General features: G+C 42.6%; 4 protein-coding genes and 1 long non-coding RNA gene across 9 annotated transcripts; 1 reads left to right on the top strand and 4 right to left on the bottom strand.

Moving 5' to 3' along the window:
• Positions 1–2,258: 2,258 nt before the first annotated feature.
• On the bottom strand, positions 2,259–23,491 carry LOC118359503 (uncharacterized). Its single transcript, XM_035738014.2, has 8 exons — positions 23,100–23,491; positions 21,069–22,203; positions 15,675–15,809; positions 14,536–14,710; positions 13,520–13,618; positions 13,331–13,422; positions 3,037–3,177; positions 2,259–2,826 (listed from the first exon to the last, which is right to left on the bottom strand). Exons 1-8 carry the CDS (start codon positions 23,372–23,374, stop codon positions 2,572–2,574), a joined length of 2,307 nt encoding a protein of 768 aa, XP_035593907.1. The 5' UTR covers positions 23,375–23,491; the 3' UTR covers positions 2,259–2,571.
• Positions 23,492–27,872: 4,381 nt separating this feature from the next.
• kiaa2013 (KIAA2013 ortholog) lies at positions 27,873–41,017 on the bottom strand. 2 transcript variants are annotated; one of them, XM_035739458.2, is made up of 3 exons: positions 39,358–41,017; positions 36,030–36,892; positions 27,873–31,375 (listed from the first exon to the last, which is right to left on the bottom strand). In XM_035739458.2, exons 1-3 carry the CDS (start codon positions 40,325–40,327, stop codon positions 31,343–31,345), a joined length of 1,866 nt encoding a protein of 621 aa, XP_035595351.1. In that variant the 5' UTR covers positions 40,328–41,017; the 3' UTR covers positions 27,873–31,342. The 2 variants fall into 2 exon arrangements, with proteins under 2 accessions (XP_035595351.1, XP_035595352.1); XM_035739459.2 differs by having other exon boundaries at positions 27,873–29,017.
• A 65,247-nt stretch (positions 41,018–106,264) lies between these two features.
• Positions 106,265–212,019, top strand: LOC118360203 (multiple epidermal growth factor-like domains protein 6). Of its 4 annotated transcripts, XM_035739452.2 has the most exons (35): positions 106,266–106,539; positions 106,977–107,099; positions 125,166–125,288; positions 135,516–135,641; positions 141,502–141,624; positions 141,719–141,841; positions 142,148–142,285; positions 142,458–142,580; positions 142,928–143,050; positions 143,294–143,467; positions 143,679–143,810; positions 145,508–145,636; positions 145,820–145,948; positions 146,346–146,480; positions 146,689–146,823; positions 157,411–157,536; positions 160,206–160,337; positions 164,001–164,129; positions 167,656–167,787; positions 172,965–173,093; positions 173,280–173,408; positions 175,294–175,422; positions 178,509–178,637; positions 194,356–194,484; positions 199,804–199,932; positions 200,159–200,287; positions 200,678–200,809; positions 201,044–201,172; positions 201,279–201,407; positions 201,543–201,671; positions 202,026–202,154; positions 202,467–202,595; positions 202,746–202,874; positions 203,123–203,251; positions 209,310–212,019. In XM_035739452.2, exons 1-35 carry the CDS (start codon positions 106,440–106,442, stop codon positions 209,381–209,383), a joined length of 4,467 nt encoding a protein of 1,488 aa, XP_035595345.1. In that variant the 5' UTR covers positions 106,266–106,439; the 3' UTR covers positions 209,384–212,019. The 4 variants fall into 4 exon arrangements, with proteins under 4 accessions (XP_035595348.1, XP_035595345.1, XP_035595346.1 ...); XM_035739455.2 differs by lacking the exon at positions 164,001–164,129 and having other exon boundaries at positions 106,265–106,539; XM_035739453.2 differs by lacking the exons at positions 106,266–106,539; positions 106,977–107,099 and adding an exon at positions 111,121–111,516.
• LOC118360205 (uncharacterized) lies at positions 194,499–248,543 on the bottom strand. Its single transcript, XR_004820825.2, has 3 exons — positions 247,815–248,543; positions 197,241–197,539; positions 194,499–196,671 (listed from the first exon to the last, which is right to left on the bottom strand). It is a non-coding gene; the product is annotated as an uncharacterized LOC118360205 (long non-coding RNA).
• On the bottom strand, positions 223,296–225,093 carry foxl2l (forkhead box L2-like). The gene has a single exon (XM_035739457.2). It carries the CDS (start codon positions 224,749–224,751, stop codon positions 223,861–223,863), a length of 891 nt encoding a protein of 296 aa, XP_035595350.1. The 5' UTR covers positions 224,752–225,093; the 3' UTR covers positions 223,296–223,860.
• Positions 248,544–288,358: the final 39,815 nt, after the last annotated feature.

Genomic DNA, 288,358 nt, shown 5'->3' with positions numbered 1-288,358 from the left:
TTAACAGACAGATTAATTAACTTATAATTCACTGTATCACAATTCTAGTGGGTCAGAATTTTACATACACTAAGTTGACTGGGCCTTTAAACAGCTTGGGAAATTCCAGAAAACGATGTCATGGCTTTAGAAGCTTCTGATAGGATAATTGACATAATTTGATTCGATTGGAGGTGTACCTGTGGATGTATTTCAAGGCCAACCTTCAAACTCAGTGCCTCTTTGCTTGACATAATGGGAAAATCAAAAGAAATCAGCCAAGACCTCAGAAATAAATTGTAGACATCCACAAGTCTGGTTCATCCTTGGGAGCAATTTTCAAACACCTGAAGGTACCACATTCACCTGTACAAACAATAGTACGCAAGTATAAACACCATGGGACCATGCAGCCGTCATAACGCTCAGGAAGGAGACACGTTCTGTCTCCTAGAGATGAATGTACTTTGGTGCAAAAAGTGCAAATCAATCCCAGAACAACAGCAAAGGACTTTGTCCTATATCCACAATAAAACAAGTCCTATTTCGACATAACCTGAAAGGCCGCTCAGCAAGGAAGAAGCCACTGCTCCAAAACCGCCATAAAAAAGCCAGACTACGGTTTGCAACTGCACATGGGGACAAAGATCATACGCTTTGGAGAAATGTCCTCTGGTCTGATGAAACAAAAATAGAACTGTTTGGTCATAATGACCATCGTTATGTTTGGAGGATAAAGGGAGAGGCTTGCAAGCCAAAGAACACCATCCCAACTGTGAAGCACGGGGGTGGCAGCATCATGTTGTGGGGGTGCTGGTGCACTTCAAAAAATAGATTGCATCATGAGGGAGGAAAATGATGTGGATATATTGAAGCAACATCAAGACAACAGTCAGGAAGTTAAAGCTTGGTCGCAAATGGGTCTTCCAAATGGACAATGACCCCAAGCATACTTCCAAAGTTGTGGCAAAATGGCTTAAGGACAACAAAGTCAAGGTATTGGAGTGGCCATCACAAAGCCCTGACCTCATCCTATAGAAAATTTGTGGGCAGAACTGAAAAAGTGTGTGCGAGCAAGGAGGCCTACAAACCCGACTCAGTTACACCAGCTCTGTCAGGAGGAATGGGCCAAAATTCACCCACAATCAACTTATTGTGGGAAACTTGTGGAAAGCTACCTACTACCAAATACTAATTGAGTGTATGTAAACTTCTGACCCACTGAGAATGTGATGAAAGAAATAAAAGCTGAAATAAATAATTCTCTCTACTATTATTCTGACATTTCACATTCTTAAAATAAGGTGGTGTTCCTAACTAACCTAAAACAGGGCCTTTTTACTTGGAATAAATGTCAGGAATTGTGAAAAACTGAGTTTAAGTGTGTTTGGCTAAGGTGTATGTACCCTTCCGACTTCAACTGTATGCTATTTATATGTCTTCTGTAAGAAACATATCCATTTAGTCCTATCTGTATAGGCCAATTCCCACACGTGTAAAGGGCCTTGCTCATGGGCCAAAAGGTAGGGGAATATCTTTAGGATTTGATCCCAGCAGCCCTCCAGTTGCCAGATCAATTCCCGTTTTTCTCAGCTCCCGGCCCTGGATTCGAACTGGCCACATTTCGGCTACAGGTCCAACTACTGGGCTAATCATTTCTAATCTACAACGCCTGCATTCAGGAGCGCTGATCTAGGATGATTTTGAGATATAATGAATATCATTATATGGACAGTAAGGACCTGAGCCTAGATCAGCACTCCCAATCTGAGACGCAGGAGTGTCCTGCCGGTATCCTCTAGAGATCCAATTGGCATGTAATAACCCAGGCCTTAATACAGCAGCATGGCAAAAGCCTATTAGACTATTGAGATGTACTCTTCAAGAAGAGCGTGTCTGTCTTCTCCTTTGAGCAGTCTATAATTGGTTGCGTTACCCTGCTCAGACGTTTTATGCGTTAACCAATGGTTGCTTGCCACGTCATTGACTTGCTTTAACATATGTGTTTAGCTGATATGTAAAATACCTATCCAGGCATTGTAAGATCTGGCAGGTGTCAGCAACGCTTGAGCAAAGGAAAATGCCCTATATCTTCATTTGATGTACGGGGGTTTTTACCCTTTGGAACGCTGCACCAATCAAGGCCTGTCTAACCAGAATGACCCCGCCCACTAATCTGCATATAATTGCACCCACTTCAACTAATTCGGCTATTGCGGTTGTGCCTTTGAAGACTAAACATTAAAAAGAATTCGCTGCTCATTTTAAAGGAGCTTTTATTCATCCACAGACGGTTTGATCTTAATAAAAAGATGGACAATGACAACACAATCTGTCCAGGGTTGATACAAAAACGTTTACTCTGTATATAAAAACACACACACACACCCGCACACACACCTACACCAGATATCAGAGCAACAGTCTTTCTTTTATTCATTGTGGTTCTTTCACACATCCCTAAATATACTGTATTTACATCATCATTAAAATCAACTGAATCTCCACTCAAACAGCCAGAGGAAAAAACCATAGCAATATAGTTTTAGAGAAGTTTCTTGTCCCAGTCCATCCTACCATCCCAGCCCTCCATCACATATGAGGGATGGTTCCAGATCCAGGCAGCAGGTCCGGTTTGTCTCCTCCCGTCCCCCCACAGGCTTTCCCCTCCCTGGGGCTCTCTAGTCCCTGGAGGCCCCCGATCATGGAGCCCAGGGTGCCGAAGCTGCTGGCACAGTGCTCCACCTGGGCTGACACGGACACACACAGGGCCCCCTGCTGGGCCTTGGAGCCCTGAGGCACGGGAGTGGTAGCATTCTCACTGAGGCTCTGCACTGTCACACAGGACTGAGTACAAGAGAAGGAAGGGGTAGAAGGATGGTAGGTAGGAAGGAAGGAGAGATGGAAGTGAGAGGAAGGGAGAGTCGCAGAGAGAGAGAGGGTAGGAGAAAGAAAGAAAGATAGGGGAGGAAAAAGTTGAGAGATTTTGGGCTGATAATCAACAGGTGTAATACATTAATGTACAAACGCAGTTTGCCTAGGGTGTAATGCACTCACGTTCGCCATAGAAATGTCGCTCCCCACCAATGTCTTCTTTTTTCTGGCTAGATTGGGGTTCCAGTGGCACACAAGACTGTCGTTCTGAACACTGTAGTTCTTGTGTCCGATCAGCCAATATGTGTTCATTTTCCCTTTACCCTGGGAGAGAGGCGGATATAATACTTTAGATGATTTAGTATGCTCGCTTTATTTTAAGATTGCGCAGTAATGTATACTGAATCTTGAAATCAGCTGAATGCAACAACAGCTTTAAGCACAACTTTTGGCTGTTCATAGCCTTTAATATCCCTCCAGAAAAGTGGAGTAGCTCAGATAATGACTGTTGAACAACTCATTTACAATCCGACAGGATATCAGGATAATGAGGAAGTCAACTGTCATCACACCAACATAGAAGAGAGAAGTGGTGTGTAATGAACTGTAAATAGAATCATTTTCATTGAGTGCTGGTGAAGTGTTTAATTATGTGGAGTCGATCCAGACTCTAATCAACTAACAAGTTAAAAGTGACTCAAAGCCCTCAGTGTGACTCATTGACCCATTAGAGCAGGGGTGTCAAACTTATTCCAGGGAGGGCCTAATGTTGTTTTTTGTTTTTCCCCTTTCAATTAAGACCTAGACAACCAGGTGAGGGGAGGTCCTTACTAATCAGTGACCTTAATTCATCAATCAAGGACAAGGGAGTGGAAAAAAACCCTCAGCCTGCCGTGGAATGAGTTTGAGCAAAGGATGATATACACGGAGTGTCCAAAACATAAGGAACACCTTCCTGGTATTGAGTTGCACCCCCTTTTGCTCTCAGAACCTCAATTCATCAGAGCATGGATTCTACAAGGTGTTGAAAGCATTCCACAGGGATCTTGGCCCATGTTGACTCCAATGCTTCCCACAGTTGTGTCAAGTTGGCTGGACGTCCTTTGGGTGGTGGACTATACTTGATACAAACAGGAAATGGTTGAGCGTGAGAAACCCAGCAGCGTTTTTATTTTTAGATTAAACCTTTATATAACTAGGCAAGTCAGTTAAGAACAAATTCTTATTTACAATGGCGGCCTATCTCAGCTAAACCCGGACGACACTGGGCCAATTGTGCGCCGCCCTATGGGACTCCCAATCACGGCCGGATGTGAACCAGCCTGGATCACAGTTCTTGACACACTCAAACTGGTGCGCTTGGCACCTACTACCATACCCTGTTCAAAGGCACTTAAATATTTTGTCTTGCCCATTCACCCTCTGAATGGCACACATACACAATCCATGTCTCAATTTTCTCAAGACATACAATGATTGAAGTGGATTTAACAGGTGACATCAATAAGGAATCATAGCTTTCACCTGGATTCACCTGGTCAGTCTGTCATGGAAGGAGCAGGTGTTCCTAATGTTTTGTACACTCAGTGTAAGTGGTATGTATCAATCTGAGTGGTCATAACTTCAAAATCATATCTTATTAAACTGTCAAGAGGAGTGAAACAAGGTTGTCCACTATCGGCATATATAATTTATTATGGCCATCGAAAAGTTAGCTATTCAAATTTGATCCAACAATACCAAGGGGCTAGAAATCCAGGGCTTATTAAAAACAAAGGTGTCATTGTATGCTCATGACTCATGTTTTCTTTTAAATCCGCAATTTGGATCCCTGCACAGCCTCGTGTAGCTTTTTATTGGTTGCAGGTTCAGGAATAGCTGAAGAATTGCAACATTTACCTGGAGCTAAGTCTGCAAATAACACTGCTGGGTGACTTGAAAAGCCATTGTCAATCGATCAATAATATAATAATACTCCTAATAAACACGTTTATCTTTAATTTACAATCTGTAGAAACTATGAGAATACAAACTTTCTGAACTTTTCTTAACCATTAGAGCACAGTTGAAAAATATATAGCAATTAGAAATAAAAACTGGATGGTTTTCAGAGATAGATGGGAGGGGTTGAGGGTAGCTGAAGGGAGTTGGAGTAAAATTACATAAAAACAAATAAAAAAAGATAACTAATGTAAAATATACTGCATCCGTAAAATGTATATAGTATGTACAGTGCACTTGGAAGGGATTCAGACCCCTTCCCTTTTCCACATTCTGTTACATTACAGCCTTATTCTAAAATGGATTAGCTAGAATTTGTAACGTATTGTACGTTTTGAAAATACATAACATATAATTGAACTCAGCAAAAAAAGAAAGGTCCCTTTTTCAGGACCCTGTCTTTCAAAGAATATTCGTAAAAATCCAAATAACTTCACAGATCTTCATTGTAAAGGGTTTAAACACTGTTTCCCATGCTTGTTCAATGAACCATAAACAATTAATGAACATGCACCTGTGGAACGGTCGTTAAGACACTAACAGCTTACAGACGGTAGGCAATTAAGGTCACAGTTATGAAAACTTAGGACACTAAAGAGGCCGTTCTACTGACTCTGAAAAACACCAAAAGAAATATGCCCAGGGTCCCTGCTCATCTTCGTGGATGTGCTTTAGGCATGCTGCAAGGAGGCATGAGGACTGCAGATGTGGCCAGGGCAATAAATTGCAATGTCCGTACTGTGAGACGCCTAAGACAGCGCTACAGGGAGACAGGACGAACAGCCGATCGTCCTCGCAGTGGCAGACTACGTGTAACAACACCTGCACAGGATCGGTACATCCGAACATCACACCTGCGGGACAGGTACAGGATGGCAACAAGAACTGCCCGAGTTACACCAGGAACGCACAATCTCTCCATCAGTGCTCAGACTGTCTGCAATAGGCTGAGAGAGGCTGGATTGAGGGCTTGTAGGCCTGTTGTAAGGCCGGTCCTCACCAGATATCACCGGCAACAACGTCGCCTCTGGGCCCAAACCCACCATCGCTGGACCAGACAGAACTGGCAAAAAGTGCTCTTCACTGACTAGTCTCGGTTTTGTCTCATCGGGGGTGATGGTCGGATTCGCGTTTATCGTCGAAGGAATGAGCGTTACATGGAGGCCTGTACTCTGGAGCAGGATCGATTTGGAGGTGCAGGGTCCGTCATGGTCTGGGGTGGTGTGTCACAGCATCATCGGACTGAGCTTGTTGTCATTGCAGGCAATCTTAACACTGTGCGTTACAGGGAAGACATCCTCCTCCCCCATGTGGTACTCTGTGGAACTTGTTCAGTTTATGTCTCAGTTGTTGAATCTTATGTTCACACAAATAATTACACATGTTAAGTTTGCTGAAAATAAACGCAGTTGACAGTGAGAGGACGTTTCTTTTTTTGCTGAGTTTACAAATTGTAATTTATAACATATCATACGAAATGGGTGATGGACAGCACAAATGTGTATATACCATACAAAACGTAACATATCATATTAAAAGGAGTGTCTTGGATTTACATAAAGAACCATACGAAATACTCTGAGACCAGATTGAGATAGATCATTCACTACTGGAGTGCTATTGTGAATTGGCAAGGATACATCGTAAAAGGTTATCTGTCAATGGAGCTTCCTTCCCTTCATATCCAATATGGAACAACTCCTTTGTTTGCCACAGGTGGAAAGACACTGGCTAATATTACCTGGCAACGCCAAAACATCAGGGGGCAGTTCGTAAGGGACAGTAATATTATACCATTCCAACAGCTGATATCAGAGTTTGGCCTGAATAATATAGCATTTCTACATTATTTACAGCTCAATGCTGTGTATTTCCTCAAGGGTTACTGATGTGGGATCTAAAAATGCTTAAGATAACAAACCGAGGGATGTTGCTATTGGTAAAGGAACGGTTTCCGCCCCATAGAAGATGATTCGCCCTCCAGGACTATGACAATGGACTAGATGTTCACTGGAACACTATCAGAACATGTAAACCATAGAACATAACCTAAATATATCAGTTCATAACCTAATTAATCAATTGTTTTTTTATGTTGTAGACGCATGTATGCTGGTCCTGGTGATTGTGGGTGCACTCGCCTCCATGCCGGCCTGGTCCATCCCGTCTGTGGAAAATCGCTTTGCGTGCATAAATATGTCAGAGTCTAGATATGAAGTCATTGTTTTAGCAGTATCCACATCGTTTTTAAACTACAGGAACAATAAACTATGGAACAATAAATCAGCACAATCTACTTTCTCGGTTTTTCCAAATTGCACACGTCTTGGGAGCTAGAATTGGGATCATGTGCAGGGCCTTCAGAAAGTATTCACACCCCTTGACTTTTTCCACATTTTGTTCTATTATGGCCTGAATTGAAAAATGATTAAATAGAAATTGTTTGTCACTGGCCTACAAACAAATCCTCATAATGTCTGAAATGTCTTGAGTCAATAAGTATTCAATCCCTTTGTTATGGCAAGTTTTCATTTGTTCAGGGGTAAGAATATGCTCAACAAGTCACATAATAAGTTGCATGGACTCACTCTGTTTGCAAAAAGTGTTTAACATGATTTTTCAATGACTACCTCATCTCTGTACCACACACATCTGTAAGTCGAGCAGTGAATTTCAATCACAAAGACCAGGGAGGTTTTCCAATGCCTCGCAAAGAAGGGCACCTATTGGTAGATGGGTCAAGATAAAATAAAAAATCCCTTCGAGCATGGTGAAGTTATAAATTACACTTTGGATGGTGTATCATTTCACCCAGTCACTACAAAGATATAGGTGTCCTTCCTGTCTCAGTTGCCGGAGAGTAAGGAAACCGCTCAAAGATTTCAACATGAGGCCAATGGTGACTTCAAAACAGTTACAGAGTTTATTGGCTGTGACAGGACAAAGCTGAGAATGGATCAACAACATTGTAGTTACTCCAAAATACTAACCTAAATGACAAAGTGAAAATAAGGAAGCCTGTACTCTCACGACTTCCGCCGAAGTCGGCTCCTCTCCTTGTTCGGGCAGCGTTCGGCGATTGATGTCACCGGCTTTCTAGCCATCGCCGAACCATTTTTCATATATCCATTTGTCTTGTATTGTTTTCATACACACCTGGTTTTCATTTCCCCAATCAATCTAAATTGTATTTAACCCTCTGTTTCCCATCGTGTTTTGTGTTTAATTGTTTTCATGTCAAGCAATGTTCTTTAGAGGCGGCAAGGTAGCCTAGTGGTTAGAGCATTGGACTAGTAACTGCAAGTTCAAATCCCTGAGCTGACAAGGTACAAATCTGTCGTTCTGCCCCTGAACAGGCAGTTAAGCCACTGTTCCTAGGCTGTCATTGAAAATAAGAATTTGTTCTTAACTGACTTGCCTAGTTAAATAAAGGTAAAATATAAAAAAATAGTTATACTCTATTTTTATTTTATTTTTTTGAGCGCGTTTGTTTTGTTGTGCTCCCGGTTTGGAACTAAATAAAGTGTGCTTTATTTATCATACTCTGCTCTCCTGCACCTGACTTCGCCTTCATACACACCTTGACATGTACATAATATGCATATTGTTTGCAATAAGGCACTAAAATAAAACTGCAAAAACGTGGCAAAGAAATTCACTTTATATCCTGATGCAGCAAATCCAACACATCACTGAGTACCAATCTTAATATTTTCAAGCATGGTGGTGGCTACATCATGTTATGGGTATGGTTGTCATCGGCAAGGACAAGAAAAACATTTTTAGGCTAAAAAGAAACAGAATCAAGCTAAGCACAAGCAAAATCCTAGAGGAAAACCTGGTTCAGTCTGCTTCCAACTTACAGACACATTCACCTTTCAGCAGAACAATAATATCTATGTGTGATAAGCTCTTAGAGACATAGCCAGAAAAACTCACAGCTGTAACCGCTGCCAAAGGGGATTCTAACACTCATAGGTGTGAATACTTATGTAAATGAGATATTTCTGTATTTTCAATAAATTTGCTAAAATGTCTAAAAACATGTTTTCACTTTGTCATTATGGGGTATTGTGTGTAGATGGGTGAGAAAAAATATAAATGTAATCTATTTTGAATTCAGGCTGTAACACAACAAAATGTTTAAGTCGAGGGGTATGAATACAGATACAAAAAAAAGTATTTATGTAGGGCAATGTACAATATGGAAACTTTGTAAACACGGAATTTGTGGAAAGTGCATGGAGGAAGCCATCTTTATGGCTGTATGAACACAAACTTTCTCTCTATACAATAAGGCCAGTGTTTCTTAATCCCTGTCCTGGGGACATACGTATTTGTTTTTGCCCTAACACTACACACATGATTTCACTCATCATCAAACATCTGATTAGTAGAATAAGGTAGTGCTAGAGCAGCGTTTCCCTAACTCGGTCATGGGGACCCGAAGAGGTGCACGTTCAATATTTAGTTGATTATTTGAATCAGCTGTGTAGTGCTAGGGCAAAAGCCAAAATGTGCACCCTTTGGGGTCCCCAGGCATGGATAAAGAACTACTGCAATAAGGCATTCTTAGCAGTTTCCTTATAGGATGTCACTTCTTGCAGCTGGGGGGGAAGTAAATACATAAGGTGATGGGTCAGGTCATAGGTTAGGTTAGCCCTTTCATGTAGCATTGGAGTCATTCCACGTCCCTTTTGATTAGCTAAGGTGCAGTGGTGAAAGTAAGCCGGTACTGTCCGGGATTGAATACTGGCAAAATAAATAATGACGATACACCGTACCGATTAAAGATGAGCCAATAGCAATAATAAGACCAAAGATTTCAATGAACCCGAAGGCTTCTACACTGGAATGTATCATTACGCATGCCGGCTGCATAAAAAGTTAGCTAATGGACGTGTGGGCTCGTCTCTGCGCGAGGACAGCAGTGGAAACATCAACCTATACTCAAGCCAGGTTACAAGTGTCTCAATCGCCAAACCTCATTAGAATAAAACATTTCCAGCATATGTCTTTTTCCATTCATCAAATGGCTGGTGCTCTGTTGGACGCTGGAATTGTTTTTGTGGATGAACGTGTGCAGGTAGTGTACAGAGCCTTCCAAGTGATTTGTTTGACAGTCAGAGATGAAAATGTTATGACTGGTTCTGCTTAACGGGATGCCACATATAAGCTGAGACCCCGATAGTCAATACACGGACGCAGAGCCCCCTCCTTCTTCTTCACGAAAAATAAACTTGAGGAGGCGGGTGAAGTGGAGGACCGAATGTAGCCCTGACGCAGGGATTCGGAGACATATGTTTCCATAGCCTCCGTCTCCACCTGTGAGAGGGGATACACATGACTCCTGGGAAGTGCAGCGTCTACCAGGAGGTCTATCGCCCCGTCGATGATGTGGTAAATGAGTCGCCTTCTTTTTGGAGAAGCCGAGAGCCAAATCGGCAAATCGGCACCAACGGAAACCCCTAAACACCTACCTGAGTACTCTCGCGACCACACTGTGAGAGCCCTCTGTGACCAAGAAACAGTGGGGTTATGACAAGCTAACCAGGATAGGCCCAGCACCACGGGAAACGCAGGAGTCAATGAGGAAGAGACTAATTCTCTCTGTATGACCCCCCTGCGACACCATGCCCAAAGGTGCGGTGACCTCCCTAATCAACTAACTGCAACAAGAACTCCTGGCAGTTCGCAGCCCACCCGTGGTATTCCTGGGGCAAGGAGAGAGGGATCCCACTGGGTTCAGGCGGGAAAGGGGCGCTCAGGGGAGACCCCGGTTGTGCTGGCGGAGGCGCTGGAAGAACTTCCTTTCTCTCCCAGCGGTCCATTCTCTGGACAACTCAATCCATGGCGGCGCCAAGATGGTAGAGCATAACTGCATGATCCTGGACGCGCTCCTCCACCTCAATGGCCGGGGTACCCTCTCCTGCTGACTCCATAGTTGTGGTCGGAGATTCTGTAATGGGTGCATGTCGGTGGCAGGGAAGTCAGGCGCAGGAAAACGAAATTGGTATAAACGGAGTTGTTTAATAAGTGCTCATACAACTCCAAAACCAAAATAATCTAAAATAATGTAAGTGGTTACAAAACCTGTCGCACACCGACACATGAATTGCACGTACATACAATAAAAAAATCTCCGACAAGGACATGAGGGGAAACAGAGGGTTAAATACACAACATGTAATTGATGGGATTGGAACCAGGTGTGAAGGAAGACAAGACAAAACCAAACCAATGGAAAATGAAAAATAGATCAGTGATGGCTAGAAGGTCGGTGACGTCGACCGCCGAACACCGCCCGAACAAGGAGGGGACCGACTTCGGCGGAAGTCGTGACAAGAGCACTCAAGACCTCAGACTGGGGCGAAGGTTCACCTTCCAACAGGACAACGACCCTAAGCACACAACCAAGACAACGCAAGAGTGGCTTCCGTACAAGTCTCTGAATGTCCTTGAGTAGCCCAGCCAGAGCTCGGACTTGAACCTGATTGAACATCTCTGGACCTGAAAATAGCTGTGCAGCGACACTGCCCATACAACCTGACAGAGCTTGAGCGGTTCTGCAGAGAAGAATGGGAGAAATTACCCAAATAAAAGTGTGCCAAGCTTGTAGTGTCATAACCAAGAAGACTTGAGGCTATAATTGTTGCCAAAGGTGCTTCAACAAAGTACTGAATAAAGGATCTGAATACCTATGTAAATTTGATTTCAGATTTTTATATTTAATAAATTTGCGAAAATGTCTAAAAAAACAGTTTTTTCTTCGTCATTATGGGGTATTGTGTGTAGGTGGATGAGAGGAAAAACCAATTTAATCAATTTTAGAATAAGGATGTAATGTTTAAAAATATATATTTTAAAGTCAAGGGGTCTGAATACTTTCTGAATGCACTTTATAGGACAGACACTTCAACACTCCCACAAGTGTCATGGGACTCATCTGAAGGTAACCCGTACCGGTTTTTAAAAAACAAATGGAAGTATGAAGGTAGTTTTGTGCCTACCCCCAAAAAATAGATTAAATATGAATATAATATGAATATCAAAACGATAAAATAACACATATGGAATCATGTAGTTACCAAAAAAATGATAAACAAATCAATGTATTCCACAAATTCACTTTTAAGAAGGAACACCTGTTAATTGAAATGCATTCCAGGTGATTACCTCATGAATCTGGTTGAGAGAATGCCAAGAATGTGCAAAGCTGTCATCAAGGAAAAGGGTGGCTACTTTGAAGAATCTGTTTAACAGTTGGTTACTTTGGTTACTACATGATTCTACATGATTCCATTTGTGTTATTTCATAGTTTTGATGTTTTCACGATTATTCTACAACGTAGAAAATAGTCAAAATAAAGAAAAACCACTGAATAGGTGTGTCCAAACATTTGACTGGTATTGTATATCATTCACAAGTGATAGGCTAATATTGTCACTCATTACAGTATTCTTGATTTAATCTTGTCTTAATATGTACTAAATAATATATGTGTGAAATGAGCTTTTGATTTAGAATGGATCATCATCATGCACCTGTCTGGAAACAGGGGCAGCGGGAAAAATACTTGCACTTAAATAGCGAATGAAGAACGCTTTTCCAGTGGGTTCATTTTCATGCTCGCCAGGTAGGCTATACTCCTGTTGTAAAGAGAAGCAATGTGCTTAATATTAGGAAAGATGAGAAATAAATAGGATATTGTAGGGCTAGTCTATAGAAAGTTGATGGGACTCTCCTCTTTTTCATAGATGCCATCACTCTGTTTTCTCACGCAATTGCATAGCATATAGAAATGTTGCGCAACATGAGGTCATGCTCTCATGAAGTGTTTGATTCGATTTTTGATTACATTTGCATTGATGTCAGAGTGATTAGAGGGACAATAGAATGTAGAGTGTCAGGCAGTTAGCAAGTTTGGTAGGCTACTAATGACCAGCAGCAGCATCAGAACTTGGAGAAGCCTAATTACCGTGACTAAATGAATTTGACTGCTGTCATGACTCGTGACCGCTGGTGTGGCGGTAATACGATCACCGTAAAAGCCCTACAGAGGACTCATACTAAATTCTTCCACTGCTCTTCCGTTTGCTACATACCTTAGTCTGAAGCTGCCATCATCGTCTTTTGTGGTGACCAGGGGCACGAGGGGTGTTGCACAAAAAGTCTTCAGCAATTGGATCGTCTCTAACCAATCAAAGCCAATGACGATTTTTCAAACTGCTGCTTTACCCATGTGTGTTCTGGCTCTGGCCCAACCCATCGGTTTCTGGACCAAATGTATTCATACTCTGTGAAGTGCTCAGATCCAGACTCATTCCGGAGAAGAAACCGTGGGCATGGCGTACGTAGTGTTTGGACAGATGAAGATGAAGCCTATTCCAGGACTAAAAATGGAAGTATATTTCCCTCTTAGAGAACTTATGCTATATTATGCTATATTCCCCAGTGTCAATAGAAGAGCCTTACCTTCACCTCGATCTCTCCTCTCAGCTGGAGCTCGTAGGCACCGTCCTTCATTAGAGCCAGGTATACGGCTGAGCTGGCGTGGATCCTCTGAGCTGACACACACACACACACACACACACAGAGAAAAGTGGAATGCTTGTACGAAAAGAGAGGAGAGTGTGTGTGTGTGCACGCATGCCGTACACCTACGCAGGCTGGTGGACTCCATTCTAGAGGCTGTGTTGACAGTATCTCCAAACAGGCAGTATCTAGGCATCTTGTAGCCGACAATACCTGCCACACATGGACCTGGTGCAAGGAGAGCAAATGAAGAGAAAGACAAGCCTGCTACACCATAATATACTCACTGATATTTACTTTGGTAATAACCATAGGTTATAGATAGATAATCAGGATATAGACTGAAATCAAACCTACCACAGCAATAAGTATGCAATATATAGTATATACACTGAGTGTACAAAACATTAGGAACACCTTCCTAAAATTGAGTTGCGCCCCCTTTAGCCCTCAGAACAGCCTCAATTGTTCGGACGATGGACTCCACAAGGTGTTGAAAGTTTTCCACAGGGATGCTGGCCCATTTTGACTCCAGTGCTTCCCACGGTTGTGTCAAGTTGGCTGGATGTCCTTTGGGTGGTGGACCATTCTTGATACACACAGGAAACAGTTGAGCGTGAAAAACCCAACAGCATTGCAGTTCTTGACACACTCAACCCAGTGAGCCTGGCACCTACTACCATACCCCGTTCAAAGGCACTTAAATATGTTGTCTTGCCCATTCACCCTCTGAATGGCACACATACACAATCCATGTCTCAAGACTTAAAAATCCTTCTTTAACCTGTATCCTCCCCTTCATTTACACCGATTGAAGTGGATTTAACATCAATAAGGGTTCATAGCTTTCACCTGGATTCACCTGGTCAGGCTATGTCATGGAAAGAGCAGATGTTCCTAATGTTTTGTACACTCAGTGTATATTACCACACATAAAGTTCCCCCTCAGGAAATGAAAATGGTTTGAATTGAATGAAATATTGCTTGCGTACCCATGTCTGAAAACTCAAAGCATCAGGCTGTTAGGTGAGTTTATCAGGTACTTTTCCAGCACCTAAAACTATTATGTGATTTGAACATGGGTAAGAAAGGTGAGTGTGGGTGTGTGGTGTGTGTGTGCGTGCGTAATGTGTGTGACCTCTCACCTGTGTGTATGCCTGCGCGAAGCTGCAGTCTCTTGTTGGGCATGTGGGGGATTGCTACCTGTCGAACTGCTGCCACCAGGTCCAGCGACATTTTGGCGATCTCATCTGCGTGCTTGTCCCCATTCCTCTCAGGCAGCCCACTCACCACCATGTAGGCATCGCCTATCGTCTCCACCTGGGGGAGCAAATAAAATGGGTCCACTCATGATAAGTGAATTTCAGATAGGTCGGAAACATCGCAATACTCACCAATATTTAGTATGAAGTGACTTATTGGTCATGCATACTAAATAATATGCTAGTATGTAGATTGGGACATATGCCGTATCCGATTACACATAATTTGTGTTTTAAATAGTAGGCGCTTTGAGTATGTAAAAATAGAAAGTTTTACAGCTTTAAATGCCAGGATGTCACACTTTGTGGTGGCTCATTTCTGTATTTACCAAATGAGGAGAAACACATTTCACACACCATTCAGAGTTATACTTATACTACTTGTTTAATAATAAGAGCTTTGCAATAGCATTTGACTTTCAATGATGCACTATCTCTAATGAACCATTGAAAGTGACAACAGAAAATTACAAAGATCTTTTATAGCCAAGATACACCCCTTTCAACCTACATGACGAACCAAAGATCTTAGGAACAGTTCACAAACAAAGACTTTTACTTGAGAGAGAGGAGTATCCCATAGCCAGATAGCATTCACTATAAATTATCGTTCAGTTTGGTCCCTAAGACGAGGTTCTAATCTCGTTCCTGGTACTTCATAGCACAAAAACATTACCTCATGTTATCTGGAATGCTCTTTAGGTTTTATCACCCAAAGACATCGTAAATCTCCTTTGTCAGTGCTATCTCAGAGGCCCATCCTCAGTGGAACACACACACACACAATAGTTAACAGAATACTCTATTCTGTCGAATAAAACAACCATTATAATGCAATACAAGCATTATTATAACATCATCTTGCAATTTTACACGACAACTTACTTAGGCTTTTTGTCTAGTATGAGTTAAAAATAGTATGTAGTATGGGTAGTACAAAGTATTTAGTTTTAGTAAGTATTAGGCAATAAAGATGTTGGTCCAATCCAATCTCCATGTAGGCTACCCCAGTTCAGTCTTACCTTGTAGACATCATAGGAGTCGATGCGAGTGTCGAAGCACATGTACAGGTTGTTCAGCATCTCCACGACTTGCAGAGGGGTGCAGGAGGCCGATATAGTGGTGAAACCAACGATATCAGAAAAGAAAATAGTTACCTGTACAGAAAAACATTTTTAAGATGTCTCTCTTGGCCTCATCACATGTTAAATTGTGACTGCTAGTACAGTCAGTACATTTTAATTTGAGTAATTTCTCTCTTATTTATGCACATAGGAGGATCATGTGCAAATGCCTCCTTAGATTTGTCTTGTTATTAATTTTTCAGATGTTAAATGAATTACTAAACAATTTTAAGTCAGTGTTTTGTCATAATTACAGTGGGGCAAAAAAGTATTTAGTCAGCCACCAATTGTGCAAGTTCTCCCACTTAAAAAGATAAGGCCTGTCATTTTCATCATAGGTACACTTCAACTATGACAGACAAAATGAGAAAATCACATTGTAGGATTTTTTTATGAATTTATTTGCAAATTATGGTGAAAAATAAGTATTTGGTCACCTACAAACAAGCAAGATTTCTGGCTCTCACAGACCTGTAACTTCTTCTTTAAGAGGCTCCTCTGTCCTCCACTCGTTACCTGTATTAATGGCACCTGTTTGAACTTGTTATCAGTATAAAAGACACAACCTCAAACAGTCACACTCCAAACTCCACTATGGCCAAGACCAAAGAGCTGTCAAAGGACACCAGAAACAAAATTGGAGACCTGCACCAGGCTGGGAAGACTGAATCTGCAATAGGTAAGCAGCTTGGTTTGAAGAAATCAACTGTGGGAGCAATTATTAGGAAATTGAAGGCATACAAGACCATTGATAATATCCCTCGATCTGGGGCTCCACGCAAGATCTCACCCCGTGGGGTCAAAATGATCACAAGAACGGTGAGCATAAATCCTAGAACCACACGGGGGGACCGAGTGAATGACCTGTAGAGAGCTGGGACCAAAGTAACAAAGCCTACCATCAGCAAGGGCATTGAAGATGAAACGTGGCTGGGTCTTTCAGCATGACAATAATCCCAAACACACCGCCCGGGCAACGAAGGAGTGGCTTCGTAAGAAGCATTTCAAGATCCTGGAGTGGCCTAGCCAGTCTCCAGATCTCAACCCCATAGAACATTTTTGGAGGGAGTTGAAAGTCCATGTTGCCCAGCAACAGCCCAAAAACATCACTGCTCTAGAGGAGATCTGCATGAAGGAATGGGCCAAAATACCAGCAACAGTGTGTGAAAACCTTGTCAAGACTTACAGAAAACGTTTGACCTCTGTCATTGCCAACAAAGTCTATATAACAAAGTATTGAGATAAACTTTTGTTATTTACCAAATACTTATTTTCCACCATAATTTGCAAATAAATTCATTAAAAATCCTACAATGTGATTTTCTGGATTTTTCTTTATCATTTTGTCTGTCATAGTTGAAGTGTACATATGATGAAAATTACAGGCCTCTCTCATCTTTTTTTAAGTGGGAGAACTTGCACAATTGGTGGCTGACTAAATACTTTTTTGCCCCACTGTATTTATAAAAAAATGTGTCAGCTGCGGAGGGGGCACACTAACTGGACCAGGCAAAGAGTACCCCCCCCCCTATTCTCCTAGTAAGATGGGCAGGACTCACAGGAGGTGTGCTTGTAAATTAATTTGATCAAGCTATGTATGTTGACTCTTGATACCTTCTTGATGAATAAATCAAATGAAAATATTTAGTCGTTTCTCTGTAATACTAGCCACCTAGCAAATTTATGAAGTAACTACCTTCCAAGCCATTTCAGGCTATCAATCAAGTTCGACCAGCTTGTCTAACTACACTATATATACAAATGTATGTGGACACACATTCAAATTAGTGGATTCGGCAATTTCAGCCACACCCATTGCTGACAGGTGTATGAAATTGAGCACACAGCCATGCAATCTCCATAGACACACATTTGCAGAATAATTACCTTACTGAAGAGCTCAGTGACTTTCAACGTGGCACCGTCATAGGATGTCACCTTTCCAAGAAATCAGTTCATCAAATTTCTACCCTGCTGGAGTTGCCCCGGTCAACTGTAAGTGCTCTTATTGTGAAGTGGAAACGTCTAGAATCAACAATGGCTCAGCCACGAAGTTCACAGAACGGGGCTTCCGTGTGCTGAAGTGCATAAAAATGGTCTGTCCCCGGTTGCAACACTCACTACTGAGTTCCAAACTGCCTCTGGAAGCAATGTCAGCACAAGAACTGTTCGTCGGGACCTAGATGAAATGGGTTTCCATGGATGAGCAGCCGCACACAAGCCTAAGATCGCCATGTGCAATTCCAAGCATCGGCTGGAGTGGTGTGAAGCTCGCCACCATTGGACTCTGGAGCAGTGGAAATAGGTTTTCTGGTGTGATGAATCACGCTTTGCCATCTGGAAGTCTGACGGACGATTCTGGGTTTGGCGGATGCCAGGTGAACTTTACCTGCCCAAATGCATAGTGCCAATTGTAAAGCTTGGTGGAAGAGGAATAATGGTCTGGGGATGTTTTTCATGGTTTGGGCTAGGCTGCTTAGTTCCAGTGAAGGGAAGTCTTAATGCTACAGCATACAATAACATTCTAGACGATTCTGTGCTTCAAACTTTGTGGCAACAGTTTGGGGAAGGCCCTTTCCTGTTTCAGAATGACAATGAGCCCGTGCACAAAGGGAGGTCCATGCTGAAATGGTTTGTTGAGATTGGTGTGAAAGTACTTGACTCTCCTGCACAGAGCCCTGACCTCAACCCCATCGAACACCTTTGAGATTAATTGGAACGCAGAGTGCGAGCCAGGCCTAATCGCCCAACATCCAGTGCCCGACCTCACGAATGCTCTTTGTGGCTGAATGGAAGCAAGTCTCTGCAGCAATGTTCCAACATCTAGTGGAAGGCCTTCAACATATAGTGGAAGGCCTTTTGGAATGACATGTTCGACGAGATTTTGGTTCGACATAATTTTGGTCATGTATTGTATCTTAGCTGGCATGCTTGCTGGCAAGGATGTTATACTTTAGAAATGACTGAAATTGCTTTAATTATTTTGTTAGGATACTATATACCATTGCGGCAGTTGTACTAATCTCATAAGGTATAAAAGTTCTTAAGGAATCAATGTAGGGAGGAGGTCAGAGACCTGGTCGGGTGGTGCCAGAATAACAACATATCCCTCAATGTATTCAAGACAAAGGAGATAATTGTGGACTACAGGAAAAGGAGGACTGAGAATGCCTCCATTATCATTGACGGGGCTGTAGTGGAGCAGATTGAGAGCTTCAAGTTCCTCGGTGTCCACATCACCAACAAACTAGAATGGTCCAAACACACCAAGACAGTCGTGAAGATGGCACGACAAAGCTTATTCCCTCTCAGGAAATAAAAAAGATTTAGCATGGGTCCTCAGATCCTCAAAAGGTTCTACAGCTGCAACATCGAGCGCATGTTGCATCACTGCCTGGTATGGCAACTGCTCAGCCTCCGACCGCAAGGCACTACAGAGGGTAGTGCGTACGACCCAGTACATCACTGGGGCTAAGCTGCCTGCCATCCAGGACCTCTACACCAGGCGGTGTCAGAGGAAGGCCCTAAAAATGGTCAAAGACCCCAGTCATAGACTGTTGTCTCTGCTACCACACGGCAAGCGGTACCGGAGCGTCAAGTCGAGGACCAAAAGGCTTCTCAACAGCTTTTACCCCAAAGCATACGACTAATCAAATGGCTAACCGGACTACACATTGTGTCTCGCCCAAACCCCTCCAGCCCCCTGCCAACCCCTCTTTTACGCTGCTAATACTCTCTGTTTATCATCTATGAATAGTCACTTTAACTAATTCTACATTGACACATTACCTCAAATAGCCCGACTAACTGGTGCACCCGCACATTGACTCTGTAGCGGTACCACCTGTATATAGCCTTGCTACTGTTATTTTTTACATTTAAAAACAAAAATATATATTTCTTTACTTATCTATTGTTACCTATTTTTTACTTAAAAACTGCACTGTTGGTTAAGGGCTTGTAAAGTAAGAATTTCACTGCCAGGTCTACCTACACCTGTTGTATTTGGCGCACATGACAAATACATTTTCAGTTGATTTTGTGTATAATGTGCATAATTAATTAAAATGATAATTGATCTGTTAAAGAGGTATGCTTAGATAACTTATGTAAAAAAAATAGACTCATTTGTTTTACATAGAATTAGGCATTATGATTATGGCTCTAGATTTCAAGAAAAAGCTGTTTTAAGTGTTTAAAAAAATTCAAAATTCTACGACTTCCGATAACCCCCCCTCCATCAACACGTACTTTGTGTCCCCTCTAAAATAATAGCTGCATGACGCCATTAGTTGACGCCATTGTGATTTCAATCTACAGTATTTTACAAAAGAGACAGTGATCCATGGTAAACATGAGCGAACCAACGGCGTGTCATTTGTAAGTGTACTGCAGTCATATTGTATACTTATAGTGTCTTTGTTAAGCACAATGAGGGTTCCCCAGGAATCTGTCTTATGTCCTCCACTGTTTAGCTTTATATGACCTAAGACAGTATGACCTTCCTCACATGTTATGATGTTGATACACAAATGTATGCAGATTATACTCTTGTGCCAATATTGTGTTCCATTTTCAGAATGTTCCATTGCTGGAACTCAAAGAAGCCTGTGTAAAAACGGACCACATCCCCTTTGGTAGCTAATAGCCCTGAGCAGAGTGCTTTTAGCCCAGCTGCTTCAAGCACCTCAATGAGCTGGATGCAATTTGCACCTGAGTAACCCGTTTTATCTCCTAATGAATATGGAACACCGTAATTATAGGCAATTACAACAACAATAAGAACAAAGAAACCAAATGCAGGGATCATTCAGCGCGTTGGTTTGGTGATCTTGCCAAAGTATTGCACCAATAAGGTCCTTTACAAGGCCCTCACACTAATTTGTTTCAATGCTAAAAGTGATGAGGAAGAGGGGGGGGGGCGGCATGAAAATAAACCGTGTGCCAGTGTCACAGAGAAAGTGTATAATCTTGCTGATATTTAAGTTGGTTATAGACATTTTAAAGAGTTTCTTTAACTTTAAAAAGTTGTGGTTAGAGTGTGCTATAAAGAAAACAGGATTTTTGAGAGTTTATTTGCTCTACACAAATAACCCTTTTCTCTTCCAAATGGTTCTTTATAATGTTGAGAGGGATTCACTGAAGGGTTGTGGCTCATTTTGAATTCCTAACTCTCCAGCATAACCAGATAGTGATGACCATGGGATATGGAAATGAAGATGCAGCAAGAAATGGAATTGATCGACATGATGGAACTGAAATCCCAAATCTGCTCAGATCAATCAAACCCACCTTCTCATAGCTCTCCGCCTCCACGTGCTTCTGCTGTCTCAGCTGCTTGGCTACGGTCTTGGGCAGCATCTGGTGCAGGAGGTCCTCGGCCAGCTGTCTCTGGCGCTTCAGGTCCTCGGTCCTCTCCTGCAGGCTGCATGCATAGTTCTGGATCCACTCCGTCGTCTGCTTGAAGGACACCAGCACCAGCGGATAGATCAGGCAGGCCAATGTCAACAGGGAGATCCGCATGCTGAGCCCTGAGAACATGGCCCTGGATCGGAGCTTCAGAGCTGGCAACGCCCCAGCCAGCAGGCACGCCTGGGTATCCCTCAGAGCCTGGATGCCAGTCTGAGAGCCTGTGAGGATGCCCACTGTTCCCACCGCGTCAATCGCTGGGATCTGCCAGGGGGTGGAGTCAAAGATGTATGGGTCGACTTTGAGGCTGTTGGTCAGGTTGAGCTTTAGGTGAACGTTCTCCACCCAGCAGTCCTCTAGCGTTTCTGACAAGAGCTGGGCAAAGGCTAGACGGCTGAGGGCATGGATCCACTTCTTGTGAAAGTCAACTTGGGTTCCTACAGAAGGGAATTCACTGAACTGGTGGTTGAGTTCCAGGAATGTGACCATCAGTCTCAGTGAGAGGACATCTTTCCAGTCTGAAAACTGCTTGACCTGGCTAATGTCCTGTTCCATGTCCCCCCAAATGTCCAGGAGTCTGACAATGGTCAAAGAGAACACGGACATGTCATTGTTGTCCTCAACTCCCCATGTTGTGTTCAGAAATTCAGTCAAATCTTCCCTAAGTTTCTGGGAGAACTCCACCAACTCCTCGCTGCATGGGTGACCCTGACTGTTTCTGTGGCCCTCCATATCAGTGCAAAGTCGAATGATCACTGGTAAAATGCTAGTCAGTGGACTTGTACACTTTTCTTGGTGTGTCTCGTTACTCCTGTACTTTCTGCATAGACTTCTCCTGTTTTGGAGTTCCCCTATGAGTTGGAGAATAGCAGTAGTCCTGCATGAAGTCAGCTCGGTGACAGCGGCCTCTGTGGCGCGCAGCAGGTCCAAGTTGGAGCTGAGGTTGACGGAGACTGAGCCGAGCAGAGCCAGAAACGAGAGCAGACAAGCAGTCAAGATGCGACGAACAGTGCGGTTACTGCCAAGACACAGAGAGAGAGAGAGAAACTGCAATATATATATATATTCCTAACTCTCCAGCATAGATGTATATATATATATACACACATACATACAGAAATAAGGATCTGATTAAATAATACAAATAATAAAATAGATTTTCAATATGAAATATTATGAAAGTATACCATTATCATATAAAAACCTTGGAATCAAGGCTGAGTTGCTATTTATTGGTGAATTAATTAACGTGTAGGATGTAAATGTTTGATTACACTTAGAAAAAAAGTTTCTGGACAGAACCAAAAAGGATTCTATTGCTTGCTTCATACACTGAGTATACAAAATATTAAGAACATATGCTCGTTCCATGACATAGCTTTCACCTGGTCAGTCTATGATTCCTTATTGATGTCACCTGTTAAATCCACTTCAATCAGTGTAGATGAAGGGGAGGAGACAGAAATCCTTTTTTAACCTTCACACAATTAAGACATGGATTGTATATGCGTGTCATTCAGAGTGTGAACGGGCAAAACAATATATTTGAATGGGTACATTAGTAGATGCCAGGCACCGAAAATCAGTACTAGGAAGGCGTTGCTAATATTTGGTATACTCAGTGTATATGACATTTGTAGGGTTATTTGATCAGAACCCCATGGGTTCTCCACTGAACCAAAATGGGTTCCACATAGAACCTTTGGGCTCCATGTAGGGTTCTGTATGGAATCAATTTCCTTTTTGGTTCTATCCAGAACCTTTCTGTCAAAGAATGTAGGCTAATAAATTAGTCCACTTACTCTATCAAATAGGCTAACTTTCTGCGAAAAGGCTAAAATAACGTAGCACTTTATAGGATAGGCCTACTGCTATTAACATTTATAAAACAATACACACAATTGACATACACACCTGCAAATATTGCAGCCGCTGTCTGTCTCTTCCTGTGTCTTTGGTGCGACTCTCCGTTTACGTCTGCTTTTCTGAATTTTGGTAATTGTTCCTTTCAGAGAAGCCGAGGACAGGGTCCCAGATGCGAAGCATTCTTTTTTCATGTACTCCAAAGATGACATGGACTCGTCGTTCGAAAGTAAATCGCGAATATATAAAAAAGAATAATTATGAAGAAATGTCAAGATAATAAAATTTGAACATTGTGACCTATTATTTACAAAAATGTCTGTCATTTGGACCTGGAATATCGCATGTTCCAGCTATCAGATAGGACTCATAGAATGGTCGCAACTAGTGACGTGCGTTGGATAATTGTGAGGTTTAATTTCTGCCAAGGGAGGGAATACATGCCAATCAAATCTCACCTCGTTTCATCCAGGCTTTTAAACAGAAAAAAAAGTAATACATTAAATTCAAATTTTATCATGCTTCTCTTTTAAATATTTTATTACGTTTTCATATTGACATTTTTATTTGATGGCAATTTATAAAAAGCACAGTCAACAATTGCCCATCATCTTAAAATAGGTCAAATATCCTGTATTATTACACTCATTAACAATATTCATTCGTTTCATGTTTAACACGAATGGTTGAGGTAACAAAGTAGGCAGGCTTCTGTGCTCAAACTCCAAAATGATGGGCAAATCCTTATTAGCGTACAGAAATATCCCATGGACTCCAATTGAGTTGAATTTAATAATTTGATTTATCTATATATCTATATCATATCTATATCATATCTATAATTGAGAGATGTTTCTTTATCGGAAGAGTTTGTTGAAAAATGTGCGTTTCCACGAACGGGGGTATGAATTAATATTGCGTAATTGGTTTTGTTTATGGGACTCCATGACAGCTGTGTCCGTCCACCTTTGAGCATAGGCTTAGCCTATCGATATTTGAGACAGTCTAAATAAAGGGAAATACGGTCAATCTTTGCATGCAGAATAAGGACTGCAACAATAAGGGAACAAGGGAAATTGTAGGCATCCAGTTATTGATTTGCCTAATTCAGTGTCTGCTCCACAATAATATGAAAAAATAAGAAATACTTATTGCCATGCGTTTAAACTCCGTTTGAATTACTGTTCATGGCTTATGTGAGTTTTCATCCTTTCCTGAAATGTCCTTTGTTTTGGTGGGGTGAGAAAACGCAGGACATGACCTTAGCTTGGAACCAAAAACGAACGTATTTAAGGTTGATTACCAGTGCTTGACTTCCGATGAAAGAAGCGCAGGAACTGTCTTTTTCCAAGTCGGTTCATTAGACTATGTTCACCGAAATCCACAAACGACATTATGCTACCTCTGATTATTCACTGTAAATGGTTCATACACATTTTCCATGACTTTTAACAAAATGTGCATTACTATTATCATAGCCTACATGAAAAAGTAAGCATTATTGATCAAGGCACTTAGTCCATCGCATAGAACTGCACTGTCAGTCACATGTTGTCATAGCCACGGTAAGTAGTTTTGGCGCTGTGCAAATTGCAGGACAAAAATGTTGCCTGGCCTGAAGACATCTACACTTACCAGTCAAAAGTTTTAGAACACCTACTCATTCAAGGGTTTTTCTTTATTTCTATTTTCTATTTTTTTTTTTTACATTGTAGCATAATAGTGAAGACATCAAAACTATGAAATAACACATATGGAATCATGTAGTAACCAAAAACGTTTTAAACAAATCAAAATATTTTTTTTATTTGCGATTCTTTAAATAGCCACCATTTGCCTTGATGAAAGCTTTGCACACGCTTGACATTCTCTCAACCAGCTTCACCTGGAATGCTTTTCAAACAGCCTTGAAGGAGTTCCCACATATGCTGAGCACTTGTTGGCTACTTTTCCTTCACTCTGCGGTCCGACTCATCCCAAACCACAGCCTGGAGGTGTGTTGGGTCATTGTCCTGTTAAAAACAAATGATAGTGGAACTAACTGGGGCGGCAGCGTAGCGTTGGTCTAGTAACCGGAAGGTTGCGAGTTCAAACCCCCGAGCTGACAAGGTACAAATCTGTCGTTCTGCCCCTGAACAGGCAGTTAACCCACTGTTCCCAGGCCGTCATTGAAAATAAGAATATGTTCTTAACTGACTTGCTTGGTTAAATAAAAGTAAAATAAAAAAAAATTAAAAAAAGTGCAAACCAGATGGGATGGCGTATCGCTGCAGAATGCTGTGGTTAAGTGTGCCTTGAATTCTAAATAAATCCCAGACAGTGTCACCAGCAAATCACCCCCAGACCATAACACCTCCTCCTCCATGCTTTACGGTGGGAAATACAAATGCGGAGATCATCCGTTCACCCACACCACGTCTCACAAAGACATTGTAACCAAAGATCTCAAATTTGGACTCCAGACCAGAGGACAAATTTCCACCGGTCTAATGTAAATTGCTTGTGCTTCTTGGCCCAAGCAAGTCTCTTCTTATTGGTGTCCTTGAGTAGTGTTTTCTTTACAGCAATTCGACCATTCACACGGTCTCTGAACAGTTGACTTGAACTCTGTGAAGCATTTATTTGGGCTGCAATCTGAGGTGCTGGTAACTAATGAACTTATCCTCTGCTGCGGAGGTAACTCTGGGTCTTCCTTTCCTGTGCCGGTCCTCATGACAGCCAGTTTCATCATAGCGTTTGATGTCTTTTGCGACTGCACTTGAAGAAACTTTCAAAGTTCTACAAGTTCTACAATGTAGAAAATAGTACAAATAAAGAAAAACCCTTGAATGATTTAGGTGTCCAAACTTTTGACTGGTACTGTATATTTTTTTCTCTCCAGATTTTTCAGGGGGTCACCCCTACTTCCCGCGGCTATGCATGTTGTCAACCCTCCACCTGGAGAGCTCCTTGGAAATCATTTCTTCATTCAATAAATCAAAGATCAAATGGATAAGGTAGGCTACATCAAAGCAGTAGAAGTTCGTGGATAAAAACCACTGGGAAAGCCCACCCCTCCCCTCAAAAAAAAAATAAAAGCCATATTACAAGCTGTGTTGTGATAATTGTGTTGTTGCTCTATAACCTATTAATTAATATGCTTTGTGACCGTGATATATAGGCCTAAAGGCCGAGACAATAAGAAGACACAGTGACAGAATCAATTCAAAACATATTTGTTTTATCACACAACCAGACAGTGAAGTCCACAAAGCATATTGCAGGTACAGTAACAGATAGTTATTGTTTGACATTTTCGGACCACCATTACAACTATTGATTTAGAACCACAGGGAGATACCGCAAGTCGCAAAGAAAACAGGAGCTGCCTCCACTATTCCAGGACCATTTCAACTTAATCTAATACAGTGACAACTAAAAGATTACAAAAACTATTTAGTCCAATCAACGCAAGCTAAATATGACGTGGCTGTCCATGGTTCTGATTTGTCTGTGTGTGTGTGTGTCAGCGGCGATTTTAGCATGTACATCTTGGTGGGGCAAAAATATATATATATGTAGCATGCGTGCCAGCAAAGCCACTACCCAACACTAAACAATACATGCATTGTACTATACCACTGCTACACCTGGCAAATCAGCAGAGCCTTGTCTGGCAGTGAAACAGTTCATTCAGCCTCATTTACAGGCTTTAAAAAAAACAGAGCCATATTAGCTGAATTGCTAAAACAAATGTGGTTTCTACTGACAATTGAGATGTACAAACTATGGCAATCCGTAATTTCAATTAAGACATTAATGTGTGAGCTAGGAAGGACATAAGCAGACAATGAAAGCTCTTACAATATTCAATGATGACATTTCTCCAAAAAAGGTTATAGGCTACATATGCGCCACCAAGTCAGAACAGTAGGTGAAATTAAGAGGTGAAAATAGACCAAATTATTAGCGCGAGGCACATGGGCCACTAACAGCTTACTACACAACATACACTTAATATTACTTTCTTTGCTACAGTATACATATCTCCCTGGCATATTACAGCATGTATGCAGTAGCATACAATACATTTTTGGACTCAACGTGATGTGCTCACTTGAATAGGAAGGTGGCACGACGATCCTTCGTGGGCAAATTTTGTCATCAAAGTCTGACATTCTCTGGATTTATGGTGCTTTCAAGACAACAGCACTGTAAAACTTTCCCCTGTAAATTTACAGCATTGCATGGCACCACAGTGGCCAGCTTAATACTATAATTTTGTTTTACAGCAGAGATGCTGTAATATGTTTTACAGTACTATTTTCCTTACTGTAAAAACATATTACAGCATCCTTGCTGTAAATGTACAGGGATGCTGTAATGTTTTACAGTATGGAAAATAGTATTGTAAAGCAAAATTACAGTATTAAGCTGGCAACTCTGGTGCCAGTTTGCTCCCCCAGAGACTGCATCACCCATCCTGGTCAAGCTTCTGGAGGCAATAGAAGGCAAAGGTTTGGAATGTCCAACCCTTTATAGAACTTTCACAGCAGCTTGTGGGCTGGATATGAGACAGTTCACTGACTGTGATTTGGAGCCTTTGGACCTACAGTCGCTATGTGATGGCCTTTGGAGATACCTGCAGGATTTGCCTAATCCAGTTGTTCCCACCTCTCTCCAAAGTGAGATGATTCATGCAGCACAGGAGGTAAAGGATCCAAAGGACTGTGCCCAGTTGTTGCGCAGAATAGCCAGCTCATCTAACCATCCTCTGCTACCAAGTTTGTTGATGTTCAAATATTGGAGAGTTGAGACCAAATCATGGACGCTGGACAGAGTGGATTTCAGTTGTAACAAAAGACAGTTTTAATGAGTCAAAGATATCTTGTCCCGCAGTTTTACGTGCACGGATCTAGTTCATATAACTCGGCAAGGAGTGAGGTGAAAAAGAGGCCTTATACAAAGGTTACATTCATTTTTATGCATGGAATAAAGTAGGTGGAGTCTTGTCGTTTTGGTCTTCTGACTGGTCACAAAGAGTTGGAGGCGGGCCTTGCTCTAGCCAGAGCGGGCCCCATTGGTGCATAGCAGAGTCTTGTTCTCTGAGCACCCGACCGGTAAAGGTGGGAGTAAGGTGTGTGTGTTCATGCAAGAAGGTATTTGTGTGTCAGGAAATCTGATACAGGAGAGCAGAGGGAGTCGTGAAAGAAGAGAACAGAGGGGGTCAGTTTTATGGCTGGGTGTATGTGTTCTTGCGATGTAATGTCTTTGTTTCCTGGGGTGGTAAGACAACAAAGCTGAGGGGATAGTGTTAGGGGGGTAGTTTTATTGCTGGCTGTGTGAGCTAGTTCCTGTTTTAACAGGAAGGTAAGATGACTTGAGTCAGGCGGTTTGGCTTGGCGCTGTATAATATATATGAGCTATGTGTATGAATGTTTACACACATATATATATATATATATATATGACAGATAACTGCTACAATTACGTTTTGAATTGGTAATCTAGTTAGGTCTCAGTCATTATTTTCTACCTGCTGCTGAAACGTCGCGCTCCCTCTCCTCCTGCAACGGACCACTCACACTGGCACACAGCACGACAGACATACACTGAAGGGCCATTCCGATAATGGCTGATATGTAGTTTATATTTATCATATTTAAGTGTGCTTTCATGAACTACATTAAAAACTATTATTTAATTCATTTCCATGACCTTGCAAACCCTCATTTGACAACTTGGAACAGCGTGTCATGTCATTCAGTCTGGCACATTTTCAATATGCGTAATCTCGAACAACATACTTACTGTCTTTCACAGATTCACATACTAGTGGCAAATACACCGGAACAAAGCAGAATGAGGAAATGAATGACCACTCTCCATTGCTATTCATTCAGCTCTGATCAGAGGAGCAGGTACGCAATTCCCCCCCAAACTAGAAGAGAAGGTACAGCGTTTCGGTCAGCTCCGGCCCAAGTCAATCACTGTTGAATACAAATAGAACTTCATAGATTTGACAAAATAGTTTAACAATTTCTCTGACAGCATACTTTAATTGAACAAATTTACAAATTTATAATTCAAAGTCTATATGTATACATTTGTAATTTATCCAAATCAATTTACAATAACATACACATTTTTATTTTCTCTCAAATGACATTATATTCAAGTACAATCCAACCAAACTGTAGGTGTAATCAGAATAAATTAATTAAAAAAAAGGCACACTCAGTAGTTCGTTACAATCAAAATAACAGATTCAAAAAAGCCCTTAAATTCTATATGAACAAAGATGAAAAATACATAAGAACGAGAAAACAATTCACACTTCACAACAAATGGGATTGGTAGACTCAGTTTATCTAGTAATTTTGGAGTATTTAAAAACAACATTAAGCGCATAAATTCACTCAATCATGGTAGATTAATTTGCATAATAGAGTCTAGAGCTTGATATCCTTTGTCTACTCTTATGGACTGCCCTCTTCAATTCATACCACAGGTTTTCAAACGGGGTCCAGAAACTGCGATGGCCATTGCAATAAAACATTTTTTTTTTGTGCTCAATTAAACATATTCTTTGTGTAATTTGATGTGTGCTTGGGGTAATTGTTTTGCTGGACGATCCACTTGCGGCCAAGTTTTAGCCCCCTGGCAGAGGAAACCAGGTTTTTGGCTAAAATGTCCTGATACTGGGTAAAGTTCATGATGCCGTAGGCCCTAACCAGTTGAAGCAAAATAGGCCCATAAAAAAGATCCACCACCATATTTTACAGTAGGTATGAGGTTTTTTCTGCTCATCACAGCCTTCTTTTGACACCAAACCCACCACTGGTGTGCGTGACCAAAGAGCTCTATTTTCATGTCATCCAATAAATGTAAATGCCTGGAGTTTGTTAAACGGCATTGGCACTGACTTGGATTGGAACCAGTGCTATGTTCAGATGACATGCAAATAGAGCTCTTTGGCCACACACACCAGTGGTGGGTTTGGTATTGAAAAGAGGATGTGATAGGCAGAAAATAACCCAGTACCTAAAAAGGCTCAGTGATGTTATCCTCTCAAGGGGAGGGTGACGGAGTATTGAAAACGGGTGCCAAAAATTGACCCATCTTTTATATATTTTGTATTACTTATTAAAAAAAAACTAAAAATTAAGAGAAATTGTATTAGTATAAAATATAATTTCAACAACAAAAAAATGCAAACACAATATACCATCTTTATGAAGGGTGCCAATTATTTCAGTCATGAGATGTCATGAAAAACAGGGAAGGGAAAACTCACATATTCCAGAATTCTATATGGTAGAAACAGCACAACGCAGTGACTAGAACCATATAAAATATATCCCTATCCTAGGATTCTACTTCTATGACTACTACATCTCCTGTAAAGGGACAGGAAAAGATCAGGAAGTGAATATATTTTGGTCACCTTAGCAATGTTTGGTGTTCAGAAGCAGAGGTCTTGAAGAAGTGCATTGAGTGGCAGACTCAGAGCAATTCACCAATAAGACTCACTTTTTCCACTAGGAAATTAAGACCCAATGCACACTGCCGGACGGACCTGCTAATTTAGCATCAGGTTGATATCAATGGGTCTTTAGACTGAATTGACACTTGCTCGGCACAAGCTGATCCTCAGATTTTTTAAATACTTAATTTTGACTATATTAAGCTTGGCAGGAAATAGACTACAGGTGTATAGGAAATTGATCTGTTTAAATAATTAGAAAATCCATCCCCCCATTCCCTGTAACAACAACATTGGTGAAAGCTAGATAGTGGAACCCTTTACCAATGCAATCATTTTAGACCATGTTAGACTTCCAAGTAAAGAAAGCAAGGATGGATATTAACATTTACCAACAGGACCAATAATGTGAAAGAAAATAAGACGATTCCTTTCAATCACACTCATACTTCAACCTTTGAGACCTGAGCCTCCATTTGGAGTTTTGCCAGTGAGTGACAACCAATCGGTTGGCATCTTTCACCCATAGTGTATGATGATGGTGGTATTCATTCAAACAGACAGGTCGCTCTGCCAAAATGAATGGAAGCATTGTAAAGAATGACAGACTTTCACTTGCCTTGCCAATGAAAGACCTCATCAGGCAATGTGAGCTTTTTTCTCTGAATTCAGCTCCAACATGTCGAAAGTCAAATCAACACGTTGACCATCTCAACACAAATATCATTATCAAATAATGACCTCAATCAGATGACATGAACAGTAACACACTTTATGGCAATCTAATTCGCTGGCTGCTACTCTGCATCTGTGATGTCATGGCTGCTTCCTAAGCTTCCATTTCCTCACTTGGCTTCGTCACCTGGTGAGTTTAAAGGGGAGGGTTATAAACAGGAAGAGCAAACAGGAAATGCAAGACAAATCCATTTGAATTAAATCACTTTTTGATAGCACCCCTTTTTGATTTGAACAAAACCTTCCATACATATTGGCCAATTGTAGAAGTGATCAGAGAGTGACCGTTCGGACATGAATGCCAAAACATTCAAGAGATAAAGGGGCTCAAAGTTGACTCATTTCACATACCATAAGACATCCATGTCATTATCACTGGAAAAGATAAATGGTTGAGATTTATGTAATTTAAAAACGTACAAATAGGTGGTCAAACGGTTTCATAATTTATTTAAGAAAAAAATAAATAATAATAATAACCTTAAAAGTCAATTATCCAATAACGTGCAAACTCAGATTTTTGTCCTATTTGCATAGGTTGTAGCTTAGAGCCCATTTGACATCTGAGGTCTTTGTGTTGTTTCCGCCATCGGTTGAGACAACATGCTCTTGAATACATGGTGGGTGTCATGCTTGGGCTGATAAATGTACTAAAATGGGAATATAATTAAAATATCAACTTTTAAAATGGCACCTCAAAGAGGTCTATACATCAGAGAATGTTGACTTGAATAGGAATATGAGTTTTAAATTATACAGTCAATCCTCCATAGAAAACCAATTGAAATCATAGAAATATAGATAATAGAATAGACATGACCATTTAAGTTGACGTTCCATGGTGTGTAGACTAGCAGACATCTTTGTGGTAGTAATTCGAAATTAAAATGTACATTTACATTTAAATGGTGTACCAGCTAAATCGCAGTGGTCTGAAGGGATAGGTCCATTCTATAAATTTGATTTCTATGATTGAAATGACACCCACCCTGTATTCAAGAGCATGGTTGTGTCTCAACAGATGGCCGGCACAACACAAAAAACCTAGATGATGTAAAGTCGGGTCTAAGCTACAATCTATCCGAATGAGAAATGTGTGTTTATGCTTTTTCAGATAATTTACATTACATGTAAATCAAATATATGTTTTAATTAAAAACATGCTTTTCAAGAATTGATAAGTTTGAAAACCCTGTTTGTAAGGTTTTAAATGATATCAAACTGAACTGTTTATATTATGCAGTGATGAAGACATGGATGTCTCATGATATGGTAGGGTATACAAAATGGGTCAACTTTGAGCACCTCCATCTCCTGAATGTTTTGGCATTCAGGTCCAAAAAGTCACTTTCTGACCATTTTTCCATGGGCCAGAATGAATCAGTTGGACGGGCATTTGATTTCCATAGGCTCGCCCACTTTTTCCTAGGACCTCCTGTGTGTGCATGCACTTGCACACATGTTCTAAATAGGTGTAATAGTAAAGACCATACGCAGCTCAGGAGTTTCAAGTTTGAGGAAGCTTACAATTTATCCTACAATTTCTACCGATCTACATGCCAGTAATTAATATGTGCACATTTTCGTGGAACAGTTTAATTTCCTTATACCTTTGTCTACAGTAGGTGTGCACACGTGTGATGCACACTCAGACATTACACAGGAACAATGTTAACAACAACCCTCTCTCTCTCTCCCCTCCCCCTCAATCATAAAATGATAAAAATCGAAAAAGTTCAAACTCAACTATGGCAAGAGCACTAGCCTCTACCATATGGACACATCGTTACGCTGTGATCCATTGGGGGCTAAATGGGCACTTACCTACTGATGCATGCATTCTGGAGACGCACCATATCTTCGCCACACCCCTCTCCCCTTCTTCACGATGCAACATTTTAAATTACATTATATATGTGTGAAGACACATATTTTAGACACTTTTCACAGACAGCCGCAACTTAATCAACTAGACCTATTGCCACGCACCCTACCCAAATGGATGGCTAAGTCAAGCTCCTTGGTGAAGTATAAAAAAACCAACAATTTAAGACAGGAATAATTACATAATTTTGGCGAAACATCACTTTACTTTAGGGCAATCCAGCATCCTAACAGTGCCCTATGCACCCGCCAACTTTCCTTTCAAATTCGCAAGAGGCTGAAATCAGAGATCTGTATATAATGATGAGATGCTCATATCTCCGCCCTAACAATGGGAGTCTTTGTCCCAAAGTTGGGAAAGCAGGCGACAAGCTTAGGTCTGCATATTATTCCCATAGAAACGCATTGGACAGATTTTGTCAAGAGTGAGCCCTCTCGCTTTGCCTCTCTCTGCTGAAACTACATCACTGGAGAAAGCGTCCAAGCGAGTGAAACAGCGCCCCCTGTCCCAGTATGTGTAGCCCGTGTTTCTGATGCTTTCTGGACCAAAAGAGTATGGCATGTCATACTCTTTTGGTCCAGAAAGCATCAGATACAAGGGCTACACATACTGGGACAGGGGGCGCTGTTTCACTCGCCCGGATGCTTTAACTGAGATTGATGCGTCTTTCTGTCTGAGCGCGTCTCGGTCAGATAAATGATCAATATTTCAATATTGAATTTGGACGGTTGAGGAGGTATAATGCCCATAACGCCAGCACTGCCATGGGCAAACATATATGCAAAGGTTTGTTTAAATCAAAAAGTGATTGAATTCATATTCAGAAGAGGACTGGCCACCCCACATAGCCTGGTTCCTCTCTAGGTTTCTTCCTAGGTTTTGGCCTTTCTAGGGAGTTTTTCCTAGCCACCGTGCTTCTACACCTGCATTGCTTGCTGTTTGGGGTTTTAGGCTGAGTTTCTGTACAGCACTTTGCGATATCAGCTGATGTACGAAGGGCTATATAAATACATTTGATTTGATTTACCCCAATCCCAAATCGACCCAAGCTTGAGCTTCTAACCCCAGGGCAAATGTGATCTAAGAAGATTGGAAAGGTGTAAGAAATATGGCAGAAATTCCACCTGGCCTATCAGAAGACAATGTGGAGCTACTGGAACGGTCATCGAAATCTCTACAAGTGCCTAGGAGCTAGAAGTCGGTTGGGGATAGGATGAGTGCCTATACACACATAGGTATGAGTAAACAGCAAGCTTATTGTTAGATTGGTTATCAAAGAGAAAGCAATTTAATTCCTTAATTTAAATCAGTGAATCAAAAGAAAACACCATCCAAAAAATAAAAAAATACACACAAACCAAAACGATGCCACGCGGCAAAAAGGGATTAGTTGGCGGCGCTCAGTCATAGTTAATCAAAGCACAACCACTTACAGTAGAAATGTCCATCCTTCGTAGTGCCCATTATTTCAAACACACAACTAATTTTGCAACAAATACTGTAGATAGATGAGTATCAAGAAGCTTTTGGAAAATTCCCAGATTAGAACCACCTCGTTTAACCCCGTTAGCGGTTTCCAGTTTTGGTCTTTCTTTGGCTAAATGCCTGATGGGCATATTGTCTTTCTCATTTTGAGACAGTCTAGAATTTCAGACCCCACTATATTTTACAATGACTAGCGTTTTAGGCCTGTAGTCTAAAATGAGACATGTACATTTGATTAGAACACTTGTGTGTCATTGAACGCACCAGTATTAGGGAGTCCTCATTTAAGATGGCGGACCACAAGAAGCTCAACCTTGGGTCGATCTGGGTTCAGTCATTTCTTGCTGAAATTATTATGCCGCGTGTCAAATCGAGGTGGAAAGATTCAAAACCCACATTCGCACACTTGTTGATTGAGAGAAGACTTGAAGGCACCAGTAAAGGGATTGAACTAAGGGGGACAAAACACATCATTAGCTATACCAGAGCCTTAAGGTTTGGGGGTTTGCATCCACACGGACAGGAAAAGCTACAGCCTACATTTGGAAATATGTATAAGGTCAAAGATAATGGATAAAATGACGAGATGCTTGTGTCTCCAGGATTATCCGTAATCATCCACATTAATGTAGAAGTGTTCAGAAACATTATATTCTTATTTATAATAGTGACTCCAAAATGACACAATACATTATTTACCATTCATATTCTATTGGGCACAAAATAATCTGCAACACAACCAAAAAAACAAACTTCAAATGCATCCAACAAGTAGTCATTGTGTGCTCGGAATATGGGACCAAATTCAAAACTTTTGACTACTTTATTTATAAGAATCTTTAGGGAAGTCAATAATTTTGGACTCATTTTGAGAGAAAAAAAAAGCATGACTTGTGAAACAAAATCTCAGAGCAACTGTATTAATCTAAAAATAATACAACCTCCCAATTTTGTTGAGCATACAATATAGCTCCGTATTGGGAGTTATTTATTTTATACAGTAATTATTGCTTTAACGGGGGTTATCTTTAACAAGGGTGTCAATAATTTCGGACCCCACTAAATATTGTGCATTACTTTCCAATTAGATAATTTGTCGTCAAATGACTTCTCAAAAAGATTGCTTTCATCCATAGAAAACGACAACACACCAAATCATTTCTGGGTTTGTACAGAGGGGAGCAGGAAAATGGGCGAGGGGGTTCACAGCAATTATGCAAATCCACTCCAAAGACAAAATCCCACACACACATCCAAACAGATAGACACCCGAAAAAGCATTGAAGAAAAAGGGAATTCTCGCCACCACACAGAAAAAACGGACAGTTTAGTTGTTAATCAGTTCAAATCAGTTTGCTGTGGACAGCTTTTTGTTCATCAGTTCAAAGTAGTTGTGTTTGTGTTTTTATACCTTGCTCCTGAAGAGGGGCTTGGCGCCGGGGCCCCAGTACTCATTGTAGATGAGCTTGAAGAGAAAGAGGTGGAAGAGGGTGATGAGAGAAGCCACGCTGAACCAGAAGAGGAAGGGCAGGCCCGGGTACTGCTTGGCCATGTGCTCCTCGTGTGCCAGGATGGCCTTGAGGTGCAGCGTGTGCCGCAGGTCCTGCAGGTGGCGAAGGTCCGTGGAGATGTAGAGCAGCGGAGTGATGGGCTGCGTCACCATCACAGGGAACACGTGGCCCTTGGCCTCCACCAGCGACGACGTCAGCTCCACCGGCTCGTTGAGGCAGCCCGCCTCGCAGGCGTACAGTGCCACGGGCTTCTCCTGGGGCTTGACTGACACGTGCAGAAAGGGTTTGCCCTCAGAGTCCAGCAGCACAGCTAGGTTGATCAGGTCCTGGTTGTAGTGGATTCCCCGCAGCGCGTAGCTGTTGTGCAGTACATCCGGGTCTGCCTGGAACTGAAGGTGGTTTTCGTTGAATGAGAGGCCTCCGAAGCTGAGCACGGCACCCTGCATAACGCCGTGGGCGCCCGCCGCCACCAGCACCTTGCAGCCCCTCTTCTGCAGGGTGAGGGTCCACAGGTTGACCAGCTGCAGGACTTGGGCCACGCTGCTGACCCGCTCCGGCCACAGGTTCTCAGCGTGCATTGTGGCATGCCCGCTGAAGCAGTGGTCGGCGTAGTTGAGGCTGGACTCCAGGCGGGCGCGCTCCTCAGTGCCAAGACGGCGGTCCAGCAGTGGAGCCGGCGAGGCCGAGAGGACGTAGTAGAGCGTGGTGTTGACTGTGGCGCTGGATGGCGTGTGTGCGTCGGTGATCTTACGCATCTCCACCCCTGCAGGACAGATACACACACAGCAGATGTGGGAACAGAATATGTCAACATAGTGGAGCTGGGATGAACAACTGAAAAGTACCGATGCTCCAGAACATCTCACGGAACTGCGGGGACTGTGAAGGGGATACACACACAGAAACAAACACACACACACACACACAATTGTTGTAGTTGTATTATTTTTTGTTGTATTATTTGTATATCGTTGTATTTCAAATGGTGTTTTCTTTTTTTGTGGACCCTAGGAAGAATTGCTGGTGCCTCTGCAAAAGCTAACAGAGATTGCCTTTTTATTACCAAAGCAGTTTGCTTACTATCCCTGTCTGCTGTCACCACATGCTTCAAGATGGCCACCATTGTTCCAGTACCCAAGAAGGCAAAGGTAACTGAACTTAATGACTATAGCCCTGTAGCACTCACCTCTGTCATCATGAAGTGCTTTGAGAGACTAGTCAAGGACCATATCACCTCCACCTTACCTGCCACCCTAGACCCACCTCAATTTGCATACCACCCCAATAGATCCATAGACGATGCAATCGCCATCACTCTGCACACTGCCCTATCCCATTTGGAGAAGAGGAATACCTATGTAAGAATGCTGTTTATTGACTACAGCTCAGCATTCAACACCACAGTACCCTCCAAGCTCATCATTAAGCTCAAGGACCTGGGTCTTAACCCCGCCCTGTGCAACTGGGTCCTAGACTTCCTGATGGGCCGCCCCCAGGTGGTGAAGGTAGGAAACATCACCTACACTCTGCTGATCCTCAACACTGGGGCCCCACAAGGGTGCGAGCTCAGTCCCCTCCTGTACTCCCTGTTCACCCATGATGGCGTGGCCAAGCACGCCTCCAACTCAATCATCAAGTTTGCAGACACAACAGTAGTAGGCTTGATTGTCAACGATGACTAGACAGCCTACAGGGAGGAGGTGCGGGCTCTGGGAGTGTGGTGCCTGGAAAACAACATCTCACTTAATGTCTACAAAACAAAGAAGATGAATGTTGAACTTCAGGAAACTGTAGATGGGGGGTGGAAAGCTTCAAGTTCCTTGGCGTAAACGTCACTGACTAACTGAAATCGACCACCCACACACAGTCCATCATTACTTTAAGACATAAAGGTCAGTCAATACTGTTTTTGCAGTCACAAAAACCATCAAGGACTATGATGAAACTGGCTCTCATGAGGACCGCCACAGGAATGGAAGACCCAGAGTTACCTCTGCTGCAGAGGATAAGTCCATTAGAGTTACCAGCCTCAGAAATAACAGCCAAATAAATTCTTCAGAGTTCAAGTAACAGACACATCTCAACATAAACTGTTCAGAGGAGACTGTGAATCAGGCCTTCATGGTCAAATTGCTGCAAAGAAACTGCTACTAAAGGACACCAATAAGAAGAAGAGACTTGCTTGGGCCAAGAAACACAAGCAATGGACATTTAGAAAATTAGATTTTCTGTCTTTTTCAAACACGCATTGCAGAGCTGGCTACAACTTCAATTTCACCCCCCTGAAAAGATAGAACAAATATTACCACAAATATTATGGCTGAACTCAAATGTGCTGGTTGATAAAATACCTGTATTTATGGGAAAGATGTTTGAAAAGGGTATTTTGTTCTTAAATTATATTGTAAATTGTAATGGTAAAGTTATGTCCTTCATGGAGTTATCAGAATTGTACGGGAAGGTCTGCTCAATCCAAGAGTACAACCAATTGATTACAACATTGCCCCAAAAATGGAGGAGGCGGGTGGCGGCGGGAGGAGGTGGGGAACTGGTCTGCCCAATATAAAGAATCAAAACTGGCAGAGGAATAAAAATAACATAAATAGGAAAGTTTCATTTGAGGACCAGGATGTTGACAACTGTGCCATACAGATAGTTGGGAAGAGATTTGGTATGATTTGATATATGAAACAACGTAAGATTTAAAGACTTTGTGCTGTGTGAGAGAGAGAATGGTGGTCAAAAGATAAAGGGAAAAAAAAGGCTAAATAAAACAAGGTACATTTGAATGACACTAAGTGGCAGTGTTTTTACAACTGACTGATGCCGTGCAGGTGTTTGATTATACACACACTCTCATTCAAATAAACACATACAAGAACACACACATACATGCAATAGTGCCAGACATGCACACAAACATATACAGTTGGCATTTTGGCATCTTTTGTTTAAAATGTATTACTTTGTTGATTTCTTTTTTGCATTGTTGTTTGCTGTTTTCTTCTGTCTTTTCCTTTTTTCTCTTTAGTAATTTGATCTAGAACTACATCATTCATTAGCCTAGTCATTCATCATAATCAGGTAGCATGCAAATACCATCCAATAATTGTTTCATCCTGCACAGTCTATGAGAAAGCATGTGAGAGTTATCTAAATACCACAACGTCATTCTGCACTGCAACGCAAAAGGCATGGCATCTCAGCCTCGACTTTGTATTCACTCACCAGAGATGAAGAGGTCCATCCAGGCCTGTTGGTGGTCCTGGACCAGATCTTCTACGTTGGCCCTCAGCAGCTCTCCCAGTTCTTTCTTGGCTCCGTCCCGGAGCCTGGTGAAGGTCTCCTCCAGCTTGGCCGCCTCGATGGGCTCCGACATCCACACCACCGACAACACATTCTCTGCAAACTCTGACTTGGCAGCCACCTGGATGCGGCTGCCAAGCTTATTGGTGGCCACCACCACCAGCACTATCTGGTTCTTTTCAGGCAGAACCACGCGGCCCAATGACAGCACGACCTCCTTGTCCTCCACCTTCTCCACACTGGCTGAGAACTTGCTCCCGAACGAGGGAATTTCGGTGGACACCTCCATGGTGGCGGCCCGCTCAGAGGGGTTGTTGATGTGGATCCTCTGGAGGAAGACATTGGGCCGGCTGCGGTGGGCGATGAACTCTTCTCGGATGGTGAGGCAGTCACGGGCTGATCCGAGGCTGCCGGCTCCCCCTGGGAGGACGCATCGGACGGACAGGACAGCCCCTTTGCGGAACCATAGCATGGTGGCCCTCGCCTTGGCCCGCATCCCCGGGACGTGGATGCCCACGATGGGTGAGTACTCAGTCTGGTAAACTGGGGCCGAGCCGGGCTGGGAGGACGAGGCCACCCACAGTCTGTTGGAGTCAATGTCCACCAGGAAATGGCCGTTACCTGAGACGAAAGGCGTGACCGCTTTCTCCTGGGGAGTAGTGTAGATTCCCTCACCCCGGTCCACCAGTGACTTCCACCTGTGGATCTCAGTCTGGAGGCATTGTCCTGCTGGCCCGCCCGACTGGCCTAAGCCACTGAACAACCTCAAAGCACCGTCTGAGCTAAGGTACCAGTAGAAGATTAGGAAAAACAGCAGTCCAATGAGCATTCTTCTAGCCCAGCTGCTTGACAGCAGACCTGGTAGGCCCTTTAGTCTTTGCTGGAGCCACATTGTATTTATGCTTTAGAGACACTATAACTCAAGTTTGCAATTTGAGTAGTTAGCTATAGTACCTAATTACCAGTATAACAAAAAAAACAGGACCGTCAAAGGTGGTTCTCCATTCTCTCTAACCAATATCAACGTTAGATCAGGAGATGACCGCTTACGTTTTGAGTTATTAGTGTAGGAAGTCTTTCCTGTTGACAACCATAGTAGCTAGCAATGCACACGGTAGGTAAGCTAACTTTACCTAGCTAGATAACTTTCACTAGCGATGCTAATAACCTGGTACTCAAATATTGTATAGCTACTGTATGTTGCTATCCAAATAACAGCACATTAGCTAAAATGTCCATGTCAAATCTTGATTGCTGTCAAACCTAAGCATGCTAACAAGCTAACCAAAACAAGCTAAGTGAGCTAACGTACCTAGCGAGCTAGCTAAGTTATGGCGGTTGCAAACTAGCATTTCGCTGCTAGTTAGGCGACACTTAGCATTTGTTTCTCACATCGTGGCAATAAATCCATTGAGTGCAATTGTTGCTCATTTTTCGCTTATGTCTAGCAGTTGGGATTCCATTCCTTTTTGAGTTGGATTACTTTTCAAGCAACTCACCAATCTATCGTTGACACTTCTGCATGGGTTTACTGAAATTACCGCAAATCACGTTGGACGATAGCACCGGAAGTGTCGGAATTAGTTGGGAATTTTTACGACACTGTGTTTTTTATTAGCTAGAAAGTTGTAAATTGTCACGTTTGTGTCTGAATTGAGGGGAAAAGTGAGAGAGAAGAGGTCTAAGAGATTGAGGGACGAAGAGGGTGAGTTTAGAAGAGGGTGAGTTTAGAAGAGGGTGAGTTTAGAAGAGGGTGAGCTTGAGTCGGATAGAAGTTGTGGGAAAAAAGGGAGATGGTTTGTCAAAGAAGAATGGTAGACAGGAGAAGAAATGGAAGTGAATGAGGGTGAAGTATCGGAGGTGGTAGATGTGGTAAAGTTATCGGAGACCGTGGTATGCACTGAGGATCAGGATGAAGAAGAGTATGTGACAGTAGGAGTGAAGTGGAAAAGGTGGACTCTTGCCTCTTGGCTGATCCATTTGTGGTTTCACTGTGGGGGTGTTGGGACAGGTGAATCGGTGAGGGTAACTAGAAGTTGGTCTAGTGATAATTGTTTGTGTTTCTGTTGGGCAGAGGAAGAATGCGCTTGAAGTAAAACGAATGGGGGCAAGGAAAGTGAATTGTTTCGTTCTCATGAAAAGGGCACCAATGAAAGGAGTGGTAACTGGGGTAGCAGTAGATATAAACGTTGACTAGCTGAGGGAAAATATTCCCGGTGTATGTGATGCTCGTCGTTTGATGCAACACAGACAGGGGAGTGAGTTGGAGGAAACAGACAAGTCATTGTCTGTTCTTTTGAGTTGAGTCTTTGCCTGGCAAAGCGAAGTTAGGATATATAAGTTATCCATTAAGATGTTACAGGTGTCAAGCTTATGGGCATGTGGCAACAGTGTGTGGGAGAGAGGGCCCACGGTGTGAGACAAAGGAATGTGTAGTATTGGGGAAAGTAGTGGAATGTGTTAATTGTAGGGGTGCCCATGGAGCTGGGGATCAGAAATGTCCTGTGAGAAAGAGGCAGGTTGAGGTTTCCAGGGTTAAGAGTAGAGCAGAAGTTGTCATATGCTGAGGCTGTGAAGAAAGTAGAGGAAGATGGGTTAAGGTGAGAGTAGTAGAGATATACCAGTACAGAGGGATAGGCCAAGAAGTGAAATACGTTTCAGTAAGATTGGATTTTTAGCATTTATAGCAATGGTTATTAATTGTACTGCAGGGATGGATCAGAAGTGTCAGAAAATGTAGGTTGTGGTGGCAGCTGCAGAGAGTTATTTGGGTGTGCGAGACTTCACAGCACATGATTGTGGTCAATACAATAATATCAGAATGAGCAATGTCAGTCCGGAATATACAGTAGTTTTCACCTGGATTCACCTGTTCAGTCTACGTCATGGAAAGAGTAGGTGTTTTGTGTGTTTGTGTTTATCTATCTACACACACACACACACACACACACACACACACACACTGAGTGTACAAAACATTAGGAACAACTGCTCTGTCCATGATGTATACTGGCCAGGTGAATCCAGGTGAAAGCTACTGTATGTTGGAACATTGCTGTGGGGACTTGCTTCCGTTCAACCACAATAGCATTAGTGAGGTAGGGCACCAGATTCGTTCATCGAACTGCCAGATGGTGAAGCGTAATTCATCACTCCAGAGAAGGCGTTGTCACTGCTCCAGTCCATTGGTGGCAAGCTTTACACCACTCCAGCCAACGCTTGGCTTTGTGCATGGTGATCTTAAGCTTGTGTGCGGCTGCTCAGCCATGGAAACTAATTTAATGAAGCTCCCGACGAACAATTCTTATCCGGAAGGACGTTGCTTCCAGAGGTACTTTGGAACTTGGTGGTGAGTGTTGGAACTGAGGACAGACAATTTTTATGCGCTACTCGTTTCAGCACCTTGCGGTACCGTTCTGTAAGCTTGTGTGTCCTATCACTTTGCGGTTGAGCCATTGTTGCTCTTAGACGTTTCCACTTCACAATAACAGCACTTACATTTGGCTCAGGGCAGCTCTAGCAGGGCATACATTTTACGAACTGACTTGTTGGAAAGGTGACATTCTATGACAGTGCCACGTTGAAAGTCACGGAGCTCTTCGGTAAAGCCATTCTACTACCAATGTTTGTCTATGGAGATTGCATGGCGATGTGCTTGATTTTATACACCTGTGAGCAACAGAGGTGGCTGAAATAGCTGAATCCACTAAGGGGTGTCCGCATACCTTTGTGTGTATATATAGTGTCTAACATCAGCCATTGAGAACTGCAAACGTTTTGCTGCTTTTCTCAACAGCATGTGACTTGACAACGCTGGCCAAACAAGATGTAGCTACAAACAAAACGGAATTAAATGGTTCCAGTCTGCCGTGAATTGTCATCCATGTATACGGATAAGAGTCTAGCTACATTTTCAGATATTATACGTTTCTAATTTTGTCAAAGTCATTTTCATTGCAAGTTACAGTGTACTGTTTGCTAGCTAACAAACGTTAGCTTGCTGGCTCGCTAGCTAACTTTACATGTATGATTTACTTTTGAGAAAATGGCCCTTGAATGTTTAAGTACACCTACTGGAGAGCTCTTCTTTGTCTACACCCATTCAGCATCGTTCACACCCTCTTAAGCCTTAGCCCCACCCATCTCTTTAGGATTCACATGTGAGGCCATGTGGTTAACACACGCGATATCAAATACAATCTAAGTTTATTTGTCACATGCACAGGATCCAGAAGGTGTAAACGGTACAGTGAAGTGTCCAGCCCACTCATTATCTCAGCTAATCATGGCTAGCGGAATGGTTCCTGTTTTGTTTTTTTGTGGCTAAACCAACTCGTAATTTTAACAATTTAATCGTATTTATGGATTGAATACAAATTTGTTATTAAGGCACATGAATATTCACACTGTCGACTTTTTCCACATTTTCTTGTTAGTCTGAATTTAAATTGCATGTCACTGGCCTACAAACAATACCCCATAATGTCAAAGTGGAATTATGTTTTTTGAAATGTTAATAATTAATTCAAAATGAAAAGCTGAAATCTCTTGAGTCTAGGTATTCAACCTCTTTGTTATGGCAAAACTAAATAGGTTCAGGAGTTGAAATTATTTTTTTAGTGAATATCTCATCTCTATCCCACACATACAATTATCTGTAAGGTCCCTCAGTCGAGCAGTGAATTTCAAACACCGACTTAACCACAAAGACCTGAGAGGTTTTCCAATGCCTCACTAGGAAAGGCACCTAACTGGTCGATGGGTTAAAAAAAGAGATTGTCAGAAGTCTGAAGTGGTGGCATTTACAATATACAGTGCCTTCGGAAAGTATTCAGACCCCCTTTTCCGCATTTTGTTAAGTTACAGCCTTATTCTAAAATTGATTAAATATTATCATTTTTTGTCATCAATTTACACCCCATAATGACAAAGCGAAAACAGGTTTTTAGACATTTTTGCACATTTATTACATATAAAACAGAAATACGTTATTTACTTAAGTATTCAGACCCTTTGCTATGAGACTCAAAATTGAGCTCGGGTGCATTTTGTTTCCATTGATAATTTCTACAATTGATTGGACATGATTTGGAAAGGCACACTCCTGTCTATGTAAGGTCCCACAGTTGGCAGTGCATGTCACAGCAAAAACCAAGCCATGAGGTTGATGGAATTGTTCGTAGAGCTCAGACAGGATTGTGTCGAGGCACACGTGCGCAAGGGTACCACAAAATGTCTGCAGCATTGAAGGTCCCCAAGAACACAGTGGCCTCCATTTGGAACCACTGAGACTCTTCCTACAGCTGGCCGCCCGGCCAAGCTGAGCAATCGGGGGAGAAGGGCCTTGGTCAGGGAGGTGACTAAGAACCCAACGATCACTCTGACAGAGCTCTAGAGTTCCTCTGCTGAGATGGGAGAACCTTCCAAAAGGACAACCATCTCTGCAGCACTCCACCAATCAGGCCGTTTTAGGAAGAGTGGCCAGACGGAAGCTACCCCTGAGTAAAAGCCACATGACAGCCCGCTTGGAGTTTGCCAAAAGTCACCTAAAGACTCTCAGACCATGAGAAACTAGATTCTCTGGTCTAATAAAACCAAGATTGACCTCTTTAGCCTGAATGCCAAGTGTCACGTCTGGAGAAAACCTGGCACCATCCCTACTGTGAAGCGTGGTGGCAGCATCATGATGTGGGGGTGTTTTTCAGTGGCAGGGACTGGGAGACTAGTCAGGATCGAGGCAAAAATGAATGGAGAAAAGTACAGAGAGATCCTTGATGAAAACCTTCTCCATAGCGCTCAGGACCTCAGACTGGGGCGAAGGTTCACCTTCCAACAGGACAACGACCCTAAGCACACAGCCAAGACAATACAGAAGTGGCTTCAGGACAAGGCTCTGAATGTCCTTGAGTGGCCCAGCCAGTGCCTGGACTTTAAGCCAATCGAACATCTCTGGAGAGACCATAAAATAGCAGTTCAGCAATGCTTCTCAACTAACCTGACAGAGCTTGAGAGGATCTATAGAGAAGAATGGGAGAAACTCCCCATATACAGGTTTGCCAAGCTTGTAGCGTCATACCCAAGAAGACTCCAGGCTGTAATCGCTGCCAACTATCATGGTCCAAACATATCGAGACAGTTGTGAAGAGGGCATGACAAAACCTTTCCCCACTCAGGAGACTGAAAAGATTTGTCATGGTTCCCCAGATCCTCAAAAATGTATACTGCTGCACCATCGAGAGCATCCTGACTGTTTGCATCACTGCCTGGTATGGCAACGTCTTGGCATCTGACCGAAAGGCACTACAGAGGGTAGTGCGTACGGCCCAGTACATCACTGGGGCCAAGCTTCCAGCTTCCAGTGTCAGAGGAAAGCCCATGAAATTGTCAGAGACTCCAGTCACACAAGTCAGACTGTTTTCTCTGCTACCGCACAACAAGCGGTACCGGAGCACCAAGTCTAGGACCAAAAGGCTCCTTAACAGCTTTTACCCCAAAGCCATAAGACTGCTGAACAATTAATCAAATGGCCACCCGACTATATGCTTGGTCACTTCACCCTTACCTACATGTACAAATTACCTCAACTAACCTGTACCTCTGCACACTGACTCAGTACCGGTACCCTGTGTATATAGCCTCGTTATTGTGTTACTTTTGATTATTTTTATTTATTTTTTTTACCTTAGTTTATTTAGTAAATATGAACTCTTCTTGAACTGCACTGTTGGTTACGGGCTTGTAAGTAAGTATTTCACGGTAAGGTCTAGGCTTGTTTTATTCGGCGCATAAAACAATAGGTCGATGTCCTCATTGTGCTTTCACAGACATGTTTTATGTACACACTTTGTTAGAATACTTTTGAAACGCACATTGTTATATTTGGTAACACTTGCTTATTTTCCCTCAACTCCAACTCCCCTTGATGCATGGACCTAGTGTGGGTAGAGCAATGTCTACATAAGGGTGCAAATGATAAACACTCACAAAAGCTCTGTGCAGAAGACTTGAGGCCGATGTGTAAAAGCTTAATAAAGAGCAGTGATACTAGCATGAGCAGTATGCAGGCTTCTTATTTTGTCTCTCTTCTTATTCAACTGTTCGCTTGGATGTGCGAGTGCCTTTTTGAATATGAAATGACTCAAATGTCAAATGAGAAAATTGAGGATGAATCAAAAACATTATGGTTCATCCACAATACTAACCTAATTAACAGAGTAAAAAGAAAGAAGACTGTACAGAATAAAAATATTCCTAAACATAAATCCTGTTTGCAACAATGCACTAAAGTAACACTGCAAAAAATGTGGCAAAAGCGATTAACCCGTTGTCCGGAATACAAAGTGTTATGTTTGTGGCAAATCAAATACAACACATTAAGTACCACTTTTCATATTTTCAAGCTTATGATGCAGCCACCACTGTTGTGGATACTGTGATGATCATCCTTATGTCCTCTGTCACCTAATCTAAAGCCAGGCCTTATTCGAAATAACCAAACATTGCAAACGGTTAATGATGTATGAGAAGCACATTTACTAATTGTATTTGTGTGGTTAGCAATGTCCTTTTGATTGACGATCATCTGTGAAAGAGAGAAGAAATGTGTGTTCGAGTTTGTCGCACGCCCACAGTTGGTTTGTGTGTGCAAAACCTCTTGTTGTTGCAGTGCTCGGTATGATGCTTGTTCTAATCATGCATATACTGGTCAAAACTTACAGCTACAATGTTTAACTATCATATCGTTAAGGCTAAGCAAAATAAATGTGTATGTTTACCTTGTTTTCCTTGTTAATTGAAGAGTGTTATCTGTTCATTTCCAGGTCTGAGTTTTCAAAGGCGAACAGTGGATGTGTTTGAGTGCATGGTTTGTTCAGGGTATCGGTAATGCGGTCGTAGCTTATGCCAGGGGGACGTACATGCTTAAATCCCAGGTTGTAGTAATGCGTAGATCAGGTCAAGCATCTTTTATTGATATGTGAATGTATATGTTTACATATGAATACATATGTTTATGAACTGAACATGTTGAGTTTATTGCATTGTGAAGGTTAACTGATCATTGCGTCAGGTCGTCCTCCTATTGGCTGATGCATTATGGGTATGTGTATTTAAACACCCTGTTATTGTTTTGGTGGACACGACTGAAAAAGACAGGATAAGAGTGGCATGCTCCCGGGTTAACAGGCAGCATTAAGCCTGGGTTTTCCTTTGGGTTTATTAGGCCTACTTTTTGTTCATTGCGCAATCCACGTGTAGAAAGCTCTTCGACTTAGCCAGAAAGACGCACAGCTGTAATTGCTGCCAAAGATTCTTCTACAAAGTATTGACTCAGGTGTGTAAATGCTTATGTTAATGTAATATTTCTGTATTTAATTTTCAATAAATTTGCTAAATATATATAAAACATTTTCACTGTCATTTATAGGATATTGTATGGGTGTCTTTAAAAAATTCAGGCTGTTTTTTTATTTATTTTTATTTCACCTTTATTTAACCAGGTAGGCTAGTTGAGAACAAGTTCTCATTTGCAACTGCGACCTGGCCAAGATAAAGCATAGCAGTGTGAACAGACAACACAGAGTTACACATGGAGTAAACAATTTAGCAAGTCAATAACACAGTAGAAAAAAATGGGCAGTCTATATACAATGTGTGCAAAAGGCATGAGGAGGTAGGCGAATAATACAATTTTGCAGATTAACACTGGTGATAAATGATCAGATGGGCATGTACAGGTAGAGATATTGGTGTGCAAAAGAGCAGAAAAGTAAATAAATAAAAACAGTATAAAAACAGTATGGGAATGAGGTAGGTGAAAAGGGTGAGCTATTTACCAATAGACTATGTACAGCTGCAGCGATCGGTTAGCTGCTCGGATAGCTGATGTTTGAAGTTGGTGAGGGAGATAAAAGTCTCCAACTTCAGCGATTTTTGCAATTCGTTCCAGTCACAGGCAGCAGAGTACTGGAACGAAAGGCGGCCAAATGAGGTGTTGGCTTTAGGGATGATCAGTGAGATACACCTGCTGGAGCGCGTGCTACGGATGGGTGTTGCCATCGTGACCAGTGAACTGAGATAAGGCGGAGCTTTACCTAGCATGGACTTGTAGATGACCTGGAGCCAGTGGGTCTGGCGACGAATATGTAGTGAGGGCCAGCCGACTAGAGCATACAAGTCGCAGTGGTGGGTGGTATAAGGTGCTTTAGTGACAAAACGGATGGCACTGTGATAGACTGCATCCAGTTTGCTGAGTAGAGTGTTGGAAGCCATTTTGTAGATGACATCGCCGAAGTCGAGGATCGGTAGGATAGTCAGTTTTACTAGGGTAAGCTTGGCAGCGTGAGTGAAGGAGGCTTTGTTGCGGAATAGAAAGCCGACTCTGGATTTGATTTTTGATTGGAGATGTTTGATGTGAGTCTGGAAGGAGAGTTTGCAGTCTAGCCAGACACCTAGGTACTTATAGATGTCCACATATTCAAGGTTGGAACCATCCAGGGTGGTGATGCTAGTCGGGCATGCGGGTGCAGGCAGCGATCGGTTGAAAAGCATGCATTTGGTTTTACTCGCGTTTAGGAGCAGTTGGAGGCCACGGAAGGAGTGCTGTATGGCATTGAAGCTCGTTTGGAGGTTGGATAGCACAGTGTCCAATGACGGGCCGAAAGTATATAGAATGGTGTCGTCTGCGTAGAGGTGGATCAGGGAATCGCCCGCAGCAAGAGCAACATCATTGATATATACAGAGAAAAGAGTCGGCCCGAGAATTGAACCCTGTGGCACCCCCATAGAGACTGCCAGAGGACCGGACAGCATGCCCTCCGATTTGACACACTGAACTCTGTCTGCAAAGTAATTGGTGAACCAGGCAAGGCAGTCATCCGAAAAACCGAGGCTGTTGAGTCTGCCGATAAGAATTTGGTGATTGACAGAGTCGAAAGCCTTGGCGAGGTCGATGAAGACGGCTGCACAGTACTGTCTTTTATCGATGGCGGTTATGATATCATTTAGTACCTTGAGTGTGGCTGAGGTGCACCCGTGACCGGCTCGGAAACCAGATTGCACAGCGGAGAAGGTACGGTGGGATTCGAGATGGTCAGTGACCTGTTTGTTGACTTGGCTTTCAAAGACCTTAGATAGGCAGGGCAGGATGGATATAGGTCTATAGCAGTTTGGGTCCAGGGTGTCTCCCCTTTGAAGAGGGGATGACTGCGGCAGCTTTCCAATCCTTGGGGATCTCAGACGATATGAAAGAGAGGTTGAACAGGCTGGTAATAGGGGTTGCGACAATGGCGGCAGATAGTTTCAGAAATAGCGGGTCCAGATTATCAAGCCCAGCTGATTTTGTACGGGTCCAGGTTTTGCAGCTCTTTCAGAACATCTGCTATCTGGATTTGGGTAAAGGAGAACCTGGAGAGGCTTGGGTGAGGAACTACGGGGGGCGGAGCTGTTGGCCGAGGTTGGAGTAGCCAGGCGGAAGGCATGGCCAGCCGTTGAGAAGTGCTTATTGAAGTTTTCGATAATCATGGATTTATCGGTGGAGACCGTGTTTCCTAGCCTCAGTGCAGTGGGCAGCTGGGAGGAGGTGCTCTTGTTCTCCATGGACTTCACAGTGTCCCAGAACTTTTGGAGTTGGAGTTACAGGATGCAAACTTCTGCCTGAAGAAGCTGGCCTTAGCTTTCCTGACTGACTGCGTGTATTGGTTCCTGACTTCCCTGAACAGTTGCATATCACGGGGCTATTCGATGCTATTGCAGTCCGCCACAGGATGTTTTTGTGCTGGTCGAGGGCAGTCAGGTCTGGAGTGAACCAAGGGCTGTATCTGTTCTTGGTTCTGCATTTTTTGAACGGAGCATGCTTATCTAAAATGGTGAGGAAGTTACTTTTAAAGAATGACCAGGCATCCTCAACTGACGGGATGAGGTCAATGTCCTTCCAGGATACACGGGCCAGGTCGATTAGAAAGGCCTGCTCACAGAAGTGTTTTAGGGAGCGTTTGACAGTGATGAGGGGTGGTCGTTTGACTGCGGCTCCGTGGCGGATACAGGCGATGAGGCAGTGATCGCTGAGATCCTGGTTGAAGACAGCGGAGGTATATTTGGAGGGCCAGTTGGTCAGGATGACGTCTATGAGGGTGCCCTTGTTTACAGAGTTAGGGTTGTACCTGGTGGGTTCCTTGATGATTTGAGTGAGATTGAGGGCATCTAGCTTAGATTGTAGGACTGCCGGGGTGTTAAGCATATCCCAGTTTAGGTCACCTAACAGAACAAACTCTGAAGCTAGATGAGGGGCGATCAATTCACAAATGGTGTCCAGGGCGCAGCTGGGAGCTGACGGGGGTCGGTAGCAGGCGGCAACAGTGATAGACTTGTTTCTGGAGAGAGTAATTTTCACAATTAGTAGTTCAAACTGTTTGGGTATGGACCTGGAAAGTATGACATTACTTTGCAGGCTATCTCTGCAGTAGACTGCGACTCCGCCCCCTTTGGCAGTTCTATCTTGACGGAAGATGTTATAGTTGGGTATGGAAATCTCTGAATTTTTGGTGGCCTTCCTGAGCCAGGATTCAGACACGGCAAGGACATCAGGGTTAGCAGAGTGTGCTAAAGCAGTGAGTAAAACAAACTTAGGGAGGAGGCTTCTGATGTTGACATGCATAAAACCAAGACTTTTTCGATCACAGAAGTCAACAAATGAGGGTACCTGTAGCACAACAAAATGTGGAAAATGTATATATAGCCTGCTAAAATGAGAATAGCGAGAACAAAGAATATAGCTGTTTGATAATGTACGTGTGCTAGTCCATCTGGAATCCGACACTGTTTCACTGGAATTATTTTTTATTTTTTTTATTTCACCTTTTATTTAACCAGGTAGGCCAGTTAAGAACAAGTTCTCATTTACAACTGCGACCTGGTCAAGATAAAGCAAAGCAGTGCAACACAAACAACAACACAGAGTTACACATGGAATAAACAAACGTACAGTCAATCACACAATAGAAAAAACATCTATGGCTGCTCTCACAAAATGCTGAACCTGGCTCAGACAAAATCCACAAGGTGGTAGTGTAGCCTTGAAATATGTATTTTGTGAGAGCAGCCGTAGACTGGGCAATTTAGAGTTCCAGAGGATCTATTCATTCTTATAATATTAAAATTGATCCCGCTCTATTTAGTTTTCATTACATCACACTGTCTCTCGCTTTGCGCGCGCGTGTGTGTGTGTGTGTGTGTGTGTGTGTGTGTGTGTGTGTGTGTGTGTGTGAGAGAGAGAGAAAATAGAGTGCAGTGGGATATGCTATTCTCACAGCAGCAGTTGATTGGCATTATCATTTCGAGGCCAGGTTTTGGCCAGTATAAACTCCTAGCCCTAACATGAGCCCATAATACAATTCACATCTACCATCACATTAAAGTATGCTTCAACTGATTGTGTAATGTTGCTATGCTGACACTGATGTATAAGGACCTAAATGAAATGGTGTGTGTACTTATGGGTTAGTGTGTGTATGACCTCATGAAAGATAGTGGAGTATAAAAGGATCATTTTGCAAAAAAATGTGCTAAATCTATCAAATGTAAATGCTAACTCTGTAAACACCTAAATGTAATGCTTTAGTGATTTTTCTTTTTCTTCCACCCAGGGTGCTAAACTCAATACAAAAATGAAATGTAAAATCAATGATTTGGGTTTGTGCCCCTCCACCACTCTTCCTCCTCCCAAAACCTACATAGTTGGGTGACTCAGACAGTTGATTAACTGACAAGTGAACAGTATTGATTAATTAAGGCATTTTATACCATTTTTAAACATTACAGTACATTCAGAGATTTCACAACACACTATGTGCCCTCAGGCCACTACTCCACCACTACCACATATCTACAGTACTGAAGTGTATGTCTAGTCATGTTATTGTGTGTGTGGGCCAATGTTTGTTTTGCTTCACAGTCCCCGCTGTTCCATAAGGTGTTTTTTAATCTGTTTTTTAAATAACATTTTACTGCTTGCGTCAGTTACTTGACGTGGAATAGAGTACTTTGTGCCTTCCATAGTCTGTTCTGGACTTGGGGACTGTGAAGAGACCTCTTGTGGCATGTCTTGTGGGGTATGTATGTGTGCCAGTAGTTTAGACAGACAGCTCGGTGCATTCAACATGTCATTAACTCTCATTAATAAAAACAGCCAGGAGAGATTGACATGCATATTATTAATATCAGCTCTCTGTGTACATCCAAGGGCCAGCCGTGCTGCCCTGTTCTGAGCAAATTGCAATTCTCCTCAGTTATTTTTTGTGGCACCTGACCACACGATTGAACAGTAGTCAAGGTGCGACAAAACTAGGGCCTGTAGGACCTGCCTTGTTGATATTGTTGTTGTTAAGAAGGCAGAGCATCGCTTTATTATATACAGACTTCTCCCCATCAATATGTTTTGACATTAACAGTTTACAATCTAGTGTTACTCCAAGCAGTTTAGTCATCTCAACTTCCTCAATATCCATATTATTTATTACAAGATTTAGGTGAGGTTTAGGGTTTAGTGAGTGTTTTTTTTTCTTCCAAATACAATGCTTTTATTTTTAGAAATATTTAGGGCTCTGAAACTAACTGTAGCTCTTTGTTAAGTGTTGCAGTCATTTCAGTCGCTGTAGTAGCTGACATGTATAGTGTTGAGTCGTCCGCAATACATAGACACTCTGGCTTTACTCGAAGTCAGTGGCATGTCGTTTAGTAAAATGGAAAAAATCAAGGGGCCTAAACAGCTACCCTGGGGAATTCCTGATTCTAACTGGATTATATTTGATAGGCCTCCATTAAAGAACACTCTGTGTTCTGTTAGACAAGTAACTCTTTATCCGCATTCTAGCAGGGGGTGTGAAGCCATAACACATACGTTTTAACAGCAGCAGACTATGATCGATAATGTCAAAAGCTCCACTGAAGTCTAACAAGACAATCATTTTATTATCAATTTCACTCAGTCAATCATCATTCATTTGTGTAAATGCTTGTTGAGTGTTCTTCCCTATAAGCATGCTGAAATTCTGTTGTCAATTTGTTTACTGTAAAATAGCATTGTATCTGGTGAAACACAATTGTTTTCCAGTAGTTTTCACATCAACTAATCCTCCAAGTCAAAAAGTTGTAGGCTAGGTGCTTTTGGAGGTGGCGCACGGCACAACAGTGCACCTGGAAAACCTCTGCAATAGCGCAAATACACAAACATAGTATTTTTAAGGTTGGGTAAACTTTTGGACATTTGTTAGTTTGGACAATATTTCGGACATCATGGCTTTGCGTGTCAATTTTTTTTTGTGATTAGGTGAAAATAGCATTGTTTTCTTCTTAATGAGAAAATGTGCCTGAAGATGGCAATAACATTTATATTTTTAATGAAGAGGATATGTTGGTTAGTCGGATTAGGAGATCTTCAACCTTTCATGTGAGTAACTATACTTCATTATTCATAATTACGATAGCCTACAAAATATGCATACATGGCTCAACCCAATACATTATTTTTAAAACACTGGAGATTGCGCAGCACTGGTCCAAGATGGGCATGGTAGAGCCAATAGCATCATTATTTTACAATCACTTTGAAACTATTGTATTGCATTTCTTGCTAATCAAATCAAAGTTGATTTGTCACGTGCGCTGAATACAACAGTGAAATGCTTACTGACAGGCTCTAACCAATAGTGCAAAAAAGGTGCTAGGAGAACAATAGGTAAGTAAAGAAATAAAACGACAGTATTAGCTTAATTTCTGTGATACAGTAGCCTAGACCACATCACTTATGCATTGCATGTATTTTCAAACAATGATTCAATGATCCCTGTCAAAAAGAATGTCTTAGCCCACTGGGCACACCACTGTCATTTCGACGTGGACATTTTTGTGATATTTGGTTGAGATTGATCAATCAGTTTTCTACTGACTTTTATTCACCCACTCAAAAAGACAGTCAAAAGTCCTAATGTGTTATCACTATGCTTTCAACCATCTAAAAAAACAACCAAATTATATTGAACAAAAATAGAAACCCAACATGTAAAGTGTTAGTCCATGTTTCATGAGCTGAAATAAAAAGCTCAAACAGATTTTCCATCTGCACAAAAAGCTTGTTTCTCTCAAATGTGTTTATATCCCTGTTAGTGAGCATTTCCATCCACCTGACAGGTGTGGCATATCAAGAAGTTGATTAAACAGCATGATCATTACCCAGTTGCACCTTGTGCTGGGGACAATAGAAGACCATTCTTAATAGTGTAGTTTTGTCACTTAACACAATGAGAAAAAAAGAAGAAACCAGCACACTGCTATTGCTAGTATTACTGCTCTTTATTAAGCCCGATGTCTCGGCCTCAAGCTCTTCCTTAGAGCTTTTGTGAGTGTTTATAAATCGCACCCGTATGAAGACATTGCTCCACCCACTACCGTTCAATGCATCGAATGGGGTATCAGTCGAGGGAAAATAAGCAAGTGTTACCAAATATAACAATGTGCATTTCATAAGTATTCTAATAAAGTGTGTACGTCAAACGCATTAAACAAGTCTGTAAAACCTCAATGAGGACATTGACCTATCAAGTAAGTTTACATAAATCATTGGGTACAGTGCAAGAAAAAAACGCCAGAGTCGTCTGAAGTGGCAGCCTTAACTCATGTTCACATTTACAACATAACATGCATGGGAATTTAATCAATCAAATGTATTTATAATGCCATTTTTACATCGGCCAATGTCACAAAGTGCTGTACACTAAAACCCCAAACAGCAAGCAATGCTGATGTAGAACAACTGTGGCTAAGAAAAACTCCCTAGAAAAGCCAGAATCTAGGAAGAAACCTAGAGAGGAACCAGGCTATGAGGGGTGGCCAGTCCTCCTCTGTCTGTGCCAGGTGGAGATTATAACACAACATGGCCAAGATGTTAGAACGTTCATAGATGACCAGCAGGGTCAGATAATAATAATCACAGTAGTTGTAGAGGGTGCAACAGGTCAGCACCTCAGGAGTAAATGTCAGTTGACTTTTCATAGCCAACAGCATAGAGAGGTAGAGAGAGAGTCGAAAACAGCAGTTCCGGGACAAGGTAGCATATCCAATGAACAGGTCAGGGTTCTATAGCCGCAGGCATAACATTTGAAACTGGAGCAGCAGCATGACCAGCATGACCAGGCATGGTCCTAGGGCTCAGGTCCTCCGAGAGGAGAGAGAATTAGAGGGAGCATACTTAAATTCATACAGGACACCGGATAAGACATGAGAAATTCTCCAGATATGAGAATACCCTAGCCCCCCGACACAAACTATTGCAGCATATTGTGTCTTAATCATTAAGACCTTCTGGGAATGTCTGGAGGGTGAAACTCTCAAAACATCTTTTGCTCAGAGTATTATTTATATCACCTCCCCTGTCTGATATCTTGACTTTCTTTATGCCACATCTAAAGGTAGAAATGTCATGTTTTTGGTCATTAAAATGTACTGCAACTGGATAATCTCTGTCGTTTCTCCTGATTTGAACCTTTATGTTCCTTAATTCTGTTTGCGAAAATGAGAGGTTTTACCTACATAACATAGCCCACATGGACATTTATTAACGTAGATAACATAGATGGTCATAAATTCTTGACCTAGACCTGAATTTTGGACCTAGACCTGGCACTCCGGTACCGTTTACCGTGTGGTAGCAGAGAGAACAGTCTATGACTTGGGTGACTGGAGTCTTTTGACAACAAAGTTCAAATGGGAATACAATGTCAGATATGTTGTATTTATACAGCAACTTAAAATGTATGCGAAACAAAAAACATCGATTTGAAAGTTTAGCAAACCACAGAATGACTACTTTGAACAATTTACACAGAATACTTTACAAAAACACATTTATTGGATGAACTGTGCAGATGCAAAGTTTGATAACAGAATAATTTTTTTTTGCTACCACGTTTCCCAAAAACTGTTAAATATCTCTTCCAATTTAATATTCAAAGATGTCTGCAGAAAGAACGGGGTGTCAGCTAAGACATGAAACCTAGGGGAAGTGGATTTACATCTAGCAACTGAATTAGGGTAATGAAATTGCATGATGGGTATAATATCCTTTTTCATATTTGGGTATTATACAACACACTGGCTAGTATTCTATTGAACTTCGCCCCGAAACATGACCACACTTGGTTGATCCAGACCAAATCTGAATCAGTCATAGACATCACAGTACAGTAGATATGTTCAGTACTGTACAGTAGAGTAAATTAGAGTACAGTACAGCTGAAGAGTACGCCAGTGGAAGGGAGGACAGTATAGCAGGAGACACTATGAGCTGAACATAACAGTATACCAGTGGAAGGGAGGACAGTAGCAGGTGACACTATGAGCTGAACATAACAGTATACCAATGGAAGAGAGGACAGTAGCAGGTGACACTATGAGCTGAACATAACAGTATACCAATGGAAGAGAGGACAGTAGCAGGTGACACTATGAGCTGAACATAACAGTATACCAATGGAAGAGAGGACAGTAGCAGGTGACACTATGAGCTGAACATAACAGTATACCAATGGAAGAGAGGACAGTAACAGGAGACACTATGAGCTGAACATAACAGTATACCAATGGAAGAGAGGACAGTAGCAGGTGACACTATGAGCTGAACATAATAGTATACCAGTGGAAGAGAGGACAGTAGCAGGTGACACTATGAGCTGAACATAACAGTATACCAGTGGAAGAGAGGACAGTAGCAGGTGACACTATGAGCTGAACATAACAGTATACCAATGGAAGAGAGGACAGTAGCAGGTGACACTATGAGCTGAACATAACAGTATACCAATGGAAGAGAGGACAGTAACAGGAGACACTATGAGCTGAACATAACAGTATACCAATGGAAGAGAGGACAGTAACAGGAGACACTATGAGCTGAACATAACAGTATACCAATGGAAGAGAGGACAGTAACAGGAGACACTATGAGCTGAACATAACAGTATACCAATGGAAGAGAGGACAGTAACAGGAGACACTATGAGCTGAACATAACAGTATACCAATGGAAGGGAGGACAGTAGCAGGAGACACTATGAGCTGAACATAACAGTATACCAATGGAAGAGAGGACAGTAGCAGGAGACACTATGAGCTGAACATAACAGTATACCAATGGAAGGGAGGACAGTAGCAGGAGCCACTATGAGCTGAACATAACAGTATACCAATGGAAGAGAGGACAGTAGCAGGAGACACTATGAGCTGAACATAACAGTAATAGTGACCAGTAGCAGGTTAAATACATATATATTTTAAATACATAGATAGTAATTGCAAACAATATGCAATGAACAGCAATGTAATGGTAATAATGAATCAAATCAATAACATTTTTAGCAGCATCATAGGTGTGAGGGTGTGTGTGTGAAATAATGACGGTGAAGGTGTGTGTTCTGAGTGGGTAGAGACATGTGGATGGGCATAGAGTCAGTGTGGATAGTCTGGGGGAAAGCGGAGAGGGGAGCAGTAGTTATTAGCAATTTCACAGTCTCATGTTTTGAGAAGGAAAATACATTTTAAAAACACATTTACTGATTTACAAAAGGCCACACAGTTCTGTATCTTGTGCACTCTATTCTGAAAATCGATAGCAATGTTCCAGAAAATGCTTTTACGCGATTGAGAAGAACTGTAATGTTTCTGGACACACAATGTTGAAGCAACATTTCAGTTAATGTGCCACCGTATTTGTCATCCCAACCTATAGCTCACCCAGTGTCTGTTTGTGTGTGTGTATGTCTTCAGGCCCAACGTGTGTGTGTGGAGAGGGAGCTGACCCTAGTAGTAGACAGGCAGCCTTGTTAGTTTGTAAGGGTCCTTATTAAAGGACACTGCATAAACATCACTATAACAAGGCTGCTTAAATTTCAGCCAGAGTTCTTCCAGTAGTTCATGTCATAAGAACTTGTGCACTCACCACATCCAGATTGTCCTTGCCTTCTTTTGCAGAGAGACAGCCACAACTGGACGGTCAGACCCAGGCCACAGCTTCAAAAAAACAATTTGGCACCTCTGAAATAGTCTTCCTTGTCAAGTCTATTGGAGAAACTTACTCCATGTTGGCAGTGCAAGTATTCTTGTGGAAGGAGATGCTAGGATTGCGTGGGCTGTTGTATCAACAGAACTGACTATTGTTGACATACTCGGGCAGGAAACCAAAGCCCTTGCATTCTGTGAGATGAGACAGAGAGAAGGGTCTTATGTTTGTTTGTTGTGTGTTTTTTTGCAAAACATTTGACCTTTTGGAGAAACATGCATTGAAAGTATAGGGAGCGTTACTTTTTTCAGAGCGACTGGCGATCAGAGTTTTTCCACCAAATGTATTTTTACAACTACATCGCTGGGTGTGTCTGTGTGCGTCTGTCTCTGTGTGCATCTGTCTTTTGTGTGTGTGTGTGTGTGTGTGTGTGTGTGTGTGTGTGTGTGTGTGTGTGTGTGTGTGTGTGTGTGTGTGTGTGTGTGTGTGTGTGTGTGTGGGTGGGGGAAGGTTATTGGAGATCTCAGTATAGCTCTGAGTAGGGCTTCCAGAGCCGTGATCAGCGCCCAGGCCCCATAATGGCTCTCCTGTTAGGATGAAACACATTAAACCAGAAGAGAAAGTGCACATGGAGGGAACAAAAGCTAAACTATTTGAGTACTGTGCCAGTAGTGCAGGACACTGTGTAGAGCATTATGGAACTGCATAATGAAGCAATAAGGCGAGGACCTGGCTGTTGAGTTTCAGGGGCAAAAAACTGTAGAATGTATTTACAGTGCAGGCGGTGATGAAGAAGACTGGATCCAGAGAAGTATTTTCAAAATATACAGGGGATGAAAAATATGTTAACGCAACATACAACATTTTCAAAGATGAGGTACAGTTCATTTTGTCCACCTGTGTAATGATCATGCTGTTTAATCTGCTTCTTGATATGCCACACCTGGTCAGGTGGGTGGATTCTCTTGGCTAAGGAGAAATGCTCACTAACTGAATTTGTGCACAGAATTTGAGAGAAATAAGTGTATTTAACTTTTGAAAAATAAAACGTGCCTCAAACACAGGGCAAAACACCCATAAACTCACATCTGAGTAGAGCTACAGTTAAAGAACAAGTACATCTCCAAGAATGAGGATCCTGAAAGGACCTACCACCCCTAACCTGGCATAGACCATTCACACCTTTAAACAGGTAGGCTACATGTTCAATTAACAGTAGGCTAGTGAACACACTTGACTGGCAATCCGATTCCACAATTTACATTAACCAACAATGGCCAATAGTTAACTCGTTAATTACCACAAAGGGATCATTTGCACAAGTTTATGCATTATGTTTCCATGAGTGTTTCTGATAAACAATGAAAACACCCCTTAACCAGGATAAACCAAATAGCCTACAGAGGGGCATGCAACATTTACCTAAAGCCGTGAACACAACCGCACACGCCTTAGGAAACCAGTTCACAACTAAGGAGGTGAGTAGGAGGTTGACGATACCAAACAAAATAAACAGGGACATTTCCGGGCATAAGTGGGAAAATAAAGAATTTTATCATTTTAAGAACAAGGATGTAACCTAACAAAATGTGGAAAAGGGGCAGGGGTCTGAATATTTCCCGAATGCACTGTATACTGTATACAGTATATATAAATATTTATTAGACAAATGATGATGGAAACAAGTGTTTTTCAAATAAATTATGATTGCAGAATAATTCTGAAGGTACATGATGTCATCACATAAAGCTAAGCATTTTTTTATTGGTAGTTAGACTAGCCAGCTAAACTTGTAGTAATCTTGGCCAAAAACCGACCAGGCACATGCCCAGGGGCCCTGACCTCCAGGGGGCCCCCATTTGATTCTCACTCGGATACCATAATAACATGGCATAAGTCATTACAAAATGTGTAGAATTTCAGGAAATTTGCTTTAATATGTAAAAAATATATCTCCACCCAATGACCAAATGGGTAGAATTGCTGCAAATTAGCTGTAAAACATACTTGATATCTCTTTGGCCCTTGGCAAAGGAGAACTTGTTTAAAAACTGCAACATTTTCTTCATGGCAAAAAGGTGTAGATTTGCGGGACGTTCGTGTTCTTTACATGATTATAGCAAACGGTTTAAAGGGATTAGCGAAAGCAAATAATCTGTCTGTTTTTGCGGGGAGACATTTCCTGGCTCACAGGCGCAGTCGTACAAAGGAGACCTATAGATATCACGGTTCAGGGGCCTGTTGTGCCTTATTGTTTCATAATGGGCAGTCACTGCAGCTATGCGATGCATACAGTAGATGCTTCAGAACATCTCCGTACATCATATCTTGGATTCACCTCGTCGTTTGAACATGAATGTTGTTCTTTGTTACAGGATGGCCAACTAACACAGCCTACAGACAGACCTACAGACAGACCTACAGACAGGACTAATGTCCTGGATGGACCCAGCTCCATGGAGAGGCAGGCTGCCTGTATTGTAATTGTCCTATCAACTAACACACAGCTAGAAACAATAGCAAGACGGATTCAAGTTGATACTCCACCCACACCCATATGCACACATACTGTACACACATAGATGTACACACACAGACTTTGTTTCAGACAGAGGATTTAAGGCATTACACAAAACAACAGATTCGACAGGCCACCCGCAAAGTTACTCTTTGGTCACCTCCCAAATTCCTGTCAGAAAGTGCCTGCCAGAAAAGAGAAGAGTTTTCCAACGATATTTGGAAATATTGTCATTACGGCTGATGCTCTTCTTTATTTTGGTCTCTGTCCATTTAGTATCTGTCAATCTCCCCATCATACACACATACACACATGTGCAGGCGTGCACACACACACACACACACACACACACACACACACACACACACACAGGAAAAGTATCCTACTGTGTTACTAACAGATCGACAAGGAATACACGCCAAATAGATTGTCAAGATGCGTTGGTCTGTGTGTGTCTGTGTATCAGGAATGCAGAAGACTCAATTCTCAAACGAGTGCATCATGTCTTGTATAACTACATGAGTCTATATGCTGTCCCCCACACATGTTTTGGTCTTTAAAGGCCGTCTGTGCTTCTGAAGCGGACCAATACAGGGCTTCGAGAGAGTGAAAGGGCCTGGTAAGCTGTCTGACCGTCTGTCTCTGTATATTGGTACAATCTGTTTGACAGGGCTCCATTAGAAAGCTGGGCAGGGGGGTGTTTGTTGAGCCCCTTGAGCTGGCTATGCCCATGGACCTGTGGAGAAAGTGTGTAAATTCAGACAGCTCTTTGGTGTTTTCCACACTTAGGTAACGAAAGTCTCTTAACACGACAGTGTTGATGACAGTTTAGATGGACCTTTTTTCTAAAGTGGAATGATGAAGTGGTGCGAAGAGAAGACCTTGAATGAATGTGCCAAACAAATTGGCTAACCAGGCCAGTTTTGTGCGTGGCATTGAGAAAATGGTGGGCGGTGGCAGGGATTGAGGGCTCCAGACAGTAGTAGAAAGAAAATTCAACTTTTTTCAACAAAGTAGAATAGTGAAATTGGATGCTTTCATAGGACACAGTGGAAAGGCATAATCTTATAAACCCCATCAGCAAGTAATACAACCTGATCACAGCACAATACTTTTTTGTCCCATATATCAGGATCTTTGGATGTTACATGGGTGCATGCCAACAAGCCTAAATGTGGCCAAGAGGACTTAAGTCTGCCATTGCCGGATAGTTCTTGAGGATGTTTCACTACACGTGGAAGCTTATGTGGCTAACACTGAACATGGCCAGCCAAACTCTTTCTATGAAGTGATTGTTTTTTAAATGGATATTCTGTTTTTTTTATCCTTCTGGAGTTGTACTTTCCCCATGATATCTTCACAAACACCTCTTTGTGAATGATAATTTCGCATGAAGCGACCAAATAAAACAAATGTAAATATTGGTTGAGGAGAGTAAAGGGCTTTCCCGGTTTCCCCCTCAACATGGGATTCTCTGGATGTTTACAAAGCTCTCTTGTTGCAACTCTCTTCAACGTTAAAGGACAACTATTGTACCAAATTGTCTCTATTTTGATTTATTGACCCACACTTAGAACTATATAAGGACAAACTGTCTAAAATAATATTCCTGATATTTTGTTTGTTTGGTCTTATTCAATCAAAACTAGTGTTCAGATTGCCCTCCACTTAGTGAATACTGACTAGACCATACCTCTCTCTTAACATTCATTTCTAATATCAAGAGCCACATGGTGGTCTTTACAGCAATCCTCTTCTGGACATGCTTCTTGCATGTTCCACAGAGCATATTATGTTTCATGGATTGGATCCGGACTTGGCACACTGATCTGCATTGGTTCCTTTCATAACATTATGGCTAGTTTATGTGTGTGCCTCTGTATGTGTTCCAGGTGGTACGTGGGTCACCTGGATTAGCAGTCAGATGAGAATCACACACACACACAGATTATGCGTCACAGATCAGAGGGATGGATTCTTATTGTCCCTGAACAGGACATCCTTGAAAACACCATAACAAACCTCTTCTCCTCTCTTTATTCTCCTCACCCTGTGACAAAGGGCAGTGTGTGTGTTTTGTATGTACTGTTTGTGTGCACGTGCATGCACGTGTCTATTATCTGATGCAGTGGCAAGCAAATTCAAATAATGGCTAGTTTCAAACAAGACTTCAATTAGTATTTTTCCAACACTTAAAGCAGAATATATTTAAAAATGCAAGACCGACAATGAATGCTTTCAGCCACATGACACTCCATTACAAACTCATGGAACAAATGCCATGTGGGGTAATTTACAGCAATATGGCAGGCTTATCACAATATGACCGCTTTTTAACATTTTCTAAATGTAACCCTTCTGTTTGATTTGAGTCCAAGTCTTTCATTTCGGCTGGGGTCTGCTTCTGTATTGTCATTACACTGTTTAACTGTGTAAATCTATTTATACACAGTACAAACAGGAAACCCTCATTAGTGATGGATTGTGTTTACGTTGAATGTTCATTGTTCAGAAGATGTGTTTAGGCAGCTGTGGATGGCCTCCCATTTGTTCTGGCCAAGAGCCTGGAAAGAGAAACACTAACGATTAAATGTGGTTCAAAAAGCTGTACCTGCTGCCATGGCTCTGTCTATTCTAAAGTAGAGAATCGTGTTTTGCCCATAAGTCATAGTAAGAGCCTTGAGTTTTTCCTGGCCATGTTTCTGACCAGAACGTGAAAAACTCTGTGTCATAGTTAGTTATGGAGTCAGCAGGAGAAAGTGCCCCGACCATTGAGGTGGAGGAGCGCGTCCAGGAGCATGCGGTTATGCTTCACCATCTTGGCACCGCCATGGATCGCGTTGTCCAGACAATGGACCGCTGGGAGAGACAGGGAGTTCTTCCAGCGCCTCCACCAGCATAACCGGGGTCTCCCCTGAGCGCCCCTTTCCCGCCTGAACCCAGTGGGATCCGTCTCTCCTTGCCCCAGGAGTACGATGGGAGGGCTGCGAACTGCCAGGGGTTCTTATTACAATTAGACCTCTATCTGGCCACCGTCCACCCGGCTCCATCGGGCCGTGAGAGGGTGTCCACCCTCGTCTCGTACCTCACAGGGAGAGCCCTGGAGTGGGCCAACGCCGTGTGGAGAGAGGGAGATGCGTCGTTGGACCAGTTTGAGGAGTTCACCCGCCGTTTCTGGGCAGTCTTCGACCACCCGCCCGAGGGTAGAGCGGCGAGTGAGCGCCTCTACCATCTGAGGCAGGAGACGAGGAGCACCCAAGAGTTCGCCCTGCATTTTAGGACCCAGGGGGATCATACAGAGAAATTGAGTCTCTTCCTTATTGACTCTCCTGCATTTCCTGTGGTGCTGGGCCTACCCTGGTTAGCTTGTCATAACCCCACTGTTTCTTGGCCACAGAGGGTTCTCATGGGGTGGTCGCGAGAGTGCTCAGGTAGGTGTTTATGGTTTTCCGTTGGTGCGCATTCCCCCTGAATATCACGATTTGGCTCTCGCCCTCTCCATAAAGAAAGCGACTCAATTACCACCTCATCGACGGGGTGATTGTGCGGTAGATCTCCTGGTAGCCGCTGCACTTCCCAGGAGTCACGTGTGTCCCCTCTCACAGGTGGAGACGGAGGCTATGGAAACATATGTCTCTGAATTTCTGGAGCAGGGGTACATTCGGCCCTCCACTTCACCTGCCTCCTCAAGTTAATTTTTTGTGAAGAAGAAGGATGGAGGTCTGCGCCCGTGTATTGACTATCGAGGCATCAACCAAATCACCGTGAGGTACAGTTACCCTCTACCTCTCATAGCCAGTGCGATCGAGTCAATGCACAGGGCGCACTTCTTCACAAAGTTGGATCTTAGGAGCGCTTACAACCTGGGGCGTATCCGGGAGGGGGACAAGTGGAAGACGGCATTTAGTACCACCTCAGGGCAATATGAGTACCTAGTCATGCCGTACGGGTTGATGAATGCTCCATCAGTCTTCCAAGCCGTTGTAGACAAGCTTTTCCAGGACCTGCATGGGCATGGTGTAGTGGTGTATATCGACAACATTCTGTTATACTCCACTACGCGCACCGAGCATGTGTCCCTGGTGCGCAGGGTGCTTGGTCGAGTGTTGGAGCATGACCTGTACGTCAAGGCTGAGAAATGTATGTTTTTCCAACAGTCCGTCTCCTTCCTAGGGCACTGCATTTCCACTTCAGGGGTGGAGATGGAGAGTGACCGCATTTCAGCCGTGCGTAATTGGCCGACTCCCACCTCGGTAAAGGAGGTGCAGCGGTTTCTAGGGTTTTCCAACTACTATCGGATAAGGGGCTTTGGTCAGGTAGCAGCTCCCAATACCTCACTGCTGAAGGGGCGACAGGTGCGTTTGCAGTGGTCGGCTGAGGCGGATAGGGCTTTTGGTCAGCTGAGGGCTCTGTTTACCTCGGCTCCCGTGCTGGCTCATTCGGATCCCTCTTTGGCGTTCATAGTGGAGGTAGACGCGTCCGAGGCTGGGATAGGAGCCGTGCTCTCTCAGCGCTCGGGTACACCACCAAAGCTCCGCCCCTGTTCCTTCTTTTCGAAGAAGCTCAGCCCGGCGGAGTGAAACTATGACGTGGGGGACCGGGACTTGTTGGCTGTTGTCAAGGCTTTGAAGGCGTGGAGACATTGGCTTGAGGGGGCTAAACACTCTTTTATAATTTGGACTGACCACCGCAATCTGGAGTACATCGGGGCGGCGTGGAGACTGAATCCTCGCCAGGCAAGGTGGGCTATGTTTTTTTAAACATTTTGTTTTCACCCTATCCTACAGACCAGGTTCCCAGAACGCAAAGGCAGACGCAATGTCCTGGATGTATGACACAGAGGAGCGGCCCATGGATCCCACTCCCATACTCCAGCCCTCTTGCCTGGTGGCACCGGAAGCGTGGGAGCTGGATGCGGACGTTGAGCAGGCGTTGCGTACAGAGCCCGCTCCCCTGCAGTGTCCGGTTGGGCGTCTGTACGTTCTGTCTGCTGGCCGCGATCGGCTGATCTATTGGGCCCATACGTCACCCTCCTCTGGTCATCCTGGTATCGGTCGGACGGTGCGCTGTCTTAGTGGGAAGTACTGGTGGCCCACTTTAGCTAAGGACGTGAGGGTTTATGTTTCCTCCTGCTCGGTGTGCGCCCAGTGCAAGGCTCCTAGACACCTGCCCAGAGGTAAGTTACAACCCTTAACCGTTCCACAAAAGGCCGTGGTCGCACCTGTCGGTGGATTTCCTGACTGATTTTCCTCCTTCACAGGGTAACACCACGATTCTGGTCGTTGTGGATAATTTTTCTAAGTCTTGTTGTCTCCTCCCTTTGCCCGGTCTCCCTACGGCCCTACAGACTGCTGAGGCTCTGTTTACACACGTCTTCCGGCACTACGGGGTGCCTGAGGATATAGTGTCTGATCGGGGTCCCCAGTTCACGTCGAGGGTCTGGAGAGTGTTCATGGAACGTCTGGGTGTCTCATCAGCCTTACCTCAGGTTTTCACCCCGAGAGTAACGGGCAGGTGGAGAGAGTTAACCAGGATGTGGGTAGGTTTCTGAGGTCTTATTGCCAGGACCGGCCAGGGGAGAGGGCAGCGTTCATGCCCTGGCCAGAGATGGCATCAGAGTCAGACAGTGGCTCCTGCAGTGGACGACTGGTTCCAGCGCACGGAGGAAACATGTCCACCTTTCTGGCGCAGACCGTCACCGCAGTGAGGCACCGGTGTTCGCAGGCCCCCGGTAGCCCGGGTCTGGCTCTCGACCCTGAAACCTGCCCCTCCGCCTGCCCTGTCGGAAGCTGGGTCTGGGGGGGAGGGTACTGTAAGTCGGTCCCTCTCCCTGTTCGGCGGTCTTCTAGCCATCACTGATCCATTTTTCATTTTCCATAGGTTTTGTCTTGTCTTCCATCACACCTGGTTCCAATCCCATCAATTACATGTTGTGTATTTAACCCTCTGTTTCCCCTCATGTCCTTGCTGGTGATTGTTTGATTGTATGTTATGTGCAAGTTATGTTCTGGTGTGTGACGGGTTTTGTGCCCACTTTTATTATTTTGTATATGTTGGTTTTCGGAGTTTGTGAGCATTTATTAAACGACTCCGTTCATACCAAGTTCTTTCTCCTGCGCCTGACTTCCCTGCCACCAGCACGCAACCCATTCTGTCTGCCTACTACTGAAGAAATACATTGAGTATACCAAACATTAGGAACACCTTCCTAATATTGAGTTGCAACTGCCCTTTTTACCTTCAGAACAGCCTCAAATAGTCGGAGCATGGCCTGTACAAATTGTGAAATGCGTTCCACAAGGATGGTGGCCCATGTTGACTCCAATGGTGCACACAGTTGTCAAGTTGCCTGGAGGTCCTTTGATGGTTGACCACTCTTGATACACCCGGGAAACTGTTGTGTGAAAAACCCAGCAGCGTGTAGTTCCTGACACAAACCGGTGCGCCTGGCACCTAATACCATACCCCACTTAAATCTTCTGTTTTGCCCATTCATCCTCAATGGTACAGATACATAATCCATGTCTCAATTGTCTCAAGGCTTAAAAATCCTCCCTTAACCTGTCTCCTCCCCTTCTTCTACACTGTTTGAAGTGTATTTAACAAGGGACATCAATAAGGGATCAAAGCTTTCACCTGGATTCACCTCGTCAGTCTGTCATGGAAAGAGAAGGTGTTCTTAATGTTTTATATATTCAGTGTATACAGTATGTTCCCCTTAGATTGGGACGTTCGGTTTGATAACATCAAAATTGTCAGTGCTTAGGACTTGGTTAGTGCTTTCAAAGTCAGGCATCCTCATAGGTCCTTTTACCAGTGACACGCCCTGGAACTTGACCTATCAAGGATTGATCATCAAACTCCCTTGTCAGCTTACCGAGGCCGATATCAGTTCTGCATAAAGATAACAATGTTATCACTGTGAATGGTGGCAGATTTCTGTCCCCAACCAAGGTCAGAGAATGGATTCTGGAATACCGGGAATGTTGGAACAATGGAAGACACCGTCAGACGTTCCGATGGCAAAGGCTTCGGAATGTTCTAGTTCCATTTATTGAGACGCCAAAAGAAATCAGCTGAACCCTTAATGCCCACATTTTTACTTCCTTGATGTTCTGTCTCTGACCGTGGGTCTTCTTTGTAGATGGGACTGCTTATTGCTGTTAGCATGGGCCATTGCTTCCAGTCGTCTTTTAGTTAATCATTTCTACATTCTTCCACTTTTGTCTCTTTTTCACTTTTTCACATTCGTCTTCCATTGACGTCAGTACATGACCAAGTTCAAATTGGATACTAAGTGGGTGGACAGGCTGTTTCTTGTAAGTGGGATATCACAGCTGTAAAGCATCTGTCGCCCTGAAAAAATATATTCTTATTCAGATAAATTAACATACAGAAATGGAAAAGTTTAAACTGATTGATTATTTTTCAGGAAAACACACACACACATACACACACACACAATTTTGTTTCAGTAGAATGTTACTCAAACCATTGATCTATTATTGTTCAGCTAAGTACACATGGAGATAACAACATGCACTGATCCCAATAGTTCACCTCTTGACTCAGGGCAATTTATTTGTATTTTTGTATGTATATTTTCACCTTTATTTAACCAGGTAGGCTAGTTGAGAACAAGTTCTCATTTACAACTGCGACCTGGCCAAAATAAATCAAAGCAGTGCGACACAAACAACAACACAGAGTTACACATGGAATAAACAAGCGTACAGTCAATAACACAATAGAAAAAAATAATTCCATATACAGTGTGTGCAAATGGCGTGAGGAGGTAGGCAATAAATAGGCCATAGTAGCGAAGTAATTACAATTTAGCAGATTAACACTGGAGTGATAAATGAGCAGATAATGATGTGCAAGTAGAGATACTGGTTTGCAAAAGAGGAGGATTAGAACGGTTCAAAAGCATGTATTTGGTTTTACTAGCCTTTAAGAGCAGTTGGAGGCCATGGAAGGAGTGTTGTATGGCATTGAAGCTCGATTGGAGGTTAGTTAACACAGTGTCCAAAGAAAGACTTCTGGAACACCCCGAGACGTCGTTCCCAGCTCCGCCTGAAGCTGTTGCTTTCACTCAGTAGCTTACCTCGGGTCTGATATTTGCCTAAGACTTACTCTGTCAGACAAACAACTCCCTTCAATGTTTTTACCTGGACGAGTCCCATGAGTTGAAAACTGTAGTGAAAGACAATAAGGCGCTCATCCATTCAGTTCACTTTTAAATACAAGAGGTAGCATTCTAGACTAGTGCTCAAAGTGTTGTGCAAGGCCAGTGAATACGGGACTCAAAGCTCTAACGTTTAATTCAATTAACAAATGATTGACCTTGTGACTCACAGAATAAAAGTTACCCACTTTGGGGGCTGCACATTGCACAGCCTGTTATGTGCCATACTATTTGTCGACACAGCATTAGCTAGTCAAATAATAGCGCTGTTAGGTGAAAGTAGGGAGCAACAATAATACATTATGGATTTTATTGCATTGTAGAAGTGCTATAATACCCCAATAAAACATATTTCATTTACAGTAATGAAATTATAATAATAAACATGGGTTTCTATGGTTTCGGCACGTTGCTGCTGTGTTCACTCTAATTTCATCTACTTTGAGCCATGCCACTTTTTCTCCTCTCAATACAGTACCTAATGGGACTCACAGTAAGTGCTCTTTTCAATACTTTCCAAGTATTTCCACCATTGTGAGAGCTGACCACTCAGATGGAATTCAACCAACATTGAACCAAACCACTGGGCACATCCGTCAGTTCCATGTCAAACTGTTGGTTCTCCGTCCACTCAACACATTGAAAATCTCTGGACTTTTTCTACAACACAATGACATTCAAGTCCACTGTATGCGAGTTAACCTCACTGCACTGTAGCACACAATACATCTAGATAAAATTGCATTTTTATATAATAGGAGATACTGTCCTAACCTGCTGCTGGATATGAATGTACAGAAGGGATGTACAGTGGCTTCGGGAAATATTCAGACCACATTTTGTTACGTTACAGCGTAACAAAATCCTCAGCAATCTACACTCAATACCCCATAACGACAAAGCTAAAAGGTTTTTAGACAGGACACAGTGGCCTCCATCATTCTTAAATGGAAGAAGTTTGGAACCACCAAGACTTTTCCTAAAGCTGTCCGCTGGGGCAAGCTGAGCAATCAGGGGAGAAGGACCTTGGTCAGGGAGGTGACCAAGAACCCGATGGCCACTCTGACAGAGCTCTAGAGTTCCTCTGTGGAGATGGGAGAACCTTCCAGAAGGGCAACCATCTCTGTAGCACTCCACCAATCAAGAGTTTATGGTAGTGGCCAGACGGAAGCCACTTCTCAGTAAAAGGCACATCACAGCCCGCTTGGAGTTTGCCAAAAGGCACCTAAAGACTCTGACCATGAGAAACAAGATTCTCTGGTCGGATGAAACCAATATTGAAGTCTTTGGCCTGAATGCCAAGCATCACTTCTGGAGTAAACCTGGCACCATCCCTACGGTGAAGCATGGTGGTGGCAGAATCATGCTGTGGAGGTGTTTTTTAGCGGCAGGGACTGGGAGACTAGTCAGGATCAAGGCAAAGATGAACGGAGCAAAGTACAGAGAGATCCTTGATGAAAACCTGCTCCAGAGTGCTCAGGACCTTAGGCTGAGGAGAAGGTTCATCTTCCAACAGGATAACGACCCTAAGCACACAGCCAAGACAATGCAGGAGTGGCTTCAGGACAAGTCTCTGAATGTCCTTGAGTGGCCCAGCTAGAGCCAGCCTTGAACCTAATCGAGCATCTCTGGAGAGACCTGAAAATAGCTGTGCAGAAACAATCCCAGAGGAGAATGGGATAAACTCCCCAAATACAAGCTTGTAGCGTCATACCCAAGAAGACCCGAGGTTGTAATCACTGCCAAAGGTGCTTCAACAAAGAGTAAAGGGTCTGAATACTTGTGTAGATGTGATATTTGCTAACATTTCTATAAACTTGTTTTGCTTTGTCATTATGGGGTATTGTGTCTAGATTGATGTGGATTTAAAAAATAAGGCTATCATTCATTAAAATAAGGCTATCATGTAACAAAATGTCAAAAATATCAAAGAGGTCTGAATACGTTCCGAAGGCACTGTATACTGTATCTTATACTAGCATTCAAAATCCAACCTGCAAAATTCATGCCAGCAGTAATTGGGCCGAGGTCAAATGAATATCATTGTAAAAGACAATCACTTTGAAGGCTTTAATTAAAAGCGATATTTTGGCTTTTAAGCCCTTTTTCTACTTAACCAGAGTCAGATTAACTCATGGATACAACTTCTCTGTCTCTACGTGCAGTTTGAAGGAAGTTGAAGGTAGAATCTTCGTTGAGCCAGTTTACAGCAGACAAATGTTGCTGCAGCAACAGGAAATGTGGATTATAATTTAATAGATTTTTTTGTAGACGTCGATACATTATTCATAAGGGAAAATCAAGTCTGAAATGTCAAAGTGGAAATTAAACTTCAAAAGCCTTTTTAAACCTCAAATACACTATACATTTTACATTTCCTGCATTTCAGGAAAGTTGTCCTGGAAGAGGGCGATCAAATTAAGATCCTACATCTGTAGTTTAGCGAGCATTGCTACTTAGCGTTAGCGCAATGACTGGAGGTTTACCAGTCATTGCACTAACGCTACTTAGCAACTTCCTTCAAACTGCAATTGGTAATATCTCACACTATCCTTTTAAAAATCTTTTCGTGGAGATGATCTTTCCAAAAAGCTTTTAGAAAGTTTGACTGTTGGAAGATGCATAGCCTACAACTTTGCTGTTCTGGCTTTAATTCTACACAAATCTAGTCTTCACATGGAGTGGAGAATCCTATTGAAGAAACTACTCTAGTCACTCAACCAATCACCATCAGCATGCGCATTTAGCGGACCGTCAATTATCAAAAGGTCCATTAGTAGACTAGCGTTTCATCAAATCTGAAAGCAGCTAATTCAATTACAATGTCATTGTCCCTGCAGGGGAATTCATTTTGCAGTCCAAGACATAATAATTACAGTATACGTAACTCTAGAAACTATGGATCTCTGCACCATATTTAAACTCTCGAAAAGAAGCAAAATGAACAAATGTGTACCACATACGTTCTGTAAGGTTCCCTTGCAGCAGGCTTTGCGTGTACTCCAGATAGGTTTTAATGGGGTTATAAGGGTCAGCCTCCTTAGAGGACGCTGGTCTGTGTTTTCCCTGATGGGCTCTCTCTAAGAAAGGACAGCAGTGTGAGAAAGTGGTCCTGGTATGAAGCCAGGGTCTGAAGAGACAGCTTGCCTAGCGCTTGGCTCTTGAAGTGCCGCCCTTTTATATTAGGGGGTGATGGGCCGTAAGCCATTCACTTATTCCACAGCTGCAAATCCTCACCAGATAGAGGGCGATGTGTGGGTGGGGGGTGGATGGCTGATGGTATGGCTGATGGATGGCTGATGGATTGTGTGTGTGTGTGTGGGTGGGTGGGTGGGGGGGGGTATGTTTGTGTGTACAACATAGTAAGGGGGTCGATGACACTACTGCACATGGAGATGTGGAAATGATGTGTTCTGTCAGTGTTCAATAGTAATTACTGGCCTCAGATTCCAGCTTTAATGGAGTTACTCCATTGTTGCCCAAAATGGACCTTGGGGACCCAGCCGACCCACCCCCCAGCGGTCCACATATTTGAACTGATCCAACACTAGCACATTTGATTAAACTAATCAAACATTTGATATGTTGATTACTTGAATCAGTTTGTGCTAGTGCTGGAATAGTTCACATATGTGGAAAGGCTGGGGTCCAGAGGATTCACTTCGAGGTTAATCTTTCACTCCCTCTGATCCTGCTATGTAGGCGACAGGATTTTTTTCCATGCACCATCTTCCAGGAATACAGGGACTACTCTGACATGGATCTCACCAGCTGCAGTCAGCTATCTCTGTCTGGTGCCATTGAATATAACTGACCCCATATTACCTTATTTTGGGGTAAACAATTGGCATTTTGAAGTTGTGTGAAGCTGGACAGCACACAGTAAGATAGACAGCCAGGCAGACAGACAGCGGTGCCAGATTTCAGCTGTCACATCTGCGCCAGTAAGACTGTGACCAATGAGAGAACTCTTAAGGGGACTGTAGGTTGAAATCAACAGCAATATTGAGAGAGCAGCTCAAGTAACTATAGTCAGGTTTTTGGTTTAGCAACAAAACCAATGCGTTTTCAACTTCGTGGCAAAACTTTAGATTGTTGACAAAAAACTATATTGCGTCTTCAATGTTTATTGAAAACATAAATACATTTGCACAATGAGCACTTGTCTCTGAAATACATTGTTACAGTTGTTTGTTCACTAGCTAGCGTATTTGAGCCATATTTGCATAACCGTGCCATCAATCCAAACACCTCAAAACAATACATGGTATCAAGAACAAGACAAAACTAATAACTCAAATAGCAGCTGCAAATGTATGGTTGGCATGGGGAATGGAGTGTGTCACAGTTTGTGAGGCTGGAACAAGGATGAGGTGAACGACCCAGGGTCGTATTCTCAAGGCAACAAAACGTAACGACACAGCCTGAAACAGGGACTACCTGAGGTAATCATTTTCATCCTGTACAAAACATTTTGTTTTGGTGTGTGCTAATGAAGAGGGGTCCAATAGACACGAGTATGTTAGTGCCTCATGAGCGCATTTCTGTCACGAGACCTTCCTCTGGTCTTCAAGGGTGTCAGTTGTTTATGGCGTACTTTGACTGATCCTTTAATTAAGGTCTGCGAGGAAACCGATTTGATGCTCAGGAGCATAAACAATTTCCCACGACTTGTAATATTTCTTAGATGCTGCACGCGTTATGTTTCACAGTATGTATCGGCCAAGTCGAACAGATTCACTGGGTCTAGGTACCACTCGGAACAGATTCACTGGGTCTAGGTACCACTCGGAACAGATTTACATGCGTTTCCATACTATATGTCATAGAGTTTTCGCTGTGGACTTGTGTCTGGCCACGTGAACTTGGCTCAACCTGAATCAGAATCAAGCATAAAGAGAACATATCATTTTCGGGAATGTTTTGTATTGGGGTCTGAAATGATTGACACCCTTGATAAAGATTAGCAAAGTACGTGAGGATGGCTCGGTGGCTGGTCCGAAGGGGGGCTAGGCACCCCAACCAGAAGTTGGAGAATTTTGCAGCAGCTTTTTTCCTGCAATCTATAGCCATAGTCATTATGCTTAATTCTATGTAAACAAAATTATTGAAAGGAATGCAAGTCTTATTCAGTACTTTTGAGGAGTTTATTTCCCCCCATTTTCAGCAGAAATGATTGCTTATGGGTCATCTTAAGGATCGGACCCCTTTTTTTTCAATTTCCGCCTAAAATGACATACCCAAATCTAACTGCCTGTAGCTCAGGACCTGAAGCAAGGATATGCATATTCTTGATACCATTTGTACGGAAACACTTTGAAGTTTGTGGAAATATGAAATTAATGTAGGAGAATATAACACATTAGATCTGGTAGAAGATAATATGGAGGATATAATTACTTGTGTCATGCACAAAGTTGATGTCCTAACCGACTTGCCAAAACTATAGTTTGTTAACAAGACATTTATGGAGTGGTTGAAAAAACGAGTTTTAATGACTTCCGACTTCAATTGTATATGCATACAATCAAGGGTAAAGTGGCTGAGCAGCAGGATAAAAAAATAAAATAGTAGCAGCAACGTGTGTGTGTGTGTGTGTGTGTATGTGTGTGTGTGTGTGTGTGTGTGTGTGTGTGTGTGTGTGTGTGTGTGTGTGTGTGTGTGTGTGTGTGTGTGTGTGTGTGTGTGTGTGTGTGTGTGTGTGTGTGTGTGTGTGTGTGTGTGTGTGTGTGTGTGTGAGGAGAGAGTCATTTGAATATAGGCACTGCAGATAGTGCTGAAGACTGGTCCATCCGAACCATGCATGAACAAGGGAATCTATAATTGGCGAGCCTGTTTCTGTCCTGCCCTTGACTTTGGTGCAGGGCATGTGATGTCCATAGCGTCTTCGTCGCAAAACTCCCGAATCTTCTCAAAAACATAAGTTTGTCTAGCTGTGTCCAGTCCAGGTGGTGCTTGTACAGGCAGACCACCTGTGGGAGGACGGATGTCAGTGTTGCACAGCGGCTAAAACATGGTCCCGACTGAGTCCGAACACTCCATGGCGACAACAACACCAGGCTCCAGAGCACCGAAGCTGTAAAACAGGAAATAGCATAACATCAATTCACCTCCCAAGTTTAGATAACAATAATAACCTCATACAATTTAATGAAAATGATATTCACCTGAAGTGCTGGTACTGCTTGATCTGTGTCAGCGGCCTGAAATACGGAGTCAGGTGTTGTTGCCAGCCATAGCTTTCCACCAGCACCGTACCATCCTCCAGTCCAACCAGCTGTGGGATGTCGACCCCTGTCACAGTGCTGTCCTTCACAACACCAGCAATCTCAGACAAAGTGTTCACTCTGGTCTTTCTGAAGCGCTGCTTGATGAGACTGAAGCACCAGTCAGGGGCAAACTTGGTGTGGCCTGTGATCAGGAAGTGAAGGTCCAGACTGTGGTGCAGCTTGTGCATGGTCTGCCAGGCACAATACCAGAGCACAAACTTGTTCTTATTTTGGCCACTGCAGTTGCGAGGAGTTAAAAAGTAGATGGGACCTGGCTACATAGGGTCAGAAGGATAGTAGATGGGACGTGGCTACATAGGGTCAGAAGGATAGTAGATGGGACCTGGCTGCATAGGGTTAGAAGGATAGTAGATGGGACCTGGCTACATAGGGTCAGAAGGATAGTAGATGGGACCTGGCTACATAGGGTCAGAAGGATAGTAGATGGACCTGGCTACATAGGGTCAGAAGGATAGTAGATGGACCTGGCTACATAGGGTCAGAAGGATAGTAGATGGACCTGGCTACATAGGGTCAGGATGATAGTAGATGGTACCTGGGTCAGAAGGATAGTAGATGGGACCTGGATAGGGTCAGAAGGATAGTAGATGGACCTGGCTACATAGGGTCAGGATAGTAGATGGACCTGGCTACATAGGGTCAGAAGGATAGTAGATGGACCTGGCTACATAGGGTCAGAAGGATAGTAGATGGGACCTGGCTACATAGGGTCAGAAGGATAGTAGATGGACCTGGCTACATAGGGTCAGAAGGATAGTAGATGGAGTTGCTACATAGGGTCAGAAGGATAGTAGATGGGACCTGGCTACATAGGGTCAGAAGGATAGTAGATGGGACCTGGGTCAGAAGGATAGTAGATGGGACCTGGCTACATAGGGTCAGAAGGATAGTAGATGGGACCTGGGTCAGAAGGATAGTAGATGGGACCTGGCTGCATAGGGTCAGAAGGATAGTAGATGGGACCTGGCTGCATAGGGTCAGAAGGATAGTAGATGGGACCTGGCTACATAGGGTTAGAAGGATAGTAGATCGACCTGGGTCAGAAGGATAGTAGATGGGAGCTGGCTGCATAGGGTCAGAAGGATAGTAGATGGGACCTGGCTACATAGGGTTAGAAGGATAGTAGATGGACCTGGGTCAGAAGGATAGTAGATGGGAGCTGGCTGCATAGGGTCAGAAGGATAGTACACCTGCAAACAACAAAATAACATTAAGTTAATGAAAATAAAATGTAACGTAAAACGTAATACTTTTTTAAATGCGTAATTATCAGGTACGTTTCACTTACTGTACCTAGAAATGTGCAAGAGCAGCAGCACACTCAGACGAGAGTGCTCTGAAACAGTTGTTGCAGTGATGTTCTATTGAAATGGATACTTGCATACTGGAGTCTTTCGTTATGTTTTAATACGCGATACATTGCAAAAAAAAGCAGCATTACAACAGATTACCCTACACATACTGACCAGCTCAAATAGACAGATGCATGCTATATGGCAGACCAATCCAAACTCATCTCTCGGCATGTACAACCCACTCATTATCTCAGCCAATCATGGGTATTGGGAAGGTTGATTGCTTTTTCTGTGGCTTAACCAACTAGGCTCTAGCGACTCCTTGTGGTGGGCCGGGCTCCTGCAGGCTGACCCCGGTCGTCAGTTGAATGGTGTTTCCTCCAACACATTGGTGCGGCTGGCTTCTGGGTTAAGAGGGTGGGTGTTAAGAAGCACGGTTTGGCGGGTAATGTTTAGGAGGACGCATTACTCGACCTTCACCTCCCGATCCCGTTGGAGTTGCGGCGATGAGACGAGATCGAAATTGGTGAGCAAAAGGGGGTAAAATAGAACAACAAAAAATAAAATATGAAAATAAAAAATGTTTATATACAGATCTCATATTTAATAAAATAACAGTCCAATTTGTAAGTCGCTCTGGATAAGAGCGTCTGCTAAATGACTTAAATGAAATGAAATGAAAAACATTGATGTCACAAATGTATAATTTGTCCAGTTCTTTATTAATTTGTTACTTTTGAATGTAAAACCAAGCAGTACAACATATTTATCTGAGAGTGAGGTGGATATAGCATTCTGCAATAAAAACATGATTGGTCTCTCTGAAATTAAATCCAGTGATACATTTTTTACGAATACATGTCTGTAATTAAACATCCTAATGCCATGATTAGAGAGTAAAAACACACAATCTTTCATGATTTCTTTCAACAATTAGATTGTAACTTTAAAAGTAAAGTTGTGGGGCTTGCTAAGCTCTTTAAAGTTGTTTTGTTGTAGTGGAAGAAGTTAAAAAATTGCTGACCACAACTTCCTAGTCAGTAGCTGTGGTCAGCAGTTGTGTTGTTCAGTAGTTGTGGGATTGTGGTGAGTAGTGTTCAGTAGTTTTGGTAAGTAGGTATGTGGTTGTTGTCAGTAGGTTAGATCAGTAGGTGTGTGGTCAGTAGGTGTGGTTGGGGTCAGTAGTTGTTTGGTCAGTAGTTGTGTGGTCAGTGGTTGTGGTCAGTAGTTGTGGTGGTCAGTAGTTATGGGGATTTAGATGTGTGGTCAGAAATTGTGTGGTTGTGGTCAGTAGTTGTGTGGTCCAGGAGTTGTGTGGTCAGTAGGTGTGTTGTGTTTGTTATTTGATGTGTTCAGCAGTTGTGGTCAGTAGTTGAGTGGTCAGTAGTTGTGTGGTTATGGTCATTAGTTGTGTGGTCAGTAATTGTTTGGTTGTGGTCAGTAGTTGTGTGGTCATAGTCAGTAATTGTTGCCAGTGGTTCTGGTCAGTAGTTATGGTGATTAGATATGTGGTCAGTAGTTGTGTTTGTGGTCACTAGATGTGGTCAGCAGTTATGTGGTTGTGGTCAGTAGTTTTGTTCAGTGGTTGTGGTCAGGAGGTGTGTGTTTATCATCAGTAGTTTTGTTCAGAGGTTGTGGTTAGGACTGTTGCGGTGACCATATTTCCACCACAGCGGAAGACAGTCAAATTCCATGTGACCATTTAGTCACGTAATTAGGCTTCTCCAAGCTCTGATGCTGCTGATGGTCATTAGTAGCCTACCAAACTTGCTAACTGTCTGGTACTCAGCACTCTATTGTCCCTCTAATCATGCTGACATCAATGCAAATGTAATCGAAAATCTAATAAAACACTTAATGAGAGCTCATGTTGCACAACATTTCTATTGGCTATGCAATTGAGCGAGGAAACAGAGTGATGGCCTCTATTAAAAACAGGAGGATCCCATCAGCATCCTATAGGCTAGGCCTACTATGTTTATTTCTCAACTTTCCTAATATTAAGCACATTGCCTATCTTTACAACAGGAGTATAGCTGTTGTGGAAATTCTTACACAGGGACACTCAAAGTCATTCTTAAATGAATCATTGTTTATTATCAGCGCACTGGAGAGGTTCAAACAAACTCGATGCACCATAGTGAATGTCTGTCAGGAGCTCTAACCGGGCAGTCCCGTTAATTCCCTTTTATACTGCAGACAAGTCATATTTGCATGATGAATGTTTTGCTTCATTCATGTGACCGACCAATAGCTCATGAGGCTTCTTCTCTCTAAGCTGAGACCTTGAAACTGAGATATCTTTCGTTCTCAAAACAAGGTCTGGGCGTACTGCCAAATTGTAGATAGCAATAAGTGCGTATTTGTTCAATCAGTCACTTGCATGAACACAGAAATTGGCTATTTGAACAGCACATAAATAGAACACAGAAATGAGCTATTAGAAAAGAACAAGTATAACATTTCCATCACAGTCTACCTGGCTGGCATGAAAATGATCCACGGGAAAAGCGTCCTCCGTTCGCTATTTAAGTTCATAGATGAGGTATTTTTTCCTCCTGACCCTGTTTCGAGACAGCTGCATGATAATGGTCCATTCTGAATCAAAACAAATTGCACACCTGTATTAGATGTATTATTTAGTAAGGTGGTCAAGATCACTTTCTGAGTAAAAATGCAAGCTGAGATCTACCGCACTGATTTTTTATTAACACGACTTAAAAAATGTAAGCCTATGCAACATTAACCAACTAAAAACAGTACTGTAGCAATGAGGTTTGTGCAGTAAGCTATAGGCCCAATACATTATCACCACATACCGGCTTTGCTTGAATTGACCTGCCAATGCATTGTTGTTTGGGACATTTTTTAAAATTATATTTCAAAATTTGAGTTAGGCTATATGATCACACTGGTAATACACCCATTGTTGTATTACTTGTGAGGCACAACTGAGTGAGTATACATTTAAATAATGTGCTTTTTATTTTACTGGGCTGATGGTTCCTGCATCTGTCAGTCTCAGCAGAGAGCGAGAGAGAGCAGAAGACCGAGGGTCCTTCCCACTGACACTGACCAAAAAGGGGCACCGTCTTCCAAGCTGATGGTGAAACTCAAGTTACACCACATTATTTCTGCCCCATGCACACACTCATGTTGTTACTCCTATGAACAGAGAAAATGAAATATTCCTTAAAAAAGACCAAGCCGCTAATAATAACAACTACGTAAGCCGAAACATACTCTTTCCTACTCATTCATTACTGCTGCACTGCTTGTTGTAGCGCTGAGTGGAAATAGGAAGAATGCGCATTTAATGGCTCATAAAAGTGTTCTAAACAAAGTTTTGACAGTACTGAGTAAGAATTTAAACATGAACTCAGCTCGTCGCTGTATTCGTTGACAGTCGCTCTCTGGTCGTGGTTTTAAACATTTAGAAATCTCACAGCATCAATTTTGCCGTAGCTTTCTTTTATGCCTGCTACGTTACTGCAGACTCGGTCATCTGAGCAATCTGATTGGCCAGCGGTGGCATAGTGCACTTGATTTCCTCTCCATATATATCTTCTGGAGTTTAATTAGGGAGATTGTAACTTGTTAATCAACTTCTTCCGTGGTGCCCCAAATCCTAACGAGTTAATTGTTACATGATTCATTTAATCGACTAACAATTAAAAATAGTTAGTTGATTCGATACATAAGTCATCAGATTAATGAAAGTCATGTCACGACAACCCTTTGTAAAGCTGATTAATGTGCTTAATTTTAAGAAGTTATTTGGCCACTTCAGTTGTGATTTACAACCCTTATCAATACATACAGGCCTATAGGCTACAAAAGGCATTGTTTCTTGCCTTATGCCGGGTATCATTCACAAGTGATAATATATCATTCACAAGTGATAGGCTAATATTTTCACCCATGAGACTATTGATTTATCTATCAAGACTATTGATTTAATCTTGTCTTTACATACAGTTGAAGTTGGAAGTTTACATACACTTAGGTTGGAGTCATTTAAACTCATTTTCGAACCACTCCACAAATTTCTTGTTAACTAACTATAGTTTTGTGTTAGGTGGAGCAGCACAGGGGAACCCAAGAGCAGACTCAGACCAGGAAACATGGATGAATGATGGGATGAATGAACCAAGATATTTATTGCAACACAGGGAGAGAGGACTGCAGGCCAGATTAAGCTTGCTTGGGTTGTAGGAAACCAGATGTTGTGGCTGAGGTTGGAGTGAGCTGGGTTGAGACAGAGTAAACAGGTCTGGAGGGAAATCCAAGGGAGTGATGGTGAGCTGAATCCAGAACAGGGTAGCAGGGTGGTGAGATGTGGAACAGGAGACGGGTACCAGAGTCGGTGGCAAAACTGCAGTGAGAGGATAACAGAGTCAGGCAGGGAAACAGGCACAGCAGGGTAACAGGATCTTGAATAATAATAAAAAAGCTAGAAGCATAATTATGATCGGCCAGAGTGGAAGTGATACGACTGAGTATTTGTAGAGGTCGTGAATATGGAACGGGTTGCAGCTGTTGGGTACTGCAATGACTCCAGCACACCTGTCTCCAACCACACAATCACACACACAGAGAGAGGGAACATGGGGAATGGCTGCAGGTCAACGAGACACCCGGATGTCCACTAGGGGGTGTGGCAGGAGCAGATGTGACAGTTTTGTATTAAAAAAACTGTAGACCTCCACAAGTCTGGTTCATCCTTGGGAACAATTTCCAAATGCCTGAAGGTACCACGTTCATCTGTACAAACAATAGTACATAAGTATAAACACCATGGGACCGCGCAGCCGTCCTACCGCTCAGGAAGGAGACGCGTTCTGGTTCCTAGAGATGAACGTACTTTGGTACGAAAAGTGCAAATCAATCCCAGAACAACAGCAAAGGACCTTGTGGAGATGCTTGAGGAAACAGGTACAAAAGTATCTATATCCACAGTAAAACGAGTCCTATATCGACATAACCTGAAAGGCCGCTCAGCAAGGAAGAAGCCACTGCTCCAAAACCGCCATAAAATGCCAGTCTATGGTTTGCAACTACACATGGGGACGAAGATCATACTTTTTGGAGAAATGTCCTCTGGTCTGAAGAAACAAAAATAGAACTGTTTGGCCATAATGACCATCGTTATGTTTGGAGGAGAAAGGGGAGGCTTGCAAGCCGAAGAACACCATCCCAACCGTGACGCACGGGGGTGGCAGCATCATGTTGTGGGGGTGCTTTGCTGCAAGAGGGACTGGTGCACTTCACAAAATAGATGGCATCATGAGGAGTGAAAATTATGTGGATATATTGAAGCAACATCTCAAGACATCAGTCAGGGAGGTAAAGCTTGGTTCCAAATGGGTCTTCCAAATGGACAATGACCCCAAGCATACTTCCAGAGTTGTGGCAAAATGGCTTAAGGACAACAAAGTCAAGGTATTGGAGTGGCCATCACAAAGCCCTGACCTCAATCCTATAGAACATTTGTGGGCAGAACTGAAAAAGTGTGTGTGAGCGAGGAGGCCTAGAATCCTGACTTGGTTACACTTGGTTACACCAGCTCGGTCAGGAGGAATGGGTCAAAATTCACCCAACTTATTGTGGGAAGTTTGTGGAAGGCTACCCAAAATGTTTGACCCAAGTTAAACAATTTAAAGGCAATACTACCAAATACTAATTGAGTGTATGTAAACTTCTGACCCACTGGGAATGTGATAAAAGCTGAAATAAACTGTAACTCAGCTACTCAGAAACAATCCTTGCCAACATGGTAAGCAAGTCTAGATTTGGCCTTGTGTTTTAGGTTATTGTCCTGCTGAAAAGGGAATTAATCTCCAAGTGTCTGGTGGAAAGCAGACTAAACCAGGTTTTCCTCTAGGATTTTGCCTGTGATTAGCTCCAGTCCATGTATCCTTTATCCTGGATAAACTCCCCAGTCCTTAACGATTACAAGCATACCCAGGATGTGATGCAGCCACCACTATGGAGAATGGGACTCAATAATGTATTGGATTTGTCCCAAACATAACACTTTTTATTCAACACAAAAAGGGAATTACTTTGCCAATTATTTTTGCAGTATTACTTTAGTGCTTTGCTGCAAACAGGATGCATGTTTTTGACAGTTTTTATTCTGTATATGCTTCCTTCTTTTCACTCTGTCAGTTAGGTTAGTATTGTGGAGTAACTACAATGTAGTTGATACATACTCAGTTCTCCTATCACAGCCATTAAACTCTGTAACTGTTTTAAAGTCACAATTTGGCCTCATAGTGAAATCCCTGAGCAGTTTCCTTCCCCTCCGGCAACTGAGTTAGGAAGGATGCCTGTATCTTTATAGTGACTGGGTGTATTGATTCATCATCCAAAGTGTAATTAATAACTTCACCATTTTCAAAAGGGATAGTCCATGTCTGCTTTTTATTTATTTTTTACCCATCTACCAATAGGTGCCCTTCTTTGTGAGCCATTGGAAAACCTATCTGCCCCTAAAAAGCAACTAATCTCTTTGAAAACGGCCTATGTGGCAACGATATGAGTTAGAAACATTTATTCTAGTGTCAAAATTGACTACAAAGTGTAAATAGAATACTTTTTCATTAAGTCAGTCTCATCTAAAACTGTGTAAATGAAGATTGGGTTTGGATTGCAAATATGTCAACAAACCATGCCCCCACTGAAAAGCACAGCCAAAGTTTTATTGTTTGCATGCCCTGCTGAAGGTCCCTAGTATGCTGAATAGCTAGATGGTTGGAGTATGTCGGTCCCTAAATCTGCCCCAGTAACGCTAGCTTGTTTTGCCACGACCGAAGGTGGTGAGTAAAACCAGAAATAGTGGAATATGACCTCTGGTATAACTTAGCTAGCTACCTTATTACAACTTAGAGCGCTCACAGCTCTTACATGTTTGTGTATTGTCTATACTGCTGGTTATGTAATGTTATCATTTGATAATGCTAGTGAGGCAGGCTAGCTAGCTACAGGCTAGCTAATGTTAATCGGATTTGCAAGTTTGTAGCTCATGCAAGTTTATTTTGTATTTTCTAGCCCAAAACGAAATAAGAGGTGCAGCTATGGTGGTAGCTAACTCATGTCTGAGTCTGACAGCGAACTAGGAGCGAAGAACCTTAACAGTCATCAACGGTTTGAATCGTGTACCAGCGACTCCTGTGGCGGGCCGGGCGCAGTACGCGCTAACCAAGGTCACCAGGTGCACGGTGTTTCCTCCGACACATTGGTGCGGCTGGCTTCCGGGTTGCATGGCGCTGTGATAAGAAGCAGTGTGGCTTGGTTGGGTTGTGTATCGGAGGAAGCATGACTTTCAACCTTCGTCTCTCCCGAGCCCGTACGGGAGTTGTAGCAATCAGACAAGATAGTAGCTACTAAAAACAATTGGATACCACGAAATTGGGCAGAAAACGGAGTAAAATTCAAAAAGACCAAAAAAATAAAAAACATTCACATCAAACCTCAGCCCTAAGCCATCCCACGTTTGGCTTCAGTCATGACCAATAGCAATTCTTGAGCCAAAAAACGAGGCCAAATCAGCAGGTGCAGTTCCCCTTAGAATTAGAAGGCGAAGAATTAGAAGACAAGGAAGAAGAAACAACCGACTCTGAAATTTAAGCCGAGTGTCTGTGATGCACAACGGATAGTAAACTTGGGTCAAGTACAGTAGCGAAAAATGCATGTTACGTGCCTGAAGACTCTGAGCAATCGACGGATAGTAAATTTGAAATTGACACTGACAAAAGTGAGGAGAAAGAACCTTCGTCATCAGGTGAGGGGAAGGCTTCTGAACCTCACCCCAATGATCATGAAAATGCCCGAGATGACTTTGGCCTAGTGGGAGTACGATTCGTGGAGAAAGTGGATCCAAATCTTTTGGCCGATCCGTTTGTGGTATCAGGCTGGGTGAAGAAGGAGATGGGTTCTGTCAATTACGTCAAAGTATTCAGAGGTGGACTTGTGTAGATTTTTTGGTGTGTCTGCTCAGAGGGAGAGGGCACTGCATGTTTCAAAACTCGGGACGAAAGCAGTGTCCTGCTTTGCATTCTGGAGCAGAGCCCGCTGAAAGGAGTGATAACTGGGGTGGGGTTGGGCAATAATGTGTATCAACTGAAGTTTGGGATCCCAGGTGTCTGTGATGCACGCCATTTGGTCCGATGCTGACTCAATGGCAAGCGTAAGACTGAGGAGACCCAGCTGTCCTGAGTTTTGATGTAGAGTGTTTGCCGGATAAAATCATGCTAGGGTATATAAGTTATCCCGTGAGAGTTTTTGTGCTGAACCCACTACGGTGTTTCAGGTGCCAAGTTTATGGTCATGTTGCAGCAGCAGTATGTAGGAGGGAGATTCTGAGGCGAGAAGTGTTATTCAGGATTCCAACCATTTCAAACCTGTAGCTACTGCCTTACGTTTCCTGGTCTAATGTTAATCTCGTTACCAAGCCTTTTATGCACTTTGGCCAAAGGGGACGGTTCCCACCAGCCTGACACGCTCTCTGACCTGACACGCTCTTTTGACAAAGAAACATTCTTATGCATTTGAAAATGGAGGGAGAGAGTCTTCTTCTACCTTCATTTACGACAGAGCGTGAGGTGTCAAAACCCCCACACCAGTTCCCTCCTCCCCTCTGCGGGTGAGGGGGGGTCTGATGGAAGTTTATTCATTGCAAACCTGATCTGCCCATTTGGATCACCCAAGGACAGTCATGACAATAGGAACAGGGATCTGTCGGGCCAGGTGATGTTTTCCCACTCGTCAATTGCCCAGTGTTGGTTATCGCGTGCCCACTGGAGACGCTTCTTGTTTTCATCAGATAGGTGAGGAGCCCGGTCTGGTCACCTGCTGCAATAACCATCTGTGACAAGGACCGATTTAGTTATGCGTGCTAAGATGCAGTTCTGTACGCTACTGTTGTACTGCACCGTTATTTGAACCGGTAAAGGAACTGGGCCACCCCATGGCACTACAAACACTGAGGTAAAACAAGCTGCTTGTCGTGAGGTGAGGAAGGGAGAGGAATGGTGATTATCAGAGTGAGTTCAGGTGTGGTGAGTTGGCAGGAGAGGGGGCGTGTCCAGAAGGTAATTATGGAATTGATGAGATGGCATGATCCTTCAGAACACTCTGTATCTTTGCCCCTAACACAGACACACGTGCACACGTATCGGGACGCACGTACATACACACACAGACTTTTTTCTCATCACTACATGTGGATGTAAGTGTATGGCTTCAAACGAACTCCATGCTGTGCTATTACTATATAATGATCACTTTGAGAGTATCACTTAAAAGGGATAGGAATGGATGACATGTATCAGTGTTAACAACGTTCTTTATGCCATTGTTTTATGTTGTTGAAATTGCTGAAGGATCATAGTTGTTTTAGCTTTCCAGCTACCATAGACTTACACGAAACAGACCAATCTGTGGATGACTCTTATACACTTACAGCTACAGTGTATGAGTCTGTCTAATGTTGGCTTGCTACGTCGGGTCTGGGAAAGCTAGCCATGATAGATGTACAGCGAATCAATACCAGACTCCCTTGTGGACTCTCCGGTCCTGGAGCTCTTGGCTAGTCTGTATCGTTTATCGCCTGCTTGAGCAGCTACAGAATGTAATTCGGAGAAATTGAGGAAGCTGGCGCCCATAGGAAATAGACCAGCGATTTGTCATGACATTAAGTCTGTATAGGCTAGGTTACTTCTAAAGAGTAGTCACCTGCTTTGTGGAGTCTAAAATACATTTTAGCTGACTTTCTTAGGTATGTCCCTGTTGCCAATGCCACAGAGCATACTATAGCTGTGACAGGATGGCAAAGTCACAGTATAGGAACATGTCGATTCAGAGTTTACTTCAAACAGTCAACTGAGACACCCAACACTCTCTTCCCACTCTTCTGCATTCGCTCCATTTCCTCCTCATATCTGGTCTATGACTGTGAGTGCAAGTCTGCCTCAGTTGTACAATGGCCGACCACAGAGCTAACTACAGCCATCTCTGAGTTCCTGAGGGCCAAGGAAGACCAATGAGCCATGGAGGGGAACGTGTACAGAATCCATATGAGGAACTTCATTATTCCTCCTCCTCAGACCTCACCCCTCATCTAGTCAAGTCTCAAAACTGTACTAGTCAAGTAGGGTTTGAACTAGTGCGGAGATCTGAGGAGGAAGAATGAAAACATTCCTCATATAGATTCCCTAAAAGTGGAATGTTAGTGTGCACCTGTGGATACAGGCAGCACTAGGCATAGATATAACATGTACAGCACAGACAATGAAAGATATAAGTATAGCTGGTTATTTTGTGTCGTTTCATGGATTAAAATATGGACAATGAATTTAGCACTACTTTCGCAATGGAAATTGCAGTCTTCTATCTCCATCAGGGCTGTGCTCAATTCAGAATTTTGGAACTCATGAGTTGAAATTCGAAGTGAATTGGCCACACCGCACAGGATGTAGAATTTAAGTTTCCGTGCAATTCAAAGAAATTCCACTCAGTCATAGAACATGAGAGTTTCATTGAATCTGACAGGTCACACTTCCAGATCCCAAAGAATAAATATATCAATTTTCTCTGGTAACAATGTTCATAATCTTTTAACCTTAGTGCTTAGAATAGTCAATTATATTTCCACTTCTCATTTAATTTGTTTGGATACTTTTTGAAGGCTTGTAGGGTAAACTTGAGTGTGCTAATGCATTCTGGGAAATTTATCCATATTGAAATAAATGTAAGTGATTCATTAAATATAATTAACAATATACGCATACAGGTTCTGTTTTCCTTGATCATTCATTTTAAGAGTTTGTCCTGAAAATCAATCAGTTGATCAATATTTTATATGCATGTACAGTACATAACATGTTTTCTGTTTTATGTACAAGATGTACTGTATATTTATATTAGCTACACCTAATATATACTAAATCAAAATATAAACGCAACATGCAACATTTTAATTGATTTTACAGAGTTAAAGTTCATATGAGGAAATCAGTCAATTGAAATAAATAAATTAGGCCATAATCTATAGATTTGACAAGACTGGGAATAAAGATATGCATCTGTTGGTCACACATACCTTTAAAAAAATGGCCCTCACTATGGGCCTCAGGATCTGGTCACTGTATTTTTGTGCATTCAAATTGCTACTGATAAAATGCAATTGTGTTTGTTGTCCGTAGCTTATGCCTCCCCATACCATAACCCCACTGCCAACATGAGGCCCTTCACAAAGTTGACAAACCGCTTGCCTACACGACGCCATACACGTGGTACTGCCAAATTCTCTAAAACAACGTTGAAGGCTGTTTATGGTAGAGATATTAACATTCAATTCTCTGGCAACAGCTCTGGTGGACATTCCTGTAGTCAGCATGCCAATTGCATGCTCCCTCAAAACTTGAGACATCTGTAGCATTGTGTCGCGTGACAAAACTACACATTTGTAAGTGGCCTTTTGTCCCCAGCACAAGGTGCATCTGTGTAATGATCATGCCATTTAGTCAGCTTCTTGATATGCCACACCTGTTAGGTGGATGGATTATCTTGGCAAAGGATAAATGCTCACTAACATGGATGTAAACACATTTTTGCACACAATTTGATAGAAATAACACTTTATGCATATGGAAAATATTTTATTTCAGCTCATGAAACATAGAGCCAACACTTTACATTTTGCTTTTATATTTTTGTTCAGTGTAGAATAGAAGAGGCAATTCTGAATTAAGCGCAACCCAGATCTCCACAACAACCAACACAATTTTACTCAATGGCCATGGTTATGGAAGAAATTCAAAAGACACATAGTGGTCCCTCCCGTTTGCCAACACAAACAGTCTTCACCACGAAAGGTCAGAGTGTTATTGGGTGCTTTCCTTAGAGATGCTATGGTAGTGTAGCATTAGCGTAGCATTGGCAGTTCCAGCAGGTCTGTCCCATTGCATTTCCCAATCTGAGAGTGAAGGGGAACAGGAAGAGATTTTATCTGTAGTACTGCCCTGGTTCCTGAGTAGAGAATTACTGGGGCCTTGGCTGTCCTCAGCACTGCCTGTCAGTAGTGTCTTGTATCCTGAAGGGCAGACACGGACCTCCTGTATTGCCACTATTGGGCTGTCAATGCAGCGTCAGTTTGACAGGAAGCAGAACACTTGTTTGATGAGATAGAGAGAGACTTGCTCGCTGAAGCATGTGAAGGGTGTGTGGGTACTGTATGTAGTGTAAAATGTGTACATGATATGTATAAGTGTAAAGGAAAAGGTCATATACTGTAGGTGACACAATTGTATGCAATGCGCTGCAGAAAAATGCAATTTTAAAATGTGATGTTTAGCTCTCTCTAGTGGTCATGTTGAAACTTTGGAATTTCACAAATGTATTGTAGTGTATTGTGGGTTAATAAGAGACAATATGGCTAACAGCTAACCGCTTACAGTAATTTGGAAAACAGACAACCACAGAACTAAATTGAATATGATTGTTGAATTTATCAAGTTCCTCTCATCTCCTGTAATTTTGGCTACACCAGCATTTGTGGCTAGTTAGTTTCAAGCAGCATGTGATTTATTATATGCATACTTGCAATGGGTGTTCGGCAAATAACCTACATCTTCCATTGGTTTTATATTACACAGTTACAACAGTTTCGAAATGAACTACATTAATTGGAAAAACGTATTATATTTTTGCAATACATCACAAATGGAAAAAGCACATCAACTGAAGCTTAGTTTAAACCTGACTCTTGATCAACCAATCAAATGTATGTATTTATACAACCCCACAGAGCAAGCAACGCAGATGTAGAAGCACCTCCACAAAACGGTGACAAATCCATCCTCTTGGTTGGATGAGAGCAGAATGGGCGGAGCTGCTCTGTGTTGCCTTGGAGGCAGGGACAGGCTGCTTCCCAGTCCTTGACGAAGGAACAAAGGTCTTTAGTGCGTTCAATTGATAAAGCCTTTCTGCAGAACGATTCAATTGCTTGACTTTTCAGAGCTCTCATGCTCATCTTTTGAAATCCAAACCGTAGCTTATGGTTGAAATCCAAACCAACTGTCCTCTATCTCACAGCAGTCCAGTCCTTTGAGACCATGAAGGACTCTGAGCCACAGCAACTCCTCTTGGCCAAATCCTGACTCTGACATACAAAGGGAAACTGATTAATCGGCTTCGCTTGAAAGCCTAGTTGAGTGCTGATTGCCATCATTACGGCAATTGCCAGATCCCATTTCACTCTATTATAGCGCTTCCACTGACTGAGCCCACTGGCAGTGCCCACAGTCCCCTTCATGGGACACTTACCAACAGGAAGCGTGCGTCAGGGTTGATTTGAGGTACAGGGAGAGAGGCGATACTTGGCATTTTAGCTGTGCCTGGGACAGGACCCCCCTTCCCAAAGTGGAGATGGCTCAGTTCAGCTTTCGGATGATTGTAATTCAAAAAGACCATACAAACAACAAAAGGAATAGTTACATACTAAAATCACGCACTCAATTACTCACGACTTAAAATCCGTATGAATCATCGCTGCCGTCTAATGCAAAAGGAGGGTTGGGAATAATTCCAGCTGCAAGAACAGTAGGCCTATTGTGATACAGTCAGGGGTGAAGGTACCGGCATATGGTCTGGTACCACATGACTGCATATCAGCCCATGAAAAAAAATGGAGAATTGACTGGAAACCGGGTGGTATATGCTCCAAATTGCTTTGTGGTTTGAGGAGAACACTGTTTTTGTCAAGGCGGGGATAAGTGGCCTAGACGCTCACGGACAAGGCAGAGATGAGTTGCCGAGACAGAGCTCGTATGTGTTTTGTAACTGATGTCTCTTTCCATTCATCAAATTGCTGTTGCACAGTGCAGTGTTGGGGTTTGGATTCTGAAATGATTTTGTGAGTGAAGTAATGTGCGCGCGCGTAGCCAATAGGAGTGCCTTTGTTAAGTGATTGACAATCAGATGAAAACATCATGGCTGGTTGTGTTTCTACTACATTAAAAGGCATAGGCGTCGTGTCCATAAGGTCAGGTGAAGATAAGTTTTCCCTAAAGAAAATGTAATTAAATTGCAAAATAATATAAGCCTAATTAACTTACTCCTGTCTATACATAAATAAATACAATCATTCAAAATACGCTACTACACCAGAAAGCATGATTTGGCCACAGAGGATCATAAGCTTCTTTTTTTAAATTTTGAAGTGGATTGTTTTAAATCTCATAACCTACACTAGGAAGGCCCCGCAATTTGGACAGTATTATAAAAAATGTGTGCGCTCACTTCGGTGTCCCATAACCGTAAGACATTACATCTACTTTATAACCCACTGGGTACACACTGGTTGAATCAACATTGTTTCGACGTCATTTCAATGAAATTACGTTGAACCAACTGGGAAGACATGTTGAATTAACGTCTGTGCCCAGTGGGAAGTGAATAGAAAATCAATACCTCAATATGATCCAGATCATTTCAGAGCTCTACAAATTCCAGACTAATCGGCTTTATAGGCTAGGTTCTGTCACACAAACATTAGAAATGTTTGTTTGGTAATCTTCAGGTTTTAGTGCAATGCTCTCATCTTTGGTAGTTTGATCTCATTCCCCCTGTGGACATTTTTGTTTTCTTTCAATTTTATTAGTGATGGCTATTGGCTAATGTGTGAAATACAACCAACCTCTTGATGTGGTCGCTAGTTTTGTACTTCAGAAAGTGTTCATACCCTTTGACTTATTCCACATTTTGTTGTGTTACAGCTGTCACGGCTGTCGTAAGAACTGGACCAAGGTGCAGCAGATGTTGAGTTCCACATATTTAATTCAAAGAGAAACTTAAACAAAATATATCAATAAACAAACAACTAAATGTGACTACGTGGTGCACAAACACAAAACAATATCCCACAAACATAGGTGGGAAGAATAGCTACTTAAATATGATCCCCAATTAGAGACAACGATTACCAGCTGCCTCTAATTGGGAATCATACAAAACACCAACATAGACTAGAACACAACATAGAAATGATAAAGAATAGCCCCTAGTCACGCCCTGACCTACTACACCATAGAGAAACAAGGGCTCTCTATGGTCAGGGCGTGACAACAGCCCAAATTCAAAATGGATTAAATACATTTTTTCTCTACTCACAATACCCCATAATGACAAAGTGAAAACATGTTTTTAGAAATAATACAGAAATATCTAATTTATGTAAGTATTCACACCCCTTTGGCGGCAATTACACCTTTGAGTAGCCTTGGTTATGTCTGTATCAGTTTTGCACATCTGGATTTGGGGATTTTCTCAAGCTCTCTTATATTAGATGGTGAGCGGCAGTGAACAGCAATCCTTAAGTCTTACCATAGATCTTTCACATCAAGGTCTTTCACATCTTCACCCAAGTTTAAGGTCGTTTGCAATATGAAGTAGGTTCTCATCAAGGATTTGCCTGTATTTGGCTCCATCCATTGTTCCCTCTATCTTTACCAGTCTCCCCGTCCCTGCAGCTGAAAAGCATCCCCATAACATGATGCTGCCACCACAATGCTTCACGGTAGGATGGCGTTAGACAGGTGATGAGCTGTGGCTGGACATAGCGCTTTGCATTCAGGTCAAAAAGCTAGATTTTTGTCTCATCAGACCACAGCATCTTTTGGCTTAATGATCGCAGTCCTTCACGTGCCTTTTTGCAAACTCCAGGCATGCTGTCATGTGGCTTTTTCTCAGGGGTGGATTCTGTTTGACAACTCTCCCATAAAGCCAAGATTGGTGAAGTGCTGTAGAGACTGTTGTTCTTTTTCAGCTTACTGCACCTGGCATTCCCAAGCGGTGTCCCTTCCCAGTAAACCGCTCAACTAACAATTCTTTTCAATTTCCCAATGATGGAGACTACTGTGCTCCTGGAAACTTTCAACACTCTACAAATTGTTTTATACTCTTCCCCAGATATATGCCTCATCACAATTCTATCTCGATCTACAGCCAGTTACTTGGACTTCATTGTATGGTTTTTGCTCTGACATGCGTCGCCAACTGTGGGACCTTATGATGTGTTTCTTTCTAAATCATGTCCAGACAATTGAATTGACCACTGGAGGACTCCAATCCCGTCAAGTTGTAGTGACGTCTCAAGGATGATCAAAGGAAATTGGATGCACCTGAGCTCAATTTGGAGTTTCATAGCAAAGAGGTGTGAATACTTAAGTAAATGAGATATTTCTGTATTACATCTTCAATACATTTTCAAACATTTCCAAAAACACGTTTTCACTTTGTCATTATGGGATATTGTGAAGATGGGTGAGAGAAAAAATTCATTTAATTGATTTTGAATTCAGTCTGTAACACAACACAATGTGGAATAAGTGGAAGGGTATAAATACTTTCTGAATGCACTGTACCTCCCCCTTTCTTTGGGAGGCCTGTCCCTGAGCTTCCACTCTCTTTCAAAACCTTTCAAAAATCTGCATTAATTTCATGACGCTTGGTAAATCAAAAAAATATAACTTCATTAAGTTTGCGTTAAGAACATGATTCAGTCCAAAATGACAAAGCCCTACTCTGTTTAAAGGAGGCCAGGCCTGAAACGGTGCCAGGACTTCTTTGCTGTGATGAATGCAGACCTGCTCGCATCGTGCTTACTCTAGATGTGAATTCATTTTCCCCGCAGTGCTAGCTGTAGAAAATGTTATGCTGTGGTGGAAGTTAAGAGTTATTGCATAGAGAGATCAAAATAAACAGTTGCACGTGTTTGTATTTTCCTCCTTTGCTCTCGGTGTCATTGCTTTTAGTGATCTGTACCATTTTATTTAGTCAGGTCCAAAATTATTGGCACCCTTGATAAAGATGAGCAAAAAATTATTTCAATACTCCAGCACCCTCCCCTTGTGTGGATAACGACACTGAGCCTTTCAAAAAAATGTTTTATGAGATTGGAGAACACACTGGGAGGGATCTTAGACCATTCCTCCACACAAAATCTTGGTAATGATTTACTTTTACAACATATTCATAATGCATTTATTACACATCTATAAGCATTTCATAAACATGTTATAACAGGTCCAAACTGTTATTAAATGTCAATGAAATCTATCCATAGTGCATTGATGTCAAGCTATGCAAGAGCTCATATTTAGGTATCTTAATAGATGCATTATTACAATGTTATTGTAGTGTCATCGTTATGGCTGTGTACTTGTGTGGAGCGAGCGGTCGCATCGGCACTTCGCTCCGCAGGTAGTATAACTTTTTCATTACATTTCATTACATTTCATTATAGTACAATGGTTTGATTTGTCTAATCTTAGCAATTTCTTCTTAGCTAGCTACATAGCCGTCTTTGTATCAAAGATAATTGCATAATTATCGTATTTCGTCGTCCTAACGTAGTCCTCACTGCTATTTGCCCAGCAGCTAGCCAGCTAGCCAGCTAGCAAACGCCCACCGATTAGCAGCACTGTAGTAACTATTACACTCAACTGAACGACTTGATTAGTGTAGTGTTAGCTAGCTACATAGTTGTCTTTGCTGTCCTCGTATCCAAGATAATTGTGTATTTTAGAGTGTGTAGTATTAGAGTGATTATCTTAATTTACCGAGGTTAGCTAGCCAGCTATTTGTCGTCCTTAACGTAGGAGACTCTGCTAGCTCGCCAACAGCTAACAGCTAACAGCTAGCCAACGTCTACTGAATAGAACTCAACAACCCGGTCGCATTCACAGGTAGTATCACATTTTCATTTCATTACAGTACAACGGTTTGATTTGTTTGATCGAAGCTAGCTACATAGCTAGCTACATAGCCGTCTTTGTATCAAAGATAATTGTGTAGTCTAGAGCGATTTTCTAGGTTAGCTAGCCAGCTATTGTCGTTCTTTTAACGCAACGTAACGTAAACAACACTGCTAGCTAGCCAGCTAGCCCCGAATAGCAGCACTGCAGAAACTATTAAACTCAACGGAACGACTTGATTAGTGTAGTGTCAACAACGCAGCCACTGCCAGCTAGCCTACTTCAGCAGTACTGTATCATTTTAATAATTTTAGTCAATAAGATTCTTGCTACGTAAGCTTAACTTTCTGAACATTCGAGACGTGTAGTCCACTTGTCATTCCAATCTCCTTTGCATTAGCGTAGCCTCTTCTGTAGCCTGTCAACTATGTATCTGTCTATCCCTGTTCTCTCCTCTCTGCACAGACCATACAAACGCTCCACACCGCGTGGCCGCGGCCACCTTAATCTGGTGGTCCCAGCGCGCACGACCCACGTGGAGTTCCAGGTCTCCGGTAGCCTCTGGAACTGCCGATCTGCGGCCAACAAAGCAGAGTTCATCTCAGCCTATGACTCCCTCCAGTCCCTCGACTTCTTGGCACTGACGGAAACATGGATCACCACAGACAACACTGCTACTCCTACTGCTCTCTCTTCGTCCGCCCACGTGTTCTCGCACACCCCGAGAGCTTCTGGTCAGCGGGGTGGTGGCACCGGGATCCTCATCTCTCCCAAGTGGTCATTCTCTCTCTCTCCCCTTACCCATCTGTCTATCGCCTCCTTTGAATTCCATGCTGTCACAGTTACCAGCCCTTTCAAGCTTAACATCCTTATCATTTATCGCCCTCCAGGTTCCCTCGGAGAGTTCATCAATGAGCTTGATACCTTGATAAGCTCCTTTCCTGAGGACGGCTCACCTCTCACAGTGCTGGGCGACTTTAACCTCCCCACGTCTACCTTTGACTCATTCCTCTCTGCCTCCTTCTTTCCACTCCTCTCCTCTTTTGACCTCACCCTCTCACCTTCCCCCCCCTACTTACAAGGCAGGCAATACGCTCGACCTCATCTTTACTAGATGCTGTTCTTCCACTAACCTCATTGCAACTCCCCTCCAAGTCTCCGACCACTACCCTGTATCCTTTTCCCTCTCACTCTCATCTAACACCTCCCACACTGCCTCTACTCGGATGGTATCGCGCCGTCCCAACCTTCGCTCTCTCTCCCCCGCTACTCTCTCCTCTTCCATCCTATCATCTCTTCCCTCTGCTCAAACCTTCTCCAACCTATCTCCTGATTCTGCCTCCTCAACCCTCCTCTCCTCCCTTTCTGCATCCTTTGACTCTCTATGTCCCCTATCCTCCAGGCCGGCTCGGTCCTCCCCTCCCGCCCCGTGGCTCGACGACTCATTGCGAGCTCACAGAACAGGGCTCCGGGCAGCTGAGCGGAAGTGGAGGAAAACTCGCCTCCCTGCGGACCTGGCATCCTTTCACTCCCTCCTCTCTACATTTTCCTCCTCTGTCTCTGCTGCTAAAGCCATTTTCTACCACTCTAAAATCCAAGCATCTGCCTCTAACCCTAGGAAGCTTTTTGCCACCTTCTCCTCCCTCCTGAATCCCCCCCCCTCCTCCCTCTCTGCAGATGACTTCGTCAACCATTTTGAAAAGAAGGTCGACGACATCCGATCCTCGTTTGCTAAGTCAAACGGCACCGCTGGTTCTGCTCACACTGCCCTACCCTGTGCTCTGACCTCTTTCTCCCCTCTCTTTCCAGATGAAATCTCGCGTCTTGTGACGGCCGGCCGCCCAACAACCTGCCCGCTTGACCCTATCCCCTCCTCTCTTCTCCAGACCATTTCCGGAGACCTTCTCCCTTACCTCACCTCGCTCATCAACTCATCCCTGACCGCTGGCTACGTCCCTTCCGTCTTCAAGAGAGCGAGAGTTGCACCCCTTCTGAAAAAACCTACACTCGATCCCTCCGATGTCAACAACTACAGACCAGTATCCCTTCTTTCTTTTCTCTCCAAAACTCTTGAACGTGCCGTCCTTGGCCAGCTCTCCCGCTATCTCTCCCTGAATGACCTTCTTGATCCAAATCAGTCAGGTTTCAAGACTAGTCATTCAACTGAGACTGCTCTTCTCTGTATCACGGAGGCGCTCCGCACCGCTAAAGCTAACTCTCTCTCCTCTGCTCTCATCCTTCTAGACCTATCGGCTGCCTTCGATACTGTGAACCATCAGATCCTCCTCTCCACCCTCTCCAAGTTGGGCATCTCCGGCGCGGCCCACGCTTGGATTGCGTCCTACCTGACAGGTCGCTCCTACCAGGTGGCGTGGCGAGAATCTGTCTCCTCACCACGCGCTCTCACCACTGGTGTCCCCCAGGGCTCTGTTCTAGGCCCTCTCCTATTCTCGCTATACACCAAGTCACTTGGCTCTGTCATAACCTCACATGGTCTCTCCTATCATTGCTATGCAGACGACACACAATTAATCTTCTCCTTTCCCCTTCTGATGACCAGGTGGCGAATCGCATCTCTGCATGTCTGGCAGACATATCAGTGTGGATGACGGATCACCACCTCAAGCTGAACCTCGGCAAGACGGAGCTGCTCTTCCTCCCGGGAAGGACTGCCCGTTCCATGATCTCGCCATCACGGTTGACAACTCCATTGGGTCCTCCTCCCAGAGCGCTAAGAACCTTGGCGTGATCCTGGACAACACCCTGTCGTTCTCAACTAACATCAAGGCGGTGGCCCGTTCCTGTAGGTTCATGCTCTACAACATCCGCAGAGTACGACCCTGCCTCACACAGGAAGCGGCGCAGGTCCTAATCCAGGCACTTGTCATCTCCCGTCTGGATTACTGCAACTCGCTGTTGGCTGGGCTCCCTGCCTGTGCCATTAAACCCCTACAACTCATCCAGAACGCCACAGCCCGTCTGGTGTTCAACCTTCCCAAGTTCTCTCACGTCACCCCGCTCCTCCGCTCTCTCCACTGGCTTCCAGTTGAAGCTCGCATCCGCTACAAGACCATGGTGCTTGCCTACGGAGCTGTGAGGGGAACGGCACCTCAGTACCTCCAGGCTCTGATCAGGCCCTACACCCAAACAAGGGCACTGCGTTCATCCACCTCTGGCCTGCTCGCCTCCCTACCACTGAGGAAGTACAGTTCCCGCTCAGCCCAGTCAAAACAGTTCGCTGCTCTGGCCCCCAATGGTGGAACAAACTCCCTCACGACGCCAGGACAGCGGAGTCAATCACCACCTTCCGGAGACACCTGAAACCCCACCTCTTTAAGGAATACCTAGGATAGGATAAGTAATCCTTCTCACCCCCCTTTAAGATTTAGATGCACTATTGTAAAGTGACTGTTCTACTGGATGTCATAAGGTGAATGCACCAATTTGTAAGTCGCTCTGGATAAGAGCGTCTGCTAAATGACTTAAATGTAATGTAAAATGTAATGGCTGTTCTCAAAAGTGTGCTTCTGCCGTAGAAGTGTGAGTGAATGTGCCAAAAGGCCAAACCACGTTTTGAAAATGATACTTATATATAGCCTGTACCAGCCCCATTTCCCCCATGGGCTGGTATAGGCCTGTGACTTACCTCCTCCTGGAGGCCTGGAGATGCTAAACGTGTTTGTTAATTAACGGTCAATTACCGTGAGACCGGCAGACTTTTGCATGACAATAACCGTCTGACAAAATTTAAGAGAGATTGTGAATCAAAGAACCCAGCCATAGTCATGAAAAAATGTGCAGAGCTGGGAAGATAACCCTGGCTGGGTCTTTCAGCATGACAATGATCCCAAACACACCGCCCGAGCAAAGAAGGAGTGGCTTCATAAGAAGCATTTCAAGGTCCTGGAGTGGCCTAGCTGGGATCTCAACCCCATAGAAAATCTTTGGAGGGAGTTGAAAGTCCGTGTTGTTTATAAATAAGACAGAAGAATTTATAACTGACTTTTTCAGACATAACATAGGTACAGCAGATCCCCTTATTGTAAGGGACACTTTTAAATGTGCCTTTAGAGGCCATGCAATTCATCTATAAAACAAAAGCAATTTAGATCAAAAGAGTCCATATTCACAAAGGAAATTGAAGGACTAACAATACAGTTAGATAGCAATAAAACGGTACCATAGAGGCACAGAATAAATTAGAGGAAAAACAAAAAGAAATGGAGGAACTTATTCAAGAAAGATCCAGTGTAATATATATGTATTTTTTAAAGCAAACTGAATGGGATATGAGGAAAAATGCACCAAATTATTTTTCAATCTCCAACATAGAAAATCTACCAAAAAAATCTATTGAAACTTGTTGCAAATGATGGAGTCACTCATGATTCACCGAATGATATTTCTGTACAGAAAGACTCATGTCAAGGCCAAATTACAGTGGAGTAACGTTTTGATGCAATTTAAAGTCTTTATGGCTGGGAAAACTCCAGGGCTGGATGGCATACCAGTGGAAGTATACCAAACTTTTTTTGATATACTCAGAGGACCATGATTAGCATGTTTTAACGACTCCTATATACATGGTAGATTATCACACACACAACAAGAAGGTCTGATATCATCATTACTGAAACAAGAACCAATATTAAGGTCTAGTTCATTTAAAAAATTGGAGGCCTCTTACACTTCAGTGTTGTGATGCAAAAATCCTAGCTAAATGCTTGGCGCATAGAATTAAAAAAGTAATGTCAGATATTATTCATCCTAATCAGACATATTTTTTTACATGGACGATACATTGGAGATAATATAAGACAAGTACTGGAAACAATAGAATACTATGAAATATCAGGGACACCAGGCCTGGTTATCATAGCTGATATTGAAAAGGTTTTTGATAAAGTACGACTGGAGTTTATATATAAATGCCTAGAATATTTCAATTTTGGCGAATCTCTTATAAAATGGGTTACAGTTATGTATAGTAACCCGAGGAGTAAAAAAGTAAATAATGGCTACATCTCAAAGTTTTAAACTATCTAGAGGAGTAAAACAAGGTTGTCCACTATCGGCATATCTATTTATTATTATTATTAAACCCAATAGAATAATCTTTGAAGGGAGCTGAAAGTCCGTATTGCCCAGCGACAGCCCTGAAACCTGAAGGGTCTGGAGAAGGTCTGTATGGAGGAGTGGGCCAAAATGCTGCAGTGTGTGCAAACCTGGTCAAGAACTACAGGAAACGTATGATCTCTGTAATTGCAAACAAAGGTTTCTGTACCAAATATTAAGTTCTGCTTTTCTGATGTATCAAATACTTATGTCATGCAATAAAATACAAATTAATTACTTAAAAATCATACAATGTGATTTTCTGGATTTTTTAAAGATTCTTTCTCTCACAGTTGAAGTGTACCTATGATAAATATTACAGACCTCTACATGCTTTGTAAGTAGGAAAACCTGCAAAATCGGCAGTATATCAAATACTTGTTCTACCCACTGTATGTATATGGATATATATATATTTACCAAAAAAATATATGGGGGATTGGAAATTATGCAGACAAATACATTGATGAAGCAACAATCTTTCTGCAATATTAAGGTGATCTACCCCTAATAGAAAAAAAGGAAAAAAGAAACCCCTGAGCCCCTTCTCTCATATAACCTGCAGGGGACAAAATAAGCACCAGTTTAATGAATGTCAGATTTTCCGCTTCAGTTTAATATCATTGAACCCAATGGAAATGTATTTATTCTCAATTGAATTAAATCATTTTAGAATTTTGTAATATTATTTAAATCTTGTATTTAAACGCATAGACTGTAGGGGAAACTGCTGGTTAGAAGAGCAGAGCTTACCCCACTGATCCGTTTCTTGGATGATGGGGAAAACAAAATAATGAACAACATTACATTTCATAATGAGGGGAGCAAGATTGGCAGCCAAATATAAAACAGTGTATGTCAGTATTACTGCTCCCATGCAACTTACATACTCAATAGAGTTGAGAAGGAGGCGAGGAGAAATGATGCAAGCAATCAAGGAGAGACTAATTGGGATTGCATGTCTTCTCTCTCTGTTTTTTTCCCCAGTTACCTCTCCTTTCCCTTTTTTTTACCAGGTTTTCTCCCAGGCTCACTGAATTAAATGAAAATGTGGTAAACATTGATGATAACGGGCTAATTCTAAGGGCCAGCTATATACAATCAATGCAGGGATCACACCCAGACAAACCTAGCTACTGTGTTTCAATTGTATTTCATTTCACTAATTTTAAATGGTTAGTTGAGGGTCAATTGCAAATGCAAGCAACTGCTTTTTGGGTGATGCACATACAGCTTGTTTTGTTGGGCCTGTGAAATAAGTTCCAAGTGTGGAACACTGTGAAACAGGATAAAACACACTGAATGTACAAAACCTTGCCGCATTTAGACCCTTCTCAGCTAGTTAGCGAACGTTACATTAGTGAATAAGGGGGAAACGCTAGCTAGCTTTACCACACTGTGTTAGTAGATACATTTTACTTACTAAAATAGATATAGCTTGTTATGAGTCTGCAATGTGGAATTTAGTTTGAATGCTTTGAATATAAATCTTTGCTAAATCTATTCAAGAAAACTCAAATGAAAAATGTAAATAGTAGGTGTCTGTGGTGATGTCCTTAGCAATAGTTTTCTGTGCTAGCAAGCTAACATTACATCTGGAAAATGTGTGTAAACTATTCATATTTCCTTTTACATTCTGTGTTGTCTGTATTTATCATAAGTGAGGCATGTTTGTAAATGGTTTATACATGGAACAATAGAAATGACAGTACATTGACTACATAGAATTTATACATAGATCTTTAATGTTAGTGTTATAGATCAACGACAAACTGCACAGTTAATTACCATGAAGTCCTTAGGTATAAATGCTTTAAGAATGGAAAATGGAACGCTATAGGCTATATATAAGCCTAGTTTTCTAAATGTGGTTTGACCTTTTGGCATATTCACGAACACTGGTGTGGCAGTGCAGAACAGCCATAATGATGAATACGCTGTCATTTTTATCTATTAAGATACCTAAATATGAGCTCTTGCATAGCATGACATGAATGCATTATGTAGATATGCTATGTATATATTTCATTAACTTTTAAAAATGCGGTTGGGACCTGTTATAACAAGTTCATGAAATGCTTATAGACGTATAATAAATGCGTTATGGATATGTGGTCAACGTAAATCGTTACCAGAATTCTTCCAGAGCCTTGATATCATTGGTTTGCACTTACGGACTGCCCTCTTCAATTCAAACCACAGGTTTTTAATGGGGTTCAAGTGCCAATGCTGTTTAACTCCAGGCGGTCAGATGACATGGTCAGATGCACACCAGTGGTGGGTTTGGTGTTGAAAAATGGATGCATGAGCAGAAAAGAACCCCATACCTACTATGAAATAGGGTAGTGGATCTTTGATGTTACGGGGTCATCTCAGTCTCAGGACTTGAACCCTATTTTATTGAGCATCCAATATAGCTTGAATTATTTATTTTACGCATAATTTTTTGATCATCTTTATCAAGGGTGCCAATCATTTTTGTTCGACCTGACTGTAAATATTGTAAAACTATTTTGTATCTAGGACTAGTTCAGACTTTTTTTCTTGTCAAATTAGCACCCTCGAAAGCCCCTTTAATATGATTTTAGAGCGAGGCAACAATCTTGATAAATGTGATCGACTAATAGGTTGAAACTTTGAAGTGAACCCAGGTTGTCTGCACACGGCAAAACTGTGTTAGCCTGCTTTGTGTGTTTGCATGTACGTATTTCAGTCAATATTTTGCCGTGTGCTTTGGCTTGGCTCTGCTTAACCTTGCACCGACCTGATAATGTGACACTGCTTTCCCCACTGGACTGGAGGAATATATTTTTGCCGGTCTTGGCCGGCATATGAGGTACATTCTGTTCCATTTGATTTGTGTGTGTGTCGAACACATGCGCGTATGTGGCTGTGTGTACGTGTGTTTGTATGCCAGGACTTGTAAAGACCTGTAAAGACAGCATACGAACACAACCCTGTCTCATGACATGTGTCCACCACTATCGGCCTGGGTCCTGAAGAACTGGCCGTAAGATTCACTTGTTCCCTTCTACTATGGCATTGTGGAGTCTTTTATAGTTCAATGAAGAAGCAGCAGACTGACTAACAGAAATGGAATGTTGACCATTCAAATGATTTGGCCTGAATTGTCAGCTTACGCTTCAATCCAGTGAGTGTTGATGGACCTCATTCCTTATTGACTGTCTATAGTGATACCAAAGGGACCTTCGCTAGAAGCAGGGATATACAATGCCTTCAGAAAGTATTCACACCCCTTGACTTTTTCCATATTTTGTTGTTACAAAGTGGGGTTAAAATGGGTTTAATTGTCATTGTTGGTCAACAATCTACCAAAATATTCTAATGTAATGAAACATTTGAAAATGATGAAAGATTTATGAAAGTAGTATTCGCCCCCTGTGAGACAATACATGTTAGAAATACCTTTTGTAGCGATTGCAGTTATGAGTCTCTAAGAGCTTTGCACACCTGGATTGTACAATATTTGGCCATTATTCTTTAAGAAATTCTTACGTTCTGTCAAGTTGGTTGTTGATCATTGCTAGAAAGCCATTTTCATGTCTTGCCATAGATTTTCAAGCTGATTTAAGTCAAAACATTTAAGAAAGGAACATTCAATATTGACTTGGTAAGCAACTCCAGTGTAGATGAGGCCTTATGTTTTAGGTTATTGTCCTGCTGAAAGGTGAATTGTTCTCCCAGTGTCTGTTGGAAAGAAGAATGAACCACGTTTTCCTCTAGAATTTTGCATGTGCTTAGCTGTATTCCATTTCTCAATATCCTAAAAAACTCCCTAGTTCTGGGCAATGACAAGCATACCCATAACATGATGCAGCCACCACCATGCTTGAAAATATGAAGAGTCGTACTCAGAGATGTTGTTGTGTTGGATTTGCTCCAAACAAACCGGATGTTCAAAATGTTCTGGAATATTTTTATTCTGAACAGGATTCCTTCTTGTCACGCCATCATGTTGTTGATCCATCCACATTTTTATCACAACCATTCAACACTGTTTAAAATCACAATTGGCCTCATGGTGAAATCCCTGAGCAGTTTCCTTCCTCTCCAGCAACTGAGCCTGTATTTTTGTAGTGACTGGGTGTATTAATACATCATCCAAAGCCTAATTAATAACTTGACCATGCTTTACACATCTATCCAATTGGTGCCCTTTCTTTGTGAAGCATTGAAACACCTCCCTTGTCTTTGTGGTTGAATGTGTGCTTGAAATTCACTACCTGACTAAGGGACCATACAATTATCTGTATGTGTGGGGTACAGAGATGAGCTAGAGTCGACACAACTTACAGTGAGCTCCAAAAGGATTGGGACAGTGTCATGTTTTGTTGTTTTGGCTCTGAATTCCAACACTTCCGATTTGAAATAATACAATGACTGAGGTTAAAGTGCAGACTGTCACTGTAACGGCCGTTGGCGTCGGAAGAAGGTGAGGACCAAGGTGCAGCGTAGTATGTGTCCATATTTATTAAATGAACACGGAAATAACAAAATAACAAAGAGAAAACAGAAAACAATCACCCACGAAACACAATAGAAAACAGGCTACCTAAATATGGTTCTCAATCAGGGACAACGATTGACAGCTGCCTCTCATTGAGAACCATACCAGCCCAAACACAGAAATAGCAAGTCACCTTTAATTTGAGGGTATTTTCATCCATATCTTGTGAATCGTTTAGACATTTTTGTACATAGTCCCCCCATTTTAGGGTACCAAAAGTATTGGGACAAAGTCACTTATGTGTGTTAAAGTAGTCAAAGGTTTTGTATTTGGTCCCATATTCCTAGCAGGAAATGATTACATTAAACTTGTGACTACAAACTTGTTGGATGCATTTGATGTTTGTTTTGGTTGTGTTTCAGATTTTTTTCCCCCAATAGAAATGATTGGTAAATAATGTATTGTGTCATTTTGGAGTCACTTTTATCGTAAATAAGAATAGAGTATGGTAGCATGTGAATGTAAAATGATTACGGATAGTCCTGAATGAATCATGAATAATGATGAGTGAGAAAGTAATAGACGCACAAATATCATACCCCCAAGATATGCTAACCTTTAAACCATTGCAGTAACTGGGCAGGTTAGCATTTTTCGGGGGATGTTATTTATTATCTAAACTTTTCACTACATTTACATTTACATTTAAGTCATTTAGTACACACATGCCTTTGTCCCAATACTTTTGGTCCCATCAAATCGCCCACTACAGTTGAAGTCGGAAGTTTACATACACCTTAGCCAAATACATTTAAACTCAGTTTTTCACAATTCCTGACATTTAATCCAAGTAAAAATGCCCTGTCTTAGGTCAGTTAGGATCTCTACATTATTTTAAGAATGTGGAATGGCAGAATAATAGTAGAGAGAATGATTTATTTCAGCTTTTATTTCTTTCATCACATTCCCAGTGGGTCAATTAGTATTTGGTAGCATTGCCTTTAAATTGTTTAACTTGGGTCAAAATGTTTTGAGTAGCCTCCCACAAGCACCCCACAATAATTTGGGTGAATTTTGGCCCATTCCTCCTGACAGAGCTGGTGTAACTGAGTCAGGTTTGTAGGCCTCCTTGCTCGCACACACTTTTTCAGTTCTGCCCACATATTTTCTATGGGATTGAGGTCAGGACTTTGTGATGGCCACTCCAATACCTTGACTTTGTTGTCCTTAAGCCATTTTGCCACAACTTTGGAAGTATGCTTAGGGTCATTGTCTATTTGGTAGACCCATTTGCAACCAAGCTTTAACTTCGAGACTGATGTCTTGAGATGTTCCTTCAATATATCCACATCATTTTCTTTCCTCATGATGCCATCTATTTTGTGAAGTGCACCAGACCCTCCTGCAGCAAGCACCCCCACAACATGATGCTGCCACCCCCGTGCTTCACAGTTAGGATGGTGTTCGTCGGCTTGCAAGCCTCCCCATTTTCTCTCCAAACATAACGATGGTCATTATGGCCAAACAGTTCTATTTTTGTTTCATCAGACCAGAGGACATTTCTCCAAAAAGTACGGTCTTTGTCCCCATATGCAGTTGTAAAACATAGTCTGTCTTTTTTATGGTGGTTTTGGAGTAGTGGCCTTGCTAAGCAACCTTTCAGGTTATGCCAATATAGGACTCGTTTTACTCTGGATATAGATACTTTTATACCTGTTTCCTCCAGCATCTTCACAAGGTCCTTTGCTGTTGTTCTGCACCAAAGTACATTCATCTCTAGGAGACAGAACGCATCTCCTTCCTAAGTGGTATGACGACTGCGTGGTCCCATGGTGTTTATACTTGCGTATTATTGTTTGTACAGATGAACGTGGTACATTCAGGCATTTGTAAATTGCTCCCATGGATGAACCAGAATTGTGGAGGTCATGGCTGATTTCTTTGGTTTTACCATGATGTCAAGGAAAGAGGCACTGTTTGAAGGTAGGCCTTGAAATACATCCACAGGCACACCTCCAATTGACTCAAATGATGTCAATTAGCCTATCAGAAGCTTCTAAAGCCATGACATCATTTACTGGAATTTTCCAAGTTGTTTAAAGGCACATTCAACTTAAGTGTATGTATACTTCTGACCCACTGGAATTGTGATACAGTGAATTTTAAGTGAAATAATCTGTCTGTTAAAAATGGTTGGAAAAATGACTTGTATTTAATACCAGAGCTATTGATGTGATCCTTTCTGATTCGGCAGCTTAGACGAGTGGCAGAATGCACTGATTGAAGCAAACAGTTGCACTAACGGTTCAAAAAGACGAGCTGGAAAATGTTTGCTCCTAATGTTGGAAAGTTGGATGTGCACCGTGCAGCCATTTCGCTGTCATCTACTTTGAAAAGGTCAGGAGTTGGAGCCAGCGAAACTGGAGGTTGTGGTTTTTCAGATCTCTGTTTGTGTTTTCCATTGGCAGTGATACGATTCTTGAAATATAATGAAAAAAAGGTTGAAGTAATTTGCCATGTTTGGAAGTTGTTTATGGAAGATGTTTCGTCCGTTATTTTCTGGCATTGGGCTGTTCGTGGTTACAGTACAAGATGTATCTGTTTGAACTAATCCATTTTCAAAATGGCCTCCAGGGATGTAGCAAATTTCCCTGTGAAATCTGTAGTAGGAAAGCCAGTGAACAAGGTTGAAGGCAGAGGAGTTGACCTGATGCACCATGACCACATGACTCAGCATAAAATTAAAACATTTTGTCGGAAGTCTTATGGCCCATATACTGTATCTATTTTCCTTGTCAGGTCACATGGTTACCAAAGCATTGGTCCCTACTTACAAACCCCTAAACCCCTCTTTCCCTCTCAGATATGAATGAGTGTGAGGAGACCAACGGTGGCTGTGAGACTTTGCGCTGCAACACCATTGGCAGCTTCTACTGCAAGTGTTCACTCGGCCAGGTGCACAGGGAGGACGGCAAGACCTGCCAAGGTGAGTGCTGTCACCCGGTGATGTCACCTGTCACCTCACACTGGTCCCAGAAGCATCTGTGAATACAAGCCTGCAGTATCACTTAAAGGAATAGTTCACCCAAATTGCAAAATTACATATCGATTTCCTCACCCTGTAAGCAGTTTGTAATTTTGCAATTTGGGTAATCTTTCCCTTTAAAACAGAATGGTATGGGTTCACAGAATTAACAAAGAATACTGTATAGCAGGGGTAGGCAACTAAATTCAACCGCAGGCCGATATTTGTCAGATGCGGATGATTCGGGGGCCGGAACGTAATTATAATAATATGTTCACCACTAAACCCCAAAAGAACAATTATTTTTTTACTTTGATTGCATTGATGACCATCTAGATTATGAGATGAAAGGTTCACCTCACCATAGCTTTAGCCACGTCATTAGTGCTTAGTTGTGGTGGTCTGTCTGATCTCAGCCAACCTTTTTGACGAATAGGAAGTGATTGCACCAAGCAGTGTTATTACAAGGGGATCTCTGTAATTAGTGTGTCCTTACATGGACACGGCTTCAAAGGTGCCTCTCTCTACCTGATCTTTTACTTCCTGGATGTAGACTAGAATACACTTAGTTACCTCTGTTTAAGTTGGAATCTGTTGCGTTGAAACGGCCACGTCCGTCTGTTTGTGACATTACAACAACATAGACGTTACTTCAACAAATGAACACTGTTTTCTTCCCTCGGACATCATTGCACATCATTGCTCCCGTGACAGATAGTACGTACTATGATTTGTTTTATTACGATGCTGGATGCTCATCTCCTCCTTTTCAAAAACACAACACAAATGATAACAAATGTGCCTGGGGCATCCAGTGGTGCTGTTTCACCTTTCGCGCATTTTTAGCTTTAAAGATGGGTTCCGTTGCCCTCAAGACCAGCCATGTCATTCTACCCAGCATAACATAGTCCGACCTGGGATTTGAACTTGAGATTTGAGTAGTTGAGGCCTCTGAATCCAGGCCGGTATGTCTCAAAGTTTCAGAAAGGCGATTTGATGTCAAATTATAACGTTAATGTAGTGTTAATCTGCTATACATGCACGGTTGTCTTTGTGCCCTGATTCATTGCACATACTAAAAAGGACGCAAAGTTGATGTTGTTGAATCTGTTCAGGGATACTGAGAGTTTTTGACTCAAAAACATTTCGCCAGGTAAAAAATCTATGGAGAATATCCTTTAGTCCTTTGGCGTATCTACATGGTAGTTTAGTGTCTCGCTAGCTACCTTCAAACCACACTAATTAACTCACCGACACACAGAGCCCCACAGTGAGTAGAGCTGGAGCTGAGGATCACACATGTACACTGTCTGATGCAACACATTTTGTTAGTGTCATTTTACCCTCCAAATCTTTCCTCTTCGTCTTCAGTGTCAAATCCAGAGGCACTTGACACGCTAAGAAAACAACATTCCAGAGGACATTTAATTAACGCCTTGGAGAGAGTCCTCAAGTTAGTTTGTAATTTAATCAAGTATATATTCAACCTCTCACATATCCATCGGAAATAAATTAATGACTCTTTTAATCCTTTGAATGTTCTTGACACAAAGAATTCACTGTTATTTTGACTTTTTGTCCAAAAGTGTTGGTCCCCTTGGGAGCTACTTATTCTTCGGTCATGGCAATGATAGCTATTTTCTCTATTACACTAGGAATCCCAACAGCCGCCTATTGAAATGAAAAGAAGAGGCAGATGTTTGGAAAGTCATTAAGAATGAAGAATGTCCTGTCCGGTTTACATTAAGTCTGGGCTTTTCCCGGGTTGAAAGAACTGCTATGTTTTCTTTCCTTGGCCTCATTATTCATAAGAAGCCTCCAGGAGCTGTGTCCATGCCGTGCAGGAGTGTAGGTGTGTAGATGTGTCACGTATGCACGAGCATGTTGGGAACAATCTATACTGAGCCGCAGAAATGTAGTGGTGCTACAATGATTCTGTGTGTGTTTGCGTGCATGTTTCTGTGTGTTTGCATGTCCATGTGTGTGTTTGTGCTTGGTGCTCATGTGTGTCCTATTTAAGTCCAGACCTTTTGGCCTGAGGACAGTACCTATAAAAGACAGGAACAATTCATCCCAAGAGTCTCACTGCCATGGAAAAGACAGAGGATCCCTGAGGCAAAGCCAACATAAAATGCTCTCACTTCAAAGCAGGCCTTTAGCTTAGTCAATGGAGGTGCATTCCGGAAAGTATGAACCACTGTGATGTGAACAGCCCAATCTCTTTCTAATCATGTCCGACTGGCTGCTGAACAATGTCTAAGGTGTCGCAGAGTGTCTGGTTTGTATCATGGACTTATGGCACAGGTACACGAGCCAAGTATTTTTTTGTGGTACTGTACAGTATCCATATTAGGACAGCCTCAGGAGGTGAGACATGACTGATACACCCCCACTGTGGTGAATGCTGCCTGCATGCTACATACGCAGCATCATCAACACAGCAACGTTTGAGGCTTGCGTGCCTGGGTCGTCTTTTTACACTAGTAAGGGCCGTAACTACATATGAGGATACAGAGGTTATAATGGCCTAATAAAAAAAAATATTTTGTACACAATAAAGAACATTTATTACGGGTCAACATCTAAATATTTCTTCCAGTGTTTATGAAAGCTCAGAATGCTTATATTCTTGATCTGACAGTTTTAATCGCATGTGACTCTTTGTGAATGAGTGGAATCATCAACAGTGGTTTATTCGTAATGATTTCCTCTGTCCCCCGGATTTGCCTCACAGACTTTCATTTTTAGCAGCACATTCACCACTCACCCAAACAGCAAAGTCCACCCTCTTGCAGTTCATGCCGAGGGCCTGATACGTGAAATGAACTACCCCCGAATTACCCCAGGTTGAGACTAGAGTCGCTGCAGTGTGTTCGCAAGATGCCGGACCAAAAGGCAATTTTAGAACCGTCCCACAACTCCTGCTTTGTCTACAGACATCCCCCAAACAAACAATGCAGGAGGAATGTAGGAGGAAGCATATAGGAAGATGCAGAGGAGACAGATAGAGAAGCATCCTTATTAATGCCTAGGAATACACATTTAAATGGCATGGAATTTGAAGAAAATAGATATCTATGTAAACAGATTATGATTTTATGCAATTCATCATTCCAACTGACTGAACAAAAATCGAATTGTATTGGTTGCATACACGTATTTTGCAGATGTTATTGCAGGTGTAGCGAAATGCTTGTGTTTCTAGCTCCAACAGTGCAGTAATATCTTATAATACACAACAATATACAGCCGCTGATGCTATGAACTTACAGCAGCTAATGCTGGTGTCTTTTTTGATCGTTTTTTTTCTGTTCTCCACATGACTCTTGAAAGTGTTTTAAATGTATAGAAATGCAGTAAATGAGCTTCAACTTTAAAATGGTTTTACTTCAGGCTCTGTCATTCTATAGATGAGCTCACGTATGGCTTGCTTGGCACATCACTTGACCACACTATTACCGTGCTATTTCCCTCACTCAGCTGAAGTTGGCTATTCCCTCCCTGCTCCCATCCATGCACAGCAGTAGATGATTGAATACATCAAGAACAGCCCTTGCAAATCCCACGATGCCTTTAATGTCCAACATGACATTAAGGTGTTGATTTATGTCGGGCTTATAGCAATATACTTTGGATAAAATTGATCGAGTCCATCATGTGAATAAATATTAGTTTTTAACAGTTTCATGTGTTGAATGTAGTTTAATGTGTTGAAATGCTTTTATTGTGGTGTAATTCAATATCTTGCGAACGTTCCTGTGTGGTGCAGTTGTTCGTCTTTTTCTCCCCGCTTCCGTAGAACTGTGCTTCTGTCATTGTATCTGAGGATGGAAGAAGGAGGGAGGGACATGGAGGAGGAGTGTGGACCTGCGTTCGGTGAATGGAGAGAGAGGAAGGGAGAATGAGAACGAGAGGAGGAGGAGGAGGGATGAGGGAGGGTCTCCAACTAAAAGAGAGAAACATGCAGCATGTCTGTCAAAGCTGAGAGAGAGAGAGAGTTAGAGAGAGAGAGAGGAAATGCTGCCTGAAATAACAAAGAAAATGATTTACTATACTTAAACCCAGAGAGTCAACTGGTGCGGTGATCACACCTCCTTTGGGAGACTATCGACAGCTTGGTACAAGCTCTACTATTATATCTACAAATCTTCTAACTTCCAAGCTTAGTTCTCTGTAGATACTTATCTCACACTCAGTGCTGTTAAGACCATGGCATCCCTAGGATGGGTCGTGGTGGTTCTAGTGGGCTTTTGGAGCCAGCTAAGCCCAGGTCAGGGAGCTAATAATGGGCCTGGCAGATACCGCTACCAGCGCAGGAACTGCTACACCTGCTTCTATGGATACAATGGCTACAACACGGGGCACATGAAAGGTGCAGGTGAGTGAGAAGTATGTGCTGTGTGCACAGTGCTCTACCATAGTACAGTATATCAGTCCCCGTTGTGAGCAAGATCATGTCATATCTGTCATCGTGTGTAGAGTATGACATTAGACTTTGTCACTTGAACCTCCTGGAATGCAAGGGAACCTGTCGTTTTTATTGATTATATCTAAGAGATTATAATGCTGAATCAAGACTTCTGTGTATACTGACATCTGACATGCAGACACATTATCTGTGTGTGTGTGTGTGTGTGTGTGTGTGTGTGTGTGTGTGTGTGTGTGTGTGTGTGTGTGTGTGTGTGTGTGTGTGTGTGTGTGTGTGTGTGTGTGTGTGTGTGTGTGTGTGTTTGTTTGTTTGTTACAAATACAATGCAATGCAACTTCATTGTCCCATATAGGGCTGTAAACCTACATTAATGGCTTAACCTGCATTTATTTGCATGTTTAAGATGGTAATGTGTGAGTGGAGTAATGGGACACGTATAAAGTACTTTGAAAGCAGGTAGGGATCAGGATACACTGCTGCTGCAGTTAAGGGGAATATACTGGAAGATGAGCTCTATGAGCCCTGTGTAGAAATGAAAGCGAGAGGGACAGAGAGAGAGAGAGCGAGAGAGACCATGCAAGTCTATATCGAGTTTGTCCTTCTTGATTACAGAGAGAATTACAAAATAACAAATATGTGACCAACCGGCTCGATTCGATCGTATGTAGCAAAACTTGAAATTGTGTTTTTTTTTTAACGTTGGATAAACGTAGAGACTCAGAGCTAGAAAATGGTATATCATACACTACAGTTCAGGAACAATGGGAAAATAATTCTGTTTTGAAAATTGATAAACTTTTGAGAAAATTGCCCTTGAATGTTTAAGTACACCTACTGGACAGCTCTTCTCTGTCTACACCCATTCAGCATCTTCACACCTTCTTAAGCCTTAGCCTCACCCATCTTTTTAAGCATTCACATGTGAGGCCATGTGCTAAACAGAGTGACTACAGTAGTGTACTACATAAACAAAGATTTCAAGACTAAAGGCTGGTTTATACTGTCTATTGACATGTCTGTATACAGTTGTCATAGTTACATCATGAGCATTCTATTGGCGTCCGACATCAAACTTGTTGTTGTTGTAATGAAAAAGGATAAACACAAAACGACAGGCTGCATGACATCAGCAGCCTGGTGGACCAAAATAACCTAACTGGTGTATTTTAACACCAATAAACCCATCCGTTTAACAATGAATTTAGTATTTGTCAATCTAGCAAACTAGGCAACTAAAAGCAACTTTCTAAACAATGTTTTGTACTCCCTGACAAAAGGCCATGCAGCCGAAACACTTCCAAGTTTTTCAACTTTGTTTCCATTGAACATGCAATACAAATAAATACATTTTAATTCATTATATGAAGAGTGCCCTGGTCCTCCTTTCTTTTTAATGTTTTGGTTTGTGTCTAGCTTGTTAGTTTGCTAACTAGCTAACACTAAGTTAGCTGGCTAGCCAGTTAAAATAATGACCATATCATATAGCTGACAACGTCTTAACTTTAGCTAATTTGTGTTCATTATTACAGGAAAATAAACTCAATTAAGATAATTATTTACAAGTTAATGGCGAGCTGATTACAGAAAATACTTGGTCACTGTCTCGTTGGCCTAACGTTATATCCTAATTTGACTTTGGTGCAGGTCATGTTGTTCTTCACTTCTCTGGTAAACACACACTATATCAAATAAAATATAAGTTTATTGTCAGGATACAGAAGGTGTAAATGGTACAGTAAAATGGTTACTTGCATAGTGGAGTCTTCTGTTTAGACATGTAGCTAACTAACTAGCCAGCTAAACAATGAACCATAATCTTAACTCAACTTTTCTACCCTGCTTGAATCTACAGGTAGCTAAAGCTAACCAACCAGGTTTAATGTTAGCTAGCTAGCTAACATTCGGCTATAACTAGCAATGCAAGTGGTTCTGAGATACAAATAATATTACTACACAGATGATACACATAACTTTAGCCAGTGAGCCAGCCAGCTAACGTTAGCTAGCTAGCTAACAGTATGCTTTAACTTGAAATGAAAACAACTTTCTGACAAAATTAGAAACGTATGATATGTGAAAATATAGCTAGCTAGACTCTCTTAACGGAATACATGGACGAACGCTTCTCCCTCTCTGTCACGGATGCCATGGTTGCCCTTAGTTTGAAGATGTAATCCAGAGACAGGAGTTTTTTACAACAGCCTTCTGTGTGTTCTCTTTTCAACTCCCTCCACATATTTGCAATCAAATGCCTGAATTTTCTCCATCTCCTTAGCTATCATACTCTGCTTCTACTGGGCATTCCACAGATTTCAAAACTCGGTCCTCCAGAAAGTGGAGAGCATTAGCAACACTTTTGCAGTTCTTCATGATGTCGTTAAAAAAGGCTGCTTTAGAAAGAATTACCAACATATACTGAGCAGCTCATGTTATAGACAGAAGCGTGCTACATAGCACACCAATTCAAACTCATCTCTCGGCATGTCCAGCCCATCCCCATCCATTCTCAGCCAATCATGGCTAGCGCGAAGGTTCCTGTCTTTTTCTGCTAAACCATCTCGGCTCGTAATTTAACAATTTTATTCGGATTTACAGATGGCATACAAGTTTGTTATTACGGCACATTGAAGTTCATATGTTCCAGAAGGCATTTCTACCAAATAACGCATTTTGATTTTAAAAAAAATAGTTAATTCAAATACCTCTCCTGTGAAGTAGTGACGCTCGACATATGCCTAGTTTCCTGAAATGAGTCACATATAATTCCATTTACTGACCCCTGAAGCCTCCACTCTTCAACTCAATATTTTATAACAATCAAACAAGGAAGTGAATTGTTGGAGTGAAATTCCCTTACTTTCAGTCCCATAATAAATGTTAACTAGAATCACGAAATATTGACGTATTGAATATAATTATGAATATTGCATTTAGAATTATGGAGTATGATTGATGGAATCATGTTTTGAGTTTTCTATTATGTTATCATGGGTATTTGAAAGCAGTATGGAGCCTCACCTGGGCACACCCCTTTTTCCCTTGTTCCCCTTCCCTATACCTATTTAGTGGTATGGTACTTTGGCCCCAGTTATGGAGGGGTGCCATACAGTTTTTGACTACTACTACTACATGTTTAAATCCGATCGCCTATGCTTTGATCGTGGATCGACTATAGCCTATGAAATTACCGTTGTTTGGAAAAGTGAAACCTTTTGTTTGGAGAATCATTTTTTGTTTTTTATACAATCAAGGCTTGAGACTCTGCTTTGGAAGCGGGTCTGACTGTGGCATCACATACCTGTAGCCTCAAGGCAAGTTTTGAATTGGATTACATATTGCCTTCATAACAATGTTTTACAGCTGTCAAAGCTTCATCCTCCTAAATTGGAAAAATCAACATGATGATGGCATGGCCGTCATGGAAAAAAGGAAAGGAAAAACCATGTCCTTGAATGTTTTAAGCATCTACGTATATGGTGTGTTTTTGCTACGGCCACACTCAGAACACCGAGGAAATCGTATGACTTACATGAAAAAAAGCAAATTCTCCGACACGAAATCCCTAGATGGTGTAACCCGCGTCAGCATCAGGGGAGGGTGATACGAGAGTGTGAGCTGTATGTTTTAGATTAGAGATTATAAACTACCTGGCATAGTCAATCTGCAGATGCAGCAGTTTCTCTGTTGTTTCTTTGACTGGATGAATTCCTGGGATCCTCCTGATTTATGACAGTTGGACTTTGTTGATTTTTTTTTTAATGCGTCTTATCATTGTCCAGTAAGAGTATGGCAAGCACAGGAAGATCCTGGCATCAGATCACACATGCCGATGCATGGACACAGGCAAGAACACACGCACCCACATTTATGTGCAAACGTACACACACACACACACACAAACACATGCACACACGCACACATACATTCACACACACATATGCCAATATTACTTCCCAAAACCAAGGTTCTGCTGCACTCCGTACGCCTAATCTTTAAACACTGAGTGATTGAACCACAGAAGACCACAATCTTGTCACCACCAAGATACATACTCTATCATCTCAGCCAAGTGTGTTCATGGTTCCAGTTTCAATCATGTTGATGCTGGCTGGAAGTGTGAGAGCGACCCTTAAGGCAGCTGTTTAGGACATTACAATTGTGTTTTGTTGTGCTAGTCTGTGTGAATTTCATGGCTATTAATGAGAGTTCAATGAGAAGTGGAATGACTGTGAGGTCAGGGAGAGAAGTTGGTCAGAGCAACAGGGGCCAGAGGCTGATTTCCTTGACGGATTGCTCTCTCGCTGCAGTTGTTCTTTCTGAATTCAATAAAAAAAAGGCTTTTATTGGCATGGGAAACACATGTTTACATTGCCAAAGCAAGTGAAATAAAGAAATGAACAGTAAACATTACACTCGTGAATGTTTCAGAGGAATAGAGACATTTTAAATGTTATATTATGGCTATGTACAGTGCTGTAACAATGTGCAAATAGTTGAAGAACAAAAGGGAAAATAAATAAACAGATAAATGTGGGTTGTGTATACAATGGTGCTTCATTGATTGCCCTTTTCTTGTGGCAACAAGTCACAAATCTTGATGCTGATGGCGCAGTGTGGTATTTCACCTAATAGATATGGGAGTTGATCAAAATGAGATTTTTATTCTTTATGGGTCTGTGTAATCTGAGGGAAATATGTGTCTCCAGTATGGTCATACATTTGGCAGGAGGTTAGGAAATGCAGCTCTGATGTTGGGCGATTAGGCCTGGCTCGCAGTCGGCGTTCCAATTCATCCCAAAGGTGTTCGATGGGGTTGAGGTCAGGGCTCTGTGCATGCCAGTCAAGTTCTTTTACACCGATCTTGACAAATCATTTCAGTATGGACCTCACTTTATGCACGGGGGCATTGTCATGCGGAAACAGGGAAGGGCCTTCCCCAAACTGTTGCCACAAAGTTGGAAGCATAGAAACATCTAGAAATCATTGTATGCTGTATCGTTAAGATTTCCCTTCACTGGAACTAAGGGGTCTAGACCGAAGCATGAAAAATAACCCCAGACCATTATTTCTCCTCCATCAAAAAGTACAGTTGACACGATGCATTCGGGCAGGTAGCGTCCTCCTGGCATCCGTCAAACCCAGATTTGTCCGTTGGACTTCGAGATAGTGAAATGTGATTCATCACTCCAGAGAACGCGTTTCCACTCCTCCAGAGTCCAATGGCGGCGAGCTTTACACTTCAGTCAATGCGTGGCATTGCGCATGGTGATCTTAGGCTTGTCTGCTGCTGCTCGGCAATGGAAACCCGTTTCATGAAGCTCCCGACGAACAGGTCTTGTGCTGACATTGCTTCCAGAGGCAGTTTGGAACTCGGTAGTGAGTGTTGCAACCGGCCTACGTGCTTCAGCACTCGGTGGTCCAGTTCTGTGAGCTTGTGTGGACTGCCACTTCGTGGTTGAGCCGTTGTTGCTCCTTGACATTTCCACTTCACAATAACAACACTTACAGCTAACTGAAGCAGCTCTAGCAGGGCAAAAATTTGACAAACTGACTTGTTGGAAAGGCGGTGCCACGTTGAAAGTCACTGAGCTCTTCAGTACGGCCATTCTACTGCTAATGTTTGTCTATAGAGATTGCATGGCTGTGTGCTCGATTTTACACATCTGACAGCAATGGGGGTGGCTGAAATATCCAAATCCATTCATTTGAAGGGTGTCCACATACTGTTTTGTGTATTTTCCCTTTTCATCTGTGCTATGACTAAAGCACTGGGTTTTTTCATGATGTGAATTGAAAACACTCCTTGCCTAAGGTGGATCAAACCCTTTCAAACTACCACAAACCCATTCTGAATCTGATATCAAAAGAGCCAGAGACAACTTACATGGGCAACATACTCTGTGGTTTAGTGAACTATTATATCAGGGCAGAGCGTTATGCAAAGAATAGTTACAATGTCTTTAAACATAAATTCCTCTAAATCAAATCAAATCAAATGTATTTATATAGCCCTTCGTACATCAGCTGATATCTCAAAGTGCTGTACAGAAACCCAGCCTAAAACCCCAAACAGCAAGCAGAATTGGTAGGTTTTTTACTTTTAAGACAGTGACATGTGCGCCACCAACGATAGTGATTAATCACCTGTAGTGGAAACACAATTATATTACTGGAACATTACTGGACTAACATTTTTACATTTACATTTTTAGACATTTAGCAGGTCTTATCCAGAGCGACATACAGTAGTGAGCACATATATTTTCATGCTATCTTCATACTCGTCCCCCATGTTGACTGACTAACCTCTTCAGGAACTTCAGTCTCCCTTGACCTTGAGTAGCAGCAGGAGATCATTTCATCTTCTTTATCCTGTGCCAAACACATTTATTCAAGGAGTCTAAATTGTGAACGTTAGCGGCTGGCTGCATGATCGCATCAACCTAGTTAGCTAATGTTAGCTCGCTCGCTAGCTATTTAGCTCGGCTACACTAAAGCTAATGTTAGTCGTTTTCTTAGATAGCTATAGATTAGAACATTCTAGCTAGTTTTAGAGGATGAATGCTTTTATTAACTGCTTTTATTAACACACCTTGTTTTCCATGAACATGTGTGTTTACTCTCTCATGAGGCAGGCAAACAAGCAGACAGGAGAGGAGTGTTTCCACTGAATCACAGCCACAAAGTCAGATTCTACAGACGGGAGAGGAGTATGAGCGAAGAAAGAAATCGAGTTAAACAACAAGGTGTTTGTGCAGCTAAACTAGTTGTTAACAGGTGTGGTTGATGAGGCTCTGTAGGCTGTAGCTAGGAGACCACTGTGACTGACAGGTGAATTCACCTGTCGCAGTGAGCGTTACCGCGTGAAATGACAGGGACAGGGTTGCATCCACTAGGCCAAACTGAGGCGAACAAGCTAAAATTGGGAGAGACACTGTATGTAACTTTTCCAGTAAGAAAAACCTGCTTTCTTTTCCATTGCAAAATGTTTTTCAATGTTTCTCTATGACGTGAAATAATGAATATGTCTGGTAAACGTGTTCAGTGTTTTGAAAGTAGTGTGACAGCGCCACACCAGATGAAAAAGTATTGGGGCAAATGCTGTCTCACCACATGTTTTCCGGCTGCTCTTGGTGTCAAGTAATTGTCTTTTTGTTTTTTCATGATTTGGTTAGGTCTAATTGTGTTGCTGTCCTGGGACTCTGTAGGATCTGTTTGGGGACTCTTCTCTTCGTTAATCTCTCTGTAGGTGAGGGCTTTGTTATGGAAGGTTTGGGAATCGCTTCCTTTTAGGTGGTTGTAGAACTCACTGGCTCTTTTCGCACACGCACCCTCATACACATACAGTGTGTCAATTGAGCCTCTTGTCAAGATTCTTTGCAGATCTGTCAGGGGGGTCCTCATCAGCCTGTAGTGCCTGAATGTGTCACGGTCTGACCATAGTTGTTTTTTGTTTTCTTTGTTTTAGTGCTGGTCAGGATGTGAGCTCAGTGGCCATTCTATGTTGTGTGTCTAGTTTTCCCGTTTCTATGTTTGGCCTGATATGGTTCTCAATCAGAGGCAGGTGTTAGTCATTGTCTCTGATTAGGTAGCCTGTTTTGTGTTGGGTTTTGTGGGTGGTTGTCTTCTGTCTTCGTGTGTCTGCACCAGACAGAACTATTTCTAACTGTTTTTTCCACATTTGTTGTTTTGTATTTTGTAGTGTTCACGTTTATCTTCTTTATTAAACATGATGAACACTAACGACGCTGCGCTTTGGTCCTCTCCTTCATCCACAGAAGAAAGCCGTTACAGCATGTGTTTGATTAGTACGCTGTTTGGGAGGCTCACTTTGTATACACTGTATATGTAAATGTGTCGACTATGTACTGTATACAGTGTAATATAATGTTCTTTCATGTACTGAAACTGGAGGCTATTCTGCACAGACACATAAGCAAATACACAGTATGTTACTGTAGCGCCCAGAGAGAACAGATTCTGATGGAAATGGGCTGTTTTCTGTTCCTTATTCTCCTGCTTTATTAACAATTCTGAGGTTGGATTGTGTGTGTGTGGGCGCGCACGCACCTGAGTGTGCGTGCTTGTGAGAGCTTGCCAGTGTGTGAAGTCTGCGTGGCATGTTTCATGAATCCCTGCTTTCCATCAGTGTTGATGTGGCTTTGGATTTTATCACCTTGTTGGCAGTGTCCTATGAAAACATGCCACGTCTTCCATACACGAACAGCCTTAATAAAATGCCTCAAAGCAGCATGATTGATGAAACAATGGTTATTTTTCAAATTGAAATGCATACTCCCCACTTTGTTGTGGAGTCGACGTTCACGACCCGTGAACGGCCATTTTGTCTGCCCTCGTTTCATATGAGCGTAATCTTCACCTTCATGCTTCACCCTTGTAATTATCAAGAGGATACAAGGTTGTGGAGCTGATGCTTAGACCAGATTCTGTTCAGTAGTAATGTGAGGAAAAACGTTAACGCTGTTAACCTCCCTCTTAAAAAAATGACTGATGCCTTTGCCCGTTGGGGTAAGAAACATATCTTGTGTCAAAGTGCCTACCCCCCTTAAGACAATGATTTGCAACCCAGATATCTTGCCAACAGAATGTTAATATGGTTGCCAGCGCAGTGAGAAATACATTAGTAGCGCCTATCGTACAGTATATCATCACAGAGAGGCTGCTGGCCATTTAAGTTTGGTGGCCCCCAGGGGTCAGACATAATTATTTATCTCATGGAGGAGAATAGGCAGGCCTTTAATCATCTCACAGGAGTACTGAGTGCAATCAGGCCCTTTTATCATGGGCAGCCTCAGAGAGTGTGCCAAACTGTCTGATGAGCTGTCTGGACAAGTCTGCCTTCCTTCTTCAGAGAGAGACTGACCTCTAATCAATGCTGCAGTCAAGTGCACTTGACTGTGCTCTTACACCCTACCTTACCCTCTACCTTACAGCACCCCATGGGGTGGTATGGCACTTCTTTGTGTTTATCAAGAAAGGCCACCCATTCCATCACTGTTAAAGGGCAATAATTTCAGCACTTTTCAACCTCATAGTTACTATCTCCAGCGCCATAGCATTGTCTACATAAGTGAAAACAGCCATTTGGGAAGAACCATGATGTTAAGATGAGCTCTTTTCAGTTGGTTATTTTTCTTCTTAACCATAATTGGTTTCTGTATACATGTACAGTTGGTAATGTGTCATTCACTTGACATATGAGTGTTTCACTTTGAGTAATGCTGCTTTTTACGAGGTACGAGGTAGACGGCAGACCAGATGTCATTGTTTTCAATGAGAGAACGATTGTAAATGCCATTGAGGTTGGGTGAATGCCGTCAGCCGCCACGGTAGATGGGACTTGCCGCCAGACTTAAAATATTTCAACTTTTGCCCTCTGCAATAGTGTTGTTCTCTACCGGATGTCTGTTTACTGAAATCACCATAGCAACGCATACTGTAGTGCTGGCTTGCTTTTGCCATCATTTTCTTTCTTGCTTTCTTGTCCTGATATCCCGACTGGTAGGACGTTTTTTGCATCCCTCATCTAAACGTAACATGACTCTTTGTTTGGCTCCTGACTGTTAAAGCAATGAAACTAAGACCCCTGCACCCTTAATCTCTTAGCTTCATCGTGGCGTCCTTCTGCTTACATCTCTTGTCGTTCCACTAATTTCTGTGTATAAATCCTTACAGCATTTACATGCCGTGTCTGGGAACAGCTGCGTCTGGGAACAGCTGCGTCTGGGAACAGCTGCGTCTGGGAACATGGAATGTGTCTGGGAACAGTTGTGTCTGGGAACAGCTGCGTCTGGGACCATGGAACGCGTCTGGGAACAGCTGCGTCTGGGAACAGCTGCGTCTGGGACCATGGAACGCGTCTGGGAACAGCTGCGTCTGGGAACAGCTGCGTCTGGGAACAGCTGCGTCTGGGAACAGCTGCGTCTGGGAACATGGAATGTGTCTGGGAACAGCTGCGTCTGGGAACAGCTGCGTCTGGGAACATGGAATGTGTCTGGGAACATGGAATGTGTCTGGGAACAGCTGCGTCTGGGAACAGCTGCGTCTGGGAACAGGGAACAGCTGCGTCTGGGAACAGCTGCGTCTGGGAACAGCTGCGTCTGGGAACAGCTGCGTCTGGGAACATGGAATGTGTCTGGGAACAGCTGCGTCTGGGAACAGCTGCGTTTGGGAACAGCTTCGTCTGGGAACAGCTACGTTTGGGAACAGCTGCGTCTGAGAACATGGAATATGTCTGGGAACAGATGCATCTGGGAACAGCTGCGTCTGGGAACAGCTGCGTCTGGGAACAGCTGCGTCTGGGAACAGCTGCGTCAGGGAACATGGAATGTGTCTGGGGTTCATACAATTTGAGGATGAAAATACAATTTGAGTATGAAAGGGACAGCTTCGTAAATAAAGACATTTGATTTACAAACGGTTTGTTTTGTCTGTTAATGGACTTTCAGATCATTTGAACTGACAACCTTGACCTCACCCAGACACAACACTTGATTAGGCTATTTGGCCCAGTGCCTCATGAAGTGCAGTTATTCCCGCGTATGTACATTATATAAATACCGCTGGACAACACTCTGCTCTGACACACAAACAAAATGTTCAAATGTCTCCCTCCTCTCGATAAATAGATTGAGCGTTGCTGTAACACTCCAAACCCCTCATGCTACCGAGATAAATCCACTGGTACGATCAACAATGCCTGACACACTAAATCCCCGGCTGATTACCAGGCATTTACTGCTTATCACACTGCCCAGTTTTAATGGCCACTGGGCCACTCTCCACTCCTGGGCCAAAGTCAAATCCTTCCTTTTGACTTTTATAAATTCCTCTGGTGACTCATTCAGGCCCCCACGTGGACCCTAATATAGCACCAGATGCAAAAACAACAGAGGACATCTGAGTTTAACAACGTTTGTGTCAAAAGCCAAATACCTTCTATTTCTTGTTCTGGCTTTCATGGTTTTGTTTTGGTGCTCTCTGGTCATGTTGACGTTGGAAGTTTAGTGGATGTCTGCATGTCAGATGGTTTTTCATAGGCTTGAAAGGCAAGCCTCGTGACCACAGTGTCTTGAAATGATAACAGTAATGCGTGTCAGTGTCGTTATGGAATGCTGCATGACATTGTGGAACAATGTCTGTTTATCAAAGAAACTGAGGAAAACATGTTTGTTCTTCAGAAACCCCAAATGGAGAATAAGCTTTCGTCGTTCTTCGAAAAAATGTAACTTGATGGCTTTGATAAAGTCAACAATAGAGACATACTGTACTTGCCGTGACTGCTGTTTGATTGTATTGATGTGGCTCCTTAAAGGTTAGCTTATAGAGCAATATCCACTGGGAAGAAACTGTTATGTTGTTGATAGGCACAGGTTTGTGCTGAGCATGTCTTGTCCCCTGGTAGTGCTCTTTGAAGAAGTATTATCCAGAAGAGAGGACCTTCAAACGGGTCCCTGACGGACACCTAATGTCATAGAGGCCCCTGGATAGGGTTTTAATAGAGGCATAGAGAATCATTGACCTTTAACCTGTTAAGGGTAGATAAAACGTATGGAGAGGAACTGGATGACATGTTTACAGCCTTTGAGGAGGCTTGGATGGGCCCTTGGTTCCTTTTCCATTGCCATTCCTGATCCAGGGAGTAACGCTAACTTTTGTTGAAATAAATGGGATATATATACTCCATCGTAGTGGTTGGTTGTCAAGATGCCATTGGCTTTCTAACTTTTGATGGAATTTTCGCAGGGCGTCTGTCGTTAGACTGGCTGGTTTTGTGTGAATGTGTGTGCGTGTGTGTGTGTGTGTGTGTGTGTGTGTGTGTGTGTGTTTACTGGCCCTCCAGTGCTTGCTTTGCTAATTGTTCTGGCCTTTGTCCATCTGTCTCCTGTTACCACCTGGCCCCGATGAGATTGGCATGCGACTGTATTTCTTGCTGATTCCTCTGTGTGTCTAAGGCTTCTCTATAATAAGCTTGTAGAGCTTCTGGGGCTTAGGCAGAGCTTTTCCACTGCAACACACTGTATAGCGAGAGCAGGGCTTCTGGGTTACACTGTACAGCGAGAACTCTTCCAATATAATACATTGTACAGCGAGATCTCTTCCACTACAATACACTGTACAGCAGAGCTCTTCCACTACAATACACTGTACAGTGAGAACTCTTCCAATATAATACATTGTACAGCGAGAGCTTTTCCACGACAATACACTGTACAGCGAGAGCTCTTCCACTACAATACACTGTACAGCGAGAGCTCTTCCACTACAATACACTGTACAGAGAGAGAGCTCTTCCACTACAATACACTGTGCAGCAGAGCTCTTCCACTACAATACACTGTACAGCAGAGCTCTTCCACTACAATACACTGTACAGCAGAGCTCTTCCACTACAATACACTATACAGCAGAGCTCTTCCACTACAATACACTGTATAGCAGAGCTCTTCCACTACAGTACACTGTACAGCGAGATCTCTTCCACTACAATACACTGTACAGCGAGAGCTCTTCCACTACAATACACTGTACAGCAGAGCTCTTCCACTACAATACACTGTACAGAGCTCTTCCACTACAATACACTGTACAGCGAGATCTCTTCCACTACAATACACTGTACAGCGAGAGCTCTTCCACTACAATACACTGTACAGCGAGATCTCTTCCACTACAATACACTGTACTGCAGAGCTCTTCCACTACAATACACTGTACAGCAGAGCTCTTCCACTACAATACACTCTAGAGAGCTTTTCCACTACAATACACTGTACAGCGAGATCTCTTCCACTACAATACACTGTACAGCGAGATCTCTTCCACTACAATACACTGTACAGCGAGATCTCTTCCACTACAATACACTGTACAGCGAGATCTCTTCCACTACAATACACTGTACAGCAGAGCTCTTCCACTACAATACACTGTAGAGAGAGCTTTTCCACTACAATACACTGTACAGCGAGAGCTCTTACAATACAATACACTGTACAGCGAGAGCTCTTCCACTACAATACACTGTACAGCGAGATCTCTTCCACTACAATACACTGTACAGCGAGATCTCTTCCACTACAATACACTGTACAGCAGAGCTCTTCCACTACAATACACTGTACAGAGAGAGCTTTTCCATTACAATGCACTGTACAGCAGAGCTCTTCCACTACAGTACACTGTATAGCGAGAGCAGGGCTTCTGTGATACACTGTATAGCGAGAGCTCTTCCACTACAATACACTGTACAGCAGAGCTCTTCAACTGCAAGACACTGTACAGAGAGAGCTTTTCCATTACAATGCACTGTACAGCAGAGCTCTTCCACTACAATACACTGTGCAGCAGAGCTTTTCCACTACAGTACACTGTATAGCGAGAGCAGGGCTTCTGTGGTAGACTGTATAGCAAGAGCTCTTCCACAACAATACACTGTACAGCAGAGCTCTTCCACAACAATACACTGTATAGCGAGAGCTCTTCCACTACAGTACACTGTACAGCGATCACACTGATTTGTATATTACTTGCAGTATGTTTTTCACCCTCTGGTTTTTGTCATTTCTTGGCCACAGATGTTGACGAATGTCAGGTCCACAACGGAGGCTGCCACCACCGATGTGTCAACACCAGAAGCTCGTTCTACTGCGAATGCAACCCAGGCACCCGCCTGCACACAGATGGCCGGACATGCATTGGTAAGGAGTAGTGTGAAATGGCCTTTAGACCAGTGGTTCCAAAACTATTTTTATCGTTGTATCTTAAAATCATTGTAATGTGGTTACCCTTAAAAATCTAAATGATGATTGTTGAAATCTAAACGATAAAATTCAATCAGAGTGCCCTTAGATCATGGGAAATTCAAGTGCAACAGTCACGTGTAGCCTTTCGTGCTGTCATGTGACTGAATGCTGCAGTCTAAGCATTCACGGGTCATTACGGAGGAGTTTTGGTTACTGACTTGTTGTCTCCTTCAGAGCATTAAAACTCTATTTATTTATTTAACTAGGCAAGTCAGCTAAGATCAAATTCTTATTTACAATGACGGCCTACCCCGGCCAAACCCGGACGACACTGGGCCAATTGTGCGCCGCCCTTTGGGACTCCCAATCACGGCCGGATGTGATACGGTCTGGATTCAAACCAGGGACTGTAGTGACACCTCTTGCACTGAGATGCAGTGCCTTAGACCGCTGCGCCACTTGAGAGCCCATTGTGCCATTCGTCAGCTCATATCTGTGTGAAGCTGGATTCAGCAGTGGTCTCGTCTGCATTAAAACCAAATATTGATCCAGGTTGGATGTGACAGCAGTGATGAGGAGCGCACTGTTGACCACACCCCCTGACTTTGAGAAGCTCCGATGCGACATGCACCAAGCACACCCATCTCATCAGCGGTGGTGAGATAAGAGATAATGTCAGACTCATTTGCAATTGCCTGCCATAGCCCCAAATAAAAAAAGTTAACTTTGGCTTTTAATTACAATTTATTTTGTGGTTGGGGTCATGAGAACTTTCAGATATCAAAACTGGATCGTGGACAAAAAAAGTTGGGGAACACCTATCCTAGACACTGACCTTGGGTCAGTTTTGCATTTCCCCACTAATGGTTAAGGTTAGGCTTGGAGGAGGGGAAGCTGATTCTAGGTCTCTACTGTACCTTGGGGAACTTCACCCTGGAGCCATCAGTGAGACCTAAAGGGAGGGTGGAGCTGTGGAGGGGCACCTAAGGTAAACCAAGGTCAGGGGGAGGGGTTTGGGATGAAAGAGGTGGATCTGGTCCAACGTGCTGGCTGTATCCCATTGTTGCCCTCGCCATCTGGAAACTACGCTATGGTAGAGGCTGGGACTCACATCAAAGCAGGGAAAGGGGTCTTCACCTATTGCTTGTGTCAAAAGGGGGAATCAAAGAGTCTTTTGTGCTGGCAAAAGAGGTGCTTTCCTGCTGTTCTCCAGCAGCCCTTACAGAGCAGGTTCGTGTCTGGGCGTATATACTGTAGTAGCGCAGTTTCTGCCTCTGGCACACAACAACAGCATGTCAGGTTAACTCAAATCAAATCAAATTGTATTTGTCATATCCGTCAGTTTAAGGTAGAAATATATTAGTTTGCTTTGGATGCATCTCAATCCACTGCATCTGCCAATGTTGCACTTCCGCATCTGCAGTCAAAAGTGACATCCTGAAAATCTGTCTTCTCACTAAAACATCTGTAGAGTCCAAACAGTTTGACATACAAACTATTATGGAACGGGGAGACTCTCAGGTATATGAAGGTGTTCTCCGTTTTGCTCTAAGATCACCACAAGTGGCAAGAGACTCGTCTGAAGTCGGTACCATTGATGTGCTAACTTCTGTTTGTAGCTTCCGAACCGTTTGGGCTACAAACTAATGTGACCTCACTGTGGAAAAGGGAGATTCTCACGAATACGATGATCATCTACGTTTTACTCTATGACCCGCACAAGTGTCACAGGACTCGTATGGAGGTAACTAGGACCCTTGAAAACAATTTGAAGTGTGAAGGTAGTTTTGTGCCTACCCAAATTACGAGTAAAAATAAATATATACACTACCATTCAAAAGTTTGGGGCAATTACAAATTTCCTTGTTTTTGATAGAAAATTTAAAAAATTGTACATTAAAATAACATCAAATTGATCAGAAATACAGTGTAGATATTAATAATAATAATAATAATGTTGTAAATGACTATTGTAGCTGGAAACGGCAGATTTTTTAATGGAATATCTACATAGGCTAACAGAGGCCCATTATCAGCAACCACCACTCCTGTGTTCCAATGGCACGTTGTGTTAGCTAATCCAAGTTTATAATTTTAAAAGGATAATTGAACATTAGAAAAACATTTTTCAATTATATAAGCACAGCTGAAAACTGTTGTCCTGATAAATAAAACGGGCCTTCTTTAGACTAGTTGAGTATCTGGAGCATCAGCATTTGTGGGTTCGATTTGTGGAGGGGTTGAAAAACTAGGACATTTCTAAGTGACCCCAAACTTTTGAACGGTAGTGTATATACACTGCTCAAAAAAATAAAGGGAACACTTAAACAACACAATGTAACTCCAAGTCAATCACACTTCTGTGAAATCAAACTGTCCACTTAGGAAGCAACACTGATTGACAATAAATTTCACATGCTGTTGTGCAAATGGAATAGACAACAGGTGGAAATTATAGGCAATTAGCAAGACACCCCCAATAAAGGAGTGGTTCTGCAGGTGGTGACCACACACCACTTCTCAGTTGCTATGCTTCCTGGCTGATGTTTTGGTCACTTTTGAATGCTGGCGGTGCTTTCAGTCTAGTGATAGCATGAGACGGAGTCTACAACTCACACAAGTGGCTCAGGTAGTGCAGCTCATCCAGGATGGCACATCAATGCGAGCTGTGGCAAGAAGGTTTGCTGTGTCTGTCAGCGTAGTGTCCAGAGCATGGAGGCGCTACCAGGAGACAGGCCAGTACATCAGGAGACGTGGAGGAGGCTGTAGGAGGGCAACAACCCAGCAGCAGGACAGCTACCTCCACCTTTGTGCAAGGAGGAGCAGGAGGAGCACTGCCAGAGCCCTGCAAAATGACCTCCAGCAGGCCAAAAATGTGCATGTGTCTGCTCAATCGGTCAGAAACAGACTCCATGAGGGTGGTATGAGGACCCGACGTCCACAGGTGGGGGTTGTGCTTACAGCCCAACACCGTGCAGGACGTTTGGCATTTGCCAGAGAACACCAAGATTGGCAAATTCGCCACTGGCGCCCTGTGCTCTTCACAGGTGAAAGCAGGTTCACACTGAGCACATGTGACAGACGTGACAGAGTCTGGAAACGCCGTGGAGAACGTTCTGCTGCCTGCAACATCCTCCAGCATGACCGGTTTGGCGGTGGGTCAGTCATGGTGTGGGGTGGCATTTCTTTGGGGGGCTGCACAGCCCTCCATGTGCTCGCCAGAGGTAGCCTGACTGCCATTAGGTACCGAGATGAGATCCTCAGACCCCTTGTGAGACCATATGCTGGTGCGGTTGGCCCTGGGTTCCTCCTCATGCAAGACAATACTAGACCTCATGTGGCTGGAGTGTGTCAGCAGTTCCTGCAATAGGAAGGCATTGATGCTATGGACTGGCCCGCCCGTTCCCCAGACCTGAATCCAACTGAGCACATATGGGACATCATGTCTCGCTCCATCCACCAAGTCTTTTGCACCACAGACTGTCCAGGAGTTGGCGGGAGTTGGCGGATGCTTTAGTTCAGGTCTGGGAGGATATCCGGGGAGGCAGGGTAGACTAGTGGTTAGAGCGTTGGACTAGTAGCTGGAAGGTTGCAAGTTCAAACCCCCGAGCTGACAAGGTACAAATCTGTCGTTCTGCCCCTGAACAGGCAGTTAACCCACTGTTCCTAGGCCGTCATTGAAAATAAGAATTTGTTCTTAACTGACTTGCCTAGTAAAATAAAATAAATAAAAAATCCCTCAGGAGACCATCCGCCACCTTATCAGGTGCATGCCCAGGCATGGTAGGGAGGTCATACAGGCACATGCAGGCCACACACACTACTGAGCCTCATTTTGACTTGTTTTAAGGACATTACATTAAAGTTGGATCAGCCTTCACTTTAATTTTGAGTGTGACTCCAAATCCAGACCTCCATGGGTTGATAAATTAGATTTTCATTGATCATTTTTGTGTGATTTTGTCAGCACATTCAACTATGTTAAGAAAAAAGTATTAATAAGAATATTTCATTCATTCAGATCTAGGATGTGTTATTTTAGTGTTATTTTAGTGTTCTTTTAGTGTTCCCTTCCCTTTAGTGTTCCCTTTTTTGAGCAGTGTATATACAGTTGAAGTCGGAAGTTTACATACACTTAGGTTGGTGTCATTAAAACGTGTTTTTCAACCACACATTTCTTGGTAACCAACTTCATACTTTGTTGCAAAAAGTGCAAATCAATCCCAGAACAACAGCAAAGGACCTTGTGGAGATGCTGGAGGAAACAGGTGCAAAGTTATCTATATCCACAGTAAAACAAGTCCAATATTGACATAACCTGAAAGGCATCTCAGCAAGGAAGAAGCCCCTGCTCCAAATCCACCATTAAAAAAAGCCAGACTATCGTTTGCAACTGCACATGGGGACAAAGATCGTACTTTATGAAGAAATGTCCTCTGGTCTAATGACCATCGTTATGTTTTGAGAAAAAGGGGGAGGCTTGCAAGCCGAAGAACACCATCCCAACAACGAAGCACGGGGTGGCAGCATCATGTTGTGGTGGTGCTTTGCTGCAGAGGTCCTACAACTCAAAATCAATTAGCTAAATGATCCGTAGTATGACCATAGTAAAACAATTCCAGTCCGCTTATAATTAAGAATTAAAAATAAATGGTAACAAGTGTAATAAAATACACAAGAATGGAGCTACAGTATGACCACACCCCCTGACACCCCCTGGGAATACGAGGGCCCATGCCAAATCTTTTCACCCTTCTGCGGGGGAAGAAGCGCTGCCGTGCCCCCTATACGACTGTGTGGGTGTATGTGGGCCAGATTAGGTCCTTAGTGATGTGAATGCAAAGGAACTTGACGCTCTCAACCCACTCCAAAACAGCCCCTCCCCCCCCCCGCTCCACAACAGCCCCTCTTTCTCCTATAGTCCACAATAAGCTCCTTGGTCTTACTGACATTGAGGGAGAGGTTGTTGTCCTGGCACCACACTGCTAAGTTTCTGACCTCCTCCCTGTAGGTGGACTCATCGCTGTTGGTGATCAGGTCTACCACCGTCGTGTTATCGGCAAACTTGATGATGATGTTGGACTTGTGCTTGGCCATGCAGTCGTGGGTGAACAGGGAGTACAGGAGAGGACTAAGCACACACACCTGAGAGGCCCCTGTGCTGATGGCCAGCGTGGCGGAGGTGTTGTTGCCTACCCTCACGACTTGGTGCCGGCCCGTTAGGAAATCCAGGATCCAGTTGCAGGGGAAGGGATTCAGTCCCAGGGTCCCTAGCTTGGTGATGAGCTTGGAGGGCACTATGGTGTTGAACGCTGAGCTGTAGTCTATGAACAGCATTCTCACATAGTTATTTCCCCTCTTGTCCAGGTGGGAGAGGGCAGTGTGAAGTGATTGTGTCATCTGTGGGTCTGTTGGGCCGGTATGTGAATTGGAGTGGGTCTAGGGTGTCTGGGATGAGGGTGTTGATGTGTGCCATGACCAGCCTTCCAAAGGAGTTCATAATTACAGATGTGAGTGCTGCAGAATGACAGTTGTTTAGGCAGGTTAACTTGGAGCTCTTGGGAACAGGGACAAGGGTGGTCAGCTTGAAACATGTTGGGATTACAGACTGAGACTAGGAGAGATTGAAAATGTCTGCGAAGACACTTGCCAGCTGGTCTGCGCATGCTTTGAGACCACCCCCTGGTATTCCGCCTTGTGGTTGTTAACCCGTTTAAATGTTTTGCTCATGTGGGCCACGAAGAGCAAGATCACATACAGTAGTCATCCAAAAAAACAGGTGATTTCATGCAAGGCACAGTGTTATATTCCTCGAAGCGAGCATAAAATACAGTTAGCTAATTTGGGGGTTCTGCGATATCGCATGGCTGGGTTTCCTATTATAATCCGTTATCGTCTGCAAGCCCTGCCACATAGCACCCCTAGTGGCGCAGGAGACATGTTGCCAGAAGTGAGGTGGAACGGTTCTAAGTCTACCCGTGCTATAGTCTCCACACACCAGAAACGCTGCCTCTGGGTGAGCCTTTTCTTGTTTGTTTATAGGCCCATACAGTTCGTTGAGTACCAGAGTGTTTGTTGTTGGCTTGGGGTGGGATAAACTTTGATTTGATTTGATGTAGACCGCTGTGATAATTACGGATGAGAAATCTCTTGGCAGTTAAAAGGGTCTGCAGCTTACCATGAGGTATTCTTTATCAGGTGAGAAAGAGCTAGAGATTTCCTTCACACTTGAAGTAGCACACCAGTTGTTTTTTTATTTTTAAAAACACTACACCTCCTTGCGACTCTGTACGATCCTGCCTCTGCATGGAGAATCCACCGAGTACTACTTGCATTGCATCATCATCCAGCCACGTTTCAGTAAGACATACATATAACATCCAGCTTTCCAAGTCTCTCTGATAGGAGATGTTACGTTCTCACAAGACAAACTCAATATATCGCACAAGGAAAGGGGACTAACAACGAAAATGACTTTGATAACCAAAACAAAACAGAAAGGGGAAACCCATGTGGGTTCCCACTGAAAGTTGGCAAAGCCGCTAGTAAGAAACCCACTATGGATTCCCACTATGTTTGCCTCCAAAAAGACAAACTACAAGAAAAACTCACAACAACTTCGGATAGGGTGTAAAAAGAAAAAGAGTCTTCTTTCAAACTTAAGAGGTTGAGCTCAAAATCGCACCTCAGCTGACATGAAATGTAGCTCTCCCAACATCTCTCAAGCTCAACTGGAGCACTGAGCCAGCCACTCTTAATTATCACCTGGTCTAGCACAGGTGAAACACCTACCGACTAACGAAATGGACAAGCCAGCACAGGTGTAACACATACTTACTAACAAGGTGACACCAATTGGTGTGCCCTACGTGCTAACGTGATACCTCAAAATAAAAGAAATCTGTAACAGAGAGACTCGAACGAAGATCATCCATCTTATTCTCGAGTGACTGGAAATTTTCCAATAGAATGGAGGAGATCACCGTTTGGTTTTGTCTTTGCCACAATTTCACCAGGAATCCACCTTGTCTCCTGTGTCTACACCTGTAGCGTTTTTGTAGCCCATGGAACAAAGAAATAGGATTGGGTATGAACAGTCGAATAGCTCAGTCGGACTGGAAGTCATATTTTAAGTCCAAATTTTAGGTGAGTAACTGTCGATCTGATGCCCAGAAGTGGCTGGAGGTCATATGTGATAATAGAATGATCTTTCTGTATCAAAAAAGTAAAGATAAACATGATAAGAGTCACTATATAGCAAAGTTGTTACCCTTCTCTTGTCTGTGTGATTGATTTAGGACTGTTGCCTCGCAGCAGGCCATGGGAAGCCCCCGAGGCCTGTCGAAACATTGTTGGCTTTGACCAGGGCCCGTTTGAAGGAAATGTTACAGCTTGCCTACAAATAGCCTGATTTGTGTATTTCTATGAGTAATTACCACAGAGATGCGAACCCATTCATATTATTAACGTTTTCATGGAAATGGGCACCAAATTACACTACCTCAGTTTGTGATTGTAATTATTAATGAATTGATTCATCCTTTTCCCGGAGAGCTACGAGTGTGCAAGGTTTTGTTACAGCCCTGCACTAAAACAACTGATTCAGCTAACCAAGGTCCTGGCAAACAATGAATGAATAAAATCAGGTGTGTTAGAGCTGGGCTGGAGCATAAATGTGCACCCCCTGTAGCTCTCGAGTGTTGGCCACCCCCAAAGCCGTCATTTCAGTTCAACTACAAATACTTTTATCCCCATTGCTGTTCCTATTCACCACTGAGAGGTAGAAGATGTGCTCCGACACATGCGCTAATCTTAGATTCCCTCTTGGTGTCTGCACAGCAACTGCGTGCAGTCCAGAAGCGCATATTAAATGTAGTTATTTATTTAGATTTTAATCAGGCTACTTTGATGTCATGGAACCCTCTAATGGCATGATGTGTCATACAAACCATCTCATTCCTCTCATGCTGTTGTTTTATTGCCAGGCCTTGTTTTCCTCCTTTAAATTAAAAGCAGTTTACAAACTCAAGGCTGTTCCAAACAGTAGAGCAAAATGAGACACCATACAAAAACTCTGTGACATATGCTTTAATGAGAAACATATGACTGACTGACCACACCCTTAGAGTGTTCCTACGTCACAAAAGTTTTTTTATTTATCAAAGACTCTCGATTTATTTAAAATGAATTTCTCTATTTCCCTGTGCTGTACATTTTTTATGTTTGTGATTTTATAATAACACATTTCTGTGTTCTAATCATATGCTTTTCTAATAACAGTTTTCTGTGTTCATACAAGTGACCATATTGAACGAATCCTCACTTATCAGTATCTGCAATTTGGCAGTACGCCCACACCTTGTTTGAGAACGAAAGATATCCCAGTTTCAAGATCTCAGCTTAGAGTGAAGAAGCCTCGTGAGGTATTGATCAGTCACATGAATGAAGCAAGCATTCATTATTTATGAATGATGAATAAGCTAAATCATGCAAATAGGACTTGTCTGCAGTATATAAGGGAATTAACGGGACTGCCCCGTTAGAGCTCCTAACAGATGTTCACTATGGTGCATCAAGTTTGTTGGAACCTCTCCAGCAGGCTGATAATAAATAACGATTCATTTAAGATTGATTTCGTATGTCCCTGTGTAAGAATTTGCACGTCAACCCACGTCTATGTGTCTGGCCTTTTGGATTATGAGCCCTAAATAGTCTCAACTGTTCCCTAGCACAGAGTTTCCCAAACAACTTTTTACACCGGAGTTGTCTCGAGATGGCTATGCATATTCATGGCATGAGCCTAGTAGCATAGCAGCTCTCTCCATTGAATACAGGCGGTTGACGTCAACAACCCTCATCGAATATTTAAAAAAGAATTACAATAATGAGATGTGTCCACCAATCCAAAGAACGGATTGGCGGGAGCTATACAGCCCGCCGTGCCACTTTGTGGACAACAACTCCCATTTGTTTTGGTGGAGAGACATGTATCTTGTCAGTATATCCATAATCTTTGCTCTTTCTTCCCCATGTCATTCTTTCACTCACATCTCATCTGGGTTCAGGCTTAGCACAGCCGAAGGAGCCAACTCATCCATCATTGTCAGTCAGGGGAAGACCTGATACTTTCCACTGAAGATATCACAGCTTTCCTGAATAAACATATGCCAAACACAACCCCCTGCCCCTATACCACTCTAGGCACTAGATCTGACAGGATAAGATAGGTGTGGGAAATATTGCAAGTTCCACCTAGTGGGCAAGGTTGAGCAACTATCATATTGCTTATACCTATCCAGTCCTTTCAGATATGCATAACGTTCCTAGGCTCTAGAGCAGGGGTATTCAACTCTTACCCAACGAGGTCTGGAGCCGGCTGTTTTTATGTTCTACCTCATAATTCATTGCACGCACCTGGTGTGCCAGGTCTCAATCTGTTCTTGATTAGAAGCGAACAACGAAACCAAGCAGTGGAACCGAAGGTCCAGAGTTGAGTTTTGAGGGATCTAGGGGTGAGCGGCAAGGGTTGTTCCTAGTCAAGGTCCACTGCAATGAGCCACGTATTGTAAGTACCCTGCTGTCCGCAGGCTTATCGGCCCGAATCAGATGTCTCGTGAATGGATCCGCAGAAAAAGCGTTGTTATTATTGGGCCTCTGTCTTGAGATGGTAATTGAAGAGGAAACAGAGTGGAGCGGAGTGGGGTCAGCGCCTTCATCATTTTCCAAGATCGGAGTGTAGATGGGGTTCACGTTTGTTTTTGTTTTGAAACTGGAACTCCTTTTCCTGAGTTCCTCCAACTGAAAATGCAGGAGCCACAGCTCATCTTTGAGATACAGTTCACCTTGGGTTATGCGTTAGCATGAATCAAATGTTTGAAACGATCTGGTGGTGTCTTGCACTTTGTGAGAACATGTAGACAAACACTTGCTCGTGCTGTCAGAGCGAGCAGACCTACTGTACATGTCATTTCCGCGAGTTTATCCTGCTCGCATTAACAACTATTTGCCTGTGTCATTGTAGATAATCTGAATTTAAAATACAATAGTGGTCAAAAATTTAACTTTGAGAGTTTCTAAACAGGTACTCTTTCTTCACATGATAATCAATCAATTACATTTGTGTACTGAACATCACCTTTAATTGTTGATCTATCATGTCTCACTCTGTGTGTTTCTCCCCAGCCGTCCAGTCCTGTGCTGTCAGAAATGGAGGCTGTGAGCAGGACTGTGTGCAGCTGTCCCCAGATCACTACCAGTGTCACTGCAGACCCAACTATCATCTTGCAGAGGACAGCAAACACTGCAAGTGTAAGTGCCACTAGTCGGCCATTTAAAGGAAAAACCTGTGTGTGCTTGTGTGCAAACTTCTCAGTCCATCCTTTTTATGCCATTTTGGCCAGACACTTTTATGTTGTTGGCACTAATATTGTGTATATACATATGTGTATATATTATATTATAAATACCTCACATGTGACTCATAATAAGATGAAGCAATTAGCACATCTAATGAATTATCCGACTCCATAAAGATTATTTAGCAATATGCAAGCACACTATAGTTGAGTTACAGTAATAGGCAATTAAGAAATGTCTGAGAATGGAATTCTAAATACAATTATTATTGAATTACTTTGAAAAAACAATGATAACATTATACAAGACATCATACCCTGAAATGCCATGCCCCAAAAGTCCATGGGGTGGAGAGAGAAAGAAAGAGAGAGATTGTGTCTCACCACAGCAGTTCAGGCACAAAAAAGAGAAAGAACAAGGAATCTAAGACCCTTTTATAAGCATCTGAGCTGTTTGGATTCAAAATCTGCAGTGTTGACCTCTGCTTCTCAGAGGTGAGACAATGGGGGTTGGAGACATAATACAGAGAATGCTGATTTCCTAAAATGACACAAAGGAAATGATTGCATACAGTTGATAAGAAGAGTCACTTTGGGGGCTGCCCTACAACAACGCTGGTGATGCTAGCTGATGCGAACTGATGCTGAGCCATGCGGCACAAACCTATTTTTCTTTGTTTTTCATGACAGGGAATAACAAAATGCTTACTGTGCTGTGTTGGCTGCATTCGCTGTATTGGCTGTGCGTGGGGCCAAAGAAATCTAATGTCATTCTATGACTATAAATCCATCCTGGTGTTTCACTTACCAGCTCCACTATGTTTTCTCCAACAAAGCCCATGAAAACCATGAACAAATACAGCAGCCTAATAAAAGTAACACATTAAACAAACTCAATTGCACTTGTGGTCATTGTTGTTTCCCATGCCCATTTGGTATGAGCCCCTAAAGGAGTTTGGCAGCCTTGGCCTGTGGTGAATATGAAATGCAATAAAACACAATTATGTCTTCTTAAAGGCTGCAGACTGCACCGATTCTGTCCATTGTAACTTGCTAGCTTGTGTTAATGACCACTTGCCCAAGCTCTAGCGCCCAGATTTCCTCCTGCTACAGATACAGTAGATGGAGTATACATTTTATAGTCCAGGCCAATATGTGCCAAATCTTTGGAGATATGTTGACTTTTTCATTAAAAGCTTGAAACTTGGTACACTTGTACAGTTTGGGGCCCTGAAAATGTTCAGATGGAGGCATCGCAAAAACACCTCCCGGCGGCTGTGGTGGCCATTCCGCCATAAACAAACAATGCATTGTGCGTCATATCTTATGAACCAAACATGTTAACACAGAAAATATGATGTCTACCTCTCTATGTTGTTGGTCAAGGATTACAGTAATGCCATGCACAACATAAAAAATGCCCCCTGGTATCCATGGTGGCCATTTTGCTACTCCGCTATAAGCGGACAGTGTATTTTTCCCGTCATATCTGCTGAACTATCCATAATAACACAGAAAAGGTCTGCACCAATGTTTTGATGGTCAAGGATTACAATTGTGCTACGTACAACATCATAAATAGTTCCGATTATTATAAAATGGTGGACGGACTGCCACTGGGCGATAAAGCATCCATATCAGGGGATGTCTTTACATTACACGTTTTTAATATTCTAAAGAATACAGACCATTTCCAAAGCAATTTTGGAGTTTGGTGGATATACACTACATCCTGACAAATTCTAAATTCAGATGTGGCTTTTAGACATACAGTTTATTAGGTACACCACCCTGAGCATGAAAATGGTTCGCTCCTACAGACAGTGAGTCACGTGGTATATAAAGCAAGCAGACGGACATGGAGGCATTCAGTTACTGTTAGATTGAACGTTAGAATGGGCAAAATGAGTGACCTAAGGGACTTTGAGCGTGTTATGATCATCGGTACCAGGAGCGCTGGTTCCAGTATCTCAGAAACGGCCGGCCTCCTGGGCTTTTCACGCACGACAGTGTCTAGAAGAAGAATGGTGCGACAAACCAAAAACATCCAGTCGGTGGCAGTCCTGTGGGTGAAAACAGCTCGTGGATGAGAGGTCGAAGGAGAATGGCAAGAATCATGCAAGCTAACAGGCAGGCCACAAACAGGCATATAACAGCGCAGTACAACAGTGGTGTGCAGAACGGCGTCTAGCAACGCACAACTTGTCGGTTCTTGTCACCGATGGGCTATTGCAGCAGACGACCCCACCAGATTCCAGCAGAATCTTTCTTGCTCGTACCTTAGCATGGTGTCAATGATGATACATTTTCAGTAAAGCAGAATAAAAAATGATTCATTCCACATTGCCCCCAAACTAAGCTTAACCTAAAGTATAATATTTCTCAAAAAATAGTTAAATCAAATTTCCAAATCAACAACAGAAATAATATTATAAGGTGTACATGAAATCAAATCTAATTTTATTTGTCACATGCACATGGTTAGCAGATGTTAATGCGAGTGTAGCGAAATGCTTTGTGTTTCTAGTTCCGACAGTACAGTAATATCTAACAAGTAATCTAACCTAACAATTTCACAACAACTACATTATACACACAAGTGTAAGGGGATAAAGAATATGTACATAAAAATATATGAATGAGTGATGGCCGAACGGCATAGGCAAGATGCAGTAGATGGTATAGAGTTCAGTATATACATATGAGATGAGTAATGTAGGGTATGTAAATATTATATAAAGTGCCATTGTTTAAAGTGGCTAGTGATACATTTATTACATACATTTTTCCATTATTAAAGTGGCTAGAGTTGAGTCAGTATGTTGGCAGCAGCCACTCAATGTTAGTGATGGCTGTTAAATAGTCTGATGTCCTTGAGATAGAAGCTGTTTTTCAGTCTCTTGGTCCCAGCTTTGATCCACCTGTACTGACCTCACTTCTGGATGATAGCGGGGTGAAGAGGCAGTGGCTCGGGTGGTTGTTGTCCTTGATGATATTTTTGGTCTTCCTGTGACATCGGGTGGTGTAGGTGTCCTGGAGGGCAGGTAGTTTGCTCCCGGTGATGCGTTATGCAGACCTCACTACCCTCTGGAGAGCCTTACGGTTGTGGGTGGAGCAGTTGCCATACCAGCCGGTGATACAGCTCGACAGGATGCTTTCGATTGTGCATCTGTAAAAGTTTGAGTGTTCTTGGTTACAAGCCAAATTTTTTCAGCCTCCTGAGGTTGAAGAGGCGCTGCTGCGCCTTCTTCACCACGCTGTCTGTGTGGGTGGACCATTCCAGTTTGTCTGTGATATGTACGCCGAGGAACTTAAAACTTTCCACGCTCTTCACTACTGTCCCATCGATGTGGATAGGGGGGTGCTCCCTCTGCTTTTTCCTGAAGTCCACGATCATCACCTTAGTGTTGTTGACATTGAGTGTTATTTTCCTGACACCACACTCCAAGGGCCCTCACCTCCTCCCTGTAGGCCGTCTCGTCGTTGTTGGTAAATCAAGCCTACCACTGTAGTGTCGTCTGCAAACTTGATGATTGAGTTGGAGTTATGCATGGCCACGCAGTCATGGGTGAACAGGGAATACAGGAGAGGGCTGAGAATTCACCCTTGTGGGGCCTCAGTGTTGAGGATCAGCGGGGTGGAGATGTTGTTACCTACCCTCACCACCTGGGGGCGGCCCGTCAGGACGTCCAGGACCCAGTTGCACAGGGCGGGGTCGAGACCCAGGGTCTCAATCTTAATGACAAGTTTGGAGGGTACTATCGTTAAATGCTGAGCGGTAGTCGATGAACAGCATTCTTAAATAGGTTTTCCTCTTGTCCAGATGGGTTAGGGTAGTGTGCACTGTGATTGCGATTGCGTCGTCTGTGGACCTATTTGGGCGGTTAGCAAATCGGAGTGTGTCTAGGGTGTCAGATAGGGTGGAGTTGATATGGTCCTTGACTAGTCTCTCAAACCACTTCATGATGACGGAAGTGAGTGCTACGGAAGTGAGTGCTACATTTACATTGAGCAGTTAGCCTAGTGGGCCAGTAACCAAAAGGTTGCTGGATCGAATCCCCGAGCTGACAAGGTGAAAATCTGTCATTCTGCTCCTGAGAAAGGCAGTTAACCCACTGTTCCCCGGATGCTGACGATGTTGATTATGGCAGTCCCCCCACACCTCTCTGATTCAGAGGGTTAAATGCAGAAGACACATTTCAGTTGAAGGCAGTTCAACAGTTGTACAACTGACTAGGTATCTCCCTTCCCCATTGTCAGAAACTGAGATTTCATTGGATTTCTTTCCATTGTTTACCACAGCAGTCCACCATTATATAATAATCTGAACTGTTTGATGTTTTACGGGATATCATTTTATTCATTGACCATCAACACATAGTTGTAAACATCACCTTCTGTGATATCATGATATCATTCAGTAGATATGACGGAAAATACATTGTCCGGCTATGGCGGAATAGCAAAATGACTGCCACTGCCTCTAGGTTGCGATTTGATGTTGTGCATAGTACCATTGTAATCCTTGACCATCAAAACATAGGGGTTAAACATCACCTTCTCTGTCATAGCATGCTTGGTTCAGGAGATAGGAGAAATAAATACCTTATTTGCAGGTGTTTTTCCCATGCCTCCATATCTAAATGTTCAGGGCCCCAAACTGGTACAAGTTTACAAAGTTTCATGCTTTTATGAAAAAGTAAACAGAATTTTCACAAATCCCCTGCACTATGAGCTTAGCTGAACTACACAGCTGTGCTGTAGTGGTTGGCTTCAGATATCGTGGCTGGCAGTCCTCAGTCCTTACCCAAAGGCCATTGGCAGCCTGGATCCTTACTTCTGAATTATACTTCAGATGGTTCTTATTGTGGTCGACACGTAGATCTCAGATACAACATGTCGTATTTTATATATCAAGACACATGTAATATTGTTGGAATTTTACATTTCAACATCAAAAGACAAAAAAGCCCTCAGAGAAATGTCAATTATGTTTACAATCCAATTGGATTGAAGTGATATTTAAATGGTTTTGATAAAATAGAGGGGAAAATACAATTATAGTAATTTATGAGGTTATAAAGCAGAGCTTGCAGCTGTTGGGAAGTGTGAACTGTAATAACATTTTTAAAAAATGACTGTCCACTTTGGCGAGCTTTGAAATTCCTCTAGTCTTGTATCCGATTGCGAGGTCCTTGACAGAGACCGGTTGGCTTGGCGAGACTTGCCATTGGCTTGGCGACCTCTGACCATTGGTCTGTCTGGCCAGCAGACTGACTGGCCAATACACATTAACTGAGTCTTACCAGTGGCTCACTGTTGCCTTGGTTACCAAAGCACCATCCAAGAGCGCAATGCATGAAATAATTATACCTAGGGTGGATTTCAAACAAACTGGCATTGTGGAAAAGTTACATTGTTACTGTTGTATCAATTCTATCTTTGGGCAGATGTGGAAATCTTGTACCTTTTACTGACTTTGTTTTGCTTTACAATGAATTCTCTTGTTTCCTGCTTAGCTAGATGTGCACTGTCTTCCATACATCGACAACAAGTAGCTACCAAGAAATAAAGGAAAAGGCACTTGATTCCTAATACGTGTAGCCACTTGGAAATTCACCTCTCAGGGGTCCAGACATGGAAGTAATTATGGCCATATCTGCAGGGAGAAAGTATCCAGACTCCCATTTAATCCGATTACCCTCTTACTCCCTCAAATCCACTAGGGAGAATGTGTTTGTGTGTGTGTTTCTGTCTGTGTGCGCGTGCGTGTACGTACATTATTGTACTCATTCTGTGTTACTGTGTTCCAGTGAGAAACCCGTGTGCAGACAGAAATGGAGGCTGTGTGCACACCTGTAGAAATGAAGGAGGACGATCTCAGTGTGACTGTCGTCCTGGATATACACTTGCACAGGATGGCAAAAACTGTGAAGGTCAACTTCCGAATTGACTATGCTTCTAGGGATTAGTCTAATGGGGGTAATGGTGATTACAATGATTTAAGGTGTGTGTGTGTGTGTGTCTCAGACATCGATGAGTGTGAGACAGGCCAAACTCCCTGTGCCCACGGATGCCATAACACCCAGGGTTCCTTTACCTGTGTCTGTAACCCAGCATACAAGTTGGGTGCCAACGGCAGGAAATGCTATCGTAAGTCAACTTTCATTCACTCTCAGTCAACTCCCATTTACTCACTGAGACATTACCAATTATCCGTGATGTCAAAATAGCATTACACATTTACACTTTTATTATAGCATTTTTACTGGCATGAATCATCATTCATATTCCCCTTTAGGAATGTTGGAGTTTAGAGTAAAATACAACAAAGGCTATTACAAATGTTTTGGTCAGACTAAAATGTTAGCGCCACAAGAAAAAGGGATTATTTGCAAGAAAATATTGTGTATATGTTTGTCTTGGAACAACAGGTGTCCACATTTGTCTCTCCTTTAGGTATCGAGATGGAGATTGTGAACGGTTGTGAGACTGCCAACGGAGGCTGTTCCCAAAAGTGCCAACACTCCGCCCTCGGACCTGTCTGCAGCTGTAACCATGGTTACCATCTGGACGATGACCTCAGGACATGTGTGGGTGAGCAAAGAGCAGTTTGGAGAATAATATAATCAGTTTTGATCGATATGGAGCGATTTTAGTGCCAATCATTTTGAATTTGGCATGAATTCAAAACGATTGAACTGACAAATTATTGGCACTAAAGTCCCTTCATAGACAGACTTGTCAACAATGACCGTGTGTGTTTTAGACTTGGACGAGTGCGAGACGGGAAGCTCGTGCTGCGAGCAGGACTGTACGAACTATCCCGGGGGTTATGAATGCTACTGCGGGGCTGGCCACCGTCTCAACTCGGATGGGTGTGGCTGTGATGGTATGGTCCATTTAGCAGGATAACCTCCTTGATCAAATGCTGTCAAAAATGATCTATCTACACAATGGGTCGACTTCCTGTTTACAGAATAAAAGTCAGCTTGCTCTCCCTGATGTAGGCATGCCTCAAGGGACGGGGTAAATTGGAAGACAATAATTGTAGACTTGGCAGATTTAAGTTCTGTTGTTGATGTCTGTAAGCATGAAGACACCCTTTGCTTACAATGATGTAATCTCTCTGAGCCTTATTAGTGTACTTGCTGCAGCTTGAACTGTACAATCGCGGTCAAGCACATAGAATTTCTTCAGGAAATGTACCATTTCTAGTTTTGGTTGTTGATGTTGCAGATGTGGATGAGTGTCTGGTAGACAACGGAGGCTGTGACCATACCTGCCAGAACACAGCCGGCTCCTTCCAGTGCTACTGTCGCCTCGGACACCGGCTAAACGAGAACCGTCTCTCCTGTATTCGTAAGTGGATTGAAAATGAATCCTGTCTGGGCGGTAGTCAGGTCAAAATAATACTTAGGGCCAGAGGTTTATCCTGACTTGACCAAAACTCTGGGCCTTAGTGGTAGGCTATGCCAGGCGGTAGGCGTTATCGGCTGTAACTAGGCCTCAGAGTTGATTCAAGTGGCGTGCTAAAGTGGATATTAGAATGGAGACTAAGTGTGCAGAGACAGAGACAATGACTGTTCTACTTTCTCCCTCCAGCCCTGGAGCGCGCAGTAGAGCTGTTGGAGTGGAGCGGCCGCATCGCGGTGAAGCTCCCTCCACCCCAGTTCACCCTGCTGAATGACAACTTCCAGCCGCTGGAGCGCTATGACGACTATGAGGAGGACGGCCTGGGAGAGCTCCGGGCCCAGAGCACCCTCACCAAGACCTTTGGTATACATACACCTGTAGCAACACCCACATAAGGCATATATAAGACTGTTGTAATAACCAGATAAGGAAGTCGTAACACAGATGTAAGCAGCTTATAAACAGCTTGTTTGCACATTTTTTTTTTAGATTGTAAAAACAATGTCAAAATGGGCTTTATTCCTTTACTATATATATTGTACCTCATCTTCCTCTTCCTGCTCTTCCTCACCAGTGTGTTTAAACGAAACGTTTGGCCATGACTGCAGCCTGACGTGTGACGACTGCTCCAACGGTGGTGTGTGTGACCTGGAGGAGGGACGTTGTGACTGCCCTGATGGGTGGACAGGCCTTGTCTGCAACCAGAGTGAGTCTCTTCTGCACCTGATGCCATGCAGAGAGAACAAAATATACACTATATGTACAAAAGTATGTGGACTGCCCTTCAAATTTGTGAATTTGACTATTTCAGCCACACCCGATGCTGACATGTGTATAAAATCAAGCACACCGCCATGAAATCTCCATAGACAAACATTGGTAGTAGAATGGCCTTACTGAAGAGCTACGTGACTTTCAACGTGGCACCGTCATAGGATGCCACCTTTCCAACAAGTCAGTTTGTAAAATTTCTGCCCTTCTACAGCTGCCCCAGGCAACTGTAAGTGCTGTTATTATGAAGTGAAAACGTCTAGGAGCAACAACGGCTCAGTCGCAAAGTGGTAGGGCACACCAGCACACAGAACGGGACCGCCGAGTGCAAAAGTGCGTAGCACATAAGAATCGTCTGTCCTCGGTTGTAACACTCACTACTGAGTTCCAAACTGCCTCTGGAAGCATTGTCAGCACAAGAAATGCTCGTCAGGAGCTTCATGAAATGGGTGAAATGGGATCACCATGCACAATGCCAAGCTTCGGCTGAAGGGGTGTAAAGCTCGCCGCCATTGGATTCTGTAGCAGTGGAAACGCGTTCTCTGGAGTGATAAAGCACGCTTCACTTTCTGGCGGAGGTCGACGGACGACTCATAGCGAATGCATAGTGCCAACTGTAAAGTTTGGTGGAGTAAGAATAATGGTCTGGGTCTGTTTTTTGTGGTTTGGATTAGGCCCCTTAGTTCCAGTGAAGGGAAATTACATTCTAGACGATTCTGTGCTTCCAACTTTGTGGCAACAGTTTGGTGAAGGACCCTTCCTGTTTCAGCATGACAATGCCCCCATGCACAAAGCGAGATCCATATAGAAATGGTTTGTCAAAATTGGTGTGGAAGAACTTGACTGGCCTGCACAGAGCCCTGACCTCAACCCCATCAAACACCTTTGTGATGAATTGGAACACCGACTGCGAGCCAGGCCTAATTGCCCAACATCAGTGCCAGACCTCACTAATGCTCTTGTGGCTGAATGGAAGCAAGTCCCCACAGCAATGTTATAACATCTAATGGAAAGCCTTCCCAGAAGAGTGAAGGCTGTTATAGCCGCAAAGGGGGGACCAACTCCATATTAATGCCCATGATTTTGTAATTAGATGTTTCACAAGCAGTTGTCCACATACTTTTGGTCATGTGGTGTATCAAAACATTAAAATGGTTTAATCCTCAAAGTCACACCTGCTGTGTTTTTAGTCATCAAACCTATATGGGGTTAACCCATTCCTGGGTGAAGCTACAGATGTAGGATCATAATTCAACCAGTGTTGCCATAGCAGCATAATCCTGCAGCAACAGGATTTGAACATTTAGTCCATAATGTGGCTTGATCGGTGGTGGGGCTATTAGCTGGAAAAAAGTAGGGCACATGAAAGTACAATACTGTTAGTATAACCGCATGTTAGTGTGGGTTTTCAGTGAATTTATGTAAATCCTGAAGCACAGCTGCATTTACTGTGGCTCAAATTAAGATCCTGCATCTGTATATATGTTAGAAGGGAATTGTACATTATGTCAGACATAATCATCCAACAGAAATGGCCTATTTTGATGACGTATCCAGCTTTGATTGAGAGATTTAACGCCATACACGTGTCTATGCTTCTCTCACCCTCTCTCTCTCCTTCCCTCTGCTCAGCTTGTCTAGAGGGCACATTTGGCAGGAACTGCCTCTTCAGCTGTAAGTGTAAGAATGGTGCCACCTGTGACCCTGTGAGCGGTCACTGTCGCTGCCCACCTGGAGTCAGTGGGGATCTGTGCCAGGATGGTGAGTTGGCACACATTAATGTTATCATGCAGACCTGGATCAAAATAACATTGTTTTCTCTTTAAATGGTACATATGATTTGGCTTACCTAGCATTTGAATTATCCCAAAAGTGCAAATACCAATATTGGTGCACATTATAATGTACTCTCTACTCTTCTCTCTGTGTCTCTTTGCTCCATAGGCTGTCCTAGCGGTCTGTATGGGAAACTTTGCAATAAGAAGTGTAACTGTGCCAATAACGGGCGCTGCCATCGGACCTACGGAGCCTGCCTGTGTGACCCTGGGCTCTATGGGCGTTTCTGTCACCTACGTGAGTGGCGTGACATCTCACTGACTCTCTACTTTCTGTTTCCTTTCGGTCATACATTCACTCCCTGTAGCCATTTATTTCAATTGCCAGATTCAGTGGTAACCTCAAGGAAAGACTCATTCCTTGTACGTCAGGATCATACTGTGATCAGGGGCTGTCAAGCATCTCAGAGGATTGCTGATCGAGGATCAGGTCCCCTCTGTCCATGTAATGTTATTCAATGTGATCTAAATGGCTAAAGTGGTCATACATCATAACCCCAACAATGAGATTCTTTATAAATGCGGGCCCTGGACCTCTTGCCCTGCACAACCATGTACACAGTCAGGCAGTATCCCTGTGTGCCCTATCAGGCCTGCAGTCCGGTTTAACCCTTTGGTGTGCCGTCTCTACCCAGCGTGTCCTAAGTGGGCATACGGCCCTGGCTGCTCGGAGGAGTGCCAGTGTTTCCAACAGAACACCCTGGAGTGCCACCGCCGCCATGGCTCCTGTGTCTGCAAACCAGGCTACCAGGGCAAGAACTGCCAGGAGGGTCAGTGGTTCAGGAGATGTTCTGCATGCACCCACACACACATAAGCATGGACACACACACACACACACACACACACACACACACACACACACACACACACACACACACACATCAAGGAATGGTTCTATCTGGCTTAATCTGGGTCTGGGAAACTGTCCCTAAATGTGTAACCAGCACTTTTAACCCACTTTTGCGCCTCTTCTCTAGAATGTGACAGAGGATACTATGGCCTTGCCTGCAAGAGGACATGTGGGTGTCCATCAGGGGTACCCTGTGATGGCGTGACAGGGGAGTGTCTGCGCCAGTGCCCGCCTGGTTTCCATGGGGACAACTGTGACCTAGGTGGGTACAGTGCATGGCGTGCCGGCCCAGACCAACGCAGAATAGTACTTCATTGTCCATTTATTGGAACCAGAAATGGGTATTTACACTGAACTAAAATATAAATGCAACATGTAAAGTGTTGGTCCCATGTTTCATAAGCTGAAATGAAAGATACCAGAAATGTTCCATATGCACAAAAAACATATTTCTCTAAAATGTGGTGAAGACATTTGTTAACATCCCTGTTCGTAAGCATTACTCCTTTGCCAAGATAATTCATCCACCTGACAGGTGTGGCAGGTGTGAGCTGATTTAAACAACATGATCATTACACAGGTCCACCTTGTGCTGGGGACAGTAAAAGAACACTATATTGTCACACAACACAATCCCACAGATGTCTCAAGTCTTGAAGGAGCGTGCAATTGGCATGCTGACTGCAGGAATGTCCACCACAGCTGTTTCCAGAGAATTGAATGTTTATTTCTCCACCTTAAGCTGCCTCCAATATCGTTTTAAAGAATTTGGCAATACGTCCAACCGGCCTCACAACTGCAGACCACGTGAAATCATGCCAGCCCATGACCTCCACATCTGTCTTCTTCACCTGCGGGACCATCTGACACCAGCCACCCGGACAGCTGGTGAAACTGTGGGTTTGCACAACTGAAGAATTTCTGTACAAACTGTCAGGAACCATCTCAGGGAAGCTCATCTGCGTGCTCGTCATCCTCACCAGCGTCTTGATATGACTGGTCACGACCCTGGTGTTCGGCGTATTAACCGACTTTAGTAGGCAAATGATCCCCTTCGATGGCCACTAGCACGCTGGAGGAGTGTGCTGTTCACGGATTAATCGCTGTTTCAACTGTAGCTTGCAGATGACAGCGTGTATGGCGTCTTGTGGGCAAGCGGTTTGCTGATCAACATTGTGAACAGAGTGCCCCGTGGTTGCGGTGGGGTTATGGTATGGGCAGGCATAAGCTATGGACAGCGAACACAAATGCATTTTATTGATGGCAATTTGAATGCACAGAGATACTGTGATGCGATCCTGAGGCCCATTGTCATGCCATTCATCCGCCACCATCACCTCAGCCCCATGTCGCAAGGATCTGTACACAATTCCTGGAAGTTGAAACTGTCCCAGTTCTTCCATGGCCTGCAAACTCACCAGAGTATAACCCATTGAGCATCAAATCAAAATCAAATCACATTTTATTGGTCACATATACATGGTTAGCAGATGTTAATGCGAGTGTAGCGAAATGCTTGTGCTTCTAGTTCCGACCATGCAGTAATGTCTAACAAGTAATCTAACAATTTCACAACAACTACCGTATACACACAAGTGTAAAGGAATGAATAAGAATATGTACATATAAATATATGGATGAGCGATGGCCGAACAGCATAGGCAAGATGCAATAGATGGTATAGAGTACAGTATATACATATGAGATGAGTAATGTAGGGTATGTAAACATTATATAAAGTGGAATTGTTTAAAGTGACTAGTGATACATTTATTACATCCAATTTTTACATAATTAAAAAGTTGCTAGAGTTGAGTCAATATGTTGGCAGCAGCCACTCTATGTTTGTGATGGCTGTTTAACAGTCTGATGTCCTTGAGATAGAAGCTGTTTTTCAGTCTCTCGATCCCAGCTTTGATCCACCTGTACTGACCTCGCCTTCTGGATGATAGTGGGGTGAACAGGCAGTGGCTCGGGTGGTTGTTGTCCTTGATGATCTTTTTGGCCTTCCTGTGACATCAGGTGGTGTAGGTGTCTTGGAGGGCAGGTAGTTTGCCCCCGGTGATGCGTTATGCAGACCTCACTACCTTCTGGATAGCCTTGCGGTTGTGGGCGGAGCAGTTGCCGTACCAGGCGGTAATACAGCCCGACAGGATGCTCTCGATTGTGTATCTGTTAAGGTTTGTGAGTGTTTTTGGGGACAAGCCGGATTTATTCAGCCTCCTGAGGTTGAAGAGGCGCTGTTGTGCCTTCTTCACCACGCTGTCTGCATTTCAGTTTGTCTGTGATATGTATAACGAGGAACCTAAAACGTTCCACCTTCCCCACTACTGTCGATGTGGATAGGGGTGTGCTCCCTCTACTGTTGCCTGAAGTCCACGATCATCTCCTTTGTTTTGTTGACGTTGAGTGTGAGATTTGTCCAGATGGGTTAGGGCAGTGTGCAGTGTGATTGCGATTGCGTCGTCTGTGGACCTATTGGGGCGGTAAGCAAATTGGAGTGGGTCTAGGGTGTCAGGGAGGGTGGAGGTAATATGATCCTTGACTAGTCTCTCAAAGCACTTCATGCTCTGAGGACATGGCTAGGGATGCCGTCTGGGCCGGCACCCTTGAGAGGGTTAACATGTTTAAATGTTTTACTCATGTTGGCTGCGGTGAAGGAGAGTCTGCAGGTTTTGGTAGTGGGCCGTGTTGGTGGCACTGTATTGTCCTCAAAGCGAGCAAAGAAGTTGTTTAGTTTGTCTGGGAGCAAGACATTGGGGTCCGTGACGGGGCTGGTTTACCTTTTGTAGTCCATGATTGACTGTATACCCTGCCACATTCCTCTCGTGTCTGAGCCATTGAATTGCGACTCTACTTTGTCTCTATACTGACGCTTAGCTTGTTTGATTGCCTTGCGGAGGGAATAGCTACACTGTTTGTATTCGGTCATGATTCCGGTCACCTTGCTCTGATTAAAGCAGTGGTTCGCGTTTTCAGTTTTGCGCGAATGCTGCCATCAATCCACGGTTTCTGGTTGGGGACGGATTTAATAGTTGTCGTTGGTAGAACATCACCGATGCACTTGCTAATCAACTCGCTCACCGAATCAGTGTATACATCAATGTTGTTGTTCGACGCTGTCCGGAAGGTATCCCAGTCCACGTGATCGAAGTATTCTTGAAGCGTGGAATTAGTTTCTGTCTATAGGCTGCGAGCAGCGAAATGGTTAGAGTAACAATGATCCAGAATTTTCCCAGACCGGTTCACGCATTCAATTTGCAGATAAAATTTTGCCTCAGGATATGAGGTTTCCAGTTTACATAGAGTCCAATTAAGTTCTTTCAGGGCCGTCTAGGTGTCTGCTTGGGGGGGATGTACACGACTGTGATTATAGTCAAAGATAATTCCCTTGGTAGATAATGCGGTCTGCATTTTATTGTAAGGAATTCTAGGTCAGGTGAACAAAAGGATTTTAGTTCCTGTATGTTGTTATGATTACACCATGACTCGTTAATCATAAGGCATACACCCCGCTCTTCTTCTTACCAGAGAGATGTTTGTTTCTGTCGGCGCGATGCGTGAAGAAACCAGGTGGCTCTACCGACTCTGATAAAGTATCCCGAGTGAGCCATGTTTCCGTGAAACAGAGAATGTTACAAACTCTGATGTCTCTCTGGAAGCAACCCTTGCTCGGATTTCGTCTAAATTGTTGTCAAGAGACTGGATGTTGGCTAGTAGTATTCTCGCTAGCGGTGGGCGATGTGCCTGTTAATGAGCCTGACCAGAAGACCGCTCCGCCCCTTCTGCGGTGCCTTTGTTTTGGGTCGCCTGTTGGGATCCGAACCATTGTCCTGGGTGGTGGACCAAACAGAGAATCCGCTTTGGGAAAGTCGTATTCCTGGTCGTAACGTTGGTAAGTTAACGTTGCTCTTATATCCAATAGTTCCTCCCGGCTGTTTGTAATAAGACTTAATTAAGATGTCCTGGTGTAACAGTGTAAGAAATAATACATAAAAAAAACAATATACTGCGTAGTTTCCTAAGAACGCGAAGCGAGGCGATCATCTCTGTCGACGCCGACAGTCGGCGCATGTTTTGGACGCTCTGGATGGACGAGTACAACAGCGTGTTCCAGTTCCCGCCAATATCCATTAACTTCGCACAGCCATTGAAGAGGAGTGGGACAACATTCCACAGGCCACAATCATCAACCTGATCAACTCTATGCGAAGGAGATGTGTCGCTCTGCATGAGGGAATTGGTGGCCACATCACATACTGACTGGTTTTCTTATCCACGCCCCTACTTTATTTTTAAGGTATCTGTAACCAACAGATCCATGTCTGTATTCCCAGTCATGTGAAATCCATAGGTTCGCTCCTAATGAATGTATTTTAATTGACTGATTTCCTTATATGAACCGTGCTAACAATCTTTGTAATTGGGTCAATTAGAATTTAACAATTTATGAAATAAACTGCAATACCAATTCAATGATTGAAAACAAATTGCATCCATTTTATATGATTTCTCAACAAACTGAAAAGGAGAAGATAACCACTTCCTGAATTTAGTGACTTAAATTCCAAGGGACCCCAACCTTGCACAACACGCACATGCACAGTTTGGACATCCGTCTTTTTTTCCTCATGGTGTTTCTCATGGACCCACACAGTCTTCCACGCACATGGTAGTTCCAGCTCTTTATGAGTTCATACTCTTATTTTAGATGAGTTACTCAACACTGTTCTTCTGTTTCCCTCTCTCTTGCTGTTTGTGCTGAGCAGTTACACAATAATCAACAGGAGGTTGGAGGGGGGAGGGTATTAGCTGCACATCAGGACCTTAATGATTTGAAACAGGTGTGTAAGTGGTTGGGTGGGGGGAAAAAAGCCTGTACACCCTGTAGTCCCCCAGGACAAGAGTCGGAGGCCACTGTATTGGAGCCATTAGGTAAGAACAGAAGTGTACATTAAAGGGTGACATTTTGATCATGGGGAAAAAGGAGAGCTCACTGCAACCCCTGCATCAACAGACAGCACCCCAGCTATAAAACAAAAAATATTTAATAACAATTACAGACAGAAACACCCCAGCTCAAATGAGCCAACCATGTGATTCTCTGCCCAGTCTCCCCTACTACATCATTCTATCATACCAACACGTTAAAACACTTCTCCAGACATTGTCAAAAATCTGATAATTCGCTTACAATGGCTTTTGGTGTATCTGGAACCAGTATGCGTGTGTGTGTGCGTGTGAGAGAGAGAGAGAGACCATGTGGCGGAAGGAGATGCTGGAGATGGTGTGTGCGAGTGGGTCTGGGCAGGTGTGATGTTTTGTATTATGTTGTTGTTTGTATGTGTATGTTCTGTATTGTTTATCAAGTATAATCTTTTAAAAAAACAAAAGACTAAAATGTAAAACATTTGTGTGTGTGTTACACTGCAGTGTTTTGGCCACACTGACAGGCAGCTGTGTGAATGTGTGGGAGTGAGGCTTCTTGACCTCAGAGGGTGATGTTCTCGGAACCGGAGCCATCCTTTGGGTCTGCTTCCTCCATCCATGCCTCCCTCTATCTTTAGTGTCTGGCTTTGGACCTAGCAGGATGGTCATTGTGTGATGGATATACTGGAACTCTGTGGGAGAGAGAAGTGTTTGTGCATTTCCAGACACGCATGCTTGCGTCCATGAGAGTGTGTGTGTGGGGAGGTGAACTTACTGCCTAAGTAACTACTGTTCGTGTCTGAGTGTGTATGTAGCTATGCATGTGTGTGGTTGTGTGTGTGTGTGTGTCCATAAGACGAAAATAACCAGAATAGTTTCACTGAAACACAAAGTTGGCGTTGAGTTGCTTGTCATCTGGAAGCCATGAAGCGACCAGAGCCTTGCATCTGCATTCAATTAGGAACTTTGGGGAATCGTGCCGGGATTTTTTTTTTCTCTCCCTCTCTCCCTCCCCAATTGAATTTGCTTTATTGGCATGATGTAACAATGTACATTTTGCCAAAGCTTACTTTGGATATTTACAAAATGAAAATCATAAGAATCTAAATTGTCAATGGGACAACAATAACCAAGGGTCAAAATAACCATACATTGAACAATAAGCATACAGTAGAGGACATGTGCAGGTTGATTGGTCTGTCAGACTGTTCCTCATCTTATGGCAGGCAGTAATGTAGTGCGCTGCCAACCCACAGCTCTCTGTCCTCCCCCAACAGGACGGGTAGCCTACTCTCATTCGAGAATAGTGTTTCAAATTTGGGGAAATTACACTCTCTAATGGTTATATATTTTTTACATTTTGTCAGGAAATGCAGCTCCGTCTCAGGTTCTGCTGTGGTGCAGTGGTTGTATAGCCTTTCCAATACAGGGAGCCAGGTTTTCCTGTCTACCCGTCTCAATGGCAAGGCTGTGCTCACTGAGCCTGTACTTTGTCAAGGTTTTCTAAGGTTTTGATCAGTAACCATGGTCAAATAGTTTCCCAATAAGCAATGCAGTTTTGTTTTGATTGTGTTGTAATTTGTTTTATTCGGATTGAATCTGGTCCTGAGGCTTCAGTGTGTTAGTAGAACAGGTTTGTGAACTCAGCCCCAGGATCAGCTGGACGAGGGGACTGAGGCTTCAGTGTGTTAGTAGAACAGGTTTGTGAACTCAGCCCCAGGATCAGCTGGATGAGGGGGATCTTTTCTTTGCTCAGCTCTTGGCATTGCAGGGCTTGGTAATGATATGAGAGGGGGTCACTGTATTTTAGGTGTTTCCAGAACTCAATTGCTCTTTTTTTGTTTTTATTATTACTGGATATTGGCCTAATTCTGGCCTGCATGCATTGTTTGTAGTTTTCCTCTGGACATGTAGGAGAATCTTACAGAACTCTGCATGCAGGGTTTACATGGGGTGTTTGTCCCATTTGATGAAATCTTGTTTTGCAAGTGGACCCCACACCTCGCTGCCATAAAGTGAAATTGGTTCAATGACACATTCAATTAGTTTTAGCCAAATTTTAATAGGTATTTCAATTTTAATTTATTTTTTAATGGCGTAGAATTGCCTGCGTGCTTTCTCTCTCAGTTCATTCACTGCCTCATTAAGGTGTCCAGTTGAGCTTATTTTAAACCTAAGTAATTGTAGTGTGTGCAGTATTCTGTATTCTGTGTGCAGTATTCAATTCTACCAATTGAGAACTTTGGTCTAATTCCCTGAGATCTGGAACTTCTCTGGAAAATCATTATTTTACTATTTTTGGGGCTTACTGCCGGGGCCCTGGTCAGGCAGTACTGCTCTAGCAGGTCCAGGCCCTGCTGTAGGCCATGTGCTGTGGGTGACAGCAGGTATAGCTCATCTGTCAAGAGTAGGCATTTAACCTCTGAATTGTTGTGACTAACACCAGGGGCTGAGGATTTTTCTAGAATAGTGGCCAATTCGTTGATGTAAATATTGAAGAGTGCAGGGCTCAGATTGTAACCCTGGCGAATGCCCCGCCCTTGGTTAAAGAATTCTGTTATTTTCTTGCCAATTTTAATGCTGTACATATTCTCAGTATACATTTGATTGAATTATGTCATACGTTTTAGCCCCTACACCACTTTCAATAACTTTGTAGAACAGTCCTGTTTGCCAAATTGAATCAAATGCTTTTTGGAAGTCGATAAAGCAAGCGTATATTTTGGTGGACATGTTTATCTATCAGGATGTGTAGGGTGTAAATATGATCATTCGTGTGATGTTTTGGTATAAATCCAATTTGGCTTTTGCTCAAGACATTGTTCTTATTAAGGAAGTTTTAGAACTCTTCCATGTATAATACTACAGAAACCTTCCCCAGGTTACCGTTCATACAAATGCCTCTGGAATTGTTAGAGTCAAAATTGTCTCCGTTCTTAAAGATTGGAGTTATGAGTCCTTGATTCCAGATGTCAGAGAAATAACCTACACTCAGGATCAAATTAAACAGTTTTGATATAGCCAATTGAAATTTTGCACTAGTGAGTTTGAGCATCTCATTTAGGATGCCATCAGGTCCATATGTTTTTTTTTATTTGAGGACCTGAAGTTTCTTATAGAGCTCCTGGTCAGTAATTGGGGATTTGAATTGTCCTTTATAGCTTTTTCTACTCCATTCAACTTCTCATGAATTTGCCATTGTTCTGTGTTTGTGTCAGTTTGAATGGTGTTGTAGAGTGTTTTAAAATGGGTTGTCCATTTGTCACAATTTTGAATCGCTAATTCCTCGTTCCGATTTTTTTTTTTCAATTTTGCCAGAAGTTGTTTGTTTATGGACTCCTCAATTAGTGTCAGCTGCTTGCTGTTGTACTGTGCTGTTGGGGTTCTGAGTGTACATTTGTAGAGTTTTAAAGTCTCACAATAATGAAGCCGTAATTCACTATTATATGGGTTTCTGTGCTTTTGGTTGGATAGTGTTCTAAGTTTTTTCCTCATAATTTTACAATCATAATTTTACTGCTAGATTGATGCCTTCTTTACTATGAGTGAATGTGGTATCCAGAAAGTTATCTATGTCACGCCCTGACCTGAGATATCTCTGTTTTCTTTATATTTTGGTTAGGTCAGGGTGTGACTAGGGTGGATACGCTAGTTTTTGTATTGTCTAGGGGTTTTGTATTGTCTAGGGGTTTTGTATGTTTATGGTGGCCTGATATGGTTCCCAATCAGAGGCAGCTGTTTATCGTTGTCTCTGATTGGGGATTATATTTAGGTAGCCATTTCCCTTTGGTGTTGTGGGTTCTTGTTCTATCTTTAGTTTCCTGTCTGCACTATTCATATAGCGTCACGGTTCGTTTTGTTGTTTGTTCAGTGTTTCATTCTTTAAATAAAGAAGAATGTACGCATACCATGCTGCATCTTGGTCTCATTCGTATGACGAACATGACAATCTAAGAGTGTTTGGTTATAGGTTGCTTTTTGGTATTCTTCTGTGCTGTTTTGGGCCCATCTGTATGAATTTCTGATGTTGTATAATTTACTGGGCTGTGAATGTGTGGTTGCTTCCATGTCTGTTCTTTTGAGGAACAAGGTCATTTGGCTGTGATCAGACAGAGGTGTTAGTGGCTGGACAGTGAATGAGCTGAGAGAGAAAGGATCAATGTCTGTAATCATATAGTCTACTGTGCTGTGGCCAAGAGGTGAGCAATAGGTGAATCTCCCCAAAGAGTCCCCCTGTAAACTACCATTGACAAAGTACAGACCCAGGCTTCTACAGAGCTGCAACAGATCCCTTCCGTTTTTGTTGATGGTGCTGTCACTGTTGTTTCTATGGGGGAGATGAAGACAGAGACACTATGGCCTGAAATAAAGCTGTCCCCTCGTGTGGTCGTTAGATCAGGGAGTGTTCCTGTGCGAGCATTTGTGTCCCCACAGATGAGCAGTACAAGTTCTTTTTCAGTTTTAACCAAATGTAATATTTATCAATTTTGAGGGGATCAATTAGATTTTGTAGTTTGGATTTGTACCAAATGATCAGTCCTCCAGAGTCTCTGCCTCTATTGACAGAACTGGGTTTTTTGTGATGGCACAATTACCTCTTTGTAGCCTGTGGGACAGTGAGTGACAATGTCAGCCTTACACCATGTCTCCTGCAGAATGATGACGTCAACATCTTTAAGATTTTTATTGAACTCCAGTGCTAAACTCTTCAGTCCAAAGGTTGATGAGTTTAGGCCCTGAATGTCCCACATGCCAACTGATAGTGATTTCATGTTGCAAAAAGAATGAATAGCAGTCAGAAATGTTTGCAGAAAAAAATGTTAGCTGTTATCCTGTTTATCTCACTCTTAACAACTCAATAGTTAGTAGTTATTGTATTTCTGACTGCTATTTTTTCTTTTTGCAACATGAAATCACTATCATATTCATTGAACAAGTAAACTTTTAGTACAATAGGTGTGTGTGTGGTGTGTGTGTGCATGCATGTGTCCGCTGTGTGTGTGTGTTTAGTGCAGATGTATTGGAGGAGATGTTTAATCTCACTCAATCCTACAGGGTTCTCTTGTCCTCTGACGACCTCTGCGTAACTGTGCTGGTCCTGCTGTTGGGCCCTGAGCAATATATTCTCTCTCTCTCTCTCTCTCTCTCTCTCTCTCTCTCTCTCTCTCTCTCTCTCTCTCTCTCTCTCTCTCTCTCTCTCTCTTATATTCAGTCACTTTACTAGAGAGTGCACATTGCTGGTTTCCCATGTACATCAACATTACATATTAAATTGTTTTTGAGGTTTAAAAGAGCTTCTAAAATGGTTAATTTTTCTAATTAGCTGCTGCTCACACGCCACCTCCCTTCACGTTTCCTTCTTTACTCCCCTTGGTGAACCATGATGATGTAGGCTGTTTTTGAACATTACATTGCCAAAGAACATTACATTGCTAATTAGACTGAGTGTATTTGTGTGTTGCCTGTGTTTGATATGCTGCCTACATATGCTGCCTACATGTACAGAAATCTCAGTATCTTTAACCAAATCGGGTTTCCATACAATTGGGTACAGCAGCTGCTCCGTAATTATAATCCATAAAATAATTCACATTTCCTGTTGTGGCAGGATTATTTCCTGCCGTGAGAAACGTGTCAAATGAAGATCCTACGCCTGTAGCAAATGGGTAGTTTCTGGACATGCGGTGCTAGATAGATCCACCTTTCAAGAGAAACTGATGTCGGATAAGCAGATGGTGTCCAACACACAGCCACACATATTTCCTACATGTCAATCCAATCGAAACAAATTCATCCAAATGAGTTCAATTGAGGGCAGCCAAACAGTTGTGTAAGCATAAATGCTTTAGTGTATTTTTCATCTGTATATCATCATACTATCTGTGTGTGTGTGTGTGTGTGTGTGTGTCCTCTCTTACAGACTGCCTGAAGGGGCGCTACGGGGCTGGATGTAACCAATCGTGCCACTGCTCTGGCGCTCCATGTGACAAGGTGACAGGACGGTGCCACTGTCTTGACGGTGTGACTGGACAGCACTGTGAGACTGGTAAGGACGGGAGGCAACATGCTAATAGGGCAGTGGGGAGGAGGAACAGGGATGGTTGGTGGAGTGGTTTCCAATCACTACATCCAAAATATTTGTTATATCGCTGCCTTTTCTCTTGTGTACTACGCAAACATCCAAGGACATTTGTCAGGCACATGGAATCTAGAGTATCAACAGTGCACAACATAGAGCTGTCACAGAAAACCTCAAACTCCAAAAAAAGGAAAACTAGATAGAAGAACCAGTATTCCTAGAACCGGAGCCCATCCTCATCTGGCTGGCCCAGGCATAATGACAAATCCAATAGGAATATCCTGGCATACCGGCATGGAAATATCCCCGTGCAGCAATATCGGCCATGGTCGGCCCTCTTTAAAAGCCCTCTTCAAATCAACATGGGATGGGCTGGCCAGAGACGCTGCAGTATGTGTGTTACATTCAACGATGTGACCGCACATCTCTCTCCAACGGCTAACCATAGTAAAACTATCCAAAAAACATTTTGTGATTCCATCTCTGATGTCTTTCATTCGGGTCCGTTTGAGCCTCTCTTGGACACTGTTGTGAATACGAGCTCCTTGGAGGAGGAGATGGAACTGAGTCTGGCGGTTTTAGAGAGAAGTGAGTGCTTAAGTTCCACACTTGCTTGTGTCCCAAATGGTACCCTATTACCTAGTGCACTATGTGCCAGGGCTCTGCCATTTGGGATGCATCGAGTGTCTTTACTCAACCTTGTTCACTTCTGGCTGAGGTCAACTTGAACCCGAAAGAAACATCACAGAAAATGATGGGGCAGCTAAAGCATTGGAGCATCATTGACTGTTTCGCAGGAAGAGATGTGTCACAATATGGACCCATAAAAACAATGTTAACAAAAAAAGGCTTGTGCACCCATTACAATACACATGTGAGTGAGAGAGAGAGAGAGAGAGATCAAGAGTATTTGTTGTCAGAAAACCCCTCTGTAGAGAGTTATCAGCGGCAACCCACCAACATTCAAGCCCCCTTGAGGTGCTGCCATAGAGTTACATTAGAAGTCATTGACCACAGATAAAATGACGTCAAATCGCGTTATATCTACAGTAGCTTTGATTGATCATGTCAACATCATATTTTCAAACTCTTTGCTAGCAAGCTAGCAGTCATCATCATCAAGTTGACAATCTACTGGCAAATGCTTTTTAATCCTTGTCATATGAAGAGAAATAATGAAGAGAAATTATAGATAAAACGTATCGGTGCTCATCGGCCAAATTCAACGAGTGATTTGGAAGGAATTAGTGGCTAACCGCAAGCATTGCAAAGCAATCACTAGCCTGCTATTCAGTGGATTGGCTGTGTGGTCCCAAGCCTGGGTTTAAGAGTCGCTTTTCCAAGCTTAAAATGCTAAACATTTCACATTGTCAATCCAGCATGATTTCTGCCCCGCTCAAAGCCACTTAACTCGGAACTGGGAAATCTGACTTCAGTGAGTTCAAGACAACTGGGAACTCGGGGGAGAAAAAACGAGCTCCGACTGGGGAAAATACGTTTTGAACGTTCATCCAACTCATCTAAGTCGGGAACTCGGGCCTCTTTCTAGAGCTACAACCTGAAGATCACTGACGTCATCATGATTCGTTTTTTTTTTCTGAGTTTCCAATTGTCTTGAAAGCACCATAAATCCAGAGAATGCCAGATTGATTACAAAGTTTGATGACAAAATTTGCCCACGAAGGACCGTCGCGCCACCTTCCTGTTCAAGTGAGCACAGCACAACAAGGGAAATCCAAAAATGTATTGTATGCTGCTGCATAAATTATGTAATATGCCAGGGAGATATGCAAACTCTAGCCGATAACCTGTTTTAGAGAAATATAATTATAAAATATTGTAAGAGCTTTCATTGTCTGCTTGTATGCCCCTTTATTTATCCTACAATTATGACTTGGTGTACAAGGGAGAATACTGTATGAATGGCCCATGTTTTGAATTCTGTCGCTGTACATTTCAAAAGTGCTGAACAAATAGTTACATTGACTACAGTACGTCCGTCCGAGCTCGCTCATTAATGTCTTAATCAAAATTGCGCATTGACTCTTGTCCGCTTGTAGCCCCTTATGCCATATTTTGTACATCTCAATTGTCAGAAGAAACCACTTTTGTTTAGGCAAGTCAGCCATATCAGCTATGTTTTTTTAAAGGCAGTAAATGAGGCTGAACGAACTGTTTCGCTGCCAGACAAGGTTCCGCTGATAGCCAGGTGTAGTATTGGTAAGGTGTTGGGACTCTGTTGGGACAGCTTTATGTTGGCCCTTACAGTTTGTAGGCACCATTTGTCACCATTATAGTGCAATTCATGTATTGCTTAGTGTTATGTTGTGTAATGGCTTTGCTGGCATGCATTCCACACCAATACATTTATTTTGCCTCAACAACATTTAGATGCTAGAATCGTCACTGCAAGTTATACATATTTTAAAACAGCTCTTTATCAAATTTGATTTTCATAGAAGACATGAGAAACACTACTATGTTCATTCTTTCGCCATGGAACACTGGTCAGAATAATAATGCTTAAAAGTATTAGCCCCATATGGAGAATAGAACAATTAATTCACCTTGTAGTCTTTCTCTCTCTCTCACACACTTTTTCTCTCTCACTCTCTCTCTGTCTGTTTGTTTGTTAGAGTGTGAGGAGGGTCGATGGGGTGTGGGCTGCTCAGGCTCCTGTCCTGACTGTCAGAACGGGGGAGTGTGTGACAAACACAATGGAACGTGCCGTTGCCAACCTGGATACATGGGCACCCTTTGTCAGAGTGGTGAGAGACACACGTGCACACACACACTAGTTACCACTCCTCAGACTTAGTATAATTGTAGAGGTGGGGGAAAAAATGTATACAGTGGAGTATCGCATTTTCATTTTTGATAATTTAATATTGATACTGTGACCAAGTATCAATTAGTAAAAATAAATAACTAATATAACAAAAATATTAATATTTTTTGCTAAGTTGTTAAGTTAGTCAGCTTTAGCTGTGCTCAAGGTATTTCTCAGCCTATAGCTTGTTCTCAATGTTCTAAATGGTGTGCCAATATGTTTTGAGAACTTACAGTGCCTTAGGAAAGTATTCTGATCCCTTGAATTTTGTTATGGTTCAGCCTTATTCTAAAATGGATTAAATAAATAAAAATCCTCAGCAATCTACACACAATTCACAATCATGACAAAGTGAAAACAGGTTTTTAGAAATGTTAGTAAATGTATAAACAGAAATACCTTATTTACATAAGCATTCAGACCCTTTGCAATGAGACTTGAAATTGAGCATCCTGTTTCCATTGATCATCCTTAAGATGTTTCTGCAACTTGATTGGAGTCCATCTGTGGTAAATTCAATTGATTGGACATGATTTCGAATGTCACACACCTGTCTATATAAGGTCCCACAGTTGACAATGCATGTCAGAGCAAGCCATGAGGTCGATGGAATTGTCCGTAGTGTTCTGAGACAGTATTGTGTCGGGGCACAGATCTGGGGAAGGGTACAAAAAATGTCTGCAGCATTGAAGGTCCCTAAGAACACAGTGGTCTCCATCATTCTTAAATGGAAGAAGTTTGGAACCACCAAGACTCTTCCTAGAGCTGGCCGCCCGGCCAAACTGAGCAATCGGGGGAGAAGGGCCTTGGTCAGGGAGGTGACAAAGAACCCGGTGGTCACTCTGACAGAGCTCCAGAGTTCCTCTGTGGAGATGGGAGAACCGTCCAGAAGGACAACCATCTCTGCAGCACTCCCCAAAGCAGGCCTTTATGGTAGAGTGGCCAGACGGAAGCCACTCCTTAGTAAAGGCACATAATCTCTGGTATGATGAAACCAAGATTGAACTCTTTGGCCTGAATGCCAAGGGTCACGTCTCGAGGAAACATGGGACCATCCATATGGTGAAGCATGGTGGTGGCAGTATCATGCTGTGAGGATGTTTTTCAGCGACATTGACTGGGAGGCTAGTCAAGATCAAGGCAAAGATGAACGGAGCAAAGTACAGAGAGATCCTTAATGAAAACCTGCTACAGAGTGCTCAGGACCTCAGATTGTGGTGACGGTTTACCTTCTAACAGGAAAACGACCCTAAGCACACAGCCAAGACAACGCAGGAGTGGCTTCGGGACAAATCTCTGAATGTCCTTGAGTGGCACAGCCAGAGCCCGGGCTTGAACCCAATCTAACATCTCTGGAGAGACCTGAAAATAGCTGTGCAGCAACGCTCCCCATCCAATCTGACAGAGCTCGAGAGGATCTGCAGAGAAGAATTGGAGAAACTCCCCAAATAAAGGTGTGTCAAGTTTGTAGTGTCATAATCAAGAAGACTCGAGGCTGTAGTTGCTGCCAAAGGTGCTTCAACAAAGTACTGAGTAAGGGGTCTGAATACTTACAGTTGAAGTCGGAAGTTTACATACGCTTAGGTTGGATTCGTTAACTCGTTTTTGGCAAATAGTTTTGGCAAGTCGTTTAGGACATCTACTTTGTGCATGACACAAGTAATTTTTCCAAGAATTGTTTAGACAGATTATATGACTTATAATTCACTATATCACAATTCCAGTGGGTCAGAAGTTTACATACACTAACTTGACTGTGCCTTTAAACAGCTTGGAAAATTCCAGAAAATTATGTCATGGCTTTAGAAGCTTGTGATAGGCGAATTGACATCATTTGAGTCAATTTGAGGTGTACCTGTGGATGTATTTCAAGGCCTACCTTCAAACACAGTGCCTATTTGCTTGGCATCATGGGAAAATCAAAAGAAGTCAGCCAAGACTTCAAAAAAATAATTGTAGACCTCCATAATTCTGGTTCATCCTTGGGAGCAATTTCCAAATGTCTGAAGGTACCATGTTCATCTGTACAAACAATAGTACGCAAGTATAAACACCATGGGACCACGCAGCCTTCATAACGCTCAGGATAGAGATGCCTTGTGTCTCCTAGAGATGAACGTACTTTGGTGCTAAAAGAGCAAATCAATCCCAGAACAACAGCAAAGGACCTTGTGAAGATGCTGGAGGAAACGGGTACAAAAGTATCTATATCTGCAGTAAAACAAGTCCTATATTGACATAACCTGAAAGTCCGCTCAGCAAGGAAGAACCCACTGCTCCAAAACCGCCATTAAAAAAAGCCAGGCTACGTTTTGCAACTGCACATTGTGACAAACATTGTACATTTTGGAGAAATTTCCTCTGCTCTGATGAAACAAAAATAGAACTGTTTGGCCATAATGACCATCGTTATGTTTGGAGGAAAAAGGGGGAGGCTTGCAAGCCGAAGAACACCATCCCAACGGTGAAGCACGGGGGTGGCAGCATCATTTTGTGGGGGTGCTTTGCTGCAGGAGGGTCTGGTGCACTTCACAAAATAGATGACATCATGAGGCGTGAAAATTATGTGGATATATTGAGGCAACATCTCAAGACATCAGTCAGGGAGTTAAAGCTTGGTCGCAAATGTGTCTTCCAAATGGACAATGACCCCAAGCATACTTCCAAAGTTGTGGCAAAATGGCTTAAGGACAACAGTCAAGGTATTGGAGTGGCCCTCACAAAGCCCTAACCTCAAACCTATAGAAGATTTGTGGGCAGAACTGAAAAAGTGTGTGTAAGCAAGGAGGCCTACAAACCTGAATCAGTTCCACCAGCTCTGTCAGGAGGAATGGGCCAAAATTCAGCCAACTCATTGTGAGAAGTTTGTGGAAGGCTAGCCGAAACGTTTGACCCAAGTACTAAATACTAATTGAGTGTATGTAAACTTCTGACCCATTGGGAATGTGATGAAAGAAATAAAAGCTGAAATAAATCATTCTCTCTGCTATTATTCTGACATTTAACATTCTTAAAATAAATTGGTGATCCTAACTGACCTAAAACAGGGATTTTTTTACTAGGATTAAATGTCAGGAATTGTGAATAATTGAGATTAAATGAATTTGGCTAAGGTGTATGTAAACTTACGATTTAAAATGTATGTAATTGTGATATTTCATTTTTAATTTTTTTACATTTAAATAAATTAGCACAACAAAACTTTAAAAACTGTTTTTGCTTTGTCATTATGGGGTACTGCTTGTAGATTGATGAGGGGAAAAAAAACAATTTAATCAATTTTAGAATATGGCTGTAACTTAACAAAATGTGGCAAAAGTCAAGGTGTCTGAATTCTTTCCGAAGGCACTGTATCGCCTAAACTCGTTTCCTCATGTCTCTCTCTCTCTTGTTCCTCTTCAATAGACATATACAGTAGTGAGCAATATACGTTTGGAATATCGAATCACAATAAAATTGTAGTATCGAATTTCAATACATGATACGTGCATAATCGCAATATATATCTTATTGGCACCTAAGTAATGTGATAATATCGTATCGTGAGGTCCCTGGTAATTCCCAGTCCTATATATTTTACCATACTGTCTCTGTCTCTTAGTCTGCCCGTTGGGTAGATTTGGCCTGGGTTGCCAGCTACGCTGTCGGTGCGATAACGGTGGGCGCTGCCACCCGTTGACGGGCCGCTGTGCCTGTCCTGAAGGATGGACTGGACCCAGCTGCAGTAGAGGTAAGGCTGACAGTGTGTGAGCCACAATCAATACTGTAGTACTTTATGATCCTCCTACCACTCAAATCAAATCAAATATTATTTCAATCTGATTGAATGAATTGAGGTTTCCCTGGCACAAGGGAACCAATAGAAGAGTCGAAAAATGGTAAAACCTACACATCTGGCTAAAGCAAGCGTATTTGAAAGACTTCAAATAGTAGTTGAAGCCAGGTCTGCTACCACTACGGCTTGCAATAATAGTGATAATAACCCATAAGAGTCTAAACCCTGTCTAATCCGGGGGAGGGGGTTCTACTAAGCTACAGTGCCTTTGGAAAGTATTCAGCCCCCTTGACTTTATCCACATTTTGTTAAGTTTCAGCCGTATTCTAAAATGGATGAAACGAAGAAAAAAAAACTCAGCAATCTACACACAATATCCCATATATAATGAATATAATGAAGCGAAAACAGTTTTTAGAAATGTTTACAAATGTATATAAAAAAAACAGAAATAGCTTATTTACATCAGTATTCATACCCTTTTCTATTAGACTCAAAATTGAGCTCAGGTGCATCCTGTTTCCATTGATCATCTTTGAGATGTTTCTAAAACTTGGAGTCCATCTGTGGTAAATGCAATTGATTGGACATGATTTGGAAAGGCACACGCCTGTCTATATAAGGTTGACAGTGCATGTCAGTTGACAGTGCATGTCAGAGGAAAAACCAAGCCATGAGGTCGAAGGAATTGTCCATAGAGCTCCGAGACAAGATTGTGTCGAGGCACAGATCTGGGGAAGGGTACCAAAACATGTCTGCAGCATTGAAGGTCCCCAAGAACAGTGCCCTCTCACATTCTTAAATGGAAGAAGTTTGGAACCACCAAGACTCTTCCTAGAGCTGGCCACCTGGCCAAACTGAGCAATCGGGGGAGAAGGGCCTTGATCAGGGAGGTGACAAAGAACCCGATGTTCACTCTGACAGACCTCTAGATTCCTCTGTGGAGATAGGAGAACTTTCCAGAAGGACAACCATCCCTACAGCACTCCAACAATCAGATATTTTGGTAAGTGGCCAAAGCCACTCATCAGTAAAAGGCATATAATAGCCCTCTTTGAGTTTTCCAAAAGGCACCTAAAGACTCTCAGACCATGAGAAACAAAATGCTCTTGTCTGATGAAACCAAGATTGAACTCTTTGGCCGGAATGCCAAGCGTCACTTCTGGAGGAAACCTGGCATCGTCCCTACGGTGAAGCATGGTGGTGAGAGCCTCATGCTTTGGGGAAGTTTTTCAGTGGCAGGGACTTGGAAACGAGTCATGATCGAGGGAAAGACGAATGGAGCAAAGTACAGAGAGATCCTTGATGCAAACCTGTTCCAGAGCACTCAGGACCTCAGACTGGGGTGAAGGTTCACCTTCCAACAGGACAATGACCCTAAGCACACAGCCAATACAACACAGGAGTGGCTTCTGGACAAGTCTCTGAATTTCCCTGAGTTGCCCATCCAGAGCCCGGACTTGAACCCGATCAAACATCTTTGGAGAGACCTGAAAATAGCTGTGCAGCAACGCTTCCAATCCAACCTGACAGAGCTTGAGAGGATCTCCAGAGAAGAATGGGAGAAACTCCCCAAATACAGGTGTGCCAAGCTTTTATCGTCATACCCAAGAAGATTGGATGCTGTAATTGTTGCCAAAGGTGCTTCAACAACAATAATGAGTAAAGGGTCTGAATAACTTTTTTTTTGCTTTGTCAATATGGGATATTTTGTGTAGATTGATGAGGAAAAAAACAATTTAATACATTTTAGAATAAGGCTGTAACGTAACAAAATGTGGAAAATGTCAAGGGCTGTGAATACTTTCTGAAGTCCTTTATATGGAATTGTTTTAAGAAAGTCATACCAAGGATCATTTAACTATTTGATTTGGAATTTTAAGACACCTTGAAGTTATAATTTATTTTATTATAATTTTTTTTTAATGAAACATTTTCTGTGCTTAGTGCTATTAGCCAATACAAACGCAATAACAGATTCACTAGCAACAGATAGTCCCCCCCCAAAAATCGAAAGGAAGTTTGTCCTGAAGTGTCTGTCCTATACATGTATCTGAGAGATATAAGAAGGATATAAGAAGGATCAAGAAGGCAGTTATTTTTTTAATACATGTACTTAACCCCTTATTTTTGCCACTAACAAGTTTGCATATTTACACTGAACAAAAATATAAATGCAACATGTAAAGTGTTGGTCCCATGTTTCATTAGCTGAAAAGGTTATTTCTCTCAAATGTTTGTGTGTTTACATCCCTGTTAGTGAGCATTTCTCCTTTGCCAAGATAATCCATCCAACTGACAGATGTGTCATATCAAGAAGTTGATTATACAGCATGATCATTACACAGGTGCACCTTGTTGGGGACAATATAAGGCCACTTTAAAATGTGCAGTTTAGTCACACAACACCATGCCACAGATGTCTCAAGTTTTGAGGGAGTGTGCAATTGGAAAGCTGACTGCAGGAATGTCCACCAGAGCTGTTGCCAGATAATTGAATGCTCATTTATCTACCATAAGCTGCCTCTAACGTTGTTTTAGAGAATTTGGCAACCGGCCTCACAACCACAGACCATGTGTAATCACGCCAGCCCAGGACCTCCACATCCGGCTTCTTTACCTGGGGGATCAACTGAGTGGGAGTGGAGGGTTGCTGATGACTATCTCTGTCTGGAATAAAGCCCTTTTGTGGAGAAATACTCATTCTGATTGGCTGGGCCTGGTTCCCCAGTCGATGGGCCTGACTACCAAGTGGGTGGACCTACCATGGTCATGTGAAATCCATCTATTAGCACCTAATTAATTAATTTGAATTGACCGGGATTTCCTTATATGAACTGTACGCTGTAATTCCATTAAAAAAAAAAAAACTACTCCCGGGGGACCTTCAGACGAGTCTTGTGAGGCTTGTGGGCGTCCAAGAGCCAACCAACCGACATGTACTGTGCATGTTCGTGAGAGTCTCACCTTTCCACGGCGAGACACAAAACAGAGAACCCCATGATGTGCATGAAAGTATCTTTCCATAGAGGGGTCATAATAGTTTGTAGGCCAAACCGTTCAGACGCTACAGAGTATTTTGTGAGAAGACCAATTTTCGAGACGTCTCATGGTGTGACAAACAGCGCTCTAGCTCTGTCACCTTTCACCGCAGATGTGGAAGTGCGACATAGGCAGATGTCGTGGACTGAGACGCATCCAATGCCAAAAACAGATATCTCTAGCTTTAACTGACAGGTTTTTATGGGGATTTTTATTTTGCTAATTCATTTTCTGAGGGGGCGCAGAAATAGACCTTAGGGGATAACACTGTACTTCATTTGTTGGTTCCTTTTTTGATCATGTTCACTTTGATTTGGAGAGACATTTGAAACAGTGAAAGGTCTTGTGCATCTGAAATGGCACTCTATTCTCCCTTTAAGCCCCCTACCCAGTTGTGGAGGTCATGACTTTTGACCTCTGACCTCTGTCTCCATGGTAGGGTGTGACGCCGGGCGTTGGGGGGTGGACTGTGCCAACGTGTGTGAGTGCCCGGACAACGATGGCAGCTGCGACCTCATCACGGGACAGTGTCGCTGTGAGGCGGGCTACACAGGACCACGCTGCCAACAGAGTACAAAAATAAATATCTCCTTTCTGGTGTGTGTGTGTGTGTGTGTGTGTGTGTGTGTGTGTGTGTGTGTGTGTGTGTGTGTGTGTGTGTGTTAATGGAGGCTGGTGACTTGAAACATTTGGGAGAATGGGAGACCCACGGTATAGGCACTGACTGCTCGGAGATGACAAAGAGTGTTTAAAAAATAAAGGGACAGCAACCAACCAAGACTAATAGTTGCCTGAGCAAAATTATTTATCATCCAATATGATTGCGTAATACCTGTATTGACGGTATTTAACTTGCCTAGTTAAATAAAGGTTCAATAAAAAAATTTAAACAACGTGAGAAGCTAGTTAAGCGAGCTACCGAGCTAGGCTAATGGAGACTGCAGTCTCACAACTCAATCGCTGGTTGAAATACCTTTTCTGCCCCTCCCAAAAGATAGAATTTGTAGATAATTGTCCTTCTTTCTGGGACTCGCCCACAAACAGGACCAAGCCTGGCCTGCTGAGGAGTGACAGACCATCATTGCTGGAGAGATGCTCTCATCTTATCTATGAACATAGAAAGGGCTCTAATTCCTCTAGCTCCACAATGATATAGTGGGAAGGCCAGCTTAGTGGAGTCTGCCACTAGCACAGTCAGTGTAGTCAGCTCAGTTATCCCCCATGAGACTGTGTCTGTGGCTCGATCTAGGTTGAGCAAAACAAAACATGGCGGTGTTCGCCTTAGCAATCTCACTGGAATAAAGACCTCCATTCCTGTCATCTCAAAATATGGTTACTTAATGTTAGATCCCTCACTTCCCAGGCAATCATCGTCACAGAACTAATCACTGATCATAATCTTGATGTGATTGGCCTGAATGAAACATGGCTCAAGCCTGATGAATTGACTTTGTTAAATGAGGCCTCTCCTCCTGGTTACACTATATCCCCCGCGCATCCCGCAAAGACATGTGTTGTTAACATTTGACAGCAAATTTCAATTTTCCTCCCCTCACAAAAATGACTTTGTTTTAGTCTTTTGAGCTTCTAGTCATAAAATCTATGCGGTCTACTCAATCACTTTTTAAAGCTACTGTTTACAGGCCTCCTGTGCCGTATATAGCGTTCCTTACAGAGTTGCCTGAATTCCTATTGGACCTTGTGGACCTTGTGTTCATGGCAGATAATATTCACATTTTTGGTGACTTTAATATTCACATGGAAAAGATCACAGTCCCACTCCAAAAGGCTTTTGGAGCCGTCATCGACTCAGTGGGTTTTGTCCAACATGTCTCCGGACTTACTGTACTCATTGCCACAGTCATACCCTGGATCAAGTTTTGTCCCGTGAAATAAATATTGTGAATCTAAATATTTTTCCTCATAATCCTGGACTATCGGACCACCATTTTATTACGTTTGCAATAGCAACAAATAATCTGCTCAGACCCCAACCAAGGATCATCAAAGCCGTGCTATAAATTCCGCGACGAACTGCCCTTGATGTTTCTGCCTGGCCGGTTCCCCTCTCTCCATTGTGATTCTCTACCTCTGACCCTAATACAGGGGCTGAGTCACTGGCTTACTAGTGTTCTTCCATGCCGTCCCTAGAAGGGGTGCGTCACTTGAGTGGGTTGAGTCTCAGACGTGATCTTCCTGTCCGGTTTTGCACCCCCTCAGGCTCATGCAGTGGAGGAGATCTTCGTGGGCTATACTCAGACTAGTCTCAGGGTAGTAATTTGGTGGTCTGTTGATATCCCTCTAGTGGTGTAGGGCTGTGCTTTGGCAAAGTGGGTGGGGTTATATCCTGCCTGGTTGGCCCTGTCCTGGGGTATCGTCAGACAGGGCCACAGTGTCCCCTGACCCACCCCTGTCTCAGTCTCCAGTCTCTAGGATCTATGCTGCAATAGTCTATGTGCTAGGGGGCTAGGGTCAGTCTGTTATACCTGTCTTATCTGGTGTCGTGTGTGTGAATTTAAGTATGCTCCCTCTAGTTCTGTCTTTCTCCCTCTCTCTCCTCTCTCTCCCTGCCCTCCCGGAGGACCTGAGCCCTAGGATCATGCCTCAGGAATACCTGGCGAATGTTATCATTAAAAAATAAACTATAACAATACATTACATATATTATAAGGCCTTACATATTGGCCTAGTTGATGGCCTAGTTTTACCCTAACACAGTGGTGTTAGGAAACTCCTGATTTACAGGCCACATCAGGCCTGCAAATCACATTATGCTGGCTTGGAAAGTGATGAGTAATTCCTATTGGAATCCAGCCAGTAAAGATATCTAACAGTTGGAATTATTATTCACCCACTACCTGCATTCAGAATGACTGTCAGGGCTAGGAAACCATTTAAACCGGAACAACGATTTCAATAAATTGAACTAACTGATTGGTTTAGAAACATGTATGTTATTTATCTTTGTGTAGTATAATATTATCAATCAATCAATGTCCATGCAAAACCACAGAAAATATCAACAATCCTGAAAAATCGACCTGCATTAGAGCATGCTGGGAAATATGATAATGATGGGTGTGGTTTTGATGAGACTATTTTACTCTCCACAGTGTAAAACAGTAACTCTGGTTATCAACACCAATACACAAACATATATTTTTTAAATCTTTATTTAACTAGGCAAGTCAGTTAAGAACAAATTCTTATTTACAATGACAGCCTACCCCGGATGACGCTCCGCCAATGGTACGCCGCCCAATGTGACTCCAAGTCACGGCCGGATGTGATGTGTCTTAGACCACTGCACCACTCGGAAGCCCTACATAGTGTGCTTAATCTAATAACACACACATTATTGTGTTCTTGTCTATATTGAATACGTTATTTAAACATTCACAGTGAAGGTTGGAATAAGTATGTGAACCCCTGGGCTAATGACTCCAAAAGCTCATTTGAGTCAGCTAACCTTGAGTCCAAATATAAAAAACACTCACAAAATTTGAGTTTGCTATTCACAAGAAGCATTGCCTGATGTGAACCATGCCTCGAACAAATAGATCTTAGAAGACCTAAGATGAAGAATTGTTGACTTGCATAACGCTGGAAAGGGTTACAAAAGTATCTCTAAAAGCCTTGATGTTCATCAGTCCACAGTCAGACAAGTTGTCTATAAATGGAGAAAGTTCAGCACTGTTGCTACTCTCCCTAGGAGTGGCGATCCTGCAAATATGACTACAAGAGCACAGCACAGAATGCTCAATGAGGTTAAGAAGAATCCTAGAGTGTCAGCTAAAGACTAACAGAAATCTCTGGAACATGCTAACATCTCTGTTGCCGAGTCTACGATACGTAAAACACTAAACAGGAATGGTGTTCATGGAAGGACACTATGGAAGAAGCAACTGCTGTCCAAAAAACAACATTGCTGCAGTTTGCAAAAGTGCACCTGGATGTTCCACAGCGCTTCTGGCAAAATATTCTGTGGACAGATTAAACTACAGTTGAGTTGTTTGGAAGGAACACACAACACTATGTGTGGAGAAAATGATTAATTAATCCTAGGCAGCCTGGTCAAATTGGAATATAAGCCACATCTGATCACATTCACATTTTCTCCTCACACAAACAAATGGACTTTAAATACAGTTATGAATTTGTTTACCCTGACCAGATGGACAGGACGCAGCGGCTGTATGCAGCTGCTGTTGTTAGTAGCCTACAGTTGATCAGACTGAGATTCTGTCCTGTTTTCATCCCATAAAGCATGTCAATATCACTAATGTTTAGTGTTTTTCTTGTGTCTGTCGGGAGTTATGATGTGTTATCATTCCGTTTGCTAAATAAATATCGGTGAAAAGTGGAAAGTGCCCTCTACGTCAACCTACCACTGGGCACAGATGTCAATACATTGTCTATTCCATGTTGGTTCAATGTAATTTTGTTGAAATTACGTGGACACAATGTTGATTACACCAGTGTGTGCCCAGTAGGCTTTAAAAAATATAACTTCTAATGGCTGGTGCGATGGAAGCTATGAAATCATTTAGAATTTATTTCTGCATCCCAGAGAAGACTAGTAGAAGATTAGTAACTTCCATATTCTCAGCAAGTGAAGCATCGTAACGTGCAATTACCTCTGCAAGCTCCTTGTAGTTGCCCTTGTTTCCCTCTCATTGTGCCAACTCGTACATAGCCAAACATGCAGTATTGTCGATTAGCTGCTTGAGAACATCCCTGTTTCACCTTACCTTCTCGTAGTTTGAATATGCAGACCTTCATCCATTACGTGATCGATGTGGCTTTTTCCTAGAAGCTTGAATCTGATGTGGCAATGAAAGGGATTTTTCAACAAAAAATCCACTACATTGTAGTTGGCGTTTGCCATTCTTGCAGAGAAAACTGCACTCTGCTTGCTAGCTACGTGCTACTGAAGTTGGCAAGGCAAATTTAAATAAATTACACTAACACGACAGAAAAATAAAGTCCTAAAAACAAGAAAACAAGATATAATCTACCTCTTCCGTCACCTGTAGTGTGAACAAACTAATTTCAAATTAATAGTATCCTAAAAACTCAATCTCAATCTATCCAACAATGTCACCAACTAACAAAAATCGCACATGCGTGGTGCTATGTTCATTCTCTGATCCTTTGATTAGATGGACAACATGTTAATTCATACTGCAAAAGCTTTGATTGGTTGAAGGACGTCTTCTGGAAGTAGAGTCATAGAGGAAGGCTGTGCTTCTCTGGTCTCTCTGGTCTCTTAAACCCCTCACCTGAGAGAGCTGGACTTGAGTATAGAAAGGAGTGAAGCTTTTACCATGTACTGTAAGTCTATGGAAGAAGGTGAGGAGCATGATCCTCCTAGGTTTTGTATTGAAGTCAATGTAGCCAGAGGAGGCTAGAAAATAGCTGTCCTGCGGCTACACTATGGTGCTACCCTTGAGGGTACTGTTGAGACTACTGTAAACATTCATTGCACAAGTGTGTTTTAATCAGGTATTTGGTGACATTATATTTAGTATAGTTTTATCTGAAAGGACAATTTTTCTGAAATTCTTCCCCTTTCTTCCTCTGAGGAGCCTCCACTGGTTTGTGTGTCAGTGTGTGTGACTAAATAGACTAGCTGGATTGGGTCCTTCTCTGCCTGACACTGTTTAATAACAAAGTCACTAGCAGGGAAAAGTGTTTTACTTTCTCTCTTAGCTCTTTCTCTCTGTCTCTACCCTGGCGCTGAAACAGAGTGCCCAGAGGGCTCCTTCGGCGCTGGCTGCAGACGCAGGTGCCAATGTGCCAATGAGGCGGCCTGTGAGCATATGGGTGGAGCCTGCACCTGCCTGCCTGGTTGGACAGGCACCTACTGTGAAAAACGTAAGTGTGTGTTGGGATAACCAATTAGAGTATGGTTGTGTATGATGTATGTGATGAATGCCCACATGATATGTTTGGAATGTAACTGTGTTTGTGTGTGTGTGCGTGCGCGCGTGCGTGCATGCATGTGTACATTTCGATACATTTACATGTGTACATTTCGATGTGCCGTTTGTGTTTGTGCAGCGTGCCCTGAAGGATTCCATGGGCTGGAGTGTCAGCAGCAGTGTCAGTGTTCTAATGGGGGGAGATGTGACCACCTGTCAGGGGCCTGCCACTGTCCAGACGGCTGGGTCGGATCACAATGCAACACCAGTGAGTCCTATTGGCCTATTCACCCATCCATCCATCCATAGAATTTCTGTAGGCGCTCAGAAAAAGAAAAGAGAAACAGGTGGAAGTAGATTTAATGAAGCGACTACACCCCACTGTGCTATTTCTCTCTGTGTGTGGTGCATTAATACTCATGTTCCTCGTTTGTAGGTGGCATTGCATATTACCCTGGATCAACATAGTCATTTTTCAGTTCTAACTGGTAACGGGGCAGGAGCAGGGCACATTCCAAAGAAACGTGTGCATATTTTTTTGCGTGTGTGCGTACGTATGTGTGTGTGTGTGTGTTTCCTGCAGTAGTGCCTGTATTGTGTGGAGAGCTGAGCATTTCCAAAACTATGTCACGACACTCTTTGTATCTGTGTACAGTTACAGTACAGCTTTTTTTCTGAAATTCATGAAATCGTTTTTTTCCCTTCCTCAATCTACACACAATACCCCATAATGACAAAGCAAAAACAGGTTTTTAGAAAATGTTGCTAATTTATTAAAAATAAAAAAACTGAAATATCACATTTACGGAAGTGTTCAGACCCTTTACTCAGTACTTTGTTGAAGCACCTTTGGCAGCGATTACAGCCTGGAGTCTTCTTGGGTATGACACATTCTCTGCAGATCCTCTCAAGCTCTATCAGGTTGGATGGGGAGCGTTGCTGCACAGCCATTTTCAGGTCTCTCCTGAGATGTTCAATTGGCTTAAAGTCCGGCTGGGCCGCTCAAGGACATTCAGAGACTTGTCCTGAAGCCACTTCTGTGTTGTCTTGTCTGTGTGCTTAGGGTCATTGTCCTGTTGGAAGGAGAACCTTCGTCCCAGTTTGAGGTCCTGAGTGTTCTGTAGCAGGTTTTCATAAAGGATCTCTATGTAAATTGTTCCGTTCATCTTTCTCTTGATCCTAACTAGTCCCCTAGTCCCTGCCGCTGAAAAACATTCGCACAGCATGATGCTGCCACCACCATGCTTCACCGTAGGGACGGTGCCAGGTTTCCTCCAGATGTGACACTTGGCATTTGAGTCAAAGAGTTTAATCTTGGTTTCATTAGACAAGAGAATCTTGTTTCTCATGATCTGAGAGTCTTTAGGTGCCTTTTGGCAAACTCCAAGCGGGCTGTCTTGTGCCTTTTACAGAGGAGTGGCTTCCGTCTGGCCACTCTACCATAAAGGCCTGGTTGGTGGAGTGCTGCAGAGATGGTTATCCTTCTGGAAAGTTATCCCATCTCCACAGAGGAACTCTAGAGCTCTGTCAGAATGACCATCGGGTTCTTGGTCACCTCCCTGACCAAGGCCCTTCCCCTGATTGCTCAGTTTGGCGGTGGCCAGCTCTAGGAAGAGTCTTGGTGGTTCCAAACGTCTTCCATTTAAGAATGATGGTGTTCTAGGGGACTTTCATTGCTGTAGACATTTTTTGGTACCCTTTCCCAGATCTTCGACACAAACCTGTCTCGGGGTTCTATGGACAATTCCTTTGATCTCATGCCTTGGTTTTTGCTCTGACATGCACTGTCAACTGTTGGACCTTATGTAGACAGGTGTATGCCTTTCCAAGTCATGTCCAATCAATTGAATTGACCACAGGAGGACTCCAATCAAGTTGTAGAAGGATGATCAATGGAAACAAGATACACCTGAGCTCAATTTCGAGTCTCATAGCAAAGTGTAAATCAGGTATTTATGTTTGTAATTTAATTTCTAAAATCCTGTTTTCACATTGTCATTGTAGGGTATTGTGTGTATTGCTGAGGAAAATGTTATTTAATCCATTGTAGCGTAATGTGGAACAAGTCAAGGGGTCTGAGAACTTTCCGAAGGTACTGTATCTTATGTCTGTTTTTGTTCCCCCTAACATTCTGCGCCCTGCTCCTGTTGTAGCATGCCAAGCAGGGTGGTTTGGCAGTGGGTGTCAACACACCTGTGAGTGCTGTAATAATGCCAGCTGTGACCCTGTGAGCGGGCAGTGCCAGTGTATGCCAGGCTGGACCGGCACCAGCTGTGAGAAAGGTACTGTCAGTGTGCATGTCTGTTTGTTTGTTAATATGTGTGTGTGTGTGTGTGTGTGTGTGTGTGTGTGTGTGTGTGTGTGTGTGTGTGTGTGTGTGTGTGTGTGTGTGTGTGTGTGTGTGTGTGTGTGGTCATTTAGCAGCAGTGGACCATTAAATATGAAACAGGATCAAATATAGCAATGCTAATGATAACCGTCTTCTCGTAGATGGAAAGGATTTCCCAAATACTTTCTCAATTAAATGTTAACTAGCTACAATTTAACCTATGCCTGCCTACCTGTCAGAATAATATCATGATTATTTGCATCAATTTAGTGGGCATTAGTTTTGTGAACTCCATCAAGTGTGCTACAGAACTTCTGCGAACCAGACAACAGTGCTCGGTGCATGCTCACTTGCGTTAATGTGTAACTACACTCCAAAATATTTAAAACATTCTTAGATTTTCCCCACGCTTCAAAAGTGGTCTCCTGATGTGGTCTAAGAATTGTTGTGGACTTAGAACATCTATACATTTTTACGTTTAGATTCAAACTAGAAGCACAGAGAGCATAATTTTGATTTCATGAATTTTAATCTACTGTTAATCTATTATTCTACTATTTGAAGTCATGTCCCCCAGTCCATCACTTTTCCTAAATAAGTATATTAACACACGTACAGTGGAGACCAAAATTATTGGATCCTTTGATAAAGATGAGCAAAAAAACTATATATATATTTTATATTTTATATATATATATATATATAAATATAAAAACTCAAAAAGATAAAGGTCCATATGATTGTTTTCAATACTCCAGCTCCCTCACCTTCCAAGGATAACTGAGCCGTCTTCCTTTCAAGGCCAAACCCAAACCCCTCATGTCGCTTCCAATCCAAGTGCCAATGCCATTTATCAAACTCCAGGCATTTACATTTGTTGGTTGACATGAAAAATAGAGCTCTTTGGCCACACACACACTCGTGGTGGGTTTTGCGTCAGAAGAAAGATGCAATATGCAGAAAATAATTCCATACCTTCTGTAAAATATGATGGAGGATCTTTTATGTTAAGGAGCTATTTTGCTTCCACTGGTCCTGGGGCCCTTGTTAAGGACAAAGGACATTTTAGCCAAAAACCTTATTGCCTTTGCCAGGAGGCTGAAACTTGGCTGCAAGTGAATCTGGCAGCAAGACAATAACCGCAAGAACAAATCAAATCCACCAAAAACTCAAATTATGGACCACAATATCAACATTTTGCGATGGCAATCTTAGTCTCTGAACTTGAACTCCATTGAAAACCTGTGGTTTGAATTGAAGAGGGACGTCGATGCGCAGACGAAGGATATGACAAATCTGGAAAGATTATTGAAGGAGTATTGTCTAAGATCCCTCCAAATATGTTTTCCAATCTCATCAAATATTTTAGAAGAAGGTTTTTGGATGTTATTCTCACAAGCGGAGGGTGCTGGAGAATCGAAACATAGGATTCAATCATTTTTACCCCTACCTTTAATTTTTTATTTATTTCTTGTTCAACTAAATCTCGTTCTCTGAGCATGCAATAATAGAGAAGTATTTGTATTATTTATTTCATAGTCTTTTTTTGCTCATCTTTATAAGGGGACTCCACTGTATGTTGAAAGAGGATATGTTATTCCTCCCTGCCCCTCATTCACTACCAGTCATTCTCTGCCAGTCAGCCTTTGACATTTTGATGTCTATATAGTATCAGAAAAGGCAGATTCTGCAGTTTCCAAATCCCCTATCATTGCCAAACGACTCTTGAAAATAAGCCCATTAAACACTATTTCAAAATAAAACTTTTTGACAGAATTACCACCATTCCATGCACTCCCCACGTGAGCACTTGCAACACTCAGAGCACAGTAATGTATTTAAACTCAAAATATGCCACTCTGATCTTTTGAAATGCTTAATGTTCCTTAAGACATGCCTAAACAAATGAATAATGGATGATCTTTGTCATGGTGTTAGATTTGAGGTGTGTTTGTGATTTTTCATTTGTGTATATATAGCCTACAGTTACATAAAACATATTTTTTAAACCTCCCGCTTTGGGCTGGATGTGTCAATGTGTAGTTCATGCATGCGTAATTTATGAGCAGAATTTTACCTCAATTAGCCATGAAATCCATATTTTGAAGCAACTGTTTTTCTGGAACCTATTCTGCACCATTTTACCTACATTTTCCCCCAGTTAGGCCAGCCTAGCAATTCGAGTTCAACCAATGAGTTTCAGCACCTCACCTTATGAGTGACAGCTACAGTAACAAGATGCACCCACAGCAGAGAGAGGGAGAGAAATGACGTGGTGCATAGTACACATATTTCACAGAGTACGCAATTTTCAGGGACCACTTTTGGCTCGGGCACTACTTTCTGAGCTACTGGCTAAAAAGTATACAAAAGTATACTAATAAAATGCTGTTGTGTTGAAATACATTTTCTTTCATATTCTGTTACCTTCATAAACAACCAAAGCATTATTATTGTGATTAAATGTATTTATTAGACTGCTAGAATGTTAACATCAAAAAGACGTTTCATTTGCTTAGAACCGAGGTATCGAGGACCGGCATTTTAAGTGTTAAAAAAAGTGTGACTTTGAGAGCGAAAACCTGAAAAAACTGGGGGAGATCTGAAACCTGAACAGCCCACCCCTCCTTTCCCTTTCACGGACCTTTCTACCACTGATAAAATAGATTATTGTGGAAATACTGTGTGCATGCATTCATGCACACAATCCCGGGCATGTTTGTGAAAGAGTATTCAATGACACTCCATTATTTTACCTTCACTCACAGATATAATGCTGAAGTACATTTGAAAATGATACTTAACTGCTATTCAATACTCCAGCATTTTTCCTCTTTCCATGCAACCAGCATCCCTGCTAGGTAATGGTAGCATTTTTCCTCTTTCTAACCACTGCACTCAGAATCACTACCCTTCTCCCTAATGTGTGCACTCATTCACTCCCCCTCATGGATTGAAATAAAACTGACTGATGTACTGTACGTATGAAATATGGTGAAATCTGTCTCCTGCTTACAGCGATGTGTATCTCTCTTTCAGCATGTCTAGAAGGCTTCTATGGGTCAGACTGCCTGCATCACTGCCTGTGTCAGAATGGTGGTGTGTGTGATCGTTTCTCCGGGGGATGCTCGTGCCCCAGCGGGTGGACCGGGGCGGCCTGCGAACTGGGTAAGTGATGGATCCACCAACAGGACCAAATGGGAAAGAAGGGGGGTTAGGAGATTTGCAATGCACTTAGGCCCTGTAACAAAGGTTAATGCAGTAACGCCGGATAACGTAGTACATTTTTACTGTATAGTGTCATAAAACCAGTTAATGTAATAACTTGACGGACTTGACAGAGAACTTAGCCCCGGTGTTTGACAACTTAATGTAATAACTTGACGGAGAACTTGACAGAGAACTTAGCCCCGGTGTTTGACAACTTAATGTAATAACTTGACGGAGAACTTGACAGAGAACTTAGCCCCGGTGTTTGACAACTTAATGTAATAACTTGACGGAGAACTTGACAGAGAACTTAGCCCCGGTGTTTGACAACTTAATGTAATAACTTGACGGAGAACTTGACAGAGAACTTAGCCCCGGTGTTTGACAACTTAATGTAATAAGTTAGCCCGGTGTTTGCGTTACTGGTAGTTAGCCCCGGTGTTTCCAGTGGTTATTACTTAATGTAATAAGTTGACGGAGAACTTGACAGAGAACTTAGCCCCGGTGTTTGACAACTTAATGTAATAAGTTGACGGAGAAACAGAGAACAGCCCCGGTGTTTGACAACTTAATGTAACAAGTTATGGAGAACTTGGAGAACTTATCCAGTGTTACATTTGTTACAAATGTAATAACTTGACGGAGAACTTGACAGAGAACTTAAAATTATACAATAACTTTAATAGATCATGTAATAATATACCGAAATCACTGTCTTTATGATTCATTAAATTCATTTCTAGTGTCATGGCTCTTCGTGTCTTTGGGGCAGAAAAAATTGTGTTGGGCAGGTGTTAATATGATTTGGTGTGGAAGAGTCAAGAGAGTCTGGCAACACTGAATAGCTTCTGTTGAGATATTCCTTAGATGAAAAGTGTACAAAAATCGATACTGAATAACCTGGATTCAGGGTAAGGACTCTATTATCATTGTCTCAAGAGCATCAAATAGCTGCATAACAAAAAAACTATGTAGGCACAGAAGATCAATAATCTTGATATAAGCGCCTTATTGTTCATCATTTTGTAATATGAGAGGACAAAGCTCAACACTTATTTGATTATGAAAATGACATTTGCCCATTTTGTAAATAACTCTACCTACAAAAATTAAAGGCAGCTTTGCAGACAAAAACATTTAACAAACTGCAAGGTGTAAAGGCTTTATATGCCGTACATAAAGTCTTCATACACACTAGACGCTTTTTATCAGTAAGATGAATTTGTCAGTAAATCTTTTGGTATTAGGGAACTACTTCTCATAGTCAGAGCAGTGGTAAGGCTTCTATCCATGTTGTATCCGCTGGTGTACTTTTGAATGATATTGTCCAGCAAATCTATCTCCAAAATCAGAGCAGTGGTAAGGCTTATCTCGTGTGTGTATTTGCTTGTGAAGTTGTACGTTTTTAGGATAAGAGAAACTCTTAACGGTGTCAGAGCAGTGGTAAGGCTTCTCTCCTCTGTGTATTTGCTTGGGATGTTTTAAGACGCTCAATTGAGACTTCCCACAATCAGATTACTTCCCATAATCAGAGCAGGAATAGGGCTTCTCTCCAGAGTGTGTTTTCATGTGTCTTTCAAGATGTGATGAGAACTCCTCTCACAGTGTGGGCAGTGGGGAGACCTCTTTGGTTTGTGAATTTCCTGGTTTTGCTCTTTGGATGCAGAAGCTGGCTGAACTTTGTCAGAGGCGTAAGGTCGTTCTCCTGTGGGAATTAAAACAAAAGGATAAGCTGGAACAAGTGGCTAAGAATCAACTTATTTCACTGATTAATGAATAAAATCACATGTATAACATGAGATCATTCTACCTCTCAATTTGAAAAGAGAGAGACTAATTTGTGGAAAATGTTAACCTCCTCTTACAATGTGCTCTGACCGTGAAAAATCAAAAGTCCCAGTCTTCTCTTCATCATCTCCCCCTTTTAATGTTGACGTTCAAATCCAGTGTTGGACTGCATTCTTTCAGATTCGCTGATGCCACCTCTGGATCCTGGACCTGAAGATGTCTCTCCTGTGTGAATGACATCAGAATAGCAAGTCAGTTGGTGCTATATACAAATCAATGCTTTTAAGTAAGCTGTACATGACAAAAGGGAGATCAATACCAATCATATGTTGTCATTTCTTACCATGTTCAGTTAGCTAAATAATAATTTCACAAGACTTGATACTGTCTGGGTAAACTCCAGACATCCATACACTGAATAATACAAATAGTAGCATTGACAATGTTGATGCCAAACCATGCAGGTCTCCATGCTGTGAAATAACATCTCACACAATTGGTCACCTTGACAATTAAACCTTTAGTCTGTCCTAAAACTATGCCATGGAGAATCCAGTAGATGATGGCGTTCTGGGTTACACAATGAGAGATGAAAACTTGAGAACATCAAACAACGTTAGATTAAACTTGCTCTTACCATGGTCCAATACTCCAATCTTTTCCTCATCCACTCCATCTTTAAATGTTAATATTCGAACCCGTTGTTTGACTGCAGAGGTTGCTTACATGTGTACTGATGTAGCACTCTCACGATTGCCTCTTGAGCACGACGTCTTCTTTCATCGCTCAAATTTGTGAAGACAGAGACGACATGTTGTTCAAAATGGTCACACAGCTCCTTGCAGACTGGCAGCTCCTTGCAGACTGGCAGCTCCTTGCAGACTGGCAGCTCCTTGCAGACTGGCAGCTCTTTGCAGACTGACAGCTCTGGCTGCTTCATGCAGGCTGACAGCTCCTTGCAGACTGGCAGCTCCTTGCAGACTGGCAGCTCCTTGCAGACTGACAGCTCTGGCTGCTTCATGCAGACTGACAGCTCAGGCTGCTCCGAACAGGCAGGAGGCTCCGGCAGCGCTGTAGAGGAGGAAGGCTCTAGAAGCGCTGAACAGGCGGGAGACTCCGGTAGCGCAGGAGCGGAGAAAGGCTCTGATAGCGCTGAACAGACAGGAGACTCCAGCAGTGCTGTAGAAGAGGAAGGCTCTGATAGCGCTGAACAGACAGGAGACTGTGGCAGCGCAGGAGAGGTGAGGCGCACTGTAGGCCTGTAGGTGCTGGCACTGGTGGTACTGGGCCGAGGACACGCACAGGAAGCCTGGTGCGGGGAGCTGCTACCAGAGGACTGGTGTGTGGAGGTGGCTCTGGATAGACCGGACCGTGCAGGCGCACTGGAGCTCTTGAGCACCGAGCCTGCCCAACCTTACCTGGCTCGATGCCCACTCTAGCCCGGCCAATACGAAGGGCTGGTATGAACCGCACCGGGCTATGCACCCGCTGGAAACACTGTGCGCTCCATAGCATAACACGGTGCCTGCCCGGTCTCTCTAGCCCCCCGGTAAGCACAGGGAGTTTGCGCAGGTCTCCTACCTGGCATAGCCATACTCCCTGTAAGCACCCTGAGCCCCCCACAATACATTTTTGGGGCTGCTTTTCGGGCTTCCTAGCCAACCGTGTTCCCTCGTATCGTCGGCTCCTATCTCCTGCTGCCTCTGCTCTCCTAAGTGCCTCCACCTGTTCCCATGGGAGGCAATCTCTTCCGGCCAGTATCTCCTCCCAAGTGTAACAACCTTTGCCATCCAACATGTCTTCCCATGTCCATTCTCCGAATAATTCATCCTCCTTTTGCTGCTCCTGCTGTCGTTGCCTGTTACCACGCCGCTCGGTCCGTGTGTGGTGGGTGATTCTGTAACGGCGTTCGTTCGTCGAAAGAGAGTCGGACCGAAATGCAGCGTGGTGGCTACTCATGTCTTTAATGAAAAAAGCGATACATGAAAATACTATACAAATACAAAACAACAAACGGAACGCGAAAACCTATACAGCCTGTCTGGTGAACACTAACACGGAGACAGGAACAATCACCCACGAAATACACAGTGAAACCCCGGCTACCTAAATACGGTTCCCAATCAGAGACAACGAGAATCACCTGACTCTGATTGAGAACCGCCTCAGGCAGCCAACCTATGCTACACCCCTACTCAGCCGCAATCCCAATACCTACAAAACCCCCAATACGAAACACAACATTTAAACCCATGTCACACCCTGGCCTGACCAAATACATAACGAAAACACAAAACACTATGACCAAGGCGTGACACTTTTTTACATAATTGGTCTTGCAAAATGGTGCTGGGTGGGTGTTAATTTGATTGGGAGGGTAAGAGTCAAGAAAATCTGGCTACACTGAATAGCTTCTGGTGACATTTTAAATTAAGAGGACCAAAACCAGGGGGACTTTCACACTGACTAAACTTGTTGCCCACGCTCCACAGGTCACCTAATGTTAATGTTTTCACTTTTAAACACTATATCCTTACATTAGCCTGAAATATGATGTGATCGAAGCCACAATCATTATTCATATGTGTAGCATACTGTAAACACCATAGAACAAACAAAATAATGCCCACTATTCAAACTATACAGAAGCTTCTCAACTATATTGCACATAATATTGCACTCTTAAGTAATACAACCACCCAATTGTTCTCACAATAGTGAAAGGCAACTTAGATTTTTTTCTAAACAAAGCTACAACTGAAAGTCTTCATATGCATTAGATGCTTCACAAATCATCACATTGAGAGTTGAGGTAAGGAGTTTTGCAAGTATGTTTTTTTGGTGAATTGTTAATGAGATGAATGAATGTTGATTAAAGAGGTAGTAGGATTAAAAGGGATTGACTATTGTTGTGCTCCCATGCTATGCGGATTAGTTCATTGGGCATGAGGGACAGCCTATGTACACAACAAGCTGATATCGGTTGATGGAAGAAAGAATTTAAAAACTGGACACTAATGCAATAGTTGCATTCTAGTTCTAGTTCCTCAAACATAGCAAAGAAACAACAGTGTAACACAAATACAAAAGTTATTGAATAATTCACATGGAATGGGCCAAAATGGCACATCAAGATTTGCATATACTCTGCATTCACTTCAGTTGAGTGGTCTGGCGTTTGGACCTCACTTTCACATCCAATATCTATTGAGCATTTTGTTTAAAAATAAATGTAACAGTTCCATATCATGTGATGAATAGGCCTACAGTAATACTAAAGATCATAACATAACTATTTCACAATAAACAAATTGACAACAGAATTTCAGCATGCTTATAGGGAAGGACACTCAACAAGCACAGCACTTACACAAATGACTGATGATTGGCTGATGACACAATGATTGTGTGGGCTGTCTTGTTAAACTTCATTGCAGCTTTTGACATTATCGATCATAGTCTGCTGCTGGAAAAACGTATGTGTTATGGCTTTATACCCGAAAATAAAAGAGAGCCACACACTCTAGGAGCTCAGATGCAAAAATGTAATACCAACGTTTCGACAGCCAAGCTGTCTTCATCATGGCTTTATACCCCCTCTATAATGTGGATAAAGAGTTACTTGTCTTACAGAACACAGAGGGTGTTCTTTAATGGAAGCCTCTCAAATATAATCCAGTTAGTATCAGGAATTCCCCAGGGTAGCTGTTTAGGCACCTTGATTTTTTCAATTTTTACTAACGATATGCCACTGACTTTGATTAAAGCCAGAGTATCTATGTATGCGGATGACTCAACACTATACATGTCAGCTACTACAGCGACTGAAATGACTGCAACACTCAACAAAGAGCTGCAGTTAGTTTCAGAGTGGGTGGCAAGGAATGTGTTAGCCCTAAATATTTCTAAAACTAAAAGCATTGTCTTTGGATGAAAAAACACTCACTAAACCCTAAACCTCAACTAAATCTTGTAGTAAATAATGTGGAAATTGAGAAGTTGAGATGACTAAACTGCTTGGAGTAACCCTAGATTGTAAACTGTCATGGACAAAACATATTGATGCAGTAGTAGCTAAGATGGGGAGAAGTCTGTGTATAATAAAGCAATGTTCTGCCTTCTTAACAACACTATCAACAAGGCAGGTCCTACAGGCCCTAGTTGTGTCGCACCTTGACTACTGTTCAGTCGTGTGGTCAGGTGCCACAAAAAAGGACTTAGGAAAATTGCAATTGGCTCAGAACAGGGCAGCACGGCTGGCCCTTGGATGTACACAGGGAGCTAATATTAATAATATGCATGTCAATCTCTCCTAGCTGAAAGTGGAGGAGAGATTGACTTCATAACTACTTTATTTATGAGAGGTATTGACATGTTGAATGCACCGAGCTGTCTGTCTAAACTACTGGCACACAGCTCGGACACTCATGCATACCCCACAAGACATGCCACAAGAGGTCTCTTCACAGTCCCCAAGTCCAGAACAGACTATGGGAGGCACACAGTACTGCATAGAGCCATGATTACATGGAACTCTATTCCACATCAAGTAACTGATGCAAGCAGTAAAATTTGATTTAAAAAAACAGATTTTAAAAAACGTATGGAACAGCGGGGATTGTGAAGCAACACAAACATTGACACACACACACACACACACACACACAATAACGTTCGCACTATACATACACTTGGATTTAGTACTGTAGGTATGTGGTAGTGGTGGAGTAGAGGCCTGAGGGCACACATTGTGTTGTGAAATCTGTGAATGTATTGTAATGTTTTTTAAATTGTATAAACTGCCTTAATTTCGCTGGACCCCAGGAAGAGTAGCTGCTGCTTTAAATACAAATACAAACATGATTAAACATCTCTGGAGAGACCTGAAAATAGCTGTGCAGCAACACTCCCCATCCAACCTGACAGAGCTTGAGAGGATCTGCAGAGAAGAATGGGAGAGACTCCCCAAATACAGGTGTGCCAAGCTTCTAGCGTCATACCCGAGAAGACTCGAGGCTGTAATCGCTGCCAAAGGTGCTTCAACAAAGTACAGAGTAAAGGGTCTGAATACTTATGGAAATATGATATTTCCATTTTTATTTTTTTAAATAAATTAGCAAACATTTCTAAAAACCTGTTTTCGCTTTTACATTATAGGATATTGTGTGTAGATTGATGAGGGATTTTTAAAAATCTATTTAAGAATAAGGCTGTAACGTAACAAAATGTGGAAAAAGTCAAGTGGTCTGAATACTTTCCAAAGGCAATTGTTACAGGATAATAAGTTCTAAATACAATGGTCACCAACATCATCTCATCTCTCATTTATTGAGGGCCATATGGACAGATGTAACCTACGCAGAGTGGTTTTTACGCACGACCAAAATGGGAGCTGGCTAAAATAAGAAATAAAAGAAACCAAAAAAAGAAACCACTACTAGGCCTACACAAAATGGGATGTCTGCTCACTGTTTTGCTGCTCCCAAACGTAATCTTTTAATAAAGCTTTGGTGATTAAGATTTATTTCAAAGCAGTCTCATGAATCAAACCCTTTAATGGTAGACATGGCTACTTGGTGAACGTATTGGGTAGGACAAGACAATTGCCTTCATTGAGGGGAGGCTAAATGCTTGGTTTTTAATCAAATGAAACCAAATGGAGAGAAAAAAAAAACATTTTTGTGTGTTTATTAATACGATGGTTACCGGCACAAAAAAACACATTTCCTGTCTTGTTCCATGAGAACAAGGCCACCGCGTTGCAGCTGGATAGGTGTCGCTTCCACTCACAAAATTCATGCCATTACCAACCGTGTTACCAATAAGACCTGCTTTTCGTTAGTCTTAGATCTCCTGATATGCATGAAATGGTCACTTTTGAGCTTGTTTTCAAGGACACACCTCAAATGTTGCCTGCCCCACATCTCAGCCCAATCGAAATAATATCAGATAGGTAAATTGCTGAACCTTGCGCATGGGGTAGAAAAACTGCCAGAGTGCAGATTTTTACAAACTAAAATGGCAAACTAATGTGCGTTTGGCACTTGCACTACCTTAGAAAAATTGAGCTGTTAAGCTGTTATGGAGCCTTTTGGACATAGACTTGGTGCTCCGGAACCCCTTGTCGTGTGGTAGCAGAGAGAACAATCTATGACTTGGGTGACTAGTGGCCTACAGCAGGATGGCTTATATAATGTCTTAATATGCACTAGATGTTTCACAAATTGCCTCATTTAGAGCAAAGGTAAGGCTTTTTACCAGTGTGTATTTGCTAGTGAACTTTTTACATTTTTAGGATTAGAGAAACTCTTCCTGCACTCTGAGCAGTGGTAAGGAGTCTCTCCTGTATACACTCTCTGATGATCTGTTATAAATATGAGGCGTTGAAGCCTTAGGTGTCTGTCCTGTGTGAATTCGATGCCTGTGATTTTTTAACTTAGTCAATTGAGAGAATCTCGCGCCATGGTCAGAGCAGTGGTAAGGCTTCTCTCCAGTATTTTTTTTCACTGGTGTACTTTTAAATTAACTTGTCTAGCAAATCTATTTCCACAATCAGAGCAGTGGTAAGGATTATCTGCTGTGTGTGTTAGCTTGTGATAATTAACGAACCCAATTGAGAGAAGCTCTTTCCACACTCGGAGCAGTGGGGAGGCTTCACTCCAGTGTGCACCCTCTGATGAGAGAACAGATTAATGGAAGTTGTGAAGCACTTCCCATAATCTGAGCAGGAGTAAAGCCAGTGTGTATTTGTTGGTGTACTCTTAAATTATATTGTCTAGCAAATCTACCTCCACAATCAGAGCAGGAGTGATTCATTTCTTTCTGAAAAGTACAATACGTTGAACATCTTCCTCTACAAGGCCCCTGAATAAATGATCTTGTCCTCCCGGGGTCTGGTTTTGTGACACGGGGACTTGTCCATTTCTTCATCTTTGTTGATGACATCCAGTTCCAGTCTTGGATTGCAATTCTTCCAGCTTTACTGATGCCATCTCTGGGTCCTGCTGTACTCCTTCACACAGGGCTCCACTGTCACAACCAGGACACATTGACGCTATAGGTCTGGGCTCTGTGTGAAAGGAAAGCAGCAAGCTGGGTTTGTCCTCGCCGTCCTTAAATAAAGACCAACATAAAATGAATGAATGTTGATTAAAGAGGTAGTAGGATTAAAAGGGATTGACTATTGTTGTGCTCTCATGCTATGCGGATTAGTTCATTGGGCATGAGGGACAGCCTATGTACACAACAAGCTGATATCGGTTGATGGAAGAAAGAATTTAATAACTGGACACTAATGCAATAGTTGCATTCTAGTTCTAGTTCCTCAAACATAGCAAAGAAACAACAGTGTAACACAAATACAAAAGTTATTGAATAATTCACATGGAATGGGCCAAAATGGCACATCAAGATTTGCATATACTTTGCATTCACTTCAGTTGAGTGGTCTGGCGTTTGGACCTCACTTTCACATCCAATACCTATTGAGCATTTTGTTTAAAAATAAATGTAACAGTTCCATATCATGTGATAAATAGGCCTACAGTAATACTAAAGATCATAACATGTTCCAGATAACATTGCCAGTGTTGAATGAATAAATGAAACTCCGCCCAATACCCCCAATCCCCAAAATATTAGCTATATTACTTGTACATTTTCCAATGAGCCATGGTCAGGATATGGTACAGCCTCTTCCCTCAGCCTAAGAGTTTTGTGCATTGCCCACCCTGCATTAGCAAAGCTTTCTTTGGTGAATTGAGCATGACAAAGGCGGCTATTATTGGAAAGGCCAGACATATCCCTCTGAACAAATTACAACCACCTTTGCAGATGCTCAGGACTGTTTTTCAGGAAGCGAAAAGGAGTTTGCTTCTGTGTCTGACATCCAGAGTTGATGCACTTCTTCCCTGGCATTTTTTAGGCTACTGAATTAACTGTGCTAGGGTACTCTGTGTTTTTGGAGAGAGGAACAGGGCAATGCAGGGAACGGGGGGCTCAGGTGGACAGGTACAGTGCCTTCAGAAAGTATTCATACCCCTTGACTTATTCCACATTTTGTTGTGTTACAGCCTGCATTCAAAATGGATTAAATATTTTTTTTGCTCTCGCCCATCTACACACAATACCCCATAATGACAAAGTCATAACATGTTTTTAGACCATTTTTGCAGATTTATTGAGAATGAAATACAGAAATATCTCATTTACATAAGTATTCACACCCGAGTCAATACTTTACAGATGCAGCTTTCACAGCGATTACAGCTGTGAGTCTTTCTGGGTAAAGGCCTCCTCAAGCTTCCCAGCCAAAACAGTTTGGAGGAGTGCGTGCATTTTGGGACGCTTTCGGCTGTTTGGGCGCACAACATTGTTTCTAGAGGCAAGCCGAAGTCTACGCTCCTTCGTCAGTGATTGGTCAACAGTACAGATTCTTCAATAAAGTCTTTGTTGTCATTCAACGAGAGACAACTCGTGTTCATTTTTTTTTATTAATTGAGGAATAGTGCCCCAAACATCTTCGTTAGATGTAAAATTCTGCGACTAAAAACGTCAAAATGTATGACAGATGTCTTTAGTTATTTTAGATTTATCCTGATTATTTTGAGGAAGCGTATACTGGCTATGGTGTCTCAAAATGGACAAACAGTACTATTGCGAAGGCCTTTTAAGGCACACTCGTTCGGTTCGGCTAGGCGCCAGACAAACTGAAGCATGCTGACGCCTTAATTTGAACTTCTACGGGATTGTGGTCCCTATACCGGGACGATTGAGCTAACGTGCACTAATGTGATTAGCATGATACTGTAAGTAACAGCAAACTTTCCAGGACATAGACATGTCTTATATGGGCAGAAAGCTTAAATACGTGTTAATCTAACTACACTGTCCAATTTACAGTAGCTATTACAGTGAAAAAATACCATGCTATTGTTTGAGGAAAGTGCACAACAAAAACTGTTTATCACGGTAACTGGTTTGATTCATTCACCTCGGAAGGTAAATAATGTACTTACATTCAGTATTCTTCCTCTGATTTGTCATCCTGAGGGTCAACAGAGATAGAATGTATCATAGTTTTGTTTGATAAAATCCATTTTTATATTTGTTAAGAGAATTTTGTTCTCCAGGTACATCACCCAATTGAATTATATTACTCTCAGTCTGCAAACCAGAATTTGTAAGATCCTGGTCGAATGAAACAGACGGAGCCCAGCTAAATAGTCAAAAGGGTTTATTCACGGAACGTTCTGACGTGCACAGTACAAGGATCTTCAATTTATAGTGACACACATACTTCCACACAAACCAAGAATAGGGGAGTCCGTGAGAATAGCGTCTTCCTGCCCTCCCCTAAGATAAGGAAGAGACCTGGGACTAGGACGTTTTCAGTGTCCCAGCCAAGGCCCCGAATCTGGCTCAGACAGACAGTCTGTTATCAAAATACTAGACACATTGTTCCCAAAACGTTGATTCTGACAAAGAACTACACTCCAGGATATATTATTACACAGTACAGTATCATAATAATCAAACTACTCTCACATACATGCATTATAAAGATCTAATGATTCACATCTTATGTAATATTCTAATCATTTATTAAAACACATTTCCTTATCAATATTCAAATGTAGGAACTGGGTTCTACAGTTTGAACCCCTGCTGTCTCTGGCTCCACACCCACCCCGCCCGGCCATCTAGATGTGTGAAAGTTTGTGTATAAGCTAATGATACATCATCTATGACATTCCTGGGAGTGTGTAAACTTACATTTTGTATTATCATATAATTTTTGTATGTTCTCTATAGTTATGTACTTGAAATAATATCAATTGACCAGTTCGGCACATTTGGGCAGACTTGATGCAAATTATTGTCCAGTGTTGCAATGCTTCATTGGATCAATCTGAAACTTTGCGCCTAAAATGCAATATTATAGTATGGCCTTTCTCTTGCATTTCAAAAATGATTGAACAAAAATAATAATAATAGAAAACACTTTTTTTTGTTTGTATTATCTTTTTCTAGATCTAATGTGTTATATTCTCCTACATTAATTTCACATTTCCACAAACTTCAAAGTGTAACGTCGTTCTTCGTTTGTAGAAAGAGAGTCGGACCGAAATGCAGCGTGGTGGTTACTCATGACTTTAATGGAAAAGCGACACATGAAATAACTATACAAAATACAAAACAACAAACGGAACGTGAAACCTAATTACAGCCTATCTGGTGAAACTACACAGAGACAGGAACAATCACCCACGAAATACACAGTGAAACCCCGGCTACCTAAATACGGTTCCCAATCAGAGACAACGAGAATCACCTGACTGATTGAGAACCGCCTCAGGCAGCCAAGCCCATACAACACCCCTACTCAGCCGCAATCCCAATAATTACAAAACCCCCAATACGAAATACAACAACATAAACCCATGTCACACCCTGGCCTGACCAAATAATTAACGAAAACACAAAATACTAAGACCAAGGCGTGACACAAAGTGTTTCCTTTCAAATGGTATGAAGTATATGCCTATCCTTGCTTCAGGTCCTGAGCTACAGGCAGATCGATTTGGGTATTAAAAAAATATTCAAATCTTTGTCAAAGTGGTTGTTGATCATTGCTAGACAACCATTTTCACATCTTGTCATAGATTTTCAAGTAAATTTAAGTCAAAACTGTAACTCTGCCACTTCGGAACATTCACTGTTTTCTTGGTAAGTAACTCCAGTGTAGATGTGGCCTTAATGAATTAATCTCCCAGTGTCTGGTGGAAAGTAGACTAAACCAGGGTTTCCTCTAGGATTTTGCTTGTGCTTAGCTCCATTTCGGTTAATTTTTTATCCTGAAAAACTTCCCAGTCCTTAACAATTACAAATATACCCATAACATGATGTAGCCATCACTATGCTTGAAAATATGGAGAGTGGTACTCAGAAATGTGTTGTATTTGGATTTTCCCCAAGCATAACACAGTATTAAGTTAGTGCCTTGTTGCAAACAGGATGCATGTTTTGGAATATCTTTCTTCTGCCCAGGCTTTCTTCTTTTCACTGTCAATTTGGTTAGTATTGTGGAGTAACTACAATCATCACGCCTGCTCCCGCTCTTCCCCCCTGGCGCTCGAGGGTGCCAGGCTCCCCAGCATTGCGCACTCCTGCCATCATCATTACGCACACCTGCCTTCCCCCATCACGCACATCAGCGATTATTGGACTCAACTGGATTAAATCACCTCTGTCATTACCTTCCCTATATCTGTCTGGTTCCCCGTTCTGTTCATATGTCTTTGTATACCCGTGTACTGACGCTGTTCCTGTCCTGTTCCGCATTAAATGTTCAACTCCCCATACCTGCTTCTCATCCCCGGCACCGGTCCTTACAACAATGTTGCTGATCCATTCTCGGTTTTCTGCTATCACAGCCATTAAACTCTAACTGCTTTAAAATCCCCTTTGGCCTCGTGAAATACCTGAGTGGTTTCCTTCAACTCCGGAAACTGAGTTAGGAAGGACACCTGTATCTTTGTAGTGACTGTGTGTATTGATACACCATCCAAAGTGTAATTAATAACTTCACCATGCTCAAAGGGATATTCAATGTGTGCTTTTTTTTAACCCATTTTACCAATAGGTGCCTTCTTTGCGAGAAATTGGAAAACTTCCCTGGTGTTTGTGGTTAAACTTCTCAACTGAGGAACCTTACAGATAATGTTATGTGAGGGATACAGAGATGAGGTTGTCATTCAAAAATCATGTTAAACACTATCATTGCACACAGAGTGAGTCCATGCAACTTATTATGTGACTTGTTAAGGACATTTTTACTCATGAACTTATTTAGGCTTGCCATAACAAGAGGTCGAATACTTATTGAATACTTTTTGTAAGCATTTTGAAAAACATTATTCCACTTTTACATTATGGAGTATTGTGTGTAGACCAGTGATAACAAATCTCAATTGAACACATTTTAAATTCAGGCTGTAACGAAGCAAAATGTGGAAAAGTCAAGGGGTATGAATACTTTCTGAAGGCAGTGTAACTCTAAACCACTCTTCACCACACAGAAATATATCAACTCTTCGACAGTTAAGTCTACAAAACAGGAATTTGGCTCGAAACGTCTGCCGTATACTACAGTAGAAAAGGAATATAACTATTGGTCAAACTTGATTTTACTGTACAGAAATAACTGTGTAATTAACTTTCCTGAACAAAAATACAAATGCAACATGTAAAGTGTTGGTCCCATGTTTAATGAGCTGAAATAAAAGATCCCAGAAATGTTCTATACCGCAAAAACCTTATATCTCTCAAATTGTGTGCACAAATGTTTACATCCCTGTTAGTGAGCATTTCTCCTTTGCCAAGGTAATCCATCCCCCTGACAGGTGTAGCATATCAAGAAGCTGATTAAATAGCATGATCATTGCACAGGTGCACCTTGTCCTGGGGACAATAAAAGGCCACTCTAAAATATGCAGTTTTGTCACACAACACAATGCCACAGATGTCTCAAGTTTTGAGGGAGTGTGCAATTGGCATGATGACTGCAGAAATGTCCAACAGAGCTGTTGCTAGATAATTTAGTATTCATTTATCTACCATAAGCCGCCTCCAATGTTGTTTTAGAGAATTTGGCAGTAAATCCAACAGGCCTCACAACCGCAGACCACGCCAGCCCAGGACCTCCACATCCAGCTTCTTCACTTGCGGGATCGTCTGAGTAGGGGTGATGAGTAGTATTTCTGTCTCTAATAAAGCCCTTTTGAGGGGAAAAAAAACATTCTGATTGGCTGGTTTATATATTTGTTCAGTATAAAAATACATTGTAATAAATGGTCATTCATTTGTTGATTGTTCTGCTAGGTTGCTCACCATTACATCCAGTCTGATTTGCGCCCGATGTTATTCCTGATGTCTTGTGAGCCAAGCACAACTCAGGGAACCTCTGATTTCTCCTTATACTTTAGAACTACAAACACTGATCTGCCTGTTTTATGTGCTGTCTAGAGCTTGTTACATGGTATGAAAGTCTCTATATACAATAAGTTCTAAATAGAAGTCAGAGTTCAACCTCCTGGTCTTCCCTGTGTGTATGAGTACATTTCGAACAACGTCTGCAATAAGTGCTGTGGGGCTTACACACACACAAGGAAAGGTTGTGGTAGATGTGATGCATCGCAGGTCATTGCACAGCTCTTATAATCTGAGCATTTATGTCAACGACTCTGAACAATCTATTTAGACAATCACCTTTCTCACCTTTCTCTCTCTTTCCCCCTGCTATGTGTCCCATTCTCTCTGTCGTTTTACCATTCCTCTCTCCCCTACCTATCTTTCTCTCCCTCCTCTTTAGCTCTCCTCCCTTCCTCCTCTCTCTTCCTCCATCTTGCTCTCAAATCAAATCAAATGTTATTTGTCACTCTTCTTAAACAACAGGTATTAGCTAACAACGAAATGCTTACTTTCCAACAATGCAGAAAGAAAAATATAGAAATATAACAACATGAGGAATAAATACACAATGAGTAATGAACACTTGGTTAGATACATTGTACCGAGTTGATGTGCTGTGGCACGAGGTAATAGATATGTACATATAGGTAGGGATAAAGTGACTAGGCAACAGCTGTGCAGTAGCAGAGAAAACACTGACTTTTTTCACGAGTCCTTGTCTTCCTGTCTCTCTTTCTCTAGTTCACTCTACCTATTTGTATATAATGTATATAATGTATGTTAACTCTGTGTAAACTCCTGTCTGTAGTCTGTCTCTAAATGTTGTCTATCACTAGCAGTACCATATCACAAAGTGACATTTTGAGTATGTGTAAATGTACTTGGTGAATAAAGGTGATTCTGATTCTATCCCCAGAGTGTGCCCATGGCTGGTTTGGGGCGGACTGTGCTCAGCCCTGTGCGTGTCTGAACAGTGGTGTGTGTGACCGTCACAGTGGAGAGTGCAGCTGTGGCCCAGGCTGGGTAGGACAGCACTGTCAGACAGGTAAGGAACAAGAATCTTAACCATGTTGCCCTAAGATCTGTACTTTCTTATACTCTGACCTGATTTACTGAGTGTGTATGTGTGTGTTTTACTATGTCTTGTCAATGTTGTTGCATGTGTATTTAAATGTGTGATCAGGGTTGGGTTGTAACAGATTATGTATAAATCTGGATTACAAAAATTAAGTAACTGGATTACTTTAAAAAAAAAAGTCTACTCGGATTACAGTTACTGTCACGTTCTGACCTTAGTTCTTTTATTATGTCTTTGTTTTAGTATGGTCAGGGCGTGAGTTGGGTGGGTTGTCTATGTTCCTTTTTCTATGTTTTGGGATTTCTGTGTTTGGCCTGGTATGGTTCTCAATCAGAGGCAGCTGTTTATCGTTGTCCCTGATTGAGAACCATATTTAGGTAGTCTGGTTTCACTTTTGAGTGGTGGGGTGATTATTTTCCATGTTAGTGTTTGTTACCACACAGGACCGTTTAGTTTGTTTTCACTTTGTTATTTTGTATGTTGTAGTGTTCAGTTTGACTTATTAAAATGGACACTTACCACGCTGCAAATTGATCCGATCTCTCTTACTCCTCATCAGAGGAGGAAGACGACGAACGTTACAGTTACTTAATTTTTGTAATTGGATTATGTAATCCTGATTTATATGTAATCTCTTACAACCCAACCCTGATCAAATTTTAGATGAAATCAGATGTTTTTAAGAATAACTGTAATCAACCTGGATTACTTTAAAACATTTTTTACTTGGATCTTGGATTACAGTTACATTCTTAAAAACATTTAGTCAGAACAACACATTTAGTCAGAATTTCAGTTGTTTAGGGCACCCTCAATACTTGTCACATGTTCTCATCTCCACAAGATTCCATTGTCCTGCTAATCACCCATCAAGGGTGGACGGCTTCTTTTTTATTCAGACTGGTTGAATGAATAAGAGGCTTCCAAAACATTTCTACATGGCCCACTGGTCAATCAGAGAGTTGTCTAGACTCCACTTCTTGCTGCTTTGTAGCCTATTGACAGTTCACTTCCACTCTCTCTCCTTTGTGTGCTCGAATAGTGGGAGAGAAAAATGCTTTCTGGTTGCACAACATTTCAAAATGCAATCAGGGGAAAAACATTGTTTCAAGCAAATCAATTTTGCTACTGTTGAAGAGAAAACTGTCTCCGCTTTCTGTAGGTCTATACTTTATTCATCAGCTCTTATTATTGAGGGAAGGACAATTACGCCAGCCATTCACAGAGTTCATAAACCTTGTACATAAAATGTATGGTTAGATATCAATTACACAGCTAACTATCAGCCAAAGTTGACTTAACAACCTAGCCATCTACTTTCTCAGATATTGCCAGATGTGATATTCCCACCAAAGAGCACTTGGTGGACAGAGTAATGGCTCTGCGGTGTGACAGCAGATCTGCCTGTCAGCTAAACAGATAGAGGGCCCACGACAGGATGTTTTTAGTCACACCACAGCTGCCCCTTGGGGCAAGCCTCTTAACTCCGTGTCAAGCCAGAGACATGCCTGCTCCCCATCACAGATTTTTATTATATTTTCTATATATTGGATGTCATGGCAAAAGCATGAAAACATATTTTTGGAAAAGTACTTTAAATTATTATGTGTGGGCGAAATGATTTCAGGATCTGGGTACACAGGCGACAACAAATAAATTCAATTAAATTGTATTGGTCATATAGAACTGGCAGGCTTCTCACACAATGTAATAGTGACAAAAGTGAACAATCAAATAAGTGACAGTAAATATAAAATATAGTAATAGTACAAATAATGTTTTTAAACACTAAAAAAACATTCTAATAAAATAGAATAAGATCAAAAAAGTCCATGTTTATTCATGCGCATAGTGAGTGGGGTAATATGAGCAAATACAGCGCAGTGCATTAGTAGCAGCATAGTTCAAATGATGAGCATGTACAGGAGTTAAGGTAACATGACTATTGCAGTGGTCTGGTACACTATAGTAATTCCAGTGTGTACAGAATATGATTAATGCTAAGTGTGTGGTAGTCAGCCCGGGGTTCAGCTGTTGAACAGTCTTTTGGCTTGGGAGAAGAAGCTGGCTTTGAGCCTGATGGTCAGAGACTTGATGCTCTGGTACAGTTCTCCCCTGCACACCTTCTTCTTGGCCCCCTTTACAGACAGAAACCTAACGTACAAAGTGAGATAAGTATTATAAATGACACTCTGTTAACATATTTCCCTCCCCCACCCCCTATATTTATATTCATTTATTGTGATAGTTGGTAAAGAAACTGTGAGACAGATCAAATCACTGCGCCGAATACAACAGGCGTAGGTAGACCTTACAGTGAAATGCTTACATACAGGCTCTAACCTATAGTGCAAAAAGGTATTAGGTGAACAATAAGTCGGTAAAGAAATAAAAACAACAGTAAAAAGACAGGCTATATACAGTAGCGAGGCTATAGAAGTAGCGAGGCTACATACAGACACCGGTTAGTCAGGCTGATTGAGGTAGTATGTTCCTTTAGATATGGTTAACGTGACTATGCATTTATGATGAACAGAGTTAGCCAATGTGCGGGAGCACTGGTTGGTCAGCCCAATTGAGGTGGTATGTACATGAATGTATAGTTAAAGTGACTATGAATATATGATAAACCGAGAGTAGCAGCAGCGTAAAAAGAAGGGTTGGGGGGAGGGACACAATGCAAATAGTCCAGGTAGCCATTATATTATTTATTATATTATTACCTGTTCAGGAGTCTTATGGCTTGGGGGTAAAAACTGTCGAGAAGCCTTTTTGTCCTAGACTTGGCACTCCGGTACCGCTTGCCATGGGGTAGTAGAGGGAACAGTATTTGACTGGGGTGGCTGGTGTCTTTGACAATGTCATATATTTCATGTAAATGCCTTATGTGTTAAAGTTCTGTTTGTGCTTACAAGTTGCTTCTGGACGTCAGTATGGTCTCTAGCAGCTCCAGGTCTTGCCGGTCCTTCAGCAGTAAATGGATGACCTCAGGCAAGGACAAATCTCCAACCGACCCATTTCCCTGGAGAAGAGTTAATCATTGTCACACTCCTGAAAACAATTGCAGACCATGATGTTTAAGGCTACAGTAAATAGATGTTAGATGTTACGTTCTTAGCTGCTTGCCTACTAGCAAGCTGAGTCCTTAGCTTTAGGTTTTCCTCAGTCAGTTCTTCTCATTTCCAGACGGATACTTTGCATTTCTACCCTGACAAAAATCACCAGGTTTTACTACATTTACACTGGGACTAATACAATTGTGTGTACATTGCAGCTGGGTTTTTGCCATGGCACTAAATGAAAAACAAATCAGATTACATGAAGAAATGGACATGTTTCTCCTCTCAATATTCCAACATAATACAGGAAAGAAGATGTTTAAATTGAATCTGTCTCCAGAAGGGTTCTTAGGTCTTTAGACAGGTTTGGATGATCCTTGGAGAGAATTTTCAATAGTTTTGAGAGTGCATTGTGGGAAATGATGTTGTCAATAGCCCACCATGTCAATTTGATCTCCTCTTTCTTTGGTGTTTGAGGGTAAGTCGTAACAGGGCTCACAGTCAGCCTCTACTAAAAAGGAGTTGGTTCTTTCCTGTGGCACAGGAGTTGCAGTTTCCCAGTTGCCTGTTGTATCCATGCCGTGATTACTTGAAATAGCATCAACCATTGCAGCTGCAATTTCCTGCTTATCCCTCTCAGCACGATTCTCCTCTTTTTTTTACTCCAGTAAGTTGACATGGTTAACATATCTTTTCTTGAGGCACAAAAAAGTAAGGCTTGTCTCTCAAGATGTCTATAGGATCATTTTTAGATTTTTTTGGTTTAGCAAAAGTGGTAAAAAACTATGATCAAAAGTTATTGAACATGCAATGGTCAGTTTAAAATGATGACTCCGTTATAAAATGTCCAAAGAACAGACACGGTAGAGTCTATCCCAAATCCAAATGTGTCACTGGTGAAATTGCATTTAAAGCAATATTTTTAAATTAGTTTAAAAACTATTTGTCCTTTCTTTTCGGGTTAGTCAGGAACTCAAAAGTGAAAGAAAATTAACTTCTCAAAAACGGGACTAGAGCCCCCTCAAACCTACTTGTATTGCATTCAGTGCCAGCACAAGCTACATCACAGATTTGATGAAATGACAGGATACATTTGAGACACATTTATATGTAGCTTTCAATAACATTAGTTTTAAATTATATTTTGTTTTTAAACTACAACAAATAAGGGAAACTGTACAAACAAGTCACATATATAAAGCATTTTGTAGTATAGTGTTATTCTTCAGCTGGGCTTATCCTGAGATGTCCAAAAAATCAGCAGTTGGCACACAACAACACTGGAGATGTAGACCTTTTCCTTTCTTGGTGGTAACATCCCTCTGAGTGGACACGATTTGCAAGCAGCATGCTCCTGGATTGGATGGGGTTTTGCTCAAGGACCAATGGAATGTCCAAAAATATACTCACTGTTATGCATGGGAATATTTTGGAAAAGATTTCCAAAATGAAAATCTGATTTGCTGGGGTTTTTATAGTCTTTTATGTCCAATTTTTTTTAAAATAAAAAATATTATATATATATATATATATATATATATATATATATTATATATATTATATTATATTATATATATAATTATTTGCTCAGAAAACTTGGGGGTCCAAATAAAATCACCCGTGTGCCAAATTCGGCCCGCGGGCCATCATTTGGAAAACCCTGGCTTAAACTTTGTGTGCTATACAGTCGCATGTCTTTGCTTTTTACAATGTGTTTATGAGAGATATAATTTCTTAATTTATAGCTTAAACATTGTGAGTGTTAAATAGGCTAGATAGCACATCTGTCTTTTTGTGTTATTCACACTATTTGTTTATTAGAAGAGAGCATCGTTTATAGATTTATTTGAATGGTTTAAGGCTATATTTGTCCGTTTCTTGCTCTGTTGATTTTGAATTTGTGTTAGCCTATTTGAAAGCTGACAGGCACTTTGTTTTGCAAGTCTAATATCTTTATGATGTTGCCTTCTGTTCTCATTTTTATTTATCGATAAAAGACTAATCAGAACAGTGGATGTGTTTGTGTATGCTTAATCATAACAGCGTAATTAATAAATCATGTTTTTTTTGTGGTGTAACCTACAGAAGGCTATTGGCTCCAATCCAAGGGGGAAGCGCTCTGTCAAGCGGTTGAATACGAGAAGCCGCAGTGCAGACGAGAAGAAGCACTTTGATGACAGCAGTTAAAAGTGTTCATGTTTTTTTTGCGCGCTTGTGCCCTACACAGCATGTGAGGCTGGCCTGTTTGGCCCAGGGTGTGAGGAGCAGTGTCGATGTAAACATGGGCCCGTGTGTGACCACGTCAGCGGAGTGTGTGTGTGTCCTCCTGGCTGGAGGGGACCTCTATGTGACAGAGGTAAGGTCAGATTGTTGACCTAGGATCAGATTAGCCTTTTAGATCATAATGAATGAGATTACATGGACATGGGGAGACCTGATCCTATATCAGCTCTCCCACTCTGAGGCTACTATAACTGTATTGAACCTATTTATCACAAGGGCCTGTACATACTGTAAAGTATAAGCAACAGACCGCACGCATTGACTTAACTGAATGTATGTGATTTCCACATTCCCCACAGCCTGTCTACCTGGCTCCTATGGGAAGGACTGTGTGCTACGTTGTAACTGTCCCCACGGCACTTCCTGCAACCACGTTTCCGGCGAGTGTGGCTGTCCTCCTGGATACACTGGCAACGGCTGTGAGCAGAGTGAGTGACTTGGAACAGACTAGTCTAGCCCGGAAGCCCGAGGGATAGGAGAGTAGAGTAACACAGAATGCTTCCTCCCGTCCTTGGTTCCTTGAGGTTAGCACCGGTCTATAAGAATCTTTGTGATACTTTCACCAATCCAACCATTTCAGATCTGTGATAACCCCAAGGAAGGAAGGATATGTTTCTGAAGTATTAGAAAAAAGGGCCTGAGGTAGATATGCAGTAAATGTGTTGGGGTTTCTGAATGAAACGATAGTAAATCTACGTACAGTTTCCTTATTACTACTATCCAACATGTAGGCACACCTTTTTGTGTAGCCTACTGAAAAAGTGCATATATCAGGATATTGTATGGGAGTCAACGTGTGTTATGTGTTTCTCTGCCAGTATGCCAGCCTGGCACATATGGGCTGAACTGTAACCAGGTGTGCCAGTGCCCTGGCACCAACCAGCTATGCCACCCTGACACCGGCCTCTGCTACTGCACCCCCGGTTACCATGGTTACAACTGTAATCAAGGCAAGCACCCCATCACACACATTAACGCACAGACACACACTTCCTGAACCAATGTCACAAAGGAATTCCACTGCTGAAAGTTGAACTTACTAATAGTCATAGGTAGGCCCAGGAGATTTTCCACGATGTGACCTGATCAGTAAACACTCTTTGACTTTAGTTATGACCTCACCTGATTAGAAAAAACATTGATGTTTAAACACAGCTACATCCTGTGTGTGTTTGGCTTGACAGAGTGTGACAAAGGACGGTACGGCCCAAACTGCGAGCGGCTGTGCCAATGTAGGAATGCTGGTGTGTGCCAGACCACCACAGGCACCTGCCAGTGCCTGTCTGGCTACATCGGAGCAGACTGCAACATCAGTGAGTGCCAGCTTGTGCCATTTTTCATCCTATAACACAAGCACTACAAAGTAACGTTTTGTATGGTCTCCTCTCTTTCCCAACTCTTTTCCTCTGGTTCTACCAGCTTGCCCATCAGGGCGTTATGGGCAGGACTGTGCCAAGGTGGCTTTGTGTGGGAAGGGGGCAAGGAGTGACCCAGAGACGGGCAGGTGTGTGTGCAAGGTCGGCCAGCGGGGGGAAGACTGCGGACAGGGTAATACACACACTGTAACACACACAGTTGATTCCTGCTCCACAATGAGTGTCATATGTAATAATCCATCCAGTCATGTTTTATTGACAATCTATGGCGTTTGTGCGTGTGTTTGTGCCTGCGTGTGTTTCCCAGGTTGTGCCCAGGGTTGGTATGGGGTGGACTGTGGCCAGCGCTGTAACTGCCGTAACAGTGGTATGTGTGACCCAGTCTCTGGAGGCTGCACCTGCGGACTAGGCTGGACCGGACCCAGCTGTGACAGAGGTGACCTGACCAGACCTGGCTATAAATACTATTCTAAATCTTTAAACTACTTTGAACATTTGCTTTCGCCTGCCTGGAGTGCCAGGTGGAGTGCTTTTGTGTCAATTCTATAGGTTAGATTGCAACAGACAACCTCAATCAAGCACAGACACATTATTTGAAATGATTTCAAATATTATTTGAACCCAGGTCGTGACAACCATGGTCAACAGCTCACATATTCCATTCTCCTCATTGTGTTGTGAATTGATGTGAAGACTCCATTTAAGTGCCCCTGATATCATGATGAGCCCATGACACAATTCCATTGCGTACCCATTATAAGGTGTGTGTTTCTGTTGCTCTGTCATTCAGAGTGCCCCTTGGGGAGTTACGGGGCCAACTGCAAACTGCGGTGTGATTGTAATAACAATGGGACGTGCGATAGAGTGACGGGAGAGTGCCGGTGTGACCCGGGATACTACGGTCACCTGTGTGAACACGGTAAGTCAGGGCCATTCAGTTACTGCTGCTTTGAGTGGATCAATGAATGATCAAATTGATCATGTGAAATAACTCAGTTTGAAGAAATCAATGAATCAATGTATTTCGCTACACCCGCTGTAATATGTGTATGTGACCAATACAATTTGATTTGAATGTAGATAAAACAGTTAATATCAGAGTTTAGGTTTTAAGGGTTCGGTTAGGAGAGTGCGAAACGATGTAAGAAAGCTATTCAAGGCGTTTTTTTAATGCTCTTTCTGAGGTTCTAATGTTTTACTATCCTAACTTCCTGCTCTATGTTCTGTCTAGCCTGCCCTGCTGGTTTCCATGGCCACCGCTGTCAGTTCCAGTGTAAGTGTCGAGGCCACGCCCCCTGTGACCCCAGCACAGGGCACTGTCTCTGCCCTCCTGGTTACCATGGATACCGCTGTGAGAAAGGTGAGAAGGATTAAGTTGAGATTTAGTAGATACAATTGCTTAATAATGTGGTTGTAACTGCTGATAAAGTGTGTCTGTTACATGCCCCAGTCATAATTACAGCTAAGATGTTGTCTCATGTGCTCCCCTCCCTCTCGTTCCCTGTCACAGAGTGTGAGCAGCGTCGTTTCGGGGTGGGCTGCATCCAGTCATGTGACTGCGAAGGGGACACCCCATGTGACCCCATGACCGGCCGTTGTCTGTGCCCCCCAGGGAAGATGGGCACGCATTGCGACACAGGTAGTAGATAAATAAGAAGAAGCAAACAACTATCTAAGTAGTATGGTTCATCAACATCTGTTTCCTCAAACGACTATGTGGCGAATCCTAACATCCACTTACTGCAAGTCCAATTTTCACTTAGTCTCCCACTAACATCAATGCAGTTAGACTTTAGTCAAAGTAAGGATTCACCCCTATATGCCAAACCGCACCATAATCTAAAAGTGTTCTCACAATTCCTGTTTCCCTGTCTGGGCTTTGTCCAGATTGTCCAGTGAACCGCTACGGCCCGGACTGTTCTGAGAGCTGTGAGTGCAGGAATGGGGGGTGGTGTGACCCACGGAACGGCCGCTGCACCTGTCTACATGGCTGGATAGGACCCACCTGTCAGGAAGGCAAGTGTATTGATAAGGAAGAAGGGACAGAGCATGGACCATAGAATGAGGAATTAGAATACTGGAATGGACATTAACATTAACCTTTTTATTTTGGTAAATGGCTGACCATTTTGGATAAAGGTCAGCCATGGTTTGACAGTGCTATGATAAGATAGAGTAAAATAATGAATTTGAATAATTTATCTGCACCGTATGTTAGCTATCTCTAGATAGTTTTAGAGGACTGATTCCATAAATGTTTCTAACGAACTGCCAATAAGCCAACATTCCATTCAAACAATGCAGCCAATCAACAGCCATACACTGGCTGAATTCAGCTGATGATAGGCAGGAAAGAGAGGAAGGCTCCACACCACTCTCTCACTTTAGTATCTTACCTAGTTATTTTATGATTATCACATTTTTGCTATTTTGTAGCTTTGGCAACTAGGTATGTGTTTTCTTTCCAGTTCACTCCTCTACCTGTAGGCTTTACAGACGCAGCGTTTGGAACTGCCGATCTGCGGTCAAGAACGGCAAGTTCATCTCTGCCTATGCTGCTCTTTAGTCCCTTGACTTTTTGGTCCTGATGGAGACATGGATCACCCCAGAGAGCACTGCTACTCCAGCTGCTCTCTCCTCATCTGACTATATCTTCTGTCATAGTCCAAGAGCATCTGGTCATCATTGTCGTGGCACAGGGCAACTAATTTCTCCTAACTGGAGATTTTCTCTTTTCTCCCTCTCTAACCTGTCCATTTCCTCATTTGAATTCCATGCTGTCACTGTCACTAAAGCGTAACATTGTTTTCATCTATCACCCACTAGGTACCCTTACAGATTTCCTCAATGAGCGTGACACATTGATAAGCTCATTTCCTGATGATGGCTCACTGCTCTTCGTACTTGGCGACTTCATTTCTTTCCAACTCTCTCTTTCCCCTCCCTGTCTCTTTTGACCCCACCCTTTTCCAAACCCTTCCAACTCACAAGGCAGACCATATGCTTTACCTTTACCTCATCCTTTCCCAAACCCTTCCAACTCACAAGGCAGACAATATGCTTTACCTTTACCTCATCCTTTCCCAAACCCTTCCAACTCACAAGGCAGACAATATGCTTTACCTCATCCTTTCCCAAACCCATCCAACTCACAAGGCAGGCAATATGCTTTACCTCATCCTTTCCCAAACCCATCCAACTCACAAGGCAGGCAATATGCTTTACCTCATCCTTTCCCAAACCCTTCCAACTCACAAGGCAGGCAATATGCTTTACCTCATCCTTTCCCAAACCCTTCCAACTCACAAGGCAGGCAATATGCTTTACCTTTACCTCATCCTTTCCCAAACCCTTCCAACTCACAAGGCAGACAATATGCTTTACCTTTACCTCATCCTTTCCCAAACCCATCCAACTCACAAGGCAGGCAATATGCTTTACCTTTACCTCATCCTTTCCCAAACCCTTCCAACTCACAAGGCAGACAATATGCTTTACCTTTACCTCATCCTTTCCCAAACCCATCCAACTCACAAGGCAGGCAATATGCTTTACCTCATCCTTTCCCAAACCCATCCAACTCACAAGGCAGGCAATATGCTTTACCTCATCCTTTCCCAAACCCTTCCAACTCACAAGGCAGGCAATATGCTTTACCTCATCCTTTCCCAAACCCTTCCAACTCACAAGGCAGGCAATATGCTTGACTTCATCTTTACTAGAGCCAGTTTGCCTACTAATCTTACTGCACCCCCCCAGGTCTCTGATCAGTACTTTGTTTCCTTTTCTCTCTCCCTTTCCTCCAACCCTAGCCACTCAGCTCCTACCCAGATGGTCATGCGCCTTTCCGTATCCTCTGACTCGCACTGTCCCTTCTTTTCTTCCCGGCCAGCTAGGCCCTCCCATCGTGCTCTGTGGCTGAGTGACTCCTTGCAAGCTTACAGAACAAGGCTGCAGGCAGCTAAGCAAAAATTGAGAAAAACTAAACTTCCAGCGGACCTATCATCTTTTCACTCCCTCCTCTCCACCTTCTCTTCCTCTATATCTGCTGCTAAAGCCACTTTCTATCAATGAAAAAGTGACGAAGTTTCTGCCTCTAACCTAAGGAAACTATTTTCCACCTTCTCCTCCCTCCTTAATCCTCCATCCCCTGCCTCCTCCCTGACTGTGGACGACGTTGTCAACCACTTTGAAAAGAACATCCACTCCTCATTCACTCAACCTACTGGGTCCACTGGTCCCAGTCACACATAACTACCCTAGGCCTTTTTCTCCCCTCTCTGTCCAGATGAAATCCTGCAACTAATGAGGTCTGGCTGCCCGAAAACATGCCCGGTCGACCCCATCCCCTCCTCCCTTCTCCAGTCCATCTCTGGAGACCTTCTCCCATTGCTCACTTCCCTCATCAAATCATCCCTGACCACTAACTGCGACCCCTGTGATTTCAAAATGACCCGAGTCGCTCCCCTCTTCAAGACTCATCTGACGTCAAAAACTATAGACCTTTCTTTTCTTCCAAAACACTTGAGCTTGTGTCACTGATCAACTCTCTCGTTATCTCTCTCAGAATGATCTTCCTGACCCTAACCAGTCAAGCTTCAAGACAGGTCACTCAAGTGAGACGGCTCTTCTCTGTGTTCTCATCCTCCTAGATCTATCCACTGCCTTCGACACAGGGAACCATCAGATCCTCCTGTCAACCCTCTCAGGGCTGGGCATCTCAGGTTCTGCACTCTTGGGTTGCATCCTACCTGGCAGGCCGCTTCTATCAGGCAATGTGGAGAGAATCTGTGTCTGCACCACGTACTCTCACTACTGGTGTCCCCCAGGGTTTGGTTCTTCTGACACCCAGGTGGTGACACACATGTCTGCATGCCTGGTAAATATCTCTGCTTGGACGCTGGCCCACCACCACAAGCTCAACATCGATAAGGAGCAGCTGCTTTTCCTCCCTTTTCATCCCCTGTACGCTCAGAGACTTCTCCATCATGGTTGGCAACTCCCTCCCAGAGTGCAAAGAACCTTGGCGTGACCCTGGACAACACCCTGTCATTCTCTGCAAACATCAAAGCAGTGACTCGCTCCTGCGAGTTCATGCTCTACAACATCCATATTGTCAGACTCTACTTCACACAGGAAGTGGCGCAGGTCCTAATCCAGGCTCCTCCGGACACCACTGGCTTCCAGTCGAGACTTGCATTCACTACAAGACCATGGTACTTGCCTGTGGAGCAGCAAGAGGAACTGCCCCACTCTGCCTTCAGGCTATGGTCAAACCCTACACCCCAACCCGAGCACTCCATTCTGCCACCTCTGGTCTCTTGGTCCTCCCACCCCTAAGGGAGGGTAGCTCCCGCTCAGCCCAATCCAAGCTCTTCTCTGTCCTGGCACCCCAATGGTGGAACCAGCTTCCCCCTGAAGCTAGGACAGCAAAGTCACTGCCCATCTTTCCAAAGCACCTGAAACCCTACCTCTTCAAATAGTATCTTAAATAATCCCCCTCACCTCGAACCCCTACCCCTCCTCACACATACACGCAAGAAAAGTTCTTGACCCAGCACTTGACCTTCCCCTTTCTAGCTCTGACTCGGCTGATAGCTACTTTATTGAGGAAAAGCGTACTGTGACAAACCTCTTCAAGATTAGGAGATTTTGTCACAAATTAAGCGGGAAACCGTCACTAAAATCACCCCAGAATGAGAGTTCTTTCGAACAGGACAGTACCTGTGTGTTTGTTTCTCCATCTTGGTCCACCCAGGCCACAGGCAAAGTCAAGGATAGCAGGGTTCGGTACACGAATCGGATTCTCGGTAGGTCCAGGTCCAAACGCCAACAAGTCCAAACAGTCCAGCTCATACACGGTAAATCCTGCTGATATATATATTGTCTCTTTCTTTATGGTTCACAGATCCTTCCAGCCCCTCCACTCTCTCTTCCTGGTTTGTCCTGACCCCTTATCTGTGGGTTGGCCCCACCTTCGGAGCGTTTCCCTTGCTTCTGGGAATTGTAGTTTTGGCAGTTGACCATTTTGTGATCTGTAGTTCTGATCGGGGTGGCCATTTTAGTGAGAGGGCAGAGCCCGTTTATTAGTTCTGCTCTCACATATCTGCCATTTATCACTCGATCCCCTTCTTTGCCAAAGTACTTACTATGCCTGTGATATGTGGTTGTCCCACCTAGCTGCACTACACAAGGGTATGTGGACACTTGTTCGTCGAACATCTCATTCCAAAATCATGGGCATTCATATGGAGTTGGTCCCACCTTTGCTGCTACAACAGCCTCCAGTCTTCTGGGAAGGCATTCCACTAGATGTTGGAACATTGCTGCGGGGACTTGCTTCCATTCAGCCTCAAAAGCATTAGTGAGGTTGGACACTGATGTTGGGTGATTAGGCCTGGCTCGCAGTCGTCGTTCCAATTCATCCCAAAGCTGGGGTTGAGGTCAGAGCTCTGTGCATGCCAGTCAAGTTCTTCCACACCAATCTCGACAAACCATTTCTGTATGGACCTCGCTTTGCGCACAAGCTGAAACATGAAAGGCCTTCCCCAAACTGTTGCCACAGAGTTGGAAGCACAGAATCATCTAGAATGTATGCTGTAGCATTAAGGTTTCCCCTCACTGGAACTAAGGAGCCTAAACCATGAAAACAGCCCCAAACCACTATTCATCCTCCACCAAACTTTACAGTTGGCACTACATTGGGGCAGGTAGCTTTCTCCTGGCATCCACCAAACCCAGATTCGTCTGTCGGACTGCCAGATGGTGTAGCGTGATTCATCATTCCAGAGAATGCGTTTCCACTGCTCCAGAGTCCAATGGCAGCGAGATTTACACCACTCCAGTGGACACTTGGCATTGCTCATGGTGATCTTAGGCTTATGTGCGGCTGCTCGGCCATGAAAACCAATTTCATGAAGCTCCCGAAGGAACAGATCTTGTGCTGACGTTGCTTCCAGAGGCAGTTTGGAACTAGGTAGTGAGTGTTGCAACCGAGGACAGATGATTTTAACACGCTACACACTTCAGCACTCTGCAGTCCCGTTCTGTGAGCTTGTGTGGCCAACTTACAGTTGACCAGGGCAGAAATTTTACAAGCTGACTTGTTGGAAAAGTGGCATCCTATGACAGTGCCACGTTGAAAGTCACTGAGCTCTTCAGTAAGGCCAATCTACTGCCAGCGTTTGGCCATGGAGATTGCATGGCCGTGTGCTCGATTTTATATACCTGTCAACAACGGGTGTAGCTGAAATAGCCAAATCCACTAATTTGAAGGGGTGTCCACATACTTGTTTGTATATGTTGTATCTTGAGATGAATCCGCTAATTGTAATTTGCTCTGAATAAGAGTGGCTGCTAAATTACTCAAATGCTAAATGTAAATGATAGGACTTAGACAAGTTGTAAATGCAACAAGTACTGATATTGCATCATATAATAGCACTGGCAGCTTTCAAGGAAACAAAAACTAAGAAATGTATGGTCTGTTTGCATACAGTATAATTGTATGAAACCCGTTTAAACTGTATTTATATTTATATTACAATATTTTGGGTTGACAATAATTCTATATCACAATTGTATTTTCCTGCATAAGGGAAATCACAAGTATGTCTCTACTGCCGTTCATTCCCATTAGACTGGTTTGGATTTTTTTCCAGACCAATAGGGCTGCCATTTTCACCCCATTCTGGAACTTTGAGGCTTTATGATATAGCCCCTCGAGTAATTTAATAGGATCTCTATGGCTGGGACGGACGGAGCAGTGCATTATGAGTACAGTAGTACATCATGCTATAGAGCATGCAGAAATATGGAGAACTAGGAGAAATATCCCCCTGGTTCAAGTGCTATACAAACACAATAACATGTAAAGAGACATTTAAGAGACATTTAAGATAATATCTAAGCAAACTTCCAACACACTTTACAATAAAGCAATAAAACATGTGAGATGTAATAGAGGCTAAATAGAAACAAAAACAAAACAAAACAGATAGTGAAAGCTGTTTTATAGGAATTCAGTCTAAAGCTAAGAGTGCTCTCTCTTCTCTCTCTGTCTTCTCGTCTGCAGGAGGGTCCCTCACGTCTCCACAGCTGGGCAACAGAAATCAAGAAAAGAGTCACTCACACACTGTCCCAGTATAGCACCCCCTACTGACTGACCCCCAGCCTCATACAACTGCGGCCTACTGGTCACTTCTAGAGATCACAGAGGTCAAAACTGAACTGAAGCACTCTCAAAACAACAACATACTGTTTTGTACAGAGAAGGGAGTGCTATGGCAGGGCCTTGGTGAACTAAAGGGACTTCTGAACTGGAGGTGCCATTTTGCAGCGTTGTCTAATCGCAGACTTTGTGGAGTTCAGATAACACACTACCCATGACATCACGGGGATGACTGTCCTATACTCCATCTTACAGGGTGGACTCTTAAATGTGCTCCAGAGTTAACAGGCTGGGATAATTGTTTTTGCCTGCCCTGGATAAGAGGACATTTCTGGGTCAAATGCCAAAAAGGATAAAGTCATGCGAGGTTTACAGAATGATTTACTGTAAAATACAGTTGTTGAATATCATGTACCATGCTTTAACAGTTGTGTATTTGTGTGTACATTGCATGTATGTTGTGTGTATGTAAATGTGTTCATGTCTACAATTCAATCGTGTTGTAAGTATACTCACGATATGGTCGTACCGCATTGGAAGTCGGTATTTCTTTGAACATTGAGGAGATTTGCTTTACGCTCATAGCATCTTCTAAAGTAGTTGTAGTCATCCTTACTGGCTTCTCCAAAAACAATAGGCTACTCACACGCATGGTCCATTTGATTTGTATATTTACAGCCACCAATGCACTATACAGACTCTTATGGCACAGTTGATTTATAAATCAGAAACCATTCAGGATCATTTTCATCTGAATGAAATGCTCTACAGTATTTGGGAAACCTGGAATGGTGAGCATGACTTGCCCACAGGTCAATATGCCTTAGTCTATACACCTTCTTTTACATGTACAGTGGGGCAAAAAAAGTATTTAGTCAGCCACCAATTGTGCAAGTTCTCCCACTTAAAAAGATGAGAGGCCTGTAATTTTCATCATAGGTACACTTCAACTACGACAGACAAAATGAGAAGAAAAAAAATCCAGAAAATCATATTGTAGGATTTTTAATGAATTTATTTGCAAATGATGGTGGAAAATAAGTATTTGGTCAATAACAAATGTTTATCTCAATACTTTGTTATATACCCTTTGTTGCCAATGACAGAGGTCAAACATTTTCTGTAAGTCTTCACAAGGTTTTCATACACTGTTGCTGGTATTTTGGCCCATTCCTCCATGCAGATCTCCTCTAGAGCAGTGATGTTTTGGGGCTGTTGCTGGGCAACACAGACTTTCAATTCCCTCCAAAGATTTTATATGGGGTTGAGATCTGGAGACTGGCTAGGCCACTCCAGGACCTTGAAATGCTTCTCATGAAGCGACTCCTTCGTTGCCCAGGCGGTGTGTTTGGGATCATTGTCATGCTGAAAGACCCAGCCACGTTTCATCTTCAATGCCCTTGCTGATGGAAGGAGGTTTTCACTCAAAATCTCACGATACATGGCCCCCATTCATTCTTTCCTTTACACGGATCAGTCGTCCTGGTCCCTTTGCAGAAAAACAGCCCCACAGCATGATGTTTCCACCCCCATGCTTCACAGTAGGTATGGTGTTCTTTGGATGCAACTCAGCATTCTTTGTCCTCCAAACACGACGAGTTGAGTTTTTACCAAAAAGTTATATTTTGATTTCATCTGACCATATGCCATTTCCCAATCTTCTTCTGGATCATCCAAATGCTCTCTAGCAATCTTCAGACGGGCCTGGACATGTACTGGCTTAAGCAGGGGGACACGTCTGGCACTGCAGGATTTGAGTCCCTGACGGCGTAGTGTGTTACTGATGGTAGGCTTTGTTAATTTGTTCCCAGCTCTCTGCAGGTCATTCCCTAGGTCCCCCTGTGTGGTTCTGGGATTTTTGCTGTCACAGTTGAAGTGTACCTATGATGAAAATGACAGGCCTCTCTCATCTTTAAGTGGGAGAACTTGCACAATTGGTGGCTGACTAAATACTTTTTTGCCCCACTGTATGTAGATACTATATGAAGTGACAGCTTATCTGAGAAATGGAGGGAAAACTGTTTAATTTTTAAATTAAAAAATGATTGATTATATGTGTACTGCAAAACACAACATTAGACCACATTTAGTAATTAGACTGCATTTGCTACATATCAAGCAAATGTTAGCAAAGAGTAAAGGGGTCAGTCATATGTCAAACCCTACAGATGCTATACATTTACCAAGCCTGATCCCAGATCTTTAAGTACATTAGAAAACTCCTCTGATTGTATGGTGTAAGAGTCTTTTTTAGTGGTTAGCTAAAGCATATACAGGTATCAAATTGACCATCTATATAGAAAATATTGAAGTTTTACCTTGGTCATTGCCAGCTTGTGTGATCAAACTGCATCATCAAGTCATGTATGAAGTCAAGATATTCTACATTCTTCCCTGCATAAGCCTCTGTCACCATCTTCTGGTGGTGGTGGCTCTCCACATTACATATTGTGATCTGCCCAGCTTCATATATGAGGGCAGTTAGTTGTAGCCATTGTTAGAGGACTACTGGTCAAATGTTTTACAACACCTACTCATTCAAGGGTTTTTTCTTTATTATTACGATTTTCTACATTGTAGAATAATAGTGAGATATAAACTATGAAATAACACATATGGAATCATGTAGTAACCAAAAAAGTGTTTAACAAATCAAAATATATTTGAGATTCTTCAAATACCCACCCTTTGCCTTGATGACAGCTTTGCACACTCTTGGCATTCTCTCAACCAGCTTCACCTGGAATGCTTTTCCAACAGGTCCTCTGATGCAGCACTCCATCACTCTCCTTCTTGGTAAAATAGCCCTTACACAGCCTGGAGGTGTGTTTGGTCATTGTCCTGTTGAAAAACAAATTATCGTCCCACTAAGCCCAAACCAGATGGGATGGTGTATCGCTGCAGAATGATGTAGTAGCCATGCTGGTTAAGTGTGCCCTGAGTTCTAAATAAATCACAGACAGTGTCAGCAGCAAAGCGCACCCACACCATAACACCTCCTCCTCCGTGCTTTATGGTGGAAAATACACATGATGAGATCATCTGTTCACCCACAACGCGTTTCACAAGGACATGGCGGTTGGAACCAAAAATCTCAAATTTGGACTCCAGACCAAAGAACAAATTTCCACCGGTCTAATGTCCATTGCTCGTGTTTCTTGGCCCAAGGAAGTTTCTTTTTCTTATTGGTGTCCTTTAGTAGTGTTTGAGATGTGTCTGTTACTTGAACTCTGTGAAGCATTTATTTGAGCTGCAATTTCCGAGGCTGGTAACTCTAATGAACTTATCCTCTGCAATAGAGGTAACTCTGGGTCTTCCATTCCTGTGGCGGTCCTCACGAGAGCCAGTTTCATCATAGTGCTTGATGGTTTTTGCGACTGTCCTTGAAGAAACGTTGAAAGTTCTTTAACTTTTCCGTATTGACTTACCTTCATATCTTAAAGTAATGATGGACTGTCGTTTCTCTTTGCTTATTTGAGCTGTTCTTGACATAATATGGACTTGGTCTTTTACCAAATAGGGCTATCTTCTGTATACCCCCCTACCTTGTCACAGCACAACTGATTGGCTCAAATGCATTAAGGAAAGAAATTCCACAAATGAACTTTTAACAAGGCACACCTGTTCATTGAAATGCATTCCAGGTGATAACCTCATGAAGCTGGTTGAGAGAATGCCAAGAGTGTGCAAAGCTGTCATCAAGGCAAGGGGTGGTAACTTTGAAGAATCTCAAATATAAAATATATTTATATTTGTTTAATATAACTGGATTTAGTAGGTGTGTCCAAACTGGTGCTGTAGATAAAGTCAACAATGAAAGAATCAATATTGAAATGTTTACATGGTCTTAAACTAATACATTTTGTGGTGCTTTAGGAATGCTCCCTGAAGGATTAACACCTGGTAACAGAATAACTAACAGAATGACATCATAGGTCCCTGATCTGTACTACCAAGAAATACATAATTATGCATGACATTCTCTTTATGGTGATGTATCCTGAATAGGTACACAAAGGTAGAACAATGTAATATTCTCCTTCGTATGTTTGGCTATTATTCTACTGAGCCCTGCCCCCGAACAAGATCATTTTCTGACCACAGATAATCACAAGTCACAATCACAAGTTTGCCACAGTACAGTATAGTTTGGCACAGTACAGTACTGTGCAGTATAATTTGGTACAGTACAGTACAGTAGAGTTCAGTACAGTAGGCTACAGTACAACATGGTTTAGTACAGTACAGTTAACAACAGTATAGTAGAATACATTAAATTGATACTGTGCTCTACAATAGTGTGTGCTACTGTACTAAACTCTACTGTACAAAACTGTATTGTACTGACATATAAACTCAGCAAAAAATGAAATGTCCTCTCACTGTCAACTGCGTTTATTTTCAGCAAACTTAACATGTAAATATTTGTATGAACATAAGATTCAACAACTGAGACATAAACTGAACAAGTTCCACAGACATGTGATTAACAGAAATTGAATAATGTGTCCCTGAACAAAGGGGGGTCAAAAAAGTAATAGTCAGTATCTGGTGTGGCCACCAGCTGCATTAAGTACTGCAGTGCATCTCCTCCTCATGGACTGCACCAGATTTGTCGGTTCTTGCTGTGAGATGTTACCCCACTCTTCCACCAAGGCACCTGAAAGTTCCCAGACGTTTCTGCGGGGAATGGCCCTAGCCCTCACCATCTCATCCAACAGGTCCCATACGTGCTCAATTGGATTGAGATCCAAGCTCTTCGCTGGCTATGGCAGAACACTGACAGTCATGTCTTGCAGGAAATCACGCAGAGAATGAGCAGTACGGCTGGTGGCATTGTCATGCTGGAGGGTCATGTCAAGATGAGCCTGCAGGAAGGGTACCACCTGAGGGAGGAGGATGTCTTCCCTGTAACACACAGCGTTGAGATTGCCTGCAATGACAACAAGCTCAGTCCGATGATGCTGTGACACATCGCCCCAGAACATGACTTCCCCCTCACCTCCATATGGATCCCGCTCCAGAGAACAGGCCTCGGTGTAACGCTCATTCCTTCGGCGATAAACGCGAATCACCCCTGGTGAGACAAAACTATGACACGTCAGTGAAGAGGACTTTTTGCCAGTCCTGTCTGGTCCAGCGACGGTGGGCTTGTGCCCATAGGCGACGGTGATGTCTGGTGAGGACCTGCCTTACAACAGGCCTACAAGCCCTCAGTCCAGCCTCTCTCAGCCTATTGCGGACAGTCTGAGCACTGATGGAGGGATTGTGCGTTCCTGGTGTAACTCTGGCAGTTGTTGTTGCCATCCTGTACCTGTCCCGCAGGTGTGATGTTCGGATGTACCGATCCTGTGCAGGTGTTGTTACACGTGGTCTGCCACTGCGAGAAAGATCAGCTGTCCGTCCTGTCTCCCTGTGGTGCTGTCTTAGGCATCTCACAGTACGGACTTTGCAATTTATTGCATTGACCACATCTGCAGTCCTCATGCCTCCTTGCAGCATGCCTAAGGCACATTCACAAAGATTTTGTGATTTTTTTTATTTTGGTGTTTTTCAGAGTCAGTAGAAAGGTCTCTTTAGTGTCCTAAGTTTTCATAACTGTGACCTTAATTTCTCTACCGTCTGTAAGTTGTTAGTGTCTTAATGACCGTTCCACAGGTGCATGTTCATTAATTGTTTATGGTTCATTGAACAAGCATGGGAAACAGTGTTTATACCTTTTACAATGAAGATCTGTTAAGGTATTTGGATTTTTATGAATTATCTTTGAAAGACAGGGTCCTGAAAAGGGGACGCTTCTTTTTTTGCTGAGTTTACTTTTGTGAACTTCTGTGTCGTCCAAACTTGGGAAAAACATGTAATGCAGTAATGCAGACACATTTCTAAAAAAAAAAGGCGTTTGAGGTATGTTTGCTCCCATTTGGTGTGTGTGGCGACGTGTAGCCTGATTAATATGGGTGTGGTCATTAGAAATTGCAAAACGTGTTCAGCACGCCATACACAATCGCCCTGTGGTCGTTCAGTACAGTACCATTTCCATTCAATTAAACTCTCTACACTATTCAGTTGTACTGAACTCCCACCTGATCTACTCAGAATTCTCCCATCAAGACTATTTCTTTATATATCCAATGCCTTTCACTTGGCATATACCTATAGACACATCCATTGTCTCTTGCCCATCCATCGTCTCTCAGCCTGAAGATGAAATTAGGAAAATCGAAAGTATCTGTGGATGTGTAGTGGTTCACACTGTTACAAGGTAGTTAGTAGGTATGGGATCAAAGCAGCAGAGAAGTTTAGGTTTCCAGATCTATGGACGGCCAGGTGAGATGTGACATACCTTCAGGCGGTGGTGGAAAAAGTACCCAATCGTCATACTTTAGTCAAAGTACCTTAATGGAAAATTACTCAAGAAAAAGTGAAAAGTCACTCAGTAAAATACTACTTGAGTAAAAGTCTAAAAGCATTTGGTTTTAAATATACTTACAGTGGCAAGAAAAAGTATGTGAACCCTTTGGAATGAACTGGATTTCTGCATAAATTTGTCATAAAATTTGATCTGATTGTCATCTTAGTCACAACAATAGACAAACACAGTCTGCTTAAACTAATAACACACAAATTATTGTATTTATCTTGTCTATATTGAATACATCATTTAAACATGCACAGTGTAGGTTGGAAAAAGTAGGCTAATGACTTTTCCAAAAGCTAATTGGAGTCAGGAGTCAGCTAACCTGGAGTCCAATCAATGAGACAAGATTGGAGATGTTGGTTAGAGCTGCCCTGCCCTATAAAAAACACTCACAAAATTTGAGTTTGCTATTCACAAGAAGCATTTGCCTGATGTGAACCATGCCTCGAACAAAAGAGATCTCAGAAGACCTAAGATTGAGAATGGTTGACTTGCATAAAACTGTAAAGGGTTACAAAAGTATATCTAAAAGCCTTAATGTTCATCAGTCCACAGTAAGACTAATTGTCTATAAATGGAGAAAGTTCAGCACTATTGCTACTCTCCCTAGGAGTGGGTGGCCATCCTGCAAAAAAAAAGTAAATGTAAGAGCACAGTGCAGAATGCTCAATGAGGTTAAGAAGAATCCTAGAGTGTCAGCTAAAGACTTACAGAAATCTCTGGAACATGCTAACATCTCTGTTGACGAGTCTACGATACGTAAAACACTAAACAGGAATGGTGTTCATGGGAGGTCACCACGGAAGAAGCCACTGCTGTCCAAAAAAAACATTGCTGTACATCTGAAGTTCGCAAAAGAGCACCTGGGTGTTCCACAGTGCTACTGGCAAAATACTCTGTGGACAGATTAAACTACAGTTGAGTTGTTTGGAAGGAACAAAGAACACTATGTGTGGAGAAAAAAAGGCACACCACACCAATATCAAAACCTCATACCAACTGTAAACTATGGTGGAGGGAGCATCATGGTTTGGGGCTGCTTTGCTGCCTCAGGGACTGGACAGTTTGCTTTCATCGCCGGAAACATGTATTCCCAAGTTTATCCAGACATTTTGCAGGAGAATGTAAGGCTATCTGTCTGCCAATTGAAGCTCAACAGAAGTTGAGTGATGCAACAGGACAACACCCCAAACACAGAAGTAAATCAACAACAGAATGGCTTCCGGAGTGGCCCAGTCACAGTCCTGACCTCAACCTGATTTAAAATGCTGTGGCATGACCTCGAGTGATTCACACAAGGCATACCGAGAATATTGCTGAACTGAAACATTTTGGTAAAGAGGAATGGTCCAAAATTCCTCATGACCGTTGTGAAGGTCTGATCCGCAACTACAGAAAACGTTTGGTTGAGTTTATTGCTGCCAAAGAAGAGTCAACCAGTTATTAAAGGGTTCACATACTTTTCCCACCCTGCACTGTGAATGTTTACACGGTGTGTTCAATAAAGACATGAAAACATATAATTGTTTATGTGTTATTAGTTAAGCAGACTGTGTTTGTCTATTGTTGTGACTCAAATCAAATTTGATGACCAATTTATGCAGAAATCCAGTTAATTCCAAAGGGTTCACATTTTTTTCCTTACCACTGTGAGTATCAAAAGTAAATGTAATTGCTAAAATATACCCGAGTATTAAAAGTAAAAGTAAAAATAATTTCAAATTCCTTATATTAAGACGGACAAATTTTCTTATTTTTTTACGGATAGCGAGGGGCATACTCCAACATTCAGATGTAATTTTGCGTTTAGTGAGTCTGCCAAATCAGAGGCAATAGGGATGACCAGGGATGTTCTCTTGATAAGTGCATGAATTTTACCCTTTTCCTGTCCTGCTATCCATTCAAAATGTAATGAGTACTTTTGGGTGTCAGGGAAAATGTATGGAGTAAAAAGTACATTCTTTTTTTAAGGAATGTAGTAAAGTAAAAGTTGTCAAAAATATAAATAGTAAAGTAAAGTACAGATACCCCCAAAAACGACATAAGTAGTACTTTTAACACCACTTCCTTCAGAAACAGGTTTGGATGACCAACGATTGGAGTCAGAGGGATGTTGGTCACTTCTTGAAGGAATGGAGAGAAGAGAGAGAGAAACCCACATGAATACATATATATAAAATACCTTTTGGAAGCAAGCCTATATCCTGCTTGAGATACGTGCTTAGTCCCCTGCTGTACTCCTTGTTCACCCACAATCTTCAGGTAGCTAAAGTTAACCAACTATGTTCAATGTTTGTTAGCTAACATTAGGCTATAACTAGCCATGCAAATGGATTCTTATTCTAATAATATTACTACACAGATTATACACGTAATATTAGCTAGCGAGACAGCAAGATAACGTTTTCTAGCTAGCGAACAGTACGCTGTTGGTGTTAGGGGGCAGTATTTTCATTTTTGGAAAAAAAACGTTCCCGTTTTAAACGGGATATTTTGTCTGGAAAAGATGCTAGAATATGCATATAATTGACAGCTTTGGATAGAAAACACTAATGTTTCCAAAACTGTAAAGATATTGTCTGTGAGTATAACAGAACTGATGTTGCAGGCGAAAGCCTGAGAAAAATCCAATCCGGAAGTGCCCCAGATTTTGAAAGCGCTGCGTTCCAATGACTCCCTATATGGCTGTGAATGTACCATCAACGAGCTTACGCTTTCTATGTATTCCCCAAGTTGTCTACAGCATGGTGACATAGTGTTACGCATTTTTGTTGAAGAATAGCCGTATGGGGGCACATTGCGTATGTGGTCACATGGTGGCTCCGAGAGAGATTCTCGCGTAAAGTGCAGAGGTAGCCATTACTCCAATCGGTCCTAGAGAAAAAGGAATTGTCCCGACGGATATATTATCGAATAGATATTAGATAAAACACCTTGAGGATCGATTCTAAACAACGTTTGCCATGTTTCTGTCTATATTATGGAGCTAATTTTGAAAAAAAATTGCCGTCGTGGTGACCCCAATTTCCGGCCGATTTCTCAGCCAAACGTGAAGAACAAACGGAGCTGTTTCGCCTACAAAAATAATATTTTGGGAAAAATGAACTTTGGCTATCTACCTGGGAGTCTCGTGAGTGAAAACATCCGAAGTTCATCAAAGGTAAACTATTTAATTTGATTGCTTTTCTGATTTCCGTGACAAGGTTGCTTGCTGCTAGCAAGGCATAATGCTATGCTAGGCTATTATAAACTTACACAAATGCTTGTCTAGCGTTGGCTGTAAAGCATATTTTGAAAATCTGAGATGACAGGGTGTTTAACAAAAGGCTAAGCTGTGTTCCAATATGTTTCACATGTGATTTTCATGAATAGGAATATTTTCTAGGAAGATTTATGTCTGTTGCGTTATGCTAATTAGTGTAAGATGATGAAAACGGTCCCGTTCACGGGATGGGGTGTAACTAGAGGTTAACTTGCAATGAAAAGGACTTTGACAAAATTAGAAACATATAATATCAGAAAATGTAGCTAGACTCTTACCTGTATACATGGATGAATGCTTCAGGGCAGACTGGAAACATTTAATTGCATTTTGTTTGTAGCTAGATCTTGTTCTGCCAGCGTTGTGTCAAGTCACTCCGGTTCACATTGACCATGGCGTGTGCAGAAAGTAACTGATCTGTCTATAGTGCCTGTTAAATTCAGGGCATCAATGTTGTTGAGAAAAGTAGCAAAAATGTTGTAGTTCTTGATGGCTAACTATATATCTTTCAATAAAGACATGTTAGAAAGGATTGTCAACACATACTGAGTAGCTCACGTTATAGACAGAAGCATTCTGTATGGCAAACCAATCCAAACTAATCTCCCAGCGTGTCCAGCCCATCCATTATCTCAGCCAATCATGGCTAGCGGGAAGGTTCCTGACTTTTTCCGTGGCTAAACCAACTAGGCTTTTAATTTAACCATTTTATTCATATTTACAGATGGAATATACGTTTGTTATTACAGCACATGAAAAATAACATGTTCCAGAAGGTATTTCTGCCAAAAAAAATCTATTTTGATTTTAAACAATTAAGATGTTCAAATACATTTCCTGTGATTAAGTGATGTGCGACATACACCTTTCCTGAAAGGGGTCATATTTTGAAGAATGGCTGCCACTCCCCTCAGTGTCCAAATCTGGGGTGGCTCTATATCTAGAACATTTCAGGTGGGTCAGTAGCCTAGCGGTTAAAAGCATTGGGCCAGAAGGTCGCTGGTTTGAATCCCAGAGCAGACAAGGTGAAAAATCGATGAGCCCTTGAGCAAGGCACTTAACCCCATTTGCTCTGGATAAGAGTGTATACTAAAATGTTCAGATTTTACATTTATTTATTTACATTTATATTTGTGCCAAATTTGGTGCTTTTATCACAAAATGCACAATTGTTCCACATTTTTCAGTTTAGAAGCTTGATGAGACGAGTCAGGGCCATGCATAAGGGTGGCATATGCTTGAACCAAAAAAATGGCACCACGAAAATCAAATGTCCTGCAACAGTGGTCGCAGACCAGTTGAGAAATTACAAAAAAAGGGGAAAGCAGCATCTTACAGTAAAGTACTTATCAAAATTATTTTGAAATTGAATAAATGATGCACTTATTGAAACACAATTCCAGTCTAAAAAGAAGATTGATTGTAAGAAATGCTGTAGCCTACCATTAGGCTACTATATCCAACCCAACTCCAAATGTCGCCTGTTATTACAGCCATAAAGGTGATGCATTTTCAAAACTCAAGATAGGCTACAGAAATAAACGTATTTTTACACATGCATTTGGAGTTGAAAGTCATTCATGTTAGTAGCCAATATGAATGAGGTATAGGCCTACATCATGTCGTATCTCTGGAATCCGGAGCAAGCTAAATCATACAACCATACACCCTATACTTGTAGCAGAGGTTGCAGGATCGGGTGGAAAGCATGTTCTGTCTGCACGGCGCCGTCACGTTGGAGGGCAGCCTGGGCGCCGAGTGCTCGTTGCTCACAAATGTATCATAATACATTCGCCAGAATGAATATTATCCATAATGTTGAAGACAGTGCGATGTTAAAGCTGTTTATCTTTAGACACGTAGCCAGCAACCACCCAAAGGCCTATCTGAGATATGAAAATGATCAATGAAATCGTCAGGTAGCCTATTGTTTTGGCAATCATGAGTCAGTAGTCCATTGATAAAATGTATTTTAGTAGATGGATGATAAACGTAGGCCTAATCTGTTTTTAACAGGCAAAACTGGAGGGCAGGAAACAAGTTATTTCTGATCACTGATCTGGATAAACACGCCAGCCTTTGCGCGCCAATGCTGATAACTGGTCATTGACATTGACCAGATATCAAGACGCGCGGTGCGACTTGTGGTTCTAAAGTGTAGATTAGAATGCAATGACGATTTTAGGGCAGTGGGTTCAGAACAACAACGACAAAAAAATGTATACATTTGGGGAGAAATTATACCACCACCGAAAAGGGCACTTTAGAGACTGGAAGGGTATTGGGCATGCGCGCTGCACAGATAGAGCCCAATCTGTGCATGTACCTGAGAATATTCAATATTTTAAGATTTGTTTTATATAATGACGCCGTGAGACCTGTTATTTACGTCTGGTTTGAGTCCGTTCGGAAGACGTTAGGCAAAATACATATTTTCTGTCTAAAAAAATACGTGACCAGAATGTCGTGTGCCCATTGGGTTATAAGGACCGTCATTGGAACATCATTTCCCCTGCATAGTGCTTCCATCAAATATGTTGTTGGAGTGGAGGCCATTCCCCAAACTCTTTCAATACATTTTGATATTGAAATGTAGTCTCTGTTGTTCATTTAGATTCAAATAACCATCTCATCATCCAGCTTTGATTATTTCAATTAGCTGTTTAGTGCTAGGGCAAAAAAACAAAACCTGAACCCAGGGGTGCCCTGGGACCGAGTTGGGGAAACCCTAATGAACAAAAGCCAGAATTAATGTAGGCCTAATAAATAACTGTATTTGTAAATGTGAAGACACAAAGATCTATGGGAAAGCTGCATTTGGTTGATTAAATCTACCTGGGACTGGTAACAAACTAAATAAATGGTATTAGGCCCCGCCACTGTTTTGGTGAATGGGGATTGGGCTGGGAAAATGTATCCTCTCAAATTCATAGACAGCGCACTAGATGCAAGGACTGACAGTGTATGAGAGCCACATGATAGTTTTAATCAGAAGCTATGCATTGTTTGTTGAATTGTTACTTGTTCACAAGAAAGTGATGAAAACGTATATTGTGTGTTATTATGGGGTAGGAGGAGGACAGAGCTCGAGTGAAGTATAAATTGTTGAAGAGTAAATGGGCAGGCCTATATATACCACATAAATAATGGCCATTGAACAGATTTTTAACTGTTAGAACTTCTAGCGAAACATTTTTTTTTAGTCAGAGGGACTATGTTCATTAAAAGATTTTGAAGCTATGTGTTCCAGAAGAAAATGTTTGTTCCAGGTAAGGGGAAGGATATATTGTTTTAAAACTTGGACTATATTACATTATTGGCTAAAATGTAAGCCTAGCTGTAGCGACGTCTATGACGACTTCACCAACAGGAATATAGATTCCAAGGAGTATTTGAAGGCAGAATACTGTAATACTGTGAAGTGTACAGTACACATGCCTTATCCTCACAATAAATGTTTCAAATTTGACCACATGGTGGCACTATATACACAAATGCGGTAATCTCCATTCACAATGAGTATAATTCTATTCCATGCTATTGTAGCCTGTCTTTTGACCAAGAGGCCCGGGGTTTATGGCACAGGTGGGCCAAGTTGCGCCCGCACGCACACACACACCGTTTCTTAGTAATCGGATCAATCGGCAGAATTATAATGCGCAATTCTAGTATACGCAATTCCACTATTCTTGCATGATATCAGGATTTGGGTGTCACTAGTCAAAATTATCAATTCCTATTGGTTATCAACCAATACAATCTAAGCACTTATAGGCCAATGATACATTTTGAAATAAATATATTTATTTGATGGTGACACAACATTTAGGTTCCAAAAATTTCAACAGTAGCATTTAGACCAATGCATAGCCAGACCTCTGGTATTTGGATAGATTAAACACACATTCAATGCAAGTGAAATATTCGTTTATTTGAAACCGTGGTTAGTCAATAGGCCTACAGGTTAATCAAAAAATCTCCACGAATTAAAATAATATGCCTGCAATTTGGCAAGAGGACACATGCACCTCAAATATTACTTTTAAACAGTAGGCTACAATATGTTTTAGCTAATCAAACCATTGGCCCCTTTCCCCATTCTAATAACTTGATCAAACTTATCCCAGCCATGTTTGAAAAACATCGGATCATAGGCCTACAAACAGGAGATAAAGATAGTTTGTGCAAACCCAAAATAGATGAGGCAATATTGATTCAAAAATAACATTTTATTGAAATAAACGAAGATGTTGGATACCACACATTCCACATTCAATGAACTTAGAACGATTCCAAAATGCCTCGAGGTGAAAATCCAGAGGAAAACGTCAATAATAATTTATTAAACTGTTATACCGGGCATATAAAAGTGTATAGGTCTACACTAGAAAACGGAATATACATAACATTTACAACAAACACCTACAGGCCTAACAGCCTACCTGTAACAAAGAAGCATGATACATTTTCTTTGAAATTGACTCCATAGGCCTACGTGTCACCCTCCTGACAGCAGAAGACATGAATGTCCACAATTCATGTCCAATGTCCCCACCTAACGGGACACTGTAAATGCATATTTGAATAGCATGAACATCTTAACACAATTCAGCAGATTGACATGTTTATTTAGCCAAAAAAACGTATTTCGTTGATAAGCTCTAAAATATCTTAGCACATGTCAAAACAACAAGCTGTCTGTTACACTAAATGGCTATTTTATTTTATGAATGACAACTGAAAAACAGGCGTTCAAGCGCTCGAGTCCAACATTTCTACTCAAATGAGGGCGCAAGTGACATTTCTGGTTGTCTGGCAAAGGAGAACTGGGGGTAGCACGCTTGGGAAGTCGAGCCACCGCCGGGGCTCAAAGACTGGGTCATGCCACCACAGGGGCATCCGTTATGTGGCATCACGACGGACGCATGTCGGTGGTAAGCACTGTAGGTGGCGTGGAACTGATGGTTGTGGTAGTAGGTTACAGGGGAGCTGGCGTATCCATTTGGGGACACTGAGTGCACTTGTCCGTTGATGGGCTGCGACTGGGGGTAGCTGTATGAGGTGGCCTGAGGTGAGTTTGGCTGGGAGAGGGTCCAGGGGTTACTGACAAAAGGCGCCTGTACATAGACTGGTTTCTGTTGCAGGTAGAAGTGCTCCGGATAGTCCACACAGGTGGTCCCCGCTATGTAAGGAACGGTGGCAGGTCTGTAGGGTCTCCTCACCCTTCTTCGGCGTCTGTAGTTCCCTTTCTCAAACATGTTCTCAAATGCAGGATCCAAAGTCCAGAAATTCCCTTTTCGGTCACCTCCGCCCTCCCTGGGTACTTTGAGAAAGCACTCGTTGAGACTGAGGTTGTGCCGAATGCTGTTCTGCCACCCTTTCTTATTTTTCTCGTAGTAGGGGAATTTTGAGATGATGAACTGATAAATTCCGCTCAGGGTCAACCTCTTTTCCCGGCTCTCCTTGATGGCCATGGCAATGAGGGCGACGTAAGAGTACGGGGGCTTCTCCGTTTGACCCACTCTGGCCTTGTCAGTCTCGTCCACACCCTCCGCTGCGCTGTCTGCGCTGTCTGCGGAGCCCTTGCTCTTGGCCATGCCGGAGGACGAGTCGGTAAGATCCAATATGTCCAATTGCTGCTCACCGTGAAAATCCTCTTTGTCCATCTTATCATGTAGTTTAAATCTTCCTCGGTTTAGGAGCTGCAGTGTCCAACCACACGGGAAAAGTTTTTGACAATAGTGTTCACAGGTGAGACGCGCATTCCGCTACTGTTTTAAAACCCTCCCATGGGGATGCCTGCGCTGGCTGGGACACCCTTTCATATTGCCGCTTTTCCCACACTGTTGCTGGGTTCTTTAGGGTCAACACTTATTTGTTTAGGTTGAAAATTAGGTCGCAGACATGTTGTCTGTCTGTTTATCGATATTCGTGAAGTTGTACAGTACCATTAAGCCCTTTGAAACGCATAGAACAAGGTGAACTATAGATTGTGTGAGTGCGTTCAACTGATGTGTCAAGCGCTGTTTGTAAGCATGGATGAGTGATCTGACTTTGCTCTTACTGCAAGCTATTATATTAACTATTTGACCTATAGACTACCAAACGGCTACATCATCCAGGCCAGACAGCCTTATTGAAAATATTTCCACCCTAATTTTGATAAATTATGTTAATCCTTCTATAATGTCATTTATATAGGTCAATGACATACATACGAATAGTCCTTTAACATTTCACATCATACATTTCGTTTTTGCTTTTCAGCTTTTGTCACCAATTTAATTCGAAAGATAAGACATTTAAAAATACATGTTTTAAGCACAATTAAGACAAAACTTTATAGCTATATAATATTATGTCAACACGAAATATGACACGAATATTTTCAGTAAATGGATTGAAAGACAGATTAGGCCTAATGGCGTGACACTGTAGTGTTGCAACATGGAAATTCCCTTTTTTTCCAGTGCATTCTACAGTTCACCATGAATAGCACATACACATTTTGAAACACACACTGACTTATGCCCGCACGCAGGCGCACACACACACACACACACACACACACACACACACACACACACACACACACACACACACACACACACACACACACACACACACACACACACACACACACACACCTCTAACTGTATTATATTTCTGTATTGATTCATACATAGACGTTTCTATTCCATCCAGACCGGTAAGTAGAGGTATTTTCTGGACTATTTCATGGCAGAACATTGTAAAACCGTAGGTGACGTGATACCATATCTGCTCACATGCTGTGGGGGGAAAAGGAGAGTAAGGGGGGCAGGTATAGGGTCACGGATCGAGGATGGGCCCGAAACCATGCCTGACCCACCTCTGACCTTTTCCCATTGGGGTGAACTAATCTGGCAGCGTGTGCCATGGTAAGGTCTCTGTTTACCAAATGGTCATTGACGATGGCCCGGACTTCATTAGACACAACAGACCACTGCCATCTGTCTCCCTCTCTTTGATGTCCACCTCTTTGTGTTTGTGTTTATTATGGATCCCCATTCAGCTACTCTTCCTGGGGTCCAGCAAAATTAAGGCAGTTATACATTTTAAATAACAGATTTCACAACATATTAAGTGTGTGCCCTCAAGCCTCTACTCTACTACCACTTATCTGTAACACAAAATCCATGAGTACGTGTGTGTGTGTGTGTGTGTGTGTATAGTGCGTATGTTATCGTGTGTTTGTATGCATGTGTCTCTATTTGTGTTGCTTCCCAGTCCCCGCTGTTCCATAAGGTGTATTTTTATCTGATTTAAATTTAATTGTACTGCGGTATGAATTTCTTGATGTGGAATAGAGTTCCATGTAGTCATGGCTCTATGTAGTACTGTGTGCCTCCCATAGTCTGTTCTGGACTTGGGGACTGTGAAGAGACCTCTGGTGCCATGTATTGTGGGGTATCCATGGGTGTCCGAGCTGTGTGCCAGTAGTTCAAACAGACAGCTCGGTGCATTCAACCTCTCACAAATACAAGTAGTGACGGGGCCCATGCCCACCTCTCTGACGGGTCCCTTGTCTACGAGCTCTTTGGTTTCTTCCTCTCCCTGGTTCACACACACCCTTTTATATGGTGACCAATTGTGGTTACCACTATGTGAAATCAATTAGGAATAATGAGTAGTCCTTATGTATGGTTATCATGTATCATACATGTCATTTAGGGGTTTATACTTTACAACCACACATTTGATTTCTGTAGTTCTCACAATTCATACATAGTAGACAAACCGGTTTAACATCTGTAGGTTTACCAAACGGTTAAGTGATCAACCATTAAGCACAGTTGGATTAAGTAATGGGCAAATGTATTGAAACAAATGAGAAGAGAATCATATGACAAGTATTGTGAGCATTGCATTGTGAAAGGCAATTGCTTTATATGAAAGGTATTTTTGTATAGATGAAACACGGATTAGGTTTGGTGAAAAAAATGACTGTGTGATTGTGTATATCAATTGAAAATGTGCTTAAAGTTTTGAAAAAACAGCCTTTTTGATGATTTGCTTGGAGTTTTGTACTAAGAGTTTCCACACACTTGTGAAAATAGCACCAAAGCGATAAAAATAACTATCATTCGAATAGGCCTTGATCTAAAATACCATCCAACTTAGGTTAGAAATGAAATGGTCATTGACAGTGATTCTTTAAATGTGAGGTTTGTGAATAAATGCTTCTATAATAGGCTAATGCCCTCGGTGGAGTAATACAACATGGCCAGGCGTAGACACCATAGACATCGTAGACACCGTAATCACTGCTACCCGTAGAAATAGAATGGCCAGAACAAACATTCCCATTCAAGTCGATGTCCCGGAATTGGGTGGACCTTCAGCCATATTGAGTGTACCTACAGTCAAGTTGCTGTGGTGTGAAGGGCTTACTCGTTCTAGTCATTTTATTTTTATGCCACCACCCACATACAGTGAGGCATGACCAGCGGACCTGTGGGAGACAGGTGATAATGATCACCTGCTCTCGGGAGACAGACTGTCTCCCCTGAGTGACTGATAGGGAAACAGACAGATCTCTGAGTGAACTAGCTCACTGTGTAAAGGCACCTGTGTGACGGTTGTTTTCAGCTCAAACTAGCTGACTCAAGGCATTGTAGCAGGATGACCATTTGAACAGGTGATACAGATGTAATAGCTAGTGGCACATTGATACATATTAACAACTTACCCAATCTGAAGAACGTTTTCCAGTATCTCAAAAATATGTAGGCTACCTCGTAATTCTACTGGGTGACATCTATTTGCTTAACAGAAGGACGTGAAATAAGGTACAATTCTGTAAAATCACCCATGCCCTCAGACTGCAATCTCCACATTCCGACATTCTATCAGAGATAATGTTATTAAAGGGAGCTCAGAAAGTCTCCCCGTGCTAGATTTACTGACCGATGTCATGAGAGCAAAGCAAAGGCGCCAGATAAAACACAATATCTCTACAGAACAACCATGCAGCAGCCTAAGCCATTTGAGACCAAACAAGAATTCAGCACAGGATAGTGCCAAAACCAAAAGAAAGACCAAGCATAGTGCATGTAACATGATTTGGATGTACAAATACTCCTATTCTCTTATATGTGTAAATATATATGTAAACAAAGAGTTGTGTAAAGGATATTTGTTGTGTGTTTACTAGGGCTATCTTTATTAATACTCTACATGGAACTTGTCCCTTCAAATTGGTTGTTTTTCCATGATAATTCTGAGGAGATCTATTAATTACATGTCCACCATAGGCAATGCCGTCTCCCATCCTAGATTCTCGGGCCAATTAAGCACCTTTCACAGCCCAGCTTGAAAGGATCATCAGATCAAACGTTTGTATTTGATCCTCTCCAGTTTGTTACATTCGAGGAGAGACAGTTCCGGTTGTAGAGAATGTACATTGTAACAATGTTGCTATAGTTCAGTAGTTGTGAAGGTCTTTGCCTGTGGGATTGTGGGAATTGCATCACATAGGATTAATAAGAAAAGAACACATTTCATTCTGGAGAAAACAATTCATACATAACTTTTCTGCTAAAAGTTTAATCCAAAACTAAAACAAACAATAAAAAAATAGCACTGCTGGTACATAAGAGTCAGATCTGGGGCCATAGGTATCAAGCATCTCAGATTAGGTGAGATGATCTAGGATCAGTTTGACCTTTTAGATCATAATGAACAAGATCACATGGACGTGGGGACCAGATTCTAGATCAGCATTTCTACTCTGATACACTTTATGAATATGGGCTCAGGTGTTCACGGATTCTTAAGATGCATGGAATAGTTGTGAGACAGAGGGTGAACGCCTTTAAAGATGTAGGAATCTGAAGGGGTAATGGATCACAAAGGTGCTTGGTACAGTAGCTACCTCTACAACCTCCATTGGCTATCTGCATGCTGGATGGCATTATGTACATTACATTATAACAAACGCACAAACTAGCACAGCAGTGCCATTTCTATTTGTAATATGATCCAGTGAGCATAAAAATATTTGCCATTCATTACAAAATATTTATGAATATGGTTTTAATTGGGGGGGTTCATAACATTTTAACATTCTGACATAAAGAACACATGTTCAACATAATAAAAAATAAAAAAACTGTTTCCAATCTCAAAAATGACTATAAGTGCCAAATAAAATAGCAGGGTGGACTGTAACAGGTTTGACGATATCATCTTAAATGTGCCATGAATCCCCTTTTGACAAGAGGAATAGAAGCTTTTTCTGTCAACAGGGAGTGGCAATAAAATGCAAGTTTAAATTTTTCTAAATTGTTAAAACACTTCTAGTCTACGGGTAACAGGGTTGACATGTTTTATGCTAGATCTGCAACAGTGTTCCATCACAAAACACCATAAAATGGCCAAAAAGAGTATAACCACTTCACCTGCTTTTACATTATGATTTGACTATTAGATGTTCAATGTTTCTTTAGATTTTTAAGGAATAGTTTCACCGTATTAAAATGAGAGTTCAGTTCACTAACAGGATTGACCTTAAAATGAGGGCCAGACATAAACAAATCACTAATCACATAAAATAAATATTACTTTGTCAAAGCAACAAAATAACCATGGCTTTACAATGAATGTGAAAACCTGGAGAAAATGCAGAATTTTGGCACTTCAAGTCTTTATTCATATTAAAAATATGATATATATAGCAGGCTTCTAAAATACAATATTGGTTCACAATTTCTATTTAAAATATCAAAGGGACGAAAAGCTACCCTTTGTGGAACGACTGTTATTGCCATAGAACACTTTTAATGTATTATACAGTAGTTCAGGACATATTAATTCAATACAAATAACTTTATCAACAAAGTGATATCAATAAACTTATGAAAGCGAAATATATATATATATATATATATTCCCTGTCCATCATGCATTGACAAAAGTTTCAAACAGTAAAGATTGGCCTGTGTTCACTCAAAATGCTAGAACAGTTCCTCCACGCTAATCTGTTGACAGATGATGCCATTGAATACACAGAACTGTTTCTATTCTGCCTAAACTGAAAACTATATCCAGAGATCTTTACCAAAATCAGTGTGTAGCAATCCAAAGGATGCGAGTTCGAATCTCAACTTTAGCTAATTAGCAACTTTTCAACTAACTACACATTTTTTGCTACTTTGCAACAAATATACTTAGCATGTTAGCTAACCCTTCCCCTAACCCTAACCGTTTTAGCTAACCCTTCAGCTAACCTTAACCTTAGCCCTTTAACCTAACTCCTAAAGTTAACCCTAAGTGAGCTAGCTAACGTTAGCCACCTAACTAGACTTTGTAACATATCGTACGTTTTGGAAATTCGGAACATATTGTACATTTTGCATATTCGAGACATGTAATATGACTTTTAATTCGTAACATATCACTAAATTGAACGTCTTAGATTTATGCAAAGATGATAATTAACAATGACAAACTTCTGAGATTCTGAAGCAACCATTCCAAGAGTACCTTCCAGTTGCAGATTATGGCAACTAAACTGCACAATTATAAAATGCCCATCCCCTTCTCAACAGCTCAGGTGGCTCAACGCCTTATATCTTATTCCCCTCCTTTAGAGGTGGTATGAGTGTGAAGGTTGTGGAGAGTGTGTTAAATGGCTGCAAACAGGCAGATCTGCTTCAGCTCAATGAGGGTAATATGATACCATGATGTTTGGAAGTGAGATGAGTGATGTCCAGCTGCTGCTATTGTTTGAGCGCAATGGTTTTAGTCCTCCAGACCATTTGAGAATGTCACTGAACAGCACACCCGCATGCATGGACTACAGTGCAAGCACATCAACCAGAGGAACCAAGAACATGCTAAGCAGCTTTTTTTTATCAAGCATGTGCAATTGTCAACCATGCACTGCAATATTCACCAACAATTCCACCATTCAGTATGATTTGAATAACCTAAATACCGTGAGGAATTGTGCATGGTGAACCTTTTCCACAAAACATTTTGTAATTATGATGATTATTGTTATTTATTTATTTTCTGTTCTGAGTTGTGGAAGCTGGAAATACCTATATTTTGGTGCAAAAGAGTGATACATAAACCACTGTGACTCAACTGAGGCACCTGTCAAGCTGGCATAAGGGATGAAAGGAAACGATGGTGTGTTGTGGCTTTTATCTAAATACAAGTGCATGGAGCAAACCACGGCCCTCTCCCAGCCATACAATACAGCAGTCATTTAGGCACCACTCCCAAATCCCCCTAATCTAGAGATTACAGGACTCCACATCCCCTCTGTTACTGTGTGTTGTATTTCTCTTGCATTGAGGTAGAGTACATACCAGTACTTTACCTCAATGCAAGAGAAATACAACACACCGATATCATTATCAGTAGATATATAAAACAATACCCACAGTATTTCTAAACTATAACCTGGAGAGGATTGCAGGATAGAAATGTCATCAGTAGTGTCCCCCTACCTACACATTTAAGTGGAGAACTATCAATGTGATGATGACTTCTCTGGGTTAGTTCAAGCATTCAGTAATGAAACAGCATGAAACTAAACAAAGAGAGTAAGATCATTTGTTTAAATAGAGGACCTAACGACTTCTCTCCGAGTCAGTTTGCCTTGGCTGAATTCTCATGCGAGGTGCAGCTCTGCCTGTCTCAAGTGATGAGAGAGTTCCCTGTTCAGTTCACGAAGCCAGTGACCCGTGCCGTTTCCCACAATGCACCGCTTTGCAGGTTCTACATGACAGCACTTGGGCCTGTTCTCTGCCAGTCTGGCCCGCAGCCCACAGCTCTGCAACTCACAGCAGAGCGGCCAGCTGATCCCCTCCCAAGACAAGCCTCTCACTCTATTGTTGACTCTTGCAAAATTGTGGGTGTACTATTAGGTTACTGTGTGCCATTGTAGTAATTTAGCCAACACTTAGATACAGTGTTTTTTAAAACTTAAACAGATAAAGTATATTCACATGCTAACCATTATCTGAAATTGACACTCAGTATGTTGTGTGTTGTTGCATGCCCGGGTAGTAAGGATGTAAATTAGCTTTATAGCTTAATCTGGCACATTTACATTGATGTGTAAACGGACATGTTGATTAATGTGAACTGTCACCGTCAAATAAATGCATAAATACATTTTTATTAGTTACTGCCTTCCCTATAATTTTCAGCAATAATCAGTGGCTGATCATTGCCATTGAGTGGAAACAAACTGTCTGGATCACTTCTGTGGTAAGATGTTCAACAACAAGTATGTACTCAGCAACTGTCAAATGTAGAACTCAGCCCTGCCAAGATAAAGTTAACAAATATTTTTCTGTCACATTTAAAGATGTTCAAAGACAACTGGTTGTCTTCTCATCTTAATGGATAGTGATGCAGAAGTGGCAAAAATCCCTAATTTGTCATCCACGTATTAGGGTGGCAGGTAGCCTAGCGGTTAGACCAGAAACTAAAAGGTTGCTGGTTTGAATCCCATACGTCAAAAATCTGCCGATGTGCCATTGAGCAAAACACGTGACCCTAATTGCTCCTGTAAATTGCTCTGAATAAGAGCACGTGCTAAATTACTTTTTTTCGTTTTTACATATACAATGTCGTGGACTACATAATGTTAATTTGCACAACACTTGGTAAATACAATACAGGAGCAGATCAGAGATAACAGGCAGGTTTTATATCACGTCACGTTCAGTGACAAATGATGCAAATCAACTGGCTTTCCCTGGAACCTTACTATCTTTGTCATATTGAGGTCAGATTACATGATTGGGAAACAGAGCCTTCCACCATTTTGTTTCTAGGCAATGACTTCGCTCGATGTTAGGCTAGATTTGACTTACTGTGTGTTATTTCTTGTTGACTGACTGTTGAATCATTGCGAAGGCCATATTCATTTCTGAAAAGGTATACAAGAAGAGACATTTGGAATTGTTTACCAGTTGTTCTGTCACTAGCCACTCCTCTAGTTTGATCCCAAATGTCATGAAAGCACTTTACAGAGTGCATTGTTGTTTGTGATGGAACACATGTGAAGGCCACAACTAAACAGCAGAGGCTTGTTAGCTTCTCAAATTTCAATTGGACATTTTGGATTGCGCTAGCGAGCCTCAGTTTTCACTGTTATTATAGTGGCAAAATGTCCTAATAGCCACTCTAGCACAGATGGGACTGCAAATGTTCATGTACTCTCTTAATTTGGAAATGACAAACTTGAGAAGCCTTTTTAAACTCCAAATACACTACAATTTGCATTTCCTGCTCCACAGGAAAATTCGCTGTGACAAGCGAGTGATGAAATTAATATAGTACACCTGTAAATATTGAACACATAACTGCTTTCCAGAAGTGGATCTTCAGTCTGGTCTTTTGCCCATTTATTAGCAGCAAATTTAAAACATAACAATACTTCCATACAGGCTGATGTAATTACCTTATCTTAGTTTCATAGTGAGCATGGTCAGAACTGTATGCTGCCCATAGTGGTAGTTAGAGGACTCAACTTGGATATAACCCATTTTAGCATGGGCACTGCCATTGAGTGCTTCCACCATTTTAAAGTATTCAAAATGGGTGAGGATTCCTATGGGTTTGGAGCAATCAGCCAATGATCAGAGCATTGTCTCCTTTTTCAAATTGGGTGCTACGTTTTGTAAATGGCTTTAAGCTATATCACAGCTATCTAGTGGCCACAATAGATGAATCACACACAACATTTGGATCAGGACTCCAGCACTGCTTATCACCAATATCAGCTTGACAATTTATTAAAACATAAAAGACAAAGAAAATGTACTACTTTAAAATGGAGATAGCATGGACAGCACCATTGAGGATACCACAGATGACATAATAGCACAGATACAAAGATGATACCTCTTTCCATCTCTATGATGCTGTCCATACCTGTGCATCCCCACTTCCAGGTCACCTGTGTGCCTGTATCATAGACTTAGATAGACAACATGTCTTTGTGTCTGTGAACGCATGAGCAGTGCCATTGAGGACTTCCACCATTTTAAAGTAGTCAACTGGTTTGGACATCCCAGCCATTGAATTACACTTGTGAGTAAACATTCCAAAACTGCAGGTGGCAGTAGGGATCTCTATCTATCTCTAAGGGATGTATACGTATGACCAGTCACACTTGACCCGACACATTGCTACGCAATTCAAGATGGCGTAGCAGTCAGACGTCGTTGTCCTGTCGTGTCCCTTGTATATATCGTTTTACATCTTTTTTTGTTGCATATCCGTTAAAATATTTTGCTAAACCTCAACATCTAAATACTCTCCTGCAACCCGCCTCAGAGAATGTGGCGTGGATCTGCTTTTCTATATTAAGTATTTATATTAACTTCAGATCTGGAACCCCTCAACTGAAGCTAGCCAGCTAACTACCAGCTATCAGTCAGCAAACCATTGCCAGCGGTCATCAGCTAACCTTCAGCTTGGAAAGCTCTCGTCAGTTCGAACAACGTGACTCTAACCAGAGCATAACGGACATGTTATTTGTATCCCCGGATTCCTCATGCAAACTGAACATTTTCATCTGGATCTTCACAACTAGCTAACCGCAATCACGGATGACTACTCCTGGCTAACGTTTCCATCCCAGAGCAAGCACCAATTAGCTTGAAGCTAGCCCGGCCAGGGCTCCTGTGCTATCACCGAAGTACAAGTAGTGCTTGCTTGCTAACCCGGTCTGCTAACTGCTAGCTTGCTGGGCCCGGTCTGCTAACTGCTAGCCCTTGCTAACTGCTTGCTTGCTAACCCGGTCTGCTAACTGCTAGCCCCTGCTAACTGCTTGCTAACCCGGCCTGCTAACTACTAGTTTGTCCCGGTCTACTAACTGCTAGCTGCCGGCCTGCTAACTGCTAGCTTACCTGCCCGGTCTGTAACTGCTAGCCCATGCTAACTGCTTGCTTGCTAACCCGGCCTGCTAACTGCTAGCTTGCCCCGGTCTACTAGCTGCTAGCTTGTTTAGCCCCGGCCTACTAACTTTTAGCTTGTTAGCATCGGTCTGCTAACTGTCTGAATCGCCGTGTCCCCAGCCTTGGCTGGGGGCATGCGTAGCCCACTTGGCTACGCATGCCTCTCTCTAATATCAATATGCCTTGTCCATTACTGTCCTGGTTAGTGATTACTGTCTTATTTCACTGTAGAGCTTCTAGCCCTGCTCAATATGCCTTAACCAACCATGTTGTTCCACCTCCTACATATGCGATGACATCACCTGGTTTAAACATCTCTAGAGACTATATCTCTCTCTTCATTACTCAATGCCTAGGCCTACCTCCAATGTACTCACATTCTACCTTACCTTTGTCTGTACACTATGCCTTGAATCTATGCTATCGTGCCCAGAAACCTGCTCCTTTTACTCTCTGTTCTGAACGTGCTAGACGGCTAGTTCGTATAGTCTTTAGCCGTACCCTTATCCTACTTCTCCTCTGTTCCTTTGGTGATGTGGAGGTTAATCCAGATCCTGCAGTGCCTAGCTTCACTCCCACCCCCCAGGTGCTCTCCTTTGTTGACTTCTGTAAACGTAAAAGCCTTGGTTTCATGCATGTTAACATTAGAAGCCTACCCCCTAAGTTTGTTTTACTCACTGCTTTAGCACACTCTGCCAACCCAGATGTCTTAGCCGTGTCTGAATCCTGGCTTAGGAAAACCACCAAAAACCCTGAAATCTCCATTGCTAACTATAACATTTTCCGCCAAGATAGAACTGCCAAATGGGGCGGTGTTGCAATCTACTGCAAGGATAGATAGTAATACAGAACTCTGCAGGCTAAGTCTGTACCCAAACAATTTGAGCTTCTACTTCTAAAAATGCACCTTTCCAGAAACAAGTCTCTCACTGTTGCCGCTTGCTATAGACCGCCCTCTGCCCCCAGCTGTGCCCTCAATACCATGTATGAATTGATTGCCCCCCATCCATCTTCTGAGCTCGTGCTACTAGGTGACCTAAACTGGGACATGCTTAACACCCCGGCCATCCTACAAACTAAGCTTGATGCCCTCAATCTCACACAAATTATCAATGAACCTACCAGGTACAACCCCAAATCAGTAAACACGTGTCCCTTCATAGATGTCATCCTAACTAATTCACCCTCCATATACACCTCTGCTGTTTTCAATCAAGATCTCATCGATCACTGCCTCATTGCCTGCATCCATAATGGGTCTGCGACGAAATGACCACCCCTCATCACTGTCAAACGCTCCCTGAAACACTTCTGCGTATCCTGGAATGAAATTGACCTCATCCCGTCAGTAGATGATGCCTGGCTATTCTTTAAAAGTTCCTTCCTCACCATCTTAAATAAGCATGCCCCTCTCAAAAAATGTAGAACTAGGAATAGATATAGCCCTTGGTTCACTCCAGACCTGTCTGCCCTTGACCAGCACAAAAACATCCTGTGGCGTTCTGCATTAGCATCGAATAGCCCCCGTGATATGCAACTCTTCAGGGAAGTGAGGAACAAATACACACAGGCAGTTAGAAAAGCTAAGGCAAGCTTTTTCAAACAGAAACTTACATCCTGTAGTACTAACTCAAAAAAGTTCTGGGACACTGTAAAGTCCATGAAGAATAAGAGCACCTCCTCCCAGCTGCCAACTGCTCTGAGGCTAGGAAACACTGTCACCACCGATAAATCCACCATAATTCAGAATTTCAATAAGCATTTCTCTACGGCTGGCCATGCTTTCCACCTGGCTACCCCTACCCCGGTCAACTGCCCGGCACCCTCCACAGCAACCCGCCAAAGCCCCCACCATTTCCCCTTTACCCAAATCCAGATAGCTGATGTTCTGAAAGAGCTGCAAAATCTGGACCCCTACAAATCAGCCGGGCTAGACAATCTGGATCCTCTCTTTCTAAAATTATCTGCCGAAATTGTTGAAAGCCCTATTACTAGCCTGTTCAACCTCTCTTTGACATTGTCTGAGATTCCCAAAGATTGGAAAGCTGCCGCGGTCATCCCCCTCTTCAAAAAGGGGTAACACTCTAGACCCAAACTGCTACAGACCTACAGTGCCTTGCGAAAGTATTCGGCCCCCTTGAACTTTGCGACCTTGTGCCATATTTCAGGCTTCAAACATAAAGATATAAAGATATAAAACTGTATTTTTTTGTGAAGAATCAACAACAAGTGGGACACAATCATGAAGTGGAACAACATTTATTGGATATTTCAAACTTTTTTAACAAATCAAAAACTGAAAAATTGGGCGTGCAAAATTATTCAGCCCCCTTAAGTTAATACTTTGTAGCGCCACCTTTTGCTGCGATTACAGCTGTAAGTCGCTTGGGGTATGTCTCTATCAGTTTTGCACATCGAGAGACTGACATTTTTTCCCATTCCTCCTTGCAAAACAGCTCGAGCTCAGTGAGGTTGGATGGAGAGCATTTGTGAACAGCAGTTTTCAGTTCTTTCCACAGATTCTCGATTGGATTCAGGTCTGGACTTTGACTTGGCCATTCTAACACCTAGATATGTTTATTTTTGAACCATTCCATTGTAGATTTTGCTTTATGTTTTGGATCATTGTCTTGTTGGAAGACAAATCTCCGTCCCAGTCTCAGGTCTTTTGCAGACTCAATCAGGTTTTCTTCCAGAATGGTCCTGTATTTGGCTCCATCCATCTTCCCATCTTTCAATTTGAACCATCTTCCCTGTCCCTGCTGAAGAAATGATGCTGCCACCACCATGTTTGACAGTGGGGATGGTGTGTTCAGGGTGATGAGCTGTGTTGCTTTTACGCCAAACGTAACGTTTTGCATTGTTGCCAAAAAGTTCAATTTTGGTTTCATCTGACCAGAGCACCTTCTTCCACATGTTTGGTGTGTCTCCCAGGTGGCTTGTGGCAAACTTTAAATGACACTTTTTATGGATATCTTTAAGAAATGGCTTTCTTCTTGCCACTCTTCCATAAAGGCCAGATTTGTGCAATATACGACTGATTGTTGTCCTATGGACAGAGTCTCCCACCTCAGCTGTAGATCTCTGCAGTTCATCCAGAGTGATCACGGGCCTCTTGGCTGCATCTCTGATCAGTCTTCTCCTTGTATGAGCTGAAAGTTTAGAGGGACGGCCAGGTCTTGGTAGATTTGCAGTGGTCTGATACTCCTTCCATTTCAATATTATCGCTTGCACAGTGCTCCTTGGGATGTTTAAAGCTTGGGAAATCTTTTTGTATCCAAATCCGGCTTTAAACTTCTTCACAACAGTATCTCGGACCTGCCTGGTGTGTTCCTTGTTCTTCATGATGCTCTCTGCGCTTTTAACGGACCTCTGAGACTATCACAGGGCAGGTGCATTTATACGGAGACTTGATTACACACAGGTGGATTGTATTTATCATCATTAGTCATTTAGGTCAACATTGGATCATTCAGAGATCCTCACTGAACTTCTGGAGAGAGTTTGCTGCACTGAAAGTAAAGGGGCTGAATAATTTTGCACGCCCAATTTTTCAGTTTTTGATTTGTTAAAAAAGTTTGAAATATCCAATAAATGTCGTTCCACTTTATGATTGTGTCCCACTTGTTGTTGATTCTTCACAAAAAAATACAGTTTTATATCTTTATGTTTGAAGCCTGAAATGTGGCAAAAGGTCGCAAAGGTCAAGGGCCGAATACTTTCGCAAAGCACTGTATGAAAACAAAATAGCTAATGCACTTCAATTCAACTTATATTGCGCCAATATCATTTTACAAAATCTGCATTTGACTTAGAATTAAAGATATGTAACTGTTTTTGTTTACTTCACAGAGCTTTCAATAGAGCTTGTATTAAAATTCTCACAAAGACTCATCTCCTATTAAGGTAAGAAAACAATGAAGATTGGCCAAAATCAGCCATTCGCTGCATATAGAGGTCAAATCTCTCCTTTTAAAACATATCTTTAAGACAAATCAGTTAGCTAAAAAACGAAATGTTAAAGTTCAAGATGAAAGTGAATTAATCTCAACTTTGATTGATAAATCAGTTTTGAGAACCCCACTAGAAAAATATAAACCTGTTGAGTTGGTCTGGTCTCTGGTGTGTAGACTGATGATGTCTACGTGTGTCTGCCTGCTGTCATCTTGTTAGTGGTGGTCTCTCTTCTTCTTTGAGGTTTATTGGCAGACTACACTCAAAGTGTGTTGCCGCCACCTACTGTACGGTGTAGTAAAAAATACCCCCAAAACTAATTATGTTTTGGATGAACAAATTCATACTAATTACCAAATTCACTCCATTATCCTGAATTTCAAACAAAAACTGTACTATTCAGATCCCTACACAGGCTCAGGAACCGGGAAGGGGGGAACCTCTTCATTCAGTATTCCCTGTAACATTTCGGCTGTAAAGTCGTTTAGATCCCGGAATCTATTTGCCGTCTTCACAGTGGTGTCTAGCTTTTTAGATTTTTTTTATTTATTAGTTTGACTAACTCAATTTATCACTTGCACCATAAATGCAACAAAGTCCACCTTCTTCACTATTAGTGTGTCGGGATCCTTCTCCTGCATGGCATTCACTACAGACTGTGGGACATCCACTACCATCTCCTCACTCCTTCAACTACTTTCCCTGGCTCCACATTGAAGACCTCCTGTTTTGCCCTGATCCAAGCTACTGCGACCTCCTTCGTGCGTACAGGGCACTCCGGGAACGTGATTCCCGTCACAATTATAACAACATGCTTCATCTGACTCTTCAACTACTACATATTTATTCCTTCATCAAAACACTTGCCCCGTGTCCAAACTTTTTACAATTTTAACACTGCAGCGGTTTTCTGTACATACAATCTCACCTCATATCTCACATACCCAAGTTTTGCATACGTTGGGGGAACCACTTCATCAAACGACAGTAAAAACCAATAGGATTTGCTCCTTCTTTTTCCGTCTATCATTCGATTCAAGTGACGTGCATCTACCACTCCTGGAATGCTTTTGACACACAAAATCAGCATCATACCACTCCTGGTCACTCTGATTCCACTTTACCCAATTTGTCCTTCACGATCTTCAAGACAGCAAACGGGTCACGCCAGAAAACATCCTTGCTCGTGAATTGCACTCCAACCATAAACTGCTGTTTATTTCCAACTTTAGCCCTTGTTACGCCACTCTTCTTCACCATCGTCCACTCATTCTCACCAACTGTACTCGCGCCAAGAAAATCGCACAATACTTCCGCCATTGCTCCTCCAGTCATCCCCCGGACTCCCGGGCTCTTTGCTGTAAAAGATGCAAGAGTTTGTATTCTCGAAGTAGCACCCGTATTGTTCGCATTCCAGCACAGCTGTTGCTTCAACAACTTTTTCTCAATTTCCTCCATTTTGTCCACACTACTCACCGCCAATTCAGACTCACCTTCCCTCTTCCAGCTGCCTTCCTCTACCTCCAGCTCAACAAACTGCTACCTTTGTCCAGTGGTTGCCTCACCTATATGAGGCGGCAGGTGGCCTATTGGTTAGAGTGTCAGACCAGTTAGCAAAAGGTTTCTAGATCGAATCCCCAAGCTGACAAGGTAAAAATCTGTTGTTCTGCCCCTAAACAAGGCAGATAACCCACTGTTCCTAGGCAGTCACTGTAAATAAGAATGTGTTCTTACATGACTTGCCTGGTCAAATAAAATGTCCAGAGCTCTCTAGAGAGCTGAAATACAAAGCTTCTTTCCAGTTCCACAGGGGAAACAAAATGTCTGCCGCTTCTGTAAGGTGAAGTTGCCTCTAGACACTAATCTAGTGTCAGTTTTTAATTTCCCCCACTCATGGTTTAGGTTAGGATTGGGGGAGGAGAAACTGATCCTAGGTCTGTACCTATGGGAAACTTCACCTCTAAGTCATGTGTCAAACTCATTCCACAGAGGGCCAAGTGTCTGCGGGTTGTCGCTCCACCCTTGTACTTGATTGATTAATTAAGGTCATTATTAGTAAGGAACTCCCCTCAAAAGATGTCAAGGTCTTAATTGAAAGGAAAAACCTAAAGCCCACAGACACTCGGCCCTCGGTGGAATGTTATTTATTTGATTTTATTTGAACCTTTATTTAACTAGGCAAGTCAGTTAAGAACACATTTTTATTTACAATTAACTCCTACCATAAGGCAAAAGGCCTCCTGCGGTGACAGGGGCTGGGATTAAAAATAAAAATATAGGACAAAAACACACATTATGACAAGAGATACAACACTACATAAAGAGAGACCTAAAGACAACATAGCATGGCAGCAACACAACATGGTAGCACAGACAACAGCACAAAGGGCAAGACGGTAGAGAAAACAATACATCACACAAATCAGCCACAACTGTCAGTAAGAGTGTCCATGTTTGGGTCTTTGAACGAAGATACCCCTGCTCTAAATAATCCATTGGTGATTCCTAATGACTAGTCATTTCCCAAGCCTTGCTCACCATGCTAATAGGCACACCCTACCATTATCCAAGCAAATATCAATGGACAGTGATTGCGATAGCTACCCATGTGACCAACTGATGTTGAACACGGTCGTCTGTGTTCGCCAGACGACTGGCAAGGGTTGCTGTATTGTTATCAAAGGCCTACAGAACCCAAACGGTTGGCCTCTTCCTGTGTATTCAGTGTACTTGGTTGATATTGACCTATAAAACTACAAAGAACAAGAGTGTATTGATTTTACTGTCCAGAATCACATGGTTTTACTCATATTTACAGTACCTTCGGAAAGTATTCAGACCCCTTGACTTTTTCCACATTTTGATATGTTACAGCCTCATTCTAAAATTGGTTAAATAGTTATGTTTACCTCATCAATCTACACACAATACCCCATAATAACAAAGCAAAAACAGTTTTTTAGAAATGTTTTCTAATTTATTACAAATAAAAAAAACAGAAATATCACATTTACATAAGTATTCAGACCCTTTACTCAGTATTTTGTTGAAACATCTTTGGCAGCAATTATCGCACACCTGTATTTGGGGAGTTTCTCCCATTCTTCTCTGCAGATCCTTTCAAGCTCTGTCAGGTTGAATGAGGAGCATTGCTACATAGCTATTTTTAGGTCTCTCCATAGATGTTCGATCGTGTTCAAGTCCGGGCTCTGACTGGGCCACTCAAGGACATTCAGAGACTTGTCCCAAAGCCACTCCTGCGTTGTCTTAGCTGTGTGCTTAGGGTCATTGTCCTGTTCGAAGGTGAACCTTTGCCACAGTCTGACGTCCTGACTAGTCTCCCAGTCCCTGCCGCTGAAAAAAGGTTTAACACAGCACGATGCTGCCACCACCATGCTTCACCGTAGGGGTGGTGCCAGGTTTCCTCCAGACGTGACGCTTGGCATTCAGAACATAGAGTTGCATCTTGGTTGGCAAACTTCCAAGCGGGCTGTCATGTGCCTTTTACTGAGGAGTGGCTTCCATCTGGCCACTCTATCATAAAGGCCTTATTGCTGGAGTTCTGCAGAGATGGTTGTCCTTCTGGAAGTTTCTCCCATTTCAAAAGAAGAACTCTAGAGCACTGTCAGAGTGACCATCGGGTTCTTGGTCACATCCATAACCAAGACCCTTCTCCCCCGATTGCTCAGTTTGGCTGGGCGGCAAACTCTAGGAAGAGTTTTGGTGGTTCCAAACTTCTTCCATTTAAAAATGATGGAGGCCACTGTGTTCTTGGGGACCTTTGATGCTCCATAACTGTTTTGGTACCCTTCCCCAGATCTGTGCCTAGACACAATCCTGTCTCTAAGCTCTACGGACAATTCCTTCGACCTCATGGCTTGGTTTTTGCATTGACTTACACTGTCAACCGTGGGACCTTATATACAGTACCAGTCAAAAGTTTGGACACACCAGGGTTTTTCTTTATTGTTACTATTTTCTACATTGTAGAATAATAGTGAAGACATCAAAACTATGAAATAACACATGTGGAAAAAGTGTTAAACAAATCAAAATATATTTTATATTATTCAAAGTAGGCACCCTTTGCATGTATTTATTTTTATAACCTTTATTGAACTAGGCAAGTCAGTTAAGAACAAATTCTTATTTACAATGACGGCCGACCCCGGCCAATTGTGAGCCACCCTATGGGACTCCCAATCACGGCCGATTGTGATACAGCCTAGAATCGAACCAGGGTCTGTATTGACGCCTATTTAACTGAGATGCAGTGCAACACCATTCCCTCAACCATGAGGTAGTCATGAGGTAGTCACCTGGAATGCATTTCAATTGACAGGTGATCCTTGTTTAAAGTTATTTTGTGGAATTTCTTTCCTTCTTAATGTGTTTGAGCCAATCAGGTGTGTTGTGACAAGGTGTGGTGGTATAGAGAAAATAGCCCTACTTGGTAAAAGACCAAGTCCAAATTATGGCAAGAACAGCTCAAATAAGCAAAGATAAATGACAGTCCATCATTACTTTAAGACATGAAGGTCAGTCAATACGGAACATTTCCAGAACTTTGAAAGTTTCTTCAAACGCAAAAATGACTTAGCGCTATGATGAAACTGGCTCTTATGAGGACCACAACAGGAAAGGAAGACCCGGAGTTACCTCTGCTGCAGAGGATAAGTTCATTAGAGTTAACTGCAGCCCAAATATATGCTTTACAGAGGTCAAGTAACAGACACATCAACATAAAATGTTCAGAGGAGACTGCGAGAATCAGGCCTTCATGGTCGAATTGCTGCAAAGAAATCACTACTAATGGACACCAATAATAAGAAGAGACTTGTTGAGCCAAGAAACACGAACAAGGGACATTAGACCGGTGGAAATCTGTCCTTTGGTCTGATGAGTCCAAATTTGAGATTTTTGGTGCCAACCGCTGTGGCTTTCTGAGATGCAGAGTAGGTGAACGGATGATCTCTGCATGTGTGGTTCTCTCATGAAGCATGGTGCAGGGGGTGTGATGGTGTGGGGGTGCTTTGCTGGTGACACTGTCAATGTTTTAATTACAATTCAAGGAACACTTAATCAGCATGGCTACCACAGCATTCTGCAGCGATACGCCATCCCATCTGGTTTGTGCTTAGTGGGACTATCATTTGTTTTTCAACAGGACAATGACCCAACACACCTCCAGGCTGTGTAAGGGCTATTTGACCAAGAAGGACAGTGATGGCGTGCTCCATCAGATGAACTGGCCTCCACAATCACCTGACCTCAATCCAATTGCTATGGTTTGGGATGAGTTGGACTGCAGAGTGAAGGCAAAGCAGCCAACAAGTGCTCAGCATATGTGGGAACTCCTTCAAGACTTTTGGGAAAGCATTCCTCATGAAGCTGGTTGAGAGAATACCAAGAGTATCCAAAGCTTTCATTAAGGCAAAGGGTGGCTACTTTGAAGAATCTAAAATCTAAAATATATTTTTGGTACCTACATGATTCCATGTGTTATTTCATAGTTTTTATGTCTTCACTATTTATCTTAATGTAGAAAATAGTAAAAATAAAGAAACCCCTTGAATGAGTAGGTGTGTCCAATCATTTGACTGGTACTGTATACAGGTGTGTGCCTTTTCAAATCATGTCCAATGAATTGAATCTACCACAGGTGGACTCCAATCAAGTTGTGGAAACATATCAAGGATGATCAATGGAAACAAGATGGACCTGAGTTCAATTTCGGGTCTCATAGCAAAGGGTCTGAATTAGTAAATGTACAAAAAAAATCTTAAAACCTGTTTCCACTTTGTCATTACGGGGTATTGAGTGCAGATTACTGAGAAGCTTTATTTAATCAATATTTAATCAGGTTAGCAAAATGTTTTTAACACAACTAAGCTCAGCAAAAAATGAAACGTTCCTTTTTCAGGAACCTGTCTTTCAAAGATAATTCATAAATATCCAAATAACTTCACAGATCCTCATTGTAAAGGGTTTAAACACTGTTTCCCATGCTTGTTCAATGTTCAATGTCCATGCTTGTTCAACCATAAACAATTAATGACTGTGGAACAGTTGTTAAGACACTAACAGCTTACAGACGGTAGGCAATTAAGATCACAGTTATGAAAACTTAGGACACTAAAGAGGCCTTTCTACTGACTCTGAAAAACACCAAAAGAACGATGTCCAGGGTCCCTTCTCATCTGTGTGAACATGCCTTAGACATGCTGCAAGGAAGCATGAGGTCTGCAGATGTGGCCAGGGCAATACATTGCAATGTCCGTATTGTGAGACGCCTAAGACAACAGGGAGACAGGATGATCAGCTGTCCGTCCTCGCAGTGGCAGACCACATGTAACAACACCTGCACAGGATCGGTACATCCGAACATCACACCTGCGGGACAGGTACAGGATGGCAACAACTGCCTGAGTTGCACCAGGAACGCACAATCCCTCCATCAGTGCTCAGACTGTCCGCAATAGGCTGAGAGAGGCTGGACTGAAGGCTTGTAGGCCTGTTGTAAGGCAGGTCCTCACCAGACATCACCGGCAACAACATCGCCTATGGGCACAAACCCACTGTCGCTGTACAGACAGGACTGGTTTTGTCTCACCAGGGGTGATGGTTGGATTCACATTTATCGTCTAAGGAATTAGCGTTACATCGAGGTCTGTACTCTGGAGCGGGATCGATTTGGAGGTGCAGGGTCCGTCATGGTCTAGGGTGGTATGTCACAGCATCATCAGACTGAGCTTGTTGTCATTGCAGGCAATCTCAACACTGTGTGTTACAGGGAAGACATCCTCCTCCCTCATGTGGTACCCTTCCTGCAGGCTCATCCTGACATGACCCTCCAGCAATGACAATGCCACCAGCCATACTGCTAGTTCTGTGCGTGATTTCCTGCAAGACAGTGTTCTGCCATTGCCAGTGAAGAGCCCGGATCTCAATCCCATTGAGCACATCTGGGACCTGTTGGATCGGAAGGTGAGGGCTAGGGCCATTCCACCCAGAAATGTCTGGGAACTTGCAGGTGCCTTGGTGGAAGAACGGGGTAACATCTCACAGCATGAACTGGCAAATCTGGTGCAGTCCATGGGGAGGAGATGCACTGCAGTACTTAATGCAGCTGGTGACCACACCAAATACTGACTTTTGATTTTGACCCCCCCTCTTTGTTCAGGGACACATTATTAAATTTGTCTGTGGAACCTGTTCAGTTTATGTCTCAGTTGTTGAATCTTATGTTCATACAAATATTTACAAATATTTACACATTTTGCTGAAAATAAACCCAGTTGACAGTGAGAGGACATTTCTTTTTTTGCTGAGTTTATTCTTAAAAAGCTGATGTAAATAGTTACAGTTATCTCAATATTAGAGGTCGACCGATTATGATTTTTCATAATGTATTTGTAATATTGACAATTACAACAATACTGAATTAACACTTATTTTAACTTAATATAATACATCAATAAAATCAATTTAGCCTCAAGTAGATAATGAAACATGTTCAATTTGGTTTACATAATGCAAAAACAAAGTGTTGGAGAAGAACGTAAAAGTGCAATATGTGCTATGCAAGAAAGCTAACGTTTCAGTTCCTTGCTCAGAACATGAGAACATATGAAAGCTGGTGGTTCCTTTTAACATGAGTCTTCAATATTCCCAGGTAAGAAGTTTTAGGTTGTAGTTATTATAGGACTATTTCCCTCTATACCATTTGTATTTCATTAACCTTTGACTATTGGATGTTCTAATAGGCACTTTAGTATTGCCAGTGTAACAGTATAGCTTCCGTCCCTCTCCCCGCTCCTCCCTGGGATCGAACCAGCAACACAACGACAACAGCCACCACATCGAAGCAGCGTTACCAATGAAGAGCAAGGGAAACAACCACCCTAAGGCTCAGGGGGAGTGAAGTTTGAAACGCTATTAGCGCACGCTAACTAGCCAGCCATTTCACTTCGGTCACACCAGCCTCATCTCGGGAGTTGATAGGCTTGAAGTCATAAACAGCGCAATGCTTGACGCACAACGAAGAGCTGTTGGCAAAACGCAGGAAAGTGCTGTTTGAATGAATGTTTACACACTAGCTTCTGCCTACCACCGCTCAGTCAGATACTTAGATACTTATCTGCTCAGTCAGATTATACGCAACGCATGACAACGCATGACATTTTTTATATAAAAAAATATAAAAAATTGGTGCCCAAAAACACCGATTTCCGAAATCGACCCTAATTAATCGGCCATTCCGATTAATCGGTAGACCTCTAGATTCTTCGAGGGTGGCTGTTTTCGATGTGTGCAGAGGGTCCCTGGTTCAAGGCGAGGAGAGGGATGGAAGCAATACTGTTACACTAGCACCCCGGGAGGTTGTGCCACCCCCCACACCGGAACACATTGAGAAAAAGTGTCAAACATAACGTAGCAGCCAAGTAGCCTACTACCTATGGCGGTGAAACGGACACCACTCTCCAAGGTGCTAGTTATTTTCTAAGAATTTTAGACCTCACTCCAGTATAGCCACATACTTGAGTATAGCTACATCACATGCACACATACTCAGCTGTGGGGCGTACAAGACCAGAATGTCATATCATTTTCATGACATCAATGTTGCAGTAGAACAAATATCACAATATCAGAATAAAACTTCAAATAAAATAAATCAATGTTGGCTACGGCAGAACACACACATGAGAATATATAGGCCTCCTGCCTATGTGATAATATGAAGCACATATTCAGATTACAAACTTGATCTGTGCTGTGAAGGTAAAGGGGAAAAAATGTCCTACCTTAGTTCTCAAAACCTGCCACAATGACTCTCCCCATGTCAAATCCATTTAACTCCTGCGAGTCAACTTCCTGCTCAAAGCCTTGTAGTGTCCTTTTTTCTTCATTTTGAGTGTTAACTTGGATGTCCCCTTTAGCCTCGTCTACAAGGCTTGCTAAAATGTGCCTTGGTTGGGCTCTTTGTTGTTGTTTTTATACGCCTGATGCATAGGATATTAATGTACTGTACATTCCACCCACTCTTTTGCTAGTTTAATACCTCCGGTAATTTCTAGACCCGACATTTGTGCATTTGTACAGCCCAACTTTGAATTCTGCATGACAAGCCAGGGGTTATACGTTTGCTTGTTCTTGAAGAGCAAATTGCATCTTCTCCGAGTACTTTGTTGGTGGATGCACTGCCCCTCCCCTCCTAGCTAGTGGAGGTGCCGGTTGTGATGCTGAACTGGAGGGATTATAGCATCGCCATCAGGAATAGTTTGCCCCTCACTCCTCTCCTCCGGCTCTTGCAGTTCTCTGGCTCGTTTTGGGTTTGGTTCACCATCTTTCTCTGGATTTTTGGTCTTGAAAAATGACCATTTCGATTGCCTTTTCTTATAATTTTCTTATTTTGCTTTCCCACGATTCAAATTCAGTAGGGAAGCAACTAGATGAGGCTACGTGACGTGATTACGTAGAGACCTCTTCACTAGCTGACCACCTCTATCAAAACCTGTGTCAAGATCAGTTACTTACCCCACAGGCCCTATAACCTATATGTACAAATAAGAGAGCAGGTCTGGAATCGGTGTGGCAGGATAGGATGATGACATAGAAGGATCACCGCGCTTTTACATGATGGACTTTCTGGAGTCGGGAGAAATAACGAGGAGGCAATTTGATTTAATGCTGATCACTTTTATTAGAATGTCTACAGTGCGAACAGTGAAATAATGTATAAATCATGCCGCGATAGGTACCGGATCTGGGCAAATGGGTGCCGGAACAAACAAAGTCGAATCTGAGAGGTGCAAGATCCTGTTCCGCCGGAATCCGGCTCAAATTAAGCACTGCCTAGCACCCCCTAAAAAGACGAAACAAAAACAAATGATTTTTTTGCACTCATACTTGTCTTTTCTTACTAGCACTGATTTAGCTGATGGCTGGTTTATTGAGGAAAGTTTAACTTGCAATGACTGTGATGTAGTTGTCTGACTTCTTTTTATTTGAATGCACTGACTGTAAGTCACTGGATAAGTGTCTGCCAATAAGTGTATGTGCCAATCACAGACTGCAGCTTTAACCTACATAGTTAATATGGAAATGTTGCATAATGTCTCAAGTTAGGTTCTGCTCTTTAAATATCAAATTATCATTTTATGAAATGCGGAAAAACTGTTAGAACTACTTTTCAAAAATACTATGTGACAGTTACATGGCTGTGGTGTGAGCTGTGGAAATCATTTCCTTTTTGATAAACAAAACATTTAAATTTGGATGAATAACAAAAATCAATCATTCATTGATTCATTTATTGATCAACACATCGATTTATTTATTTATTCATAAATGTATTAAATTATTGATTGATTCATTTATTTGTTTTCTCCATACAGAAGCTCTCATGCTGACACCTGCTGGCTAAAGATAAGAGTTGTGGACCTGTGAACTTTCCTGTTTTTGGTAGCACCTCTGCCAGGTGACATTATGTAACTCTGCCAGGTGACATTATGTAGTGAATAATAACAGAGTAATTCTGATTGTGTACTATTCTAATGGCACATTGTGAAGACTGTCATTTATGGGCTCCGACAAAGGAAAACAATCATGTATTACGGTGTGATACATGGATGATACCGCCAGACCTAGATAAACCATTCTAAAAATGAGTTGTTTAGCAATACTTGGGCTGAAATGATACTAGCAAAATGATCGTTTAGGTTCTAGTCCCAGTTCACATGATGATGCAATCAGAGGAGTGTGGTGGGCAGATATATCGAAGCACGTGCTTATTGGAATGAATGGAAAGATATTAAAACACATTACCGGTCCATTTCATTCCATTCCTGTCAATACAATAAGCCTGTCCTCCGATGTATCCAGCCACCACTGGATACAATGCTTCCACATGGTCGTGACACAAAGGAAGAACGGAGTGACTGAATTCAAAATACATAAACAATGTATAGTGTATAAATCATATTGAAGTTGTTATAGAGGAGTACATTGAGTACATTGTAGACAGGAAGCTGTATGGCTAATTCCGGATGATTTGTTCTCTGTTTTGTAAAAATGTGTGTATCCTGTTGTTGTGATATTTTTGTGTATTTGTCCACTACAGTCTTCAACACAAGTTTTCCCTGTGATCTGCTTCTCGTCTTGCCCAATAGTCACACATTTTGTAAACATGAGTTTGCATTATAGGGAATAGGCTGGCTTGCTGGGTCCTCCATATTACATCACACCCTGGAAAAACATTTGTCAGAATTCTGATGGATTTTCTGTAATATCGCAAAACATTTGAAAAGGGAGGTGTAACTTTGCATTGGGACTTTTGAGTGCAAGCCAAACGTGTCGAAACATCAGTATCCCAAAAAAGTGTGAAAACAACACACTAGAGATGACAGATGACTGGCCTTGACGTTAGTTGTACATGATGCATGTATGTGTGACTTCTCAAGGTCCCTTTTTCTCCTCTAAAATATATTATCACTTCAATGCTTCAATCATATGTTTTCAATTATGTTTAACTGATATGTACTGTGTGGAACTAACACACATGTTTCTATTAGCAACTAAGGAAAGGAAAGGGAAAGGGGGATAACTAGTCAGTTGTACAACTGAATGCGTTCAACTGAAATGTGTCTTCCTCATTGAACCCAACCCCTCTGAATTAGGCTGGTGGCAAGTGACATATTGGATTGACAGTTTCAGCAGTGTCACTTAGAGTAAGTCACAGGGAGCAGACACAGATACTGAGGTACAGTTTGAGCACAACTGTGTCAAGATGTCGGAGGGAATCTATGGAAACTTAGATGGATATGAATATGACGAACCTAATTAAATGAACACGGACATTGATGGCACATTATATGCCAAAGTAAATCCCTTTAAACACACTCCAAGAGATGGAGTTGTTGCTCAACCTTCATGTAACACACACACACACACACACACACACACACACACACACACACACACCACCGCCGACCCGCTCATTAGGCAGATTGACAAAGGCAGCATTTTCTGAGCTTAACTGACCAAGACGGACCTCCAACAACAACACATAAAACCTCACACTATTCTGCCCAAAAACAATGACAATTTCTCTCAACCATGTGTTTTTAGGTGAGCGCTGATGCCACTCTTTGAAAAGCAGTGCTTTGTCAACGGCAGGGGCGCAAAATACTTTGCTTGCCCATTCCCATCTCGCCTCTCCAGGGTGCTGTTGGAGAGACGCATCTCTGCAGCGCTCCACCAACGTCAAAACAACAATCTAACATAAATCATGTAGCAGATATTGGACATGGTAGAAAAGAGTATGCGGCCTTTTTTGTAGCCTACAGACTGGAGATAAAATGTATGAAAATGTAATGAGACGGACACTCTGTCACGCCCTGGCCTTAGATATCTTTGTTTTCTTTATTATTTTGGTTAAGCCAGGGTGTGATATGGGTGATTTATGTGTTTAGCCTTGTCTAGGGTTTTTTGTAGATGTATGGGGTTGTGTTCAGTTTAGGTGTCTAGGTAAGTCTATGCATGCCTAGATTGGTTCTCAATCAGAGGCAAGTGTTTATTGTTGTCTCTGATTGGGAAACATATTTAGGCAGCCATATTCTTTGGGTATTTTGTGGGTGATTGTTTCCTGTCTTTGTGTTTTATGCACCAGTTAGGACTGTTACAGTTTTCACGTTTATTGTTTTGTAGTTTGTTCATGTTTGAGTTTTCTTATTAAAGAACCATGAACTATAACCACACTGCGTTTTGGTCCGCCTCTCCTTCCCAGGAAGAAAGCCCTGACAGAATCACCCACCACAACAGGACCAAGCGGCGTGGTGACAGGCAGCGGCAGGAGGAGCAGCGATGTCAGGATTATTGGACTTGGGAGCAAAATCTGGACTTGGGAAGAGATAGACAGGTGGGCGGTCGAAGGGAGAGTGCCGGAGCCCGCCTGGGATTCGCTGGAGCAGTGTGAGGAGGGTTACAGGAGAATGGAGTTGGAGAAACGAGCACGGCGGCGCGGTAGGAAGCCCGAGAGTCAGCCCCTAAAATGTATTGGGGGGCGCACACAGGAAGTATGGCAAAGCCAGGTAGGAGACCTGTGCCAACTTCCTGTGCTTATCAGAGAGCGAGAGAGACCGGGCAGACACCGTGTTATGCTGTGGAGCGCACGGTGTCTCTAGTGCGGGTGCATAGCCCGGTGCGGTACATTCCAGCTCCTCGGATCGGCTGGGCTGGAGTGGGCATCGAGCCAGGTAAGGTTGGGCAGGCTCGGTGCTCAAGAGCTCCAGTGCGCCTACACGGTCCGGTCTATCCAGTGCCACCTACACGCAGCAGCCCTCCGGTGGCAGCCCCCCGCACCAGGCTTCCTATGCGTGTCCAGAGCCCAGTACTCCCTGTTTCTCCTCCCCGCACTCGCCCTGAGGTGCGTGTCCTCGGCCCAGTACCACCAGTGCCGGCACCATGCACCAGGCCACGCACAGTGCGCCTCATCTGTCCAGCACTGCCAGAGCCTTCCTCCTCTCCAGAGCCGCCAGAGTCTCCCGCCTGTCCAGAGCCGCCAGAGTCTCCCGCCTGTCCAGAGCCGCCAGAGTCTCCCGCCTGTCCAGAGCCGCCAGAGTCTCCCGCCTGTCCAGAGCCGCCAGAGTCTCCCGCCTGTCCAGAGCCGCCAGAGTCTCCCGCCTGTCCAGAGCCGCCAGTCATCCAGGATCCGCCAGAGTCGCCAGTCATCCAGGATCCGCCAGTCATCCAGGATCCGCCAGTCAGCCAGGATCCGCCAGAGCTTCCTTCGCAATGAGGCACCTCTCAGTCCAGGTGGGACCTTTGTTAGGGTTACTAGGCCAAGGTCGGCGGCGAGGGTCGCCACTCAAAGGACGCTAAAAAAGCTTACTAAGACTGTGGTGGAGTGGAGTTTCTTATTAAAGAACCATGAACTATAACCACGCTGCGTTTTGGTCCGCCTCTCCTTCCCAGGAAGAAAGCCGTGACACACTCGGAGAAACGGAGGTTTAGCTTAACCTAAATTAGCTTAAATCAAATAAAAAATGCGCTGTCAAGATAACAAAGAACACATCCTAAAAACAGGACAGGTAAAAGTAAAATGGACAATATGGAATGGACAATCACAACAGTTGTCGGAGTTTCACCCCTTTGTCATGATCAGTGGTTTCAAGTTGGCATCCATACATGTTTGACAGGCTGATCATAGTGAAAAACAATATTTCTGCATTTCCCGCTGTGTAACCACGTTGCAAATAGGCTCGCGATAACTCCTGATAGAGTTGGGTATCTGATATTTAGAGCTTAAATAGCCAAATTGATTAGTCACAGGCATCAGGACTAATAAAGCCAATGTAATGGCATGTTTTACAAATGGAGGGCCTACCACATGGATGAGCATACATCAAATTCAGACATGGTAGGTTACACCCCAGTAAGCACGAGCCAACTTTTTTTTTCTTTTTTTTTCCGGATGTCGTTTTTGGGGGTTTTACAAACAGTAGACTAACCACATAGATGGGCATTTATAAAATTATATTTCAGGCAACACTGTAGGCTACTGTACACCTCAGTAAGCACAGACCGACGGCATTTGGAGGTCTTTTTTTGGTGCAGTTACGGACCAGCCTTAATTTCGACATCCACTGACATAACAGGAGGTTGGTGGCACCTTCATTGGTGAGAACGGGCTTGTGGTAATGACCGGAGCGGAGTGAGTGGAATGGTATCAAATACAACAAACACATGGTCAATGTCCGGAAAATACATATTTTTTTAACTCCAGAAAAGATGCCTTTTCAACGTTCTGGAAAAGATGTATTTTAAATATACAGAAATTACATTTTCACCTTTCATTCAGAACCTACATTTAACGCAATTTCAGCGTCTGGAAAATACTTATTTTTAGCCGGCTTTTCAAAGTAATTTTGCGTACTGGGACTATTCTAGTTTTGGAGGTGGTGGCATTTTTTGGTCTCGCCTAGAGGTGGAGATAGCTTCATATAAAATGACTCAAGTCAAAGTGAAAGTAATCCAGTAAAATACTACTTGAGAAAAAGTCTAGAAGTATCAGATTTGAAATGTACTTAAGTACAGTGAGGGAAAAAGTACAAAATTGTCACACTTAAGGAAAAGTATAAAATAAAATAAAATTCTATACATCTAATTCCTTATATTTATCAAACCAGATGGCACACTTTATTTTTGTATAACTTTGACAGCCAGGGGCACACTCCAACACTCAGACATAATGTACAAAGGATGCATTTATGTTTAGTGAGTCCACGAGATCAGAGGCAGTAGGGATAACCCGGGATGTTCTCTGTGTGAATTTGAAAGTGTGTGAATTTGACCTTTTTGCTGTACTGCTAAGCATTCAAATTGTAACGAGTACTTTTGGATGTCAGGGAAAATATATGGAGAAAAAGTACATCATTTTCTTTAGGAATGGAGTGGAGTAAAAGTAGTCAAAAATATAAATAGTAAAGTAATAATAAAGTATTACTTTAAAGTATTTTACTTAAGTACTTTACAACGTTGTGTATAATATCTACTCTGTAAGTCCCTAACTTGTGGAGTTTGCCTGGTTATTCCTGTGTTAGGCTGAAGCTGTTTTTGTTTCTGTTTGTAAATCTATTAAATACACTGTGTGTACAAAACAATAACACCTCCTCTTTCCATACCATATCATATGGAGACAGACATACAAACCTTTTACCTTATCATAAGTAGACATAATTGCAAATGTTTAAATCCTTCCAAAAGAAATTTTAAAAATGTAAAAAATTGTTACGAATTTAACTTTAATTAAATGTGTTGACTCTTCACATGGGATAATTTCACTGAACAACAAAAGAAAGGGAATATTGAATGACCCCCAATGATCCATCGCATCTCCCAAAAATGTTTTCAACATACGTCTGTAAAATGATAGTCTAGAAACTAAAGCTTTGGTTGTCTACCTCCCTGGCTTCCATGTCTTCTCCCTGGACCTGGAGAGACACAGTTGGGATGACACCATAGGCCTTGTTGATCTCTGCACCAGACATGATGCTCTTACCTGTATACTTGAGGTCCAAAATGTACGCTGCGGCGCGTATGGACTTCAGGCTGAAGTCTTCACGCTTTTGATGTATTTCAGAATTGCATTTTCCTCTGCTTGGAGCAACAGTGAAGTGGGCAGGGCAGTACGGATTTCTTCTCTTACATCTGCAAGTCAGAGTCTGAACATCAGACAGGATGGCATTAATCTCCCTCAATCCGTGCAATTGCTAATGCTATAGGTTTCAGGAGTTTCAGGCTGCTTACCACTCTCTCCCAAAATACATCATCCAGGAGGATCTTCTTGATGCGGCTGTCCATATCGGCAGACTGTGAAATGGCCATTTCTTGGAGACTCCTTCCCCTCCAGGAGACTGTCAAACATGATGACAACACCACCCTAACAGATGTTGCTGGGCAGCTTCAATGTGGTGCTCTTATTCTTCTCACTTTGCTTGGTGAGGTATATTGCTGCTATAACTTGATGACCCTTCACATACCTAACCATTTCCTTGGCTCTCTTGTAGAGTGTACCCCTTCTGAAAAAACCTACACTCGATCCCTCCGATGTCAACAACTACAGACCAGTATCCCTTCTCTCTTTTCTCTCCAAAACTCTTGAGCGTGCCGTCCTTGGCCAGCTCTACCGCTATCTCTCTCAGAATGACCTTCTTGATCCAAATCAGTCAGGTTTCAAGACTAGTCATTCAACTGAGACTGCTCTTCTCTGTATCACGGAGGCGCTCCGCACTGCTAAAGCTAACTCTCTCTCCTCTGCTCTCATCCTTCTAGACCTATCGGCTGCCTTCGATACTGTGAACCATCAGATCCTCCTCTCCACCCTCTCCGAGTTGGGCATCTCCGGCGCGGCCCACGCTTGGATTGCGTCCTACCTGACAGGTCGCTCCTACCAGGTGGCGTGGCGAGAATCTGTCTCCTCACCACGCGCTCTCACCACTGGTGTCCCCCAGGGCTCTGTTCTAGGCCCTCTCTTATTCTCGCTATACACCAAGTCACTTGGCTCTGTCATAACCTCACATGGTCTCTCCTATCATTGCTATGCAGACGACACACAATTAATCTTCTCCTTTCCCCCTTCTGATGACCAGGTGGCGAATCGCATCTCTGCATGTCTGGCAGACATATCAGTGTGGATGACGGATCACCACCTCAAGCTGAACCTCAGCAAGACGGAGCTCCTCTTCCTCCCGGGGGAAGGACTGCCCGTTCCATGATCTCGCCATCACGGTTGACAACTCCATTGTGTCCTCCTCCCAGAGCGCTAAGAACCTTGGCGTGATCCTGGACAACACCCTGACGTTCTCAACTAACATCAAGGCGGTGTCCCGTTCCTGTAGGTTCATGCTCTACAACATCCGCAGAGTACGACCCTGCCTCACACAGGAAGCGGCGCAGGTCCTAATCCAGGCACTTGTCATCTCCCGTCTTGATTACTGCAACTCGCTGTTGGCTGGGCTCCCTGCCTGTGCCATTAAACCCCTACAACTCATCCAGAACGCCGCAGCCCGTCTGGTGTTCAACCTTCCCAAGTTCTCTCACGTCACCCCGCTCCTCCGCTCTCTCCACTGGCATCCAGTTGAAGCTCGCATCCGCTACAAGACCATGGTGCTCGCCACGGAGCTGTGAGGGGAACGGCACCTCAGTACCTCCAGGCTCTGATCAGGCCCTACACCCAAACAAGGGCACTGCGTTCATCCACCTCTGGCCTGCTCGCCTCCCTACCACTGAGGAAGTACAGTTCCCGCTCAGCCCAGTCAAAACTGTTCGCTGCTCTGGCCCCCAATGGTGGAACAAACTCCCTCACGACGCCAGGACAGCGGAGTCAATCACCACCTTCCGGAGACACCTGAAACCCCACCTCTTCAAGGAATACCTAGGATAGGGTAAGTAAGGGTAAGTAATCCTTCTCTTCTCCCCCCCAACAAGATTTAGATGCAAGTGGCTGTTCCACTGGTTGTCATAAGGTGTATGCACCAATTTGTAAGTCGCTCTGGATAAGAGCGTCTGCTAAATGACTTAAATGTAAATGTTAAATGTATCCATTGTTTTCAGTGCCATGATGTCCTTGAGGAGCAGATTCAATGCATGAGCAGCACAGCCGATGGTTGTGATGTGAGGGTAGGACTCCTCCACTTTAGACCAAGCATCGAAATAGAAACACATGGAAAGCGATCATGAAAAGTTGCAGTGCTTCTAGCACCTACAGTGATCAAATCGATGGAGGTGCTTGTGGAGAGGTGCGAACGCTGCGGCGTTCTGAAGGAGAACATCTACATGTTCGCCATTCAGCTCTATCCAACATCATTCTGCGGATCAGACTGCCTGCGTTTCTTTGCCAAGAAGTGTGGTGCCAAATGAATCCCTCTCATCCACCAAGTTGCGTAAACACATCACCACCATGTCCACAGTGCTCAACTTAAATGACACTGACATGGACCAGCTAGCAGATTTCCTGGGACATGTTATACTGATACACAGGAAATATTACAGAGGGAACGAGGGAAAACTTCAGCTGGCAAAAATCACCAACGTCCTCATGGCGATGGAGCAGGGAAGGCTAAACAAATTCAAGGGGAAAGGTCTTGACCAGATCAACGTCAGTCCAGCGGGTATGTGAGAATCTGTAAATCAAGTTGAATCTGGTACCTCAACCACATCATGGTGACTTAATCTGAGCAACCTGTCTATTTCTCCCTCCCTGCTAACAGACATTCTTGCCCGCTTGTATTTCAGAGTTTGTTGAGCCAGATGAAGAGAGTGATACAGACTCCTGGAAAGTCATGTGAGCCACAAGGTAAAAATGTAAATGTGGAATGAAAGAATTGAAGGCACAGCTGTCACGCCTTGGTCATTGTATTTTGTGTTTTTGTTATATGTTTGGGTCGGCCAGGGTGTGACATGGGTTTATATGTTGTTTTTCGTATTGGGGTTTGTAGTATTTGGGATCGCGGCTGATTATGGGTGTTGTATAGGCTTGGCTGCCTGAGGCGATTCTCAATCAGAGTCAGGTGATTCTCGTTGTCTCTGATTGGGAACCGTATTTAGGTAGCCTGAGTTTCGCTTTGTATTTCGTGGGTGATTGTTCCTGTCTTTGTGTAGTGTTCACCAGATAGGCTGTAATAGTTTCACGTTCCGTTTGTTGTTTTCGTCTTTCAGTTATTTCATGTACCGCATTTCATTCATTAAAGTCATGAGTAACCAACAGACGAACGCCGTTACAACAGCTGATTTAGGAACCTGTTCAATTGTAATTTTCAGCCATAACACATTAATGAATGACACACAAATACCTTTTGAACAGACAGTTTAATGGATACTATATATGCAAACAGCATGTCGTAGGATTTTAGTACTGATCAGTGTAATATTTTATATAAATGTATTTCCATTGGTTCACCAGAGATGAGGCCATGGCAGGAAGATCAGTAAACAAACCTGCCCAGATAAATCTTATTGATCTGTTTGTTCCTTGAGCAAGCACTTAACCCTAGTTGCTCTGAATGAGTGTCTACTAAACACAAAAAAATCACTTAGTATCCAGTTATAACACATGACTTTAGTTTAGCAACATGTATAGAACATGTGTAACAGTATAGCTTCTGTCACACTCCTCGCCCCTACATGGGCTTGAAACAGGGACCCTCTGCACACAGACAACAGCCACCCTCGAAGCATCGTTACCCATCGTTCCACAAAAGCCGCGGGCCTTGCAGAGCAAAGGGAACCATTACTTCAAGGTCTCAGAGCGAGTGACATCACCGATTGAAACGCTATTAGCGCACACCGCCGCTAACTAGCTAGCCATTTCACATCAGTTACACTCACCCCCCTTTTGACCTCCTCCTTTTCCGCAGCAACCAGTGATCCGGTTCAACATCATCAATCTAACAGTATAGCTTCCGTCCCTCTCCTCGCCCCAACCTGGACTCGAACCAGGAACCCTCTGCACACATCAACCACAGTCACTCACGAAGCATCGTTACCCATCGCTCCACAAAAGCCACGACCCTTTGCAGAGCAAGGGGAACAACTACTTCAAGGTCTAGAGCGAGTGACGGTACCGATTGAAACGCTATTAGCGCGCACCACCGCTAACTAGCTAGCCATTTCACATGGGTTACATATGGACATGTGTTTCAGGGGCTTCAAGAGTGGAGAACAACACAACAGACAACACAGACAATGGTTCTGCTGGGAAGAAATTTGACTAGACTTTTAAATAGATCCGGTATATGCAAACAACATGTCATAGGATACCAGAGATGGTACAGGAGCCCATGGCAGGAAGATCAGGTAAGGAATCTGCCCGGATAAATCTTATTGATGAGTTTGTTCCGGTCTCCACTTGCCTCTTTAGTCTCTCCTATTCTGAAATCTCTATAACTCTCTAAATGGTCTGAAACGTAATTGTTTGTAAGGATAATTCACAGAGAAGATTTGGCCATTTAACAATTTGATTAAATAAAATTCCTTGCGGGATACTCCCGAACCAAAAAGCATAATAACAAAGTACACAATTAAACAAAAAGAATGGGTAGGGGTTGTAATAATCTACATTCCCCATAGAGATAGAACAGACACAAAGTAGATGGAGGCTGGGTTGGAGGTGTGGGGGCAGCAGAACAAAAAGGGCGGCAAGTAGCCTAGCGATTAAAGCATTGGGCCAGTAAACAAAAGGTTGTGTGTTTGAGTCACCGAGACAACCACTAACCCAACAAGTTTGACAAAAAATATTTCTTTGCTTGTCAAATCCGAAAGCGGTTTAGAAATCATGTCTAACAATCTTGAGGTAGAGCAATTTAAGTAACCCCTCGCCTGCTCTATTCTAACAACAGCTCTCTGTCATGATTGAGATTCCAAAACGGAACCGTTGCTAGGATACATACTGACCACTTAGGGGCAAAATAATGAGGAGACAGAAGAGTGACTACAACTCGCAAGCTACTCCTCCTACACAGTTTAAGCTAGAAACACTGTTCCAACGGTCTCGAACGAGTTGCTTGCACACAACTTTTTTTGATATCTGTTATACTTTTTCTGTTATTCACTTTGTCCTCTTTTTCTCTTCCATCCGTTTTCATGGGATTTCTCAGGATTCTGAAGCTCCCCGGTGTGACATCCTCACTGCCAACGGCAATTCTCTGTAAGTGAAATCATGCAATTTTTTACTCAAATCAGCTAATAATTCCACTTTGCAACTACTTAGACAAGAAATGACCAGCTTCGTCTACTTCTCTGCTACTCAAATCTGGCGATTGGACAACAAATTATATTTGGATCAAAAGTTTAAGTAACCCCATCAACAACATTTTTTGTAACATTTTTGCAAGCAACTTCCATTTTGACCACTATCGCAACAAGTTAGACAAAAAGTTAGAGTGTATGGGATTTTCACCTACTTATACTTCTCTGCTACTCATATCAATTCACGGAATCAAAATATTCACTACGGAGTTTACAGTACAGTGGTTTTTCTAACTGCATTACCAAGTGTTCTTCCAACTTTTCCCAAACAACTGACATTTTGACCACTAATGCAACAAGTTAGAGAAAATATTTCCCCTACTTCTCAGCTTGTCAAATGTGCAATCTGATTCAAAATCTTGAGTACCAATCTCTAGGTAGAGCAATTTAAGTAACCCCTCACCTGCTCTATTCTAACAGCTCTCTGTGTCATTATTGATATTCCAAAACAGAACCGTTGCTAGGATACTCACTGACACTGAAGGACAAAATCATGAGGAGACAGAAGAGAGTGACTACAACCACACATCTTTTGACCTCAACTGCACAACTTCTGACAGCAACCACTCAACTGCTTACCATATCTAGTGATCACAACCAAACAATGACATACCACAACCACACAACACAACTTCTGATCACACGTTTAACTACTGACCATATCCACACTATCACTGACCACAACTACTGAACCACATAACTACTGACAACAACTTCTGACCTCAACCACGTAACTTTTGACCGCAACCACACAACTATTGAGCACAACCACACAACTTCTGACCACATCTAGTGACCACAACCACACAACTACTGACAACAACCATGCAACTTCTGAACACAACCACACAACTTCTGACCACAACTATTGAACTACTGACCATTGAACCACATAACTACTGACCACTACTTTTGACGAAATCTATTGACCATCGATGGGTATTTAAAATGTTTTCATAATGTGAAGTGCAATTTTTTAAACTTCTTTCATTACTACAAAAAAAACATTTAAAGAGCTTTAGCAAGCCGCACATCTTTACTTGTAAAGTTACCATCTAGTTATAGATACATAATTGTACCCCAGTTCATAACTCAGATAGTACCTATGCACAGGTACAAAAGCAAAAGTATATAGTACTACGACAGCGACAAAGCCATTTGTTCCTTGTAAGTAGGGGTGTAACGGTTCACCAAACCCACGGTTAGGTATGTTTTGGGGTCACGGTTTGATACGGTACGGCGGGGAAATGAAATGCCATTTACAATGTTCAGCATTCACAATGTTGCTGGCATTTTCTGTTGTGACAGGATTGTTAGGTTGGGTCTCTCAATTTTCAACTCTGATGCTGAATTTGTAACCATGTGGAAGTTGGGAATTTACCAGTTCTGAAGTCGTAAATACCAGTTGGATGCATTCATGTGATTTGAACTCATTGATAAACGGCGATTGGCTAATGACCAACAACTCCATCAACTATAAACTAAAAGTACAGCTATCATGCTTTTAAACAAATGATGGAGTTCAAAAACAGATTGATTTTGTTGCATTTAACTGCCAAAAATGCTGTTATAAAAACGATTTCCTTAGTCGGTGACGTCTGAGGTCACCATGTGGGAGAAGTGGGAGCTCAGGATGTTCGATGAGTTTCCCACTAGTAATTACTAGTTGGAGGGTCCTTCAAGAGGATGTTTTCCAGCCGAATGTAGTAAATTCCCACTTGGTAACAAACGCACCATGACACTGCTTCCTTCAGTGCCTGATGCGTACTTGTGACTCTCATAAAGGGGACTTGTCTGTAGCACAGTACATCTCCCACTACGGGGTAATGTGAAAGCCTTTCTCCAACTAAGCCATGCCTCCTAAATCATTTCCCAGTTTGCCTTGGCTTTTGTAGTGAATTGTAACATTTCCACCCATGAGTGTATTTGTTAGTGACAGAGACATGGTTGTTGAATTCGTTCATTTCAGTCCTGTGGCTTCACATCAATTTCCCTGGCTGACAAGTTGATTGCAAAGAAGACAAGCCTGCTCGGAACAGTAAACAAACAATGACGGGAGCTAGCCGCCTTAGCGTAAAACAACATACCAGTGGATCTGTAAGCTGTGGTGGAGAGTGGTAAAAGCAACACTCACAGAGTACAGGTGTAAATTAAATAACAGTGTTTGCATCCTCAGCGCCATGCATCCCACTGGATCTGGCATGTGAGCTTCGTGAGAACCACATGAACGCCAAGAAAGAAGCTACGGCTACCAAGCAGGCAGCAGGTCCTGTTCTCCCTCTTCCCCAAGCACCACAGCTCTAAGCAGGCAGCAGGTCCTGTTCTCCCTCTTCCCCAAGCACCACAGCTTCAAGCAGGCAGCAGGTCCTGTTCTCCCTCTTCCCCAAGCACCACAGCTCTAAGCAGGCAGCAGGTCCTGCTCTCCCACACCCCATTCACCACAGCTTCAAGCAGGCAGCAGGTCCTGCTCTCCCTATTCCCCAAGCACCACAGCTCCAAGCAGGCAGCAGGTCCTGCTCTCCCTCTTTTCCAAGCACCACAACTCCAAGCAGGCAGCAGGTCCCGCTCTCCCTCTTCCCCAAGCACCACAGCTCCAAGCAGGCAGCAGGTTCTGCTCTCCCTCTTCAACAAGCACCACAGGTCCAAGCAGGCAGCAGGTCCTGCTCTCCCTCTTCCCCAAGAACTACACATCCAAGCAGGCATCAGGTCTCGCTCACCCTCCTCCCCAAGCACCACAGCTACAAGCAGGCAGCAGGTTCTGCTCTCCCTCCTCCCCAAGCACCACAGCTCCAAGCAGGGTGCAGGTCATGCTCTCCCTCTTCCCCAAGCACCACAGCACCAAGCAGGGTGCAGGTCCTGCTCTCCCTATTCCCCAAGCACCACAACAAGCAGGCAGCAGGTCCTACTCTCCATATTCCCCAAGCACCACAGCTCCAAGCAGGCAGCAGGTCCTGCTCTCCCTCTTTTCCAAGCCCCACAGGTCCAAGCAGGCAGCAGGTCCTACTCTCCCTCCTCCCCAAGCATGACAGCCCCAAGCAGGCAGTAGGTCAGGAAGAAGCAACTGCTCCAAAACAGCCATAAAAAAACAGACTACGGTATGCAACTGCAAATGGGGACAAAGATTGTACTTTTTGGAGAAATGTCCTCTGGGCTGATGAAACAAAAATAGAACTGTTTGGCCATAATGACCATCGTTATGTTTGGAGGAAAAAGGGGGAGGCTTGTAAGCCGAAGAACACCATCCCAACCTTGAAGCACGGGGGTGGCAGCATCATGTTGTGGGGGTGTGGTGCACTTCACAAAACAGATGACATCATGATGTAGGAACATTTTGTGGATATATTGAAGCAACATCTCAAGACATCCTTCAGGAAGTTAAAGCTTGGTTGCAAATGGGTCTTCCAAATGGACAATGACCCCAAGCATACTTCCAAAGTTGTGGCAAAATGGCTTAAGGACATCAAAGTCAATGTATTGGAGTGACCATCACAAAGCCCTGACCTCAATCCCATAGAACATTTGTGTGCAAAACTGAAAAAACATGTGTGAGCGAGGAGGTCAAAAGGGGCCAAAATTCACCCAACTTATTGTGGGAATCTTGTGGAAGGCTACTGAAAGGCTACTGAAATGGGGCGGCAGGGTAGCCTAGTGGTTAGAGTGTAGACTAGTAACCGAAAGGTTGCAAGTTCAAACCCCTGTGCTGACAAGGTACACATCTGTCATTCTGCCCCTGAACAGGCAGTTAACCCACTGTTCCTAGGCCGTCATTGAAAATAAGAATTTGTTCTTAACTGCCTTGCCTAAAGATAAAAAAAAGTTGGACCCAAGTGAAACAATTTAAAGGCAATGCTACCAAACACTAAATGAGTGTATGTAAACTTCAAACCCACAGGGAATGTGGGTTTGAAATGTACTATTATGCTGACATTTCACATTCTTAAAATAAAGTGGTGATCCTAACTGACCTAAACCAGGGACTTTTTACTTGAATTAAATGACAGGAATTGTGAAAAACTGAGTTTAAATGTATTTGGCTAAGGTGTATGTAAACGTCCGACTTCAACTCTATCTTATCTGAGGTAGGCGCTTCAGTCTGTGGGCTGTGCAAAGTTTTGGACTGAGCATGTTGTTGCAGAAAAATTCCCAAATAGACATGTGAAAATCCAGTTTCTCTCATATGAAAACAAACCCTGTTCCTCCCTGTCAAATGTGAATCTTCATCACTGCGGGTTGCCCTGATTATCTATGTGACAAACTTTTCTGCAATTTCTTCCATTTGAATGGAAACACTTGTGTGTATCTTATGTTCAAAATAAATGGTGTAAGACAGGAAATAAATATAGAACAGATGGTGATGTGTTGCTGGTCAGCTGAGATACAGTATGTCATGCATAAAAGGTTTCCTACGTGTAAATAAAAACAAAAGATAAAGCTAAGTATGTAGAATGGTCAACTGTGTTATAAGTAGGCCAAAACATATGTTTTCATACCGATCTTAGGAAGAGAATCACTTGTAAAAAATGTCCCCAAATTTGTCCAACATGGGACATTTTGTAGGTTCCAACAAGGAATAAGGCTATTTCTAGAGGGTTTAGGGTTAGAATTTGTGTTAAAATCAGGGTTATGGGGTTAAATGTTAGTGTCTCTCTTGTCGTGAGGTGTCTCCCTTGTCGTGATGTGTGTTTTGTCTCTTATTTGGCAGTCATTGTAAATGAGGATTTGCTCTTAACTCACTTGCCTAGTTAAATAAAGGTTCAATGTTAGGTTTAGGAGTTAGGGTTGGTATAGGTGAAGGTTAGGTTTTGGGGTTAAGGTTAGAGTTAATGGGCAATTCCACCACTTTTAAACCTCATTTTCCTTCTCTCCAGCACCAAACCAGTGTCTACATACATAATAATATAATATATGCCATTTAGCAGACGCTTTTATCCAAAGCGACTTACAGTCATGTGTGCATACATTCTACGTATGGGTGGTCCCGGGGATCGAACCCACTACCCTGGCGTTACAAGCGCCATGCTCTACCAACTGAGCTACAGAAGGACCACAATATTATTATATTATTATTATATATATATTACATACATAGTATACTGTATGCTAGAGGATGATGATGATGATGATGATGATGATGATGATGATGATGATGATGATGCATGCATTGTTAGATAGGCCTACAGTGGATTGATGCAGTTGCATATAATTACTATTGGAATGCATAATTGCCATGGAGTTTACATCCAACGCAACGGTCCCCCCCCCCCAAAACGGTGGAATATAGGCTACAGCTGCCAGCAGTAGGCCTATCATGTATCATGCTTCTTTTGAACCAAAAATAAAATACAATTTTGATTCTGAGTACGTAGACCTTCCCGCAGTTTAAAGGAATACGGTATTATCATAGCCTGCAGATGAACAATATAACTCAATGCTATTTTTGTCTCGCTCTCCTCCCTGCTGCAGCGACCACCACAGAACATCAAAGTGTTCATCGTGCTGTTCGTGTTGCTGAAGCTGCAACATAATCACAGCGATTTCTGTCTGAAAAGTAATGGTACCTAAATCCCTCATCCCTTGCTCTCTTTACGTGACATGTATGCATTGCATGCACATGACTAAAGACCCTATTCGCACGGGACAAGTATTACTAGAGGACGTTGGTTATGTTATTATTACGCCAGAATGTCAGTTATTCCAGAGGATGATTCAGACAGGATTTGTTTTTCCCCCAAACTCCCCCCTGCAATAATTTTTCCCCCAATAAGTTATGACGCAAGCCTGGAGTTTTTTTTATTGTAGGCGTGAAGATACAGTATTTAAACATGTCAAGGTGATAGGGTCACAATGATAACTCAAGCGTTGTTTCTAAACCATACCAAACCATCTTTCCTATTGTGTCCATATAATATTTGAATTGAGGAAGTGTGATCGTTAGGATATTTTAGCGATCTGCCGTATGTCCTAAATCCCCCAGCCTTCAGATGTGAGCTAAACAGTGCAATGGCACTTGAGATGCATTTCAAGGCTATGGATGAGAAAATTGAAGAAACCCGCACACTGCTCTTGCTAGTATCAATCAAATTTATTTATAAAGCCCTTTTTACATCAGCCGATGTCACAAAGTGCTATACAGAAACCCAGCCTAAAATCCCAAACAGCAAGCAATGCAGATGTAGAAGCACGGTGGCTAGGAAAAACTCCCTAGAAAGGCAGGAAACTAGGAAGAAACCTAGAGCGGAACCAGGCTGAGGGGTGGCCAGTCCTCCTCAGGCTGTGTCAGGTGGAGATTATAACAGAACATGGCCAATATGTTCAAACGTTCATAAATGACCAGCAGGGTCAGATAATAATAATCACAGTGGTTGTAGAGGGTGCAACAGGTCAGCACCTCAGGAGTAAATGTCAGTTGGCTTTTGGCTTTTCATAGCCAATCATTCAGAGTTAGACAGCAGGTGCGGTAGAGAGAGAGAGTTGAAAACAGCCGGTCCGGGACGAGATAGCACGTCCGGTGAACAGGTCATGGTTCCATAGCTGCAGGCGCAACAGTTGAAACTGGAGCAGCAGCACGACCAGGTGGACCGGGGACAGCAAGGAGTCATCAGGCCAGGTAGTCCTGAGGCATGGTCCTAGGGCTCTTGTCCTCTGAGAGAAAGAGAGAGAGAGAATTAGAGGGAACATACTTAAATTCACACAGGTAACCAGATAAGACAGATTAAATACTCCAAATACAACAGACTGACCCTAGCCCCCTGACACAAACTATTTCAGCATAATTACTGGAGGCTGAGACAGGAGGGGTCGGGAGACACTGTGGCCCCGTCTGACTATACCCCCGACAGGGCCAACCAGGCAGGATATAACCCCACCCACTTTGCCAAAGCACACACCACTAGAGGGATATCTTCAACCAGCAACTTACTACCCTGAGACAAGGCCGAGTATAGTCCACAAAGAACTCCTCCACGGCACGAACCCAAGGGGAGGTGGCAACCCGGACAGGAAGATCACGTGAGTGACTCAACCCACTCAAGTGACGCACCCCTCCTAGGGATGGCACGGGGCGGCAGCGTAGCCTAGTGGTTAGAGCGTTGGACTAGTAACCGGAAGGTTGCGAGTTCAAACCCCCGAGCTGACAAATCTGTCGTTCTGCCCCTGAACAGACAGTTAACCCACTGTTCCCAGGCCGTCATTGAAAATAAGAATATGTTCTTAACTGACTTGCCTGGTTAAATAAAGGTAAAATAAAAATTTAAAAAATGATAAAGCACCAGTAAGACAGTGACTCAGCCCATGTAATAGGGTTAGAGGCAGAGAATCTCAGTGGGGAGAGAGGGGAACCGGCCATGCAGAGACAGCAAGGGCGGCTAGTCGCTCCAGTGCCTTTCCGTTCACTTTCACACCCCTGGGGCAGACTACACTCAATCATAGGACCTACTGAAAAGGTGAGTCTTCAATAAAGACTTAAAGGTCGAGATCGAGTCTGCGTCTCGCACATGGATAGGCAGACCATTCCATAAAAATTGAGCTCCATAGGAGAAAGCACTGCCTCCAGCTGTTTGCTTAGAAATTCTAGAGACAATAAGGAGGCCTGCATCTTGTGACCGTAGTGTGTGTAGATATGTAAGGCAGGACCAAACCGGAACGATAGGTAGGAGCAAGCACATGTAATGCTTTGTAGGTTAGCAGTAAAACCTTGAAATCAGCCCTAGACATAACAGGAAGCCAGTGTAGAGAGGCTGGAGGCACTGGAGTAATATATGATTGTTTGGTTCTAGTCAAGATTCTAGCAGCCGTATTTAGCACTAACTGAAGTTTATTTAGTGCTTTATCCAGGTAGCCGGAAGGTAGAGCATTGCAGTAGTCTAACCTAGAAGTAACAAAAGCATGGATCAACTTTTCTGCATATTTTTTGGACTGACTGTTTTTGATTTTTACAATGTTACGTAGATGGAAAAAAGCTGTCCTTGAAACAGTCTTGATACGTTCGTCAAAAGAGAGATCAGGGTCCAGAGTAACGCAAAGGTCCTTCACAGTTTTATTTGAGACTGTACAACCATCAAGATTAATTGGCAGAGCCAACAGAAGATCTCTTTGTTTCTTGGGACCTAGAACTAGCATTGTCCGAGTTTAAAAGTAGAACGTTTGCAGCCATCCACTTCCTTATGTCTGAAACAGGCTTCTAGCCAGGGCAATTTTGGGGCTTCACCATGTTTCATTGAAATGTACAGCTGTGTGTCATCTGCATAGCAGGGAAAGTTAACATTATGTTTTCAAATGACATCCCCAAGAGGTAAAATATATATAGTGAAAACAATAGTGGTCCGAAAATGGAACACCAAAACTTGTCAGAGGACAAACAACCCACAGAGACAAACTGATATCTTTCCAACAGATAAGATCTAAACCAGGCCAGAACTTGTCCGTGTAGACCATTTTGAGTTCCCAATCTCTCCAAAAGAACGTGGTGATCGATGGCATCAAAAGCAGCTCTAAGGTCTAGGAGCACGAGGACAGATGCAGAGCGTTGTCTGACGCCATTAAAATGACATTTACCACCTTCACAAGTGCAGTCTCAGTGCTATGATGGGGTCTAAAACCAGACTGAAGCATTTCGTATACATTGTTTTGTCTTCAGGAAGGCAGTGAGTTGCTGCACAACAGCTTTTCAAAACAAATTTGAGAGGAATGTAAGATTCGTTTTAGGCCAATAGTTTTTTTATATTTTCTGAGGCAAGGTTTGGCTTTTTCAAGAGAGGCTTTATTACTGCCACTGTTAGTGAGTTTGGTACACATCCGGTGGATAGAGAGCCGTTTATTATGTTCAACATAGGAGGGCCAAGCACAGGAAGCAGCTCTTTCCGTCGTGTCAAGCTCGCTATCCTCAAACTCCCTATCATAAATCATGAAGCATAAAGCATGTCGTTCCACATCTTTTAATGAAAGTGAAACCGAAACAACCAAAAAAACAAACAGGTAAACAGCAAAGAACGTGACGCAACCGAGGTGCACACAAACACACATCACTGTCACTTCCTGACCGTAGATTGCTTTGTATGTTTCTATTTTTAGTTTGGTCAGGGTGTGATGTGGGTGGGTATTCTATGTTTTGTTCTATGTTTGTATTTCTATGTGTTTGGCCTGGTATGGTTCCCAATCAGAGGCAGCTGTCTATCGTTGTCTCTGATTGTGAACCATACTTAGGTAACCTGTTTTTGCATTTTGGGTTGTGGGTGATTCTTTTCTGTTCAGTGTTTTGTTGCACCTTACAGAACTGTTCGTTTGTCGGTGTTGTTTTTTTGTTCCGTATTCATCTTGCTTAAAGTTATTATGAATACATTTACATTTACATTTATGTAAATGACTTAAATGTAATGTAATGAATACGTACCACGCTGCACCTTGGTCCTCTCCTTCTTCCACCTACGACAACCGTGACACATAGTTTAGTTGGAATAGGGTCCAGTATGCAGCTTGAAGGTTTAGAGACCATGTCTATTTTCATCAATGTGTCGAGATATAGTACTAAAAAACTTGAGCGTCTCCCTTGATCCTTGGTCCTGGCAGTGTTGTACAGACTCAGGACAACTGAGCTTTGGAGAAATACACAGATTTAAAGAGGAGTCCGTCATTTGCTGTCTAATGATCATGTTATTTTCCTCAAAGAAGTTCATGAATTTATCATTGCTGAAGTGAAAGCCATCCTCTCTTAGGGAGTCCTGCTTTTTTTTTAGTTAGACAGTATCAAAAATACATTTTGGATTGTTCTTATTCTCCTCAATTAAGTTGGAGAAATAGGCACAGCTTTCCAAGCTAGTCGGAAGACTTCCAGTTTGGTGTAGCTCCATTTCTGTTCCAATGTTCTGGAAGCTTGCTTCAAGGCTCGGGTATTTTCTGTATACCAGGGAACTAGTTTCTTATGACAAATGTTTTTAGGTGTGCGGCTGCATCTATGGTATTATGCAAGGTTAAGTTTTGTTCCTCAGTTAGGTGGTTAACCGATTATTGACGTCCTTGGGTAGGCGGAGGGAGTCTGGAAGGGCATCTAGGAATCTTTGGGTTGTCCGAGAATGTATAGCACGGCTTTTGATGATCCTTGGTTGGGGTCTGAGCAGATTATTTGTTGCGATTGCAAACGTAATAAAATGATGGTCCGACAGTCCAGGATTATTAAATTTGGTATCGTAAATGTTAGCAACATATATGGTCACTAGTGTAACCAGGAGGAGAGGCCTCATTTAACACAGTAAATTCATCAGGCTTAAGCCATGTTTAAGCCTATGGGGAGGAGGTCAGCGACCTGGCCGTGTGGTGCCAGGACAACAGCCTCTCACCTCAACGTGATCAAGATAAAGCAGACGATTGTCGAATACAGGAAAAAGATGACCGAGCACGCCCCCATTCTCATCAACGAGGCTGCAGTTGGGAGCTTCAAGTTCCTTGGTGTCCACATCACCAATAAACTAACATGGACCAAGCACACAAAGACAGTCGTGAAGAGGGCACGACAAAACCTATTCCCCCTCAGGAGACTGAAAAGATTTTGCATGGGTCCTCAGATCCTCAAAAGGTTCTACAGCTGCACCATCGAGAGCATCCTGACTGGTTGCATCACTGCCTAGTATTGCAACTGCTCGGCCTCCGACCGCAAGGCACTACAGAGGGTAGTGCGAACGGCCCAGTACATCACTGGGGCCAAGCTTCCTGCTATCCAGGACCTCTATACCAGGCGGTGTCAGAGGAAGGCCCTCTAGCCACCCTAGTCATAGACTGTTCTCTCTGCTACCGCAAGGCAAGAGGTACCGGAGCGCCAAATCTAGGTCCAAGAGGCTTCTAAACAGCTTCTACCCCCAAGCCATATCTCCTGAACACCTAATCAAATGGCTACCCAGACTATTTGCATTGCCCCCCGCCTCTTTTACACCGCTGCTACTCTCTGTTATCATCTATGCATAGTCACTTTATTAATAACTCTACCTTCATGTACATATTACTTCAACTAACCAGTGCCCCCGCACATTGACTCTGTACCGGTACCCCCCCTGTATATAGTCTCGCTATTGTCATTGTACTGCTGCTCTTTAATTACTTGTTACTTTTATTTCTTATTCTTAGCCATATATTTTTTAACTGCATTGTTGGTTAGGGGCTCGTAAGTAAGCATTTCCCTGTAAGGTCTACACCAGTTGTACTCGGAGCACATGACTGATAACATTTTATTTGAAAACTGTATTAGATGTTTCAGTCAGGCCAATCACATCAAGATTATGATCAGTGATTAGTTCATTGACTATACCTGCCTTGGAAGTGAGGGATCTAACATCAAGTAGCCCTATTTTGAGATATCACAATCTCTTTCAATAATGGCAGGAATGGAGGTGGTCTTTATTCCAGTGAGATTGCTGAAGTGAACACCGCCATGTTTAGTTTTGCCCAACCCAGATTGAGGCACAGACACGGTCTCAATGGGGATAGCTGAGCTGACTACACTGACTGTGCTAGTGGCAGACTCCACTAAGCTGGCAGGCTGGCTAACAGGGTGCAGGCCAGGCAGCAGCATATCTCATTGTGGAGCTAGAGGAGTTTGGAGCCCTGTCTATGTTCATAGATAAGATGAGAGCATCCCTCCAGCTAGGATGGAGTCTGTCACTCCTCAACAGGTCCTGTTCGTGGGTGAGTCCTAGAAAGAGGGCCAATTATCTACAAATCCTATCTTTTGGGAGGGGCAGAAAACAGTTTTCAACCAGCGAATGAGTTGTGAGACTGCTGTAGAGCTCAATTACAGTACTTGATGCTGACACATCTTTCTAGCTGATTTACATGCTGAAGCTATGTTGCACTTGGTGATCTCTGACTGTTTCGGTTTCATCCTAACATCGTTGGTGCCGATGTGGATAACAACATCCCTATACTCTCTACACTCGCCAGTTTTAGCTTTAGCCAGCACCAGCTTTAGCCAGCCTTAACATCGGTATCCCTGCCCCTTGATAAACAGTGTATGATCGCTGGATGATTATTTTTAAGTCTAATACTGCGGGTAATGGAGTCGCCAATGACTAGGGTTTTCAATTTGTCAGTGCTAATGGTGGGAGGGTTCGGCATCTCAGGCCCCGTAACGGGTGGAGGAGAGACCAGAGAAGGCTCGGTCTCTGACTCGTTGCCTAATGGGAAGAATTTTTGTCATTTTGGTCTAAGATGCCAGGCACCAACCGCAAGAATCAGCCCGGGGGTAATGCTAACAGACCAGCTAGCCTAGCCAAGGACCATGAGGCTACACCAACGGCTGAACAATCCACAGCTGACGTGACTGGACAAGAAGCTACTCTACAAGCAAAAGCTGAAATGAAGCAGGAATGAATTGCCAAAAATGGACGAAAACGCAGAGATGCAGTCAGCAGAGCTACGAAACCAGGTTAGCCAGCTGAGAGAGGAGCTGAAAATTGCCACTGAACAGGCTAGATCCAACCACCAGGCACTAGACATCCGCATGACCAGCCCGGAGACCGCGGCTAATGGCTACTCTGACTTAATCACCACACTGGAAAGGAATGCTCTCCAAAGGAAAAAGGAAATCAAGGAACTTAGAGAAAAGATCCTGTTGTTCGAATTTGTGTGACGGGTGTGAGTAGGGTTGCCAACTGTCCTGTATTACCCGGGATGTCCCTTATATTGGGATGAATTGGTTTGTCCCACATTGGACCTCCCTTGTCCCGTATTTCATCCAATCACAGTATAGCGTAAACGTGACAATTCCTGCAAAATAATTTCTGTTGTTGTTCGGTCAGTTTGGCATATCAAGGAAATATGGATAAACCTGGAAAAGAAAAGACTGTGCAGCCTCAACAATGGGAAGCAAAAAAAGAAGTGGGTTAAGCCCGTCAGTGGTGATTCGCTTTCTGTACTTTATGCCGTCGGGAATTCTCAATTGGCCATGGAGGGGAGAATAACCTACCTCAGCATGTATCCACAGAAATGCACAAGGCCACGCTAGCTAAAAGTGCTAGCAATATCGGTGCATTCTTCGTGATGTCTACTGCGGAAAATGACAAAATGGCAGCAAGTGAAGCCTCGAATGTGTACCACATGGTTTAACACGGACTCAGATACAACAGCACCGACTGTCTTAAGGTCAACGGTGCTTTGTTTCACGACTCAAATGTTGTGAGGAAGATGCACTTGGGAAGAACGAACGCTGAGATGACTACATTGAATGTTTTAGGACCAAAGACTATGCGGGATATTTTGGATGATCTGTCCCCAACCGACGGCAAGCCTGTGTATTTCTCAGTTGCCCGCGATGCCTCAAACAAGGGAAATAGGAAAATGTTTCCAGTGTGCGTGAAATATTTCTCTGTGTTGGGTGGAGTGCAGTGCAAGTTACTTGACTTTTATGAAGACAGTGATGAAGCTGCCAATGGCGTATGTTATGTACACCTCTAGGAAGAGAGAACGCAACACCCTGCTACAACTCAACTCCCCGTGGATTGAAAGTGGTATGGGACTGTATGTGCGAGTAAGGATGACAAAAGCAGAGAATGGTACAGTTTACAGGGAATTTATTCCGTCACACGGTAATTATGGGGAATAGGGGCTGGACAGAACCAGAGTAAATATCAAAGCCCCCTCTCCTACCTTACCTGCCTAGCCACTACTTACTTACCTAACGTACCACTTGGTGCGCTAACCAAAATACAGGGGGTGGTCCGCCCAGGTCTTACCTAGTGTGTAGACAGTAAATAGTACGGGTTATGTATGCCCGCAGGCATCTTGCCTAAGCACTCCCTAGGTGCCTTCCCCTTCCCCCCTGGGAACAAATGAAATAATAACACAAATATTTTCAATAATCAAAATCTGAGAAACAACACAGGTCATCAAATAATCTGACTGAGCAACAAACTGACACAGAACATGACCATCAGCTCTCTCAGCAACAACTGACATAGTACATATCACATTTCTTTCTGCGACAAAACCAACATATGATATAACCCTCAGCTCATATCTGAGCAACAGAACACTGGCTTCTTTAGCTGGAGAAGGAGTCTGTAATGGGATACAGCTGTATCCTGACGAGGGGGCGGGGTCAGCTCTCCAATCATCAATGGGGCCGACCAATCAACTGCTTGGGGGAATTTCACGAAGCCATCCTGAAACACACACATACAAACAAAACCACAACACAGGAACTGGGGGAACGTAACGGCATACATCAATCTCTGATGAACTGTCTGGAAAAGAATGAACTGGATATTAGACACATCACAGCATATGCAGCAGATAATGACAATGTCAACTTTGGAAAACACCATTCGTTTTACCATTTATTGAGCAGTGCCAACAATCGCATTGCACAGCTCACATAGCTCATAATGCCTGCAAGCACGCCTGCGATCAGCTGTCAGTGGATATTGAGACAATTGTTTTAAAGATCTACAGCCACTTTTCAGGAACTGCGTGCATTTTTTGCCTCCGTTGACATTGAGTGGCGTGAAATTCTGCGACATGTTTGCACACGATGGCTCTCTCCTCATCCAGCTGTCGATCGTCTCCTGCAAAGCTGGCCAGCTCTTACTTCATATTTCAGGTCCCTTGGGGAGACCTGTCCTGTGGCACTGAAGAGTATTTTTGAGTGTGAAGAAAAAACGGAGGCTGCTGGGATTTATCTGTGCTTTTTCCACAACGTGGGGTGTGTTTTTGTCCAACTCGTAAAAAAGCTGGAGGAAACAACACTCTGCATCACAGATGTTGACGAGGAAGTCCAAAAGTTCAAAATGAAGATGCTTCAGCGGAAACAAGACAGCTTTTTTGGATACCAGACCAAGCAGCTGATGGACAAGCAATTGTCAGCACAAAGGTCCAAGCGGCAACAGGACATTGTGAAGTTCTATGACACTGTCATTACATACATTGACAAGTGGTATGATTTCTCACCAGAACAAGTAATGGTGAAACTGAAACTGATCGGCCTCTATGAGGAGCTCTCCTTCACTGACCAGGTGGAGCAGGTGGTGGTTGCCCTCAAAATGACAGACACAGTCAGTATGGACGAACTCTATGAAGAGTGTTGTGCCGGGAGGAAATACAGAAAGACAGACAGGATACCACAAAATCCACCAGTAAGAAGTGGGCGGCAGTTTTCCAAGACCTAGGGAAAGCCAACTTGATCAACATGTTCAGGATTGTCTCATTTGTCCTCTGTGTACCAGAGGGTTTTCTCTCTGGTGACCATTAGATGGTCAGACTCAAGAAACAGATGGAGCACAGAGCTGATCAAAATCAATATCTGTGAACTGTGACTTGTCATGTAAGGTCTTCTCTCTGGCTATGCAAAAGGACAAAGGACTGCTTGAATCAGTCAAGAGCAGCAAAACATATCCATGGAAAAGTAGACTTGGTGAGTGACTCATGCCCCTCTTTTCCTCTTTTGCATTTGAAATGGGTTTTTTTTTTGCTGTAAAGGTCCAAATAGTGATTTCTTTGGTCATTTATTTTGATGTTTTTCTCACATACATTTACATGATGATACAGTTTTAGTAAAGCTAAAGAGTAAATGGAAAATAAACATGTTGTCACACCCTGACCTTAGTTGTCTTTGTTTTCTATATTAAACACCTAGTGTAGGTGTTTATATGTCCATGGTTGCCTAGATTGGTTCTCAATCAGAGGCAGCTGTCCCCTGATTGGGGACCATATTTAGGTAGCCATATTCCTTGGATAGTTTATGGGTTGTTATTCTATGTTTAGTTGCCTGTTTGCACTAGTCATATAGCTTCACGGTTCGTTTTGTTTTGTTCAGTGTTCGTTCTTTTCATTAAAAGAGTTATGTACACTTATCACGCTGAGCCTTGGTCTCCACATTATGACGAACGTGACACATGTTTTGCCTTTCCAATTGAATAAGAGTATGAATATACAGTGTATATTAATGCACATAACACCATACCCACACCGCCGTGGCACCGTGCACTGGCACGCCACCTTTGTCCTTTATTTGGTAGTGAGAAAGTTGGCAACCCTAGGTGTGAGAGAGAGACAGGAGGATGACAAGCGCCCTACAGAGTTAATCGCAGAGACGCTACAACAGGCACTCGGCCTGGACAAACCCCCCACTGCTAGACTGCGCACATCGCACTCTACGAGAGAGACCGGGGATGGATGACCAGCCACCACCAGCATTCATGATAAATTGCCACTTCTACCAAGAGAAAAAAAGCAATCCTTCACAAATCAGCTGAGGTCAAACAAGTGATATCCACACTTGGAGACCAGATCCAAATCGACCCTGACTACACTCAGGCGGTTACCAAGCAGAGGGCTGCCTTCAGGGAGGTGAGAGCGATGCTCAGGGGCTGTGAGGGAATCCATTATGGCCTGTGGAACCCTGCAGATTTGAGGATAACAACCCCAGATGGCGTTCGGAAAAGCTTATCAGAATCAGCGCTACCTAAGGATTTCATTCTGAAGAATTTGACACGCAAGTGAAGATCGAACAAAACAGTAACCCAGTTCTCTCTTTCCAATTTTGGGTGAAATTCTAGCCTAACAAACCAATATCAGAAGCAACGGACTATCTGGAGGCTAGTTATGCTAGCCAGTTTAAGGACTGAACCGGGCCATCCAACCGGACGTTACTGTTGTTTATCTGTTAACGGACTGGTTACCTGTGCTGCAAGGGACTGTAACTCCACCAGGAGTTGATGGTAACTAGCTATAGCATTATGTGCATTTTTCCACTAATCAGTATTTTCTTATTATGTTAATGCCAGATTAGATAGTTTGCTAACATTTACGTTTACAGATCAGACTTCTTTAGCTAACGTCACTCATTCTCAATCTCTGCTAATTCGGATTAGAGCGCATCTGCATTAATATTCATGATGCTTAGACCAAAAGTGTAGAACATATATTGCAAATGATGTACATCTAACGATTTAAGGATTTCACTCATTTTGTTTAGCTCTAAATACTTGAGGCAACTATTAGTTTACTTCCGATTTACAGCAATGGGATTCCCTGTGTTGGTTTAATGATGAACAAAACGGAGCTATTTCTCCTACACAAATAATATTTTTGGAAAAAATGAACATTTGCTATCTAACTGAGAGTCTCGTCATTGAAAACATCCGAAGTTCTTCAAAGGTAAATTATTTTATTTGAATGCTTTTCTTGTTTTTGTGAAAATGTTGCCTGCTGAATGCTAGGCTTAATGCTATGCTAGGCTATCAATACTCTTACACAAATGCTTGTGTAGCTTTGGTTGAAAAGCATATTTTGAAAATCTGAGATGACAGTGTTGTTAACAAAAGGCTAAGCTTGTGTTTCAATATATTTATTTCATTTAATTTGCGATTTTCATGAATAGTAAACGTTGCGTTATGGTAATGAGCTTGAGGCTATGATTACGCTCCCGGATACGGGTTTGGAGTCGCAAGAAGTTAAGAAGCTAAATTATATTTAATCTTTTCACAAATAGTTTCATATTTAACCTCTTGCGATGAGCAATCCCGTATCTGGGAGCGTAATCATAGCCTCAAATGCATTAGCATAACGCAGCGGACATAAATACCCCTAGAAACTTTTCCTATTCATGACAATCGCAAATGAAATGAAATAAATATATTCAAACACAAGCTTAGCCTTTTGTTAACAACACTGTCGTCTCAGATTTTCAAAATATGCATTACAGCCAACGCTAGACAAGCATTTGTGTAAGTCATGGCATAATGCTATGCTAGGCTCTGCTGGCAGCAGGCAACATTTTCACGAAAATAAGAAAAGCAACCAAATTAAATCATTTACCTTTGAAGAACTTCGGATGCTTTCACTCAGGAGACTCCCAGTTAGATAGCAAATGTTCCTTTTTTCCAAAAATATTATTTTTGTAGGCGAAATAGCTCCCATTTCTTCATCATGCTTGGCTGAGAAATCGACCGGAAAAAACTATAATGCCAAACTTTTTTAAAAATTTGCTCCATAATATCGACAGAAACACGGCAAACGTTGTTTAGGATCCATCCTCAAGGTGTTTTTAACATATATATTCGATAATATATCCGTTGAGGCAATTGGTTTCTCATAAGAAGCGATTGGAAAAATGGCTCCCTCAGTATTTTACGCAAGATTTTCTGCGGGAGACACGATGTGACCACATGCTATATACGGTCTCTTACGGCCATTCTTCAATGGAAATGCCTAAAAAGACGTCACAATGCTGTAGACACCTTGGGGAATATGTGGAAAACGTAAGCTCATTCGTAGCATCTTTTCGTGACAAAATATCTTGTTTAAAACGGAAACGTTTTTCATCCCAAAAGTTTAATAGCGCCCCCTAATGCATAACATTTAAATTGCACAACAATTCCATGTGAATCTGATTCATATTCATTAAGTCCCAACACATATTTTCAACTGGTTGGATTACCGAAATATGTTTACCTTTTCCAATTTTTGATGTCACCAGACCCTCTCTCAATGCTAACCTAACCAAGGGATTTTCAATAGTCACATCTGTAGAGTAGAGAGAGGAAAAAGGGGGAAAGCATTTATGGGGGTCAGAAACCTCCTCCACTCAGGCCAACGTCATGACAGTGGCTATTTGAAGAATCTCAAATGTAAAATATATTTGGATTTGCTTAACACTTTTTTGGTTACTACATGATTCCATATGTGTTATTTCATAGTTTTGATGTCTTCCCTGTTATTCTACAATGAAGAAAATAGTAAAAATAAAGAAAACCCTTTAGACCACCTAGTGATTCAAGGGTTTTTCTTTATGACATAATTTGTAATCATATATATATATAATTGGATGTATCCATATATATATATATATATATATATATGGGTACGTTCTGGTGAGGCTCAGTCTCTCTAGGTAAGCTGTTATCGGTATGCGGCGTACTGTAAGTGTGTACTAGGGATTAGTGCAGCCTCCCATTCGGGGCGAGGCCAGCACTGGGGTGTTGTTGTTCATACTAGTTCTCCTCAATGTGAATGTATGTTATTTAAAAAAAAATACAAATTCAATTATAACTACTATTATTTCTTAGTAATTAAAAAAATAAAATCTTCCCCACCTCCCTGTCCCCCTTTGCAGAGGTTTTCAAAGGTTTTAAATAGGCTTACTCTTAACTATAGGCTATGCAGGGCAGCAACTAAATTTGTCAGTTGGAACACGCATGGTTTGAACCACCCAGTCAAATGTGGTAAGGTATTTTCCCATTTACAGAAATCAAAGGCGGATATAGTGTATCTCCAGAAAACACATCTACGCATGACAGATCATTCTAGAATCAAAGAGGGAGGATTCTCACAGATATTCCATTCCAAATGTCATGGCTCTGCTATTTTGATTCATAGAGATGTTCAGTTCGTAGAGTCAAAGGAGATATCGGACAAAAATGGCCGTTTTGTTATTGTGCCGGGCAAACTATTCAACATGCCAGTTGTATTAGCCAGTATTTATGCTCCTAGTTGGGACAAAGACCAGTTTTTCTGTGAGTTTTTCTCACTCACACCAATTTATACTAGCGGGGAATTTTAACTGTGTCCTTCACCCCACATTAGACCGCTCTAAAGCATTATCAGAGTCCCTTTCTAAATCAGCATGTGTTATTAATTCTTTTAACCAGGCATATGGTGTAACAGACCCCTGGAGATGTACAGATCCTACATCTAAACAAGATGCTTTATTTTCCCCAGTCCATCAGACATAATCCAGAATTCATCATTTTCTCCTAGACAACAAGTTGCTCCCGATACTAAAGTCCACTGATTATGAGGTTATTGTCGTCTCAGCCCAGTGGTAATGGTACTGTGTTTTCCTGACAACGTTCTCCCACAACGCTCTTGGCGACTCAGTCCACATCTCTTCTCAGATGAAGAATTGAACACGTACATCGACCCAAATAGATTTTTATCCTAGAGGTCAATCGGCTACCAGAGACTACCAGTGTGCACCCTATGGGATAATATAATAATATAATATAATGCAGGCGTGAATAAGAAGAGGTCAGCGCGTCTTACAGAACTTGCTAACCTTTATAAACAACATTGATCAGACGCACTCAACCACGCTATCTACAGACCTCTCTATAAGGAGAGAATCACATTACAGACTGAATTTGATATTACTTTGACTGGTTTAGCAGAGGACCTTATGGGGTATTGTGTTTAGGCCAATAACAAAAAAAATCCAAAATTCAGGCAGTAACACAACAAAGTGTGAAAAAAGTCAAGGGGTTGGATTGCCTTCTGAAGGCACTATAGGTGTCATAACCAGCCATAAAATAATGCAATATATTTCACAACAGGTCTAAATATGTGTCATGACAGTGTTATGACCATATTGTGACTGGTTAAGTCAGCTGTTATGACATGGTTATGACCTTGTCATAATGTGTTATGATGCTGGGTGTCAAGTAAAGTGTTACCCAAAAAAGTTACATGAAAGTGATAAGAAAGTAAGATGACAAATGAACAAAATAACATACAAAAAATATAAAGTGTATGCGCTCACTACTAGTTAAACTTTCTAGTTAAATAAAAAAAATACATTCAATGTAAATATCTCTGTAAATATCTCTAGATAAAAGCGTCTGCTAAATTAATAAAATGTCATGTTAAACGTAAATTAATTCAGGGGTAGAATGTGGCAGTTCGATTCGGTTGCACGGCCTTGTCCAATGAAGAATACCATGGTACAAATACACTTATCCATGACCCTCCATTGCCACCTAGTGGATAAAGTAAAAGACATGGTGCAAATAGGCTGAAAATGAGATGCGTTGTGTAGGTAAGGAGGGTTAGCGGGGCAGAAAAAAATAATATATCATGTGGAAGAAAAAGGTCAACTTTCCATGTAAAACCGTGGCTCAATTCATTTTTACCTTGATTTATCTCAATCTCTCCTCAGCTTCTCAAAACACATTGGAGGAGAAGGCCTTAGGGAGAGGGGATATGATGCAAGGAATTGCAGACATATGAATTGAGATGGGCCCGTTGTCAGTCACTCTACTTGTAGTTCAGAACAACAACAGTAGAAGGCAGCAGAGGAACATGGCCAGAGCAGACTTGAAAATGAATGAACCTTCCGAGCTCACAACTCCCCATTCAACAGCTTTATTAAAACAAATGTATATTTAAAACTGTGCCATTCATTTCATATTACCACGCCATCACTGTCATAGTCAGAATAAGCCTACAGACTGTCTGTCCTATAGAGACAGTGAGAAAAGCATCCCTTTGGAAACTCTACACTGTAAAATCAATAATCAAGGGTGTCCCTTTTCATTAGGTGTTGCTAAAACTGTATTTACATGATGATGATGTTAGCAGCTACAGTGTACAGCGTAGTTACACATTGTCATAGTACTGTTACAGCCAAGCAATTTGATAATTTTATGATATTATATATGTATGTACATTGATATAATAACATAGCATGAATACACAACTTATAATAATAGTATGCAATTAAATCCACCGTAACCTTCCTGGAGTCAATGGTATACTATTGTATACGTAAAATGTTAATCCACTGTTTTATTAAGGTAATGACTCTCCACAGCCTACATGTATATATGGTCTGTCCTGTACTGCGGGGTTTACATAACTCGGTTCTGGGGCCCCCCATGGGTGAACAATTTTTTTTTTTTTTTACCCTTGCACTAGACAGCTGATTCAAATAATTGAAGCCTGGTGATGAGCTGGTTGTTTGAATCAGCTGTGTAGTGCTAGGGCAAAAACCAAAACGCGCACCCAAGGGGGCTCCAGGAAAGAGTTTGGGAAAGCCCTGCTGAACTGGACTGTATCCATTGGAGCTCAAAACAGAGCGGCACGACTAGCCCTTAACTGCACATACAGAACTAACTGCACATACAGAACTAACATCAACATCATGCATGCCAGTCGCTCCTGGCTGAGGGTTGACGAGAGATTCACTTCTTCTCTTCTAGTAATATTACTGTGATGAACATTCCAGATTGTCTGCATAATCAAATAACATTCAGCTCAGACACCCAAGACATGTCACCAGGGGTCTCTTCAGACACCCATACATACCCCACAAGACATGCCACCAGGGGTCTCTTCACAGTCCCCAAGACCGAAACAGATTCACTGCAATGCACAGTATTATACAAGACGACTGCAGGGAACTCCCTTCCATCTCCAACTACTCAAGCAAACAGCAAAATTACTTTTACAGTGTGTGAGGGGACACACACAAACACACAGAAACACTCTGACACACACACACCTTTTATAGTTGTGTTGTTTGTTGTTGTATTGTTTGCATATCGTTGTATTTAACATTTGCATGGCTGTCCTTGTCTATCATGTTTTGTGTATTTTTTTTGTGGACCCCAGGAAGAGTAGCTCCTGTTTCTGCAAAAGTTCATGGGGAAGGGATCAAACAGAACATAAAACAAAACAGGCCAATTTACAACCGTTTGGTAGCTGGACAGATGTCGCCCACTTTTGAGCCAGTTTCCTACAGGAGCAACAGGAAATGTGAATTATTATGTGTATTATAATGAATGGCCATTTTTTAGGGGTCAATACAATTTAAAACGGGAAATTACAATCTTAAGAAGCCTTTTTAAACCCTTAAATATACTTACATGCTTTACATTTTTGAATTTCATGATTTAAATAACTCATAAATTAAGGGGGATCATCTAAACAGAAGGCCTTCTTTTTAATACGTATAGGATCTCTATGGCAATCACTACCACCACTAACACAAAACACTTGAAGAATACATGTTATGCCCCATGGTGATTCCATAGTGTCATAGTCCATGATTGGTGGGCTGTTTGGTTGGTAAACACATATTGGACTTGATGACCCCATGATTCCTCAGTCACTGCGACACATTCCATCCCAAATAACTTTGATGTCAAAGACAAAAGGGGAAAATGTATCCCTTGGGCTTTTGGAACTCAAGTGTGGGGACCACAATAACAACACTTAATCAGAACCACCATTCAGACTGGTGATCAGCAATATATGTGGGAATTGAAATGAGAAGCATTGTGTGGAGAAAGACTGGAGAGATTTGTCTGGTCCCTGGCCCCTTCCTCCTTTTTACATCTTCTCAGGAGTGACTTTGATGTGGACAAAATGATTGAAAAACAGAGCAGCGTGGCTCGATTTAATTAAATGTAGAATAGGTTAGTGGGAAGGAGGAGGGGCCGGGGTGCGGTTTCATAAAAAAAGTCAATTCACAGAGAACTCTGAAACAAACAATCACGTTTCAGCGAGTGTATCAATCTGCCATCCCTGAGAAGAACGAGAGAAGGTGGTGTGGGTAAATGAGAGGGAGAGAGAGAGCGAGAGATGTGGAGGGAGAGAGAAAGCAGGGTGTGAGAAAGAGAGCTCAAGTTGGCTCAATCTTTAGAAAAGGCCTCTCCTCTCCTGCTGGGCCCCACTCGGCTCCTGTCCCCTCCGCACAATGCTGGTGGGGCGGTGACTCCCCCCATGCCCCCCGACTGCCCTCCATGTGCTGGGGCTAACACTGACAGCCTGGATCCAGAGTCCCAGCATATGGAGGCAAGACCAAGGGGGCTCCTCTCCTCTGTGGACCCCAGCTGGAGGTCCGGTGGATGGGGCAGTATAGTACAGAGACACCCCCTCCCTCTCTATCTCTCTCTCTCTCTCTCTCTCTCTCTCTCAAACACACATACTGTGCCTTCAGAAAGTATTCACACCCTTGCATTTTTCTACATTTTGTAGACACACAATGTCAAAGTGGAATTATGTTATTAGATTATTTTAAATAAATTCGTTAAAAATGAGAAGTTGAAATGTCTTGAGTCAATAAGCATACAACCCCTTTGTTATGGTGAGCCTAAATAAGTTCATTAGTAAAAATTTGGCACTAAAGTAAAACTGCAAAAAATGTGGCAAAGAAATTAACTTCATGTCCTGAATACAAAGTGTTGTGTTTTGGAGCAAATCCAACATAACACATAACTGAGCAGCACTCTTCATATTTTCAAGCATGGTGGTGGCTGCATTATGTTTTAGGTATGTTTGTCATCGGCATGGACGAGGAAGTTTTTTAGGGAAACTGTTATGTCTGGTTTTCAATGGACACTGGGAGACAAATTCACCTTTCAGCAGGATAACAACCTAAAACACAAGGCCAAATATACACTGGAGTTGCTTACCAAGTTTGTTTACCAAATTTACCATGATTGTTCTCTCACTTGTTATTTTGCTCTCTCCCTCGTACCCCTTTTCTTCCACTAAACTACTCCTCCCGCTCTCTGGTCGATTGACTAGTGCTGCCCCTCCCACCGGGACCACATCTACCTCCACCTATGTTGCCTACCGCATGATGACACCATGTACCCGGAGGGCCACCATGACGACATCCTCTGTTGCCTCCACTGCCGCATACTCATTCCAACACCACCAACTCAGCCTTCAAGCCTCAGACCTTCAAGACTTCGACCCAGGCCCCCAAACCAGCTCGACCTGGCTTCTCTCCCAGCCTCAGATTATGACTTTGCATCAGACACAGCCTATGTCACTGCAGTCAACAGCTCTGCCCCCCCGGCCCTCCAGCTCCCTTGCCTCTTGCTACTAATTTTCTTTCCGGCCCCACTGGACCCTGGCTCACCCTCTCTATGCCAGTATCGACCCCTCTTTCCCTCAGGTCCCGCTGCCACCACTGCAGCATCTCCCCTCTCTCTGCCCGCGACAACCTCTCACATCCCCACCCCACTCAGGCAGTTCCGTGCCCGCCATTCCCCGCAGCGGTCTGGCCCCACTCAGGCAGTTCCGTGCCCGCCATTCCCCGCAGCGGTCTGGCCCCACTCAGGCAGTTCCGTGCCCGCCATTCCCCGCAGCGGTCTGGCCCCACTCAGGCAGTTCCGTGCCCGCCATTCCCCGCAGGGGTCTGGCCCCACTCAGGCAGTTCCGTGCCCGCCATTCCCCGCAGGGGTCTGGCCCCACTCAGCCAGTTACGTGGCCGCCATTCCCCGCAGCGGTCTGGCCCCACTCAGGCAGTTCCGGACCCTTTTTGCACTACATTCTGTATATAGCTGTACAAGGCAATAGGTGCGACCCTGTTACAGTCCAGTGAACCCGACTTCCTCTCTGTTCTAATCTTCACTACCGGTCACTCTGGCCTCCCGGCCTCCTAGCCAGCGCTACCTTCACAGCCTCTAGCAGCTCTCCCCCTTTCAGGTCCCGCTGGCCCCGTGATCGCCGCTCCCCCTATCTCTGCCAGTTACGATCTCTCCTCACCTCAGGTCCCTCTGGCCCCGTGCAGCAGCTCATCCCCTCTCTCTGCCAGTGACATCCTCCCCACCTCAGGCCCGCCGGCTTGTGACCGCTGCTCCCATGGTGACACACCCTCCTTCTCCACCAGTGACAAACTCAATCTTTGGCTGCTGCTCCAGCTTTGGCTCGGCCCCTGTTCCTCACAGCTGTGAAATTCTCTCAGTTCAATGAGCAGATTGCCTCGATGTTCCAGTTTTCACTGCTGTCCGCAGCTCAGCCCCGCCCTCCGGCTCACCATTCCCTCTTGACAGCCGCCCTGGCTCTTCATCCACTCAACACACTCCACTTCCAGTCTCTTCCTCGCTTTGCCAGCAAATCCTACAAGGTCCCGGTGGCTCCTCTCCCCACCTCAGGTCCCGCTAGCCTTCTCATACTATATAGACGTAATCTGCTCGGCTCGCCCTTCTTGCCAATAAGAGTTGGATGTCTGGCACGCCATTGTTATGGACCAGGCCATTTTGTTTTGGTGGTGCAACAATCTACGACTGCCCTTTGCCTGTTTCCAGCTTTTACTGCCTCCAGGCTCCTACAGTGGAATGTCAGCACATGCTGGGGCACTCTCGACGGCTGTACTGTAATCTCCCAACGCTAACGGCCACTATTGCACCCACTGCATTGCCTTTGCTTGCAGCTCCGCTCTGCCCCCTTCGGCCGTCGTCTCCTATGCTCCAATGACCTGGTTTGCCTTCGAGACCTATTTGACGCTCCGGCAGCGGCTCACCCCCACTCTCTGCCAGTGACGACCTCTCTTCACCTCTGTTCCCGGTCCTGCGACGGTTCGGCCCCTGGTCTTACCAGCTGAGACACTCTCCTAGATCAGTGCACCAACTGCCTCTGTTCATGTTTTCAACAGCCGTCTACAGCCCATCCTCACCAAAGTTGGATGTGGAGGTCCTGGGCTGGCGTGGTTAAACCTGGTCTGCGGTTGTGAGGCTGGTTGGACGTACTACCAAATTCTCTAAAACTACGTTGGAGGTGGCTTATGGCTTATGTAGAGAAATGAACATTGAATTCTCTGGCAACAGCTCTGGTTGACATTCTTGCAGTCATCATGACAATTGCACGCTGTATCAAAAGCTACAGAGGGTAGTGTGTACGGCCCAGTACATCACTGGGGCCAAACTCCCTGCCATCCAAGACCTCTATAACAGGCGGTGTCAGCAGAAGGCTCTACAAATTTTCAAAGATTCCAGCCATGCAAGTCAGACTCCATGCAAGTCAGACTCTTCTACCACACGACAAGTGATACAATGCATCAAGTCTTGAACCAACAGGACCCTGAACAGCTTCTACCCCCAAGCCATAAGACTGCGAAATAGTTGTAGCAATTTAGTTAACTGTTGAACTATCCGCATCGACCCTTATTGCACTACATTCTGTATTTAGCTGTATACTGCCAAGCTATCGTTACTCACTCTGTATCTATTAGTACTTTCGTTATTACGTGTTTTAATTTTCTTATTGCTCTAGGAAAGGGCCAGTAGGTACGCATACCTTGTTTACGAAACCTGACAAATAAAATAAAATACAATTTGATCCCTTGTTTGTTGAATTTATGTTGCTTGCTTGAGAGCGCAGATACAGGCTCTGTCACGGCTGTTGGAAGGAGAGGACCAAGGTGCAGCGTGGTACATGTTCATATGTTTATTTGAACTGAACACTGAAATAACAAAGAGAACGAACGAAACCGAAACAGTCCTGTCTGGTGCAGACACAAAAAAAAACAGAAAACAACTACCCACAAGACACAGGTGGGAAAAGGCTACCTAAGTATGGTTCTCAATCAGAGACAACGATAGACAGCTGCCTCTGATTGAGAACCACACCCGGCCAAACACACAGAAATAGAAAACATAGAACACAAAAACATAGAATGCCCACCCCAACTCACGCCCTGACCAAACCAAAATAGATACATAAAAAGGATCTCTAAGGCCAGGGCGTGACAGGCTCCTTAAGATTAAAACTAACAGGTCTAAACGCTCCTTCATGCCAGCTGCTATTAGCTTTCTCAATAAGCAGTAGTAGTACAGTTAGCTGCGTACATATTGCTCTATACAGTGCCTTCACAAAGTATTCAAATGGGATTCAAATTGATTTAGTTGTCTTTTTTTGGCAACGATCCACACAGAATACTCTGTAATTTCAAGTGGGTTTTTTTGGCAGTGATTACCAGAGTCTTTCTGGGTAAATCTTAAGAGCTTTGCACACCTGGATTGTACAACATTTGCACGTTATTCTTTTTAAAATTCTTCAAGCTCTGTCAAGTTGGTGGTTGATCATTGCCCGACAGCCATTTTCAAGTCTTTCCATAGATCTTCAAGACGATTTAAGTCAAAACTATAACTGGGCAACTCAGGAACCTTCAACGTCATCGTGGTAAGCAACTCCAGTGTATATTTGGCCTTGTCATTTAGGCTATTGTCCTGCTGAAGGGTGAATTTCTCTACCAGTGTCTCTTGGAAAGCAGACTGAACCAGGTTTTCCTATAGGATTTTGCCTGTGCTTAGCTCTATTCTGTTATCTAAAAATGATGACTTTTTTAATGTTTCACTATCTTTATTTTTCAAAATACTTATTTTCCACCAGCATTTGCAAATAAATTCATAAAAAATCCTACAATGTGATTTTCTGGATTTTTTCTCCCTCATTTTGTCTGTCATAGCTGAAGTGTACCTATGATGAAAATTACAGGCCTCTCTCATCTTTTAAGTGGGAGAACTTGCACAATTGGTGGCTGACTAAATACTTT

This window comes from Oncorhynchus keta, chromosome 27 (assembly GCF_023373465.1).
Source record: "Oncorhynchus keta strain PuntledgeMale-10-30-2019 chromosome 27, Oket_V2, whole genome shotgun sequence".
Classification (NCBI taxonomy): domain Eukaryota; kingdom Metazoa; phylum Chordata; class Actinopteri; order Salmoniformes; family Salmonidae; genus Oncorhynchus; species Oncorhynchus keta.
This window is presented reverse-complemented; position numbering and strand designations above follow the sequence as displayed.

Coding starts and splice junctions, on each gene's coding strand:
- LOC118360203 (XM_035739452.2), top strand. CDS start 106,440: ATGTTTGCTCCTAATGTTGGAAAGTTGGATGTGCACCGTGCAGCCATT. Junction 202,596..202,745: donor TGGATACCGCTGTGAGAAAG/GTGAGAAGGATT, acceptor TCCCTGTCACAG/AGTGTGAGCAGCGTCGTTTC. Junction 203,252..209,309: donor AGGACCCACCTGTCAGGAAG/GCAAGTGTATTG, acceptor TCTCGTCTGCAG/GAGGGTCCCTCACGTCTCCA.
- kiaa2013 (XM_035739458.2), bottom strand. CDS start 40,327: ATGTGGCTCCAGCAAAGACTAAAGGGCCTACCAGGTCTGCTGTCAAGC. Junction 36,893..39,357: donor GATGGACCTCTTCATCTCTG/GTGAGTGAATAC, acceptor TCTGTCCTGCAG/GGGTGGAGATGCGTAAGATC. Junction 31,376..36,029: donor AGCCCCTCTTCAGGAGCAAG/GTATAAAAACAC, acceptor TAAACTCACCAG/GTGACGAAGCCAAGTGAGGA.
- LOC118359503 (XM_035738014.2), bottom strand. CDS start 23,374: ATGACAGACATTTTTGTAAATAATAGGTCACAATGTTCAAATTTTATT. Junction 22,204..23,099: donor AGCGGCTGCAATATTTGCAG/GTGTGTATGTCA, acceptor GTGTCTTGGCAG/TAACCGCACTGTTCGTCGCA. Junction 13,619..14,535: donor TCGCGCAGGCATACACACAG/GTGAGAGGTCAC, acceptor TCCTTGCACCAG/GTCCATGTGTGGCAGGTATT.
- foxl2l (XM_035739457.2), bottom strand. CDS start 224,751: ATGGACAAAGAGGATTTTCACGGTGAGCAGCAATTGGACATATTGGAT.